Genomic DNA, 287,447 nt, shown 5'->3' with positions numbered 1-287,447 from the left:
AGCCGGCGTGCAGGGAGTTTGGGGCATAGTCAGTGTTATAATGATGTGATTTATCCCCGCAGAGGAATGGGAAGCTTTGCATAATGCTGAAATCTTTCACATCGTTCCCAAAACAGTCCCAGCGTCTTGTCTTAGTTTCTTTACATAGCTCACATTATTCAGCTTTCTAACAATAACTCCAGGAGGTGCATTCATTTCCTGATGCAATTCAGAGTTCTATTTTTCTCCTCTAAATTGATGGCCATGAGATTCGGAAGCCTTTGTGCTCCTTGCAGTGAGGAGTAGAAGGAGGCATCTGAGATCAAACACGTGCCGGTGGGGAGGGAGCTTTGTCACAGGAATATGTGTCCTGGGTGGAGGGGTGTGGCCCTTCGGCTCCTGGCTTCTAACTTGACTCTGTGAGGAAACTGTCATTGTCTGGGTAAAAGTTTAGCTGGGAAGCTCTGTGGGAAGACTCAGCACGTGAGGGAGGGGTGGTGGATGTGGGTTAGGCACACCTACCTACTGCCCTCACCCCCACCCTTCCCCCAGGAGCCCTCTCCGAGATGGGCGCCTCACCCATCCTTCCTTCGTCTGGTTTTCCACGTGGGGGTCAGGCGGGGGCTCCCGGATGGACCCTTCAGAAACACATCGGCCAGCTTCCCCTTGAGAGCCCCATGGTGTTCTCCACCTCCTGCCACTGTTTCCATGCAAGGCGCTGGGAATCAGACCCCTCAGAGGCCCTAAAGGGAGCCCAGGAGAAGAATTCAGAGATGCCCTGAGTTCGTATGAGAAAACATGCAACTTTATTTTCACTTACATCTAACTGAAAATTAGAATTTCCTTCTAAATGTTGGCCCAAAGGAAAAAGCAACCCTGAAATATTAGCCGTACCCATGTCTTTGTCACCAATAAAAACCACAGATATTTTCATATCTCATCACAATTGTCATTTCATACATTGATTTTAAATTACATCTATTACTACACTGCAGCTTTTAAAATAGTTTAGTAACAGTATCTCTACTACCATAATTCATTTTACTTTTTAATCTTATATATTTTATATTATGTATCTAAAAATACTCATCTGAGAAAGACTGCATGGGCTTCGAAGCTCCTAGAAAACAGGGATGGTGTTTTGTTACTCTCATCACTCAGCCCCAAGGATGGGGACCAACACAATAGATGCTAAGTTAATATTTGTCAAATGAATGAATGGCTGAATGGGTCTGTTATCTTAATTTTTCAAGGCTGAAAATTAATCTAAAAGTTGAAAATTGTTGGTAACATGGAGTAACTAAAGTAGGTTTTAAAAAGACTAAGACATGAGCATATTTTACCATTTTATTCATTATGACTTGTCAGCTACCTTCTGGCTTTAGCTATAATTTCTATTTCAAGGGATATTCCTTCCCTGCCCACCCCTCAGCTGGGAATTGTCCTCTACACAGAACTACATGGATTTGTTTCCTCACCATTCTCTGGCTGGGGGCAGGGGGTGGAAGAAAGAGAGGATTAATTCTCTCATTTTTTCTCAGCCATATGGGTCCCAGTGGTGAATATCAGGTCAACTCTCCTGCACCCCTGACTTTATCTGCTTCCTTAAATGCCCTCAGTAAAGATGAAAATTTCCATTAATTGGTTGATGTTCGAAAAGATTATGCATTTATGAAAGTAATCTTAAATATCAATTCTCCTAGAAGAATATTTATGAAAAAGGCTATTGTTTTTCTTCCATCTTGGGGGGAAAACAAAGGTAAAAACAAGCCAGCCAGGGTTGATTCTGTTTGCAGTGTTAGTACCCAAGCTTTCTTCATTAGGCAGCACACTTTCCCTGCAGGTGACTTTCAAGGCATGAAATCACTCTGGGAGCTGCTCACACCGGGAGATGCAGTGACATGTGGATAATTAATGCTCTTCAGTTTACGGGATGTAATTGAGGGCGGCTGCTCAAATGGTACCCAGAGCAGCAACAACACAAAGAGACGATGGCAAGTTCCGGGGGCAACGGCACTGAAAGATGAGGGCAGGGCCACTGCTCCAGCTGTATCTCAGATGCCCAAGTGCCCGTGAGTGTGCATGGGTCCACACCTTACATGCCAGGAGGTAGCCCCAGCCTGGTCAGAGGCACGGGCAGCAGAACCGGGGAGCTTGCCAACGATTCCCATTGGACTGTGGTGGACTGTGGCTTTTGTGAAGCGGTCGTCATCTTTGGATAAAGGGAGTCACAGGTTTGTAATGAAGATTAATGCTGATTGGGGCCCCACCTTCCTCTAACTGGATCACCCCAGTATTCTCCCAGCTGGTTTCCCAGCCCTCAGCTCCACTCCTGATCCCATTCTTCACCTTCATCCAGAGCTATTTTCCCAAAAGAAAGCCTACTCATTTTTCTTCCCCGACTACATGCAGTCAGCACTACCCCAAAGTCATCACAGGAAAAGGCAAATACTTAGTGGTTCACAGAGACTTTCTCCTCATGGCCTCGTGTCCCAGGCTCTTCTCTTGCTAAGCTCTGGCCTCACTGAGTGTTTTCCATCCCTCACATTCCCCAGACTTTTACTGGTCTCATGGTCTCTGCACGCGCTATTCCCTTCACCTGAAACACTTCCCCTCTATCTTGCATTTTCTTTGCAGCCCAAATTCAGCATCTCTCCTTGGGGGCTGGAGTAGAGAGGTCCCCACCTTCAACAGAAGAGTGGGTTCTGTTCTTCGGTCTCATAACCCCTGATAACACATCTCCATGACAGCTTCATACTTCAGGGTCCTCACCTGCTTAACGTCTGTCCTGTTCGCTGGAGCACAAGACCCCTGAAGGTAGGGACCACACCCATTTCATTTACTATTGTAGCCCAGCTCCTTGGACAGTTCTGGTACTTAGTACGAGTTCAATTGAGATTTGGTGAATGCAGAGATCGACAAATAGCGCACTCAGGAGACCTCCACCGCTCCTGACAAGGCATCTCACGAGCAAATCCATTTTTGCAATATTTCCCCCGTTCTCTCTCTGACTTCATTCCTGCCAAAAAAGAAGAGAGTGAACTGATTTTTTTGTGGATCCTTGGATGATACCCTATACCGCTAACACCAGTGCCTCTCATAATCCAGCTTCAGCCGGTTTAGAGCAGCAGCTCTGGGCTCAAGAGACTGTGCCCTGGAGGGTGTGAGGACACACAGGTGGCAGGGCCCCACCCCTACTGAACCCTCTGACTCCGCCGTGGAGCCTGAGCTTTTTCATTCCTAACGGGTTCCCTGGTGATGCTGCTGCCGCTAGTCTTGGGACCACACGCTGGGAACCACTGATTCCGGCACCAGATTGAGAAGTCATTTCATCCCTACAGCCTCACTGCCCCATCTCATCTTATGATGAGGACCGCCCCCCAGTCTGATTAATCTATGAGATTTTTTTTTCAGTCAAATCCTCTGTGAGGGGAAAACACCCTCAGTGCAATCTGCTCACATTCGACTTTCCTTGTTGCTTAAGCAGGGCCCTTGTATGCTCAGTAAGGCCCACCAACAAGCCAAGAACATGTTCCACGTGACTACAAAAGAAAAGCTACAAGGTCACTGCTCCGTCATGACTGTTTCACAGAACTGGGGAGAGCTGATGCTAGTTCAGATGGGAATTGAATCCTTTCTGGATTAGTGAGAGTAGGTGAGAGTCTCGTCCTGTTGTTCCATAGTTATGTTTTGCTCTTTTTTCAAAGTACCTGAGAAACAAATAGCATGTGTATTTTTGAGTATTTTCCGTATCTCTTACGGTATCTGCTTTTTAAATTTTCCTCATAGGGACAATTCAGTTCACTCAGCATACAAAGTCAGTCATCATATTTGCTTTGGGTTTTCACTGTCATTTTGGCCGGTATCTGTCTTTTAAATTTTGCATGTCGTTTATGGAATAACTACAAAGCAAGCAACATTTACCCCAAAGAAAAAATGTTGGGTCCAGAAAAATTCTAGGAGATTTTGGTCACTTCCTCCCTCTCTCACGCCCAATCCACAAGATTCCAAGGGATTTCAGTGTTGCTCTAACAGGTGTTGAGAGGCCGCAAAAGACTAAGACCCCACGTGTTGACTTATCCATTTGGTATCGATCAGAATTGGTTCACCAGGGACTTCCTTGGTGGTCCAGTGGTTAAGACTCTGTGCTCCCAATGCAGGGAGCCCGGGTTCAATCCCTGGTCAGGGAACTAGATCCCGCATGCAGCAACTAGGATCCTGCGTGCCTCAACTAAGACCCAGAACAGCCAAATAAATAAACAACAAAGAATAGATTCACCACCCACCCATCCATCCACCCACCCACCCATCCATCCATACATCCATCATCTACCCATTCATCCTTCCATCCATCCATCCATCCATCCATCCATCCATCCATCCATCCATCATCTCTACCCATTACCTATCCAGTCACTCAATGAGGCACAACAACATAAAGCTCAGTGTACCATGTGTGGTATGGACCAAAGCTTATGAACCAGGGTTGTCTTAACCTCAGGGATCTTACAATTTGATAGGAAAAATATGACACAAACAATTAGTGTCATGAAGAGATACAGTTAGAAAGTTAAAAATGTCCAGGAGAGGAAACGTGGTGGAAGAGCTTAGCCTTCGAAAGCGGGAGAATTCTGCATCTGCAGTGCAGCCGTTGTCAGACAGGCGGGAGCTCGCCCCGAACTTCTGCTTCCTCATCTGCGAAAAGGAAATGACAATATTCAGGCTTGTGTGTTTAAGGGTTTAGGATGCTGCACGATGCTGCTTAGTGAGGGCTATGCTCTCAACACAGCGAGGTGCTGTCATCACCGTCAGGCGTGGCGTCTGAACTAAAACACGTGGGTTTCTCTGGCGATCTTTCTTTGTCTCCCAGGATCAGCCACCTCTCTCTGCAAAGCTCCCTCACACCCTCTACCTGTGCTCACGTCTCCACCTGCACAACCTCCGCTGCTGGCGAACCTCAGGAGGCCCATTTCTTCCCAGATGAAGAGGAACAAGATTACAAGGCCAAGTGCCACTGGGGTTCACCTTGGACTCCCAGTGCCTCCTCTTTTCTGAATGCAGAGACCAGGATCAAAGCGTGTACAGGTGGACCAAGCCAGCACATACACTGCACACACACACTTGTCCTTTGAAGGACTGAGTCGAGTGGGCCTTTGCAGCTCTCTCTGCCGGGAGCCACTCTGGGTTTGATGGATGCTGAGCGGAGCTCTGTCTGTTTCGGGCTGACATAGAGACGGGGAAGCCCTGCTGGGCTCAACCCATAGAGCTGATGGATCACCTAATGACATGCCCAAGCTGCATCTTCTGACTCCATCTAAGAGGGACACAAGCACGTCTGGAAATACATGCAGCACGGGGGGAGGAACTAGCAGGGCAGGGAGCGCTCTGACACCATCGCCATCCTGAAAGATGTGAGCGCTCAGGAAACAGCAGTCAGCTAGTAGGGGAAAGGCATGTTTTCGTGGATTTGGGATAGAGGAGAAGATATGAAAATGAACAACAACACACATGCAGGTTGTATTTCTGTAACTGTGTGAATCCACAGAGAAGCCATATTCCTATCTGATTACGAGGTGACAGGTGTGTTTCATTTACAGGGTAGAAGGAGTCTATCCCACTTGTGTCAGCCACAGCGGGTGAAGTGGTTGCTGCACTCTGGGGTGGCGCTAGCCTGTTAGGCATCGGAAAAGGCAATCAATTAACCCACCAAGAAATACAAGCGTGTATGGTCATGTGTACTTTCTAGAGGCAGTGCCTTCTGTCGCATGTTAGGGAGGGGCATGCACTGGGGTGACCTCGCTGTTCTCAGCCAACAAACAGAGCGAGCCCGTGCACAGCGGTGCTCAGGGGATGGAGGAATCGCCAGGCCTCTTTTTGAGACAGTCGTGCACAGGGAACGGCATCCCTGAATGCAGCCTTTTCACCTGCCACATCAGCAAGGGCCATACCCGCACAGCCGTGCTTGTCTCTCTTCTCTGTAGTTATCACATGGACCTTGTTTTGACCAGCACTTATTTTAAAGGTATATTCATTTCATTGATTCATTTGAAAAACTTAAATGAAATAATTTCAAATTCAAAGATTTACGAGAAGATCCTGGAGAACCCATACCCATGCCACGTTATAAAGACATTCTCAGGTCAAGAGTTTCCCATTCCCCTTTCATCACTACCAAGAAGTCAGGCATCCTGACTGGCCCTCTATTCTTAGAGTAAATTCCCAGGAGCAGGTCACTCCATAGGTGAGATTCACCACTTGGGTTTACAGGGTGTGGGATTTACAGTCCTGTTGTCTGACCATCCTGCTCCTTAAGTTGGAATGTCTCTGGTTGGAGAATCATAGATGAAGTAAATGCTCCCAGGGGCTTTGAAAACAGTGGTGCTCGTAATCGGCGATGAGCCCTTTTTCTTCCCCTGCCCTGGAAATCAGGTTCAGCGTGGGGCTCCCCTTTAGGAAAATAACTGCCTTCAGTGTACCCACTGGGAGCAGGTACAAAAGGGTGATTCTTGGGACGCGAACTCTGTGTTCCTGAGACACAACTCCTGATCGGCCTGCAGGGAAAGAAATGCTCGTCCTCCACTACACTCAGAGTGCACGGGAGAAGTTGACATTAATGGAGGAGAAAACCACTCCCGGGTGGCTTCTGGGGACCAAGTTGTGGGTAGATTTGCAGGTGTGGAAGAGATTGCTCTAGCTTCCCCAAGAAGAGCTCGACCACTCACAGCAACGTGACCGCCTTTCGGAGAAGTGCCTCCTCAGAGAAACCTGGGTCTTGAGTGAGTTCACTGCATCATGTCAGCATGTTTCTGAATCATTTGCACGTCAACAGATGGAGTGACAGAACACAAAAGCTAATACAAGCTAAGAAATTTAAAAACTGCCCAAGCCTGCCTGTGAAAGCACAGGGTCCTCTGGTTGATGACTTCCTTTGTCCCCAGAGGAAAACCATGGCTATTTATTAGGGGAGGGTCACCGTGCACAGCAGGATGGATTGCGAGGGGTGTGGAAGGATGAGCACTAGTGGGAAGGGAGCAAGTCTGGGTTCATATCTGTTAGCTGCGGGTAGAGGGGCTTTGGGGGAGTCATTTAACAATCTATGATAGCCAAGACATTTGCTATAGAATTGCTAAATGTACATCTTTGTTGATATGGATTCATTAATGAAGTGGACGTCCATGGAGCAACCGAGTGTCACATTCTCCCATATACAGTATCTCATCTAATCGTCACTACATCTTGGGACTCAAATATTAGTAGCCCCGTGTTTGTAGTCCTTGCAAGATATTAAATCTATTCAATGATTTCATCCCAAAATAATTTAATAGAATTACTATGTTCATGTATTTTATATTCTATAGACATATTATACTGAAGATACATGTGTGTATTTTTCAAAATAGGCAATGCCGCCTGCCAAATGGCTAATGCTAGGAAAGAAAGAGTGGATGGGGACTTGAGGGGCCTCTAATTTAAGAAAAAAAATCAGGATCTTGGAAAATATTATAATTCTAAGACCAGCACTATAGTTACCTTAGAAAATGGGATTCATAACTTTGGCAATAGAGGGTTTACTAACTAAAAGCATTAAAGTATAAACACATCAATTAATAGTTTATTCTTTTCTAAAAAGAGTTGGAGAACATGGTACTTGACAAGTGCATGTTTCTGGTGTAATCGCGTGAAAGACGAGTCATAAACCTGAGCTTAAGGCATAAAACAGAGGCTGACACCTTCCTGGGATCTCACTTGAGGCACGAAGCTTCACCATAAATCTTGAAAATAGTTCCTATGACTGTTCTTTTTGGAAAATGACTGTTCTTTTTCTTCAAGGCAATGAAAATACAAACTGCACTGAATAGTCAAGGATCAACATCATTTTCTATTTCAAGTCAGACACATATCTGTGCTCATAGATGGATCCATGACATATAGTCACACTTGTCAATTTCCAAAGGAATGTCATATATATGCAAAGAAGATTTTATTACAAATGGGAAAGGTTCCAGGAATTATACAGTCTTCCTGCTTTCTCCACCCTGCTGCAACTTCTTGGTTCTACTCTTTAGCAAATCTACATCCCCATCAGAAGGTACACAGCACGAGTAAAAGAAATGTTAACTCAAAACCACCAGTGTCTGGGACTTCCCTGGTGGCGCAGAGCTTAAGAATCCGCCTGCCAATGCAGGGGACACGGGTTTGAGCACTGGTCCAAGAAGATCGCACATGCCGCGGAGCAACTAAGCCCGTGCGCCACAACTACTGAAACCCGAGTGCCTAGAACTTGTGCTCTGCAACAAGAGAAGCCACCGTAATGAGAAGCGCCTGTGCACCGCAATGAAGAGTAGCCCCCTCTCACAGCAACTAGAGAAAGCCCGTGCTCAGCAACAAAGACCCAATGCAGCCTAAATAAATAAATACATACATACATACATTTATTAAAAAACAAAACAAAACAAAACCATCAGTGTCTTGCTGGGAACTTAGAAAATGGACCTGAGAAGGGGACCCACATCCCAGGACCTGAAATGCAGGTTCTGAGTACACATGGGGTTCAGTTGTCTTTGCTTTCCTGGTCCCGCCTGTAACTATGGATAATCGTGACATGACTCGACTGTGTATGTGACTGCAGGTATTTACTGAATAAACACATATCATGTTTACAAATCCAGAAAAGGCTGGTGTAACTGAGAAAGTAACTGGGGATACCGTTTGAGTAGACAGGTCACACCTTCATTTGGATTTGATGGTCCCTTGGAAAAGGGTTTGGAGTCAGTGGGGCCATGACCAACCCCAAGCACCGAGCATCAGCAAGCGGCTGTGCTGGACCAGTCATGAGGGGTCGGAGACATGAGTGGGCTCAGGCGTCACCAGAGCACAGAGATTCTCCTCCTCAACACCTTGAACCTGCTGATGCGCTCTAGCAAACTCTCAGGCCTGTTGCCCAGCTGCTCTTTGATTTGCTGCTCACCATCTTCCATGGCAGCCCCCGTTCTCACACCGCCCAGGCCTGTGAGACTGTCAGTGTTTTTCTGTTACTCCATCCATTCACCTAAATTCCCTTTGGATTAACCTCTATGGCTAGGGTTGCAAACTGTTAAAGAAAAATACATTTGACAGTTTTTGATGACACGGCACCTTCAGTAGATGCTCTTCTCCAGATCTTTAGTGAGGCTGAACACTTTCCTTCTCCATATTGTCATTTTGAAAATTGCCTTTTTATTGGATCTCCTGCACTCACATAAACTATCACTCATTTCGGCAATCCCAAACAACCTTTATCATCAAAAATTGACAAAAATCCAAATCAACCTCAGGAAAAATGTCAGGCAGCTGAGCAATGAATAGAAAATGGTAATTATGCACTTCCTTGGTCTTATTTTAAGATCATTTTATTGAGTCTTTTTAAAATAGATTACAAAATCTATCAGCACCTGTAAGACAGGGTCCTGATTCTGTGCACAAACTGAAACATCCATGTCTCCAGGAGGAGGGGCCAGGTGGGCCCCGCCCCTGGTGATGGTGATGAAAGTCCAGTACGTGTAGGAGGCACAAACCACGACCCTCTTCACAGCCAACCAATGAATGTGCTCATAGGGCCAAGAGCAGCTCCACCCTAACTCCTTTCATGTTAAATATGCAAAAGAAAACCCATAAACGTATCAATTCCAAGACTTTGATATGAATCCATCCCATCTCATCCTGGGAATACTCATCTAAACATTTCCAAGCCTACATTGTCCAAATGTAGTGAGTGTGACACTATACTGCTTTATAAAAGATCAATGATCAAGAAGGTTATAGGCAAAGGTTGCCATGAGTGCAAATTTGTCAATAATCTCTGTAGGGAAGCAAAATTTGCCACCCCAAAATGTCTCCTTGGCACATGGGTTATCTCGAGCTGAAAACTATCAAGGCCCAGAAGATTCAGGAAGAACCTTTGACCTTTCCCTAACTGCCTAAAGAATGTGGATAAAGAACCTGTTGCAGGAAGGGAGCATCACCACGGACCACTATAGTATGAACCAGGCGTGTGGACAGGAAGGAGCCCTGCAGTCTGTTAAAAGTCCTCTCTGTGTCCCATTGTCTCTGCTGGCCCAGCCAACACTTGTTTACCAACCCTTTGCTTTTCCATCTCCATGTAAGTCGCCTTCTTCCCCTTTGAAGTCCCAAACCACTACCCCAACTTCTTCCTTTCTCTTTAGCTGAAGATGGTATTTAAAGTAAAGGCTTCAGCCATTTTGGCTAACGACTCAGTGTCCCTGGGTCTCTCCCACATGAACACGTTATTAAACTTTTGTCTGATTTTCTCCTGTGAATCCATCTCACGTCAACCTAATTATTAGACCATGTAGAAGAACCTAGAAGGGTCAAGGAAAATTTCTTCCTCCCCAACATCTTCCTCCCTGACATTTCCATGGGGAGACTTTCCTGAAACAGCAATTGCCTCATTGTTCTATAAGGATCTAAACCCATATGTCCAGGCTGAGATGCCCCCCTTGGTCTCCAGCACGATGCTGTCTACCTGGCACGGTGCCAGGTCTCTGGGAATGGAAGGGTCAGTGCAGCTACGGCACGCAACAAACTTAGTAAATCACACCTGAGGACCAGCAATAATACTGGCCAAGAAAAACTCGACACACTGAGAGGAACGCATGCATCCCCTCCACCCAGAAAGACGGAGGAGCGGCAGCTCTAGATCCCGTTAAGATTTTGTCATCCTGCCAGCGGGCTCCTCTCCTTGACTGATTCCTGCAGGAGGCTTCAAGAGATCCCAGGAAGACGTGGTGTGAAAATCACACTGCTGTAGATCTAGTCACAAGGATGAAGCTGAGCTCCTGACACTCAGGAGTGTCACTGTCCTCAGAGGGTCAGTTCAGTACTTGAAACGTCAGCACAGAGCAGGCCAAGCTGTCATTTCATAGACAGGTTGACAGTGTTACAATCACCAAGACTTCGAGTTTCCCGTGAGTACTATTAGCCGAAAAGAACATGTTCACTTTCACAAACTCATCATAACCTCAGACCTCTCGTTACTACCCTGGGGCCAGCACCTGAAGGCCCCTTTGCGCGAGCTGCGTGCATCGCATGGGGTCTCACGGAGGAGAGCATGGTGGACAGACGAAGAAGCATCACGACAGTCAGGCGACCCCCGACCCCAGGCCTGGACTGAGAGCTCAGCCTGGATGCATGGGGGGGACGGGGGCTCGTTTGTTGACTATCCACACTGCCCCTGTTCCTGCCTGCTGGGCCGCCAGTGGGCCCGCGTGAAAGGTCTTGAGCGAGTCCTTTGCACACGCTCCGATGGAGTAGAAGTCTCGTTGCTCCCAGATGTTTGCCTGAGACCAGCAAGAGAGGCTGCTGTGGCTTCTGCCACGAAGACAAGGCAGCCACAGCACCAAAAGGCAGCCAGCCCTTATATCCGAGGAAACAAACTCCCCTCCCAGCCACAGGGTTCCCTTTCCTTAAATGGGACATAGGTTTACTTGATCGCGTGAACTCGGCTTCATCTCTTCCACCCCGCCTCCCACTGCCCAGTGTTTCTAGAAGACCTGGTCCACGACATGATTATCCCGGCTCTTTGCTCCTTCCCAACAGATACTGGTTGCCATGGAAACATGGATGGCGCCACCTTGGATGAGACTCACTGGCGCTCTTTGCAAAATGGAATTAAGGTTTCTCTTGGCTTTGGGCAGCAGCGCTGACACACGTCCTGCTGCTGAGCGACTGAGCTGACAATTAGCCTAAGAGCCTCTGCGCTAACGCGGTAGAAACACGAGGGGCTGCCCCTCGGCTCTTGGACGGCCTCCCCTGCCTCTTCCTGTCTGCCCCGTGGGGAAGCCACCCTGGGCAGAGCACGTTGGGGGCTTATTGAGACTCGGCTCCTTTGGGAGACCTGCGAGTTCAGGGGAGTCTTGCATTCAGGGTCCCAGAGGCCTGGGTCAGCCCCGAAAGGGCAGGCCCAGAGGCTTCCTGTGGCCCACGGTCGTCCAAGACCGGAGCAGCATTGTGAGGTTGGGATGGGTGCTTGAAGGCCAAGGTGGGGGCTTCCGGCCTGAGCTCTGCTCCCGGCCAGCTTCCTAGCATTAGTTATGAAGTCTCCTTGTGTCCGTCAGCTTTAGTTCTGCACCCACAAAATGAGAGATTTGTATTAAATGAGTGCCAAGCCCGTTTTCAGACCTGAAATGCCAATTTGGGGCCTACACTGAGACTCTTAATTGGGCAGGTTGGTTCAGATCATGTTCTGTGGGTGTGCTAATTGCACCAGGGCTGATGTGGTTAACAGGGAGGGTGTCTGGGGACTCTAATTGAGTTCAGTAACCTGCCAAGTGCTGCTCTGTCGGCACCCATCCATCAGCCTCGTTTGGGGGAATAAACGGCAACGCATGCAACAACCAAGTGATACATAATTGCTAAGCTCCATGGCGCTGACTGCAAAGACTGCTGCCACGGCTGGACTGGATAAATTATCATGACAAATGGAAGTGGCCACGTTTTCTCTTTCTTTCAAATTTAGATGCTCTCACTGAGAAATGGAAGCAGATGCCCCAGGACAGCTCAGAAGCTTATCCTAGGACCCCTCCGTGTCTGATAAGTAGCTGTGATGGTGACTGACACTCCCTACGACCATGAAAGGCTGTTATAATTGGGCTTCTTGATAAAACAAGTATGTATTGAACCTAAGACAGTAAAGCTATGGTTTTTCTGTTATTATCTCATCTCTTCTTTCAACAACTCTATTGAAATATAATCCATATCCCATATATTTCACCTAAAGTATATGATTCAATGTTTTTTTAAAATTATATTCACAGGGTTGTGCAACCATCCCCTGAATTAAGGTTTGAACATTTTTATCACCCCAGCAAGAAACCCCATACTCTAGAGCATCATTCCCAACCAAGGTCAAGCCCCCAAAGCCCTGGGCAACACTGCTCTTCCTCCTGTTTCTATAGATTAGCTTATTCTGCACATTTCATATACATGGAATCATACAATGTGTTGTCTTTTGTGACCGGCTTGTTTCATCTTGCATAATGTTTTTAAAGTTCATGTATCAGTACTTCTTTTTATTGTTGAATAATATTCCATTGTATGGATGTACCACATTTTATTTATCCATTCATCAGTTGACAAACATTTGGAAATTTTTCACTTTTTGATTATGAATAATGTTGGTATGAACTTTCATGTACAAGATTTTGTGTGGATACACATTTTCATTTCTCTTGGGCATATACCTAAAAGTGGAACTGATGACTTATGGTAACTCTGTTTAACCTTTTGAAGGATGGCCAGATGGCTTCCCAAAGAGGCTGCACCATGTATATTTCCACCAGCAGCATGTGAGTGTTCCAATGTATCCACAAAAGAGGCAGGGATTCCAGTTGGGAGAAAATGCAATAATCAAGGCCGCAGACAAGGATCCTACTAAAGCCATCAGTGAGGACAGAGGGGAGGGGACACGGCCACGGAGAGGAGGTGGGCAGTGAGAAACACAGAGTGACAGTGACTCTCCTGCATCTTCATGGGTGTCTTATGGGATGATGGTCCTCTCTTTTACAAGAGGGGTTACAATGAGTTTAATTATGACGCTCTGGAGACAGAGAGAGACAATGAGAGGGACGGAGAGGGAAGCTGGGATTCATGGATTCATAGGGCCTGGATTCTCAGGTCTACATATGTAGGATGAAACTGGCATAATAGTCAAAATTACCCTAAATCCCATAAAACTCTTAACTCACCAGAAAACTGAAAAGACAACATAAATGTCTGCTACTCTCTGTATTTTGACTGAGGACTCCCTTTTCTGGGTCACGTAATGGAATCCAGGAGTATTTTAACTATGAAAAGCACAAAAGAATAAATATTCCTCTTTTTCCTTCAAGATTACTATAGTTGACTTCAAGTTAGACATGATGTCATTCCTTTGCACGCGTTCTGCAGGACACCTCGGGTGAAGGCTGGAGGGTGCACATGAAACCCCTTGGTCATCGTGGAGCCCACACAATGCCGTGACTGGGTGGGGCAGGGCCCAAGGGCAGCATCTTCTGCTTTTAACTTCTTGGACATTTGTTTCTTGCCCCACCTCCCCCTGCCGACCAGGCATCTCTGGGGTCCTCTAGAACTCTTGATGTTTGGAGAGGCAGAAAAATTTGAAATCCGCCTTCGATAAACTTTCAGAAAAATAAAAGCACAACAAGCTCCAATACGGCCTCCAACCATCAGGTTCCAGAAATCATGCTGGCCTTAGAGCAGTCACCTCTTATCCGGCACGGTGGCATTCAGTTTGGAAAACTTGCCTTTGCTCTTCGCCACTAACTGGAAGAGGTTTCCTCCCCACATGCCGTGTGGCCTCACACACTTCCTGCCATGAGTGTAGGAATCCCCAGTTTCCTCTGAGCTTAATGCACCCTGATCGGTAGAAGGACGGATCGTCAGAAGTCAAACCCATAAACCTGAAGCCACTTAATCAGCACCCGATACAGCGTGCACACTTAATTACGATGATTACCAAGCCTGAGAGTCATCGTAGTGCATTTTAATGACTCGCCTTGATAGCTAATTGATGTCTCTGGACGGTTCTAGGGCCGCGTGCAGTTCCACCCACACCAGCTCCCCAGCAGGAAGGCTCTCTCAAGCGGCCCCTCCCCCAGAGGGTCCTCAGCGGGGTCACAGACAGAGATGCTCAGGCAGCAAGGCTGAGGAAGAGCCAGCATGACATCTCTGTTTTCAGAGGCACAGATGAGCCTCTCGAGCCCTGAGAGCCGCCAGGATAGACCTCCTGCTCCAGGGTCACAGCGTCCTTCTCTTCAGGATGGCTCTGCAAACCTTTTCTTGTATTGTGTGGGGTTTTTTTCTCACAGGCTGGACCAAAGCCTTCAAAAGCCAGGAATGTGAGCTCCGAGCAAAGACATGAAGCGTCTGCCGACCACTTTGCTCACAGTGGCAGCAAGAGGCGCCCAGGGCTTCAGGCCCAGGAGAGGTTTCCAAAGCCTCAAGCAAGAGGCTCCGTTTGGCTTCCCCTGAGACTCAGATGTTGAATTTTGATGAATGGAAAATTACAAAGTCTCACTCAAGCCTCACCCTCCTCATCAACTCCTCCCCAAGCACAATACCTTTCCTCGTAGTCTTTTCTTATGGTTTATTGGCTCAAACCTCAGCACCTCAAAAAGGGAAGGCTCTATGTCTCAGATATGAGAGAACCTGTATCTTTACACAAAGTCAGGGACATGTTTGTTGATTTGATGTTTTGCTTTTCAATATGCCCCCAGGTGCAAATTCTATTGCCCAAAGTAGTCACAGGGTTGCCCCAATTCAGAAGAAGGAGAATTGGACCTCACCTCCTGATGGTGGCGGGAAGGTCCATTCTATAGGAGAACACGAGATGGGAGAGATTATTGAAAATATAACTTGCTACAGACACTTAGCATCTGTACATCCGATGTGCCACTTTCTTAAAATGTTGGCCACAATGCACTAATTTCACAACTCACTCATGGATTATGCTCATCTGTTTAAAAAAATGAATGAGGCAATGTGCTAAGTCCTTTCCATACAATATGTCTTTTAATTCTTGTAAAAAGTTTAGGAAGCAAGTACTTAAATGTTTCCTATTACACAGCAAATCCTGTGTGACTTAAAGAGCTCACCCAGTGTGGCAGATCAGCTCAGGCTGATTCCAAAGCAGACCTTCTCCATCTCCATTGGCTGGAGGCCTGTGTGCAGTGAGCAGACGGTGCCAGGAAGCCTTCATGGGGGATTGCAGGAGGGGCTTGATCAAACCGCTTGTGAACTCACGTGGGCTGTTTATGTGAGGCTCGGATCCTCCAATGTGGGCCCTGAGCCCTGACCGACGGCCTGAGCAGAAGTGGCGGTGTGGCCAGTCGGCCGTCAGTGTTTCCTGAGGAGGGAGGTACCACAGCCCTGAACCCCTCATGTCCATGAACAGCTTGCTCGTGGATCCTGGATGAGACCAAGGTGACTGTGGGGGGCAGAGTTTCAGATGGAAAGTGTCGTGACTGATGTTCGTCCATCTGGGCGTCCACCAGCGTTTCAGTGAATATCAGGGGACCCACCATGCACAGAAATCATATCAGAGGCAAAGTGATGTTTCCTAATTGCTGGGTTTAGGCAAATGTCAGCTTGGACGACACAGATGTATGATTAGATTGGAAAAACGATGGTGATGACGGCCGATGATCCGGGAACAAAGTGTCTGCTGGTCAGTAAACCCCGGATCCCAGCTGACCATCTGGTGTCTGGTCCTCACTCCCCTGAGGAAAGTCACTCTGTGTCACCCGGAGAGACTGAAAACCACACTGATCATTATGGAGAAGAAACATTACCGTCAGCCTGTGGGCTTTTCTTCTTCATGTAGATTAAGGGTCTGGATCACTCCCAGGTTCTTCAGGGGTTTGTTTTCCGGTCGTGCAGTTGCTGGGTTTGAGTGGAGGGTCACTCTCGCCGTGTGACAAGCAGGCTGCTGCCCGCCAAGGTCCCCCTCACAACAGCACAAACTCCTGGTGCCTTCCCGGCCCCCTGGGCCCTCTGACTGCAGTTTCCCTTGGCTTGCTGTCGCCCTGTGTGCACGACGGCGTCTGATAATCTCTCTCTTCCTCCTTCCCTGGCTCCCCCTCTTTGGAACGCCTCCAATGGGGGTGCCTCCTTGGTGCGGATCCCCACCCGAGGGGCTGGCGTGCTGCTCTGGGGAAGGACCCCGGCCCAGGCAGCCCTGCAGCCCCCGCCCCTCAAAACCAGCCCTGGACTCCCTCGCAGCCCTCAGCCTCCTCCCTGCAACACCGGAGAGCAAACCCTCAGCTGCTGCTCTCAGAGGCTCCAGCCACGTCCACAGCAACAGGCCCTGCAGCCTCACCTCCACCCCGTCCTGTCTGGACGCCATGGAGCTGGAGTCCTTCCTGCTGCCCAGTGCCCATTTACTCCATCGTCCCCTTGCTCCGTCTCCCACAGGCCCCTCGAGGGCCCTGGCAGAGGGGACACTGTAGATGGGCTTCCCCATCCCCTTCCCCATCTCCTGCTGTGTCTTGGAACCCCACGCTCAACTCCAGCCCACGGGACAGGGCTGCCAACAGCCTGGCCCACCAAGGGCTTGGCCAGCAGAGAAGGGTGTGTTATCAGGGCGCTTCCCACTGCGGGATCCTTCAGGGAAACCTGTGTTCCCAGTTCCCCACCTGAGGGAGGGGTCTGGACATTTGTTCCCTCATCACCATCTGTTGCTGGTTGAGGGCTGCTTGGTCCTAGCCCTTCCAGCTGCCAGCCCCAGAGACCCTCAGGCAGAGAGGGGCAGGGGCTGGCATTTGGGGGAGACTGCAGTGGAAGGGGTGAAGGCAAGGCACCGCCAGTGTCCGCAGGGTGGGTCCTGGGACGACCAGTGCTAGGTCAGCCTAGGATCCCCACTCTCTGAGTTACGCTGGTCCTTCCCCTCCTGCCCTTATTCTAACCCCTTGAGCAAGGAGCTGCCCTCCTGTCAGCTCTATCCCTCCCTCCTTCCCCGTGTTCCCGGCAGGCTGGGAGTCCACTCACCTCCCAGTCAAGTCCTTTGGAAAACTGGTGAAAATGGTACATTTGTGGAAAGCTGTTCTAAAGGCCAGGCTTTCTCTTGTTTAACTACATCAAGTCCTCCAGGGCAGACAATATTAACCTGAGGATTTATGGAGTCCGTGGATAGATTTCAAGGTTTAAAAATCTTTAAATTACACTGTCTGCAAATATTTTAAAGTCTGTGAAGTTTTCTGGGGAGAACTTTTCCAAAATCCTGAAAGGAAAGCCTGAGTCAGGAAAAAAATCAAGAAAAATGTCAGACACGCTATTTTAGACTAAAGATGTACAGGGAGCTCACGGTGCAGGCACTCTAACTGCACATTGAAGGAACACGTGAAAACACATGAACTCACGCGGACAGAGGGTGGTTCTGTGACCCCAACGAGTGGTAAAGTGCTCGGCACCGAGTGGCCTCCCTAACCCGCTGGTCTGAGCTGCCTCTCTTATCAAGATGATTTTCATCTTCTCCATCCCCTATCTACAAACTTCTGGTGCCAGAAAGGCAAAAAAAAAAAGTAATATGTGCTGGGTCAGAGAAGTTGTTAGCACCACAGGAGATTCGATAATCTAGGCTACAGCCTCCAGAGAGTTAAGAGCTAAAATTGTCCATCTGTTGGACCTAGAGACTGTCATACAGAGTGAAGTAAGTCAGAAGGAGAAAAACAAATATCGTATATTAATGCATATATGTGGAATCTGAAAAAATTGGTATAGACGATTTTATTTACAAAGCAGAAATAGAGACACAGACGTAGAGAACAAAGGTATGGATACCAAGGGGGTAGGGGGGTGGGATGAATTGGGAGATTGAGATTGACATATATACACTATTGATACTATGTATAAAATAGATAACTAATGAGAACCTACTGTATAACACAGGGAATTCTACTCGATGCTCTGTGGTGACCTAAATGAGAAAGAAATCCAAAAAGGAGGGGATATATGTATATGTATAGCAGATTCACTTTGCTGTACAGTATAAACTAACACAACATTGTAAAGAACTATACTCCAATAAAAATTTTTCAGAAAAGAAAAGAAAATACAAAATCTTATTGATAAATAAAAAAAATTGTCCATCTGTATTGGTCAGCTTTGCTGCATAACAAGCCACCCTAAATGTCATGGCTCAAACAATGGCCATCTATTTAACTGGTTATTCTGCAAGTTGGCAATGTGGGCAGCAGGGGTGTTCTGGGCCGGATTGGGCTCAGTGGACTTCAGCGAGGCTTGTATATGCATCTATGGTCAGCTGGTCAGGTGGTGGGGGCTCATGATGTAGGATGACCTGGCTGGAATGGCAGGAACTATCCCGGCCTTTCTCCCTGCAGGTCTCTCATCCTCCTGCAGGCTGGCTCAGCACGTTCATGCAGTAGGACGTTTCAAAGGGCAAAAAGTAGGAGCTGCAAGGCCACTTAGGCCTTAGCTTAAAACTGTCCCATGCTGTTGTCCAAAGTACAAGAGGAGCCCAGACTCAAAGGGTAGGAAAATAGATTCCACCTATTAATGGGAAGAGATACAAAGTATCCTGGCCATTTTGCAGTCTCCCAGACCAGAAGAACCTTCCAGCTGAGCCCAGCACAAATCACCAAGCTGAAGAATCATGACTTCAGTAAATGGCAGCTGTTCTGAGCCACTAACTACAGGATCATTTGTTATGCAGCAGAAATTAAATGATACTTTGTCATAGGTTGGATTTCCTGGAGGCAGACACTGAGATGAGGGTTCACATGAATGTATCTGGTTAGGAAGTGTTGCCGGGAAGGCCAGTGGTGGGGCGGAGGTTGGGGACCAGGAGGAGACGGAAGTCCAGCACAGGTGGGCGAGGTAACCAGCAGAGCCCGTAGCTGGTCCAGGTGATGTCTCCGTACCCGGCGATCATTGATTGAGACTCAGGAGTGTGAAGCCCTCCAGTCAAGAGGCCATCCTGTCGGGAGTGACCTGAGTCTGCTCTGCACCAGGTAGCTTCGGGGACGTGTCAGGAGCTGGACGTTGTCAACCCCGGTGTCCAGAATGGGTCATTCTCTCTCCAAGGTCTGGAGCCTTTTCTTTGGAGCCTGTAGAATGATTAAAACACTTTCATCGTCTAGAAATTCTTTTTTATCTTTCTAATGGAACATTTTCGTTGCTGCTGTTACAATGCCAGTGCATTTCTCACTGTTGGTACCTCTGGGGAGAAAGCAAACGGCTGTGAAGAGCCCTCATCATGACACTTAATGGCCTTCACTAATCTACCTCCCGGACACGTTCTGCTGGAGAAGTGACCTCAACTGCATTAACCTCTGCCTGTAATTGCCAGACTCTCCTTTTAATCACTTGGTCAGTTCGTCTCTTAATCCTCTCTCTGATGCCCACCTCTTCCCCACACCATGTTCTTTCTTAAAGGCAAAGACTCAAGCTAGGCACTGAGCTCTTGTAATTGTTCAGTCGGCAACAGGTGGTTGGAACAAGTCTGTGCAATCCTGCCTAGCATCCCTCACTCCAAACAAGACCTTGGGCATTCGAAGGTTTGCTTTGATTTTCAAAGATGCAGTTATTTCTTCAACATGCAATAGCCATTAGTACTATTGTGCTTTATGAGAAACAAACATTTCAAGGGAAAAAAGTCAAAACTTAGAAGACATATTGGGCTCAGTGGACCCTTGGTCAGGCAGAGGCTTCACTTGCCTAGTGACCCTCCCTCATCATCACATCCAGGAGGTTAGAGGTTTGCTGGGTATGGAGGCAACATGTGCATCTTCCCATGTGTCTTTTGTGTCATTTCTAAACTTTGACTCCAAACACCCAATGTGTGAGAATAAATTATAAGTTCCCCTGGGAAAGGATGTACCTCCTTCTAAAATATGGCTGAGATATTTTTCTTTATTATAAGAAATATATATTTGGTCTTCATCCTCATTTCTGGCTCCACAAACCCTTGGAATTTCCTAAGTGTTGAGAGGTTTAAAGGTGTCTTTTGTTATGTTAATGAGGTGTCTTCTGGACCCCACCTAAGCATGGGGGCTGCTGGAACTTTACTCTCACCCCCTGATTTCCGGGGAGGGGAGAGGGGCTAGAGGTTGAATCAATCACCAATGGCCAATGATTTAATCGATCATGCCTCTGCAAGGAAGCCTCCATAACAACCCAAAACGATCGGGTTTGGGGAGCTTCCAGGTTGGGGAACCAGAATGTTTCCACGTGCCACCATGCTGGGCCCCAAACTCCAGGGGGACAGAAGCTCCTCTGTTCAGGACCTCAGCCTATGTGTCTCTTCATCTGACTGTTGATTTGTACCATTTAATATCTTTGTAATAAGTTGGTAACCTAGGGAATAAACTGGTTTCCTGAGCTCTGTGAGCAGCTCTAGCAAATTAATCGAACCCAAAGAGGGGGTTGTGGGAACCCAGTAGTGAGAACCCAGGAAAGGCCCTCAACGTGACTACCTTCTGTATGTGCTATACGGAAGGGGGACTAGACGTGTCCCCTTTGGTCTAGGGTTCGTCCCAGGATTAGCTGAGGAGGCTCTTTAGAGAGACAGGCAGCGGCTGGATGGAGTTCTTCATTTGAAAGTGCTGGAGGTTAGGGGAAAATGCATCCTCAGAAGGGCCAGTGAATTCAGTCAGGAAGCCCTTGGTGTCCTGAGGTATTTATTACAAACACAGGTCCTGGAAAAACCTCTGATGTGCTGTACACGTGGCGTCTTTTAGATGAGAGGTTCCCGAACTGGCCTGCATCGGAGTCCCCAGGAAGGCGGGTTTAAGCACACACACTTGCTCTGCCTCCTGCGTGTGTGAACCTGCGGGTCTGGGGTGGAGCCTGGAAACTCAGGTCTAATGCTTTCCTGGGTGATGTTCACGCTGCTAGCCCAGGAACCGGAGACTGAGGACAGTGCTGTAGATCACGAAGTGAATTTCCTGGTGGCAAGGACGATGTGTCTTATGCCTTTTATTACCCCATATTTCTCAGCACCGTGCTGTTTTGCTGGTTAGGGTACTCTAACTCATGCTGCAGGAGGCAGCAAGGCTTGCACCGCAATAGCTTAGTGGGGCCACAGGTTTTTTTCTCCTTCACTCAAAGTCTGAGTCAGGCAAGTGAGATTGTCCTCCATCCTACGACTCAGGGATCCAAGCTCCCTCCACATAGACGGGTGGCATCCAGGGTCACCGGGCAGGAGAGCGCAGAAGGCTACCCAGCAGCCCTTGCACATTTTGGTCCAGAAGTCTCGGGCATCACTTCTGTCCACAGCAGTTATGTATCTACCGTCTGGGGAAAGACACAGAAGCAGCTGATTTCTCTCATCACATCCTGGGGGCCCCTGCGGTCCTCTGGAAGTTCAAGTCCTTTATGTCTTCACCTTCCAACATGCTACCTTTCACCAATCCTAGCCTGAGCGGAGGAAGTGTTCTAATTTTCCTTCGGATCAGTCATGGAAAATCTCCCATTGGGCATCTCTGACCCAGCAGACTTAACCACCTTTCCCTGCAGTCAAAGCCGACCTGAATTGAAAGTTGCAGGAACAGAGCGTGAGAGCACTGATCCGGGAGGAGGACGGCCTGAGCTGTCCTTTCCTCCGGTGTCCACAGTGAGTGCCATCTTTGAGGGACAGCCGTGTATTGACTCATGTATCTGGGGAGAAAGAGGGTGTAAATGGGTGTAACAAAGTCTTCACTGCTCTCTTGTGGGTGTAGATATGGATCCTGCCATGTGTCTGCTTTAACAACATTCCCAAAACATGTCACTCGGACTGTGGCTCAGTTACGGAGGCCCTGCAAAGACAACAAAAATACTCACCACACTGCATTGTCATGTGGGTTCAGTGTAGCAAAACCCAGAAGGTATAACCTCACAGAGATGGCACTGCTGTCACTGTGGTGTTGTCACGATCAGGAGGAACAGCAGTGTATCCCTGCTCTGTGGACCTCGGCCCGTCTCTGGTGGACACAGGACGCCTCGTCCCATCACCTCCCTCTCCACAGACTGCCTGCCTTCATGTAGGTGCCCTGGAAGCAAACCCGAGACAGGACCCCAGTGCTGACTGTTTATTTGGGAGCCAAGGAAGCATCGGTAACAGAAACATAAGGTGGGAAAGGGAGTCGGGGAAGAGCAGGATGAAAAGAAGGGGTGGGTGTCCAGCCAGTTACTGCTGTGGATAACAGGTGCTCATCCCAGTGTAGAGCACGTACCACAGGTGCTGGGGGCAGCACTACCAGCCAGAAGTTGTGGCTGGTGCAGAGCCTGGGCTGACCGCCACCGTGCCCCCCAGCTCCTCCTCTTCCCTGGGTGGCGTTTCTGTGCCATTGGACCAGAGGGGACATTAGGGATCGGCGACAAGGTGGGGTGAGAACAGAGGAGCCCTCGCCTACGCCCCCGGAGCCTGCAGGGGGTCAGCACTTCCCAGATCAATAGCTGTGCATTAGTTACCAGGAAGTGTTGATTTGCTCCAGCAGTGAACCCACATCCACAGCAGCTGCCACTGGGGTCACCACCTGGTTAAGATTCAAGTAATCCACTGTCGTTCTCCAAGGCCCGTCTCTCTCCTACACAGACTGAGCAGGTGAGTTGAAGGGTGGCATGAACCACTCTGCATCTGTCAAATTGTTGATGGTGGTGCGAATCCCTGGGGTCCCTCCAGGAATGCAGTATGGCTTTTATTTTATCATTTTCTGGTTAGAGAAAGTTCTAGTGGGTTCCACTTGGCCTTTTCCACCATAATAGCCCTCACTCCACATGTCAGGGCATAAATACGGGGATTCTGCCAGCCGCCGAGAATATTTACTCAGTGAACACAAAGATTAACTCTCCAGCACTAGAGGTCTGTTGAGTCAGACTGTCCTCATGGTGTCGTCATGGTGACCACACCTGGCCTCTGGTGGTTGGTCCCCACACTGGGCCCTGCCACCCAGGATCCAGTTAATCCCGTTACATGTAGGTATCACAGGCCAGTGCCTACCTTTCCCACTGTGAGTTCTGACCTGCAGAGAAGAGTGATCACAGAACTCTTCAAGGATGCAGGGCCCACACAAGTTTATTTCTCATGGTCACGGTGAGAGATGTGCCCCTGGGCCCTCCCAGCATATGTGAGTAGGTCTTAAATGACAAATCCTCCAACACTCCTTTTGCTGGAATCTGCGAATTAGTGCTCTGCTGGTTCAGACAGAATCCCTCACCAGCTACAAAAATGGGCTTTGGCACATGCTCTAACTCCTGAGTTTGCATCCCTGTGTGGACTGCAGCCGGAGTGGCCTGTTGAGTGGAGCTGCAGTAATCCAATTTTACAGAGCTCAGTCAGAAAAACACACACAGCAGACTCATGCTTAGGAGAAAATGTCCAGAACGAAATTCTAATCTAAGACTCCTCTCAGTTGAGACTTAGGTGAATGGCGTAAGTCATCTTTTTGTGTCTTACCCTGTTTTTCTGAAGCTCAAGCAATACTTCGTGAAATAAGCACCTTCATGCCTCCCCCGCCCCACCCCTTAGACCACCTGAATCAGTGTGGCTGCTCCGGGCAGCTCTGTGCACATGCTGGGTCCCACCTCAAGGGGCTCAGGGCTCTCTGCTCTCCAGCCTCAGGGTCCTCTCCAAAGCTGAGAAGCCCCTCAGCCCACCCACAGGTGCAGCTGGGAGTGCAGCGGGAGTGCATGTGGAGTGGTGCTGGGATAGCAGTGGTTAATGTCCCCAGGGATAAGCATGCCCGTGAGGGCTAGGAGTCAGTGGATAAATCCCCTTACGGTGACGGCTCCCAGGTGAATTCCACGACGTTCCTCGGAGGTCTCCAGTGAGACCGAGTTGCCATTGCCTGCAGCATCACCAGCTCAGTGATGCACCTTCTTTGACTTCCTGTCTGTTCTTCCCTCCTCTTCCTCACTGTGCTTCCTGGGATCACCTCTCACATAAAGTACCTGCACCAAGAAATATATAGCAGGTCTGCTGTTGGGAGAGCCCAGAGGAGACCCTGGCTAACCTAATACCTCTGAAGGTGTGAGCATTCACGTGTTTGGTTTTCTCTGCTGTGGAGTGATGAATAGCGGTAAGTCTCTCTCATGTTGGGGGAGACCACAGGTGTGTGCCCTTCATACAAGGAGACTCTTACCCTAGATGATGAATTAATCTCAGGAGGTCACTTTCAATTCTCAATCTTCTTGAATCCGCTGACCACTTACTGCATGTAAGGTGTCATGATTAGCACAAGAAGGAGGATAAATGGATCCCACCTCTGGTAGTTACTGTATGTTTGAGGAGGTAAGCACATGGAAATGTGACCAGCACGATGAAATATATTAAAATGATCCAAGTATCAGCCCAGACAGCCAGCCGATGGTGTAAGAATCAAGAGATGGGAAATATGAATGGAAACTAGCATGTGAGGAAACATCACAAAACCCATGAAACTTGAACTTTGCTATGAAAAATGAATAGGTTTCTAGCCAACAGGAAAGCGATACCATAATTCTGTTTATGGGAAGAGAAGAATGTTTCCCCACCTTGACCCAAAATAAATGGCTAGAAATTGGCCATTTCCTCTGGAAGTCACCTCTTCCAGGGTGCATAGGTGGATGGACCAGCCACCTGTACTAGGTAAGGACCAGGACTAACCCCACAAATGGTAAAGTGGGAGGAGGGGGGACTTGGTGGACCTACAGAGGGAACAGCAGGCGTTCTTTCTTTGATTCATTATTTTTCAGCATCTTTTTCTTGGGCACGAATTTTTCCAAGACCTGCAGAGCTATATACATCTACAAGAAAGACGATGACCTCCAGTTGTGCTTGGGAGAACAGGACACACAGGCATGTGAAGAGTTCTGTTAAGATCTATAAGACAAACAAGCTTGAAGCACTAAGGAAACACATGGGATTCATTTATGGAGACCAGCAGTGTGGATACCTATTTATCATAGATTTAAAAATAGAGCAGTCTCACTGCTGGAACACCATGACTTTGTTCAGCCTGGAAAGGAAAAGAAGACTAAGGCATTTAGGGAAATACACAGTTTCACAGGGGGCTTTGAAGGATGGTTAGGAGTGCGCTGAGCTATCAAGATGACACTGGGCACTCTTGGCAGGAGAATTTCTGGGCAGTTGGATTATTTTCACTAATACCCTGTCCCCTATGCTCATGGACCCTTGTACTCTCCTTCTTCATCCTACCCTCCTATTTAAATCCTTTATATTCAAAGGGGCTGGAATCCCAGAATGGAATTCCGACAATGACCAAACAAACAAACAAAAAAAAAAACCTTATTGTAAATATATGAAATAACCTTACTGAAAGGAGTGGGGGATCAAAGTGTTGACCTAAGTAATTTTAGAAGTGAATGTAACCTGTAGGACTAAAGGCAAAAGGACATGCACATGAGCATCATACTCTAACTGATAAAACTGTTTCCAGCAGGGGCACAGGTAAGCAGGTCTGAACCCATCATCCACCTACACCAGAAACGAACAATTATGCAAAATGAGAGCAGAGGGTGGGAGCCGGGTATCTCACTATTGGAGGGGAAGGTTACAGACAATCTAGGTCTAGAAGGATCCATGTGAAACTGGATTGGAGTTAGAAACATCAATAGGAACTTACGTTTAACTTAGTGTAGTTACAGATGGATATACATATATTTATGTATATAACTTTATAGATATATGTCCATGTGCAGGTTGATATATACACACATATATTTCCTTGCTCTTTCTGCTGAGATGGCCTGAGATACTCTGATAGTAATGAGCACACATAGCACCCAGATTTGGGGGTTTGTGGTAGGCAGACAAATGGTCCCCCAAAGATGTCCACGTCCTAATCCCAGGAAGCTGTGAGTGTTATTGTATGCCTGGGCGAGTTAAGGCTGCAGGTGGAATTAAGTTTGCTAATCAGATGACCTTGAGATGAGGTGATTATCGTGGATTATCCAGGTGGGCCCAAGGCAATGACAAGTCCTTATAAATAGAAGATGGAGGCAGAAGGGGGAAGAGTCAGTGTCAGAGAGACTCAGTGTGAGAAAGACTCAACCAGCCATCAGGGGCTTTGAAGACAGAAGGGGCCACAGCCAAGGGTGCAGTCATCCTCTAAAAGCTGGAAAAGGCAAGAAGAATGGATTCTCCACGATGGCATGTACCCTTGATATGATGCAACGTGGTCCTCCCGCCCAAAATCTGGAACCCTCGTCCAACCATGAGAAAAACAGGTAAGTCCCAATAGAGACATTCCAGAAAGTAGTCAGCCAGTGGGCCTCAAAACTGTCAAGGTCATCAAAAGCAAGTAAATTCTGAGAAACTGTCATGGACAAGAGGGGCATAAGGAGACATGAGGACCACATGCAACGCTGTCCTTGATGGGATCCTGAAACACAAAAGGCGTCTGAAGGAAGGATGGACTTTAGTGACTAATATTGGTATATCAATATTGGTCCATTAATGAACAAATATAACATGCTAATATAAGTTGCTCATAACAGGAGAAACTAGATGAGAGGTTTAGGGACCCCTCTGTACTACCTTTGCAATTTTTTGGTAAATCTAAAACTAGTTCAAAGTTAAGAGTTTATTAATTAAAAAGGGGGATTCCATATACACGTGTTAGCATATGGTATTTGTTTTTCTCTTTCTGACTTACTTCACTCTGTATGACAGACTCTAGGTCCATCCACCTCTCTACGAGTAACTCAATTTCGTTTCTTTTTATGGCTGAGTATATATGTGCCACATCTTCTTTATCCATTCATCTGTCGATGGACACTTAAGTTGCTTCCATGTCCTGGCTATTGTAAAATAGATAGCTAGTGGGAAGCAGCTGCATCTCACAGGGAGATCAGCTCAGAGATCAGCTTTGTGACGACCTAGAGGGGTGGGATAGGGAGGGTGTGAGGGAGACGCAAGAGGGAGAGGATATGGGGATATATGTATACATATAGCTGATTCACTTTGTTATACAGCAGAAACCAATGCAACATTGTAAACAATTATACTCCAGTAAAGATGTTAAAAAAGGGGGGGATTAATATTGAAGGGCTACATAAAGTAAGGACCAATGGAACTTTCAAGACATAAGGAAGACATAAGGTATTGTGTGTGGGGGTGGGGGAACTTTTTTCCTCTACCCTTCTAGGCTTTTCTGGCTGCTCTAATAACTAAATTGACCTGAGACAGATAAGCAGGAGAAGATCAAATTTTAATTTTGTATGTATGGGAATTCATAAAAATATGAGACTCAAAGACATGACCAAAGCAGACAGTTTTAATACCTTTTAGACCAAGAAACAATACATTTGTGAGGGATTGACAAGACAAAGAAGTTTGGGCTGGGGCAGTAAATGACTGAAGAAGTAACTGGTTTGTTTATGCACCCTTTTCAGCCCTGTGTTCCCCATCTCTGGTGACAAAGATGTTTCTCTGGTACAGGGAGACCACCTTTCACCTGGGAGATTTATTTCCCACTTTCAGGGGGACAGAGAAGGGTCAGTGTGCCCTTCTTGTACCGGCTGCTTCTAAAGTAAATTTAATTCAAAATAATCAACATGCCAATGTGGCATATGTGAGGGTGGCCTGCCCTGAACCCCATGGCTACCAAAAGCTATCTTGAAAGGAGAAAAGGTCCCCGAACCTTAGAAGAGTTTTGTAAGGTTAACTTAAAAGCTCTGTAAATCATTATTTAAGTGAAAGTTCTAAGTAGTCTTGGAACTGGTGTACTTTTTCCCATTAAAGCAGTTTAGAAAATGTGCTTTCCGAGTGGACCCCTGGGAGCGTTCTGGGTTAGTTTTGTGCACATGGTAAGTAGCTTCAGCGTTGCGCCCTGGATGTTAAAGAGTTGATGAGATCGTTTCCGACCAGCGCTTTCTCTCTCAGTTGAAAGCAAACCATCCTTCTGCGCAGATCCCATGTCTCCCAGGGAGCCCCGGGGAGAGGCAGGCCCCTGGGGGTGGCGGGGTTCTGAGCAGACCTCCCAGCAGTACTGTCCGGGGCCAGTCGGGTCCCAGGTCCTTGGACTCAGGAGGGGGCAGGATGCGATTCAGGAGGGGGTCATGGGCCAGGCTACAGGATGCCCCCACCATGAGCTGCAGAGCCTTCATACAGCGAAAAGCCACAAATCACAGAAGAAGATTAATGGGGGAAAAATGACCCCCGAAGAGAAAGTTTTAATGTGCAGGGGATACATTTTAAAAATAAAGCAACTGGGGGCTTCCCTGGTGGCACAGTGGTTGAGAATCTGCCTGCCAATGCAGGGGACACGGGTTCGAGCCCTGGTCTGGGAAGATCCCACATGCCGTGGAGCAACTAGGCCCATGAGCCACAACTACTGAGCCTGCGCGACTGGAGCCTGTGCTCCGCAACAAGAGAGGCCGCGATAGTGAGAGGCCCGCGCACCGCGATGAAGAGTGGCCCCCGCTTGCCACAACTAGAGAAAGCCCTCACACAGAAACGAAGACCCAACACAGCCAAAAATAAATAATAAATAAATAAATAAAAATTTTAAAAAATAAATAAATAAAATAAAGCAACTGTTTCTTCCGGGGAAAACTGAAAGCAGATGCAAAGCTAGGGCCTTCTCTTTCTGCCCGGGAGAGAAACTCCCCTCTTCTTGGTCTGTGACCTCTGCCCTGAGATGTCACCCACCCCCTCATCACTCCAAGACGGCATGTGTGGTGTCAGCAGGGCAGGCTTCCTCCAACAGATGGGCCACGATGCCCGCCGATGATGTCGATGACACTGGGCGGCCACCGCTGCCTGCAACCCAACCCAGCCTCAGCCTCTCAGGGAGGTGACCGGGTGGGACTGAGGGGTCCCAGCGCCCGGGGCTCAGTCCGTGGCCCTCGCCCACTGCAGGTCTGGGCCTCAGATCCCCACGCAGTGAAATGGGCCCGTTGATGCTGGTGGGGCCCTGGGAAGGCACCCCCAAGTATGCCTCGATGGCATATTGAATATTTTAAATTAAATTGTTTATGAAACGGCCAATGCAAAAGGGACACGTTGAACTCTTCTCTGTCCCCTTGAAGCAGGAAATGGATCTCTTGTGTGAAAGATGTCCTCCCTCTACCAGGAGGTAGAAGGACACCCTTATCCCCAGAGACAGGGACCCCAGGCAGAGAAGCTGTATAAACAACCTTGTTCATTCACTGCCCCAAACCCAAACTCTGTTTCAATTCTTCACTATTCGGACACCGAAACCTGTGTCTTTGTCCTATCAATTCCTCACAAATGTATTGTTTCTTTGTCTAAAAAGTATAAAAGCTTTGGCCACTTCTTAGGTCCCATTTCTATGAGAGTTTCCTGCACATGAATGGTACATATATAGAATAGAATATTACTCAGACATAAAAAAGAACGAAATTGGGTCACTTGTAGAGATGTGGATGGACCTAGAGTCTGTCATACAGAGTGAAGTAAGCCAGAAAGAGAAAAACAAACATTGTATATTAATGCATATATGTGGAATCTAGAAAATTGGTACAGATAAACCTATTTGCAGGGCAGGAATAGAGACGTAGACGTAGAGAACGGACATGTGGACTTGGGCGGGGGGAAGGGGGGGGTGGCACGAATTGGGAGATTAGGTTTGACATAAATACACTACCATGTGTAAAATAGATAGCTAGTGGGAAGCTGCTGTATAGCACAGGGAGCTCAGCTCGGGGCTCTGTGACCACCTAGAGGAGTGGGAGGGAGGTCCAAGAGGGAGGTATAGGTATACAGAGAGCTGATTCACTTCATTGTACAGCAGAAACTAACACAACATTGTAAAGCAATTATACTCCAATAAAAAAATTTTGCTTCTTTTTTTCCCCATATTAATGGGACACATTAGTCTTGTGTCAATTTTATTATTAGTCCAGCCACAAGAACTCAAGAAGGGTGGAGGGTTTAAGAATTGTGAAAACTGGAGAAGGAATGGTACTGGAAAGCTAGGACACAGAAAACAATGAATAAAGAGAAAAAATACTTGCGTTGAGAGGAAAAGCAGCAGGGCACAGGCAGAACTAATTCAACACAAGGAGAAGATGGTCCACCAACAGGGTGTCAGTGTGGAAAAGTGTCAAAGCCAACAGGCCAGCACTGTGAGTTCCTTGGTGAGTGGATTTGGATACAGGCTGTTGTATGTTTATTTTTTCAATGAACCATTTGTTACTTACTCTAAGTAACATAATAAATCCTGGGAACCTACTGCTGGACATGAGTGCTAGAACCCTGATAATATCCTGTACCAACTCCATCATGTTCTACCTCCTTGACTCTCCCGTATTCAAAATAAGACAACCTTCTATGTACATCCTGTCTTTTCTTCTTTTTGGACAGAATCTGCTCATGCTTTCTGAAAGATACATTTGTTTTCAGACAACACGGCATCTCACGCGGCCCTTCCAGCGCCTTTGCAGACAGAGAGCAGGAGGGCAGAGGGCAGCCCTGGGAGCCTCCGAAGGCCTGAGCTTAAAATTGAGATCTGGAGCCATTGATTCAGCACCTGGGCTACGTCAGCGTTTCTACTCACAGAATACACAGCCCAGCCTTCAGGACACACACTGCATGGGGGGGGGAAAGCCCTGAAGACAAATTAATATAAAAGGAGTGCCGAGCACACAAACAGAACGCTGAATTAACTGTGTCTGGAGGAGGCCGGGGTGTGAAGCTCTTCCCAGGGCTGCTGACATTTGATTAGGACTTGGGGGAAGAAGAGGGGCTTGTCAGGGGACTTGGGGTGAGAGGGGAAGGCAGAATGCTCCAGAAGGGGCAGCAGAGATGCAGGGGCTGGGGAGGCTGAGGGCACAGCACCCCTAGAAGTCACTGGGGAGGCGCCGAGACCCCCTCTCACTTTCCTCCTGTGAATCTGCTCTGCCCACCGCACGGCCACAAGCCACACGTGATTATTGAGCTCCCAGAACGTGGAGAGTCCACAATTAGAGGGTCTGCCGTGTAGACACACACTGGACTTCAAAGACTTATTATGAAAAAAGGATGCACAATAGCTTGTTAACATCTGTACATCTGTTACAGGTTGAAATAAAAAGGTTTGGGATATGTTGCATTAATATTATTAAAATTAATTTCACTTTTCTTTTTTTACTTCTTTTAATGTAGCTGCTGGAAAATTTAAAGTTACGTATGTAGCTTGTTTTAGATTTCTACTGTACAGCACTGCTCTAATATGCTGGCCCTACAGCGTATCCTCCAAGATTGATTTGAAAAAATCTCCATTTTGGTTGCGTCTTTAATGCACGGGACTTTGTGTTCTTTAAAGAACATCACCTCATTCATCTGCAAACATCCACTCAGAGAAGCAGCAGAGTTTAGGTCAAGTGTGATGAGGCTGATGTGGTGTGTGTCTTCTAATTTGTTTTGCAGGAGTCAAGGGGGGTACCTTATTCTAAAAAAAATCCTCATGAATCATGCTTGAGGAAGAGATGAAATTACAGTCCCTTGTTTCCAAATCTTTGTTACCAACGTGTGAACACTTGATTCTAATAGTTAAACAACTCTTTGGAGACTGAACATAATTTGGTTCAACAGCCTGATTTTCCTGGGTAGCTATGACTTGTGCAAGGTGATCATGGCTCAGGTCACATGGCTCAAATGTGGGTCAAGTTTAACCTGTGGTGTCTCTGGGCAGATTTCCAGCTAAAGTGCTTAGGATTGAACAGAGGGAGGTATGCAATGGCACAGGGCATTTCCCTGTGACTCAAGACTTTGGATGCCCACCAATCACACCTCCTCGTGGTATGTCCAAGGCTGCAGTCTTGACACCAAGGGGGACAGGAGCCCACATTGTCCCCAGGACATCACTGCCTCTTCCACAGAAACAACCATAGTTCCTGTGGCCTCCGTGGGTATCAATCACAGCATCTCCCAGTGCCAGAAGCCCCCACCACAGAAGAGCAACTCGCTTCATCCTAGGGATGGGGGAGTCAGGAACTCTGAAAGGTCCTGATTTTGATTAAACCCTCCTGAACACTATCTTTCTCTCTTCCTGAAAAAAAGTAGCTGACATTTCCAATATCGTGGTCCCCTCTGTCCCCGCGGATAAAAGCTCGGTGGGTGGACCCTCACCGCCATAATCTGAGTCGTAATGTGTAGACAGAAATGGAAGCTACAATGGTATCGGTCATGATGCAGAATAATTGGTGCAATCTCATTCTGTGCGAGGCACCTCATCCCATTACCTCATTTAACCCTGAAAACACAGGACATACTGTCACATACTGTCACGTCCCTCATCTTACAGACGACAAAGCACAGATGCAGAGGGTCCAGTCGCTTCTCGCCCCACACCCCGCATCCCACAAACAGCCATCAGTGGGGTGTCTCCATCCAGTAAGCAAGTCAACATTATGAAATACTGTCTCCAAGCAACTGTGCACTGGGTCTAGATTTGATCCAAGGAGAGAGAAATTAAAGGCAGCAAGAAGAAAATACGAAAGTCAATATGTCAATGAAAACCAAGGCCAGCGACTGTCAGAGGCTCCAGGCCCCACTGAGAGGGAAGGTCGTAGGGACGATCCTCCGACCACCAGCGGCAACTACCGCCCCGCCGACCCCGTGAGCACTGCGTCTGCAAGCGTCACAGGAATGGCCCATGAGGAGGATGCAAATTCTGGAAGCATAAACATAGCTTCATAGAGAGAGCCAGGCAGATCAGGGCGGATTATTTGGTGTAGTTGAGGGAAAAGTTTAATTTTGACGCTTTCCATGTTTATGTACCAAAAACTATATGCAAGGAACTCTTCTGTGTGTCTTTGTTGATACAGCATCTAGGTTTTAGTTGGACAGACGTCTAGCCCACCACACCCACTATAAGCCTGCACTGGCGTCACCAGGCTAGCAGCGTGTGGCCCTAGAGAGGCAGGGGGTAAGGGAACAGGGCTTCACCCTGCCCTCCCCGGGCCCTCCTTTCAGGGTGGTGGGGGGCAGTCGTGGAGGGCCAGACGCACTTAGCAGAGAAAATCTGAGGACAGTGGCCGACAACCTGCCAGGCACAGTCTGTTCCCATTCAGAGCTGAGGCAGAACCCGGGGTGAGTTAGCTGAGAGCCGGAGGGACAGTGCCGGGATAGGACGGGCCTGACAGGGGTTCTTGGCACCAAGAACAAGCTGGGAAGAGTACAAACCACAGTGACGTGTATGATGAAGGACGTGGGCATATGCTCTGCCTCTAGGTTTTGCCAGTGTTTCCCTTACCTGGGTCTATACCACCATCTACTACAGAACTCAGTGGCTCAACACGGCAAAAGCTGGTTATTTCTCCCAATTTTGTGGGTCAGGGATTCAAGCGGGGCGGGGTGGTGCCCCCTCCTTGCAGCACAGGCTGGGACCACTCCCTTGGCTGCATTCAGTTGGCTGAAGGCCCGAGAAGACTCCATGCCTCCCCCTTCCCTGTCCTTCCCAAGTCTGTTTCTCCAAAGGCCCCACGGTCCAGTCGTCCAGTCAAGGCTTCCTGAATGCATGGGGATTGGGTTCCCCACAGAGTGTGGATGTGATTGCTGCCAGGCCTAAGGCTGATGCCCAGAGACTCTGTTGGTCAAAGCAAATCGCAAGGCCGGCCTCAATTCTGGGGTGAAAGGGTTCCCCCTGCAGATGGAGAGGACCGAGGGGATTCGTAGCAGCCGGATCCAGGATATGAACTGAGTCATGGGGATTCGCGGGTGGGATCCTCTCATTTTACCTGATTCACAGGGGACTCCCGCGGTGTGAGTGGTCCTGTTCTAGGAGGACAGAGCCGTGAGGTCTTTGGGGCTGGGTCCCCGGGCCGTGCCCTCCCCGCCAGCAGCTTTTTCTTGGTTTTCGTGGAATGGCAGCAGGCGCCAGGTTGGGGTGGGGAGTGGAAAGTCGTGACCTTGCTACAGAAACACTTGCTTTTTTTTTGCTTTATTCTTACTCCTTTTTTTTCTTGCTAAATATATGTATTCAACAAATCAATGAAGGGCCAAGGTCCTCTCCACAACCCTTCCCTCTTAAAGTGATTCTGACTTCCATCCCCATAGATTGGTGTCTATGAACCTAATATAAATTGAGTCATTTACTGTCCCTTTTCTTTCACTCAAACATTCTGTCTCTCACATTAATCCCGTTGGCACGTGGACAGTAGTTTGTTCTGTTGTTGTCATCATGTAGGGTTCTGCTGGAGGCGTGCATCCAGGGGAGGCCCTGGATCTCTCGGGTTTTACCTGTGATCACCCAGCTGAGACCACAGAAGCTCACCCGGGGACTCTGTCTGGAGGCTGCTCTGAGGGGTCCTTTGTCTCATGAGATCCGACAAAAGTTACAGCCCAGCAGAAATCTCTCTTAAAAGCACAGCACCCGTGATCCTCTCTTGGTGGGGAAGTTTCTGACCTGCCCCTGTCTGTCCACCACAGAGGAGCTCCAGGGGATGGACAGTCCTCCCACAGAGCCTTTCCTCTAGTAGACGCTCAGAAGCCACCATCCCCACCAAGGATGCCAGCGTCGGAGGACGTTCCCTGGCATCAGAGTCAGCGCTGTCCCAGGAAGCAGAAAGTGCGGGAGGATCACGCCTCCCCCACAGCCCTCCCTCGCAGGCCGACTGCCCTGGTGGGTGGATGCCCCTGGCCCCCACGTCCCTTGGAGCAGATGACCCCGAGATGCATGTTCCACACCGATTCCCAGATCCCTGGGGAAGCAGCTCCAGTGGCCCATCCGACTTTCTGGATAAGGCACCCTCTTATCAGCTGGGTCCCCTGTCCCATCTCTCATCCGCTCACCCCTTCAGGAACTTCTTGGGATCCTCGACCAAGTGACCTGTTTGCAAACAAATCCTTGCCTCAGGGTCCACATGAGGACGAAGCCAACTTGGACGCCTTTAGACACAATGTGGGTGTGGCTGTGGACAGAAATCTTGGGAATCAGTGCCAGCTTCTTTGTCTGGTCCACCTCCCTCTTCTGTATAACAAGGGCAAAAAAATCTTAGTAGAAACTTTGATAATAGGCCAAAGTCTGTGTGTGTGTATGTATACATAAATATATATATATATATATATATATATATATATATATATATACACATATATACATATGTTTTGAAAAGCATTTTTTCCCACAAGTGCAGGCGCACTTGTCAGGGCTCTGTTCAATTTCAATAAGCAAAGCCCTCAGCTTTTCTAAAGTAAGGCAAGCTTTAAGTTGACAAGATTTTGGTTGCCTAGAGATTATCTTGGTGATACGCTGACTGGTTTTTCTATTTCTAAAGGAACTTATTCCACTGCTCTTTTTGTAAAATACTGAGAGCTCTCTACTTCTTCACATATTTCCACTTTGCTTTTTAAATGTGCCTGAACCGTAGCTTATGCAATAGCTTCGACCCCACTCTGATCTTCACCTTTGGTGCCCGGTGTGTGTAGAGCACAGACATTTCTTTTCGTTCTTCTGCCTTCTGTGTTTCAAGATGTGCATACGTATTTACAGAAAGGAAAAAAAGTAACATTCCCTCTCCTTAAAAACGTAACCTTGAAAGACAGCAAGCGTCTGGAAAATAATGTAGGAGAGTATTTTGATCACTTTCAAGTGAGGGAAGGATTTCTTGAACATGAACAAAAGTACATCTAGCAATAAAGGAAAAGATTGCTGAGTCAGACTGTCCCTTTAGCAGTCTGTTCATCAGAAAACATCATTGAATGAGTAAAAGGCAGACAATAGAGACAGAGAATAAGGCCAGTGGAGTGGACTGTTAACGCCTACAAATCAATAAAAGAGAGGCAACCGAAAGGAAAGTGAGTGGAAGGCTGAACAGGCACTGGGGGAAAGGGATCAGCCAGAGGGCTCATCACGCATGAAAGGGGCTTGATAGCTTAGTCCTCAGGGAGGTGCAGACGATCACAGAGGAGAAGGGCCATTAGACACGCATCAGAATGGCCAAAACAGAACAGAGCAAGTCCTGTAAGACCAGTGTTTGTGAGCAGGTGGAGACTCAAACTCACACTGCCATCTCTGTACATTGGTGAACGTTTTGGAAAACTGTTGAACCGCGTTTATTAATCTAAACATGCATATACCTCATGATATAGCAGCTTATTTTCCAGGCATTTATGGCATGTACAAGAATGTTCATAATAACCCTGTTATAATGGCAAGAAAATGGGAAAAACCCACATGTACATCATCGACACTAGAATGGATGAAAAGTATGGTTTATTCATACAGTGGGAAGCTGGCCCAGCACGTAGAAAAAATACACCACTGCTCTACGTGACAACGAGATCAACTTCACAGACACAGTGAAGCTGGATTCAAAAGAACACACTTCAAATGACTGCATTTACAGGAAGCTTACAAACACCGGTCTACAGTGAAGGAAGTCGGAAAATTGATTACCTCTGTGGAGGAAGGGAGTGTAGAGAGTGGCTGGGGAGTGGCTTCCTTGTCCGTTTTCATCTAGAGCATTAGCGAACCGAGAAGGCACTTGGAAGGAAGGAGCAGAGGATAATCCATAGACAAACGCTCTGTATCAGCTCCTCCAGGCTGTGGTGAAGAGAGCATCAAATAAGAACCACCTGGGAAGGTTCTGAGTCAGTAGTAACATGCAGAGTGAGCCCAAGTCCCAGACTGAGTCCAGCAAGAAAGACAACCTGGGAGGTAAGAGTGCATTTACCCATTCTGCTATTGACTTTACTATTACAAAAGTGCCACTATAAACATTCTCATACATGTCTTCGGTGTAAATATGGCATAATTCTGGAATGGATTTCTGATGTGTATGTTCCGTCCTGGTGAAGACTCCCAAACACCTTTCCAAGTGGTTTCGCAAGTTAAAATTCACATTAGGAATGTGTCAGAATTCGATTTCCTTCACATCCTTTCAACAACTGGCTGAGATACCACCACATGGATCCTCAAGGAAATGCAAATGTATGTGAAATGTAATGTATATATAGAAATGTAATATAATATATAGAAATGTGTATATATAGAAATGTGATATATATATATATAGAAATGTTATATATATATATATATTTCCTTGATGACTAAAGTGGCAGTTTATCTTTTCATATGTTTATTAGCCACTAAAATATTCTCCTTTTTGAGGTAATTTTTCAAGGTTTCTATATTTTTTTATTCAGTTGTCTGTCTTTATCTTTTTTAAAAAAACATTTTTTATTTGAAATAACTATAGATTTACAGGAAGTTGCAAAGCTGGTACAGAGAGGTCCCATGTACCATTTACCCAGCTATCCCCAAGGGTTACATCTTATATAATTATAATACAAAATCAAAATCAGAAGAAGAACACTCTTGTTATTCAGTATAATTCTCTACAGATTGATTCAAGACGCCCCGTGTACCATACTCATTCCTTTTTATTGCTGAGTTTTATTCCTCGGTATGGATGTACCATCATTTATTTAACCACCATCTATTAGGGATAGTTTTGATATTTTCAGCTTTTAGCTACTACAAATAAGACTGCTGTGAACAATCGTGTACAGAATTTATGTTGACCTAAGTTTTCACGTCGCTGGGATAAACGCTCAGGAATGAAATTAACGGGTTACGTGATAAGTGTATGTTTAGTTTAGTTAGTTAGTTAGTTAGTTTGTTTGTTTTTAAGGAACTGCCAAACTATTTCCCAGAGTGTTTGGAACACTTTACATTTCCACAAACAATACATGGACGACTCAGTTTCTCTACATCTGCAACAGCATTTAGTATTGTCAGTTTTTTTTTTTAACTCATTCTAATGGGTGTGTAGTGATGGCTCACCGTGGTCCTAATTTGTCTCTCTCTAATAGCTAGTGATGCTGAACATCTTTTCATGTGCTTACTTCACACCTGTATGCCATCTTCGGTGAAATGTCTCTTTGTGTCTTTTGCCCATTTTCCAAATAAATTAATGTTGAGTTTTGAAAGAGCATCATATATTGTAGATATGAGACCTCTGTCAGATATGTGGTTTTCAAATATTTTCTCCCAGTCTTTAGCTTGTCTTTTAATCCTCTTAACAAGTTCTTTTGTAGAGCAAAAGGTTTTAATTCTGATGAAACCTGTGTTTATCTTAATAATTTTTAGTCCGTAATTTGGACATACGATATATATCAAATGTGTGTGTGTGCGTGCACGTGTGCGTGTTTGAGTTGGCAACTCTCTGGCCCAGTAACAAGGCAATCTATCTTATCTACCTTTCTGGGCATCGGAAGACCACCCCCCCTCACCCACACTCAGTCGTGTATGGACCAATCTCCCCTGAGCTGGGCTCCTCCTCAGGCGAGTGCCCTGAGTTCCAAGTCCCAGGTGCCATCAGCTGCTTCAGGACGACAGATAAACAGATGAGACTGAAGTCGTGTCCCAACTGTGGCGCCATCTGATGCCGCATCATGATTCTAATTCTGAGTCAATTTTGGTGACCTTTCTAAAATTTTTATTATTGTCCTAATTATTTCCCGGAGAGTCCAACTCTTTACTGCTCGAGTCCTATAAAGAAATTATATTCATCCACAAACTGTAACATTTGGAAATGAATGAATTTTAACTTAATCTATGTGAGTTACAACAGGATACACATCCCCGAGGAGCCGAGGCCAAATATCTGCTCTACAGAAAAGTTGAATCACGAATACTTCTCCCCGTTTTAACCATTTCCACCCATCTTCTAGCGTTCTTCCCATACTCTTCCTCCTGTGATCTCACTTTCAGCTTTGTACCCGTTTCCTCTCTCATGAACCTCTCTGGGCTGTGTGGCCACCTCCCTTCCCTCTGCCCACAGCTCCCTCAGGACCTCTGCACTGTCCACCAACCTTCCCCCAAACTTACCAGCTTCCCTTCCATCTCTTTCCAAACTCTCTGCTTTCTTTCTTTCACCAACAGATTCTTAGTCTATTTTCTGCCCCCAAATCATTCTCTCTGGTCATCTTGACCTGAGTTTAAGTTCTCAAATCACAAACATTGGGACCTTGGGGAAGAGACTTTTATTTTCCCTGAGCCTCAGCTTCTTTATGCATAAAAAGAGGAGAAAACGCCTCCATTTCTATTGTGTGGGTTAGAGATGATTCATGTGGATAATAATGGCTACTAACATCGACTGAGAAGCCATGATATTCCAGCAATGCGAAAGTGCTTAGACTTTATCTCATTTATCTCATACCTCACAATGTTCCTATGAAGCCAACACCATTATGTACATTTTACAGCTGAGAAAGCTGTGGCACAGAGCGATGAAGGCAGTGGAGCCAGGGTGGGGCCCAGCGCCTGTCCCAGGACTACACCCCCTACCCCCTCAAAGGACCATCCTGGGACCCCGTGAGTCAGAGCCGCAAACATCCAGCAGTTCAGCCGAGAAGCCTGTCAGCAACACTTTGCAGGATGTAGAACCCTCACTCTCAGTTTACCCATGATGAAACCATCTCATGAGGGCTGTACCCCACATTCTAGAACTCTGCAATGGTGGCTTGCCACCAAGCTGGTCCAAGCCATCCCCCCCCACCCCCCGCCAATGCCTGCAGGTCTTTCTCCTTTCTAGAGATGCATCTCCTCCCTTCTCCTTGAATCCGGGCGACCCTAGCAGCTTATTCGACCAACAGAAAGTGGTGGAAATGATGTTCTGGGACTTTGGGGCAGGGTCCTAAGAAGCCCTGCAGATTCCACCTGAGCCCCTGCACCTGGGAACACTTAGTCCTGGAGTAAGAAGGCCAAGGACCCTGCTGGAGAGACACAGGGAGAGGCCCCGAGACCACATGGAGATGGAGGGGGCCAGCCAGGCCACAACTTCCAGGCATGGCCACCCAACACCAGGCTTGTGGATGGAGTCCTCTAGGACCATCCAGCCCTGCCATCAGCTGAGTGCCACCCATGAGCCCCCGACTCCACGGGGAACAGAAGACTCGCCTGCCCAACCCCTGCCTGGATTCCTGACCCAAAACATCTAGAGGTAGCAAAGGCATTGGTTTTTTAAGCCACTAAGTATGAGTCATTTGTTACAGCACAGCAGGCAGGAGAACATGGTCGTATTGGTCTAGGATCTGCGCCCGGATTTCTGCTGCCTTGATGACCTCCCTGACGCAAAGCCCTTGGGAGCAAAATAGGCAAATGAGAACTGTCGTGCACCGGCCACCAAGTCCTGAGAGGTCAAGGGAAGAGACCCATGTGAGGCAGCATGGCCGTGGGGTCCGTGAACACTTGCTCCTGGAAGGACCCCAGCTCCTTCTCAGTTCTCCTCTGGCAGGTGGTCCACGCTGAGTCAGCACGTCATCACCCCCAGGCGAGGACACTGGGTGTTCTTACCTGCAGACGGCTCCAGGCCTCAGGTCTCTGGGGCTCAGGCTCCATCACACGAGGATATAGGATCCAACCAACCCGAACCCATCCAGCTGCTTGGTTCTTTGGGGCCTTTGATGCGCTGACAGAGTAGCCAAGCCCCCTTCTGGTTATCCTCAGCAGTGGGCCAGGGTCAGGGTTAGTGCCAAAACGGGCCTGAGAATTAGGATGACGGCGGCCCCGAGACCGCTCCGAGGACGCTGGGGAGGGAGCTGCTTTCCCTGGCAGTGTCTGAACAACTCCTGGGACCAGGATGCTGAGCCACAAAGCCCCTCCCACATCCCTGTGCACACTGGCCACCAGCCAGCTCCCGGGCTGGACCATCCTGAACCTCTTGACCTGAGCACACCCCTGGCCAAGGCCCTCGGTCTGCCAGTGACCCCAGATCCAGCCACAGTTTGGGTGCTTTATGCCAGAAACTGTCCTGCATGTTCTCACTTTTCCACCTGACATGAAAACTTAGGAAACGTACAGTGTGGAAAGGACCACGAGGCAGGGACCCAGGCGGCCATGCCCTCTACCACATCCCGCAGCCAGAGCAGTGTCTGGTGTGACTCAGGCCCTCAACAGTTGTCCATGTGGTCACTCCCGTTGCTGTAAGGTAGCCTCACTCCCATTTTACAGATGTCGATCTTCGAGTCTCAGCGAGGCTGTGACATGACCCGGGTCAGAAGGATGAAGCCAGAATCAAGCCCTGGGTTCCTGATGCCCAGCCGCAGGCTTTGCCTTCTTCTGGCCTCTCTGCCTGCATCTTCAACTCTGTCCCTTGCCTCCTGAGCGTGGGGAGTGATATGCTGCTGACTCAGACCCAGACGGGCCAGTCCAGTCCTCTCCAGCTGCTCAGAGCCATCAGATTCTTGTGCACCATGTTCGGGTCAAAGCCTCCTCTTCTGGGGCAAGAAAAGAGCTGCTGGGTGAGAGCTGACAGCTGATGAAACTGAGCAGACCTGAGGGGAGCTGCTGTGGGAGATGCGCAAGTGGCTTCCCCAGGCCCGTGCGGGGGTGAGGGAGCAAGGCCCTGTGGTACCTGAGGAAGACCAGCCACGCTCACACCCTGCTGAATTCTCCCTCCCGCAGACACTGGGCTCACTGCCAACCAGCTCCTGGCATCCTAATGGGAACACTTATCTCCATCCCAGCACAGTTTTCCTGCTCGTTTCCTTCAAATTTCAACTCTCTGTAAGAGAAACAAACACACACACACACACACACACACACACACACACACACACACCCCTTCCTGGCTGCTCTTCCCACACCCACTTTCTTTCTTAGACCAGCACCCTGGCTTCCTGGGAGGAGGCTGGTCGTTGAACCCACACTTTGCCAGGATGCCCACAGACCCCTTCTCCAGGGCCCTGCTCCACCACGGCTCTGGCCGTTCGTCCAAGGCGAGTGATGAAGTGGAACAGCAGTGGTGGGAGATTGGGTCTGGTTAACCCTCCGTTCATCTCCTCTGCGGACCCACAGCTCGTACTGACGGGCCCTCTGTCACCCGCAGATGCCTGCACTGCTGCAGAAGCCAGCTCTGGGCCACTGGGCAAGCTACCCTGTCCCAGGAACTGGGCGTGTATTTTGAGGTGGGAGGGGCACTCCTGACGGCCACGTCTCCTCGACCACCCAGCTGCCGGCTGCAGGGGAGGGACCCTGTTGAGGCTGGATGCCCACGTTTTAGGATTTTACTGCTCTCATTCTGTTCTTCTCTCTTGTGCTAACCCTCTCATTCTGTTTATTCTTCCCATAAAGTTTGATGTTTATGGGTAACAAAGGTCAGAATTGAACTTCTTTGCTTTTGACTGAAGTACTTTGAGGTTAGTAATTCTTTTGGCTAGAACAACTTTTGGTTGAGACACTAATTGCTTTATAGACTTTCTGGGGGCTGTGCTCATCTTTTCTACTTAACAGAAGTGAAAGCTCAGGGCTGAGAGAGTAGATCTTAAAAGTCTTCAGCCAAAGGAAAAAAATGTAACCACGGTGATGGATGTTAATTACACTTACCGTGGTGATCACAGTGTGTACACATACATCAGATCATTACGTTGAACACCTTAAACTAACATAATCTTATATGTCAAGTGTACCTCAATTAAAAATATAATTTGGAAAATACTTTTTTAAAAAAGGAAGCTGAGCCGTGGAGTGCAGGAGACAGACCCCAGCTCAGCCATCAGCTGAGGACAAGTCTTTGGCTCTGGGTCACGTATGTGGCTCATCCAACAGACTTAAATACAGCTGCTGCGGACGTGGCTGGTAGGAGAGCCATAAGCTCAGCTTCCCTGCAAACGCCGAGGGGACCGTGACAGCCACAAGCCCAGCCCAGGACCACGGCCCACTCCTTGCCGTTGGCTCTCCCGCTCCACGGAGGAGCGCTGGGTCCCTGGCCCAGCTCCCCTTCCTGAACGACCCTCGGGACTGCAGACCTTCCTTCCTCAGCACCTGCCCTCATTCCTTGTTTCTCCCCAGACGCTCCCCAGCCTCTCTGCCGGCTCTCTGTCCCCAGAGGCTGACCCCCGTGGACCAGGAGGCTGTCACCAGGCTGCTGTGTTTCTGGCTGAGAATGAGCGGCGGAGATGGGAGGTTAGGAGTAGAGAGAAACAGGGTGTTTCCTCCCTGACACCTCGAGTTCCAGCACCTTGTTCTGGCAGTAACTGTGCCGCCTGCAACGACAATATCATCCGATGACCTTTCTCCACAGCCGACGTCTGACATTCTTCACCCTCCTGTCGGCTTGGCCTTAGGGACAATAATGTGCATCCCTGCTGCAGGATCCCGGGCCTTCCCCACCCCTGGTCTGGTCCATTGTCCGGCTCCTCACCTCTCATGGGCCTTCCATTGAAGCCTCTTCATCTGAAACTTGCAGGGTGAACTCAGATATGGCATCACTCCCAAACCTCTCTAGGCCCCTGGCTACACACCCCCTTGCTCTCTGAAGGTGGACCCCCGCCCAGACGCCATCTGGCTGTAGCACCTGGGATCCACTCCAGTCAGTCCCCCTTTGCATTCACCCCAATCCCTCCCCCACGTCAGAGAAAGGAGCCAGAAAGAGCTGTTCTCTTCTTGACCCCCAAAATTCAAATTCTTGGTAGCTTTAGGTAAGGGGGCTATGGGTCTGTGACCTCCATCTTAATTGGACTATGGATCCCATTCCACTGGTTTGGCAGGAAACACACCTCATTTAATCTCAGGGTGCCTCCAACAAGAAAGTGCTGTGTTTCTATGGTCTGGAGTCTGACCTGCCTGGAAGGGTCCGGGGGTGGGGAGAGGTGCTTCGGCATCAATTATCTACCTGCTCCGCGTCCACTTCCGGTCCCGGGCCCATTGCCACTAGAGGGAGAGGAGCCCCCCACCCACCTGGAAGTACCTTCCTGAGGTCAGGCCCTCCTGCTCTGCTTGGCCACTGCCTCCTAGACCCTCACCCGACCCGTCAGTCCAGGAGAACCTCTCCCCTACTTCAGGAGAGCGTCTGTCTCCTCCTGGTTGCTTCCAGCATCACATTTCCCTCTTCTAAGTCCTCCAGCAGCCCTGAGAAATCCCCCGGGTCTCAGTGCTGTGGACACAAAAGCCAGGAACCCTAACCACCACTCCCCGTCCCCGCAGAGATGCAGAACCAGAGCCCAGTGGTGCTGGCGGGGCCGGAAGGGAAACGATACCTTCAAGAGGGGACAATCGGGCGCTTCCCTGGTGGCGCAGCAGTTGAGAGTCTGCCTGCCGGTGCAGGGGACACAGGTTCGAGCCCTGGTCTGGGGGGATCCCACGTGCCGCAGAGCGGCTGGGCCCGTGAGCCACAACTACTGAGGCTGCACGTCTGGAGCTTGTGCTCCGCAACAAGAGAGGCCGTGATAGTGAGGGGACCACGCACCGCGATGAGGAGTGGTCCCCGCTTGCCGCAACTAGAGAAAGCCCTCGCACAGAAACGAAGACCCAACACAGCCAAAAATAAATATAAATAAATAAAGAAATTGACACTTTAAAAAAAAAAAGGGGGGGACAATCTTTGGAGTGAACACCTCACGAGATCCCAGAGCCCCCTGAAACAGAAACCATGATTGCCGGGCGGTCCTTGATCTTGGAAAAGGACCAAGAGAGACCCGCTTTAGCTGTCCCACGTCCGCCTCCAATGGGCCGTTTGTCTGCTTTCCCTAAACCTGGATCTTCTGAGTGAACATCTGGCCAAGAAAGCACCTGGGAGAAGAATTACACAATAGTCTCAGGCACCTTCTTTTGAAAACATTTTCAGACACCTACATAAGTATTTTTTTCTTAAAGATGAGGGGCCCATCTTTACCGTGGATCTCTCCATTCCCCACACTGGCCACCTCCTCCACCTCCTCCGTTGGCAGAACCCACCGACTCCCTCCTGATGGAGGGACCAGACTCGGGCTCCTGCCACCCATTGGCCGGGGCTCAGAAGGCTGCTCCCCACACTGAAAAGCCCCAGCCCCAGCCGGCTGCTGGCTTGGGCTCCACAATGATGTAGTGCCATGTATATATGACAGCACAGGACGCTGGCCAGCAGTAATAGAAACACTCTACCTCCAAGAGGGTGATTTGTGTTCTCATTTCTGGTTGGGGTGTGCTTGGCCCTGCCAGATTTCCAAGTGATTTATAGACCGAGAGCTTTTAATTTATTCTTAAGGAAGATTACTTTGCTGTTTTCTTGCAGATGATGTGCTCCTTGGGTGGGGCTGGGGTAAGACAGAATGTGTAAGATAGTCTGATTCATACACTGAGTGAAGACTGTTCCCTGTGTGACGAAGCAGAGAGAATCATTTATTGTAGGTTTTTGATAAGGGTCCCAGGGCATGGTTTGAGTGTTTGTGAGGAACCTCTATCTTGACCTGTAATTTGAATGAAATTGGGGTCAATTTTGCCTTCCCCAGCCCACAGGCTGTCTGTCAAATGGCAGACACTGTGCCTGGCATTCAACAGCTTTGTGGGATCAGAAACCTGATCCATCAGCTCTTGAAATGTAAACCTGCCCATCAGGGTAGACCCACACTGGCACAGCTCACCAGGTACAGATGTATAACAAGGATACTATTGAGGAAACTGTAATGGAAAATGTACTCCTCAGGTTGACCAGATGGCTCACTTTGGTGTCTCTGGCACATTCTGTTTCTACAGACAAGAGAGAAAACAAAATCACCATATGATGGCTACTCCAAGGCTATGAAGTCAGAAGAAAATGTTGTTTGGATCATTCAAGAAGAGTCAAAAGCTGGAGTCCTCGTCCAGTCTTCAGGCAGTCCATAGACAGACACTTTCAAAATTTACTTCTGTAACTCTTCATTCAGTGTTCACATATTTTCTGCTGACTACCCTTCCCTCTCTTTACCAATTAACACATTTTTTTAAAAATCTGTATTAATATCTGACATGTAGCCAATCTGTCTTGCCATCTCTCTAGAGATGTTGCATAAGTCTTTCCGATGTCATCCATTTTGAGCTGGTTTGATCCATTGACTCTCAGACAAAAATCTTACTTCTCTTACGGAAAACATGTAGAAAGTTTCCTCACTGTCCCCCCAGGAGACACGCATGCCCACAACAGTGTTTGAGGTTGGCATTTCCCTCTTCTCCACCCCAACCCTTCCCCAGGTATTCCATCTCCCCAGGCGCCTCCACCAGGACATAAATGAATAAATAAACTTTAAAGTTTTAAGATGAATTTAAAAAATAAAGTGTATTAGCTTATAATCAAGAAAAGCAATAATTGCACGAACAGGATGATACTGCTTGTATTATTTAACCAAGGCATAAATATCCAGTTTTAACGATGGATAATTTGAGTCAAAGGTCAAGTCCCAAATCAAATTGTTACTCTTTCTTTTTATTAAATGAGAAGACATTTCTAGGTCTTTCAGTAAAAATATGGACCAGAAATTTGGAAAGATTCTGTACTGTCTCCTTTGACTCAGCTAGACTTGAAGATAAAAATACATTTCACCTTTAAAGCTGGACACAAGAGTGTTTCACTTTGGAAGAAGAGAAGCAGATGTTTCTAATCTACTCTTTGATCATATTTAGTGTGTGGAAGCATCCCTTTATGTTCTTTTTCAATGTCTTTACACATCAGTTGATTTCTTCACTAAATGAAGAAATTTTCTGATGTTGGGAAAGAGTTAAAAAGTCTTGGTGATTAAGCCATGCACGCTTAAGAAATTCTTATCCTTAATACTAAAATTCTGCATCATTCAACCCTAAAGCATTGTTTTCCAGCTACTCAAGAAACGGAATATATAGCCAGAGTGACACCACTCAAGCAAGGCACTTGAAATAATAAGATCACCTTCATGGGCATTACGTGCTGTGAAGAAATGGCTTTGGCTTTCATTGTCTCAAAACCCCGTGTGAGTACCTTACCCTCGAGAGACCAGCGGCTGCAAAGTAGAAACCAGAGACATATCCCCATTGCCTGTCGGTGGGGGCAGCCATGGAAAGGGGGCTCCGTCGGTGCTGCAGGGTGGGGTGTGTTTGCATGAACGTGGTTGAGCTGGGAAGCCAATCAGTGCGGAGCCCCAGAGACTGGCCACATGAGGACACCCTTCGGGACCTGGGACCCAGAGACCCAGAGAGGTGGTTATGCTGCCGGGATGCATCTGAGGGTCCCCAGTCAGAGCACAGCTGCCTCCTGGTGGAGGGAGCACCCAGACGGGTAGAGAGGTTCTTAGGGTGTAGGGTCACTGCCAGGGGTCCCACAGGAAGCAAAGAGAGATGAGAAATCCCTGCTCCTCCCTCCTTCCTGCCCTCCCCTCACCCACCAGAACTTCCACTGCCCAGACCAGCCAGGACAAGCTGGCAAAGTGCTGTGGGATGTGCAGACCTTGCAGGACCGGTGCAGGGAGGAGCCAGAGTGGAACTGGGCAAGCGGGGTCTGGCAGGCTGCCCATCTCCTCACGGCTCTTAAAGATGTGTCTCACAGTTGAGGGGTGACAAGTACATCGATGTCACTGTTCCCTTAACCCAGAATCAAGACTGAGTCTCACCCTGGACAGCCAACTTTCTCTGAACAGGACAGCCAGTGGGGGGCCGCCCCAGGGACTCTCCTTTGTTCTCTGGGCCTTGCTTGTGGCTGAAGCAGCTGATATGAGCTGTGGGGCTTCCAATCAACATCAGCGCTCAGATACCCCGCCTCTAACTTCTGTTTCACTGTGTGTTTTGAGGAAAGGAACAAGAAGTGCAGAGCATTTCCACCCAGACAAGCACCTCCCATTAGCAGAAGGGTGCCCGCGCCCTGCCCAGAAGTGCAGAGCATCTGCCAGGATGCTCGAGCGTCTCTGCTTCCTCCTCCTTCTCCACGGGGACCGGGGGACAAGAGGATGTGCAGCAGGGCCATTGCTGATGGAATTTTGCCCTTAGCTGCTTTCTCATTAGTCATCGATTTGGTGGCTGGTTTTAATGCTCTTTTCTGATCAATGTTGTCTCTCTCGCTGACTTACCAAGTGTGGAGGAAACACGAAGACGAGGACCTGTCCTGCAGCTATGGCTTTACGGCCCGTCTCAGTGGGCTTTGCGAGTCTCGGCTGGTCCTGGGCTGCGAGGGTCTCTTAGCCACGGTTCACGCCTGGCTTTCTTCCCGGGAAGGTCCCTCTGGGCCAGATGCCAGCGTGGTGGGTGTGACAGGGACCCAAGTGTGTCCAGCGTCCCTGCCGAGGGACAGAGACCTGGAAGCACCAAACCCTCCACCGCGTGCAGTAAGCTCAGGGCTGGTCACCCCTGGATCCCAGGAAAGCCCCCAGTGCCCACGGCATCCCAGATCCCAGGGAAGACAGGAGCCCTTCTGGCCACCTGGACCCCACCTCATTAGAGACCCCCCCGCACTGGGGCTCAGGGGAAATCAGGGAGCAATTTGCAGCTCTGCTCCCATTTCCTCCTGAGGCCCCACGTTGGAGACCGTCCAGCTCTGATGGGAGAGGGGCATCCCTGAGGCTCCATTCTGTCCTGAGCGCAGCCCCAGGCCACACCTGCAGTAAGGTCCGGGGGACGGATGTGCAGGGCCAAAGGCATTTGGAGACAGAGTGTCCCTCTCTTGTCAGGCCGAGCTCGTGCCCCAGACCTCAAGCCCAGTCTCAGGCACAGCCGGCACTCAGGTTGTGCCTGAGGCCAAACCCCAATCACTCAAGATCTTCTTGTCCTCGGCTAGCAGCTCGAGGCTGAAAACCAGAGCTCCCCAGACACCCCCATGGGCATGAGGGGAAGGCCAGGGGAGAGTGACGAGGAGAGAAGGAGGGACCACAGGAGGGGGAGGAGAGAAGGAAGCGGGAAGCTAAGCAGCTCCTGGCTTTGGCCCCTGGCTTCCCTGCACCCTGGACAGGACCCTGCAGCCATGGGACCTGGGCTGTCCCCGGGGAAGGACCTGACTATGGGACAACAACGATCTTTATGATGATGCCTCAGGAGGTCAAACCTACCGCCCACCCCACCCCAACAATCTGTGAAAAAGAAATCACAGCCTAGGCACCGATTTTCATGTACTGCTTTTGGGCACAGGTATGGATGTGGCTTAGATATTTAACCACAGAAATTGAAACAAAAATGTCCAGATCTGAGTCCCTCCCGTACTCTTGTGCAGCCAGCCAACAAGAGGGGAAATAGGTGGATTTACCATTAATTTTTGTTTTTATTGTTGCCGTCATTTAACTTGACTTCACCCACTGCTTAGAAACACACGATTCAAGGGGAGTTGCTGTAAGTAAAAGTCATTCGAGGGACTTCCCTGGTGGCACGGTGGTTAAGAATCCGCCTGCCGATGCAGGGGATATGGGTTCAAGCCCTGGTCTGGGAAGATCCCACATGCCGCGGAGCAACTAAGCCCGTACGCCACAATTACTGAGCCTGCGCTCTAGAGCCCGCGAACCACAACTACTGAAGCCCGTGAGCCTAGAGCCCGTGCTCCGCAACAAGAGAAGCCACCACAATGAGAAGCCCGTGCACTGCAATGAAGAGTAGCCCCTGCTCGCCACAACTAGAGAAGGCCCGCGCACAGCAACAAAGACCCAACACAGCCAAAAATAAATAACAAATAAATTTTAAAAAATAAAAATAAAAGTCATTCGACAAACATCCACTCTACTCCAGGCCCTTGGAGAACACACATGAACAAGATAAAAGCATATGTATCGTACTGGTTTAGTTCTTCCGAAGCAGAGCTGGAGACAGGATTTGGATGCTGATACTTTATTTGGAAAATGATCACAGGCAGCAGGAGTGAGACAGAGAAAGGATAAAAGCCAAACAAAGGATGCTTCAAAGGGCAGCCACTGTGATGGGCCATGGGGCTCGCTTCCCCCGGGACCCTCTGAGGAACACGTAGAGCCCCCCGCCCCCGGTAGGACTGTGCATGAGGGGGGGCGGTGAGGCTTTTATTCTCTAACCCTGAACCCTCATTAGCTGGAGGTTGCCTGGGGCGCTGATCCCTGCAGGATGCTGCACTAACTTCTTTGGTGCCAGAGAAAGCAAAGAACCTGGTGCCTGGATGGAATCTGTTGGGTACCAGGGATGCCCATGTCTTTTCAGGGGTACAGAGAGGTGGTGGAGGAGACGTGGATGGGGAGTTGCAGCCCCTGCCCTGCCAGGTCTCAGCCCCTCGACTTCATGCCGCCTGGGAGCCTGGGAAGTCGTGCGTGTGGCCCGGGAAGGCACAGGGCAGGTGTGACCAGGTTGATGGCTCCTCTTCTTCCTGCCATCACCCGAAAGGGGTGAGTGAACGACAGTTCAAGTGAAACAGGAGGGCCCTGGAAGGGAATGACGCCACAGACCGGGGTTTAGGCTCCTGATTTGGCGCTTCCAAGTTTTGTGATTGGGCAAATCGCCAAAGGTTTGTAAATTGTAGTTTCTTCCTCTAGAGCTTTCCACCTCTCGGGAACGTGTTCAGGTCTGAAGGCGAGGTGCATGGCACACGTGCCTAGTGAATTCTTCAGGGCTTTACGAAGCAAGGTGAGTTTGTGCCCTGAGCCCAAGCCTGTTTCTACTGCTTTGTTTTAGTTAATGGAAGGTAACTGAAAAGAAAAAGCAGGTTTTCCACCTTCATAAAGCAAATGCCTTACTAATATCTGGAAGAATGTCTTCATTCAATTTGGGCCAAAGTGCACGGTTATCTTTTGTTTGTTGGTGTGGCCAGGAGCCTGGTGATGGCTTTATTCCTGACATCTGAGGAGGTGCTTTATTTGCTGTGAGTCAGGGGGTTAAACTGTGTTGTCGTTTATGTTCTCGTGGGTTCAGGAATAGTGGAAAGAATGATTCTTGCTCAGGGGAACCTGTTCTCTGCACGTCCAGCCAATTCCTGCTGGCAACACACCCAGCTGCCTGTGAGGAGAACGTGCTGTGAACCTCCCTGTATTTTTGACAACCGAGAAGAGCTGGAAATGAGAACAAAGAGGCTGTGGGGCTGATAAGATGGTGAGCATCACAGCAAAGCTGCTCCACCCGGGGAAGGTGGGCGGCACTTTGGTTTCTCATTCCTGACAGGTGAACGAAGCGCTCACGGACTCTGCGTCTGCTGCTGCGATGATCATGGGAACCGCCTCCCCAGCAACGTTTCTTCCCGACCACTTCCCTGATGAGGACCAAGTGTGGTCCCGCCTAGAACAGGTGGGAAAACGGGCGGGTGGTTGACCGCCGGCAGCCGTTCATCACACTCAGGAGCCCAAAACAGCAGTCTTTTCGAGTTTGTAAAGTTACAGAAGGAAACACTGGGAATTCATTATTGTAACCAATTTTTTGAGCGTCCTGCTAGACTTTTTTATGCGTTTACATAGATTCTTTGGGGGAATTGGAGGGTGTGTTCATCTGGGAGTTTTGTTTACTGGGTTTTGGTAATTGGTATCATAACCAACTTACTATTTTCCATTGTGACTTTTTCATGTAACTGTTTATTTAATTATTTATCATAGAGGTACTGTCCACATCGTTATATAAAGATCGACCACATTCTTTTAAAGTATTGCCTATTCCTTCCTAGAATAACTATATGTCAATTTACAGGGACACAAGAGATTGATTTGTTTCCCATCTTCTTTACCCTGAATTGCCTGTTAGTATCTTTCTCTATTGAATTATTTTTATATGAATCTAATTAGAATTTTACTGTACATTCTGGACATTAACACTCTGTTATATACGCCACAAGTATTTTCTCTGTCTCTCATCTTTTAGGATATTTTTATGTTGATTTTAGGTATGGAGAAAACATTAATTTTGATCTTGTCAAATGTATTAGTTTTCTTTTATAACAATTATGTTAAATGCACTTTTAAAGAAAGCTTTCTTTATCCCCATTGATATATATGTTCTCTTACTTTGTACTTACTAATTTTTTTTAATTTAGAGATAGTGCTGGATTTGTTAGTTTTCATATTTAATACACCTTGAATTTGTTTTTATGAGTGGCGTTAAGTAGGATTCTAACGAAACAGAACCCAAATATCCCAACATGGTTTTCATGATAGATGGTAGGTCAAGCCCACAATCATTATATAATTTATTAGGTCAAGTCCACAACCATTATGTAGTTTAGTAGGTCCAGTCCACATTCATTATATATGATTTGAAATCTATTCTGATTATTCTAGAATTCCATATGAATTCTAGAATTAGCTTGTCCAGGTCATGATAATTACTGTTGTGGTTTTAATTAGGATGGCAGTGAATCTATAAACTAATCTTGGGAGAAATGACCTTGTGAAAATATTGTGTCTTTTTATTCAAGTACATGGTAAATAACTTCATTTTTTTCAGGCCTTCTTGGAGATTGTCCAAAAGTTTAGTAGATCCAGAGATATAATAATTGCATATGGCTTCTAGCTTTAGTACTAGCATTTTATAATTTTGCTATTCTTATGAATGCAATCTTTTTATTATATTGTCTTATTTTTTTTTCTATTAGATTGTTTTTAACAATAAAGTAATTCACAGTGGTGAAGGGGGAAAAATGTGCAGTTCCTATAATAAATAGAACAATACAAATACAACAAATACATTTGCCCTGGGGCCCTTAGACAAACTCCCTCGCGAGGGAGTGGGGTGGGCAGTGCACTTCCTGCATGAGTATCTTTACTCGTATATAGGATTCTCTAATAATCAGAATTCAGTGAGCCAATTAACCAGCAGTTTTCTACTCCTATCTGTCGACTTGGTCCCTCAGTCAGCTCTGGTGCAGGAAGAGCCCTGTTTCAACATCTGTTACAAAAGTATAAACATGATTGTGCTGACAGCCTGCACGCTTGGGCTCCACACACAGTCCCAGCAGGTTTGCTTCGAGCTCAGAGCCGAGGCATGGGGGCGCTGCAGATGCTCAGGGTCACACTCTGTGGGAACACAGTGACAGGGACGGGACACCTGGGGCAGGGGGTTTCCTCCCATCTGTCTTCTGGTGCCTGCTTCCCTCTGAAATGCCCCCTCTTATATCAGGTGTGTGTGTGTGTGTGTGTGTGTGTGTGTGTGTAAACATAAGCACAGTCCCACTGGCAGTGAATAAGGGCACCTAATTCTCAGAACCAATTGCCAACATAAATCCTCATTACTCTGTCTTTTTTTTTTTTTTTTTTAACCAATCTCGTGACACCTCGTGGCTGCCATCATTTTCTGGTGACTGTGAATTTGAGGATGTTACCACCTGTTTCTCAGCCTCTTGGTGTTTATCCTTCTTTGTTTCTCCTGTTGACACTCTTTGCACATATTTCATTGTGTTGATTTTTTTCTCTTACCAATTTTTAGATACTTATATTTTATGAATATTATTGCCTACTGTAGGTACTGCAAACACTTTTTTCACATGGCATTTTGTCTCTATTTTTAACAGATTTCTGGAGGTATAATTTACACACCATAAAATTTTCCCTTGGTAAAACTAAAAGTCAATGATTTTTAATACATTTACAGGGATGTGCAACCCTTACCACCATCCAGTCAAGAACATGTCCATCACCGTGAGAAGAACCCACACGACTGTTTCTATCCATCCCACCCCAGTCCCTGCCCCAGCAAAGCGCTAACCCGCCTCTTCTGGACATTTCATATGATGGAGTCATTCAACATGCAGTCTTTGAAGTCTGACTCCTTTCACGCAGCAAAATGTGTCCAGGTTTATCTGTGTTGTAGCACGTGTCAGTATTTCACCCCTTTTCATTGTCAAAGAATATTCCAGTGTATGGATATCCAACATTTTTATCTAGTCACCGGTTAATGGGTATTTGGGTCATCTCTATTTTGTCTATCACTAACAGTGCTGCTATAAACAGTTGCACACTTGACTTTGTGTGGACATATCTTTTCATTTTTCTTGAATAGATGCCTAGTAGTAGAATTGCTGGATCATATGTAAAATTGATGTGTGACTTCATAAGAAACTGCCAAACCATTTTCCAAAGTGGCTATGCCGTTTTATACTCCCACCAGCAATGAATTAGGTTTCCAGTCGCCCCCCCCACCGCCACCATCCTTGTAACACTTGTTACTGTCAGTCTTACACTAGAGACATCTAACTGTGGTTTAGTGTGTGTTTCCCCCATAACTGATGATCATTTCATGTGCCCATTGGCCATCTACCCATCTTTAGTGGAGTGTCTATTCAAATGTTTTGCCCGCTTTTATTATGCTATTTGTCCTCTTAGAAGTGAGTTGTAAAGAATTCTTTACATATACTGATACAAATCCTTTACAAGATATATGATTTGCCAGAAAAATGATCTGATCTTGTTTTTTTTATTTTCTTAATAATGTCTTTTGAAGTGAAACAGTTTTTAATTTTGTAGAAGTTCAATTCATCAAAGTTTTCTTTATGGATCAGTCTTTTTGTGTCATAGCTAAGAATTTATTGCCAAATAAAATGTCCTAACGACTTTTTCTATATTTTCTTCTAAGAGCTCTATAGTTTTAACTCATTTTTTGTCTATGATCTGTCTTAAGTTTTTTGTATGGAAAAATAAAAGGATCCAAATTGATCTTTTTAAGATATTTCCAACATGATTTGTTGAAGACTATCCTTTTCCCCATTGAATTGCCTTGATATGTTAGCTATAATCAGTTGATCGTGAACGTAGAATTTGTAGACTTTCAGTCTGTTCCATCGATTTATGTATCTATCTGTATGCCAGCTTCTACTGTCTTAAAGACTTCAGCTTTACAGGAATTTTTGAAATTGAGAAACTTAAGTCCTCCAATTTTATTCATTTTTTTAAAAACTGTTTGGCTATTCCAGATGCTTTACGTTTCCATATACATTTTAGGATCAGTTTGTCAACTGCTACAAAAGTCTGCTGGTATTTTGATAGCAATTATATTGAATCTATGGATCAATTGGATGAGATTTCCCATTGTAACAATATTGAGTCATCCTATCCATGAACATGAATTGTATCTCCATTTATTTAGTGATGCTTAATTTTTTCTTAAAATTTTTATATATATTTTATAGTTTCCAGTATACAAGTCTTGGGCTTTGTGCTAAATTTATTCCTAAGTATTTTATTCTTTTTGATGCTATTGTCAATGGAATTGTTCACTTAACTTCATTGTGGATTGTCCATGGAAATACAATCTAGTTTTGTATATTGATCTTGTATCCTACAAATTTGCTAAACTCACTTATCAGTTCTAGTAGATTTTTAAATGGGTGTGAATTCCTGAGGACCTGCTATACAGAGAATCATGTGATGATCTTGTCTGCGAATGAAGATGGTTTTCCTTCTTTTCTATTCTGTGGGTCTTCTATGCCTTTTTCTTCTCTGATTGCACCACCTAAACTCCCCAGTATAATGTTGAAAAGAGTAGTAAGAGTGAACCTCTTTGCCTCATTCCTGATCTTAGGGGTGATACAATAAGAAATATATGTGTGGCCTTTGTCCCTGTTTCCTGACACAGAGCTCCTAAACCCCTTGGAACTTCCGGAGTGATTAGAGTAATAGGAATGGCTCTCATTCTAGGTGACCCTTGGCAGTCCCCTTGACAGCTTCAGGATAGGGTCACCAGAAAGACAAGGCACGATGAGAAGGCTGGAACTTTCAGCCCCACTCAACTCCAGGGGAGGGAGCCTAGAGATTGAGTTCAATCACCAATTGCTAATGATTTAATCAATCATCAAATGTCATCTCCGTAAAAACCCTTAAACAACCGGGTTTCAGAAAAGTTCCAGGTTAGTGGAGGCATTCATGTGTCATGAGGGTGTACCTCTCCTTCTGGCTTCCAAGTTCTGTGATCTGTTCTAGCAAATTACATAACCTGACCTGAAGCTGTGGTCTGAAGTGGGTCTGAGCCCTGGCCCTTTGGGATCTACACAGACTCTGGGTAGTTGCTGTCAGAATTGAATTGGATGGTAGGACACCTAATTGATTTCCAGAGAGTTGGTGAATTGGTCTTTGTGGGGAAAAATTCACACATTTGGTGTCAGAAGTATTGGGAGTAGAAACAGCTCAGAGGAGAAAGTTCTCAGTCTCACCATTAAACACGATGCCAACTCTAGGTTTTTATTGGTTTCCTCTATCAAATTGAGAAAATTCCCTCTATATTTTGCCTGTTGATTTTAATCATAGATTTATTGTTTGCTTTCCTTTATTTTTTTATTAAAAAATTAACTTTAATTGTACCAAAAAAATTGAGGTTTCTATGTTTCTTATTTGCCTCTTATATCCCTTTTAAAAGTGTTGAGTTTAATTTTCCTCTTTCTGGAGTACTCCCTGTAATCATTTTAAAGAACGAATCTTTTTTAAAAGAGATCTTTTAAAGAGGTGGTAAATTTTCTGAATTTTTTTTATTTTAGACAACCTTTATTAACCCTTCCATTGGAATAAGACCACATTGAGCTATAGAATTTCAGGTTCGTGGTCTTCTTTATTTTCCCACCTCAGGGATCGTTTGGGTGTATTTCTCCATTGTTGCTTGTCAATGAGAAGAATCCTGACGGCAATCAGATTCCCACTTGTCTCTCTATCTTACCATGATGACCACCACCAACGAGAGCACTTAGGATATCTCTCTATTCTTAATTTTCTAAAAGCCTCTCCACTGTATCTTATTTCATGTCCCACACACAGCACTCAGTGGGCCATTTTGATCTAAGTCCTACCTTGTCCGGCTCTGAAAATGTTTATTTTCGAACATTCTCTCCCCTCCATTCTTTCTGTCCTCTTCCTGTGGATCTGCTATGACATAATTTAATCTCAAATAACTGCAAGGTGACAGCATGGCAAAACATTTAAAAACCCTGTGCCGTAAGAAAGGACAACAGGACAAGATACCTGGAATCTCTTGTCAATTCAAAGCAATAAGCTTCAACCAAATGTCCAGGGAAGGGTGTCAAAAAGTAATTAAATTCCCAGTCATAAATTGACTTTTGGAAGGTTACACTTTCAGGGACAGCATGAGATTGATGTTATGGTTCATGGGAAACATGATAATTTTTTCCTTTCAAACTTTTATCAAACCAACCACTGCTTCCTTGGACTCTTGTGCGGATAGATGAGCTCACCACAGGGTGTGTGTGTAAGAATTCTCCAGATCATTGCAAAATTTCTTTGATTAATGCCTCTTTCTTAGTATCGGTACCTCTTTCTGTTTGTGGCAGTTTTGCTTTCTTTTCCTTTGTGAAATATGTCCACTGACATATGGAAATATATCACGAACATAATTCTATAACCAAGCTTCGGTGGAAAAATCATTCATTTTATGACACATTTGAAGTTTCAACAACAGGCAGCTGGAGGTTTATTAAGCACATCCATTGTTCATTTATCACACTTATGGGTCTGATTTGCTTTGTTTTTTTTTTTTTTTTTGGCCACGCTATGCAACTTGCAGGATCTTAGTTCCCTGACCAGGGATCAGATCTGGGCCACGGCAGTGAAAGCGTGGAGTCCTAACCACTGAACCGCCAAGGAATTCCCTGCTTATTTTCCATATTACTTCTGTCTGGTGGTTGAACTGAGTTGCTTTTTATCACATCGGTTCTCACTGTGATAAAATGTAGCTACAGTGGTGAGGTCTCCCACTGCTCACGGGTGAGCCAGGGTCTGTGGTGGGACAAGAGGGCGTCTCGGGGGGCCACTCGCCAGGCCCCCGCTTGGCCTGTGACCCCGCACACCTGCCCCTCGTGCTCCTCCTTCAGCCCCTGCCTGCAACTCTGGCTTAATCCCCTACCTTCTGATCTGACGCCTCCCGTAAGACACACCTCAAGCACCTCTTGCCCAGGAAGTCTTCTCCGCGGCTTCTCTGGAATTTCGAGCTCAATTTGTATAACATTTACAGGCTAAAAAAGCAAAAGAAAACAACAACGTCATGATTCCACAATATCCTCTCCCCATCCACAGACAGTGGATCCAAAGATCCTCATGCCAATGTCATCCACTGTGTCTTCTACATAAAACATTTTGGACAGTTTCCTCTTTCCTCTCAAAGCTCTCATTTCATTCATAGTTCACTTTTACAGGGAAGAAGGTTGAACTTTTACTTGAAAGACCTGTGTCTCAAGCCCACCTCCACCCTTACTGGCTGGCAGCTTTTCTGGGCTTCAGTTTTCTCATCCGTTGGATTAGAAAACTATAAAAACTTCACAGGATTATTGTTAAGATCAGAGAAGATGATACCTGTAAAAGATCTGTAGGAGCTACAGTATGGAACACAAATGTGGGCATTGTTAGATCTCCTGTTACATTGTAGACAAAGGGCACTGGAGGCCTATGCTTAGTCACAGTCTGTATCAAGTCTTCTCATCTCATCTGTAGAAGCTAGTTCTGCAAGGAACACGTGTCTCTCTCCACGCAGCAATGAGCACATGCACCACGACAAAGGGCTTAGGTTCCGGGGTCATAAGATGGTTCATATCCTAAATCTGCCACTTCTGGGTGTGTGATATTGCAAAGTTGTTTGATTTACCTGATCCTCAATTTATTCATCTATAAAATGGGTGTGGTGGTGACAAGGCTGTAATTCAGCAAACCTAGACTCAAGACAAAGCTGCATTCCCAGCCTCCCTTGCCATGATGTTGGGGCTTTGGGACTGGGTCCTGGGAAGCTGTGTATGCTGCTCCCTGGCCATACACCCCACTCCGAGATCTCGGCACTCTCCCCCAACCCCCATAACAACTGCATCAGTCAGCTTTCACTGAATAACAAATCACCCCAAACTCAGTGGCCAAAGTACGTCCCAAGGCCAACCTGGATTCGAGGGGTGGGGAGTAGTGTCCAGCTGCTAATGGGCAAGTTGGGAAGAAGCACATCCATTTCTGCAATCGACCACAGCTCTGCAGAGCAAGAGTTGAAGAGGACAGCATCACAGGCCTTCCTGCTGACTGCATTCGAGTATAACGCATGCCCCGAGGGTGGGGCCGTTTGTCACAGCAGCCCATGTGGCCTGACTCCTGCAACGTGGATGAGAACCCTTTGCTCACAGAGCTCTTATCAAGACTGAATAAGGCAAACTCTGGCAAGTTCTTAGCACAGCATCCTGCATGTGCTCAGGGCATGGCGGTTATTTGATTTATTTTATTATTGTTATTTTTATTAATGGCATTGCTGTTAAAGATTTATGACAAACAGGTCCTTAGTAGAGCCATAATTATGAGTCTTGATGGTCACATAGTTCTGGGGTCCCACACCCAGCAGGGTTTATGGGAAGTGCTTGATAAATGCTCCCAGACCAGCTTGGGCTCTGCCATTGGAGGCCCAGAGGGTATCTGCACAGCGACTCTCCTCCAAAGCTGCAGGGGCTTTGCTCCTTCCCTCGTTACAAGCTCAAGACTCTCCCCAAGCCCCCTCGACATTGCTGCTGACCCAGAGAAGACCCCAGTGGCAGGTTACAGAGGGCAGAAATCAGACCAAACTTGGTGAGAAGCAGCAACATGTAGGGGCAGTAAACACACTTTCTAAACCAAAAAATAATACCTGTTAAGCAAAAGTTAAATGAACACGAGTACACAGGGTAAGATTCCAGAGGATGTACTGTATGATTCCATTTATATAAAAACGAATCTACATTATGCAGACAGGGCAGTGGCCCCCTCCAGGAAGCAGGGAAGTAGCTGCGGGAGGAAGGGCACAAAGGGCTCCTGGGTGCTGCTGACGTTCTGTTTCTTGATTTGGGTACTGGTCACACATCTGTGTCCTGCTTGTGAAGATTCATCAAGCCTTACATTTACAATCTGTGCACTTTCTATATATACATTACATATCAATAAAACGTTGAAAAAGGATGTGTGCTTTGATCATTTGTAATTAGTAGGGATATTTGTATATTAGTATTAGTAATGCATTAAATATGTGTATTAGTAAAATATTTGTGAAATTATATCAATTAAATCCTATTTAACCATGAGTTTTTGTTTCTTTGTTTTTTTGTTTTATTTTTTTTTATTTTTATTTTTTTGGCTGTGTTGGGTCTCCATTGCTGCACGCAGGCTTTCTCTTGTTGTGGTGAGCAGGGGCTACTCTTTGTTGAGGTGCCCGAGCTTCTCATTGCGGTGGATTCTCTTTTGTGGAGCACAGGCTCTAGGCGCGAGGGTTTCAGTAGTCGTGGCACACGGGCTCATTAGTTGTGGCACACGGGCTCAGTAGTTGTGGCTCACGGGCTCTAGAGCACAGGCTCAGTAGTTGTGGTGCACAGGCTTAGGTGCTCCACAGCATGTGGGATCTTCCTGGACCAGGGATCGAATCCGTGTCCCCTGAATTGGCAGGAGGATTCTTAACCACTGCACCACCAGAGAAGTCATTAACCATGAGTTTTAAAATCTTTTTTTTTTAAGGTAAACTAACTGTCCTAGAAAGCCCAGAGGGTGTGATGTTTGCTGCAGTTCACGAAGCAGGCAGCTTACCACCCCCCTGCCCGTCCTGGTCCTCACACATGCATGGGCAAAGACAGGCACAACAGCCAATTATTTGGAACTTTATAAATTACAATGATTTTATCTATCTATCTATTTATTTATTTATTTTTCACCTAGCCACACGGCTTGCGGGATCTTACTTCCCAGACCAGGGATTGAACCCAGGCCCCATCAGTGAAAGCGCCGAGTCCTAACCACTGGACTGCCAGGGAATTCCCAAATTATGGTGATTTTAAAGATCACAACTGCTCCCAAATCACAGCTTCTGCTTTCATTTTTATTTCTCAATTTTTGTCCTATTTTTTCTTTGCCTGAATTTGATTGATTTTGCTGTTTTGTTTGGCCTTAGAAGCATAACCCTTTCTTTCCTCCGTCCACTTCATGATGTGGGAAAAGTCATCAAAAGGGCCATAGTATGGTGAATTTCTAAGTCCCCCTAACAGTGTCTGCGATGTAACAACAATGACTGATGGAGACGATCAGGCAAACTCCTGGTGGGAGGTTCTTCGGGGACAAATGGCACAAACACCCCAGCTCCTTGGGACCAGCAGCCTGGAACACACAGCAGGGTTGGGAATAAAGCACTGTGTTAATCCTATAAGCATCCTCCAGCTCTTTTTCCATCATATCATGTGGGAGACTGAATTCAATGGAAGAAGGATGTTCTTACACTGAACTGTGAGATCTCTTGCCTTTGGCCTGCATCCTCCGGGACAGCTGCTATGAAACCCTCGGAATTTTCTTTCTGGGGAACAGGGAACCTGGGTATCTATCCAATGACACCTTTGCCTCATTGGCCAAGGGTTGGTCCTGGTTGGCCCTTCCAGGATGCCCTGCAAGTGCCCAGCCAGCTGCCATAAAGCTGCAGGGAGCCACAGGCAGGGACGCAGACCCATGCAGGGGCGCAAGGAGAGGTGCTCAGGACACGTGGAACCGACCATCACAGCTCCAGGTGAACTCGGGGTACAGGTGGGCCCTGGACACGTCGGCCACAGCCCCTCAGCTGAGCGCAGCCCATGTGACATCCACGTACACGTCCACACCCACTCGCGTGCACGGCCAGGAGTAGAAAGCACCGTTGGGGCTGCAGAAGGCATATGGCAGCTGCCTCACACATCCCACTGAACGAGCCAATTACGCGGGAACAAATAACGCCAGCGAGCGGACCCGTCCCCTAGCTTTACGCATCGTGTGCGCATTTGCTCAGAAAACTTCTGGGCCCCCGACTCACCAAGTCTACCCAGGTATCAGCATTAAACATCACACCCAGAAGAACGTGAGCCTTCAGCTCTGCGCTAGGAAGCCAGCCCCTTCCTCGGTTTACAGGCGACAGGGGACAGGAAGAATTCCACCCTGAGCCATGCTCCCTGGAGCTGAAAAGTGATGTTTATGCCAAAATGATCCATCTGAGTCCCTTTCTGTGCAGAGTGAGATTTTCCCACTAGTCTTAGAACCAGATTATTCACGATTTGGGGCAGCTCTCCTTGGCTGCTTTTCTAATTTTTAAAACCGAGACGTTAGCTGTCTGTTTTGGGGGATAATGTGTGCACAAGGAGCCCAAGCCCTTTCCGCTAAATCTACTTCAGGCTCAATTGGCCGACAGGGACCTTGAAGTCGGAAGGAAGTGATAGGAGAAATTAGACCTGTGTTCACTGACAGAGGATGAAGAGCAGCGGAGATGCCCAGGCCCTGGCCGAGCTCCTGCCCCACTGCCACGCCACCTGGGGAGCTCAGGTCATTGCCCTCAAGGACCACCCACCCCCCAGCCCAGAGAACACCCCTCTCTGTTGACTCCCAGACGTCATGAAGGGGGCTGGGTTATGAGGCTCTTTCATTGTCTGTTTCCAGCCAGTATGGGTCTGGAACTCCTCCAGCTCTGTGCCATCACAGCCCCAGGATGGAGGGTCTACCCTTAAACCGCCTATTTAAACAGACAGATCTTTGGCTGTAACTACACCTGAAACAGCTCATGTGGAAGATGGCTCTGGGGTCGACCCCGGGCAGGTGACCAGTCCTCTCCAAGCCTCATTGGCAAATGGAGGGAACAATAGGATTTATGTCTATGAGCTGTTGTGAGGATTCGATGGAAGGCAGCCTGGAAGGCTGGTGACAGAGGCCCAGGCACATCTGCAGCGTCGTCGTATTTGTCCCAAGCAGCCACCAGGCTTGGGATCTGCTCCTGGCGTCTTCACAGCACAGGGCTGCCTGCTGGGACCCTGGCCATCAAGGAGAGGGCCAGGTGGCCCGGCCATGTCGTTTAGCTGCCATCCAGCCCCTCCTGGGCTAGGCTGACCTCAGGAGGACGAGGTCCACTTCTGTTCTCTGTCGGGTTGATGACCAGCTCCAGAGAAGAGGACTCCGCCCCCTCTAACCCTGGGTCCCGCCTGCCGGGCTGTGGCCTGTACAGCAGGAGCTCCAGGGATTCCAGGGAAAGAAAACCAAGTCCTCTTGGAAGCCGAAACATCCTGCTGAGCAGGCCTGGGGCCTCAAGGGAGGCAGGGTCATGTTCTTCCACGCAGAAGAAAGTGGTTCTCACCCAAATGTGTTAATTAATAAATAAAACGGAAGAGCTCTGACACAGGGCAGTGCTTCTGAGATGATGTGCACGTGACTCACAGGGGAAGGGAGTCTTGTTAAAGTGTAGGTTCTGCTTCAGACGCAGGTCCAGGGTGGAGCTGAGGGTCTGCTTTCCCGATAAACCCCCAGATGTTGCCCCCAAGGCAGGTCTGGAGACCACACTGTGACTAGCAATGTTCCAGGACCCCAAGATCCAACACAGGTGAGGCCCTATTTATGGTGAGGACATAACTGGGAAGTCCCTGGACGCAAGATCCCTGGAAGATCCTACCAACTTGAGTGGTAATAGTATTTTTAAAACCTTAGCTGAATTTGGAGGTCAGCTCAGAAACAAAGACCAATTGGAGTGGCATCCGGCCCTCAGAGTGACCCAGACCCTCAGGATTTACTGCAGACCCTGCCAGCCCGGGGCACTGGGAATCTCATAGCAGAGACCCGGGTCGGGCTTGGGAGGGGAGCGTCCGTCTAGAGGGAGCCGTGAATTTCTCCACTGTGTCTCTGGATGGTGCTCGTCTGCTTAGCCAGGGAAGCAGGGCCAGGAAAGGCCTCTCCACTAAGAAAATGCATCAATAGTTGCATTGGCAGGACAGTGTCAGAGGTCAGAGGTCAAGTGGAGTTCTGCACGAGGCTCCTTGGAGGCTCAGGCATGAGGTGGCTAAACCCACCAAGACCAGGATGTGGGGAGGACTTTACAAGTGAGGGGGTGAAGGATGGGCGGATTCTGCCAGAGAAGAGGACACAGCACATTACACCCCATCTGTCTTTCAGGTCTGAGTTCTGTCCTCTAGCCTTCCAGGGTTCATATTTCTCAGAAAAAAAATGATGACTCGTTGTGCTTTGCTTTTATAATAAATGAGGTGTGAAAGTACTTCAAAAACTTGAAAATATCATGCAAATGCAAAGTGGAGCTATTTTTATTTACCTGCATGTAACCCAGACTATTTGTATTCATCAGCAGGTAACTCAGGTTGAAACACGTTCGGAAAAATTTGCACATGTTCTTGCTGATACAGTTAATTTAGGACCTGGGATTATCTCAGCATCCTAGGGTGAATAATTCTTCTGTTGCTGTTGCTTTCATTCTCAAGCTAACGGTCACTAAACACCGTTAGCAGATGCTGCTGGTGACCTTCAACTGGGCTAGGGCATCCAGGCCCCAGCTGCATGAGCTGCTCTGTGGGGCTGCCCTGGGCCCCCCACTGCCCTGCTTCCCTCACTCCCCTGCAGGTTTCTCTTTAGAACCCGCCCTCCATAAATCACATGCTCATGCTCCACTTCTAGGGAACTGACCTCAGATGATTCTACAACACTTTACTGGAAGACCTCCCTTCATCATGACAGTGAAATGCATGCAAGTACATAAGGTGCACATTATTACTGCAGATGAGGTAATTTTCCCAAACTCCTGCAACTAGCACGTGTCAGAGCTGTAACTTGAATTCAGCTCACCACGTGACTTACAGCCTCCGTTTTCACCGTTAGGTCTTTAGGGGGGAAGCTGGTTATGCATCAAAATGGGTCCTATTTTCAAGTATCCATTGCTCACGACGCCTTCTTCTGTTAACAGAAAAATTAAAATGATGCTGCTGCGTGTAAACCTGAGAACAGTCCAGCCCTCAAATAATTCAAGTGTGCTGAGCACAGAGGGCGAAGTTGAGACTTTCATCCGCCCCTGGAGGTCACGTCCACAAAGCAGGTGCTCATTCATTAACACACGTGCAGATGGGACCACGAAGGCCTCCGTACGGCTGGGGGGGTTTCACCCATAAAACACCGATGTCTTTGGCCAACTCAGAATGATCGGAAACCAGAGTACTAAGGGCTTCGGTCTTTTATTTTCCTCTCAGGTGTTGGAGCCCAAGCACATTTATTAACCTTCAGACCCAGCGCGGCCGTGCCAAGTGTTTCCAGAGCAGCAGTCTGCGCTGGTCCATGCCCCCAGAGATGGCAGTGCAGCTCTGTTCCTCACAAACACTCATCTGCAAGTGGGCCTTCCCTCAGCCGATGTCGGGATGGGGCCAAGGATGCTGCATCCCTACCCGCTCTCCTGGTGATACTGGTGTGGCTTAAGTGGAAGCATCACTGATCTGGAGGAGAGCTTTGATATTTAAAATAGACTTGACCTGATGCCTGTTACAGAGCTAAGAATCTTGAATTTTAGTTTAGTTTATTAGCATTTAATGAATTTTATTTCATTTGATCAGATAAAATCATAGGCTGTCAGAGCTGGAAGGCATCCTAGAAAACATCCTGTCAAGTCCATATACATATATATATATATATTTTTTAACATGGAATCTTTAATTTTAGATTGAAAAAGCATCCTGCCTCTTCCCTGCAGTGTACAGCTTGGAGATTGGCTGGAAATGGTCCCGCAGAAGCAGAGAGTGTGCAGGAGGCTGGGCCCTGGTCTCCCACCAGCCCCTTTTCTGACTCTGCTCTTGTGGGAACCCATGAACCTTCTCAGCCTTCCTGCGGCTGTTGTTACCACGACGCCTGCTGCCTGCCTGGGGGGATCAGACCAGACAGAATACCTCCTCTCAAATATCTGAAACCTGCACTTTAGGCTTTGCAAGCTACAGAAATGGACTTCTGAGCTCTCCATTGAAGCGAATGGTAACAGAGTCACTGTTTGCTTTTCCTTGGGCTCCTAAACTAGGCACCCATCCTAGGATTCAGAGAAGGGTGTCTTCCCTTTCTCCAGAATTCCCAGGCCAAGTCTGCAAGTTTTGCCCCCAATTCTCCTGACTTCAGTAATCACGGATTGTCCCCAGATCTTCCAGAAGTGATTCCAGTAGCTGGATGGAGCCCATGCCTGGTCAGAGTGACCACAGGGACAGTGATTGCTCCGGGTGACCCCAAGGCTGCAGCCCCAGTGTCCTTGGAGAACACCCTGGCGTAAGTGACCAATCCTCAATCCTGATGGGCCTTTTGAGAGTTTAAGGCACAGCCGGATAATGCTGCCAGCAACCAGACCACCGACCCCAGCATCCTGGGCTTTCTGGGTTGGGGATGGCAGACAGCGCTTCACTGGCCCAGTAAAGCCCACCTCCTTGAGGGAGAAGCAAGAACGCTCTCCAGGGGCAGCCAGAGGAAGGCACTTTCAGGAGCTTCATGCCAAGTGGAGGGTGAGGACGGACGTTGGCAGAGGGGGGAAGCAGCAGGCAGACCCGGGCCGTTTCTGACCCTGGAGCCGCACTCTGACTCTTCTTCCTTGGAAGAGCTCCTTATAGACAACAGTCAGCACCTGAGCACGAGCAGTGGGGACGTCACGGGAGGGACTGGAGGGCTGCCAACCCCCCAAGGGAGGCCTGGCTTCCCCTCCAGCAGCTGAGAGAGCTGAAGACAATGGCCTAGCATACAATGTAAAATTACTAGACACACAAAAAAGCAGGAAACCATGATCTGTAATCTAGAAAAACAAAAGCAGTCAGTAGAAACACACCTAAAGCTAACACAGATGTAAAAATTAGCAATAAAAGCATTGAAGCAATGCTTATAAATGCATTGAAAGATTTAAAGGAAAAGTTGAATAGTAGTGATTGAACAGAGAATCTCAGTAGAAATAGAAATGGTAAAAAAAGAACCAAATGGAAATTCTAGAACTGATCATTACAACATATAAATTATAAATGCCCTTGGGTTATAGAAGCAGATTATAGATTGCAAAAGAAAGGGGTCATTGACCTCAAGCACAGATCAATAGAAATTATGCAGTCTGAAGAATAGAGAGAAAAAAAAGTTTGGAAAAATATAAACAGATCAAAATATATTATGATCTTTGCCATAATATCATTTGGGTAATTGGAATTCCAGAAGGAGAGAATAACGAGAATGAGGTAGAAAAATATTTGAAAAAATAATGACCAAAAATTTCCCCCAAAATGGAGAAAAACCTCAATTTACAGATGAATGAATCTCGGCAAATCCCGATCAGAATGAATACAAGGAAAACCTTCAGACCTTAGGTACATCTTAAAAGTATCCAGAGGAAAAAGATGTATTATTTATGCAGCACTAGTGATACAAATAATCATGATTTCTTATTATAGCCATGGATCAAGACAGAGCAATGACAGCTTTAGGGGGCTGGAAAAAAATACATCAATCTATAGGCTATATATAGCAAAAATATCCTTAAATATGACAGTGAAATAAACACGTATGCACACAACTAAAATCTGAGGAAAGTTGTTACCAACAGACTTCCACAATAATAAATAGTAAAGGAATTATTCAGGTTTGAAGGGAAATAATACCAGATGGATAAATGAATCCAGAGGAAGGAATGAAAGCATTGGAAATATTAAATTAAAGGATTAATATAAAGATTATATACTTTTTCTTCTTATAATTTTCTTAAAAGATACTTGAAGGTGGGGGGTACAAAATAGATGAAGAAGAAGTGCAAACTTCCAATTTTAAAATAAATAAATCCATGGGAATGTAATATACAACCTAAGGAATAAGGTCAAGAAAATGATAATAACTTTGTATGAGAACAGATGGTTACTAAACTTACAGTGGTGATCATTTCATAAGGTATGCAAATGTCACATCACTGTGGTGCCCCTGAAACTAACATAATATTGTACATTAACTGTATTTCAACTAAAAAAAAGACACGTGAATGTTTAAAGAAAATATAATAACATGATGCTAGGGGCTATAACATATTTACAAGGAAATATATGATAAAAAGTATGAATTATGTGGGGTAAGTGGAATTATTCTGCTGTAATATTTGAATATTTTATATGAAATGATGCAACGTTAATTATATGTAGACTGTGCCAAATGAAAGTGCATACTGAAATTCCTAGAACAACCACTAAAAAATAAAATAAAATTATAGTAGACAAGAAAATTAAATACTAATAATTTGATTAGCTCAAAAGAAGCTGCCTAGGAAAGAAGAGAGAAATAAAGATTGAGGAACCAATAGTAAAATGGACCAATTAGTAAAATTGTTTATGGTGGATAAGTATAATATATATTTATAGTTATAAATATGTTATGTATTTATATGAATATAATAGCATATACCATATAGTTATATATACATATATACTTATATATAAATATAATGTGTGTTATACATAAGAGAATTTATGAAATATAGGACTTTGTCACTCAAAGAGAGGAATCAAGCTTCATCAAATGGATCCACTGAAACTATGTTAAATGTAGGAACAAAGCAACCTAAAAACACTTCTCATTGGTGATCAGTAGTGAGAACCATAAAAGCACTGCATTCATAAAACAAGAACAGGCTGTTATAAAAAAGATGCATTCGGAAAACAAGATAGAGGGCAGGAAAATTTAAACCACTATTGCTAATAATTTATGTATATGTACCGTGTGTGTATGTATGAAAAGCAGAACGGACAGTAATAAGCAGAGTCACACAAACACAACCAGGAAGCATTCTTCTAGAAAGAAGAGCATAAAGGTGAAATTGTACCTTTTCCAAAAACACTGAGGTACTCAGAACACGTGGGTTCTTGATAGTCTATTATGATCTACAGCAGAACAAGGCACCCCATGCTTTTTCTAATCACATCTAGGACACATGGGGAGAGCCCAGACCCAGGGGAGGTCAGAACCCTTCCCCAGGAGCCCTGAGCTCCGAACAGGAGCATTAGGAACTGGAGGGGTGACAGCCATGAGCAATTCCCCTAGGAGGCAGCGGGGTGGGGGGGTGGCAAAGGGTGCTGGGATCCCTGAGCAGAGGGAGGAGTGTCCCCTCAGTCCACTCCCCTCTGTGCTCACTCACCAAACTCACCTCCCCACTGGGAGGCCCCGGCCTTCCAGCCAAAACACTCCTTCCCCTTCCTGGCTTTCATTCTGTTTTTCTCCTGAATAAATTGAGAGTGGTGTAAATGCACATTCTCTTAAAGAAATTATTTAACTCTGCGTTTTTTCTTGACTGTGGAAAAGCCTTAGGGCAAAACAATGGAAAGGAAATGATTAACAACCTTAATTTGTGTTTCTGAAATTCTAACTCCAAATATTTGTCTACTTAAGAACTCCGATAGAATCAACCGACCAAGTAGTGGAACCAGTAAGGGTACCGAAGGTGGCTTGGTAACAACTCTGTAGGAAAGCCAGCCGAGCTGCTCACCGGCAATGGTCAGGAGAAGAGGAGATGGCATTCAAAACAGTGAAAACATAATAAAATACCCAGGAATAAGCCAATTAAGAAATGCATACACAGCGGGTTAAAAAAATCCATACCCACATGACTTGGTCTACGTTTACGGGAGGATGTAAACATGAGAAAGAGATGCCGATATGCCCTGTGCTGTAAAAATGGAAATACGCTTAAATCTATCAGTAAACTTAAAAATCGTTATCAAAATCCTGTGGCAATTTTTAATGAACCTGGGCAAGGTGTCTATAAAATTCATATGGAAAAGAGAATAGAAAGAATTTTTTAAAATATCAATATTAATGAGATACTTGCCCTACCGGATATGAAAACAGCCTAGGCAGTCAGGGTAGTGAAATCTGTGTGGTGTTGACACAGGGCTAAGCAAACAGCTGAGCCGGAGAGAACAGATAATCCAGGAAGAGATCCGTATGTGATACACACAGGATGTGCAACAGTGGGGAAAAGATGGATCATTCAATACATTGAATTTTGGCAAATCCACTCCATTTTGTGGTAAACAGAATAATAACCCCCAAAGCGCCCAACCTACACCCTAGACTCCATGACTTACCATGGCAGAAGGAAGTTCACAGACTTAAGTTCATGGACCTTGAAATGGGGAGCTGACCCCGGACCACCTGGGGGGCCCAAACCAATCCTGAGAGCCTTCGAAGGCTGAGCTGCCCTGGCTGGTGTCGTGGGTCGAGGATGAGGCAGTGCTGCTTTGAAGACGGAGGGAAGGTCCTGAGATCGAGGAATATGGGCGCCTCCAGGGGCTGAAAAGGCGAGAGCCTATCCTGCCGAGCCTCCCGGAAGGAAAGGGCCAACCCACAGCCTGGTCTTTGCCCATGAGCCTCATTGGACTTCCGGTCTACAGAGTTGGAACACAGTAACTCTGGTGATGTAAGCCACAAAGTCTTCGGTAACTTATCACAGCAGCAACAGTAAACTAATACAACTTTGAAAAAGTAAGATTTCTACCATTCTACACACAAAAATAAATTTTGGATTGATTAATGAGCCAAATACAACAAAACATCTGGTTCGAGAATTACAAACACACACGTCAGTGAGGTGTGCGTGGCGGGGCCGGGAGAGAATGAAAGCAGCATCAGTAGAATGTGCGTATACCCTTGAGGTGCAGGAAAACCCTCTCAGCAACACAGAAAAGTCCAGAAGCAGGAAAAAAAAAGATGGATAAATTTGACTTCAAAAAAATTAAAATGTGCTCATGGACAAAATAAAACAAAATTAACAAAAGCAGCCTGGCATATATAATTGGCAAAGTGATTTCTAGGACAGGTAATTGGCAAAGGGATAGTTTCTTTATTGTAGAAAAAAAAGACACTACAATATTCAAGAAAAATAACAGTAACTGGATGGGGAAAAAATTATACAATATGAGACTAGGTAATTCCCAGAATAAGCAATTCATATGGCTAGTAAATGTATAGAAAAGGAGGAAATCGTAATGAAACTAATGATGATAATCCATCAGATTGACAAAACTTTCAAATATTGATAGCAGTTATTGATTGAACATTACGTAAAGATTTTTCTTTTTTCTTTCATGGTGTGTAAATATTTGAAATATATGAAAATGAAATAAAATAAAGTAAAACATTTCTGTATCTAGCTTATGCTATGGTTGAGTCAACCCAAACACACGTGTGCACATACATGCATGTCCACGCACACATACACACACACACATGCACTGGCACACATGCACAGGCACACACAGAGGGGTCAGGGCAACTGAGCTGAGTCTGAAGAAGCTAAAATCCCAGAGGTGATAAGTAGTCAGACGCCGGTGGCTTAATTCTGCCATTTCTGTAAAGCTGTGTAAACCGCCCCCCTGGACAACCCCCGGACCACATCCGACGGGAGACCTGCTTTGATTCTTGCTGCCCCTCCTGCCCTTGCCTTGTGGCTGGTGGGTTCTCCCAGCCACTGGTGGTAACATCTTGCTTTTGCCCTTTTCCCTTCTTGAGGGAGCTTTGAAGGGACTTCATAGGTGGGAGAAAATACAACTTGAAGTTTATTAATTAGAGACATTTCTTGTGAGATTCTCTGCCCAGGGCACTGTGTCTGAGTCTAATAAAAGGACTCAAAGTAAAACATGAGAGCCCGGGCTCTACCCTCCCCATACCCAAAAGAGGGAGAAATCGGACTCCTCTTGGCAGTGTGAATTTGGTGCAGCATTTGGGAGAGTGACGGGGCCCTAGCTGTTCCTGAAGGAGAAGAAAGATGTCACTGCAGCTTGGTTTATACTAAGAAGGAGGGAATTGGAAATAAGCCAGACATTCACGGATGCCGTTATGGCTGAATAAATGATGCTTCACTGTTAGATACTATGTTGTGTGCATGCACCTCGGCTTCCTTCCACGGGCCGCCCGTCCGCTGTGTGGGGACTGAGGGAGGCGGCCTAGGGATCCCTCACCTGCCTGCAGGTGCTCCTTCCTCCTCAGGCAAAGCGATGTGTCAGCAGGTGTGTGGGAAGGGCAGACAGCAGAGTCCCTCTTACAATAAATCATGAAGGTGTCTGCGGCATTCTGTCACTTCCAAGGGTGGGGAACAGGAATGCTCCAAAATGAGCATAAAACGCGGTGTGAAGCTACAAGCTTTGGGTTTGAACCGTGGCTCTGTCGTTCGCTAAGCTGGCAGCATTGGACGATGTATTTGATTCTCTTAACTGGCTGTCTATTTTACAGAAGTGCTGCAAGGACTAAAGTAGGTAAATATGTGTGAAACATCGATGGTGCAGAATACTAGACAAATGCCCTTTTCTATCCTGGAGTCTATCTCTGGAGTCAGCCGTGAGCCAAACCCCACCTGCCACCTGTTTCTGTAAATATTTCATTGGAACACAGCAAATCCCCTTGTTAGGTGTTGTCTGTGGCTATTTTTGAACTACAAGGGCAGAGCTGAGAGCTCACATCAGAGAACGTCTGGCCCACCACTTCTTTTTTTAATTAATTTTTATTGGAGTATAGTTGATTTACAATGCTGTGTTAGTTTCTGCAGTACAGCAAAGTGACTCAGTTATACATATACATATATCCACTCTTTTTTAGATTCTATTCCCATATGTGTCATTACAGAGTATTGAGTAGAGTTCCCTGTGCTATACAGTAGGTTCTTATTATCTGTTTTATACATAGTGGTGTGTATATGTCAATCCCAATCTCCCAGTTTATCCCCACCTTTCCCCCTTGGTAACCATAAGTTTGTTTTCTACATCTGTGACTCCATTTCTGTTCAATAGGCTCATTTGTACCATATTTTTAGACTCCACATAAAAGCGATATCATATGATATTTGTCTTTCTCTGACTTACTTCACTCAATATGACAATATTCAGGTCCATCCATGTCACTGCAAATGGCATTATTTCATTCTTTTTTATGGCTGAGTAATATTCCATTGTATGGATATATCACATCTTCTTTATTCATTCTTCCATCGATGGGCTGGCCCACCACGTCTTAAAATCTGCCCCCTGTCTCTGGAAAGATCTAAGAGAAATTAGTGATGCTGTTTGCTTCCAGGGAGGAGAATTGGCTGGTTGGGGGCCATGGAGAGAGATTTTTACCTGAATATCCCTTTGCGTTTTTTGATTGTGAGTCATATATTACCTACTCATAAAAGAAAATGAATTTAAAGTTTCAAAAAAATGTTTGGCCCATAAACATAAGCCAAAAATATGCACTTCTGGCTCTAAGCAAAAGTCCCTGGACTATCAGATGTTTTCGCCACCTCCCTGTCTTTCTTAACATGAGTATCACAAAATGATGGCATGTGTATGAAAACATTGTTACTCATGAGAAGTGTCCACTTATGAATAAGGGCCTTCTTCATAACTTTATTGGTAATTATACTTTTAACTTTGTCTAAGTCATTTTCTTAGAGCTTGTCTATATATGATAACAAGCTGAATTTCCTTATGTGTTAAGTTTCCTGCATCCTTTATTGAAAGAAGACTGTAAACTCTTTCAATATAGTCTCAAAAAGGCAGCTTTAGTTAAAGCACATCTTGTCAAGTAGCATATGCTTGGCTGCAAGGAACAGAGCACAGAACTCAAAGTGCTTTAAGGATACGGAGCCGATTCGCCTCACAACCTAGGACGCCCAGGGGTCAGGGCTGTCCGCGTGTCCAGGGGTTCCATGCTCTCACTGTAATCAAACCCAAGTTCATGTGCCCGACGCACAGTGAGGCCAAACAAACCAAAATGTCGGAGTCTGGAGCAGAGAAAGGGTTATACTGTAGGGCCATACAAGGAGAACGGGCAGCTCGTGCTCAAAAAGTACAAACTCCCCGATGGTTTTGGGGCAAAAGTTTTTCTAGGCAGAATTTGGGGGGAGGGCTGCAGGGTGTGTGACCATCCTCTGATCGGCTCCTGTAGATGAACTCAGAGAGATGTATCAGACTGTTATGTATGTACGTGGAGGAGGAAACAGGACCAGGCCCCATGCTGCACTACTCTTTCTTTCTGTATTCTCTCACTCCCCTAACTAGTCACTGTTTGAATCTGCCCTTTGGAACTCAGGGAAGGTCGAGGAGGCTGAGAGCTTTCTCCTACAAACAAGAAACTGGGGACCTGGAGGGGCTTTGGGGCCTGGGAGGGCCCCAGGGTCCTACTCAGTTTCATCATCAGTGGTCCCAGTTCTTTTCATCCTTCTGCTCTGCCATCCTCAGGGCTTTGGATTGTCACCCAAATACCTTTGTGCCTCACGGTCAGCTCTGGACACCCACGTCCAAAGGCAGGAAATAGGGTTGGGGTGGGGTGAGGGGAGTGGCAGCAAGAAGTCTCCTTCCCCAGAAATTCTGCAGCAGCCCTTCACCTTACCTCTCATTGGTCAGAACCGGGTCACCTGATCCCTCCTGGCTGTCAAGGATGCTGGAAATGGGTGTCTGGGTTGAGACAGGTACTTGCCTATTTAGACAAGGATTTACCTATTTAGACAGGTATTTGAATTTGGATGACCATCTGGGTTTAGGGAGGTACAGATGCCCCTCTGAACAAATGAGAAGAGGTTGGTCCATGTCTGCTAGGAGGCTGGCCTGTGACTCGACCTCGCTGCGCAAGTAGACACACATCCTGGGCTATGAGCCCGCTAACCCTCCTCTGGGTGGGTCCTTGCCCTCCACACCCCTGTGTCGTCCACGTGCAACTATTGGCAAGGAGCACTTTCAATGGTGGTTTTCCAGAAGTGCAGACAACTGTGATGGTCTGTCCAGGTGCTCAGGGACGGGAGCTCTTGGTTGTGCTTTGTGCCCCAGCCCCAGCTTTTCCTCTCTGTCCTCTGGGATGATGCGACTCCTCTCCCAATGATGGGGCCCCAGCCGGAAGCCGCAGTGCTCTGTCCCCTCCTCACCAAGCCCAGCATCTCCTCGTAATTGCAGTGGACAAATGTTTCCCCTTCCCTCTGAGCATCGGTCTCTTCTGTAAGTGAGGCTTTATTACTTTTGGCCAAAGTCCTGCTGCAAGATTTATCAAGTAGCAACAGGCTTGTGCAGTCTTCAGAGCTGGAGGGAATTTCAGAGCCAGGAAGTCCTGTATTGCAGAGGTGACATCGGCTCATAAAAGGAAACCTTGAGGCTCGGGGCCCCACTTCCCCTCAGCAGGCAGTTCCTCATATCACGCTCACCTGCCTGACATGTGCAAGACGGAGTTTTGCTTCCGCAGCTCTTGTGACACGGTTGCCCCTGGAAAAGCAGAGGCTTCTGCTCTCAGGCAGATGTAGTTTCTTTTGGATCATGGAATACAGCAAGACTCTAGTTTTTACCTTAATTTCATTCCAAATGTGGTCAGGCTCAGAATTTTTTTCTCCAGGAATTGGCTTCCCAAACAGTGTTTCTTCCTGTATGTGGGCAACACTTCCTGATAAGTTCTGTCCTGCCTGCTTCGTGTCCGAACTGGGATGGCTAAAGAGCATCTGTATTACTGTATTCTGCTGGCATCACTTCACCAACAAATCATTAAATACTGATTATTCAAAATAAAGGAGAGTTTTGAAGATAAAAAATAAACAGAAAAATGGCTAATTGAATAATCTAGGACAGTGATTTTTCAAGGTGTGGCTTTACTTCCCATCTCAGAAGATTGGAAGCCTCGACTGACAAAACAGGGGAGATGTGCATCCACATGGAAGGTCTAAGCCTCCCCTTAAGCTTGTTCCAAATCAGTGGCCTCAACCCCAAACAGAGAAGAGATTTGGAATCAGCACCTCATGGTGCGCTAAACCAAACAAACTCTGTAGTAATTTCAGGCAAATTATTCTTTAATAATAAGAATTATTATTCTTACTATACATCATGAAAAAATGCTTTGGTTCAAATGTTGAATTAAAAAGTAGTGGGATAAAATACATATGCACACAATGCCCTTAGAAAACACTCGGCAAGGAGGTAAAAGAGTCGAATGGATCAACATTTAATAACGGTGGTTTTGGCGTCTGGAGGCTCCATGGTAGACGTCGCTCGATCTTATGACTTGTTCAACCATCGGCACGATTCTAAAGAACAAGGACAAGATCATGGAACATGTGAAGTCTGTTGTGCTGATGATGTAGGCAATAATATCGAAGAAGCGTGGAAAAGTGATGGAGGAGATGGAGAAACTTCTCAGTGTGTGGATGCAGGATCACATCAGTGTCGAGTCCTGCTCAGCTTAATGGTGATTCAAGAGAAAGCTAAAAGCCTTTATGAAGACTTGAAGGAGAAACATGGTGAAGAATCAGAGGGCACATCTTTTAATGCCAGCCATGGCTGATTTCATTGGTTCAAGGCCAGAGCCAACCTTCACAACCTAAAAGTAAGTGGCGAGGCAGCGAGTGCAGACCAGTAGCTGCCTGGGAATTTCCTGAAATGTTTCGAGAAATTATTGACGAAGGCATGTATTTACCCGAGCAGGTTTTTAATGTGGATGAGACAGGACTGTACTGGAAGAGGGTGCCAGACCGAAGTTACATCAGTAAGGAGGAAAAGTTGATGCCAGGCTATAAAGCAGCAAAGCGTAGGCTAACTCTGTTGTTTGGTGGCAATGCTTCTGGTGATATGAAGCTGAAGTCTCTCTTAGTTTATCATTCAGAGAAGCCAAGAGCCCTTAAAAACATAGCCAAGGGCTCTCTTCCTGTTGTGTGGAAGAGTAACCCCAAAGCCTGGGTTACACGGGCCATTTTCCAGGACTGGTTTTTCCACCACTTTATCCCAGAGAGAGAGAAATACTTCTTGGAGAAGGACATCCCATTCAACATTCTTTTGCTGCTCAACAATGCTCCGGGCCACCTCTCATTCATGGACGACTTTCATCCCAACGTCAAAGTAGTACATCTGCCACTGAATATTACATCGCTCATCCAACCTATGGACCAGGGAGTTACAGCGATTTTCAAGAAATATTATTTACATCACACTTTTTGCCAGGCAGTAAAGGTGAGTGACGAATCAGGAACAACCTTGAGACAATTTTGGAAGGACTATAACATCTACAAGGCCATAAAAAACATTGACTTCACTTGGTGTGAGGGTGTGGCCGTCACCATGAATGGGGTTTGGAAGAAACTTTGCCCGCAGTTTGTTCATGATTTTCATGGATTTGAGAAGGTGGATGAGGAGTCCAAAGAGGTCTTCAGCAACGTAGTGACCCTCAGCGGGAAGCTGGAGCTAGATCCGCAAGAGGACGACTTCATTGAACTCCTTGCTGTGCAACACGAGGAGCTTACTAATGAACACCTGATGGAATTGAAGGCCCAGAGAATGGACAAAGAGAGACAAGAGGAAGAAGAAGTAACTGAAGAACCAAAGAGATTCACGGCGCAGGAAATGGCAAGGAGATTTTCTTCATCTGGGGTGGCACTGTTAGTTTTTGAGGCACAGGACCCAAACATAGAATGGTACACGAAGTTTCAATAGCCATTCAGAATTCAATCCAGTGCTACCATGTCATCTGTGATGAGGTAAAAAGAGCTACTACCCAGACATCACTGGATCTTTTTTTCAAGAGGGTAGGTAGAATTGAATCCAGCAAGGAAGCAGAACCTGTGGCACTAATGTCAGGCGTGGGTGAAATTGCAGCTTGCCCTCGTCTCCTATTGCTGACGATCCTTCAGCTCTACCGTCTCCCACCTCCTCTCCCTCCTCCAGTCAGTAACTCTTCTTGCCTTTTCACTTGATGCCAGCCCCTGTGTGTCAGCTGTTGTACCAGACTACTGTACTTTTCAAGGTACTGTACTGTAAGATTTAAAATGTTTTCTTTATTTCTTGTTTGTTTTTTATGTATTTTTTGTGTGAAAAGTATTATAAACCTATTACAGTACAGTACTATATAGCCGATTGTGTTAGTTGGGTATCTAGACTAACTTTGTTGGACTTACTTACGAACAAATTGGACTTACGAATGTGATCTCAGAATGGAACTCGTTCATATGTAGGGGACTTAACTGTATTGGAATTTTAAGTGAATTTTATTTTCTTATAACTTTTCATGTTTCTAGAGAAAATTTGAATGGATAGGCACAGTTTTTACATTAGAAACAGAAACTGTTTGTTATAAGAACACAGCCCATGCCTCCCTTCCTCCTCCCCCTCCCCCTCCCCCTCCCCTGCAGGCTATGACTCTGCATAGGACCTCCTGACCTTGGCAGCCGCCCCGTAAGGGGGAGACGGAGGACCCTTCAGCAGCCCTAGAAGCAGGTGTTGCCACGTTGGCAGAGACACAGGAAATGCAGGGATCTCACCTGATTTCACCAAGGAGTAGTTTTAAAAAACATTTTATATAATTGCCATAAGATGTGTGTGTACACATGCACTCAACCACAGCAAGAAAATCTATGTTGTGAGAATAAGATACTAAATATATTTCTTTCTTTGGGGGTCAGTTATTTCCTCAGGGGTCTACCAGATATGTTACCTACATTTTCTTTTTTATCACCTGTCAAAGGATATGGCATCCAAGTTCCCTTTAACTACTGGAGGCTGAATAAATGCCCAGATGTGTGGGGTTTTCAGACAAGAAATCCATGCCCTTGGCCCATGTCACTCTCGCGCCCATCCTGGGTCTCAACAACCTTGACGAGGGGACTTCCACTGACCCTGCACGTGTGCACAGACCAGCACGTCCACGGGGCCACACAGCCTCACTTCCTCCATGCTGGACGCCTGTGTCCTCCCAGCCTGTGGTCCCCACCTCAGGGAAGGTGAGCCCCTTATCCTCCCAGGAAATGCAAACAGTTTCTCAGAAGCTGGTTTTCATTCCGGAGCCTATCACCTCTAGGGTCTTTATTTCCCTACATTGTGTTCAGGCCCAAGAATTTACATATTGAAATATGCATGTGATCATCATAACTTAACACCTGTTACCTCTCCTTCATACTATGATTAGGGCATTAAATTGATTTGAAATTTGAATTATTTGAAACAATGTATGCATGTGAGTTATACCATCTACAAGCTTCATTTCGGAAGGGAAGAAGGGGGTTAGTTATTTCTCCTAAAAGGGAGCTGAGGACCAGGGCTATTAGCAGTTCTCTAACTGGCCGGATCAGTTCCCTTCACTGGGCAAAAATATGAGTCTTCAACTCAGCCACGTTCTCTGGGTCAACTTTTACCCACAAAACACTGAGATGCTATCCACCTGCCCTTTGGGGGTATTTGTCAAAATGGTCCAGAAACCAGAAGACTGGGTCTTCCAACCAGCAGTGTGAATCAGGGTCGTCGGACAGGCTGCAAGCCCAGCAAGGAAGCCTTACCTGCCGAGAGGAGAAAGTTTGACTACCCCCTTTCGCTTGTTTACTATTGTGCCAGGCGGGGAGCAGAGACCCCATCTGGACTCTTCACAGGTTTGCTGTCACCAAGGTTTTCCTTCTCTCAGTCACCAAGTGTGTCCGCCGACTGGCCGATCTTTCCTGGCAAAAGTACTGGAAATCATAGTCACATCCTAAGATGAAGAAATGGAGGCACGGAGAGGTTAAGCAACTTGTCCAGAGTCACACAGCTTGGATTTGAACCAAAGTCCCCTACTGCCTGTGGCTGAGGGTGCTTTCACAGGCTCCCTTTCCAGAATTCTGGCTTTCTCCTTGTGTTCGGGCAAAGTAAAGCCTCTGCCTGGAAGGGAAGCAGCAGACAGGGCCCTCTCTCTGCCTTGCCCAGGGCACTTCCAGACCAGAGGTGCTGGGACAGCCCCTCCCTCAGGAGCGGTTCTCCCCTCACTCGGGGCACTTCTGACCCTGCTGGAGACACACAGACGTGTCGTGTGGACCTGCTGTCCTGCTCTCTGTCAGCTCCCATTTGGGCTGAACACCCCCGGTCACATCCTTTCCCCAGAGCACACACGTACGCATCCCACCCGTCTTGACAACCCTCTCCTGCCCGGTCTCACTTCTCAGTGTCCCTTTCAAAATGTGGCAGCCAGGGTCATCCTGCTAAATGTGTTCTTCTCAATTTGGGGCCAACTTCTGGCTTTTCAAGGCCATTTTGAATCCTGCAAGTTTGTACAGAAAATCAGCCATGCATTTCTGTCCTTCCACACCCAGAATGTGTGTTCGTGTCTAAATATACATTTGCCTCAGGCCAGGTGTCAGTGGAGACAGTGGACTCAGCAGAGCGAGGAACGAACCTGCGGCACAAGGACTAACACCCTCCCGCCATCCCAGCCGTTCCCCCCGCTGCTTGCACACTCACACTCACACTCACCCATATTCACACCACTCATGGCGCTGTCCCCCCACCCGCTGCCCCTCCTCGACGCCCCTGCTCCTCAACCCTCTCGGCCACCTCTGCTCTGTCTGCCGTTCCAGATCCTCTGCCAGCCTCACTCAGATTTATCTTGAAAAATGTCCAACACATAACCCACTTTCCAAGGGCAGGTCTAGGAGGGAATAATTGCTGTTATATAGGGCGAGCCCCAGCGGCTCTCAGGAGATGCCCTGGTTTCCATAGAGCCCGTGCTCTGTTCACCCCCTGCCCCACCCCCGCCTGGAACCCACGGTTAAGAACGTAGACAGAGACCCACTGAGGGAAGGGGCACCTACATGGCTGGCGTCGGTGCTCAAGGGGCAAAGTCAGCGGACAGTGCTCATTGGTGATGGGGCCCGAGTGCAGAGATTCTTGGCAAGTCTTGAAAAGTGAAGAATTGTTGGAATTGGGTAGAGTGTATGATGAAGTAGCCTTGGATTGGTGGGTGCAGCAAAGGAAGGGTCTCAAAGGAGTCCTGAAAGCAGAGTCTCTGCTGCGGCTTATCTTCCGGGACCAGGGCCCCAGGAGCAGGCAACCTGGCCGTCATTTTGTCTGCTGGTTTGTGTGCTTGGTCCCAGCACCATGTAACACGGGGACAGGACATCCTGTTGGTTTCGGTGCTCAGTATTAATCAGAAGGAAGGCAAGCTTGAATCCATGCAAAAGGAAGTCTGTCTGCTTAGGAAGGGGTAGATGACAATGCGTATGTCCACGATGAAAGAAGGGACCAGGCAGGAGAAGCGTCCTTGCCCCTCTGAGTTAGCTACTAATTTTTATTTTAATGTTGAACCATTGCATGATTTATAATATAACTCAATCTATTAAGCACAGTTTAATGAATCAATCGGATATTTTTACAACAAGTGAGACATATTAAGAATATGAATGTATTAGTGAATCAAATGATTTGTTCTAAATAATGCAACATGTTGGTGGTGCATCTAATTAGAAATTAAAATCAGGAACCTGATTAGAGACAATCGTAAAAGTATGTTGATTTTGTTAAATATGCAGAAGGTGGTGGGCTAGGAGAATACACACTGACTGTTTAGAACAGTGCTTCGCCAAGGGAGCAGAAAAAGCAGAGGTGAACCTGAGGCGGTGGTGGGCATCACCTCTGGGCATCCCATGTGGGCATCACCTCTGGGCATCCCACGTGGGCATCACCTGTAGGCATCGCCTGTGCCGCCACCAGAAAGCTCAGCTGTGATGCCACAGCTCCGAGGCTGACTGGGAAGATTTTAGTAAATGCTTTCTCCAAATCCAGCCACAACAACAGCTAACTAACCACCTCACTGAGTCTGGGCACCAAATCAAGTCTTGATTCAGTCCCTTACTCTGCATATTTGTGATGTAATAAGATAGAATCTTCTTTCTGGGAAAAACTTTTATATCATGAAAATATTTACATTGATCACAAAGCTACATGGGAATAAAATACAACATTATGTCTGCAGGTATGCTTAGTTTTCAATTATTTTAGACCAAATGTTTAATAAAATAGTTCTTGTGGGGAGACCATCGTCTGACCCCAGGGGCCTGAAAGGGCTGCCTGGGCCTGGGGCCACCCCACCAGTGGGAGGAGCATCAGACAGCATCCCTGTCTCGGACCCCAGTCCTCTTGCTCAGCCGTTCCTTCATAGCACGCCTTTCTTTGCTCTGCACATTCTTGGTTCTGTCTCCCCGCCCCCAGCCTCCTAGATTATGAGCCCTCGCCAGGCAAAGGCTGTGCTGGAACCATCTCTGTATCCTCTGCGGCATCTAAGGAGACACCCTGAACCACGATGTGTGTGAGGGAACCGCGTCACCCTCTGCCCGTTGACCTGGAGGAGGGACAGTTCTGTGGATTCAGACCCACCTCCTCCAGTCACAGCTCCGTGGCCGCTCAGGAGTTCCTGCTGGTCAAGGCTGAGGACTCAGCTAGCCCTTCAGGAGGATGGCCTGGCTGGGGATGAAGAAAGAGACAGGAAAACGGAGTAGAAAAGAGCAGTTGTCCCGGCCAATTGAAATTCAACAGATCCCCTGGGGATTCATCTCCTAAATGGCTTCTAATTTCCCTAAGTGTTTTGTCCTTTTCTCTCTTATATTCGGGCATCCAGTGAGCAGGCACTGGTCATAAATTTCTGACAGCCCCTCCCTGGCAAAATTCGGACCACCGAGAGCCAAAAGGAAGAGTAAATGACATCACTTTTGTTTTACCACTGACTCCAGGGATGATTATCTTCTCATTCCCGCAGAGCAGAATCCTCCCTCCCCCAAGCTTTGCAGGCCGGTGCCTGGTGCCTGCGCTCAGCCCACACCCCCTGAGGTGGGAGCCTGGAAGGGGCCCTGCACCTCCCACGCCCGGTGACCCTTTGCAAAACATCAGACAGTGTCCCCTGATGGGTGGGTCTCTCCATCTGCTCCCGGTCCCAGGTAGCGCGAGGGCGCTCCTCCCAGACACGGGTGCCCGCAGGGCTATGACCTAGGCAGGACAGGTATGAAGGACAGAGGGTTAAAGTGCATTGAATGCCACTGGAAGGCCCCATGCCAAACATGTTACGTGATATGGCATTTAATCCTCCCAACACAGTGAAGAGACCCTGTCACCACCCCCATTTTACAGATTAGACCTGAGGCCTGGAGAGATTGAGTGCTTGCCCAGGGTTTGTCTTCCTTTCTCTTTCCCAGACACACGTGTGCACACAGACATGCAGACACACACACAGACAGGCACATACACATACACATACACATACACATGCACACACATGCACATATATACACACACATGCACATGCACACACAGGCGCATACACATACATACACACATACACACACACACACACGCACACACACGCACATGCACATATACAGCCCTCATAGCATACACATATACCCCCTCATAGCAGCCTCCTTTCATGATCTTGGTTGCAGAGTCTCGGAAAGTTAAAGCTGGTAGAAACTCTAGTTCAAGTGAGAAATCCAAGCCCAGGAGCTGGTGGACAGCGCACTGGAGGTCACTCAGGGCAGGTTTGCCAGAGAAACTATCGGGAACGTGAGCAAGTCCTGAAACCCAGCGTCTCGGGCAGGGTCTCCCTGAATCGGCCCCGAGATGGGGACCCACAGGCAAGTGGCTGATTACAGAACAAGTCCTAGTTGGGGGTCAGGAAGGAAGCAGGAGAAGGGACGGGAAGGGAGGCAGGATCTCAGGGGGGTCCTACAGAGGGGAGCCTCAGCCGGACCCCCAAGGCTCTGGAGGGCGGGTGACACCTCTGACTTTGTCCTGCATGGAAGCAGGGGAGCTGGACTTTCAGGCCTCGTTCTGTCCTCACCGGCCTCCAGGCAGGACACCACCCTCAGGCACGTCCAGCTCTCTGAGTTTGCAGGGCAAGCAGCCCCTGTGGCCTGAGTCCTCTGAAGAAAGTACAGTTGCTGGCTTTAGAAACTTGTTATGGCCGTCTCAGTGGAGGGCCCTCAGTGCGTCACTTAGCCCCCCTCCCCTCCGTGGGAACAGTGGCAGCGGCGCCAGGCCCTGCCGTGTGCGATCAGCGGCACAGACAGTCAGAGCCAGGAGCAAGCAACGGAGGATCCACCAGGTAGACTTTAAATGAGAAGCACAGACCTGTGCCCAGGGAAGGCGGCACTCGCTGCTGCTCAGAGGAATTTCAACACTCGTCCGCTTGAGCAGAATTCATGTTGAGTCAACACAGCGCCATTAGGGGACACCCGAAGCATCCTGGGTATCAGCACAACTGTTTCTATTTCTTCCAGTCATTCACGCGGCACCTTGCATCGCATCAGGGCTGTGTGGGACTCAGGCCCATCCGGCTTCCAGTGCCCCGGGGTGTGAGGCACAATCTGGGGACAAGCAGCCCCACTTTACAGACACAAACACCGAGAAAGGATGGAGTCACTGCTTCTTGAATCTGGAGGACGAGCAGGTTTTGTGCCTGCCCCTCGCCTCCCATCTCACATTTCCGCTCTATGAGCAAAGCCTTCAAGGTACTTCATTCCTCTCCCTGCTCTGATTTTTTTTCCCCTCAGACGGAGTCCTCCAGGGTCAGCAAGCCCAGGTGCAGGCCGTGGTCTGGAGGAAACCCAGACTCGGGAGACCCGGATGCAAGCATCAATTCTGCCACTTGGCAAATGTGACCTTGGGATCCTCAAGGCCATGGGGAGCTCCAAGGGCTGCCCATCCCCACTTCTAGGAATAAGGCCGTGCTCCCAGCTGAGAGGGCTTTGCGGGCAGGCCGGTCGGGGTCTGGCCCCAGACCTGCAGGTGGGAAAGGCTGAGGTCTGAAACCAGAATATGGCTCAAGGCCAAAGACCAAGGCAAAGGGAGGTAAGTAGTGGATGAGTTGCCAGGAAGGTGAAAAGCCAAATGAATCGGGGCAAAACCGGGCCTGGGGGTGTGGTTCAGAGCCACGCCCCCTCATCTTCCCTCACACACAACAGCCCAGGAACCGCGTCTCTGCACGCGGGTTGTGATGCCTGTGAAGGACCCGGCCTGAGTGCGCAGTCCCGGAGTCCAGAGACCTGCCCAGTACCCAGTGCAGCCCAGCGCCTTCTCCCACCATGGACAGTAGACCCGCTCCTCGTGCCCAGTGCCGGGGCTCACCTGCGCCCCGCAACAATGCAGAGCCCGGGGAGGGAAGAGAAGGAGCTGTAGCCCAGCCGGCACTGCTCCCACCACCAGGCCGCCCACCTCAGCCAGGTCCACCTGCCCCTGGGACAGGGATGTGATTGCAGCCTCCAGATGATGGCAGGAACTGTCATGAGCATCTGTGTGGGAAGACATGGGGTAATTCTCAGGTCACTATTTTGGTTTGGCGAATAGGTTATTTATAGGACAGTGAGGGCCCAGGATGGGCTGGAACTGAGGAAAGGCTGGGAAGCATCACTGGCCTGGCTCTTAAACTCCCGGTGCGCTCGGCCGGGAGGTGAGGGCCAGCCTCCATCACCGTGGACCCTGGAGGCACTGGACAGACCTGGCTTCTCCTGCTCCTTTCCCCTTGAGCTCCTCGGAAGGGAAGCGAGCTGAGCCGAGGTGATCTGGAGCGGCCGGGGCGGGAGGCACCAGAGCAAAAATAACCAGAGAGGAGATTCCGGAGGGAGACAGACAGGAACACACTGTCTCAGCACAAACGGCTGCTCGTTTTGGAAGGACGGGCAGGCCTGCCCCCCTGAAACGTGGGGAGCCCTCCTCGGCCTGATGCCACCCCCCACCTCTGGCCACCGAGATTGTGCTGGGGCTTCTGTCCCTGGGACCAGCGTGGGCACCAACCTGCCGCCTCCGCCCTGCACATCCCGTCCACCCACACGCTGTCCCAGGAGGACAGGCCCAAAGGATGGGGCGGTCCAGGGGAGGTGCTCACAGGGCCCCTCATCCTGGCTGCTTCTGCAGAACTTGCCTTTGTCTTGCGAATTAGGGGACAGGTGACATGCAAGAAAAAGACATGTTTCTATTGCAAATTGTGTTCTCAGTGTCTTCAGTGAAGCAATAAATTGTATTTTTCTACCTGTAGACTTTTGCAGGGGCATAAAGGGAACTTCCCGACAAGACAAAACACGTTATTGTCGGGTGCACCTGGTTTGCATGCGTCAGTAGGAGGCAGCGGGCAGACTCCCGCATCCCTGCTGAGGGTTCAGAGGCATCTCCAGCCGTGAGCAGGGCTAGTACCCGGTCAGTGGAAACCGCACGACCCAGGAGCCACTGCCAAAAGCCCACAGGGATGAAAACCTCCACAAAATGTTTTACAATTATTTTAATGGGTAATTTAAGTTTTTAATTATCAAATACTTTTGTGTAGGAAGGAAAAAGCCATATAATATACATAAATTCTAGGAAATAAGTAATTTTGCAACAAGAATGTCCCATAGTATTCAAAGTGTGTACATGCTGCTCTCTGATGCTTCTCCGCTCTTACCATGGACAGCGCAGGGGCAGCTGCTGCTGGGACCCTGAGGACGCGGCACAGAAGGTCGGAAGGAAGTGGAACACGTGAGGTGGATAAAGGACAGAACGGTGCTCCGGGCAGGAAGCGGTCCGGCCAACAGAGACAGAGGAAGGCGACGCCCTCCCTGAAGGGAGGATGGGCCCCCAAGGTGCTGTCCCGGGAGTGGGGATGTCGGAGACGGGCCTGCCTGTGAGCAGACGCAGTGCAGCGCGTGTGGGCCAGGCCAGGGGCAGGTGGAGACGCACGCCTGACCCAGAGCACAGGAAAAGCCACGGGAACTTGAGATGCTGCCCTGAACCGGGGGGTCATGGCACCTGGTCCAGAGAGGACTCTTTCCTTGTGCTGCCAGCCCCAAAGTGGGTTATCGCCGTGGCCACGCTTGGCCCCTGCTGTAGGAGGAGATCATCCTGTCCCCTGGTGTCCTGACATCCAGCAAACCATGTCTAAGGCACCCCGGGCAGGACCAGCTGCTGATGTGCATGACAGTCGCCCAGGGAGCACAGCCGGGCACAGAGGGCAGGTTCTGGCACTTGCCCGAGGGAATTCCTTTATTCAAAGGCATTCTTTTCTTGAAATGTGAGTGATAAACTGGGAATCATAAAAATGAAATTGCTTAATTTCGTGGGGTTTTCCCTCCAGTTCCACATCCTGCAAAATTACAGAAGTGGTTATTTTTGCCATAGAATTCTCTCTTTTTTTGCAGAAAAAAAGTGCATGCAGCAAAAAATATATTTTCCTGAGCCAAAAATGAGTTTGTAGGCTTTTTGGGAAATGCCAGAAATCATGCTAATAGTTAATGATGGTGTTTGCATGCTTAGTGTTGCACCAGCAATGTTTTCATGGGCCCCAGCCTCTCAGTTTCTCATTATGTTAGAGCCACACCGGTACACACAGTTCTTTTGTTCAGCAAGAAAAACATGGTCTTCTTTCGACTGAGTGAAGGAGGTGCACTGTCCACTTTGGTGCATGGATCAAAGTGGATTTATGAATCCATTTTTTGAGGCTAGTGTTTCTGAACACATGGTGCAAATTCTGGCCCCACAGTCCATCCTGAAAGCAAGGTTTTGTAAAGCTAAGCTTTTCCTAATTATTTTTCCCTCCAACAGTCCTGGAAATAATCCTATTTTCCTGCTTCCAGCTAAAATACAATTTCTTAAAGACACTGATTATTCTGGTACTGTCCTCTGTCATGATAATAGATATGGGTTATGGATCATTAACTGGATCATGGAAATTAGTCACCTGCCGAGGCAGGTCAGGGGGAGAACAGAGGACCAGCCCTGCTGGCAACAGAGGGGCCGGGTGCTGGAGGCTCTGGTGTGACAGTCTGTGTGGTCACCTGACATCACGTATCCAGGAGAACGTGAGGCCAAATCTGTGTTCAGGTCCAGGAAGAAGAAATAAATTGTCAAAATCGGGAGAGGGAATGGGTGAGGGTGGGAGACCCCCAGGGGAAAGGGTTCACGATAGCATGGAGAACAGGGAGGCCCTTGCACTTGATCTCTTTCCTGGTTGGTCCCGGACTGCCTGGCACGTGTGGGCTGTTTCCTGGGAAAGGGGTAGCGTCGATCCCAGCTGGACAGCATCACCACACCTGCCTGCTTCACTGTCGCAAGTGTGTCCCGTGTGTCCTGTATACGTCCCACGTGTGTCCCGTGGTCCTACACTCGCCGAGCCGTCTCTCCAGACTCTGACTTTAAAGTCTGGAGCAGGGTGGAGCAGGAGCCCACGTGTTCACGCTCCGATAAGAGAAATGAAGGCTGTCCCAGGATGAGAAACCAAGAAATGTGTAGGGGTGGGTCCTAAGCAGCAAGACCCATGGGAGCTGGGGCAGAGGGGACCAGACAGAAGGACCTGGAGGATCTGACAACTGACTTGGCCTCACTCAGCCTCGGCCCCCTTGAAACAAGAAGCACTTGGATGAACGAAAACATCAATCTCCCCTCTCGTGTGGCATCTGAAGGCCTTTCAGCACCAGCATGTTTTGTGCCAAGAATCCAGATTTTTGCCATTCCCCTCAACTTCCCTGCCAAAGGTCCCCAGCAGTCCCGCAGTCTTGCCAACTGTCTTTAAAACAATAACCCGCCGTCCCTGCTCAGGAAACACACCGCGCGCATGGAGCACGTCTTCGTCTGTACACGGCCAGGCAGCAGCTACTATAACCATGTTCATTAGACAGGAGGACACCGGGCTCCCTGCATGAGGACAGGACACAGGAGTGGCAGACACCTACCCCCAGGCTCGCTGAGCCCTCACCGTGGTAAGCCTTCAGCCCGCCCCTGACGCACACCCTCTGTGAAGGTTGGCTGCTCGCCGAGCTGAAGACAAGCCGGATCTGCGCCCCTTCCTCACTCACTGGCGGTGAGACCACCGGGCCAAACACTCAACCTCCTCACCTCCTGGGGTCACTCCTGCCTCCCCACTGAGCTCAGATCCAGATTCAGAGAAGTCACGTGCATTAAGAACAAATCTTACTCTCAGCAGCAGCTGATTGCAAAAACAGCTCCAAATGCCTCCCACCCCCATGCATCCTGTCTCCAGCGGGACCTCATGACCCCACCTATCAAAAGCCGGAGGCTGTCTCCCACCTCCTGAACCTGGGCCATGCAACAGCTTTGGTAAAGGAGACCGCAGCCATGTGATGTGGGCTTGGAAAGCCGTGTGCACTGGGCCCACAGCGCTGGGCACCACCAGCTCTGTGAGGAGCCCTGGGCCAGCCCTGGGGGAGCAGCGGCCCATTCCCCCAGTCCACAGCCAACCACCCTGGACACATGAGGAAGGCTTAGGTGGGCAGCTGACCACGGATGCCCAAGGGAGCCCAGGTGACACCACCCAGCGGCTCAGCCCTCATCGCCACCCTCAGAGCCGTGAGCCAATAGAGGGCTGCCGTTTTCAGCCACAATGTCTGGGCTGGCTTGTTTGCAGCAGCGGGTAACTGGTCCACTGCACCACAGGGGTGGCTTACAATCTGTTAACTTCCTGCCGTCCTTGATTCATTCCAAAGTGATATGACAGATGCAGAGCCAGACTGCAAAGTCGGTAGCCCAGACCTGGGCTTCACTCCCCACTCAAGCCACCTGAGAATCAGAGGGCCGTACCAGGAGAGCACCAAGAATTCTTCCAGCTCTGATGATCTGGCGTGCTGGTGTGTCTTTTCCTATTCTAAACTCTCACTTCAACATTGCCTCAAAATTTTGTCTAGGTTTTGAATCTCTCTCCTTTTATTTCTGATACCAATTCACATTTTTCTTAGAGCCTCACCTATCATGTCTACACTGAACATCTGAGTGGTCATCTTTCTGTCCTTCTAAGTCCACAGGATTCTCCTGTGATAAGACATTGCAGCTTTTCAATTCCTGGATGTCATCAATCAAGACAATTTAATAACAGATCTGGGGAGGAGACAAGAAAAAACTGGATGAATGACATTGCCTTAAAATTGGGTACACCCTCTCCATTGTTAGTATTACAACCAACGCGTAACAAGGCTGAGCATTTCACACATTTGATCTAAAGGTGGTTTAGAAGGAGCCCCGCTGAGCTGCCGGCACCACGCAGGGCATGGCAGGGCACTTCATAAGCTCGGCCTGGTGTCTGGAACCTTTCAGTTCACAATGTGTTGAGGAACGTCTCCTACCTGAAGACCTCAAGTCCGTGCTTCCTCTCATCTGGTCACCTGCCTCTGGGAACCAATAGCTTCTCCTGAAAGTTGTCCAGAAGCCTGACAGCTGGCTGGTGACTGAGCGACAGTTCACAGCACAGGAACTGGCCCCAGAGACCTCTCTTAGCTCTGTCAGTTCTGTAATCTCTCCTAAGAGATAAGTCTTGTCGAGAAGGTTACCCAATACCCAGGAGATTTGGTGACTTCCGCTGTCTCCCTCTGCTCAGTACGTGACAGCCCCTTGTTTGCTTTCCTATTTCAGTGCGGCATCACAGCACAACAGTGATGACAACATTCCAAGCAACAACCAGGGATCCAGACTCAAGAGAAACCACCCTATACGTGCAGCTACCTACCATCCCAGACCAGCCAGGTGCCCACCAGGAGCCGTGGGTGCCTTCCCTGAACTGCCACATCTGCCACGAGCAGGAGACACCCTTCTCTTCATCTGAGATTCCTGGCCCTGTCGAGTTTCTTATGCAATGATGGGTAACACCCACTGGGATTGCGGAAACACTAAAAGTTGTGTGTGCATGTTCAGGGTCAGGGTCTAGAAAAGACAACATACTTCTGGAGACCTTGAAGCTATGTGAGTGGCATGGGAGAAATTAATAATAATAATAATAAACAACCTCCCACATCATGAACTTTTCCCTTTTCTTCCAAATTACCCTCTTTCCTCAAAGACATTTAATTGTACCCCTTCCCCCCATCTAATGCAGTCAGTCACTATTTGTTCAGTACCTGGGATGTGCCCAAGAGCTGTATGAGAATAAAACACAGTGATTTAAGGGGCCCACCATATTCATTCCACAATAGAAGACCATGGGAATGTTTAAAGGCTAAATTGAGTGAGGCGTGTTATGAAAACAAAGCCTTAGAAAATGTCAGGAAACGTACCCTCCCCCACCCCCCGCATGTACCCACGGTCCACACTTCACCTGGAAGAGCCGGGGTACTAAGTTCCAAAGCAGCAGCCTGGAACGTTCCAAAGTACCAAGGACACGACACAGAGGCAGGCCCCAGAACACACAGGAGGCCACCGGGAAGGCATCCCCTTCCTTTCACTCTGCAACCCTCACTTTTGGGGGGAGCAGTGCACGGGTAGCCAGTGACAGCCAGGGGTCACGTGTTATGCTGCTCTCATGAGGGCCCACCTGGTATATCATGAAAAGTCCAACTGAAACTGCAAACCATGCCCTGGAGGCACAGGCAGGTCCAGCTGCGCCCCAGGCTGGTGTTCTCTCACGAAAACAAAACTGGCCCCGAAGCGAACCCAAAGCCTAGATACACAAGTGCTCTGAGAGGTGAGAACCCAGGTCAGGCTGCTCCCGAACTCTGGTGGCTGCGAAAACCCCAGGTGATATTTTTCAAAAAGCATCATCTTCTTCATCTGATAAACAGGAGTAAGGATTCTCCACCTCAAATGAGTCCAATGATATCTGCTCAGCTCAGTGGTTCAGATGAGAGAATGTTCTGATCCGGAAAGGATCCAGGGACAGTGGCAAGTTTACTAGGGTAAGATGGCATCTTCCTGCCATCTGAGAAGTTCTTCGAGCCGGGAGGAGTGGACCGTGGCCTTTTCTGAGTGTTCCAGACCACAGCCTTGCAGCTCTGGGATCTGGAGCCAGAAGCCTGGATGTGCTTTGCCACGCTACAGAGATGGAGGGGGGACGGCATTCAGGTGGATAAAGACAGAGCACAGATGGTGCCGGTTCCACTGACCTGCACCTCCACACACCTGCCCCCTTACAGGTGCACTGGGACTTGAGCTTTTTCTCTGGGCTGCTGAGGACCCACAGGAGCCAGTCCCACAAAGGGAACATGGGGAGGGACCTGCTGTTCTGGTCCCACCTCTGACCCCAGCCCTCTGGAAACTCCACCCCAGGAGCCCTGGCAGAGGAAGAGGTGCCTTCTCAGGGCCAAGGGGTTGGTGCCCAGGCAGGGAGAGGCCTCTGCACCAAGGAGGGTTTCCTGGGGCATAACAGACAATGAACACCAGGGTTCAGCCAGTGCCAGCCTGGCTGGGGTACCGGGCACTTCTGTGCCTGTGACAGAAGTGGGCTCACAGATTCTTTTCCTAAATCACTTTTGACTCCCTTCTGGTACTTCTTTCTTCCTCACTTCTTTCTCTATGAAATCCCTACTGAAAACATCACTTCCCCCGCCTCCCTCAACGTTGGAAATGCAGACTATCTTGGGAGGTGCCCTCCCTCGCTCCCTCCCCACTGCCCACTCTCCTCACCAGGCTTATGCCCACCCCTCTTCTCCCGACAACCTAGTTTTCCTTTCAATTCCCACTGCCCAGGGCCAGCCCTGCACGCACATCAGACCGGTGTGACACTGGGTCGAGGTCCCGGAGTCTGGGCCCCGCGCCTGGTTTCACGGGGTTGATTGGCTGGTCAGGATCCTAGGAGATTCAAGCCTATAAAGTGGGTCCTTGGGAACCTCAGAAAGAACGAACCAGAGCCTGGGGAGGCCTTTAGGACCGAGGGGAGCCATTTCTTCTCCGAACCAGGCGGCAAATCCGCCCTCCTAGTCCCCAGTGGATGCCCCCTTCCCCCAGCCTCTGTCACCCACATTCCCAGACACCGGGCCCGGGCCACCTGCCAGACGCGATCCCCCGCGGGGCCCGGCGGCCTGGGGCAAAGTTGGCGGCGCCTTCGCGCGGAGCCATTCCCTCCTCCTCCTCCTCCTCCTTCCTGCCATCCCCAGAGCCCGTGGCCGCCGCCTCCGGCACGCGTGTCTCCAGGCTCGGGAGCCGAGACGAGCGGCGCGCCCCGGGCGCCCCTCGCCCACCCGCCGGCCGGGTGCGCGCCGCGGGAGTCTCCTCTCACCCTCCTCTCCTGGTGGCCGGAGGGTCGGGCTCCGCCCCGCCGCCGCCGCTAGCTCGCTCCAGCCGCCGGGCCGCCGCCGCTGCCCCGCGCCCGGCGCTCCAGTACGCGCGGGGCAGCCGGGGGCGCGGGCGGCGAGCGCAGGGCCGAGCGGCAGGGAGTGGGCGGAAGGGAGAAAGCCGGGCGGCGTGGGAGGGAGCCGGGAGCAGAGGCGGGCGCAGCACACCCCGCGCCCCGCGCGCTCGCTGCCTCCGGAGACGCGCGGGCCGCCACCGGGCGCACTAGCGGGTCACCTTGTCCGGGAGGTGAGTCCCGACCGCCACGGCAGCGCGGGCAGCGGAGGGGCCGGCGGGAGCGGGGCGGGGGCCGCGGGTGGGCGGCGGGCGGGCGGGCGGCAGGGAGGCGGCCCCCGCGCGGGAGGGCGTCCTGGCTCCGCCTCGGAGCGCGCAAACCGGCGGCGTCGCGGCTCCGGGGTGAGTTCGGGTGGTCCGGGCGGCGGGACCGGGGAGGCGCGGGGTCGCCAGGCGCCAGGGAGAGCGGAGCGGACGAGGAAGATGTGGAGGAAGGGGCCGGGCGCCGGCAGCCCGGGCTGCAGCTTGGCGCCTCGCCACCCCAGGCGCCCCGGCGGCGCGGAGGCGCCGCTGTGCAAAGTCGGAGGGAGCTGCTGAGACCAAAACCCGGGAGCGCGGCGGAGCGGGGCTGCCCGGGTCGTTGGAGGCGCGCGGCGGGCATTGGCTCTGAGGGTCCGGGAGACCCCCTCCAGCGACCCAGAGGAGACCGACTGGGGCTGGTGAGCGGGGCCGCCGCGGAGCTGGGGTCCGAGGTCCATCCGGGACAGGGAAGGGAAGCGGGCTTCGATTCGCCGAGCGGAGGGAAAAAGGAAGGCGAGGGTGCGAGCGCGCTGGGGATGGGGACTCCTGACCGACGACCGGGACGGAGACCGAGACGGAGGCCGGGACTCTGGGAGCCCCTCGGTTCCGCGCGCTGTCTGGTCCCTGGCAGCCGCGACAGCCCGCAGCCCTGGGAGCCGCCAGCCACAGCGCGGAGAGGGGAATGAGTGGATGCGTTTGGGGTTCAAGTTCTGGTCACAATTTCCCTGGGTATGATTTCTGCCTCTTAGTGCGCGCTCTCCAGGTGCGGGGAGAGGGAATTGGATTACAGGCAGAATGGGGCATTTTTCCGGGGAAAGGGGCTTTGATCGCGATGCGTTTTCTGCAAGCCTCCAGTGGAGTGGGCGCTTACAGCCCTGCTTTGGGGAGGCTGCCAGCGGGGTCGCTTGGCTTTCCTGAAGGACTAGAGAAAGGGGTCTTCTCGTCGCCTTCGTCTGCTTGGGTGCCCCTTGCACGCAGGGGCGTGAGCGCCTATCACCCAGACTTCAGGTGCGCGCAGCCCATCTGCGGCATCAGATGCGCTGGCGCCGCCAGGCTCCTGGCCGGACTCCTGTCTGCGCCTTCCCGGGCCACCTCCCGGGTTCGGGTTTGGTGCAGCGGACACTGGCTGAGGGCTTGGCAGATTTAGGGGCTGGGGGTAGGTGGCTCCGATTTGCAGTTAGAATCAGGCTCAGGCAGTGGGGCGAGCACCTTGGTCAGTGTATCTGTGGGTCCCCCTCCTGCTGGCCAGTGTGTTTGGTCAGAGCCCAAAGGGAGCGGCTTCTGCCCTGCGCAGAACTGCAGCCTGTGGGGCGAGCGGCCTGTAACAAACCCCAGAGCCAGCCAACTTTTCCTTGCTGAGGAGAAATTGCTGGGCAGTTGGCGCTGGTGCTGGGATGTGGTCTCCTGAGGGGGTCTGGCTCCCTAAATGCTCACAGCAGCCAGAGTGGAGAGCCAGCCCGGCGATGGGGGCTAATGTCCGTTCTGGCTAAGACAGGAAGTGGCTGGAGCAGATTTTCGGATGAATTATCGCATGCTGTGTGCCTGGTGGTTGCGTGGAGTGTCTTTCTGGAGATCAGACCACAGGTGTGGGCCTGTGAGACATTTGAGGGTGAGCCCTCCACCTCCCTCCCAACTTCTCTCCAACACCCCAGGGCCCCTTTGCCTAGAGCAAACGGTGGTTTGTCACTGATCTGGTGCCCTCTCCCACCCTGCCCCCACCTACTGCATGAAAATGGAATCGTCATAATCAAGAGGGCCTTGTTAAATAAAGGAAAAACTGGGGCAATCTATGTCTAAAGTATTTTACAGTGGAAAATGTCAGTGGTTCACAGAGGTGAGAAGAACAACGCACTGACCCTGCAGTGTGCCCTCATCCACTCTGCTGCCCTTCCCTCCTGTTTACCACCCTCCTGCGAGTTTGGGAGGCCCGTGTCTGAGGAAGGATTTGGAAACTTATTCCCAGCTCACTCACTTCACTGCTAAATGCGGCCCATGAATCTCCAGCTGATGACATTTCATTTCGTTTTCACATAACCATCAGCAGAAACAACTTCTTTGAATGATGCCATTAGAAATAGGTGATGTTAAAATAGAAACGAAGGTGCCCCCCTGTCCATCTGGGGGTAGAAAAGAAACCTGCTAACATTCCTGCAGGCACAAAGAGAGGGGTTGAAGGAGGAGAGGGAAATTCAGACCCTGAGAAAAGAGACATCTGAAACAATTGCATTTGACTCGTGCCAGCGGACGTGCAGGGGAGAAACAGATTCCAGCTGAACCGATACAAGCAAAAGAACATTTCTTTTTTGGTAAAAAAAAAAAAACAAAAAGACTTTAAAACTCAATTCCTAAATCATAAGCAGTTCATTTCTTCCACATTTCGCATTGGCAGAAATTTAAAGTGCTGCACTGACTTGCATCCCTCTCTCATTAGCTCTAACGCGTATTTTCTCAGGAGTTATTACTATTAGAAGAGAATAAAAAGATATTTTCTTATGTAAGTTTTCTATGGGAGACACTAGTTGGTGCTATTCTGAGGCTCGTGAGAGTGCTGACATTTCATCTCTCAATGAGAGAACGTTTGATCATCACCTGGTCACATCTGGAGACTCTGCTCCCTCAGATGGGTTCCGAGTGTGGAGCTTCTTGGCTGGAGAAGGGAGCCTGGGACCGGCCTCCAGAGGCCGTGGGAGGGGACCCCCATCCCTACGTGCCCCCCCCCTCACTCTGCACACCTCCGCACATTCTTTTACAGAAAAGCTGCTCCTAAAAATTGTCAACGACGTGCTTGGAGGATTTGGCAAACTTTTGAATACCTTGATAAGGTGCACTCTTTAATGGCATCCTTGGCCAGCCTCTTGTGATATGAATAACCATCCTGTAGGCCAGCACCTTTATGTCCTCCTTCCCCCAAATAAAATCAGCGTGACCCCTAGCTCCTCCTTTTGGCCTTTGTGGGGCCTGTGCACATTGGGGATCCTCACGGCCAAACGGGCCGGTCGCAGGGCTGTGACCTATAGTCTCACCAGACTCACATCAGCAGCAGCACCCTCAGACTGAGGGGGCACAGGTGCAAAGATTGAAGCATGGGGTGTTGGGTTGTCAGCATAAGCACAGCCTGGGGCTAATGAGAAGCAGAAAGGCCTGGTCCTTCGGTGCGAAGTCACATGAGGCCGTTTGGGGGGAAAGGTGCTCATAGGGAGTGACGCTGGAACCACAGCTTTGGCCCAGCATCCCTGCACTGGAGGCGTTGTGCCAACATGTCAAAAAACAAAACGTGAAAGGTGTCCAAATATTAAATATTCTGAGCATTGACCGTAGGCTGACCTGGATCCTGCCCATGTCAGCAGAATTGGAGTAACGTAGGTAGTAGTTGGTAGTTTCAACAAATGTGATTTTTCTACATTCTCTGTGCAATTTCAGATTTTTCCTGAGAGCTTATAACCATGTTTTAAACAGGAAGAGCTGTAACTCTTTTAGGCACTGGGCTACAGTTCAGTGCCCTCAACATGGCTTAGTTTAGATCAGGCAGCCTGAGGACCAAGGCTGGGAGGGAGGAGGGAGGGGGCTGGGGGGAGAGAGGAGGGAGGAGGAGGGAGGAGGAGGGAGGAGGAGGAGTCTGGAGACACAAGTGGCTGCCCTGCCCCAGGACATCGTCTGGCATTCCCGTGCCAAGACAGGCCTCCATCTCCGGGCTCTTGCTGCTTACCTGTTGAATGATCTGAGATCACTTAACTTTTCTGAGATTCTCTTTCCTTCCATCCATGTTCCTTCCAGGATTTTGAAAACAAAATGTTTATGGTTGCCCCAGTTTTTAAAACGGGGATGACTCTGGTTTAGGAGCACTTTAGTTAGAGTCTTTGGATGTCTCCCTGGGTGAAGTTTGTGTCCTCATGGTTCTCAGGACACAGTGTGGGCCCCGGCCCATCCTTGCCCCTGCATCCCCCAACTTCTTGTTGGCAAGAGTCAGTGTAACGTCAGGGGCACCTGTCCACGTGGTTGTGTCCTCACGTAGGAGCCACCTGACTGATGTCAGCATTCCCCTCGGGTGGGTTCAGACGGCATGTGTGGGAAAGGCTTATGAAAGATACCTCTAACACAATTTGATTTAGACTCACATCACATTATAAAAGTTACGTGATGCATGTTCTTTAGGATAAAACGTTTTAGAGCAGGTTCTCAACACACCACAAAGCACCACTTATAATGCATGACGTTTTAAGTTACAAACGTTGTTTCGATCAAAAGTCTGAGTCATCTTAAACCGTGTTATGATAAATAACCTATTAAATTGCACAAAATGAAATAAAATAAAATACTTAAGGAAAACAAAAACAAATAAGAGAACCGTTAGAACTAAGAATAACACAACCAGGAAACAGTATACATGTGTAGAAAATAATAAAAATAAAAGCTGCTTCCTAAAGATCAACCCAGGGGAGAACTCTGCATATTGGCTTGCATAAAAGAATTTACCGAGGAGTTCAATTAACATTATTCCAGAGAGGTGGAGGTTTTGCTCTTGCGGGTCAAATCAATGTTCAGTGTAAAACGTTTTGAGTTTTTAGTTCCCAGTTGGATCTTTTGGTCATCACAGGCATTTTTAAACATAGTTCCTGATAATGCTGTAGTGACATTTAGGGGCTGTGACTCTGAAGGAGGGAACATGAGTGTTTATTGATTGCAAGTTGAGTCTTTCATGGAGGGCCTGCTTAGTTTAAATTCATAGTTTTAAAACGTATTACTTCTCACACATTTGACCTCATCGAGTAACCACTTTTCAAACGTGCTTCCCATCTGTTCCTTTCTTAATCTTTTTTGTTGGGAAATGTCAGTGTCCAAAACAAAAGCAAAAAGCAAACAAACATTTCAGGCAATTAGAAACACAAAAGTTTTATTCCATTGCCTCAACTTTAAACCAAAGATACTTCTGAAGGGGACAAAGAATCTTACCTCAAATATGTTGAGGCTTCACCCCTGCTCGGGGAAGCAGAAAAATGAGCATATGACATAAACTTCCCGTTCTGCCTCAGGTACAATATGCAGTTTTTAACCGATTCTCCTGACCCTGGGCCTCCCACCTCGGTGCCATGGGCTCTCAGCTGTGCAGTGTCTGAAATAAGAGGGTTTGCTTTTGAGGATTCCAACGTGATTAAGTCCTAGGTCAGGGCTGGGAAATACAGCCCTGAGGGCTGGGCTTAGGCTCTGTTTAGCATCAGAGGGACTCCACGGATGTCCAGGTCATGCCACCAAAGATTGCTAACAATACTTCTGTTTCTGCAGTGTCTCAGATTGCCTTTAAATAAAGTATGTGCATTTCTGCAGCCAACCTTAGTATCTGAAATCTCTGTCTCGGCCCTTTTCCAAGTGTTTCCCTTAGAGGGAACATATCTGTTCCAGTTGGGGTAAGGGTGCTGTGTCCTGTGGGGCAGCAGGAAAGGTGAAATGAGGCAGGTCAGCCGTGCGCTCTGGGTCTGAGACACCGTCTGAGCACAGGGTCTGGCCCGTGCCTGTGGCTCAGGCATTGGTAGATGTGTTTTAAGAGCCAGGCGTCTGCTCCAGACTGTGTCCCCCCGTGTGAACGCAGACAGTGGAAAGGGCCCCGTGCTGGGCAAGCCCACCCCTCCCAGCCCAGCCCCGAAATGCCTTCCAGGGCCTCTCGCCTGCACACGACCCCATCCCCACTTCTCTCTCCTACTCTCTTCCTCTCCCCTCGTGTCCTCCGTACAAGCAGCTTAAAAACACGGGCTCTGAGCGGATGAACTAACATGCTCACTGCCTCACAGCTTTGCTTTTCTACACTAAACCCAGAGACACAGAACACCCGGCTCCGTTCTCCGTGCAGGGTCGTAGCCCCACTCCATCACCAAGATGGATTTCTGTTAAAAGCCAATTTTAAGTAAAGGGAAGTCACCTCTTCTGTTATTTCTAAGTTCATTCTCTGCCTTTCACTCTTGATATTTCTAAAGCTGTGGATGGAATGTGCCACCTGACACGTGGGCACCCACTTCCGTGTTCCCTTTGCTCAGAATGAGATCTCAAGACTCTTGCCGGCATCTCTCCTAACATCCTTTGGACTCAGCACGTACCTCCCGAGCGACCCAGAACAGGAGGGCCCCTGATGTGACCGCATCCCAGACCTTCTGTCGTCCCCTTTAACCCCACTTGGCGAGTCCTCTGCACAATATTCTTGGCAGGATTGCTGATCTGAATGTTCTGGTTACAGGTGCATTACCTGTGAATAGGGACATTTGGGTATATTTGGGGACATCACAGTTTGTTCTAAAACCATGGAGGAAAAGGTACTGTGGACTCAAAGTGTGCAGAATAATGCCCTTTCCTTCCCTGTTGCTGGACTTGAGCAGTGATTTGCCAAGTCCCTTTCCAGGAAGAACACATACTTCAGGCTCTTGGGTCACAGACATGAGTTTCTTCCTGGATTCTGGTCGTCTCTGTGTGTGTGCGGGACAGTCCCGCCCGCTGGGCGAGAGGCTGCCGTGCAGCTGTGAACGCGGGGCTGTGCCCTCCGCCCGCAGGTGTTTGATCGTGGTCCAGAGCAGGGAGGTTTTCACGTGTTCACGTACCCAGCACCAGCGCTCCATCAGAAAAGTGGACGCTTTGGCGGCACCTCCGCCCCCGCTTCTTGTTCACCTCTTTGCCCCCGGACTCAGAAGCTCCTCGGTGGGCGCAGGCTGCATCCTGCTGGCCCTGAGCTCATCCCCACTCGGAGCCACTCTGCCTTCTCCAGCTGCTCTGTGTACCCAGGACTGCGGCAGCCAAGCTTCCAGACGTGCGAGCAAAGGGGCTTCCCGGTGACCTTGATGAGGGTGGGCTCCCGAGCTGTGGCCCACATAGAGCTGCCCACGTCTTGAGCTCCAGCTGCTCCAGGGCCCTGGGCTCCCACACAGGTGCCCGGTGGCCTTCAGATAGTCCATTACCTCGTCCAGTTTAGAAGTGCAGCCACGTCCCACTATGGGCTGGAGAAACGCTGCCTGGTGGGAGGGACCCTGGTCTGTCTGTCATCAGCTCTTCTGTTCTGCTCGGGCTCTGGGACATGGGGTGGGGGAGAAGGAGGAGGAGGAGGAGGAAAGGGGCCAACAGCTTTTCCTCATGGGAGCTATGGTTGTTCCCCTCTCTGCTGTCAGAGAGGCACCGGCAGATCCTTCCCCAGGGCCTTCCCAGGGCACAGCTCCCGCCTCCAGCCCAGGTCTCCCCACCAGCCTTGAGTGTCCCAGCTCTGTCTGCAGAATGGGAGTGCGGCCTCTGCTCCTGCAGCCACCCTGACCTCAGGATCCGTGCTCCTGGCTTATCCACTCAGCTTCCGGGAGAAATCGTATGACCTTTCGGAAACGTGTCCCCAGACCTGTGGGCGTCTCTCCATCCCTGGGGCGAGGGCCTGTGGGCAGGTGGGTGCATGCATGCCAGAGGCTGGGGGCAGCATGGGGGTGACGTGGGCCTGCTTCAGGAGTGGGTGAGCACAAGAGGAGAGGGGCGCTTGGGGTGACCGGGAGTTTCTGGACCATGGACATGGCGGCGGCAGAGCCCTGACCGGCCAGGAGGGCAGGGACGGTGAGTCCCATGGGCTCCTGCCCTCCTGGCCGCAGTGGGTCCTGGGTGCCGGGGGAGCTGGCAGCTCTTCAATGGAAACGGGGCCTGTGGGATCAGAGGTGAGCGAGGCCAGGCCCAGGGAGGCCGAGAGCTGGCAGGAAGGACCCCTCCTGCATCACGGGTGGCAGGGGCTCCAGGCCCCTGGGGTCTGGACCCACCTGCAGGGACGCGGTCCTCAGCTTCCCTTCCCCGGGCAGTGGCCCAGCTCTCCATCCTCTCTCAGGTGGAGCTGCTGTGCCCATCTGAGCCGGTGCCTCACCCCAGGACTGGCCTGGCTGCACCAAGGGGACCCCACTGTCCAGTTTCCAGGTGAAACGAGGCGAATTCATGAACTTGGAGGAGTCGAGTCTGAAGGGCCGGACTGAAGCTTTCACAGGTCATCTGCAGCTTCTCCAGGGCTTATTCCGGGAAACCCACAGGAGCTTCTCCTGTTTGCCCCGTACTGCATCTCCCTCCCAGGCAGGAAGGGAGGATAATGGTGGGAAATGTGTATATCATTCCGTTTGATTGCGAGTCCCGATCAAACTTGATGGGGTGAACCCCGGGGGTTCCCAGCCTGATCTGCAGCCTCATGTCGCCAGAGGAAGGGCCCTGCACATGGACCCTTCAGGGATCTGTTCGTTTAGTGTTTGTCTCAAGGTCACGTTTGCCCACCCCCAACCTGGCACTGTGCTTGGTGTAAAACTCAGGACAGCTGCCCGTCCTGTGTCATCACTGGACAGACACGCAGATGCAGACGTTCCATTCTGCAATAGCGGCCAAGTGGGACAAACATAGCTGGGTCATCTGTCCTTCTGTATTTTGTGGTGGTTTCCTGGGAGGAGAGCGTCCATGCAGGTCACCAAACAGTGACCCAGGGTGAGCAGAAAGCCAGCTGTGGCCCAGCTGGGAGGATGTGTGCCTGCAGCTGTCCAGGAGAATAGAAATCTCCTGCATGACACACCACGGTCAGAGAGGAAACTGTTTCCTCTAATGCCACAGGCCCCGGATGGCACAGAGAACATCCAGATATATTAAACAGGATGGCAAGCTGCCCAGCGAGACCTCCTTCCCGCTCTGGGCACAAGGCTTTTCCCAGAAGATAGAAATGTCCTTAGATACTGCCCAGAAATGCTGGTCTTCCTGGAATTTGTATTCGGAGCTTCAGATATTTCAAAAATATATTTCAGTGAGTTAGACTCTGCCCATTGCTTCCCTTTCTCCTTAAGACTAAACTGGTGCCTTTCTTGGAGAGTAAAGCCAAGATGAACTCAAGTTGTTTCTTGGGGGCACAAATCAGAGGTACCCTGTCTCTACTGGAGTTCAGCTCAGCCCTAGAAAACATCTTGGGAGCACAGTCCTGACCTGCACCTCTCTCTCCTCTGAATCCTTCTTCCCCACCCTGACCTCCTTGTATTCCCCACCCTCTTGGCCAGGATGCGTGAGCCTGGCAGGAGCCCACTGTTTTCACCCTCCTCATACTCTGACCAGCTGAACTGTCCTGGAAGCATCACGGTTCTTGACTTCAAACTACATTACAAAGCTATAGTAATCAAAACAGTATGATACCAGCATAAAAACAGACACATAGATTGATGAGACAGAATAAAAAGCCCAGAAATAAACCCATATATATATGATCAATTAACATATGACAAAATAGTCAAGAAAATGCAAGGGAGAAAGGACAGTCTTTTCAATCAGTGGTGTTGGGAAAACTAAATGGTCACATGCAAAAGAATGAAACTGGACCGCTATATTACACCACACACAAAAGTTAACTCAAAATGAATCAAAGATTTGAATGTAAGACCCGAAACCACAAAATTCCTGGAAGAAAACATAGGTGGTAATCTCCATGACATTGGTCTTGGCAATGATTTTTTGGATTTGACACCAAAAGCAAAGGCAACAAAAGCAAAAATAAACAAGTGAGAGTCCATCAAACTAAAAAACCTCTGCACAGCAAAGCAAACCATTAACAAAATGAAAGGGAACCAACCTACTGACTGGGAAAAAATATTTGCAAATTATATGTCTGATAAGGGGTTAATACCCCAAAATATATAAATGACTCATACTACTCAATAACAAAAAAAATCTTAATAAAAATGGGCAGAGGTTCTTGGGGGCTTCCCTGGTGGTGCAGTGGTTAAGAATCCGCCTGCCAATACAGGGGACATGGGTTCAAGCCCTGGTCCGGGAAGATCCCACATGCCGCGGAGCAACTAAGCCCATGTGCCACAACTACTGAGCCTGTGCTCTAGAGCCTGCGAGCCACAACTACTGAGCCCACGTGCCACAATTACTGAAGCCTGCACACTCTAGGGCCCATGCTCCACAATGAGAAGCCACCACAGTGAGAAGCCCGCGCACCATGACGAAGAGTAGCCCCTGCTCACCGCAACTAGAGAAAGCCCGCACGCAGCAACAAAGACCCAATGCAGCCAAAAATAAATAAATAAATAAATTTATTTTTAAATGGGCAGAGGATCTGAATAAAGATTTTTCCAAAGAAGACATACAGATGGCCAGCAAGTACCTGAAAAAGTTCTCAACTCACCAATCATTAGGGAAATGCAAATCAAAACCACAATGAGACATCACCTCACACCTGTCAGAATGGCTATTATCAAAAAGACAATAAATCAGGTGCTGTTGAAGATGTGGAGAAAAGGGAACTATCGTGCACTGTTGGTGGGGATGTAAATTGGTGCAGTCGCTATGGAAAACAGTATGGAGATTCCTAAAAACATGAAAAATAGAACTACCATACACGATCCAGCAATTTCACTTTTGGGTTTATCCAAAGAAAATGAAAACACTAACTCAAAAAGATATATGTACCCCGAATTCACTGCGGCATTATTTACAATAGCCAAGATATGGAAGCACTGATAAATGGACAAAGAAGATGTGATATATATAGCTGTAGAAATATACACATATATACACAATGAAATACTATTCAGCCATAGAAAAGAAGGAAATCCTGCCATTTGCAACAACATGGATGGAACTTGAGGGCATTATGGTAAGTGAAATAAGACAGAGAAAGATAAATACCATAGGATCCCACTTGTATGTGGAATCTGAAAAAAACACAAACTTTGAACTCACAGATACAGAGAAGAGATTGGTGGTTGCCACAGACAGGTGGGGCTGGGGTGGGGAAAATGAGTGAAGGGGGTCAAGAGGTACAAATTCCAGTTACAAAATGAATGTCATGGGTTGTAATGTACAACATAGTGACTATAGTTAACAATACCGTATTGTATATTTGAAAGAGCCTAGATCTTAAAAGCTCTCGTCATAGGAAAAAAGTTGTAACTGCACCTGGTGATTGATAGATGTTAGTTAGACCTATTGTGATCATTTCACAATATATACAAATATCGAATCATATGTTGCTCACCTGAAAGTAACAATGTTATATGTCAATTATACCTCAATAAAACAAATATCGAATCATATGTTGCTCACCTGAAAGTAACAATGTTATATGTCAATTATACCTCAATAAAACAAAAACACAACTGTGGAAAGGATTGCTTTGCTGCTTCTCATGCTCAGGAGAACCCCACCTCTGGGCACGAGCTGTGGGGTGGGTACCAGACGACCCAGAAGCCTGCCATTCAAGAGCCCAGGGGACACGGGTGAGGCCACCCGACTCTGGTGCTTTCCCATCTGTAAAATGGAGAAGGCGCCTACCCACCTCTTTCTTGGAATTACTATGAAAATGCAAATAAAGGATGAAGTAGAGAGAGAACTTACGTAGGGAAAGCGGGGAGGTTCAGTCCTAAAAAAGAAATGAAGTTCTGGAGATCTGTTTCACAACAATGTGAATCTACTTAACAATACTGAACCGTACACTTGAAAATAGTCCATGTGGTAAATTTTATGTCGTGTAGTTTTACCACAATAAAAAAAAAAAGTATATTAATTGGAGCACTAAGGTTCTAATTACTAGCAAATAATTGACGTGGACTTTTTTTTTTCTTTCTTTTTTTTAGTTTATTTATTTAATTTACTTTTGGCTGCGTTGGGTGTTCGTTGCTGTGCGCAGGCTTTCTCTAGTTGAGGTGAGCGGGGGCTACTCTTCGTTGTGGTGCGCGGGCTTCTCCTTGTGGTGACTTCTCTTGTTGTAGAGCACGGACTCTAGGCACGCGGGCTTCAGTAGTTTGGCACGTGGGCTCAATAGTTGTGGCTTGCAGACTCTAGAGCGCAAGCTCAGTAGTTGTGGCGCACGGGCTTAGTTGCTCTGCGGCATGTGGGATCTTCCCCGACCAGGGCTCGAACCGGTGTCCCCTGCATTGGCAGGCAGATTCTTAAGCGCTGCGCCACCAGGGAAGCCCAACGTGGACTCTTCTGATGTAGCCTCAGGAGTAACTCCTGCCACATCCCATCAACTATGTGTGAGTCACAAGTCACATTGTTTCTCAAAAGTATATTCTGGAATGTGATGCTATCTTAGGGCCATAGTCAGAAACTGGGGCATAGGTTAATAGCGCCAATTTTGCACAACACGTGTGTACATTAGTTATTACGTGAGTGAATTCTAGGTCTTGGGAATTTTGTTCAATTCCATCATTCTCCAGTGTTTTCGCTGAAGAGATAAAAAGGACAACTGAGAAAAAATGGAGAAGTTTCATGTCCTCGCAGGTCTATTAACTTCTCCAGATTTACATAGAAATCAGTGGCAAAGCTGATTTGGATCTAACTTTTCTGCTTTTTCACTTCTTATTTTCTTCTTTTCCTTATTTATGTGCAAAATAAAAAGGCCTGTTTAAGTCTAGGTTAGAACACAGGTTCTAACCTATGAACCTAGAAATGAAACAGCAACAATGACAGAAAACCAGGGGCACGGGAGCTGAACTATGGGGGTTATTTTTCTGACATGATACGAGCCTGGAGGTGGGAGGTGCTGAGTCGGCACCTCAGTGGAGTCAGGGCTGCATCTCTACCACCTCCTGGTTCCCAGATGGCTGCTGCAGCCCTGGACATCACATCTGAGATCAAGGCAAGAGGTGGGAGGGGTGGACAGAGCCCCTCAGAAGACATTTGCCCACAGCAGTCTTTGGCCAGAGCTGTGTGTGTGACCACTCTTGGTTACAAGAAAGCCTGGGGTGAGGAGGAGGATTTAACTTTTCCAGCCTCCAGGTGAAGGTGGGCAAAGATGATATCCTGTGGTGGGTTCTCCACTCAGCCAGTGACTGTTGCCCACCTGTCAACGAGAGGAGTTGACAGGGATAGGGGTGGGATAGGAAGACCAGATCATGTGTACCTGTGAACACAAGAGAACACGGTGGTTTGCTCGTGATAAGTTGTGTGTAGTGTGTGTGGGATGGATGGCAGGCAGGTGGGTACAAGGGAGGTGGCAAACCTTGGACTTGAGCCAGGCAGCCAGGACTGAGGCCAAGCAGAGCCGCTCAGCTTGAGTGACCACACGCATCTCCTGGGGGCTGGTAAATGCAGGTTCTGGGACAGCGGATCACGGCAGGAGACCCTGCGTCCCCGCCAGGCACCAAGCTGTTGATGTTGCCTCACTTTGAGCGGCCCAGGTTCAGGTGCTTCTCAAAGTTGGCTGCACAGTAGATTCACCAGGGGATGTTGAAAATTGGTTTATACACAAATAACGTAAAGAATACAAATTGAGTTTAATAATGTTAAAGGAGCAGCTGAGTTGGCTTTTCTTACTGAAACACCTGTTAAAGCCATGCTTGCCAAACTCTAATGCACACAAAACACCTGGGGATTTGCAGATGTTCAGACCCGGGCTCAGCAGGTCTGGGTCGGAGCCTGAGCTCTGCATTTCTAACAAGTGTCCAGTGATGAGGATGCCGCTGGTCCCAGGTCACACTTTGGGCAGGCAGGTGATGAAGGGCTGAGGTGGTGGGAGAGGGTGGGGGCGTGGAAGAGGAGGACAGTACCCCTTGTCCCTGGTCTGAGCCGATGGAAGGTCCCCGCTGCTTAGTGGGAGATGCCAGCCTGCCGACGACAATTACCTGTCGGCTTACGCACCTTACGTAAACTTGCATAGCCTGCATTTGGGGTCAAGAAATAGAATGTGCTTAAAGTTTGTCTTATGTAATATTTGTTAAAAACCAAGTTCTTAGTGTCCCTTTAATTTACACACTTAGAGGTAGAAAACAAATGCTAGAGTTGGCGACTGCTGTGCCTCTGGGTTTCCTGGGGTGAGGCTCAGAGGGGCCGTCCAGGCCATCCTGCCATCTCTTACATTTCTGCTCTGCTCTCTCCACTTCCAACTTCAGACCAGTGCTGTTTTCTCAAAGAAAGTGATAGAATGTCTCACAAAGGGTCCAGCGCACCTCTTAGCAGGCAGCGGGCATAATAAACACATGAATACATGTCCACATGTATAGACACACATAGTGTGCCTGTATCCATGTATGCATGTGTGCACACGCAGGAATCATGCATGTCTCCTTCCTTCCATAATATCTTGCCTGGTGGGAGGTACAGTAGCTTGTTTGCAAACATGGGCGACAAGGTTCCTCTCATCTCCCCACACCCCCCATTTGCACAGTGACACCCCACCCTCCCATCAAGAGGGGGAGTCTATTTCTCCACCCTTGGATGTGGCCTGGCCGCCTGCCTGACTTTGACCAACACAGTGAAGTGGGAAGGTGATGTGCTGGTTCTGAGAAGCCCAGGCTTCTTCTGGACTCGCTCTTCTGGACCTTGCCAGGCTTGTGAAGGAGCCCAGGTCAGCACATGGTCCAGCCAACAGCCACCAGGAGCCACCAGCCATGCCGGTGAGACTGTCCTGGGCTCCCCAGCCCCAGTGGAGCCCCAGTGACTGTAGCCTCATGAGTAACCCCCAGGAAAGGCCAGCCAAGAGCCAAGTGGCCAAGCTCAGCCCACCTGCTGACCCAGAGGACTGTTAGCAAATAAAACAGCTGCCATTTTAACCTGCTAACTTCTGGGGTGTTTGTTACATAGCAAGTAATAACTGACACGTGTGGCTAGAAAAGACGGGCTGAAAATATCTCCACATAAAAATATATGTTTGTACTGAATTCAACACTGCAGCCCTTGAGCAAACGTCGGATGGGAGTTCAGCAGGGCATTCGCTCCCCTGCAGAGAGGAAAGGTGGGAAGTGACTCAGCTGGGAACCCTGAGCCCCTGCAGGGGACCCTGCCCCACGTGAGCTGCTGCCTTCTCGGCACCAGACCTGGCAGCCGGGCAGACATCGCTCCTTCTTCACTCACACAAAGTGCTCAAAACAGTGCCTTGCCGAGCGACCTCCCCGTCGTCAGCTCTCCGTGTCCCTTGGTGACCTAATTGTGGCTCCACTGCCTGGAGCGGGTTGAGAACAGGTAGACCAGATGGATTAGCACTAGAGCGCGGTGGCAATAATCATCCAGGCTCCAGACCATCCCGCGGGCTCTGGGACCAGCTGAGGGGGGGGCCCGGCGTCCTCTGTGCTGCAACCCGTGGACATGGGTGCAGAGAGCCCACCCCGTGCGCACACTGGCTCTGCTTAGAGAGATGGATCCCTGCTGAGTCGGCCATCGCTGAGGGCTCTGTATTCTGGGCCCAGGTGCCTTATCGACCAGCTGAGTGGGACCAGATGTGAGGGTTTGCAGAACAGGAGTTAAATATGGAGGAAGACCCTCCACCAGGATTCTCAGCTAGAAGCACAGCTCCCGCGTTGGCCAGGGATGCACCAGGGTGCTGCCGGCTCTGGGACGAAAGGGCCAGCGTTTGATCCCCGGGTAACATGTAAAAAGCCTTTCCCTGTTAGTCATCGTTTCTCCTGCAGTGACTCAGCCCTGTTCATGGTTTTGGCAAGTCTGAGCTGTCTGTGGAGGCCGAGACCCCTGCAGGTGCCCTGACCTAGAACTGGAGATCTAGCTCCTCTTAGAAGACAATATTGTCGGCAGACGAATGTCACGTTCCTTCCCCATTCCTTCACACACACGCACGCACACACAGACGTATTCACATGGACAACACTCACATGCATACCAACACACACACACAGACATGCATGTGCACACACAGACATATTCACATAGACACACATACATACCAACACACACACAGACATGCATATGCACACACAGACATAGACACACTCACATACATACCAACACACACACAGACATGCATATGCACACACAGACATAGACACACTCACATACATACCAACACACACACGGGTATATCCACTTACAGAAACACACACACTCACACCCTGAACAGTAAACTCTGCCTCCATGAACGTCACTTCTGGAAGGAGCTGCTCCTGGGGGCACCCGGGGGGACAGCAAGCCAGAGGACATTTCTGGGGACACAGACAGCCACGTGCCTGGACTGTGTGAAGACACCTCGTGGAATGCTTTATTCTTCGCTAGGCGGCCCTCCCTCTAGTGCACCGGAGGCCCCGATTCGTCCAGCTGGCAGATCTGAACGTGGTCCCCAGGGGTGGGTCCGCTGCCCCTGTGCCCACAGATAACAGCAGAGGGGCGGCAGGGTGGGAGGTGGGCAGCCAGGAGCCTGAGAGCACATGTCGGGCGAGGACGTGGGCAAATCTGGGGCCCAGGCTTTTAGGTAAGCGGATTCTTTCCGTTCTGCTCCCGTGATGACCAGTGGCAGGCGGAAGCAATGGGGTTTCTTCTGCTGTGCTTGGTCCTTCTGTGGTTTGGTCTGTTTCCACATGGGGGGAAGAGAACAGTTCCTGGAAGAGTTTATATAAGGCTTGTCTTTGCAGCTTCTTGATTTTTATTTATAGAGTTATTTTACCTAAAATAGCAGTTATGCTTTGCCTATGAGCCCTCGGGATGGGGTTTACTTGTGGCATTTGGGGAATGGAGAGAGGCTGGGCCGGAGGGATGGTGGCAGGGAGGTGGTGGTGCCAAGGGTCTGTGCTGGGGACTCCGTGGTCCGCCTGCCCGGGTCTGAGCCCTGGCCTACACCTGGCCCTTGGCAAAGTTATTCAACCTCTCTGTGCCTCGGTTTCCCTATGAATGAAGAGGAGGCACCAGTTGCCCCCGGTGTTGTCTTGACGATTACCTGAGCTGAGAGGGGGCAGCGCTCAGCAGTGTTAGCCGAAGTCGGGCCAGCTCCCGGAGGCTGGCGCTGCCTCTTATGGGGCCTTAACCGAGAGTGGGCTATGCACGGGGCAGCCAGGTGATGCTGGGAAGCTGGGCAGCCGGGGTTCAGGTGGGCACAGAGGAGGGGCAGGCAGATGCCAAGTCAGCAGCCCCACCGGACACTCTGTAAACTTGGACCCTCTGTGTGGGGCAGAGCCAGGGAGGAGACAGATCCCAGGGGATCCCGGACCACCTCCCTGGCCCAGCAGAGGGGTTCCAGTCCAGGCGGTCCTGGACTTCCTCAGGGCCTGACTGCCGTGTAGACGAGGGTGGCCGTCGAGGACAGGTGCCAGGAGAGGGCAGGTGGAGCCCTTTGTAACACAAGGCTATGGAAGCACAGAGGTGTCCTCACAAAAGTTAGGGAAACCCTGACTATTTTGCAAAAATCATCCTCTTTCCAGTTGCTGTGAAATCAGTTTTGTTGGAAGAATTAATTATACCAGGAAACCTGACCACGCGATCATCCCTGCTCTGAGAATTCGCACATTCATAATTATCTGTAAACCTTGTTAAAGGTTAAATGAACTCACTTCCTACGACGAGTTCCCTTTGGGGCATGAAACCCACGTGTGCACACACTGCCGTGAAAGTTGGTTCCTGGTTTAAGTGGATTTATTTTAACTGGATTTTCCCCCAAATCAAATATCCTTTGGAAACAGTAATCTCTTATATTAAAATAAGTTCTGGAGGTTTTCAGACGGCCTTTCCCTAGAGTCTCCATGCAGGGCTGAGGTTGGTCTGACCTCCTTGGTCACTTCTGCTGAGCTGGCACTCTGTCCTGGTCCCCACTGAGTCTGCGGTCATGGACAAGGTGAAGCCAGGGCCCTGTAGCAGAGGCATGATGCCCACTCACAACCAGTCCAGGATGAGCAGTGACCAGTGCCTCCTTTCAGGCCCAGCAGTGGCTGGTCTGGTGGTGAATCGTGAACGAGCAGATTCAGGCTCAGGTGTGAAGTGATCGTGGATGTGAATCAGTCACCTGGGACAGTGTGGGCTGGAGCCTTCCAGAAAGACTGCTTTTTCATCCTGCCAAGAGCTGAGCGTTTTTATGAGCCAGGCTCTGATGTGAGTGACCTCACGTGGCCTCAGCTGTCAGGACGTGCATTCCTGGGTGGCGTGGGGACAGGCAGGCAGTCTAGACCGTGGAGGAAGCAGGCTCACGTGACAGGCACACGGGCCATTGGAACGATCTATGTGGTGGACACGGTTGGCATCTGTAAGAAAACGACTTCAGGGCTGAGATCCTAAGGACAGGAAGGATCCAGCCGAGCCAAGACGTGCGCAGAGGGTGTGGACACAGCAGCTGAGTCCCGATGGACCCACGCAGAGAGCCGGCCATGCTGAGGCAAAGGCGGGGCCGCAGGGCATCTCCAGGCGGAGGGGCCAGGGCCAGGCTGTGCTCTGAGTCCATCGGGACCCTCGCAGGTGGTTGGAGCAGGAGCGAGAGGCTCTGGTTCCTGAGGGGTCCGACTCTGCTGTGTCCGTGAAGGGGAAGCAGGCGGGCAGGACATGGCCAGGGACTCCTGGGAGGGACTGGACTGCTGGGGTCGCGACAGGAAGAGGCGAATGGAGGACGGCTCAGGTCTAGGACCACGTGGCTGAGGGGCTTGGACGCCCGTGAGGCAGGGCTCCTATTTGCTCACTGCTTGGTGTCCAGGGCCCAGAAGTCACCTGAATCCCAGCAGGCACTCCGAGCTGTGCAGAGCTGGGTGAGGGGTGGAGGGAGGGCGGGCTCTGCCTCGAGGCTCCGGGAGTCGGGGGCTTGGCCATCCTGGGAGTGCCAGGCCGGCTGCCCGCTCAGAGGGGGCATGGTGGGTGCCAGTGTGGACACCACCAGCATGTGGCGGGTACTGAGCCTGAGGACTGGCTGAGCCCACCCAGGGGAGAGGCAAGAGAGGGAAGATGAAGGAAGCATCAGGAGTCATCCTGGCTTGTGGAGTCTGGAAAGGAGACTCGGGATCAGCCCAGGAAACGGGAATAAGGAGCAACAGACACCGTCGGCTCGGCCCTGTGAGATCTCAGGCCACGGAGGCCAAGGCTGGAGGGTCTCAACCACCCTCTTCACTTACCAGGTGTGGGATCAGGGAGGCTGGAGGGGGGCAGGGGCTTCGCCAAGAAAGCACAAGGGCAAGGGAATTGTGTGTGTGAGTGTGGGATTGTAACGATGCATCAGAGATCACACTGTGGGATTGGGGCGTGAGGTGATCAGACGGTGAGAGATGTCAAGGTCCGTGGGTTGGAGCTCAGTGCTGGGGGCAATGGTGGAGGCTTGATGCTCCGGCAGGTGAGTGAGGAGGGGAGGGAAGCCCTTGAGAAGCCGGGGAGCTGGGTGGACCCTGAAACCACAGAGCAGTGACATAAGAGGTGGCCGGTGGAGAGACGGTGGCAGGTGTGACATCGCCCATTTGTGAGCGGTTCCTGCCGGTGGCAGGAGGGAGTGGGCAGGGCAGGGCCTGCCAGGACTGGCCACGGGGAGGACCAGGGGCCCCAGGCTGGTCGCTGGCCCCTCTGCTGTACAGAAGGCCAGAGTGGCTGTGCAGGGGAGGGGACCCCAGCGTGGTACCACGTGGTTCTGGCTCTCTTGACGCCCCTGGTTGGGGGCACGTGGCAGCCCTCCTCCCCCCCCCAAGCTGGACCCACAGATGCCCTTTATCCCGCGGGCAGGTGGGAGGTCCCTCCCAGCGTGCTAAGTTTCTGTGTCTGTGTAGGTGCCCCTGTTAGGAATGGTGTACGCTGCTCAAATCAAGGTCCCAGAAATGCCAGTTCTCATTTGCTACATAACACCGATCGATTAGAAAGAGTTTCTATTTATTGGAACAGTCACTCATGCACCTACTATGATTGTGGTCATTGACATTGTACTGACTACACTTACACTGGGTAAATTTTAACTAAGACAAGGATTTGACCTGGCAAAGGACCCATGTATCTGGGTCCTAGCAGCTCCCCTGCTAGGATGGGATTTGCCAACTCAACTCTTTGACCTGTGGAGAGGGAGGGGGGATCCCTCTGAGATGCTGCAGATGACAGGCCTGCGTCTGTGGGCAGGAAACGTCCTTCAGACCCACCCGCCTGCTGCCCAACTTGCTGGAGTTCAGCTACTTGACCGCCTTTTGGGGTTCCCCCCCATCACCTCCTTTTGGGGAGATACAAAGCACTCATCCTTTGTTTCCCCCACCTGCACTTATGTCCCAGGCATAACCCAGTTTATAATCTGAGCCCACATCTTTCCATTCCCCTCGGCTAACTGGTTCACTGAGGACAGCAAGCCTGGGTGTCACCTGGGGTGGGACCAGGAGGCAGCTTGGATGAGACTCACCCCATTGACAATCCCAGCCTCAGACAGTGTCGGTCAGGTTGGAAGAAACACGGTAGAGAACTTTCCTTTCTGACAATCTAGTGGGGATTTACTCAGGCAGAACTAGGGCCAAATCCTAAAACCTGGCCCTCACTTTCTTCAGGCGTAAAATAGGAGCAATTCTGTGTAATCTTAAACTTTTGGGGGGATTGATCAAGATCACCTTGGTGAGGTATATGAACCCCTAGGCTAACAGTAACTGCCCGATAAATGGGATTGTTACTATTTTATATTCAGTAACCTTTAGGTTGACCTATGCTGCAGAAGCAGCAGGAGAGGAACCCTGTCTCTTGCATTTCTGTGTGCATTTTAGGGTAAGCTTGTCACTTTCTGCCAAAAACCCAGCTTTGTGTTGATGGAGTTGCATGGAAACTGCAGGCTGACCTGAGGAGTGTGGCCATCGCGACAGCGCTGTTTCCAATCTGTGAACGTGAAATGCCTCTGCCTTTACTTCGTTCTGTAATTTCTTTAATGGAGTCTGATAGTTTTTGGTGTACACATTTCAGCTTCTTCTGTTAAATGTATTTTATTCTTCTTGATTCTAAGAGTGTGGTATTTGATGTGATGGAGTGAGGGTGGGCTTCCAACAGACCTGGGTGTAAACTCTGCCTCTGTTCCTGACCAGGTGTGTAACCGGCTTCTCTGGCCATCTGCTTCCTCCTCCATAAAGTGGGCATCATGTCCCATGCTGGGGTCGACGAGGTGATCACCTGTTAATGAACGTGAGAGAACTCAGCACAGTGCAAGTAAATACTAGTTTTACTCCTTCCTTTACTGAATCTGCAGTGAAAATGATGATTTTTTTCCACCTATGACATCTTGTCCCCATACACTAAGTTAAAATACCCCCAACAGAGTCGAGGAAAAAATGATCTGTCTGCTTTTGTACTTAAGATATTTAAAAATATTTTTCACTCTTTTTTTCTTTTTTTTGATTAAAATTATTAATGTGGTGGTTTACATTTTTTTAATTTTTCTTTTTTTTTTTTTGGCTGCGTTGGGTCTTTGTTGTGGTGCGTGGGATTCTCATTGCGGTGGCTTCTCTTGTTGCGGAGCACGGGCTCTAGGCACACAGGCTTCAGTAGTTGTGGCACGTGGTCTCAGTAGTTGTGGCTCGCGGGCTCTAGAGCACAGTCTCAGTAGTTGTGGCGCACGGGCTTAGTTGCTCCCCAGCTTGTGGGATCTTCCCGGACCAGGGCCCGAACCCATGTCCCCTGCATTGGCAGGTGGATTCTTAACCACTGCGCCACCAGGGAAGCCCTCACTCTTTTTTTCTTTTGAGTGATATAATTTTTATCTATTTCTAATTTTCAATTTCTCCTTATCCCCTACCCCTAAAAAATCCCTTTGAGTTTTTTTTGCCCTAGATCCAGCTTTTATGGGCTTACTAAAGAGTCTTCTCTCTTCCAAGTAGCACTAATACAACTTTCGTCATTTACTATCTCATTGCTGGCTCATATTTTCTTAGAAGCGTGGAATTTTTATAGGATGTAAGATCCAAGGCAGCATCCGTGTCCAGGCCCTGTGGGGCGTCATGCTTCAGACACGGCTTCACCGTCTGGCTCCGTGAGATGCTTGGGTAAGCACCGCTTTAAAGATGCTGACTCGTAACAGTGTGTCTATCTGAACATCAGTGCTGCCCCAGGAGGAGCACAGGACAGAGGACGTGGGATTTCTATTTAGAAGCCGCTGCTGGGGGAGATGCATTTCCCACAAAGCGGAATAAATTACACTCGTGATCTGCCGCTGCCAGTCGGGACATGCACTCAGGAACCCCGGGTGGGACCCACAGGAGCATTTTCTAATTAGTGAAGAAAATGGAAAGCAGAAACAGATGGCTTACCAACTCTACCACACAAACACTAAAAAACTGAAAAAGAATGAGATTTCCTCAAGCTAGCAAACATCTGGAACGATTTGGAGATTTTAGGAAGAGAAGTATATGTATCTACTGATCTAGGTACATAGTATATTTGCAGATTTCATATATTTAAGTATATTATACATTCTATTTTATACTTTATGGAGTACTATCTACGCTTTGCTTTGAATATGCTTTTATAGATAATATACTAAAACTCTTCAAAATTATTATTTAATCGTGTTAGGGGCTGAGTGTTTGTGTCCCCCAAAATTCATATGTCGAAATCCCAACCTTGATTGTGATGGTATTTGGAGGTGGGGCCTTTGGGAGGTGATTAGGGTGAGATGAACCCTCATGATGGAATTAGTAGCCTTAAAAGAGGAGGAGAGAGGTCTCCCTTCTGCAGTGCAGGCACCCAGGAAAGGCCGTGTGAGGAGGACACGGGGAGGAAGAGGCCGTTGCAGACCAGGCAGAGACCCTTGCCGGAAATACTGGCCCCTTGGTCTCGGATTCCAGCCTCCAGAACTGCGAGAGGATAAATGTCTGTTGTTTAAGCCGCCCTGTCTGTGGTACTTTGATGGCAGATCAGCTGACTTTGCATCATCCTCGGCACCGGCCCTGGGTGACAGCTAAGATGTCGTCTGTGTGATGCAGATTCCAGCCTTCAAGTTTGTTCCAGGCCCTGAGACAGGCTGTAAACAGCCCAGCCGTGTCCGTTTCTGTGCCCGACTGCCTTCCTCATGGGGAGCTGCACAGAGCAGAGGTTGGAGACGGGGCTCTGAGGCCAAATGGGCTGGGTTCAAAGTCCACTTCGCACTTATCAGCTGTCTGACCATCAGACTTTCTGCCTGTGCCCCTCAGTTCCCTCTCCTGAAGGGGGTGGTGGCAATAACAGCACCCACTTTACAGGATGGTGGGGACAGACCAATTGTGAGGAGCTTGCCCACCTTGCCCCCCTGTTACCACCCATCACACTTCGAGTGTACCCACGGAGGTAAACAAGACGGCCTCGCGGTCTCATCCAGGAGTCTCGTGTGCAGGTGCCTCTGCACCCTCACCTCTCGGAGCCCAAGCTCCTTACAGCAAACACCTGCCACTTTCTACCCGCCGCTCCTGTCCAGCAGTGGAAGCCCCCTCAGCCTGCACCAGGGCCGAGGAACGAAGGCCGGGAGCGACCCTTGACCAGTGGTGGATGGGTGTTGGTGTACAGAGGCCCCTCGGGTGGGATAACTCTGCCTGCGGGTTCCGCACGGTCCCCGGGCTCCCCTGCAGGATGGGGCCCAGCTGCCAGCATCAGAAGCGGCTTAATAGCACACACCTTCCTGCTGTGTGCCTTGCTCCCCACTACCTGCCCGGTGTTTCTGGAACCACCTCCCAAATAAACTGCTTACACTCCGGTCCTTGTTTCCAGCCTGCCCGGCAACCTTGGGCATCACCATAGATGTGGAGTCGCAGCCCCACTGAGACGGTGGCACTGCTGGGATTATGTGCTTGTCTCCTGCTCACGAGGTGAGCTCTGTCCCAGGCCGGCGAGGGCAGGGGCTGGGGTGTCACTGGGAGGCAGTGTCCCCTTGGGATGTGGCCTTGCTTGTGCATAATGTCGCTGCTGATTCACAGAGCATCACAGCCTCTCAGGAAGAATCATCTCCCAGGCACAGACGGCAGTGAATCTGGAGGAGACAGAACCTCTCCGGATGCTCACAAAGGAATCTTCTCCTGCAGAGCCAGCTGAGAAAGAATGTGACTTTGAAACAACTATTCACTGGCCTCGGCAGGTATTTTAGTGACTTTTAAGAGAAAGCGTCAATCCATGGACATCCCATCCAGAATCTCTTAAGGACATGTAACTTGCATTTCCAGATCAAACGTACATCCCCACGTACAGCACCACTTGGTCAGGAAGGCGTGAAGACCTGCCGGGCTGTCCTTGGCCATTAAAGGTGACAAAAATCAAAGGTCATAGAAGTAAGAAGAGCGTGCCAGCAATTGTATTACAAAGAAACATGCTTCTGGGGTGTCTGGAAAGCACCTCCAAGAATTTTATCAGTATTTATATTTACTCTGCTTTAAACTCTGACTAGTTAGGGTCTTCTCTGGATATTAAATTAACTCTGACAAAGCTTGTTCCATGCTTCTTCAGAAGTCAGGGCATTAAGCATGTCACACTTGTGCTCCAAGTTTCAAGGACCCTTTATACAGGATGCATGAACTATCCTTTGCCCCAGATTCATGGTCAGGGTCTCAGAAACTCTGTGGCCTTGAAGCAAAGCTGGTGAGCAAACCACACTGTCCCCTCCTCTGAGCTGCTCCTTCCTGCGGGCCGTGGAGCGGGGCTGGCTTCCCTGAAGGAGGAAGGGCTGCTGATGGCTGGGAATCTACAGGATGGGTTATGCGTAGCCTCAGTCACCCAGGGCGTGACAAGGACGCATGGCAGTTAACAAGACTGATTTGCCGACTATCCAGCCCATCCATAGGCGATACTAATGAGGCGAAGAGAAAAAATTAGGGAAAAAGTGAGACAGGACCAGGAGAGAGGTCAGTGCCCCAAATCCTATCACGGTGTCCAGAGCTGGCCGAGAGCTCACAGCAGCAGTGCAAAGAGGGAGACACCGTCAGCAGCATGACTCACGGTGTCCAAGCGGTAAAAATAGCCCAGGCTCATGCGCAGCTTGTCTATTTCTGCTCCTGAGATGAGATGCAAAGTTCTCCTGGAAGCAACAATGCACTGCCACGCGCAGTGTCCCACACACACCCCTGGGTGCCTCCCCACCCCGCTCCAAGGCCCCCTGCCCTGCTCCAGCCTGTCTACGGCTCCCACCCACGTCACTCACGTCTGCCTCCCACCCTCAGGTAGAGCGTGGGCTTCACGAGGACGTGGCTTCCTCGCGTGGCCACGACGTGTGTCCAGCACCAAGGACAGCGTCCAGCCGCCTGTGTTCCTGGCTGAGTGGATTGAAGAACTCTTCCTTTCAGCAGGTCTGATCCTTGCAAAGAAGAGACCGGCCTCCAGCCCAAGCAGCTCCTGCTACAGACATGCTTGGCCTGTGGGTCTCTGGTGGCCTGTTTAGTGCAATGCAGGCTGTGGCATTTCTAGTCCAAGGGTCAGATAAAGATGCCATGTATAAAGGGACCGTGTAAACAAAAAAAAAAATTGTTCAAGGAAGCCCATGGGAGGAAGCTAGGGAATAGAGGGAACTGAGACAAACTGAGGAAACCCATGCAGACCGCCTGTGAGCTGACCAGTCTCCACCTGGCCCCTAGGTCCCCACCTATGGCTGTGAGGCTATTAGGGGGCTGGTCCTCGGGGGGTTATTTTTCCCATTGTGAAGCATGGAAATTCTTAAGTTTGCAGTTTTCTTCAGAGTGGGTCAAGACCCAAACTTGAAATCTGTAGTTCATGAAGAGTAACTTTTACTCCAAGGAAGTGAATAAAGGCCAGTGGGGCTGGAGCACGGAAAGCTGGGTGTGGTTGGAGTTGAGGTGGAGAATTAGGGGTTGGCGTGTGCTGGGCCTCTCAGGCCTTGGTCTGCATACGGGAGTGGTGTCACTGGCGGGACTTACACAGGGCGTCACCAGCAGCTGCCCTGGCCAGGAATGGGTATGGGAGGAGTTGGGAGGTGGCGGGGGTGGCCTGGGTCAGAGACGTAATTGCAGGACGGCTCAATGACTTGATTTTGACTCAGTGAGGAGCAGATGGCGGTAAAATAGACTCCCAGGTTTGGGGCTCGTACAGGTGGACAGATGGTGGCTGTTCACGGACGCAGGTGGGACGAGAGCCAACAGAGGGCTTGGTGTGCATTGAGTCTGATGCTCTTGAGCGGTCCTGGTGGGGATTCTAGGGGGTCTGGTGGGCAGTGGCACGTGGGTGAAGTTGACACCAGGGGCAACAGGGAGATTACAAAGGAGGAAGGACTTAAACCCAGCATTTAAGGGCTGGAAGGAGGAGGTTGGCCTGGCAATGGGGGTGGGGAGACCTGGGGGTGGGGGCAGAGCAGGAGAGGGGGCCGTCAGGGATATCTCGGGGAGATGGTCTGGAGGAGAAGAGGCTGTCGGGGGCTGTTTCTGGAGGTGGAGGTGATGAGGCATGAAAGCCGCTTCTTGGTCCATGGTTTGTGGGGGCAGGACCAGCTTAGTCCCTGCACATCCATGCCCCAGATCTGCCCCCTCGCTCAGTCTCCCAGCTGGATTCGGGTGGAGTTCAGGCGGCCAGATGTCACACCTTGGGCTTTGTTTTTTGGCAGTGCTGCAGCATCATTAACAAAAGCTGAGTTCAGCGGGATCCCAGGCGGCCCCCACCCATTTTGTTGTGTCGCCCTTTGCCTCACTGAGCTGGCTGGGGTGGAGTGCTGACTTGCAGGACTCTGCGTTCTCCTAAGGGGAGCAGGTCTGGACATGAGAGCAAAGTGGGCTGGGGCTTCTGAGGAGATCCAAAGGCCCAACATGGGAGGTAAGGGCAAGCCTTACCCGCAGCACCTGAAGCAAGGTTTTAGGCGTCTGTGGATGGTGACATGTCATTCAAAGTTTCCCTCCTGCTAAATGCTATAGCACAGGGGGAGCCAGAGGCTGGGTCTAAAACAACGTGGCTAAAGGAGATGGCTTCCTTTATCGGTCCAGAGTATGTGTCCCAGGTTGGCAGAAATAAAAGAGGGGCTATGACATAGTCTCAGTGCTGACTCTGAGGGGGTGTGATTAGTCCCACCTGTCGAGCCCTGGCCCCAATCTACCCGCATTGTTCAGTGTGACACACCAGGCTCCGCTGATGGAGCACCTCCGGGGGGAATCTTTCTAGGTGATGCAGCCGTGCTGGGGGCGGAGGGTGGGGTCTGTCAATCCAGGCAACTTGTAAGACCAAGGGCACGTGGGATGAGGTAAAGTTACACCTTTATCCTGAACGCCCAGTGTCCGAGGAGCAGCACTTCCACGGTGCAGGAAAGAAAAACACAAGCAGGGTCACAAGTCAAGTTGTCCGGAAACCGAGCCAGGTTTAGGAGAAACAAAGTCCCCGGAGACATGAAAGCATGACAGCAGCTCTCCCTGATGCCACCAGGGTTAAGGGGGCCAACGTCCTGGTGTAACATCACTTTTTCCCCTGAAAGCTGGAGAAATAAAATCTCAAACTTAAAACTTCCCAAAATTCGGCCCTTCCCTCGTGGCGCAGTGGTTGAGAATCTGCCTGCCAATGCAGGGGACACGGGTTTGAGCCCTGGTCTGGGAAGATCCCACATGCCGCGAAGCAACTAGGCCCGTGAGCCACAACTACTGAGCCTGTTCGTCTGGAGCCTGTGCTCCGCAACAAGAGAGGCCGCCATAGTGAGAGGCCCGCGCACCGCGATGAAGAGTGGCCCCTGCTTGCCACAACTGGAGAAAGCCCTTGCACAGAAATGAAGACCCAGCACAGCCATAAATAAATAAATAAATAAATAAATAAATAAATGAATGTGGTCCTTTAAAAAAAAGAAAAAAAACTTCCCAAAATTCAAGTTTCTTGAAGTCGTGTAACATTAAGGGCTGGCAGGAAACGTCCTGATCCAGAAGCCCCAACGGGTCACAGCTGGAGAAGAGAGCAGTCCAGCCGTGGCCCTGCCTGCAGCAAAGGTGCCTGGTGACCTCACTTCCAGGGAGCGGCTCTCCCCAGACCCACCCAGCTCATTGTCAAGAGTCAGCCCACTGGCAACCAGGTCCAGTGTGCGGGGAGGTCACGGCACCTCGGTCCACGGAGCTGAGGCCACTCCTGGGCCACTGACTCCTTCCGCAGCCCACCAGACACCTGGACCAGAGGGTACCTTCTGCTGCTTGCCGTGATGAGCGCCACGGGCACACGGGCAGGGGCCGTCGGCATCTGCAAATCCAGGAACGCAAGAACTTTTCCTGATTCTTCATCTTTATTTTCCGGTGGCTCCTGAGGGAGAAGCAAATAGAGGCAGGGTCAGTTTATCCCTGGCTGCTGAGAGCCGGGGCTTTTCTGAAAGACGTTGTTCAGAGTTCAGACCTTCGGCCCCCCCTTTGTATGAAGCCTGCTCCTAGCCTGGCCCTCTGCACCAACAGGAACCCAAACTCGCCACGATCGGAGGGCTGTGAGCATGGGAGCCCCAGGGGAGGGGGCCACGGGGCCCAGAGGAAGCCCCTCACTGCACCTGCTCAGCACACAGGGCAGGTGTCAGCGAGGTGGCAGGTCCCTCCTGTGGCTTCTGGGGACCCCTCTGCCGGAGAAAAGAAAGTGAGCCCCCGGCGGGTGTGAGCAGGGTGCCCACAGCCAGGCCAGCCTTCTCCACCAGGAGGGAAGCAGCCTGCGCTGGCCTCCTGCAGGCCGTCTGTCTCCTCCTGGTCTAGGATGCACTGTGGATGGTTTGCCCAGAACTCATGGATCCCAAGCAAGGAGCTCAGCGCCAAGAAGGGCGGAGGTTAGGCAGGAGGTGTGCTGTTCCCTCAAATCCAGGAAGCCCTAATCAGGAAGGTCAGCCAGCCGTGATCCCTCGTAAGAGCCGCGGCCCAAAGGGGCCGCTCAGGCATAACAAGAGAGAAGGGTCTGGGTCTCCCTGAGGCACATGTGGGCCTAAAAGCAAAGGCCAGTAAAGAAGGAAAGAAAACTGCCTGAGAAGAGGAGGGGATAAAACAGACTAGGGAGGTGAGAAGGAGGTTAAGAGGTGACCCAATGGTTAACAGTGGGGAAGTGGAAAGTTAGAATTAGGAATGATATTTAACTGTCAGATAACTTAACTCTCCAAGGAAGAAAAAAAGTCAATGAGATGAAAAAAATTGAAAATAAATGTTAAAACAAATAAAAAACATAGAGGCAACAAAATTAAGAGGAAATCCTAGAAGTTAAAGATTGAAATTTAAAATAAAAACAAAAACCAAATGAGCACACAAAGGTTAAAACAAGACTAGGAATTGGAAGCTAAATAGATAACAGTTCTTCAAAATGATTTAAAAAAAAAAAAGACATGATTGTTCCAACTCCCAACCCCACCTACCCACAGGCACGCTCTGGAATACTTGTGAGAATTGAAGGAAAAAGGAAATAAATAGAGGTAGAAGTAAGGAGCCTAAAGATTAACTTAAAGAGCATTGCCACCAGGCCAATAAGAAATAAAAACACAATTGCCGGGATGCCAAGTCCCAAAACAGAATGCATTCATTGTGACTTAAGAAAGTAACACGGCGTAAAAAGACCATAAATAAAATGTATGAAGGATTCCAAAGGCTTGCGGTGTAAATCTCTCTCCGGAGTATCACTTTACTGTGTGATGTCCCTGGGTCCCTGTAATTTTTGCAGAAACCCCTGGCACAGATGCCAGTCGCTCAGAATTTATGACCAGCTGGGCTGCAGACATGTTTTATTCAGCCCCAGAGGGGTTCAGCGATTCAGTGCACACGTGCACACACACACGCACACACACACAACTTCAATTAGTTGTCATTTTAAAATAAATCTGGGTCTCTGGTTTCTTGTGAACTGTTTATTCTTTTTTTCTCCCTCAACTTATTTAAAGGTATAATTTTTATTCATATTGTTAGATACGACTCTTAAGATTTTAATGTGCATTCCTTAATGTACAAACTAGAGTCAGTGCTGTCATCGTCCTTTTCCTCAATGATATAAAGATCTTAGAATCCTCCTCGTGCCTTGCATGATTGTTCAGGATTTCTGTTCCTTTGTGACACCAGAATTCATCATTATTGCTGCATGGTTGCTGTCATCTTCTGTAGTCAATGCTTGTTAATGATTGGTCACATTTCTCCCTTCCTTACGTCTTCATCTCATTTCTGCATTCTGTGATCAATTTCCTTTGGTCTGGAGAACATGCTTCAGTAGCCTTTTCAGTGAAGGTCTGTTGGTGGTTTATTCTCAGTGAAGATCTGTTGGTGGTTTATTCTCAGTCTTTGGCCAAATGCAGTTTGTTCTCATTTGTGAAGAATAGTTTAGTTACTGAATTCTAGGTCCAGAGTGTTTTTGCACTTTCTCTGAGGTCTTTTTTGATTTTTTTATGGTTTCTATAGCTGCTGTTGAGAAATCTACTCTTGGTTTGCCTTTTTCCTAGAGACAATCTATATATTTTCCTCTTGTCAGGATCATATTTTTTGTATAGTTTTACTCTAAGATGTATAGGTGTGGAATCACCTGCATTATGTGCTTCTGAATCTGCAAATTTACATCTTTCACTAGTTCTGATAAAATCTCAAATCTCTTTAGATGTTGCCTCTTTCCTTCTCAACGTTCTCTGGAATCCCAGTCTCTTCCTGCAGTATTTCTATCAGGTGATTAAGGGACCTTCTCCTTTTATCTTCCTGCCTTCTCATCTGTGTTTCATGTTTCTCACCGTATGCTGAGTACAGGCAGTAACAGCACTGCCATATTACTGTTACTTAATTCCCTCATCAGATAAGTCCCGTGTGCTCATTAACTCCTCCATCCTGTTTTAAATTCAATACATATTTTTACTTTAGGAAATTCCAATTTGCCTCGACTCTTTTGATAGCGTGCTTTTGTCTGTGTGGGTTTAGTGCCTCCTTGTACGCCTTGAACATCTTGAAAGCGACTTACTGTATCACCTCTTTCTTACTGTCCTTTATCCAAAGTTCGTGGGAGGCAGCTCCATCCGCTGACGCAGGCACATGGTGGGTTGTTTCTTGGTAAATTTTAAATGTTTATACTGTGATCCATCTCACTGGAACTCTGAAAATTCTAGCTAAGGATTTACTGAGGGGAAGGTGCATCTGGCAGGTGCCCCGGGGATCCCTGACTCGAGACCATTTTTAAATGTGAGTTTCTCAGCTTGAGGGTTTTCCTGACCACGTGCATGATAACATTTCAGACCTCAGTTCTGCATGATGTGGAGTTTCCAGCAGAGAACGTGCCACAGTCTCAGGCCCTCACTGTACTGCTGGGCAGTGATTCTAGGCAGCGCTTTCACTGCACGTGTCATCCTTCGATGATCCCATCTTTATGTGGGGCCTCAGTCCCTACTCCTCCCGGAGGGACCACTACAACCCAAGCCTTGTTTACCAAGACGGGCCTCTCCCGAGAGAGGCAGCAATGTCAGCTTGGGTTTCATACTCTGTATTTCATGTCTGTCTTTAACATTTCTGCCCCTGAATATTTCCCTTGTTCTCTTGTCAGCTCAGCTCTGCCTTTTGAAGCATCTGCTGCTATGCAATGTGGTCAGATGCCCTGTTGCAGGAGGTTACACATTGCATGCATAGTCTGCCTCAATGGAGAAAGCAGATTTCTCCCGAGAAATGAGATGATCTGGTGACACCAGGACTGAAATAGGCTAGAAATATGATCCAGCAATTCCACCCTTGGGTATTTACCCAAAAGAGAAATGGAGAAAGCAGATTTCTCAATGAAGAAAGCAGATTGCTTCTGAGAAATGAGATGATCTGGTGACACCAGGACTGAAATAGGCTAGAAACACGGGTGGGGCAAGTGCTCTGGGTTCAGCCTCTAATCTGTCACTTGGAATATTATCCTGGTCCCTGTACTGGTTTGTGATCCAGCCTCATTCGGTGCCTATTTTTTCTAACTTTAAGGCTCACTGTGTCGAAGCCTGCCAGCTAAGACCAGCAGGAGCACAGCCTGGAATCAAATGAAATTGGCCGTATTCAGCCGCTGCCACAAGTCAAATGGGGCTGCGTAGGCTCTCGAGAGCATCCTCAGAGGACGAGGGTCCTGAGGATTGGGGCTGGTGCTCAGTGCTTCTCAGGAGCAATTGGGGAGGGGGCAGCGATGGGGGTGACACTGCGGAGAAGCCCAGACAGGAACCTGTGTCCAAGCAGCGGGGCTGGGACGGCCGTTGGTGAAAGCGGGCATCACTCAGAAGCAAAGGCGGAGGCAGGTTTGTGGCTGCAGTGGGTTTCTTGTGCAGAAACAAGAATTTTTAATAGGAATTCTCCATGTCCTGGTGGAAACACTATATCACCAGCAGGGGCTGATTTTTCCCTTATCTCACGTCTTGGGACTTAACTAACCTTTCAGGGAAATGTTTTCGTCAAAGAGAAACCCCTTGTTCTGAAGGAAAGCTCAGCTCTTCTGAAGCTCCTGTAGGAGGAGCAGCTGCCCCCCTGGCCCTGCCTGCGTCCCAGCCTCTGGTTCCTGCCGTGTCCCATGTGTGACCCACCACATACACGACCTGAGCATCCCTGAACTCTGCATCTTCACTCGTAAAGCCCCATCCACTGAACATTGAGGAATTCACCTGAGAAGTAGCCGGTTCCCGTCTGCTGCAAGGTAACAAAATTGATGAAGCAGCCGGTGACCTGCGATGAGGTCCCCACCTCGGTCTCCTAAGGCCTTTGCCCTCTGTCGTTGGTCCAGGCCGGCCCAGTGGGCTTCCTTACTCCAGTTGTGTTTGCTAGGTGTGTGGAAGCCGCCAGACTGACAGAGGGACTGAAAATATGCAGCGGGGAATAAGTCTGAGATGTCGCCCACGCCTGGGCTGAAAGGTGACTTGCTCTCTCTAAGGCAGACCCTGGTGGATGCATTTCGGCTACTGATGTTGCACGTTTCTCAGGCCGAGCTGGCCCTGTGCTTCTCACACGAAGGTCCAGAAAGCAGCCTGAGCGTTTACTGTGTTAATTATTTAGAAGGTGGGCCGTGGACCCAGTGTGAGATGGTGCTTCTGTTTCTGAATCCTTGTAAGAAAGAAAGTGAGTTTCTGGGTTAAAGAAGCCCTTCGTTACGGGGAAAATGTGAGGGAATGTCATTTTTCGGTTTTATGCTTTTAGTGTATTTTAGCAAATCTGAGGGTTAGTAATACCCCATTGCATGGGAAAAAGCAAACCCCTCTCCCAGTCTGTTCTTGTGGGTCCCTGAGATCTCGTGCTGCCCCTTAAGTGTCTTTTTGTAGACGGTTTACGATGTGAGTGAGGACCTGGCCGTGTTCTCTTTCTGGATTCATTTCTGTGAATTTGGGACGGTAAGAAGCATGTCATTCTTACAGCTTTCTTTTTACCCTTTTCCATGAAATGGATCCTAGCAACAGCCAATCCACAGCCCACTTCTGTTTGTGTCTTCTCTGTGGAAATGGAGGGGCCGCTGTGTGGCTCCTTTGATCCTTTGGTAACTTTATTCCTCATGAAACTCTGGTCTGCTGGGTGCACAGTCAAGTTCTCTCTCCCTCTGTCTCTCCCCTGCGCAGTCACGTGTGTGTGTGTGCACGCACACACACACACACACACACACACACATCCCTACCACCCCACAAAGCACAGGATATAACTACTGCAGGTGAAGCCCATCTAGTAACCAGCCCGCCCGCAAGGATTTTCTGGGTAGATGTTGCAGTCTGAGGTTCTCTTTAATATTGTATTTCTCCAGTTCTAACATGCACGGTCTTCACACTTTAATGTTTCCGAAATTTTGAAATAGGGATGCATCTTACTATCAATGGCTACTGAGACTTGTTGAAATATGACAAGGGTTTTCCCTGAGTGTATCTTTATGTATGTGAGCAAATTTAAGTGAATATTGACTGCACAAAACAATAACAAAGTATTATAGCGTTTAAATATATATACTTAATATAATTATATATTTTTTAAATAATATTTTGTATATACTATATATATATGATTTTAAATAAGGGCAATAATAGTACCAAATTGGGAGACTGTAATCTGAATTAACATGTTCTAAGGTTCTTGTATTTTCCAGAAAGTGGTAAAAGAACTAATTTATATTTAACTCAAATAGCTTCAAATTTACTGTACCTTATTGGCTTGGACGCCAAAGTCGTTGCTTCCTTTTTTGAAGAAAGTCATTTTTTTAATGTGGTTAAATGCACATTACATAAGATTTACCATTTTGACCATTTTTAGATATGCAGTTCAGTAATATTAAGTATATTCACATTGTTGTGCAATCATCACCCCCATCCATCTCCAGAACTTTTTCGTCATCCCAAATTGAACCTTATATCCATTAAATAATAATTCCCCTTCCCCATCCCCCAGCCCCTGGTAACCACCATCCTCCTTTCTATCTCTATGAATTTGACCAGGAGGTACCTCCTAGAAGTGGAATCATACAATATTTGTCCTTTTGTATCTGGCTTATTTCACTTAGCATCATGTTTTCAAGTTTCCTCCGTGTTGTAGCACATGTCAGAATTTCCTTCCTTTGTAAGGCTGAATAATATTCCATTGTATGAATGTATCACATTTTGCTTGTCCTTCATCTATTGATGGGCACGTGGGTTGCTTCCACCTTGTGCCTGTCGTGATTAATGCTCTTACGAACATAGTGTACAAATATCTCCTGGAGACCCTGCTCTCAGTTCTTTTGGGTAAATACCCACAGGTGGAATTGCTGGATCATATGCTAGTTCTGTGTTTAATTTTTGAGGAACAACCAAACTGTTTTCCATGGTGGCTGTACCATTTTACACTCCCACCAGCAATGCACAAGGGTTCCAATTTCTCCACAATAAGTGATTTAAAAAATATTTTTGTGGTTATTTTGGCTAGGATAACAAAGACACAGTAAAATATTAAGTAGTAGACAAAAATAGCAATGAAAATTCCAGACCTCTTACCTTGAGTCCTAACACATCAGTCATACCCCCATCTTGCTCCCCAGATAGCCATCACCACACCTGTACTGCTGGGTGCATCTGGTTTTTTCTTGCTTTGTTAGCTTTAGATTCTGTCCAGTGGACTCCCTGCTTTGACAGGGGAGAATTTCGCTTACTGAAGGCTAGAATGAAGATCCCTAATATTACTGCCCATCTCCTTCCACCTCCCCCAACCTTTCTGGTGTGTAATTTTGAGTTCTTCTGTCTGTTACTATTGTATCTGTAAATGGATATGATTAAACCCCCATCTCCCATCTTCCTACCAGGCAAGAGGAGGCCGTGGGCGGCACGCTTGCCCACTCTCCTTCCCTCGTACCATGTGCCTTCCTGTGAGCTCGGCTGTGTCCTGAATTTACACTGGGATGAGTGCATCTCGCTTAGTGGCTGTGAGTCAGATCCTGAAATCAGGCTTCCCGGCTGTGACTCTGGCTCTGCTTGCAGGTGAGGGCAGGGTACTCAGCCTCTGGGTGCTTAGTTTCCACGTTGATGGAATGAGGATAACGGTAATACCTACCTCAAGGGGTTATTTTGAAAATTAAACAGGATAATCCTTATAAAGATTTTAGCGCAGTGCCTGGCATTTAGGAAATGCCCAGCACTTCTTGGCCAAAATGATGATGATGACAGCTTGGTCGGGACTGGTAACCTTTAAAATCTGTTTTTTAATTATGTAGATTCCAAATACTAAATTATTAAAGTTATCATCATGATTCTATAAATATTACTGACTGTAAGCTCAAGCTGTAGTGATAAAATACTATTTCCTCTGTACTAGTTGCCAGTATCAGACCTCCTGTACCAGAAGAAGAAATAGTCTTTAGTGTCCAGATCAAAGGGGTTCTGCCCTTTTATGTTCCATAGCTGCCCAAAATAGTGAGAAATTTTGTTTTCTTCGTATTTAGACACATGGAACTCTTGCACAGTTTTTCTGGTTGTGTGTTTCTCCTGCAGTTTCTAAATAACCTTCTTTTAACATTGAGGGAAGAACCCTGTGCCTTCTTCCAGCATCACTGGTGTCTTCTAGCACCGTGTTTGTTCTGTCTTTCCTGTTGTTGAGGAAACAACACAACAAACATAACTTGCCTTTGTGAAGCCCACAGATGTTTGTTATAAATTAAACAGATTGCTGCAAGAAAGCTGCTATACAGGGATTTCTTTTTATTCATTTCTGGATATTCACTGTTTCTTTTATCCCTGATTACCCACTTCTTTGGTTTTCACGATCACTTTTTTTTCTGGAGTAAATGTGTGAGCAACTTATTTAGAGAGGGCATGTGTGAGGTAAATATTCTGAGTGCTGAAAATATTTACTGTTGTTGTTTGGTTTCCTTTTTGTTTTTGCTCACACTTGAATGATTGGCTTGCTGGGGTGCATAACTTAAAGTTTTTCTCCCGACTTTGAGGGCACGACCCCACTGTCTTTCCAGCCTGTGTTGTTCTAATGGAAAGTCAGGTGTCAGCCTGTGTGCCTGTCCCCTCAGCCACCACCCATGTCCCCTCGGATTCCAGGCTTCGGCCACCCCGTCCCTTCATTCTTTCACCTCTACTGTGGCTTTTCAAAATTCTTTAAGTATTTGTTACTACTTTCTTTTCTAGTAAGACCTTTCTTATTCTTTTTTCTTTAATAGATCTTTATTGGAGTATAAATGCTTCACAATACTGTGTTAGTTTCTGTTGCACAACAAAGCAAATCAGCGATATACATACCCATGTCCCCATATCCCCTCCCTCTTGAGCCTCCCTCCCATACTCCCTATCCCACCCCTCTAGGTCATTGCAAAGCACCGAGCCGATCTCCCTGTGCTATGCTGCTGCTTCCCACCAGCCAACTATTTTACATTTGGTAGTGTATATATGTCAATGCTACTCTCACTTCGCCCCAGCTTTGCCTTCCCACTCAATGTCCTCAAGTCCATTCTCTATGTCTACCTTTTTATTCCTGCCCTACAACTAGGTTCATCAGTACCATTTTTTTTTTTTTAGATTCCATATATATGCATTAGCATATATTTGTGGTATTTGTTTTTCTCTTTCTGACTTACTTCACTCTGTATGACAGACTCATACATATATGCATTAGCATATTTTTTTTCAGATTCTGTATATATGCATTAGCATATATTTGTGGTATTTGTTTTTCTCCTTCTGACTTACTTCACTCGGTATGACAGACTCTAGGTCCATCCACCTCACTACAAATAACTCAATTTCGTTTCTTTTTATGGCTGAGTAATATTCCATTGTATATATGTGCCACATCTTCTTTATCCATTCATCTGTCGATGGACATTTAGGTTGCTTCCATGTCCTGGCTATTGTAAATAGTGCTGCAATGAACATTGTGGTACATGACTCCTTTTGAATTATGGTTTTCTCAGGGTATATGCCCAGTAGTGGGATTGCTAAGTCATATGGTAGTTCTATTTTTAGTTTTTTAAGGAACCTCCATACTGTTTTCCATAGTGGTTGTATCCATTTACATTCCCACCAAGAGTGCAGGAGGGTTCCCTTTTCACCACACCCTTTCCAGCATTTATTGTTTCTAGATTTTTTGATAATGGCCATTCTGACCAGCGTGAGGTGATACCTCATTGTAGTTTTGATTTGCATTTCTCTAGTAATTAGTAATGTTGAGCATCTTTTCATGTGCCTCTTGGCCATCTGTATGTCTTCCTTGGTGAAATGTCTGTTTAGGTCTTCTGCCCATTTTTTAACTGGATTGTTTGTTTTTTTGATATTGAGCTCCACGAGCTGTTTGTATATTTTGGAGATTAATCCTTTGTCTGTTGTTTCATTTGCAAATATTTTCTCCCATTCTGAGGGTTGTTTTTTCATCTTGTTTATGGTTTCCTTTGCTGTGCAAAAGCTTTTAAGTTTAATTAAGTCCCATTTTTTTATTTTTGGTTTTATTTCCGTTACTCTAGGAGGTGGGTCAAAAAAGATCTTGCTGTGGTTTATGTCAAAGAGTGTTTTTCCTATGTTTTCCTTTAAGAGTTTTATAATGTCTGGTCTTACATTTAAGTCTTTAACCCATTTGGAGTTTATTTTTGTGTATGGTGTTAGGTACTGTTCTAATTTCATTCTTTTACATGTAGCTGTCCAGTTTTCCCAGCACCACTTATTGAAGAGGCTATCTTTTCTCCATTGTATGTTCTTGCCTCCTTTGTCATAAATTAGGTGCCCATATGTGTGTGGGCTTATCTCTAGGCATTCTATCCTGTACCATTGATCTGTATTTCTGTTTTTGAGCCAGTAATACTGTCTTAATTACTGTAGCTTTGTGGTATACTGCGAAGTCGGGGAGCCTGATTCCTCCAGCTCCGTTTTTCTTTCTCAAGATTGCTTTGGCTATTCGGGGTCTTTTGTGTTTCCATACGAATTGTAAGATTTTTTGTTCTAATTCTGTGAAGAATGCCATTGGTAGTTTGATAGGGATTGCATTGAATCTGTAGATTGCTTTGGGTAGTATAGTCATTTTCACAATATTGATTCTTCCAATCCAAGAACATGGTATATTTCTCCATCTGTTTATGTCATCTTTGAGTTCTTTCATTAGTGTTTTAGAGTTTTCTGAGTACAACTCTTTTGCCTCCTTAGGCAGCTTTATTCCTAGGTATTTTATTCTTTTTGTTGCAATGGTAAATGGGAGTGTTTCCTTAATTTCTCTTTCTGACTTTTCGTTGTTGGTGTATAGGAATGCCAGAGATTTCTGTGCATTAATTTTGTATCCTGCAAACTTACCAGATTCATTGATTAGTTCTAGTAGTTTTCTGGTGGCATCTTTAGGATTTTCTATGTATAGTATCATGTCATCAGCAAACAGTGACAGTTTTACTTCTTTTTCAACCTGTATTGATTTTATTTCTTTTTCTTCTCTGATTTTGTGGCTAGGACTTCCAGAACTGTGTTGAATAAGAGTGGCAAGAGTGGACATCCTTGTCTTGTTCCTGATCTTAGTGGAAATGCTTTCAGTTTTTCACCATTGAGTATGATGCTTGCTGTGGGTTTGCCATATATGGCCTTTATTATGTTTAGGTAGGTTCCCTCTATGCCCATTTGCTGGGGAGTTTTTATCACAAATGGGTGTTGAATTTTGTCCAAAGCTTTTTCTGCATCTATTGAGATGATCATATGGTTTTTATTCCTTAATATGTTAATGTGGTGTATCACATTGATTGATTTGCATATATTGAAGAATTCTTGCGTCCCTGGGATAAATCCCACTTGATCATGGTGTATGATCCTTTTAATTTGCTGTTGGATTCTGTTTGCTAGTATTTTGTTCAGGATTTTTGCATCTATGTTCATCAGTGATATTGGTCTATAATTTTCTTTTTTGTGATATCTTTTTCTGGTTTTGGTATGAGGGTGATGGTGGCTTCATAGAATGAATTTGGGAGTGTTTCTCTCTCTGCAACTTTTTGGAAGAGTTTGAGAAGGATCAGTGTTAGCTCTTCTCTAAATGTTTGATAGAATTTGCCTGTGAAGCCATCTGGTCCTGGACTTTTGTTTGTTGGTAGATTTTTAACTACACTTTCAATTTCATTACTTGTGATAGCTCTGTTTATTGTTTCTAATTTTTTCTGGTTCAGTCTTGGAAAATTGTACCTTTCCAAGAACTTGTCCATTTCTTTGTGGTTGTCCATTTTATTGGCATATAATTGTTTGTAGTAGTGTCTTATATTCCTTTGTATTTCTGCAGTGTCAGTTGTGATTTCTCCTTTTTCATTTCTAATTATATTGATTTGCATTTTCTACCTTTTTTTCTTGATGAGTCTGGCTAAGGGTTTATCAATTTTGTTTATCTTCTCAAAGAACCAGCTTTTAGTTTTATTGATCTTTGCTATTGTTTTCTTCATTTCTATTTCATTTATTTCTGCTCTGATCTTTATGATATCTTTGCTTCTGCTGACTTTGGGTTTTCTTTGTTCTTCTTTCTCTAGTTGCTTTAAGTGTAGGGTTAGATTGTTTGAGATTTTTCTTGTTTCTTGAGGTGAGACTGAATTGCTATAAACGTCCCTCTTAGAACTGCTTTTGCTGCATCCCATAGGTTTTGGGTCGTCATGTTTTCATTGTCATTTGTTTCTATGTATTTTTTAATTTCTTCTTTGATTTCTTCAGTGATCTCTTGGTTATTTAATAGCGCACTCTTTAGCCTCCATGTATTTGTGCTTTTTACGGGTATTTTTCCTGTAATTGATTTCCAATCTCATAACGTTGTGGTCAGAAAAGATGCTTGATACGATTTCAATTTTCTTAAACTTTCCGAGGCTTGATTTGTAACCCAAGATGTGATTTATCCTGGAGAATGTTCCGTGTGCACTTGAGAAGAAAGTGTATTCTGCCACTTTTGGGTAGAATCTTCTATAAATATCAATTAGATCTATCTGGTCTATTGTGTCATTTAAAGCTTGTGTTTCCTTATTTATTTTCTGTTTGGATTATCTGTCCACTGGTGTAAGTGGGATGTTAAAGTCCCCTATTATTATTGTGTTACTGTCAATTTCTCCTTTCATGGTTGTTAACATTTGCCTTATGTATTGAGATGCTCCTTTTTTGGGTGCATAAACATTTATAATTGTTATATCTTCTTCTTGGATTGACCCTTTGATCATTATGTAGTGTCCCTCCTTATCTCTTGTAACAGTCTTTATTTTAAAGTCTATTTTTATCTGATACGAGTATTGCTACTCCAACTTTCTTTTGATTTCCATTTGCATGGAATATCTTTTTCCATCCCCTCACTTTCAGTCTGTATGTGTCCCTAGGTCTGAAGTGGGTCTCTTGCAGACAGCATATATATGGATCTTGTTTTTGTATCCATTCAGCCAGTCTGTGTCTTTTGGTTGGAGCATTTAATCCATTTACATTCGAGGTTATTATCAATATGTATGTTCCTATTGCCATTTTCTTAGTTGTTTTGGGTTTGTTTTTGTGGGTCCTTTTCTTGTGTTTCCCACTTAGAGAAGTTTCTTTAGCATTTGTTATAAAGCTGGTTTGGTGGTGCTGAATTCTCTTAGCTTTTGCTTGTCTGAAAAGCTGTTGACATCTCCATCAAATCTGAATGAGATCCTTGCTGGGTAGAGTAATCTTGGTTGTAGGTTTTTCTCTTTCATCACTTTAAGTATATCCTGCCACTCCCTTCTGGCCTTCACAGTTTCCACTGAAAAATCAGCTGATAAGCTTATGGGGATTCCTTTGTATGTTATTTTTTGTTTTTCCCTTGCTGCTTTTAGTTTTTTTTCTTTGAATTTAATTTTTGTTAGTTTGATTAATATGTGTCTTGGTGTGTTTTTCCTAGGGTTTATCCTGTATGGGTCTCTCTGTGCTTCCTGGACTTGAATGACTATTTCCTTTCCCAGGTTAGGGAAGTTTTCAACTATAACCTCTTCCAATATTTTCTCAGACCCTTTCTTTTTCTCTTCTTCTGGCACCCCTATAATTCGAATGTTGGTGTGTTTAGTGTTGTCCCAGAGGTCTCTGAGATTGTCTTCAATTCTTTTCATTCTTTTTTCTTTATTCTGCTCCTTGGCAGTTATTTCCACCATTTTGTCTTCCAGCTCACTTATTCATTCTTCTGCCTCAGTTATTCTGTTATTGATTCCTTCTAGTGTATTTTTCATTTCAGTTATTGTGTTGTCCATCTCTGTTTGTGTGTTCTTTAGTTCTTCTAGATCTTTGTTAAACATTTCTTGTATTTTCTCAAACCGTGCTTTCATTCTGTTTCCAAGATTTTGGATCACCTTTACTATCATTACTCTGAATTCTTTTTCAGGTAGATTGCCTATTTCCTCTTCATTTATTTAGTCTTGTATGTTTTTACCTTGCTCCTTCATCTGTGACATATTTCTTTGCCATCTCTTTTTTTTTTTTTTTTTTTTTATCAGTGGGATTGTGTTCCTGTTTTACTGGTTGTTTGGTCTGAGGCTTCCAACATTGGAGTTTGTAGGCTATTGGGTAGAACTGCGTCTTGGTGCTGAGATGAGGAACTCTATGAGACCTCACTCCAATGGATATTCCCTTGGGTCTGAGGTTCTCTGTTAGTCCAGTGGTTCCGACTCAGAGCTCCCACTGCAGGAGCTTTGGCCCAATCCCAGGCTCAAGAACCAAGGTCCCACAAGCTGTGTGGGGCAGCAAAAAAAAAAAAAAGAACAATAACAAAGTAAAAAATAAAATTAGACTAGGAGACTATAAGATATGTTAAAAGAATGTAAAAATAAAAATATAGATGAATAAACTGGAAGGTACATCAGTACCACAATAGTAGAAAAGAGGAGGGAAAAGAAAAAAAAAGGAGGGGGAAAGGCCTTGACTGTGGATGGCAGGGCCTAAGCAACGGTGAGATTTGGGCAGTGGGCCAGGCCAATTCTCAGGACCCATAGTGCTGGAAAAGCCCCTGGGGGCTGTAGGGGGTTGGGCTTGGGCTCAGGGAACAGAAGGGGCCCAGGTGTGCCCCCCACCCCTGGTCTCAGAGGGCAGGGGACCTCACCTGGGAGAACAGCAGGCTTCCTCGGCTCGAGTGGGTGGGACAATCAACCTCGGCTCCTCTCCTGCTCCTCCCAGAGGGCCCCTCCTGCCTCTCCTGATCTCCCCAGCCTCTCTCCTATGCCCCCAGGACCCACACGGCCTGGATGGGGCTTTGGAGGTGGGGTACCAGCTTGGGAGCTCAGCAGGCTCCCCAACCCCAGTGGGCCAGGTAATTGCCCTCTGCTCCTCTCCCACTTTTCCCATAGAGTCCCTCCTGCCTGCCTCTCCTGATCCTGTCTGGCCTCCACTTCTCCTCCCCCCTCAGTCCCGCTACATCCTACCAGTTCACTTTGGGGTTCCTCCTGTCTCCTTGGGCGTCAGAGTCCCCCACCAGTGGCCAGCAGGCACCCTAGTTGTGGGGAGAGGCTAACTCCATGTCTTCCCACACCGCCATCTTGACTCTGCCTCTCTTATTCTTTCAGTAGTATTTTAATGAGATCTCCATCCAGGGTCAGAAGCCTGGCTTGGTCACGGGCACCCAGCCTCTCATCAGGGCCACCAGAGGGTTTTCCAAACAACAGACTTTGGCTTTGCTGGTTCCCTGTGTTGTGCCTCTGTTTTCTATTTCACTATTTTTGCTCTTATCTTTATTACTACCTGTCACATGTATTCTTTCCCTTTATTATTACTTTGGCTAATTTGTTATTTGGATGTTGACTCATTATGTTTCAGCCTTTATTTTCCCAATATATGCATTTAAGGCTATCTCTTTTCCTCTAAGTATCTCTTCACCTGCATCCCTAGGTTTTGATATGTAGTTTGTTTTATTTTTTATTTTTTATTTATTTTTTATTATTTTTATTATTTTTTCTTTTTTGGCTGTGTTGGGTCTTCGTTGCTGCGTGCGGGCTTTCTCTAGTTGCAGTGAGCGGGGGTTACTCTTCGTTGAGGTGCACAGGCTTCTCACTGTCGTGGCTTCTCTTGTTGCAGAGCACAGGCTCTAGGCCACGCGGGCTTCAGTAGTTGTGGCACGTGGGCTCAGTAGTTATGGCACGGAGGCTCTAGAGCACAGGCTCAGTATTTGTGGTGCACGGGCTTAGTTGCTCTGTGGCATGTTGGATATCCCACTTCCTGGGCCAGGGATCGAACCCGTGTCCCCTGCATTGGCAGGCAGATTCTCAACCACTGCACCACCAGGGAAGCCCTGTTGGTAGATTTTTAACTACACTTTCAATTTTATTACTTGTGATAGCTCTGTTTATTGTTTCTAATTTTTCCTGGTTCATTCATTCTTGGAAAATTGTACCTTTCCAAGAATTTGTCCATTTCTTTGTGGTTGTCCATTTCTTTGTGGTTGTCAATTTTATTGGCATATAATTGTTTGTAGTAGTCTCTTATAATCCTTTGTATTTCTGCAGTGTCAGTTGTGATTTCTCCTTTTTCATTTCTAATTATATTGATTTGCATTTTCTCCCTTTTTTTCTTGATGAGTCTGGCTAAGGGTTTACCAATTTTGTTTATCTTCTCAAAGAACCAGCTTTTAGTTTTATTGATCTTTGCTATTGTTTTCTTCATTTCTATTTCATTTATTTCTGCTCTGATCTTTATGATTTCTTTGCTTCTGCTGACTTTGGCTTTTCTTTGTTCTTCTTTCTCTAGTTGCTTTAAGTGTAGGGTTAGATTGTTTGAGATTTTTCTTGTTTCTTGAGGTGAGATTGAATTGCTATAAACATCCCTCTTAGAACTGCTTTTGCTGCATAGGTTTTGGGTCGTCATGTTTTCATTGTCATTTGTTTCTATGTATTTTTTTATTTCTTCAGTGATCTCTTGGTTATTTAATAGCGCACTCTTTAGCCTCCATGTATTTGTGCTTTTTACAGTTTTTTTTTCCTGTAATTGATTTCCAATCTCATAATGTTGTGGTCAGAAAAGATGCTTGATACGATTTCAATTTTCTTAAACTTTCCAAGGCTTGATTTGTAACCCAAGATGTGATCTATCCTGGAGAATGTTCCGTGTGCACTTGAGAAGAAAGTGTATTCTGCCACTTTTGGGTAGAATCTTCTATAAATATCAATTAGATCTGTCTGGTCTACTGTGTCATTTAAAGCTTGTGTTTCCTTATTTATTTTCTGTTTGGATTATCTGTCCACTGGTGTAAGTGGGATGTTAAAGTCCCCTATTATTATTGTGTTGCTGTCAATTTCTCCTTTCATGGTTGTTAGCATTTGCCTTATGTATTGCGGTGCTCCTTTTTTGGGTGCATAAACATTTATAATTGTTATATCTTCTTCTTGGGTTGACCCTTTGATCATTATGTAGTCCCTCCTTATCTCTTGTAACAGTCTTTATTTTGAAGTCTCTTTTATCTGATATGAGTATTGCTACTCCAGCTTTCTTTTGATTTCCATTTGCATGGAATATCTTTTTCCATCCCCTCACTTTCAGTCTGTACGTGCCCCTAGGTCTGAAGTGGGTCTCTTGCAGACAGCATATATATGGATCTTGTTTTTGTATCCATTCAGCCAGTCTGTGTCTTTTGGTTGGAGCATTTAATCCCTTTACATTCAAGGTTATTATCAATATGTATGTTCCTATTACCATTTTCTTAATTGTTTTGGGTTTGTTTTTGTGGGTCCTTTTCTTCTCTTGTGTTTCCCACTTAGAGAAGTTTCTTTAGCATTTGTTATAAAGCTGGTTTGGTGGTGCTGAATTCTCTTAGCTTTTGCTTGTCTGAAAAGCTGTTGACATCTCCATCGAATCTGAACGAGATCCTTGCTGGGTAGAGTAATCTTGGTTGTAGGTTTTTCTCTTTCATCACTTTAAGTATATCCTGCCACTCCCTTCTGGCCTTCAGAATTTCCACTGAAAAATCAGCTGATAAACTTATGGGGATTCCTTTGTATGTTATTTTTTGTTTTTCCCTTGCTGCTTTTAGTTTTTTTTCTTTGAATTTAATTTTTGTTAGTTTGATTAATATGTGTCTTGGTGTGTTTTTCCTAGGGTTTATCCTGTATGGGTCTCTCTGTGCTTCCTGGACTTGAATGACTATTTCCTTTCCCAGGTTAGGGAAGTTTTCAACTATAACCTCTTCAAATATTTTCTCAGACCCTTTCTTTTTCTCTTCTTCTGGGACCCCTATAATTCGAATGTTGGTGTGTTTAGTGTTGTCCCAGAGGTCTCTGAGATTATCTTCAATCCTTTTCATTCTTTTTGCTTTATTCTGCTCCTCGGCAGTTATTTCCACCATTTTGTCTTCCAGCTCATTTATTCATTCTTCTGCCTCAGTTATTCTGTTATTGATTCCTTCTAGTGTATTTTTCATTTCAGTTATTGTGTTGTTCATCTCTGTTTGTGTGTTCTTTAGTTCTTCTAGATATTTGTTAAACATTTCTTGTATTTTCTCAAAACGTGCTTTCATTCTATTTCCAAGATTCTGAATCATCTTTACTATCATTACTCTGAATTCTTTTTCAGGTAGATTGCCTATTTCCTCTTCATTTATTTAGTCTTGTACGTTTTTACCTTGCTCCTTCATCTGTGACATATTTTTTTGCCATCTCTTTTTTTTTTTTTTTTTAAATCGGTGGGATTGTGTTCCTGTGTTACTGGTTGTTTGGTCTGAGGCTTCCAACATTGGAGTTTGTAGGCTATTGGGTAGAACTGGGCCTTGGTGCTGAGATGAGGAACTCTATGAGACCTCACTCCAATGGATATTCCCTTGGGTCTGAGGTTCTCTGTTAGTCCAGTGGTTCCGACTCAGAGCTCCCACCACAGGAACTTTGGCCCAACCCCAGGCTCAAGAACCAAGATCCCACAAGCTGTGTGGGGCAGCAAAAAAAAAAAAAAGAACAATAACAAAGTAAAAAATAAAATTAGACTAGGAGACTATAAGATATGTTAAAAGAATGTAAAAATAAAAATATAGATGAATAAACTGGAAGGTACATCAGTACCACAATAGTAAAAAAGAGGAGGAGGGAAAAGAAAAAAAAGGAGGGGGAAAGGCCGTGACTGTGGATGGCAGGGCCTAAGCAACGGCAAGATTTGGGCAGTGGGCAGGGCCAATTCTCAGGACCCATAGCGCTGGAAAAGCCCCTGGGGGCTGTAGGGGGTTGGGCTTGGGCTCAAGGAACAGACGGGGCCCAGGTGTGTCCCCCACCCCTGGTCTCAGAGGGGAGGGGACCTCACCTGGGAGCGCAGCAGGCTTCCTCGGCTCAAGTGGGTGGGGCAATCAACCTCGGCTCCTCTCCTGCTCCTCCCAGAGGGCCCCTCCTGCCTCTCCTGATCTCCCCAGCCTCTCTCCTATGCCCCCAGGACCCACATGGCCTGGATGGGGCTTTGGAGGTGGGGTACCAGCTTGGGAGCTCAGCAGGCTCCCTGACCCCAGTGGGCCAGGCGATCGCCCTCTGCTCCTCTCCCGCTTTTCCCATAGAGTCCCTCCTGCCTGCCTCTCCTGATCCTGTCTGGCCTCCACTTCTCCTCCCCCCTCAGTCCCGCTACATCCTACCAGTTCACTTTGGGGTTCCTCCTGTCTCCTTGGGCGTCAGAGTCCCCCACCAGTGGCCAGCAGGCACCCTAGTTGTGGGGAGAGGCTAACTCCATGTCTTCCCACACCGCCATCTTGACTCTGCCTCTCTTATTCTTTCAGTAGTATTTTAATGAGATCTCCATCCAGGGTCAGAAGCCTGGCTTGGTCACGGGCACCCAGCCTCTCATCAGGGCCACCAGAGGGTTTTCCAAAGAACAGACTTTGGCTTTGCTGGTTCCCTGTGTTGTGCCTCTGCTTTCTATTTCACTATTTCTGCTCTTATCTTTATTACTACCTGTCACATGTATTCTTTCCCTTTATTATTATTTTGGCTAATTTATTATTTGGATGTTGACTCATTATGTTTCAGCCTTTATTTTCCCAATATATGCATTTAAGGCTATCTCTTTTCCTCTAAGTATCTCTTCACCTGCATCCCTAGGTTTTGATATGTAGTTTGTTTTATTTTTTATTTTTTTATTTATTTTTTATTATTTTTATTATTTTTTTTTTTTGGCTGTGTTGGGTCTTCGTTGCTGTGCATGGGCTTTCTCTAATTGCAGTGAGCGGGGGCTACTCTTCGTTGAGGTGCACAGGCTTCTCACTGTCATGGCTTCTCTTGTTGCAGAGCACAGGCTCTAGGCTGTGCGGGCTTCAGTAGTTGTGGCACACGGGCTCAGTAGTTATGGTATGCAGGCTCTAGAGCACAGGCTCAGTAGTTGTGGTGCACGGGCTTAGTTGCTCTGCGGCATGTGGGATATCCCACTTCTGGGGCCAGGGATCAAACCCGTGTCCCCTGCATTTGCAAGCGGATTCTTAACCACTGTGCCACCAGGGAAGCCCCCATGTTTGTTTTAATATGTAGTTTTTTCACTGTGATTCAGTTCTAAATAAATTTATATTTTGTTATGATTCTTCTTTGGTCCAATGGTTCTTAAGAAAGTGTTTCTTTTTTCTTCACTACCAAATGAGAGTGGTTTTTACTAAATGTATTGACTGCTATATTAACGGTGCTGTGGTTAGAGAACATCGTCTATAAGATACTATTTATGTGAAATGTGTTGGTACTTCATGGCTTAGTACTTGATCTACTTTTGAAAGGGAGGGAGGAATGGACGGAGGGAGGGAAGGAAGGGAAACTAAGGAGAAACAGAGAAAAAAAAATACATGTGCCTAGAAGAATCTATTCTTTAATTGCTGGATGCAGAGTTTTATATATGCTCATTGCTTAAAATTGCTACTGTTGCTTTTTGAATATTCCATGTCTTTTTTATTTTTGGTCTATTTCTTAACATAATTTAGAGAGTGTTTTGAAGTCTCTTGTTCTGGTGGTGAAGATATCCCATTATCTCTGTAATTCTACCAATTTCGCTTTGTAGATTATGATATGAATTGATTGTGTGCACAGAAGTTGATCATTGAGCCTGGTGAGTTGAACCTCTTACTATGTATTATCTATGTTGCTATGTAGTGGCATTTCCTACTCCTTGGTGTCTACTTTGTTTTAGATTCACTAAACTGTGCCAGGTTTATTTTCTGCTTAGGATTTTTCTCGTATACATGTTTTTCATCCTTTTGCTTTCAATACTTCCACGTCCTTATGCTTTAGGTGTGTCTCTTATAAATAACATATGTCTGGATACTGTTTTGTATATTTATTTATTTTTAGAGAGACAAGTTTACTTCTTTCTTTCCATTCTTTTTTTTTTTTTTTTTTGGTTGCATTGGGTCTTCATTGCTGCGCACGGGCTTTCTCTAGCAGCGGTGAGCAGGGGCTACTCTTAGTTGCAGTGTGTGGGCTTCTCATTGCAGTGGCTTCTCTTGCTGTGGAACACAGGCTCTAGGCGTGTGGGCTTCAGTAGTTGTGGCATGTGGGGTCCGTAGTTGTGGCACACAGACTTAGTTGCTCCATGGCATATGGGATCTTCCCGGACCAGGGCTCAAACCCATGTCTCCTGCATTGGCAGGCGGACTCCTAACCACTGTGCCACCAGGGAAGCCCTGGATACTGTTTTAAACCCTGAGTAAAAATCCATTTTAACTGGCATTTTCAACTAATTAATGCCTATTGTGAATGCTGATATATTTTCACTAGTTACCTCAATTTTTTATTTTTATTTTTGTCCTGCTCTATTTTTTTCAGTCTTACTCACTTTTTCTCTCTCCTGATTTGAAATGTGTATACTATTTTTATTCATTTCGTAGTTATCCTTGAAATTTACCCAGGCATATTTAACCTAAGTCTAAAACTGAATAATTTAAGACATTTCTGCAACATTGAAAGGATCTTAGTGTCACCCACCTCCTGATTTACATACTATTGTTTTCCAGTGTTTAAATTTTTTAGATGAACCTCACAGTTTAGGGGCAGGGGTCGTATATCCTCATTATTTGTTTGGATTCACGAATGTGGTGTTGGTTTCTCTGTTCACCAGTCCTTGCCTCCCAAGCTACCTGCCGACATCATTTCTCTTCCTCCTGAAGTGCATCCTTTAGAATTCTTTTTGGCTTAAGTCTCTTCTTTTCTTGATCTGTCTTATCTCACTTTGTTCTTGAAAGACGATTTTATTGCACACAGTTAAAGTTGGCAGCTACTTTTGATACACTGAAGCTCTCAGCCCATCTCTGTTACCTGATGTCGGTTGTCATTCTGATGTTTGTTGCTGAGTAAATTATCTGCCCTTTTCCTGTGACTGCTGTTAAGGTCTCCTTGAAGTTCACGTTTATCAGTTTGACTACAGCATGTCCGTGTGGCATTTCCTGTGTTTATCTGCCCTTTCTTCTCTCTTTCTGGAACTTCTACTAGAAGTAGTTGAACCTTCTTATTCTGTACTCCACACTCTTAACCAATATTTTCTCTTTTCTATCATCTCTTTTTCTTTTAATGATGCATTCTGGGTATTTTCTCAGATGCATCTTCTTGTTGGTTTTTTTTTCAGCTGCGTCTATTTTGCTATTTTAATTCTTCTGTTGTGTTTTTCTAACACAGTAAATATTTTCACTTTTTAAAATTCAAGCTATTTTTATTTTTTCTGTTTATTTCTGATAGTCTCTTGTGACTTGCTCATCTTTAAATATTTCTATTTCTTTCATAAATATTTCACAAATTATTTCTATAATTTTATAACTCTACATTTCTACAAATATTTCTGTAAATATTTTATAAACAATTGTTCTATCTTCCTACTATTCCAATATCTGAAGTCCTTGATTGTCCAAGGTGTTTGGTTTTTTTTTTTCTATTGATTCTCACTCACAGGGGCATGCAGTCTTTGTGTACAGGGAAATTTAATTGTCAGCTCATTGCTTGATCTTATTATGTGCTTAAATTTGGGGGGCTTTCCACTCTAGAGTTTTGATTCTATTTCTGCCTGTGGCCAGGGGTCATCACTTACTTGATGCTATGTCAGAATCTACAGAACAGTGGGTCTCAAAGTGTGGTCCATGGATCTGCATCCCCATCCCACTGAATAAGAAACTCTGCTGGGGCCCTGGGAATCTATGCTTGGACAAGGCCTCCAGGTGACTGTAGTGTGTGCTTGCACTGAGACCACTTCCATCAAGAGTCTTAGCCGAGAATAGGGGCCCAGTATCAACTTCATCATCTTGTTTCTCTACCAAGGCTGCATAACTCACTGTCACTGTTGCATTTGTCATCCTAAATCAGTGCAACCCTGCCCATCCCAGTAGTTCTTTATGGAATGGCAGTGATCTTTGGTGATTTTGCTTCACAACCAGCACGGCTCCGAGTGTGTTCTAATCCTGGGTTTTATTTTGTAGTAAGAGAATCCCTTGGAGCAGCTCGTCAACTTTAATGCCAGAGCGGACAGTCTGTCCATTGAGGTTTTAATTTCAAAAAATGTAACTTTTTTTTACTTTTAAAGTTCTAAGTCCTGCATTTTCAAACACAGTAAGCATTTTTATTCTATACCTTGTATCTGATGTCAGTACCTGCAGCCAGTGTGATCCTGGTCGTGCAGCGTTTGCTTGCCCCTGCTGACTGGGGCTTATTTCCTCAAGTGCTTCATCCCAGACTCAGCTTCCAGAGCATGATCTGTGAACATTTTCTGAGACCCGTGTTTAGCACATTCTTCCAGAAGGGATTTTCATTTGCTTCTGCCAAGAATTGGGGCAGGCTGGGGGGGAAGTTCCCAGCCCGAGACACTCCAAGCTGAGTGTTCAAGGCACACGGAGGGTGAGGACTCGGGGTGTGAGGACTCGGGGTGTGAGTGCAGGCTTGTGGCTGCAGGCTCACCCACAAGATCTCAGGGACAAGAATACTTACTTGCAAGGCTTCTGTCTCTCTCACTCACTGGTGGGGAAGAATATTCTTGCTTGATTCTGTGTCCTCATTCACAGCCTTTTCACGGGATTCTTTGACCACGTGGGTGGCCTCCACACCTCCAAACCATAGAGTGGTATGGGGGGTGGGAGTGGAGTGTCATTGCTGTTGATGGTGATGGTAGTGGCAGCATCACTTGTGCTGATGGTGGTGGTGTTAGCAGTGGTGGTGGTGTTGGCATGGGAGGGGTTGTGGTCAGGAATCAGTCAGCTTTTCCTGTGAAGAGCCAGAGAGTAAATACGTTAGGCTTTGCAGACCATATGGCCTCTTATTAAAGGTGCTCAACTCTTCTCTTTTAGTGCAGAACAGCCAGAGGCATATGTGAATGAATGGACGTGGATGAGGTTCAATAAAACTGTATTTATGGACACTGACTTTTGAATTTCTTAGTTTTCATGTATCATGGAATATAATTCTTACCTTCAATCATTTAAAATGTAAAAATTTTTCTTAGCTTGTGGGCTGGATTAGTCCTGTGGGCTATAGTTTGCCATTTCCTGGTGGTGGTAGTGATGTGATAATGAAGAATGTGATGATGAAGGTAGAGATGTTGATGATGAGAATGTTGATGATGAGGGTGCTGGTGGTGATGGTGGAGACTATGGAGATGGTGGTGATGGTGGTGATGGTGGAGATGGTGGTGATCGTGGAGATGGTGGTGATGGTGATGGTGGTGATGGTGGAGATGGTGGAGATGGTGGTGATGGTGGTGATGGTGGTGGTGATGAAAACCTGGAGGTTGTGAAGGTGGACATGGAGGTGCTATTGGAGTGGAAGACTCTTCTCAGGACATCTTTAAGACTGAGATGGAGACCCATAAAGCTAAAGGAAGTTGACACAACTTTCACAGGCAGCAGAGGCCCTGATACGCAGGTTTTCTCACTTCCGATATCACAGCATTTCCTCTTCACGTTCATGAATCAGACTCAGATTCCTATGCTCTTCCCAGAGGTGCTGTGACAGAGACTGGCTCCTGGCAGGAGTCTGGATCTGCTGTGTGAGCAGGAAGTTCCAGGCCACCAGAAGTGATGAGTTGGGGTGATACAGCATTTTGCAATTGTTACATGCCATTTAAACGTTAAATAACAATAACTGATCTGGTTCTGAATGCTTCATTAACTATCTCCAGTGCCAAATCACAGGCTTTTCTGTGTGTTTGTGTTAAAGGCAAATTTTAATTGTTTTAATAAGGATTCGCAAGCAGATCTCTTCTCTCGACACTTCGGCATTGGTGGGAACGCATCTATTATTTGCTTAGCAGGAGGGAAGTATTGCTGTTGACACAAAAGGCGTCTGACAGTGTTGGGGTTTAGGGAAGACCCCGCATCTGGTGCCCTCCTGACGTTTGCTGATTGAGCTGCATGAGGGCGGATTGTGTGAGGAACAATCCAGGCCTGTCACGTGTCCCAAGTGTCACGCTAAACGAATCTGCTAATTAGTTTCATTTTCCCCATCAGCTGCCTAGCTACTTTGCTCTATTCTCTTTTGCCTCAGAGATGCTGCTCTAAAGGTGGTTTTATGTGTTAAATGTGACTGTTGCTGCACAAGATCTTTGGCACATAAGGGTCTTAATTAGCCACCGAAGCACGACATCAGGTACTACTTTGTGAAATTCCTCCCCCTCAACACACACACACATAAACAAGCCCAGCAGTGCAGGGCCTCATGTCTTCCTGTGGAGGTGGGGGTGGGATGAGTGAGGGGGTGGGGCAGGAGACACAGATTTTTTTCAAAATCTAGCATTGTTCACAGGCTCAGAGAAAAGGACAACTCATAGGAAGAAGGTGTTGTTCTTCATTTGTCTTTACTTCATTGCTCATACCTGTGTTTGGAAATTATTACACTTACAACGCTGCTTCCCAAAACTTTCTTTTGATTATTTCCTAGTTATTTCCTCAGAGCAGAGCATCTATGAAACATTAGAAACAAGGTTGAGAAAAATACAACCTGGAATGTATAATCCCAGTTTCTACACAGAGAGGTCCATGTATAATTCTGCCGTGTTCATAATAGAGGATGCTGGTGGAGCATGTGTGTAGTGGGGTGAGATGCAGATGGAGCTCAGTATCGCTCAAACCCTGTTTCTGGTGAGGGAGACGGGGCTGAGGCTGCAGCCTGGGCTGCCTTGTTCTGAAGCACCTGCTGCATTTCTGCATCTGAAGCATGTTCTGTTCTGAAGCACCTGCTGCATTTCTGCATCTCCGACAGAAAGTCGGAGCTTTCTGTCCAGTGAGGAGACAGGCCCAGACCGTGGTGTTCCCTCCCTCAGCAGGTTGCGTGGCCTGCCTGCCTGTGGGCTTTCTCTGGTCTAGCTGATGCAGGGGAGGCCCCGCCTCTGCTCGCTGCACACCTGTGGCATCTGTCACTCTGTGTTCTGGGCTGTATGTGAAATGCCTTTCCCATACTCCAGAGGCACAGACTGAGGGTTTGTTTTGCTTTCTTCTGTTTTGAAGAGAGTTTTATTCTATGTATTTGCCAGAAAAAGAAAGCTGAATTTTATCAACCACTCAACAAGAGAGATGCAGTCATAATTAGTCCAGTATTACACAGTATCTCAGTGAGAACACCCCCCATCCCCGAACAAAATGCCATACAGCCACACAACGGATGACCACTCAGCCATGGAAGGAAGGAAGCACTGACACGTACACACATGATACACCTTGAACACATGACACTCAGTGAGAGAAACCTGTCAAGGAGACCACATGTGTGATTCTGTTTATGTGAAACGTCCACAGTCATCAAATCGTAGACACAGGACTTCCCTGGTGGCGCAGTGGTTAAGAATCCGCCTGCCAATGCAGGTGACATGGGTTCGAGTCCTGGTCTGGGAAGATCCCACATACCGTGGAGCAACTAAGCCCATGCACCACAACTACTGAGCCTGCGCTCTAGAGACCTCGAGCCACAACTACTGAGCCCATGTGCTACAACTACTGAAGCCCGTGTGCCTAGAGCCCATGCTCTACAACAAAAGAAGCCACCGCAATGAGAAGCTCGAGCACCACAACGAAGAATAGCCCCTGCTCGCCGCAACTAGAGAAAGCCCGCGTGCAGCAACGAAGACCCAACACAGCCAAAAGTAAATTAAAAAGAAAAAAAAGTCCGTAGGCACAGCAGGCAGACTGGTGGTTGCCAGGGGCCAGGAAAGGGGGCAGTGGCTGCTTGCTGTGTAGGAAGTGATGAAAATATTCTGGAATTAGATAGGCGTGAAGGTTGCACAACTCTGCAGATATGCTGCAGCCCTTGGAATTGTACACTTTAAAAGTCAGGTGAATTTTATGGTGTGTGAATTATATCTCAATAATGCTGTTATTTTTTTTAAATGAACAAAATTACTAATTAAAACAAGAGAGAGCAACAGAACTTCTTCAAACACCACACGCCCCTCAGATGTGAGGGCTGACGCTGGAGTCCACAGTCTCACGAGCTTCCCCAACTTTCTGGGTGACACGTGGGTGTCACTCCAGCTGAGCAAGGAGACAGTACACCTTGGAGTCAGACGTACCTGGTTCAAATCTCACCTGTTCCTCTTCCTGGCTGGAGCATCTTTTCCGTTTGTATTTAGACCAGCAGCCGTGATGACTTTGGACCTTGTAGAATTTGAAAGCCACCACCTGAGACATGGCCCCAGGCTGAATCTCTGAGGCCGCTGGGGGCGTTCATTTTCTTGGTGAAGAGTTGGTGAGTCGGAGTCTCTCTCTGGGCCTCAGAGGTCAGGAAGCCTAATCGTTTCCCAGCTCATTGTGAGAGAATCTTTTAGGGTCAACTTAAATGATCCCGCCTTCTGAGACTGTCCTACGGAACCGACCGCCAGTTTATCAGTTGGCAGTCCATCCACGCCCCGTCCTGAGGTCCAGCTGCCCGGACCGTGGCCGGGATCCCTGCCTCCAGCTTCTTAGATGCCCACCTGGGCCCCTCCTCTCCAGCCTGCCCCTCGCTGCACCCCAGGGCTGTCAGGACGCACTTCCCACACTCTCGTCTCCCCAGCCCTCTGTCCATCCAGCAGCTTGTTCCCTGCCTCCTTGTTCTCCCAGCCTGTCCCCTCAGCCTGGAACACGTCCCCTCGGCCTTGGCCCCCAACTCCGGCCCCAGCTTCACGTCTCCCCTAAGTGACATCTGCACAGGAGGCTCTTTCTGAATCCCCAGACCCAGGTACTGTGTTCATTCCCTCCAGGCCTGGCTTCTCCTGGTCTGGAGCCCCAGGCTTACTTCCATGCTTGTTCAAAGACCATCTTCCCCTGTGCTGTGTGCAGCGCCCAGACCAGATGGCCTTCTGGCCCCCCCTCTCCACCCCCCGTGCCCAGCACACTGCCCGCTCACCGTCGGTGCCCACCAAGAGCCTCTCGGTGGACGCACGGAAGTGCCCCCGCATGCTCGCCTCGCCAGGTACTAGGTGCTAGATTCCTGCCGACTTGCTTCTTCCCCTGGTTTGGGGGGCAGGAGTTCAAAGTCCATATTTTGGAACTTTTATAGGTGACGTTGCATTGGGGATTAAGGCCACCTCTGCTCAGGCCGCCGTCCACTCTGGACAGCTGGTTTTTGTCCCCTGGGAGCCTGACTCCCCACCCCTGGGGTGGTTTCCACTTGTACTGAGAGGGGATCGTCACTGGGGTTGGAGGGCGTTTGCTGGTTCAGGTTTAGAAAGCCTTCGACAGGCAGAGTCATAGGAAAACAGTGCTTCTATTATCTTTAGGCATTATTATCTCTAATTAAAATAGGAATGAGGTGGGAGTCATTGCCTGGATTAAGCCGGATCATAGACATTTGCTGCTCTTTCCCACTGGCATCTGTGTGGACACCTGGGTGGGAACAGAATGGTAGATCTTTATGCCAAAGGAAGTTCCAGGAAGTTGCTTGATGAACGTCCAACCCTCACACCAAAAGTGTAGGAATATGCTTTCCCCTTATGACACAGAATTTCCAGCTGGAATGGCTTCTTCCTAAGAGAAAAGTTTATTTATAAATCAAGAAAAGCCACTAGCATTCAGTAACTTGGTCTAAGGTTGGAGAGCTTTTAGGTTACCTGTCTTTCCAAGTTAGTGACCAAGCAAATAATTTCTCCTGATTGAGGAAGAAGGATGATTTTTGTCTTCATCAGTGAGGTTCTTGTCACCGTATTTGAGCATCCGGTTGTGGCCTATGTTGGCAAACAGCCCTGGTTACTCATCAAGCGTTTGTGGGGACCATGAGTGACCCAGGCCTCGCCATCAGAATTGCAAGTGGGTGGAACTGGTCTCTGACACGAAGGAGCTCCAGGCCTTGGAGGCAGGGTCCTGTCCAAAGTGCATCTCAGGGCAGCGTGGCTGGTGGTGTCAGAGGCCTGGCCAGACTCTGCTCCACAGGGGAGGTGACATCCAAGCCAAGGCCGTTTGTGGAGTCAGGGCAGCTTTTGGGGGGTGCGGGGAGGGGTGGCGGTGGTGGGAGAGGTGGGCCCAGCATCTGCAGAGGCCAGTTCAGAGCAGACAGCTGGGCATCTTGAGTCTCGGTGTGTGGGGTTAGGGGGTGGGAGGTGAGCTTGGACGGGGCAGTCGCAGCCGGGGCCCCAACCCGAGGCCTGGAATGTGGGAGCGGGCACAGGAGAGCCTCTTGGGGTGGGGACGGGCTCAGAAACCCCAGCATAATCCGGACCCTCCTGCCAGCAGCCCTGGGGAGGGATTTGCCAAGCAAATCTCATGGACTCAAGGAGCACCGTTCATAATTTTTGAACAAAAATGAGTGAACAGGAGTAAATTTGGGAGATTTTTCATAAAATCTCCATTTTCAGCATCTTTTAAAAAATGAGACATGGCAACATGGAAACTGGGTGAGGCATAGGCAAAGCAGGGGTAGGCTAGCGGCCGTGTACCCAGTCACTATGCGGGGCCCAGGCCTGGCCTTGAGACCCCCTGCCCGACCACCCGCCGAGGGGGCTTTCTGGTCACAGGATCCAAGGGGCATCTCTGAGGAAAATCAACAGAATCGGTGACTGGGCGGAATGGAGGGGGAGGAATAAAGGGCTTTTGAACTTGGGGGACCAAACGGATGAGCCGTGTGGAGAGCGATTTTGAAACCAAGTTTAACACAACAGAAGCACCAAGAGTCAAACACCAAACAAAGCAAAAAACCAATCAAAAATGGATGGGGGTACTAGCTCCACGCCCAGCTCCTCCCAGCCCCCCACCCCATCTTTCTCCTTCCTGTTCGACTGATTCCTCTTCCTGGGCGGCTCCTCAGCCTTGCAGGCTGCTCACAACTATTTTCTGTGAATTGTTCAGAAATGCTCTCAGGTGGGTCGTCCTGTCTGGCCTGAGCAGCCATAGGAGTCCGGCCACTCTGTCGCCTTTACCTCCTCCTGCGTGAGCCCCGCTCACCCCACCAGTGACCCTGGGCTCCCAGGAAGATGCTGCACTGAGCAGGCAGCGTAATGCAATGCTCGGAGGCCCGGGCTTGGCCGCCCCTCCCCTCAGGGGGACGTGGCCCCCGCGTCCAGGTCAGGGCTGTGCGGGGAGCACGTACACCCGCCCAGGACCCTCCCCGGGCCTGTGTCCACGGCTTCGGGCCACACAGCCACTCAGCTCTAGAAACACACAGAGATCCTCGCCAGGTGACCCTCTTGGAGTACAGCCTTGTGGACACTGGGGACCACCCACAGCCTGGAAGGGTGAATAAGTGAGGGGACGGATGCGTCAGTTACCCGGGAAGGATCGTGTGTCTCCCGGGTGTCCCCGCAGGCTCTCCAGGCCCCTGTGTCCCCCAGGAAGCCCTCTTGTCTGGTGGCAGCAGCACAGGGGCTGCCGGTTGTGGAATCCCCCTGCCACTGCCCAGGCTACTCAAATAGCCTCTTTACAACCCATTTGTCAGAGGCAAAATCGCAACCACGCTCTCCTGGTTCGTGCCACCCTGAGGTCCCTGCAGTCATCGGCCTCTGGCTGCCCTGGAGCAGCTGAGCGGAGAGGGGTGCCTGCTGCATCACAGCCACGTCCCCGTGGTCCCCTGGGCCCACTCCCCACGCTGCCCACAGACCCCCGCTGCCCGAGCAGCCTCCGTGATACCACATCCACTCAGGAGCTGATCTTCAACAACGCCCAGAGTTTATCACAGTAAATGTTTCATGTGCAGATGACATTCAAGACCCTCCAATCAAAGCCCCTGCCCTCCTCCCACTTGACCCCTGGCCCCTCTGCTAGGTGTCCCTGCCTCTTGGCTTTTGTTTCATGCTGTTCCCTCTGCATGGAACATCTTTCTTACACATCTTCATCTGTTGATTTTTTAAAAACTCTTTGTTATAGAAAATTTCAAACGTACGTGAAAGTAGAGAGACTTGGATAATGGACCCCATGTACCCAACACCCAACTTCACTGATTATCAACCCAGAGCCGACCTTGTGTTCTCTGTACCCTACCCAGCTCTTCCCTTTCTAGATGATGTTTAAACAAATCCCAGACATTGAATCATTTATTTCATCTGTGAATACTTCAGTATGAATCTCTAAAAGTAGGTAGCTCTTTTTTAATCTTCATCATACACCTTCCAAAAATTCACAATACCTAAAAAAATTACAAGAACTCCAGCCAGTGTACTCATTTCTCCAATGTCTCAATACATAAACATATATAAATGTGTGTATAAACGTAGAGAGTCATTTAGTATGAATATGTATGTGTAAGTATATGCATGTGTTTGTGTGTACATACATGGGCACGTGTGCATATATACATGTACATATATATATACATACAAAAAATTGAATCAGATCCAAATTAAATTAATACATGCAATTAATTCTTCTAAGTCTCTTTAATCCATAGACTCTTTCTCTCTCTCTCTGTTTGACAATCCTTACAATTCCTGGGTTATTTTTCCTGTAGAGTTGTCCACATTCCAGATTTTGCTGGTTTCATACACCCATGATGTCATTTGACATGTTCCTCTGTTGTCTGAATTTCCTAATTGGTAGCTAGATGTAGAGATTTGATGAAAATAAAGCTGTGTTGTGTTGTGCTGTGTTTGTTTGGCAAGAAGGCTTCATGGGTGATGACACGTGTTCCCATGAGAGGCGTGTAAAGCCCGTCGTCTTTGTCTTTGTCCTGCTTGTAGCCCCTGACCCCTGCCAGCCCTCACACCCGCCCCTCTGGTCGTCCGTTGTAGCTCATAGCATCTGGATTCCACAGGAAGGCCTCGTGAGACCCACACTCCTCCCGTCCGCTCACCCACTGGCTTTAAGCTCAGGGTCAGTTTGAGTCGATGTAAAACCTTTGACTCAAGTCTCCCTGCCTCTGCATCTTCAGTGTGTTACTCCATTGGCTTCTGTTCTAAAGCATTTTGTGGACCAGCCTGATGACAATCTGATTTTCTTATCCTTTTGAATGACCCAGGTTTTTTTTTTTTCCTGGATAACCAAAGGTGTTATGTTTGTTTGTTTTTCTTTAACATTTAGTAGATTGACTGTAACTTACGTTGGGATTAGTCATTCTTGGTCTGTTTCTCTGGGTGCTGACTGAACCCGTTCAACATTCACTTCGGGAACATTTTCTTAAATCATAGTTTTAGTGTTTGCTGCTTTCCATTGTTTATTTTCTTCTCCGAGATTTCCTTTTATATGCATGTTGTACTTTCTTTGCCTTTATTCTGCATTTATTGCTGTTTTTCACAATAGTGTCAGCACTTTAAATGCACACAGTGAAATGCCCGTCTTTGGTGTTACACTTTGATTAGCTTTGGCAAATGCAAACGTCCGCCGTAACCCCTGCCCTACCAGGATACTGAGTCATTGTATTGACTTAGATACTGCCCTGTGCCCTTTGCACGAAATCGTCCTTCCAATCCTGATTCAAACAATGTTTTGATTGCTTCCACAACACAACACTCTGCTAGAATTTCATATAAATTGAAGTATTCATTTTTTTAAATTTAAAACATTTTTCTGTTTTCCATGTTCTGTTTCTTTTAAGGGACGATCCACTGTGTTTATTCGCTCCTGTTTCCCTTCTGGCTTAGCCTTGATTTCTGAAATTACTTTCTCTTTTATTTCTAATTCTTTCCTGGGTTCTTTTCATGTCTCTTTCTAGTCTCAAATTCTTTTGCTTTTGATTATTTTCCCAATCCTGATTTATGTTGTTCTTCACAATGTCTACCATTCTCTCCGTTCCTTGTAGCTCATTCTGAAACATTAGATTTCAGTTTCATGTTGATGTGACTTTCCGACACGTTCGTTGTGTAACCACTGTTACACTGGTTTATGTAATTGTTGTTCGCTGATTCGGCTTTTAATATTGAGAAGTTATCTTTCTGTCTTCAGTGATCACCTAACACAGTGCCTTGCAACAGTAAGCAGTTGACAAATATACATCTTATTGAACTGAAGCCTAGCCTGTTGTGGTCAGTGTGAGGTTTTTCACCACCTTGTGGAAAAGCTCCATCTGACCCCATAAAACCCCAAGACTCATGGGCCATGAGGTACAAATCATAGAGCGGAAGGGACCTTAAAGCTTTTCTCGCTCAACTGCGTTATCAGTAATTCCTCTTCCACGAGCAGCTTGCTAAAGATCATAGACAGGAAGTAGCAAAACTGAGGGCAAATCCCTGGTTTCCTGACTCTTAGTTTCGTCCTCTTATATCCTGACAGCCTCAAAGTAAAGAAAAGTGTGTTTCTGTACAACGCAGAATTTGTACAGCTGTTGCCTGTCTGCTTGCTGTCTGTTTTCTTTCACAGCCCCCATCAGTTTCCTTACCTGCCTGGTGTTCACCCAAACCTGTGGGGGGGAGGGCTCTCTGGGCTGTGGTTCTGAGAGAGAGAACGAGGGAAGGAGGAGAAAGGGGATGAAGCTCAAGCACCAGGAGACCCCTGTTCATCCTCTCCCCTCCCCCGACCACCGGCATCAGTAACGCAGCAGCTGTAGCACGAGTGACCGGCTTCCTCTGCCAGACTCGTAAAAGCAGACTGCAGGGCCTCACCCGGAGGACAAAATTGGGAGCACTTGATGCAGCCCAGGAAGATCTCTGTTCACAGAAGGCAGGCAGCATCCTCGACAGAGCGGAGGCTGTTCAGGCAGAAATAAAGATCGAGTCAAAGGGTTTCCTCTTTGCAGCTGCTGGTTCTGAATATCATGGACTGAGAAAAAAATGAAGTATCATTTGTTATATAATATAACCGATTATATTATATAATTTTATGTCTGTTATAAAGAGCCTTGGAGGAATGGCACCATCATGGGTAAGACCCCAGTGAGCATTGTGAGGATGCTGGAGGAGACCCCAGGCTCTGGCACGGGACGTTTTATCTCAGAGCCGCTAAACTCGGGCTCGGGAACGGCTGTCGTCGGGGAGGAGTGGGTGGAAGTAAACACAGAGGAAATGAACAAATAGGAATTAGGGGTTAGAGACAATGACAAGCCAGTCTGTGTTAGAAGAAATAGTATTGAAGGATGCTGAAGTGATAAAAATAAAATTCCACTCATTTCAGCCCCTTTACCTCAGGTGTAATCATAATTTATCATACTCAATGTTGGAAAAATTCACTCCCAGAAGAAAAAAAAGTTCTTTAAGAATGTAAATTGCTGGGGAATTCCCTGGCGGTCGAGTGGTTAGGACTCCGCGCTTTCATTGCCGAGGGCACAAGTCCAATCCCTGGTCGGGGAACTAAGATCCCACAAGCTATGCAGTGCGGCCAAAAAAACCAAAAGGTGAAGAATGTAAATTGTTGGATATATTTGTTTTAATACTAAAAGAAAGGATAGTAAATAGCTGTAAAATCGAGCCAACAGCCAGAACTCACACTATTCACTACAGAGCAGGGCCCCTCCCTTCAAGGTGCAAAATAACCCTTGTGGTCATGTTAATGTGGATTCTGACTCAGTAGCTCCAGGTGGTCAAGACCGTGCCTTCCTGACAGAATCCCAGGTGGTGCTAATGCTGCAAGTTCTAAGCCGACTCTAGGTGGAGACTTAAGCTTCGCCTGCCTCAAAATGCCATGATTTCGACCCACTTTGAGGCTGGTGCAGCTCAAGGAGATCCCTACGTAGCGTTATTCCAATCCCATAACCCTTGAGACTGTTCATTGTGCACCTGCTGCGTACCAGGACCAGAGGGGCGAAGGAACCGTGGTTCTTTGGTCTCAGGCTCTGGGAAGGGCAGGGGCTGAGGAGGAGGTGACATGAGTAGCTGTCACACTGGCAGAGAAGGACGCACAAGGAGGTATAGGAGAAACCGGAGCCCAGCTGCCGGGAACACACCAGAGAAGGGAAGGTCACTCTGGCTGAGCTGCAACAGGAGGCTCCGTCCAGGAGGAGGAATTTGAATAAATGTAACCAAATGTCTTTTGTAAGATACTCAATTTGGATCCAGGCAAGAACTGAGTCTGAGGAGCCTAACTGAGTTTCAAGAAGGTTATTCTGGTCTTGTTGGTACATCCAGCCCTGCATGAGGGGCCCAGCAGCTTTGTTGTGGAAGGATGAAGATCAGAGAAGCTGGGTATTTGCACCAGAAACGCCTGGATGAGCTTGGAAGGTGACTGGGTACCGAGGCGACGCGCACACATAGGACATGCTACGCAGGTGCTCAGAATCAGTGGTTTTAGCTCTCGGATTGTGACTGGCCCCCAGGGCCGAGGGCTTCTTAGAACCACAGCAGCAGAGCCCATACTGTGTCCTGCTCTCGGACACGTGACACAGTGTCACAATGGTGACACCCAAACCTCCCAGTGCATATACTGCCCTCGACCAGTCAATTGTCGACTCAATTAAACTGCTATTTTCCAATTAGTCGCAAGGGTGTCTTCTCTCTCTCCTCCTCTGCTCAGTCTGAAATTTTGGATTCCTGTAGCTACCACCAAACCCAGCAGTTATAATGTAAGAAAATTCTTAAATCTCATAGAAAGCCAGAGCACCCGAAAGCCCCAAGAGGGAATGTTTTCCTACACATTAGTTATTAATTTGCAAAGAGGAAAAGCTGTCTCCCAAAATCTTAAGCTTGGGTATCTTTTCTTTTTTAACATTTGAAACCCTAGAAAGGAACATGATCTAGGGAGAAACAGTTTAGAAGACTTCTTAATTGTATCCCAGATACACTGATGTTTCTCTAAGCCAAGCACCACTGAAGCAAGGAAATTTCCAGTCTGCTTCCTGGGACCCTGCTGAAGGCCAGTGGCAAGTGTGAGTGTTGAGATAATTCTAACACAAGGAAAGAACATACTAGAATGTGTGTGTGAGATTTCCTCAGCTGGGGAACTTAGTCCCTGTACAGCACTAACATGTAGGTCTTCCTATCACTTCTAAATCTGTGTGGGGCATTTTTTTTGTTTTTTGTCTTCTGTTTTTATCACACAGAGGTATTTTATTGTAAGTTATATACAAAAGCAACTTAGTTCTTTGGAAAAAAACTTTTAAATAAAATAGATCAATATTTAAGATATACTGGACCAAAAAAAACCTGAATGAAGATGATAAAGATAAAAATATATTACTCAAAAAACTCCTTGAATTTATTAGAATATAAAACTTTAATGTCTCTCTAGTCAAAATTTTATTCACAAGAGGTCATAGGTTGGTTGTTTGTTGGAAATCTATTTGAAAAGTTCAAAAATTAAAATAGTTGCTTTATTTCTTTGTTCCATTAGTACTAAGTCACAAGATCTTTGTAAGTCAACCCTCTCTTCTTTGGCGTGAGTTTTCTGCTGGGATGAGGAGCCATGGGCCTGGGAGAGTTGGAGGAACTGTCCCACTTCCCCTGTGGTCGAGGCTGGTGAGGGTAGGCTTGCCTGTGGGTTTCAGGAGGTCGGCTGAAATCATGAGTTTCTCTAGAGCGGCAGTGGTTCCAATTCCTGCAGAGTCGCCTTCATTTGGAGCAGAGACTAGAGTATAGAGATGCAAGGAGTCCGTCTCTGGCTCCCTCTGGCCGCTGCCCCCATGGGGCCTGTCTAAATCGGCAGAGTAGGTGGGCTCGGAGCAGCGGCTGTGCACCCCGGCGACCGAGAAATGCTGAGACAACCAGGGTCTGGCTGATGAGCAGCTTTTCAGGCGTGATTTTCTTGTCTCATCTCTGTTTCTTCCTCCCCCAGGAGAAATGGGCCCCGTGAGGCAAGCGTGACCCTCAAGTCCAGCCCGCCAGCCCGACGCCCTGCCGGGAGGACAGCGCCATGGCTGGAGTCGTGGAGCAGAAGAGCGGGCTGGTGCGCAGCAAGCTCGGCGAGGCCGGCAAGAGGAATGGCCTGATCAACACCCGAAGCCTCGTGGCTGAGAGCAGGGATGGCCTGGTGTCCGTGTACCCAGCGCCCCAGTACCAGAGCTGCCGGGTGGTGGGCAACGCGGCACCGGCCGCCCCGGATGGCAGCAGGAACAAACCAGTCCAGCAGCTGCTGGACCCCAACACCCTCCAGCAGTCGGTGGAGTCCCTCTACCGGCCCAACATCATCCTCTACTCGGAGGGCGTGCTGCACCCCTGGGGGGACAGCGTGGCGGCCGACTGCTGTGAGACCACCTTCATCGAGGACCGGTCGCCCGCCAAGGAGAGCCTGGAGTACCCCGACGGCAAGTTCCTCGACCTCTCGCCCGAAGACATCAAGATCCACACGCTCTCCTACGACGTGGAGGAGGAGGAGGAGGAGTTCCAGGAGCTGGAGGTCAGAGCGTGTGTTTGTCATGGGCCTTCGGGAGCAGGGTGTGGGGCTCTGGGGGGGATACGAGTGCCAGGCAGAAGTCGGGGCGTGAAGCCAGTGTGCGAAAGTGCAGGGCAACCGAAGCCTTCTGGGTGCCCTTCACTCAGAACTTTTGTGGAAGATGCGGGGACGGAGAAAGAGGTGAGGACCAGGACCCGGGGGGCTTCAGCAGAGATGCTGGTCAGAGAGGGCACAAGGTCACAGCCGTCGGGACAGGGCTAAGATGGATTTAACAGTTGACAATGCTGGCAGGGGGTGGGGCTCTGCTGACACCCCGCCCACAGGGGAGACCGGTCACTGGCAAAAGCGAGCAGAGGAGGGGGGCTCATGGTCCTAGGGCCACACAAGGCTGGAAGTACACGTGTGGGGACAATTTGGGATGTTTTTGCTGCTACGTATGGTTTCCTTAATTTGACATTCCAGAGTGTCTACTAAGGATCATTTGAATAGCTGAAACCTGCTGGAAGAAACAGTTGAAATTGATAGCATAGGGGGCAGACGAGCTGAATTATTGCAGGGTCCCATCTCCCGTAGGGCAGGCACAGGCATCGGATCACATGCCCAGAAACGTGCGTGTTGGCCGGGGTGTGATGCACAGCCGCCCCCGTGGAGGGCGAGGGTGAGGCTGCAGGGGTCTGAGCCCAGGAGGCCAGCGCCCAAGCAGGGGGACAGTCATTTTGCTGCTGTGAGACTAGAGGGGGTTCCTCTAGGACATGCATGGCAGGGAGAGAAGGGCCGGTTTCTGTCAGTTGGGAGGGAAAGACCTTTAGGAGGAAGCGTGTGGTCAGAGGGAAAGGAAGTTTGTTTCCTACTTTGATAGGTGAGAATGTTTTGTGGGTGGAGGGAAACATCCAGGGCAGAGGATGCCGGGGGTGGGGGGGGGTGGTGGCAGGAGTTGGCGTCCAGGCAGAAGTCTGGTCTTTCTCAAGCAGTCCGCACAAGGCTTGTCTGAGAAGGTTAACAAGTCCAAGTGCTCTGGGTCGAAGAGGATGGGATGAGGGCCCACGTGGGGGAGGGTCATGGAGCTGGGGGAGGGTGAGGACCCTCAGGGCGGTGACTAAGGAAAGTGACCATCCTAGAAGAGACAGCCAGCGTCGGGGGCGGGGGGGGTGGTCCATGTGCAGGTGTGGTCAGGCCTGAGCGCTGTGACCTTCCCCGTGACGGATGGCCGCCCTTCAGCAGGGGAGGCTCAGGGCAAAGCAAGCTCGGGACTTCCTGCCTGCAAGCTGGGAGAGGCAGGAGAGAGCAAGGGAGGGTGTCTGGAGTAGACTCAGCCCCACCACGGGGGCCCAGACTGGGGAGAAGGTCAGTGAGGTCACAGGGAACTGATGGGCCCAGGAGACCAGGGGCGTCAGGACCGGAGGTAAAACGAGAACCAGAAGCATCTGGAGAGATGGTTTTAGTTCAAACAGATATTCAGAAACGGAAAACAAAGCGTGCTTTTGTAGCAAACCCTGTGAACAGAGCCCCTGAAACCAGCTGATGGGGAGTGGAGTGGAGGGCAGCTGTCGGAGGCCGTCGGGAAGACCAGCACACCCCGGGGACCCCGTCAAGGGGCAGAGCAGGGGTGAGCTTGGACCGAGCTGAAATTTGAGAAAGTTGGGCAAGTGCTTTAGCTGCCATTCAGGAGCCTCTGTTTAGTGTCCGCTTTTACCAAGGTCTGGGTTTTTTTCCTAAAGCCAAAGTGTAAATGCTGCGTGGAGTTTAGGAAGCAGACATACAAAGATGCAATTTCAGCGAAACGCGGGAGTTATGGTGATGGAAACCCGCTGCTCCGAGAGCCTCCGAAGGAGAGGCTGAGCCCCCGAGCTCAACATGGGGCTCAGGGGTGGCTGCAGAGGAGGCAACCGGTTGCACCTGGCCGGGGAGAGAGAGACCCCCCGGCAAGAAGGTTCGTGGGGATAGGGGGTGAGAATCAAAGGGACGTCGTGAACAGATGACACACAGAGGTGTCCAACCTAGATCTGCGGGGACAGCGAGGGGTTAGACCTGGTGGGGCCGGGAAGGCAGGACCAAGAGGACGTGGGATCCTGTCCCTGAGGACCTCACTGCCGTCTCGGGGAGACTGGATTTCAGGCGGGGACACAAACCCAGAGGTTTGGAGACAGGAGGGACAGTAATAGGGTCAAGAGGAGCCCCATGGAGGGGAGGGGCCGAGACTGGGAGCCCAGCCTATCTGAAGCTCCAGGGGTGCCGCCTTGCAGGCTCGTGTGTAGGGGATCCCAGGGGGATGGGGGCGTTTCAGGTGGGGGTGCATCGTCAGAGCTGCTCTGGCTGCAGAGCAGGACGAGGGGCCTGTCATAGAAGAGGATGAGAGAATCAGGGCAGCATTACAAGTGAACAGATGCTCAGGAAGTGGTACCTGCCATTGTCTGGAGAAGATAGGAAGGAAGGGTCGGGGCCTCTCCGTGCACAGAGGGTCCCAAGCCCCCCATTGGCCAGGCTGGCTGGCACAGGATTTTCAGCTTTGTCACAAGTTCTTAGAAATCAGCTCCAACACGTAACATCCCCAGCAGTGAAAAGTGTGGGACACTTAGTAGACTGAAAATGTAGAGGTAGCTCTTGCCTACACTGTTCCTTTGTCACTCATGTGGGCTTCAGGCCTCCCCTCTCTCTGGTCACATCCTACATGCAGGAAGTGTTCTGTTTTCCCATTCCATGAAAAAATAATGGGCATGTACGCATTAGCATTTGCTGTGTAACAAATCTCCCCCAAATCGGTGGCTTCTAACAGCCCTGTGAGCTCGTGATTCTGGGGGTCAGCATTCTGCAGGGGTCTCAGCTGGACGGAGGCTGCTCTGCTGGGCTTGCCGGGTTCCCCCACTGGCCTGAGCCTGAGAATGTGGGCTGGGCTATTGGCCCGGGTGACAGAGGTGACAGGACCACATGCCTCTCATCATGTGGCGGCCGTGGTGGGGATTCCGGGAGCAGAGAGCGGGGTGAGCAGGGAGCCAGGGCTTTTCAAGTCTCTGCCGTGGAGCACACGTTATACATCTTATCTTCCAAAACAAGGCACATGGCCAAGACCAAAGTCGGTGTGGGAGGGGCTGCTCAGGGTGACAGGATAGGAACATGCCAACCACAGGGCCCGGACTGCAGCAGCTCCCACAGAGCAGGCATCACTTTTTAAGATCATCGAATTGAACAGAATGAGAACAGTCATGGTCGTATTGTAACTCAAATAAAAAAAACATGGTCCGTATTGATGTGGGGCTCTTCCCAGAAGGCAGCTCTACTTCCGATAAAAGGGAAAATGTGGTTTCGACTCCTTGGGGAGTTCCATGGCTTCACTCAGTCTACAGCAGATCGATTCTGTTTCCTGGAAATCACAGTTTTCAGAGAGCTTTGCCCTGGTAGGAGCAGGGCCTTGTCACTGGAGCCTTTCCTCTGCCCCCATCTCTGCCCGGACAGGCTTGCCCAGCACTCGGAGTGGAGATGGCCTGGTCCAGACGGGTCCACTCACCGGGCGCACATCTGTAGGAGGCCCTGCAGCTTCATTTGTCTCTGGGGCGGTGGTGCTGGCGTGAGCGGATCTGCAGCTGATTGAAAGCATCTCGTGGAGAGGCCTCGGCCACGGCATTTGCTGTGCGCTGCCCGGAGAGTGGGAGCCCGTCACAGCGGAGAGTCGGCCTGGGGAGTTCCAGGGGTGCGTGGGGATGGAGGGTGACGGGGCAGGCCTCCTCGGGGGCCCTCGGGATGCTCTGGGTGCACGACCCGGGGCCTCCTCCTGGTTCCCGACCGCAGCTAAAACCACAGCTCATGGGACCCCAACCGCAGGAAATCACACCTCCTTTTCACACAAACAAATTCAAGCAGAGAGATTTCAGTCACAAGTAATAAAGCAGTTCTGCAAAATATAAAATTTGAGCTTAAAGTTATGAAATGAAGTGGGTGCAGGTCAGGGCTGGAGGGGCCTCATTGTATGTTGAAAGGCTGATTGTCACCCTTTTGTGACAAAGCCAAGCCTCCAGCATCCGTTGGAAAGTACATGGGATGTCATCACTGGGATATAGTGACACGGGAAGAAAGCGGAAGGTGACGCATGTTTCTGGAGCATCTTCCTGTGCCAGCCCCTCTGCGCACCCTGCCGTCTGATCCTGGCAGCCACGCTGGGCGACAGGCTCTGTCCCTAACGCTGCACATGAGAGGTGGAAGCTTGGAGGGGTCCCAGGTGGCTCTCCTGGCGTCAGACTCCTGTGTCCTGATGGCGATACTCTGTGGTCCCTGAACGGCTCTTTCACACACAGCCACCTCCTCACATCTGAGCCCTCACCTGGACTGTCCAAGCCCTGAGACTGCCCTCCCATGAAAAACCGGAAACCTATTGGGAGAGACAGGGTTTCACACTCAGGGTAGCACCTTGCAGAGGCCTCCTTCACACACAGGAACAAAGCAGGGAGGACTCGCAAACATTTGATGAAAACCCCAAAGTGTGAATGAGGCAGAAGAACAAAAATAGAAGAGTGGACCCAGAGGAAACTGAAATCACTCAGAAAATCATAGGCAGTGTTTTAAACACAATCTTAGTGTCCTATGAGGATGTGAGAGGCTGCTCTGGGGTGGGGCGGGGAGGCCGGGTTGGGTTTGGTTTGTTTGCCTTGCTACCTGGGCTGGACTCTCACGTGCGCTGGTGACAGAGGTGGGGAGTGGGGGTCCTCGCCTCGCTCCTGGTTCGGGGTCAGTGCTCAGACTCAGATTAAGGACCAAGTTCTTGAGGCTCTTAAGCAGGTGCAGGGAGCAGCCTTTGTCAAGACTTGGTCAAACAGGAGTTTTTTTAATATAAAAAATGGGTGTTTAACTTTGCCAAATGCTGGGAATTTTTGTCCTTTATTGTATTTATGTGACCTATTATATTAACTGATTTTCATATATTAAACTATCCTTACATTTGGGGATAAATCCCCCATGGTCATGGTGTTTACTCCTCTTTAAATATTGCTGGATTTAATGTGCTAACAACTTGGTAAAGATGTTTATTGCTGTGTCCATGAGGGGTCTTGGTCCTTGACAACTACAGCTTTCTTTTCTTGTCTTTTTCTGGCTTTGGTGTCAGGGTGACCCTGGCCTCATAGGATGAGTTGGGAAGTGTTCCCTCCTCTTCTCTCTGAAAGACTGTGCCCAGCATTGGTACTTTTTCTTCTCAGGTATTCGTTCATATTCACAGTGAAGCCATCTGGGCCTGGGCTCTTCTCTGTGGGAAGATTTTTGATTACTGATCAGACCTGATTTCTCTATGATTTTAAAGAAAATCTTTAGGTTTTCCTTTCTTCTTGACTCAGCTTTAGTAATTTGTGTCATTCTAGGGATTTGCCCATTTTATCCAAGTTACCTAATTTGTCAGCATGACATTGTCCATAATATTCCATTTAAATCTTCTCACTTTCTATACAGTTGGTGATGTCTCCTCTTTTCATGCCTAATTTTGGTGATTTTCCATTTCTGCCTTGCTCAGTCTAGCCAAAGGTTTATACATTTCCTTGATCTTTTCAAATATCTGTCATCTGTTTCCATTGGTTTGTCCTTGCTTCTCGGTTTTCCATTTCAATGATTTTCACTCAGATATTTATGATATTTTCCTCTCGTTTCCTATGGCCTAAATTTGCTCTTCTTTACCTAGTTTCTTAGTTATTGATTTGAGATTTTTCTTCCTTCGTAATATATGTATTTAAAGCTGTAACTTTCAAACACTGTTTTAACTGCCTCCTATAAATTTTGATACGTTGTGTTTTCATTTTCGATTTAGTTCAAAATATTATCTAATATGCATTGTGATTTATTTATTTTACTAATGGGTTATTTATAAAAGTGTTGTTTAATTCCCAAATTTCAGGGATTTCCCACGCTTTTCCTATCATTTACTCCTAATTTAATTTCATATGGTTGAAGAACATAGTTTGTATAATTTCTCTTCTAAGTTTATTGAGATGTGATGTGTGGCCTAACGTACAGTGTGTTCTGGGAAATGTGCCTTGTGCATTTGTGAAGGAACTTGTATTTGTCGTTGTGTGAAGAACCCATGAATGTTTGTTGAGTTGAGTTGGCCATGCTGTTCACGTTTTCTGGTTTGTTGCTCATCTTCCTGGTCGTTTCATCAGTGTTGTCAGTTTTTGCCTCACGTATTTTGGGTTCTATTGGTTGGTGCATGTACATTTATAATTGTTATACCTTGCTGGAATATTGACCATTTTATCATTATAAAATGCTAGTGTTTGTGTCTAATAATGTTTTTTGTCTTCAGGTCTATTTTGTGTGACATTAGTATAGCTGCTACAGCTTTCTTATTATTACAGTTTGCACGAGGTATCTTTTTCCATCATTTTGCTTTGAGTTTATTTTTGTCTCAGAATTTATAGTGTGTCTCTATAGAAAACACATAGGTGGGTCTTGTTTTTTTAATCTGTCTTACAGATTGTCTTACAATCTCTGTCTTTTGATTGGAGTATTTAATCCATTTGCATTAACTGTAATTTTTTATATGGTTGGATTTATGTCTGCCATTTTGATTTTTGTTTTCTACATGTTTTTTGGTTTTGTTATTGTTGTTTCTCTTTTTCTTCTTACTGCCTTTTGGTGGCAAATATGCATTTGCATAGCCTCACATCAGCCTGGGATGTGAGGAGAGCTCCCTAGGCCCCTGTGGTCCTCTCCTTTCCAGGAGCTCCTTGTTAAATTCTTGAGTTATCCTGCTGTCTGCCACTTGGCCCAACCAGAACTAGAGCCATAGTTTGGGAGAGCTGCAAGATTTCCAATTTGTATCTGGGACTGGAGTTTCCACCCTGTGCTCCCCAATCAATTCAGCTCCTTCTAGCAGTGAAGCTTCTGGTCTCCAAGGGTAGCCCCACCCTAGCAGAAATGCTTCATGGCCAAGCTGGTGGTGGATTTGGATCAGCCCAGAGCAGGAACACCCCAGACTCACACTATTCTGACTCAGAATTTAGCAGTGGTTGGTAAGCACACACCCCTCAGTTTATCATTGGCCCTGGGCCAGTGCAGAGTGCCCTGACAAGGCTGTTTTGACAATTCTGTTCAGTCATTTATCAGGGACAGGATTTGCCTGCCTCCTGGCTCTGTTATACCAGAAGTTTTGCAGGATATTATTTGAAGTGCTAGATGCATTTTCCAGCAGGCACTAGACATGGACAAGAATATGTTCAAATGCCCACAGATGGCTTGTGGTTAGGTTAAGAATTTTAATCGAATTAATTATCTTTAAATAATATGACATATATCCACTTACAGCATTAGGAAATTAAATTACTCATTTTCCTCCCTTGAGACAGTCTGTAAATAAAGAAATGTATTTAGATATTCCAGTTTTTTTTGGATCTATGCGTGGATCATTCACACAGGAAATCTGTTTTATTTCCTTATAGTCACATCTTATCTAGCACTGTTCAAACTGCAGCAAACACCTCGTCCTGTAAAGAGGCCTGTGGGAATAACTTCTCATCTGGAAATTAAATTTACCTTTCCGAAGTAAACATTTTGAGGGCGTCCTACATACTTATGATTTCCAAAGACAAATTCAAAAAGATTGTGTGAAATATAAACATGATTGGAACAGCAGTGTGCTATTTACCGGTTTAATTTTCTATGTCAAGGAAAACTCTCATATAAATGTGGGACTTGCGGCATGTTTCTTACAAAATAAAAATCAATAGCTTTATATTCTCATCTCACATGTGCCAGGAAAAGGCACTGGAGCATGTAATTATAGCCGTTTGATGAGGAGAGAATCTCTGAAGTAATAAATCCATCTGTCATAAGAACACAAGGGGATCATTCGTCACATTTCCCTGAAACATTTTCCGATAAGCAGAAGGGTTGGGACATCAAACCAAATTTGTATGCCAAGGAAATAAAAGCCTTTTTACTTGTTCAAGCTCACACTGATCTCTCGGCTGCGGCTTCTGAGCCCCTGCTCAGAATTGCAAGTGGGAGAGAGCCGTCTGTGTATCTGTGGCCACCTGGAACTGGAATCTTTCATCGTTGTAAGACTACAATTATTGTAATGAAATCAGCTTTTACATATTTACAGGTAGCTGTGAGCTGAATGCGCTAACACGGTAAATGTGGTTTGAATAACAGTGAAAGGCGGGCCTATGACTTTGGTGAATCTCTTCCATACTCAGTTTTGAACAAATACCAGTAAAATTTGGTTCTAAACCAAATTGTGGTTTAATAAAGTTTCCCCAAGCTTAGCCAAAGGTCCACCTATTTCAAGCAATACTCATGTGAACAAAACCCAGTACCAAGAGGATCCTTTGGAGTCCCCGAGGGGCAAATTTGCTCGACGGTGCATGAAACGTGTCTCCTCACGGGCCTGCTGCTAACTCCTGCGTTCAGTGACCTCCACGCGTGCAGAAAACGCTCTTCATGGCCTGGAGCCCAGGGAATGCCATTTAACCTTGGCCCATGGTAACAAAAACCATCTCCCACCTACCGCATCATAATGTCATCAGAAAGTGACCATCAGCATTCAAGTTTGTTAGAAGAAGCACATCCTTTGAATTCAAAGTATTGGTGATGACCACATCCTTTTTAAGGGAGTCGTGGGAAGTGTCGCCCCCATATTATGGTCTGTTCAGCTTTCTGTCCGTCCTGCTGCTGGGGAACAATGGCAGAATAACCACAGAAATCCAGGATGAGCCCAACTTCATGACTGCCAATATTTTCCATTTTTTCCCTAACAAACCATTTCACAGCGTTTCCTAAAAACAGAAGGAAAAGCTCGCAGGACTGACACACAGGTCAGGTAGTTTGGGTGCATTGTGAATTCTGAGATGCAAAAAGAAACTAACACGGGGGAGGCGGTGCAGGTGGCTGGCACTCGTGGGCTGAGGTTAAGCTAGATTTTTGTAACAAGAGGCATTTGGCTGGTGTGAGGATCATCAGATCGCTCAGACCGTTAGCAGGTGAGGGAGACTCCATCATTCCGGATGGAGAGCCTGCACGTCTTCCTCGTGGCCCCGGGCAGTGGGTGTTTGGTGCTGATACTCACCTGGAGGAAACAGACACGGAGGAGGCCAGAAAGAGGTCTCACTGTGCAAAGTGCTGAGGATTCCTGTCGGGCTTGTCTCCAGGGAGGGTGCTGTCCCCCTTCACAGGTGGGAGGAAGCAGGATGGTCCCACCTGGCCTGGCCTGGGTGTCGGCAAGGGTCCCAGAAGGAAGACTGTCTCCTCCTGGATAATGAAAACCACACTGCGCACCACAGCCCCGTCACCGGAGAAACACGAGGCCAAGTTAGGAAAACAGCCTTTGTCCAGTTAAAGAATAAATCCACACAGCAGGACATGCGTGCTGTTGACAGCAGTGATAGCTGGAAAATGTTCCCTTTGCACGGTTCACCTGAGGCAGCTGTAAGTCTTCATGTCGTATGGAGCAAAACGTACGCCAGCCTGCAGTGGTGCCGTGTGGACAAGTCTGGAAAGGTGAGAACCGCCAGGGTGTCTGGGGGACGTCTGTGTAATCATCAAACAGGTAAAACTGAGAAGTCAGGGAACATTCCTCAGAGTGGAAAGAAGTATATTTAGAAACAGAACATGTTGCTTGGAGTCATAACCTTACATAAGACGTTACCCAGAGAGGTCTACACTGTAAAATGCAGATTCAGGAAGGATTTAGCGGAGAAAGCAGTGGTGTTTCAGGGAGGCTTGGTGGTGGAGGGTCAGGGATGCAGTGGGGGGACAGCTGTAACTTGAGGTCAGATCCCAGAGGATACCTGTCTCTACAGCAAACCATCCCGTACTCTGCTGGCCCAGGCTGGGTGAAATCTGGACGTGGTTCAATATGGTAGATTGTATGGGATTTTCCTCTCGTGTTTCTTCTAGAAAATAGGGAGATTTTCAAGCCTTTGGTAAGCTAGTCAATTACTGTTGTCTCCTCTTCTAGTACTTTTGCTTTGATCCCTTTGATACATCGTTAGGTAGCAGATCACCCAAACTGAGTTAAATAAAATGCAGACACACGGGGGCCCCGTGAGCAGTCACCCACCCCTGTCGCCTCGCCTCTCGCTCTGTCCCCACCACCTCCAGCCTCCTGGTCCCCCTCAATTTCCCAGCCCCCAGGCGGCTTTGCAGCCCCCCCTGGACCCAGAGTGTTCTCTCCTCCCCTTCACTTGGCTGCCTTCTCGCCAGCATCCAGGTCGCAGTGCTGAGATGCCGTTGTTTATGTGTGTGTGTGTTTACTTGATTTTCTGTCGTGTCGGACACGGCCGAGCCATTTTAGGCTGAGTTTCCCAGAAGCAGACGCAATGCGAGGATTCATGAGCACGTGATTTACTAGGAAACGTCCCCTGGGAGACCAGCTGGTCAGCGGGGGAGCAAGGGGCAGGGTGTCGAGAAAGGAGGGGGCTTCAGACAAAGCACAGAGGGGGCCCAGCCTGGCCTCGGGACCTGAGGTATGGGCGGTGCCCCCATGGCCCCGGGGGCTGTGGATGAGTGGATTTTAGCCTCCTGGGAAAGGAGCAGAGACAGAAGCTCCTGGATACACCCCCAAGCTCAGCACCGAGTGGGCACCTAATGGTCCTTTGTGCTGATTGGATTCTTAGTAAATAAATGACTGTCAGAAGAGCCCTCCTGGTCAGTGTCATGCTTTTCTCAATAGAAATGAAGCCAGACACTCTACCTGTGTGAGCACCCAGGCTCCTTGAGGTCTTCCTGGTGAGCATTTATGTGACCTTGACTTTGTTTAATGAGGTGCTTTAAAAAGTCTCCCACGTCAAGTGCACGGAGCAGACGCGGGACCCGGGCCTCTGGTACTTGGCGCCCCGTAGGCCCAGCGGTAGCCCCAGGGCCTCCGTGCGGGACATCCTGGCAGCAGCTGACTCTGTGCTGAAACACAAGAGCAGACCATGTTTCCCACAAACCACAAAAACAAAGTCAGGCTCCAAATAAGGACTAAGGAGAAAGCACGACATGAAGACTGTTATGAACACAGGGCCATTGGCGTTTCATTAGAAAAGAGAGAAATCGTGAGGTCATTCTAGCCGGACAGAACTGCCCCATAACTACAGGGGGAAGGAAGGAGAGGGGCCGGTGCCCTGACAGCCCTGCTCAGCCCCCGGCCGGTCCTCAGTGTGTCCGTGGGGTCGAGCGAGAGCGAAGCGCCCAGTGACAGCCGCGCCATCCCTCTGGGGAGGACCAGCATCGTGTCACAGGGACGTAGTCAGAGGTGCTTCTTATGGACGAGGACAGAGAACAGAGGGAGTGACAGTCAGTTTGTCATCGTTGTTGTTTACTTGCTGAAGTGGACGCTTGTCCAGAGGTAGGTAGCAGGGCAGATAACCGGGGACGTTCCTGACACACGACGGTGGAGAGACACCCCCCGCCACCCCAGCGATGGAGCATCCCCCGTGACTCCCCGTCCAAACACCCTCTCCTGAGCCTGGCAGCCTCCGTGTGGGCAGGTCCCGGCTGGCTGGGGTGGGGCCTGGGCATCTGCATTCCTGACGGCTCCCAGCAAGGCCGACACTGCAGCCCCTGGACCACACTGTGTGAGCCGTGAGGACAGAGAGTTCCGCTGACCAGTGGTCCAGGCGGCTTCTAACCCACTTCACAGACAGAGAAGGTACAAGACTCACCCTTTCTGGAAACGTTTCCGTCTCTAGAGATGGGCCGCCTCTTGTACCCCTTTGGATGCCCGAGGACCCATCTCTCCTTCTTCTAAGGATGGCCTTTAACACATGGAGACAATGCTCACCCCCAGCCCTGCCCTCCCCGGGGTCCCCCCTCTTCCCGGTAGGGCATCGCTTTACTCTCCTCGCCATCCTGGTCGCTCTGAATCCCTCTGGAAATGAGTCGAGAAATGGATAATCCAGAGGTGATCTGCCCCCTGTGAAGCAGACTGGAGCTCCCTGACCCCCTTTCTGGACCCTCCCTCCCCGAGGCCGGCCAGCGCTGCCAGGCGGCACCTGCACCACTGGCTGCCTCTCTCCGGCCCCCTCCCCCGGCCAGTCTCTTTCCATGAGTCCTCACTGCCTCACGCTTAGCCTCAGGGTGGCGGGGGGTAGATGAGAATGGCTTGAGATCCTCTACACCTACCTTCTAGAAATGCAGCAACTGGTGCAGCTTCACAGAGGAGGCAGGTGAGCTCCTTTCTGGGTAGCTGCTGGAGGCTTGGGCTATGTCCTGGCTTCGGGCCGTGTGCACAGGAGGTCAGTGTGCTCCTACGGGCTCACAGCTCTGTCCTTTGTTCCAGCTGGAACTGTCCCCCCGTAACAGCCCCATCTGCTGTCCTTAGCACGGGCTGCGTGCCCACAGGAGGCCAACCACTGATCTGCCAGCTTTGAATCCCTTCTCGTAACCCCTGGAGTCCACATGGCGGGCCGAGCGTCTACATTTGGGAGGCGGAGCTAAGGTAAGGGCGACAGGGACTTGCGGGAGAGTTTGGATGGAGCCAGCTGCCACGTGATGGAGAGAACCGGCACTTCACCAAGTAGGAGATACAAATGGCAAATAAGCACACGGAGATGTTCAACATCACTACCTTCAGAGAAATGCAGACTAAAGCCAAGATGAAAGAGCACCGCACAGCCCTTAGGATGGCGGAAAGCCAAGACCTGACACCACCAAGTGCTGGTGAGGAGGCAGAAGTGGGAAGGCCTCCCTGGAAAGCAACTGGTCATTTTCCTGTAAAAAAGAACCAACACCAAACAACCCAGCAACCCCATTCCTGGGTATTTAAAGAAATGAAAACCTATGTTCACACAGAAACCTGCACGAATGCGTCACAGCCTTTATTAGTAAGAATCAAAAACTGGAATGAAACGCCCTTCAGTGGACAAACGGACAAACACACAGCGGCACCTCCCTATCGTGGAAAATCACTCCGGAACAAAACAGAGTGAACTGCTGATGCCCCCAGCAGCCTGGTGACCCTCGGGACCTCATGCTGAGGGGGCTGGTCGGGGGTCTTGCACTGGACAGAGTCGGTGTCCTGATTTAGGTGCTGGGTCGTGCTTATGTAAGAGGTGACGGTCAAGGATATGGAACTCTGTTCTGTCTTTGCAGCCCCTACAGGAACTCTGCTCTATTTTTGAAACTTTTATGTGAGTCTAAAATTGTTTCAAAGGGGGTGTGTGTGTGTGTGTGTGTGTGTGTATGTATACACATATACATCTCTGTGACCTAGACTTAGTTGAAGAGTTTTTAGATGTGACATCACATCTCACACACACACACACAGAGTGAAATAATCTATATGTATACATACATACACATATTGTGTAAGGCCATCTTTAGTGAATTTTAATACTCTATAATCTTCAAACTAACTAATATATAATTTAAATACGTGCTTTCCTTTCAATAAAGCAGAATATTTCAGAACAGTAAAGAAAATTGGGAAATTAGTGATTTTTAAAAACACGGCTGGTATCTGATGACCTAGAACAGCCCAGCCAGTGCCTTGACATACAGCCAGAGGTTTTCTGTAATGGGATCTTGCACAGAGGCAGCCCTTGGTTTAGAAGATATTCTCATTCTTACAAACTAGGGAGCCCACCTGGGCCATAGGCGCATGCAAATGTGCAGGGCAGTGGCCATGGTCAGTGGCGAGGGGCTGAAGGGTGACGGGCTCTGGGGTCCCTGCTCCCAAGTGTCTGGCAGACGGCTTTCTCCTCGCTGCAGAGATGGGAGACGTAGCTCCAAGGGCCTCACACTGTACAGGGGCTGGTGCCTTTGGCCAGTACCTGATGCTATGAGAAGATGAAGAGACGTCAGACAAGCCAGACGGGGGGATCCACAGTCTGCCCTCACCGGAGCAGCACAGACGTGACTCCCACTCAAGCCAGAGAGGCTTCTGGAGCCTAGGGTGGAGGGCAGGTGAGGGTCCGTGGAGGGAGGTGGCCGCCAGCCTCTCAGAGGAAGGCACGTGGTTCCCACCTGCCCCTCCCGTGGCACCAAGTAGCTCCTGCACTTCCTCGGGAATCAGGGCCTTTCTGGTGGGTGGACGGATGGGTGAGGACGGGTGGGTGGACGTTGTATCCCCATAGCTTGTTCCTAGGAGGTGTATGCTCCACTGGGCCCTCCACCCTCCTCGCCTCTCAGCCGAGGGCAGCATCCCTGTGGGCCCTAGTGAGCCACCCGCTGCCAGGTTCGCCCGGGAGCCCTTTGCCACCTGGGCCCCGGTGGTGGGCACGCGCAGCCTTCTGACTGCTCAATGCCCCAGCTTTGTTCCAGAAGTCGCCTTTGGCTCTGCAGGTCTCTGAGCTCCTGAGGGCAAGTGTGTGACATCCAACACTACTAAGTAGCTTCTCTGTGGAAACATAAAAAGGACAAACGTGATGAAATACCAGTGTAAAATGAATTATTCATGTGTCATGAAAAGAGTGAATTTGATATTTTTTTCATTTTTCCCTGCAACGCTCACAGTGTTTCCATTAAAGCATAATGAAAAAACAGGGAAAAGTGTATGCAATTTTTAATCCCCAAAAGAAAAAAATTCAATTTAAAGTATAATTTTTTTCCTCCTAAAATGGCACATGTGTGAGGGGTTGTTTGACTTTTTATTTTCGAGATAATTTCAGACAGAAGAATTGCAAGAACGGTACAGAGAATCCCTATATGGTTGTCACCCAGTTTCCTTCAGTCTTGACAGTTTACCATGGATGCGTTACCATTCTGTCAATGTACATATGTTTGCCTGAGCTCTTCGCAAGAAAGTGTCAGACAAGATGTCCTTTTACCCCTAAATGAGCCAGTTGTATTTTCTAAAAACAAGTTCAATTATAAAAGTTGGGAAATTAAAATCGTTACAATACTGTGATCTCATTTATAGACCTTATGTACATTTTCCCAGTTCTTTCAATATTGTCCTTTATAGCAAAAGGAAAAACAGTCAGGCCCAGAATCCAGTTCAGGAGCCCATCTTGCATTTTCTTGCTGTGCCTCTTTAGTCCTCTGTAATCTGGAAGCTTCTCTGTCACCACCCTCATTCCCTCAACATGCTTGGACAGTACAGGTCAGTTATTTCACAGGGGAGCCCTCCCTCAGGGTCGTCTGGTGATCCTGCTGCTTGGATTCAGGTGACGGCACTCTGGGCAGGACCGCTGCGGAGGAGACGCTTGCCTCCCCATGTCGTGTCGCTGGCGTGTCCCTGGTGCACGTGCCCGTGACCGGTGGTGACTCCATCCTGTGTTGCAGGCGGTGCCTGCCAAGTGTCTCCTGGCTGAGCCACGTTTCTCTGGAATTGATCAGTGTCTTGCAGGAGGTGCTGTGTGAGGATGGGCCATCCTGCTTGTCACTGGTTGTTCACCTACTGGTGTTAACGTCCTTCACAAGCTCCTAACCCCACCGTTCCTTCTGTATTTATTAGCTGGCATTCAGCTGTGGGGAAGAGTTTTCCCTTCCCCCGTATTTATTTGTAGGCATTTATTACTTCATTTCAGGCTGGACCATTGATTCTTACTTTATGTGTTCCTGTCCATCCATTATGGTGTTTACTGTGTGTTTATTCTCACTTTGTTACAGATTTGACAGCAGACACCCCTTCTGGTTGGCTCTGTGTCCTTTTGACACAGCTTGTCATCCATTAGCCATTTTATCATTATTTCCTGTGCAGAGAGCTGTCCCAGGTCTGTCTCGGATGTTGACGGCCCTGACCCTGAAATCAGCCTTTTCTCCAAAGCGCCCTGGCTCCTTGTATTGGAGAGCCGTGTCTAGAATCCAACGTCCGGGCGCTGGGTCTTCTCATCGCCTTGGGGGTGGGCGCGTTGTTCCCAGGCCCTCCGGCAGACCGAGCCAGGAGAAACATGTAGCACATTGGTACATAAACACATCTGTGTAACCATGTGTGTGTACACAGACATACTTATTTTTTACCTACTTATAGATAGATAGAAACTAACATCCTCAATCCAACCCAAACAGCTCGCACCACGACCACACACTCTTTTTTCACCTGTGCTTTATCCCATGCGGTAGATGCCTCATAGTTTATGTAACCACTCTCCTTCGAATGGGCATTTAGGTCGTTTCCAATATTTTGCAATTACATACTAGGTTGCCATGAACAACCTTGAGCATATGTATTTTTCTATTATTGGAGGTGAATCTTCAGAATAATACCTAGAATTGAGATTACTGAACCAAAAACTCAGCACGTATTTAATTGTGTTGCATGTCGACAGATCTGCTTCCTAAGGTGTCACCAGTTTGCATCCAGCCAGCCTGTGTGCCCACAGCCTAACTGACAGGATGGCTGGTTGTGCTTTTTCATCGTTGACAACTCGATAGGTGAAACATAGTATCTTAGTGTGGTTTTCATTCTCCTTTCTCAAGTGAGGATGAACATCATTCCACCTGGACCAGGTGAGGCCAGCAGAGCACCCAGGCCACGAAAGTTCAGATGCTGACCCTGCACTCACGTGACTCTGAGAGTCAAGTCCTAGTTCAAACCAATCCAAACCCATGGTGCCAAAATTATCAATAACTTGGACTTTCCATCTGCAAACCGTAGGTTACCCTCTGGCAAACGTAACATAAAGGAGAAGCAAGAAGATCTAAAGAAGCGACCACCACCTTATAGAGTTGTACATGTAGCTCTTAGGTGCAGAATATCACACGTGGAAATAATGCAGGTTTGAAGCAGGGATTCACATTTAGAAACTGGATCCGCAGGTGATAAATCAACATGCCAGGGCTGGTCTCGATTGTGACACCCACACCTGTGGTTGGTCCTAGAGGACTGTGTCTGTGTGTATTTCCTGGTTTCTTGTCTGATGTGGGATAAGCCCTGGTCGCAGCAGTGGAAAGCGGCCCGCACTCCACACAGTCTGCTGGGGGCCCCTCTCCCACACCAAGTCCGCTCACTCCCTATAGCTCTGCGTGTGTACAGTGCTCATTCCCGGCCCAGGGCCTTTGCACATGCTACCCCCACGTCCTTACTGAGCAAGGGGCCTTCAGAGGGGAATCACAATTTCTTGGACAAAATCTGAAGTCCAGTGAACAACCTGAATATATCCACACTGTGAAAACAAAAACATGAGAGTGAAAAAATAATATAATTTCCAAAATAGGTTGATTGCTTGCTACATGCAGGTTGGTTTTCCCTGATGCGTGTAGTGTTATTTTAAACGAGGTCTTCTGTCTTTGAAAACGCACGATGTGTATTTGTTCTTTGTGCCTGTTTATTTGGAGGTAGATGGGATTCATCATCCTGGATGTCCACGTTCCTGTGTGTCCCCATCTTCTCACCCTCCCAGACGTGCGCTGAGTGTGGGGGTCTTGCCCTGACTGAAGTTTTAGGGTGCCTTAACCCCCCAGTTCTTCCACAGCCTCTGCAGCAGATGCTCTCAGCCCACCCCCAGGTATCACCCCTGCAGGAGAAGCCCCCTGGCCTGGCCTCTGCCCACCTGAGGACCTTCTCTGGGCCCTGAAGCCTTCCCTGCAATGTGGGAGAACCTCTTCCCCCAGGCACTCACCGAAACTGCCAGGAGGCGGTTCCCCGGGGGTTCCCTCTACCACATGGCCCCCAAGGTCCCAGAGGGACCAGGCTCCAGGCACCCACAAAGGACCTGCCTTGGTAACACGCCCTTTATTGGCTCTGGTCCGGCCACGTCCCACATTCCCTCTTCCCGGCCAGCATTTCCCGTGGTCCTCTACCAAGAAAACAAGTGCACACAGTCCTTGACTCAAGATCTGCTTCTGGGGGAACTAAACTAAGACGGGTCTTGAGAACGTTTTGTAGGATTGTGTCCTCAGGACCCCTGAGCACTTCCAGATCACAAGAAGGGCAAGTCTTAGAGGGAGCCTGTCATCGTAACCCAACCATCGGATTGAAGACCATAGCTGGTGAGAAAACGGTGTTTAAATTAATTCAGGAAAGTTGAATAACAGTCCCCCGGTAGAATTTAGGGCACAGCGTGTTTAGATACTAAAATATGTCCCCCAGGTTCCATGTTGTTGAGCCCCCAGACCCCTGCACATCTTTGCATCTGTGACCCTGTGTGAAATACACAGAGTGGGTCCCCAGCAGAGTCTGGTTTTGATTGATCTGATTCCGGGTAAAGGAGAGGCCAGTGGGCCTGAGGTGCCAGGGGAGCCTGGGTCAGAGGATTCTGCCGAGTGCTGAGGGATCTGGGTTTCCATAGCTCACCTGCCCATGGAAGACTCCCAAGTGGACACAAGTGTACCAGTGGGGTTACCTCGACAGTGCAGGTGAGGGAGTATGGCCCAGTGCCCTCCCTGCAAGGACTCAGGGCTCACAACCCAGACAGTGGTCAGGAGAGGCACTTCCGTCTGTGGCTGTGGAAGCTCCAGGTGTCAGCAAAACTCACCCACACTCCTCACTCCTCCGACGTGGATGGGATGTTGCACCCCCAGAACATCTGGAGGGTCTGTGACCGACACGAGGAGGATGGGGGGCTGTGTCCACCTGCCTTTGTCCTCGGTTCTGTTCATCAGCTGCCCTGGGTGAGACAGCCTTGAACCTGACCGAGTCACCATCCTCCCACTGTGGTCCCACCTGAATGGACGGTTAGGACCCTAGGGCTCACCGGAAGGAGAGGAGCCTGGGGCAGCGGGGCTGGCTGCCCACGTGGAATGAGGGCCCGGTTCCTCCCATACGCTCGGGGCAAACCCTGGAGGCTGGCTGCTTCTCAGGTGCTGTCCGTGTCGGCTAAGGGCACTTGGGAATTCTTCATGCATTCAACACGTGTGCTGTTGGTACCTGCTATGTGCAGTCTGTGTGCTGTCCCGTGTGATGGGCACTGGCCACCTGTGCCACCTGAGCCCCTGGCAGGTGGTAGCGTGGCTGAGGAACTACATGGGGCATCTTTGATTCGGGTAATTTAAGTAGCTCCGTGGGGCAGTGGTGCCTTGCTGGTCAACACAGACGTGGGCTCCGTGGGCTGAGGCCTCTGATCTTGACCCTCAGTGACCTGGTGGGTCTGACCTGCATCTCAGGGAGCTTGGGTGCTGTGCTGAGTTCCTATCCTGCTCCGCCAGCTGCTTCTTGGGCCCCCGACGCAATGTCTCCAAGCAGGGCCTCAGGGAAGCCCTGAGGGATCCCACTCCACGGGAGGATGAAGGGTGGGGGGACCCCCCCCACCTGTCAGCATGTCTGCGTCTTGGTGAGTTTCATTGCCCAATAACCTTGCTTATTGTAGAAAAACTATACCCCAGAAATGCAAAAAGAAAAAAAAAAACAAAAACAAAAACACTGATATGCCCGCCATCCACAAGCATCTTAATTTCTGACTTTCTGGAGGAAATATGACTTCTTCCACTTTCTACCCTGGTTTTTCCCTCGGTTATTACACGCATCTTTCCAGGGCAATGAATAAACATTTACGTCGTCATTTTCCGTGACCACGTAGAGTCCTCTGTGATGTTGCATTTTTGAAGCGGTGTTTTCGGGAGCACCATGCAGACTCCACAGGGAATCCCGTGGAGGTCATGGACAAGGGCGGGCTGTGTGGGCAGTGGGGGGCTGGGGGAGGAGGACGGCAGCCCCTGTGCTGCTCTGCCCCCTCGTAGCATCTGTTCCTTCGACCACGTGAACTGTGAACGTCTCTGGAAGCGTCCGCCCTGCCTTGCAGATATTCTAAGCTAATGCCCCACGAAGAGGATTTTCAGAAACAGCTGCTGTGCCTGGTGTGTTTTCTCTACTTGGTTCGATGGTGTCTCCGTTGCCACCCGCCCCCAGGGTCCTCCTCTCCTCTCCTCCATCTGGTGGTGTGATGCCCATGGCCACTTGCACCCACAGCACTGCCGTGGATGGGAGGGAGATGGTACAGAGAGCTGGGCTGCTTTTGTCTGCCCTGTCATTTGTCTGAATTTTTCAAAACCTATTTTAATGAAAATTGACTAGTTATTTTGGTGCCATGTAGCCACAACTTTGCAGTTTACAGATGTGGTTCCCTTAGGCACTAAAGAAAAATCTGTGACGATTTTGGGGGGGAACCTTTGCTTCACAGGCATGGTGGTGTCATTTGAAGCTGTTTCCAAAGATGGGGGTCGACGCCCAGGCAGCCCTGTGTGGTTTGTGGCCTCAGCTCACACCACGCTGCTCTCTGATTGGGGAACTTTCCACTGACCACTCTGGCCACTGGCCACCAACAGACCAGTCGAGAGGTGGTTATCAAAATCCCGGGGCCAAGGGGTACAGAGAGGACACCCCAGCTTTAGGCAAGAAGGAACTAAGGCCAGTGGGGTTGATTGGTGGCCAGACGCTGGTGTCCAGACAGCTGACAGCACAGAAGTCTGGGGTAAGCGGCCACTGGCCAGACGGTTCTGCGGTCTGGGGACACTGTAACCGCCCAGATCCCAGCAGTGTCCTTTGTAAAATAGAAATAACACGAGAAACAGCCACAGCAGCTATTTACAGATGTGGAGTCAGAGTCCAGCCAGTCCAGGTATTTAAGCCCTTAGGAAACTAAAACAAAACCAAAAAACCACAGAAGCCAAAAGCCTGAACAAGTACCCACAGACAGAGCTGTCGCTTGGGTGCAGCCAGACCCATCGCATGACGCACATCTGCTGGGGGGGTCTGTCCTTCGGCCCCGTCCTCCGTGTCTCTCGGGGGCCTCGGATCCTGCCCTGCAACTGTCGCTTCAGGGTCCCCTCCCCAGACCCCGTGCAGAGGGCCATCAAGGGCAGCTCGGCTGTTCCAGCCCAGCCATGAGGCTCCGAGCGCTGTGCTCCCAGGGCGGACACCGTGGGCCTCCTGGGCAGCTCGTCCTGGCGACCCTGCCTGGCCCCCTTCACCCGGATTGAAGGTTCTGGCCTCCCTGATGGGCATTTCCCTTTCCCTTTATTGTTTGGGAGGTGATGCTGCAGAGGAAAGACAGGAATTCCGCAGACCTGGCCCAGCGGACGGGAGGCTGCAGGGTCCTGGAAAGATGACCTCAGGGACGGTGACCAACCAGGGCAAGAGCCTGCCCTGCAGGAAGGAGCTGGTCCTCACTGGGAAGGGATGCCTGGGAGCTTGGGACCCATGGGGTGCATGCATGTGTGTGTCTCTGTGTGTGTGTGTCTGTGTGTGTTTGTGTGTGTGTATTTGTGTCTGTGTGTGTTTGTGTGTGTGTGTCTGTGTGTGTGTGTGTGTCTGTGTCTATGTGTGTACGTGTGTGTGTGTGTATCTGTGTGTGTCTGTGTATGTGTGTGAGTCTGTGTGTCTCTGTGTGTGTTTGTGTGTCTGTGTGTGTGTCTGTGTGTGTTTGTGTATCTGTGTGTGTGCGTGTGTGTGTCCATGCATGTGTATCTGTGTGTGTGTCTGTGTGTATGTGTGTGAGTCTGTGGGTGTGTCTGTGTGTGTTTGTATGTCCGTGTGTGTGTGTATCTGTGTGTGTGTCTGTGCGTACGTGTGTGTCTGTGTGTGTATCTGTGTTTGTGTCTGTGTGTGTTTGTGTGTCTGTGTGTGTATCTGTGTATGTGTGTGTCTGTGTGTGTGTGTGTGTGTGTGTGTGTGCCCACACATGCGGAGGGCGGCTGGGTACTGTGTGGACAGTGCATCACCCACTTCCATCCTGGGCCCCTGGAGAAAGTTGCTGTTTGCGATTGGGGTGAGCCCCTCCAAATTCACCTGTTTTCTCTCAGACGAGACACAAACAGTCCAGCAGGAAGCTTCCAGCACAGGCTGAGTAGAGGCTCTGATTGGCAGTTTTACACATGTTTGATTAACCAAAACAGGAGGGACACCCAGGCTTGAGACCAGGCCCAGTGACGTCCTTACTCAGATCAGAGTCTAAGGCAAGAAGGGGGTTCAGGGCAGGTGCTGGCCCCGACACCTGCCCTGCCTCGTCCTGAAACCAGCTTGAAGTCTTGGAACAAAGAGTGAGCTCCAACTCTGCCTGTGCGCTTCCCACCCAGCCCCGTCCTCCGACGGTCAACCCTTCACCCAGCTGTCCGCACCCCATCCCAGAGATCCGCGGGGTCTGTGAGGTTTAATCTCCCGTGGAACTACCCAGAGCCCATCCTCGGGGTTTTTCTCTTCCTGTGGGGGACACACACTTGCCAGGAGGGCTTGCCAGGCCTGACCCCCCGCTTCGGGGGATGATGGAGAGACCCCTGGTAACCCCGCTCTCCCTCCCCATCTCTCCGGCAGAGCGACTACTCCAGTGACACAGAGAGCGAGGACAACTTCCTCGTGATGCCCCCGCGGGACCACCTGGGCCTTAGCGTCTTCTCCATGCTCTGCTGCTTCTGGCCCCTGGGCATTGCCGCCTTCTACCTGTCCCACGAGGTAAGGCCTCCCCGTGGATCACGCGCACGCGGCTGGCGCACCCAGGCCATCGAGGAGAGCCCGCTCGGGGGCGGAGGGCCACCTGGGGGGACCGGGCGGGGGGGCCCAGCCTCACCCCATCAGGCCTGGGACGCATCCTCTGACAGCGGCCACTGGGAAAGCAGTAGGTTGGCAGCCCGCCCTCCACGCCAGCGGGACTGACCCCGTGTTGGGCGCGGACTTGGTACATACTGGGAACGGAGGCAAAGCAGGTTTGGTTTTCTTTGTGAAAGGCTCACACGTAAAATAGAGTCCAGTCTTGCAGCACATGTGTGCTTATCCCAAACTAAGGTCCTGGAGGAAACGGCCTGTCTTGGTGGGTAACTGTGCCCTCTGTGCTTTAAGAGGGTCGATTCCCAGGCCTTTTTCACAGCAAACGTCCTCCATGTGCCTTCACGGAGCCCAGGTTTTGAAAGATTTCCTCTAGCAAATGGGGAACCTTCATTCAGAAATCATCTACATTCTCGTTTTTATTAATCAAAGGAAGATGTGTACTTGCCAATTAAAGCATGAGTTTCAGCATCACCCGTCATCCCCACCAGACGGGAGGGAAAGGCAGCCCCTTCCGCTGGCCCCAGAGCCCTCCGCATCCTCAGGACACTGGGCTCCCTCTCCAGCGTCCAGGGCTCTCGGGCCTACCGGCCAGGTCTCATGCTTGAAGCACTGATTCCTCTGGGCTTGAGAACAGACCCCTGGCCTCTCACTGCTGCTTGCCGCTGTCTGTACTGATTCGGTTTGTTGGGTGAGTGGAGAGTCCCTTTATGCGTGTTCCTGTGTCCCCTGCCCCCCCTTTCCTGACCCCACGAGGAGCAGGGGGAGAAGAGGACCCACTGGTGGCCCCCTGAGGGCAGGCACCTCTTCACAGGGACACTGAGAGGCCCCAGAGGCCCTTCCAGGGGGACATGGCGGGGCCGCTGCTCTGAGGTCCCGTCTCTGGAGGATGGATGGGTACGGGGAGGGATGATGGGGACTGTCCTGAACCGCTGGGGTTGGGTCAGGTGGCTGTTCCACGTCCAGCTTTGACCTGGAGGATCTGTCTGAGCTTCTCTTTTGTGACCTTGTCCCACACGTGCCAGAGGCCTCTGCTCTGGGGGCACAAGCCGAGGCTGCAGAGCAAGACTCCGGGCTGTCAGGGGCCTGAGCAGCTGTGGGTAGAGCGAGGCCGGGATCTCCCAGACCCAAGCAGTGGCCGTGGTCGCTGCGTGCACCAAGGATTGGGGCGCACAGCGGGACCCAGACTAAAGCGCATGGGCAGATGCCCTCGATGTGCAGACGGTGTCCCCAGAAGACCCCAGGCCCAGAGCCCAGAGCCCCGTCTCAGCTGCGCCCTGAGCCTGGGTTAACGCGCTGCCAACAGGCAAGAGGTTTTCACCAGGAGAAGGAAGCTCAGGAGGATAGAGCCCAGAGGAACCAGGGCCCAAGTGTCACATCAGCCTCCCCCTGCATCCCAGTCTTGACACATCGAGGGGTGAAGGGGCCGGCCCACCCCCAGCCTCCCAGCCTGGCCTGCTGACAAACCCCATCACCCCCAGGGGGTGCCCTCCAAGCCAGAGCTCTGTTCTGATTGCCAAGTTGTAGAATGAGACTAATATTTTTACCGTGGATTCCACAGGGCAGATGCTCCCTGTTCAGAGAGATGCAAGTGGACATGGGTGTCACTTGTCACCTGCCGGCAGAGGCCAGGTGAGCCCTGGATAAGCGGGGGCTGGAGGGGGGGGCGCCCAGGAAAGGTTGTCTACGTGCCGGGATGCAGCAGTCACCCCTGGTCTCGGCTGCACCACGTACCCTGGGGGAGGCCTCTCTCTGGAGCAGGGCAAGCCATGTGCTGCATCCTTGTCTAAAAGGTGGTAAATATAATAAAAATCCAGCCACAGTCGAGGAGACTGGCATTGAGATCCTCCTTCTCAGAAAGTAACGTTACCCTTCACACCTTAAGAACCTCCTAGACCTGGGCCTGCTGAGTCAGGATGTTTAATACCTTTGATGGGAAAGGATTCTGATCATCTGTTAACAGCAAATGAAACAGTCTCCGTGGAGGCCACTGGTCACATTCTCAGGGGTGAAGAGCCAGCGTTTTGAGGCCTGCGGGGTTGCCTTTGCTGTTGGAATTAGAGAAGGGGCTCTGGGGTCCCCGGCTCTCAGTCCCTCTTTTTCTCGTGCTGTGAGCGTGGACTTCCCCTTGGTGGGCACATCTCCACGGGAACTCGCGGCTGAGACCATGGCACGCGGGTCCCTTCAGGGTCAGCGTGGTTCTGGGCTGTACTGCAGGCCCAGGAGGCTGGCAGCCCCTGGCACATGGCACTTCAGCCCAGCCTTGAGCCTGCCAGACCTTCTGTTCGTGCCTCTTCAGCCTGACTGTAGACGCAGGAAATCGGAATTGTCGGCACACACGTGGGTCCCCAGGTCAAGGGACGCCTGGAAGGAGACATGGGATCTTTTCTCCAACAGATTTTATGATTCGAAAAAGGCCTCAAGTAGCAGTAACAGTGGTGGTAAAAGTGTCAGAGAGGTGGGCAGCACCTGCACCTCTGGGCCCTGGCCTGCGTTGAACACCGCACACCTGCCTTCTTGGGTGGTCCTGGCCAGCAGTGTCGACACCCCCAGCTCAGTTAGGAAGGCGTGTTGTCTGGCCCACCAACCCGCTACATCAGAGCCACTTGGTGGGGGGGGGGAGAGGGGGCGTGGAAACGGCTTTTGAACAAGCCCTCCCCCTGCTCCTGATGCTGCCGTAGTCTGAGCAGTTGCACACGCGTGATCTCATGGGAAGTCCGTGACAGGGCACTGCCATCGCGTCACTTTGTGGCCATTGGATCAGGGGTCAGTGAAGGTGATGGCGTCCTAAGGCCAGACCTGCTGGCGGTGGGCCTGGCCCCAGGTGTCAGTGTGGAGGCCTCAGTGCAGCGTTTGTCCACAGCTTCATTTTACTCCAGTGCTAATCATTTGGTCCAGCTCCCAATGCAGGCAAGTTTTATACACTTCTTATAGAGGAAAGTGTTGTGTGTAGTTTTGGTGGGTCCACCCAGGAAACAATGCTCTGAATGATGTGGAGGACAGAAAGGAACCCAAATTTGCTGCGCGATGGCTGTGAGCTAGTTGATGGGCCCACTTTATCTTATTTAATCTTGGCAATGAGTCTGAAAGGTGGGAATTTATTATCCCCATTTTATGGATGAAAAGACTGACGTTTCAAGGGATTAAATAACACAGAAATCAGAGAGGTAGCAAGTATGGATACATGATGCAAATATCAATACTTGTAACACTTCAAATCAAATTTCCTGCAATATAACTTTGACTTTTATCTGCAAACAAAAATAGAAGCACAGTTCTCGCTTCTAAGTCTTCTGTCCTCACCTGCTTGGAGCGTGTTACAGTGAGGAAGAGAAGCCTTCTAGACGGGATTGGGTGCTTACCTGGGCACCTTCACCAGCAGGGCAGGTGTGAGCTTGAGACTGGAGCTGGAAGACCCTCTCCGACTCCCCAGCCCACCCCCGCTGCCCCGAGGCCCTGGGTCTGGAGCTCACGCTGGCGCGGGAGGCCTGAGGGCTCCGTGCACTGCGTCGGCCTCAGGCATCTTCTACATTTGAGCATCTATTATGTCTTGATTTCATTTCCTAAAATGTTTCTTTCCTTTCTTAACTGCACTCTTATAACTATAATTAAATGAGAAAAGGGAATTAAGAGTCAGATTATGAATTTTATGAATAGCATCAGTGTTTCAAAGTATTAATATTTCCTAAAGAATCTGTAGCTGTCTTCTGCAGAAGGGTCACTAGTGGTATCATCAGAAGCAGAAATCTATATTTCTTCTACAGAGACTGTGTTCCTCTTACAACAGAAATGTTTTTTAATTAGAAAATTGAAGGCTGGGTTGAGGAACTTAGATTTTCTGTCACTTGAATTCCCGTTCCTTCCAGCGCTGAGAGGAACTTGCCCTGGCTCTTTGCATGAGTGGCCTAGTGCAATGGGACAAACAGAACAAAGCCCATGGGAGCCTTATTCAGACTCAGAACTGGCATCGCCGTGTGAATAAAGGATGGAAAGCCCCGGGCCTGGCCCTTCGAGGGGCTCGCCGAGTCCCGGCTGCATGTGTGTCTGACGCAGAGACCTGCACACCCGTGTTCTGTTCAGTCATTTCGTAAAGATGAACCATGTGGCTTATAAACGTGGCATCTCCTGAGGGTGTCCAGACCCAGCTGGGAGGAGTCACCATGACTCAAGATCAAGTCAAGCTGCTAAACGCTCTGGGCACGCGCCCTACTCAGGGCTGTGAGCGGCCAGCACGAACCCCTTCTCCTCTGGGCTCCCTGGAGACAGTGCCGATCTCCCTCCTCTGAGATGCCCACCAAGGAGGGGCTGCCACCAGTCGTAGGCTGAGGGCTCCCCCCAGGAGGAAGCAACAGAGACAGAGGTGACCTGAGGGGCCAGGGAAGGCAGGGCAGGGCCGGAGAGTCTTGAACGCAAACTGGAGTCGGTCTATTAACTGAGCGTTTTAAGCCAGAGAAGAAGGGTGGGAAATACAACAGCATAAAGGGTGGTCAGAAGACACGGCACGGAAACAGCATGCTCTGCAATAGAGTCAACTGAGGGCAGAAAATCCTTTCACAAGGAAGCAAGCAGACACGTGTGTCAGGCACTGCGGGGCCTCTGTGGATTTCTGCTGCGCAGCCTCGGGGTCGCATGAGACAGATGGAGCAAGACGGGCCCGTTCACCTCCCTCCGCCCTCCCATCCGCCAGGAGCTTAGTTACAACAAAGCCTTGCCTGGCAGATGCCTCAGATGTTTTTAGGAGTCGTCACCTGTCCATCTCTAACCATTCATCTCACCAGAGAGACCGGCATTTCCACGTTCTCCTAGCTAAACCTCGTCACAAACAAAGACAGATTTTTGAAATGCTCATTTTTTTTTTCAAAGTTGTGTGCTTAGAACAGGTGCATTACATAAAACTGGACCCCGTGTCCTCCACACACTGAGTGGTGTGGTTTATAATCATCCATAGGTCTGGAGGAAATGTTGTATGTATGTCACCATGTACCTCTTTTGTCCTCAAGTTCATTATTCTCGGACGCCCCGTGATTTATAGTAAGTTGAGTACCGCCCGGTGACTGCGTCTGTAAGCACTAGCAGATTCAGAATTAGCACAAGACCCAACTTCACACGTGAGAGTCACGGGTCCTGTAACAGGTGGAGTTATCATCCGGTTTAGCAGGGTCACTAAGTACTAAAGCCATGAACTCTGCTGGAGTCACAGAGGAGGACCTGGCAAAGCCCGTTCCAGCCCCAGGGGGTGTGGAGAAGCAGGAGCGATGGGACCACCTGGGAAGAAAGATTCTACCAAGGGGGAGAGGGGGTGGGAAGGATTTGGACCAGGACTACCTCTCCCCCCCAGGGTTATGGTGAGGGGACGGCTAGGCTGCAGGAGCCCCACCAGGCGCGGGAATGGCACTGACTTTGCAGAAATGGGGTATAAACATGACTAGAAGGATGGCCCAATATATCAGATGGATATATTTTAACCTGTATCAGGAACACATGCAACGCAGCTTAATGGTCATGGGGTGACCACCCTCCCCCTCCCCTCAGCCTTCTCCCTCCTCCCCCTTCTCTCTCCCTCCCTCCCTCCCTTCCTTCCTCCTCCCTCGCTCTCTCCTGCCCCATCTCTATCTCCCTCTCCATATGTGTATTTGATATGCTGATTGTAGTTTCTGAGAGCTGTTTTGCAACTTCTGGATCTAAACAATTCTGTATAAATATTAATGATCCGGTGCAGCCAAGACAAATCAGATTTCTGATCTATTTTTCTTCCTCCGGAATGCATGCTGGAGTTGAGTCACTGATCTCAGCTTGTTTTGGTGGATAGATGAACAAATGCATCATATCTGTTCTGTTCCCTGGAGTGTATTAGATGGATTTTTTGCAGTTATAGTTTATGCATTGTCTCAGTAATTAGTATCTTGATTTTGTGATTATTTGTCTGGAGCAGAGAAACCCGTGCGTTGATCGTCCAAAGGCAGAGCCCACACGGTGCCTGGGAATCCAGAGTTAAAATCCCAGCACGTGTTACATTCTTCCCTCTGGCCTCATGCTCACCTCGAATTACATTTGCAAATGCGTGATCTTTTTGCTTTTAGATGACGTATCTAAAGCTCTGAGGACATAGCCCCTAAAAGCCTGGTTGGTCTTTTCTTTCACATCTCTTCTGAGATTGAGGCTTTGCACAGGTCCTATGACATCCCGAGGACCAAACAAAAGGTGCAGTCCCAGGAGCTCCTGCTTCTGCGCAGTGGCCCCGTGGCTTCCGTGGCTGTGCCTCTGAAGGCTGAGTCCAGCCTGCCCAGAGCCTAGACACACTTAGCTGAACATGACCTGGTCCATGACAGACACCAGTCTCACCACAGGCGTCCCTGGATGCGGCCACGGGGAAGGCCAGGCCACTGATCCATCTCACTGTCTGTAGCACGAAGCATCACCTCACAGGCAGGACAGCACCTCCTGTGTCTGGACTCACAAGTATAGTGATGCCAACAGAACATAGAAATTCAGGAACAGTTGTGATGAGTCACTGGATGATGAGCACATCATAGATTCTCGTGGGAATTAGGGCCATTTGGGGTACATCTCTGATGTTTTGATGTTGACAATAATGGAATTTAGTCTTTCTCACTGAGAGACCCCTCACTGGACTACCTCACCCATGGGGCCAGCTAGCTATACGTGGGAGTTAAAAGTACTGATGACGTTACACCTGCACCTTGGCTGTAAAAACTGGTGCAGCGAGAGGACAGGACCCTGGCTCAAGACTCTGGGTGGGCTGCTCTCAGCAGGGCCCCTCTTTTCTTGCTTCCTTGATGAGCTTTGGCATTTTCTGGCACTTGAGGGTTGCATGAATCCCAGACATAGAGCCTAGAAGATGCTGAAATTAGAGCTGGAAAATTACCTTGAGCACAGCATGTACTGTGACCTGCAGAGCATGTGTGTAAAGCTCCTCATTCTTATTTTTCCTTCTCTCCTTTTAGACAGGGGATTCTTCATTTCTAACCTTTGATTTTATTTAAATGATTGATACATATAAATAGGAAGGAGTCCTTGAAACACAACTGCAGCACGTGTTTACTTTGATCTGAGCTTTGCGTTGTGGTGATGTCCACACACACACAAGGGCGGGGTCGAAGGAGCCCCACGTGTTCAGCATGAGCTGGTTGGGGAGAGCTGCCTCAAAAGTAATTCAAAGATAAATGATGAAGCAGCGAGTTCTTAGATGACATGACGCAGATTGCTTAGGGGATGCAGGAAACAGCAAGACGTGTAGGCGGAAAGTATCCTTTAGAACTGGCCCTGAGCTGGGAGACAGCAACATGCAGGTGGTGAATTTGGCCCTGGACCCTTCCCATCCCCCATCCCCCATCCCGGCACATCCATGGTTCTCCAGGAAGTGCCACAGTTTGGGTCCACTTTTGCCCATCTCAGTCCCACATGGACAACATCACCCCTCAAGGCCCCAGCACTGCCTGCTTCATCCAAACTGCATGGGGGTTTCAAAGCCAGCCTGAACCCCAGAGCTTCCCCATTACCCCCATTCTGCCATCACCCCAGCTTCCTGCCACTCCTGCCTCCCTCCAAGACCACCGCCCCCATCCCAGGCCCGCACTGCCCACCACCACCAGACTGGGTGTCTGGGGGTCCCTTCTTGGTCACCGAGAGCCACAAGAGCGTCCAAGGTGTCCGGGATGGTTTACAGGCACAGAAAGTACCAAGAACAGACTGGCAGTACTTTGTGGTCCTCCCGGGAATCTAAACACAGTGGAGATGTGGTAAGTCCCTCTTGAGACCCTGCCCCTAGAGCTCGATTCTAAAATGATTCTCTGCATTCCTGAGATGATTTTGCATCATTTTGCCTGGTCCTTAGAGGTGTATAAAGTGCCTTGCATTCCTCTGGAAATGACATGCAGGGTTTGAAAACCAAAATGGAGCTTGTAAGTGAACAAATCTTCATCCAGAACCATCTGTGTCCACGTAAGGATTCCTGGGCCTTGCCTATCAGGGGCGCTGAGAGTGCGTTTGTGCCTGTCCCATTGCACAGGGGGCAAGTGCTGATCAGACCTGGGAGCCTGAGTCCGCAGCAGGGAGCCTGAGTCACGCTCTGCCCACAGAGGGTACACCTGATCGCTCTGGCTCTCAGGCTGATTTTCAGGTAATTGGCAGGGTGTCTTGCAAGGACCGATCACAGTGAGGTTTGATTTATTATGCGTGCATGTTGGGGGGGGAGGTGATTTATTATGCGTGAATGTTGGATGGGGGGTGGGGCACAGAGTTCGGCTGACGCTCTGGAGTCTGAAGGAGGCCGGAGCCCCGAGGGTTGCAGGTCCCCTCAGTACATGTGGCCACTCTTCCCGAAGCTGTCCTGTGGCATCCCCGGAGGCCGGAGGCCGGAGCCCGAGGTGCAGGGAAGTACCCTCTGCAGCCTTGCCTCCCAGAAGTGTGTCTGTCCTGCGGCTGCAGCTGCAGCAGGGGCAGGAGCTGGCAGCTCAGCTCCGTGGTCAAAGGGCTGCTTCTGTCCTGGGCCGGCTCTCAGGCACGGTTCCTGGAGGAGTGTCTGGAATCTGCTCCCGGGCCTGGACCTGGAGATGCTCAGGGTCTTCTGGGCACCTCCATTCTTGGCCAGAGAGCCTGTCATGAGAAAGGCCAATTCTTTCTGAAAATTCTTTGGTACTCCTTGTCACCACCTATGACCAGGGAGGCCCGGAATAACCGGGTTCATTTCCCCAGAGGGCGGCCCTTCCCCAGCAGACAGGAGCCATCTGACCCCAGCTAAGGACTTGGGGGTGTGGGTGTGCTGTCTTTACTCAGGAGAGAGGACTTAGCCCTTTGGCACCAGGACAGAATCAGATGTGCCCCCAAACACCCCGCCATCTAATCGGGAAGACTGTGACTCTCTGCTGGGGCCCACCTGCTGCCCTGGTCTCCCCACAGGAGCGGGAGGAGATGGGACGCCCCGGGCCCGACACGGGCTCCCCGCGAGCTGTAAAACCGAAGAAAGGCCTGGGCAGCAGGACATAAAAGTGCTCTTGACGTAGCCTTCACTAACCTGCAAGATGATTAACTTTATTTCCCAGTAACTTAACAGAATGCAAAAACCAGGGGAAAGGCTTAAAGCAGAATCAGCTTTAGCTATATTTCTAAATATATCTAAACTCAGAGCTCTTCCCCCTCAGCTCCCAGCATAGGATTATAATAATCATTTGTCATGGTCAGAAAGCTTGGCTGAAGGGTTTCAGCTCATGGTGGTCTGTGGATGGAGCACGTTGGCCATGGGGGTGCTGCAGTCTGGCTGCATTTCCAGGATGTGGTGTTCGTGGTGTGTGGCCTGAACAGGAGTTTAGTAAACACACTCTGTCTGCTTGGTTGGCATAAAGACAGAGACAGGGAAGCAGGTCCAGGAACCAGAGGCCTGGCCAAGAGAGCTCTTCCCCAAACCGCCCGTTCTTGGCTGAAAAGAGGCGCTGTGAGAGGGGCTCATCCAAGTTCCTAGGCTGAGATTCTGTGGTGATCAGGGCAACGAGTCCACTGAGACCTCGGGAAGCAACGGGGAATGGGATGAGGAAGGGCTGCTGGCCTTCGGGAAACAGTCAACCCTCCTCGGTCCTTCTTGGAGGTGGTCAGGGAATAAATACGACAGACCCACGGTTAAAGTCCTAACTGACAAGCTGCTGTCGAGGAGGAGTCCTGCTTCACCCATTTAAATGCTCAGAATAGAGTTTTTTATTACACTGAGATTAATGTAACCTAACGGGCATGTCGGGGAAAGCAATGAACAGAAGGTAACAATAGCTTAGAGTTTGAACCGTGGGGAAAAGTCCTAAAGAGCGTGGATCCTCAGATATTTACACTGCAGCAGTATTGCTCCCAAGGACTTCTGTCCCCTAGAAGTTAGTGGTTTATTTTCAAAGGAGTTCTTTCAGTGGCCTCCTTTAATAAACAAAAGCATATAGTCGAAATTAGCCAATGAGCTGTACGCATTTATCAAATTCTTAACGATGTTAGTATCTTAAGTGGGTGAGGCAACTTCCTCGCTGATGTTTTAGCATCTGTTTAATCGGCCACACCTCAACACCCTAACTCCGAGGGACAGAGCTGGGAGGACACCTCCGTGGGGACAGAGCACCAGGAACCCCAATGAGCCCGCACGTACTGCTCGTGGACCCGCCGAGCCGATTCCTCCCCTCCAGGGTCTCCCCTCCCGGCGGCTGCAAGGCGACACAGGACACAGTCACTCCCACACGCCGTTCCCGAGATAGGCACCCACTTCCACCCACCTTCACCCCCGCCTCCTCCTGTCCCCAGAGTCCTGGATGTCCTTTCAGCCCAGGGAGCTCAGACACCTGGATCGTCTTCCCCTCCCTGCCCCCCTCCTCTGGGGGGATTGCCTAGACCCCACAAGGGCAGGCAGGCCGTCCGGGACATCCACGGGCTTGGTGGGAAACAGGTTCATCATGATTTTCACCAACTTCTCACTGAAATTTAGCATTTCTCCTGATTGTGAATGTGGCCACCAGCCCCAGGGGAAGACTGTTTATCTCAGGGGAACCAAAAGGGTGGTCCCAAGGGAGCCAGAGAGGTGGTCCCGGGGGAGCCGGAGGGGTGGTCCTGGAGTGGGGCTGGAAAGGTGGTCCTGCAGTGTCTCTGCAGGTCAGAACGCTGGGACTCTCTGGCACCAAGGACTCAGCCTGTCTCCTTCTCTTTCTGGGGTCATTTCTGACCCACAAATTATGCTCCTACCAGCCCATATCTCTGCCAACCCACAAAGCCCCAAGGAGAAAAAGACATCATCCCAACAGCAGTTTCATTACCTTTATATTTTACTCTCATCTTTGAAGCTGGAAAAAGATGCCCTGTATTAAAATGTTCCTTCCCGCTGTGCGTAATGCTAATGTCCTCCACATAATAAAGCTAAGGGAATATTTTACACGCTGAAAGTAGCCGCAGTGACCTTTCTTCTTCGTGAAAGAGTCTCTTCTTTCCCTCTTGCTCCTTCCCCTCCTCCTTCGCTCTTTTTTTCCCCCTTTGCACGTCAGCTCTCAGTCCCCTGTAGCCAAGTGACTGGGGCGTCTTCCGGAAACAACAGCAAAGAAAATTATCAAATGACGCGGAGGAAAGAGACACACTTCTTTCCTCCAGTTATGGCCTCTGCAAAGTCCTAGATTCTTGCAGGAGGAGACTGAGACCTTGGGACGTAGCTGGGAGTGCAGGTCATACCCCAGCCCAGGGCCCTTGTCTGAAGTCCCCTGTTACTTAGAACTGCCAGAAGGTCTAGAGGGAGGCTGTGGTCTTGAGTTTATCATTTTTTCCAGGTTTATTGAGGTATAATTGGCAAATAAAACTACATATTACACTTCTAGGAGGTGATGAGAGAAATAAGACAGAGGTTGGCCTGCTTGTACCTGACCCGAAGGTGGGACCCACCAAAAGGAATTGTATGGAAGGGGTGGGAAATACGGAAGAGCAAAGTTCAGACTAGTCTGTTGTTTCTGACTCCCCGGCCAGAAAGGCACTTTTCTCCTAGAGATTTTGCTTGTTTCTTACAATGGAGAAGAAGGTGGCAAGAATATTGAGGCTTCCAAAAGGGACAGACACGCACAAAAAGAAGACCAGAGAGAAAGTGTGTCGGCCCAAGACAACTCTCCCCTTCCCTTCTCTGTCTGCCCTCCATGTGTTCCCATCCACAGACGATCTCATGGGAGCTGGTCTTTACGCAGCATAAACAGGCCATGCATGTGTGTGCACACACATGCACACACACACAATTTAAGGACCTTACCCATACCTTGTACTTATTTTCAGTGTTTGTAAGTCAGATAGATATCGTGTTGTCATTGTATAATAGTATAGCCCTTACTGGCTACAATACTTTCATTAGCTTATCAGACTACAAATCTCCAGGGATAGAAGGATCGTCTCCTAGACAGTGACCAGAACACACCTTATGCCAAATCGCACGCTATGTGACCCAGCCTCACTTTCTTGTCTAACTTCACAGAGGGTAGATTTTCCAGTTGAGCAACACCGAGGTAGAGAAGGAGTGAACCCAAGCCTTCTTCATTCAGACCCTGCAGAGGCCAAGGAACACCGTCAAGGTCTACACATGAGGAAACTCAGGCCCTGTGTCTAAGTGGACTCGTTAAAAGTATACCAAGAAATAAGAGGTACAAACCCCAGCCTCCCCAGAGAAATGCCCTCAGACTTTTACAGAAGGGGTGAATCCTGCTGCCTTGGGGAGAAAACTCTCACAATCTCCCCATACTTCCTCCTGCTTCTGCAGTGAAAGTGTTTTGCACACCACACCTGCTCCTGGTTTTCTGATAAACCTCTGCATTTTATTTTGGGTGCTGATCCAGTTATTCCTGCAAAGAAAACTGCCCTGTACCTAGTGGCATGAAATGACCTTTTCATTGTGCTCATGGTTTCTTGGGTTGGGATCCGGGAGGCGCCATGGGGAAGGCCTGTCTCTGCTCCTCGATGTCTGGGGTCACTCGAGCCTGGAACATCTGCAGCATCTTCACACCCATGTCTGGTAATTGATGCTGGCTGTTAGCTCGGACTTTACCCAGAGTGAGCACAGGGGCACCTGTTACCTGGCCTTTCCAAGTGGTCCCTCCACATGGGCTAATTTGCGCTTCCTCACAGCATGGCGGCTGGGCTCCCAAAGCAAGTGTCCCAAAAATACCAGGGCAGATCATGAGACCTTGTTATGACCCAACCTCTGAAGCCATGCAGCATCACCTCCGCCAGACCCTGCTGGCTGAGGCCTTGGTAAAGGTCTACCCAGACCCATGGGAGGAAACATAGAGGTCAAGGCTCTAGAAGAATATGAGGGATGGAAAACACTGCAGCAGCCATTTCAGGGAAAGTATAATCTGCCACAGCTGCGTTTACAGGGATGAAAGGAAAGTATACACATAACATGTTTATATTATTAGGTTCATTGGAAAATGAATAATGAGAGAAAAACTTTCTTACCTAAATACTATATTCAGAAAGAATATATCAAATTAACAAAACCTCTGAGACCTAAAATGCCTTCTAATAGTTTATGAGGTCATGACATTATTATAGTAAAAAGTAAAGGGCATTTTTACTCCAAAGCTATTATACTTATCAAATACACACTGGCACACATGACAGTGATGATAAAGACATTGTCTAGTGAAGACAGAAGGGCTGAGAGTCTTGCGAATCTTCAGTTAGCAAAGCAAACAGCATTGTGATGGTAAGGCTAAATGACAGCATTAAATATTCTAAATGATTTTTAAAATAAGCTAAGTTAATATATTTCTTCAAATATCTACAGCCTTACAGTATGTGTGTGTACAGGAGAGGAACAGAAACTACCTCAACAAAAGAGACCCACCTTAAAGCATTTGTTAATCTTCAACATGCATCTCATTTGTTATCCTAAAAGCAAAGTGCTGCAGGGTGGTCTCTGGCAGGCTTTTGATGGGGGCCGGGGGAGCAACCCTACTCTGGAGGAGAGACGGAAAGACCATGGAGTTCATCCCTCTTTGTGGAGTGCACCCCTGGCCCACTGTGCACTCCAGTTACAAGACTTAGAGGGTCACAGAGTTTCCCCTCCCCCATACCCTTCCACCATGTTAGTATAAGCTTCCAGTATGATAACAATGGATGTGAGCTGGGGGGCATGAGATGTATACTCTGTTTGAGGCACAGTACACAGGGAAGCCCCAAAGCCAATAGGAAAGACAAAAATAAAGACATTCGAAGAGGTACCTAAAGTTACAACAGACTTCAAACATGCTCCACTTCTTGCCAGCTTAACATAAATTTTCACACTAAAGGCCTATTTACTTTAATATCTACTGCCCTATAAAGATGTCTTTATCGCAAGACATGCCAGAAGTCAAGAAAAGTCTGAAGAGACAAAGCAATCATTAGAACCAAACTTGATTATGACTCAGATGTTGGAATTATCAAACAGAGGATTTAAAACAACTGTGTCCAATATGTTAAAAGCTCTAAAGGAAAAGGTAGACAACATGCATGAACATCTGGGTAATGTCAGCAGAAAGATAAAAACTGTAAAAGAAATGCTAGAAGTAAAAAACAGTAACAGAAATGAAGAATATTTTGTTGGTAGACTTGACACAGCTGAGAAAAGCATCAGTGAACTTGAAGATGGGCCAAAAGAAATTACCCAAACTGAAACACAAATTGAAAAAAGTGAAAAAAAAAAAAAAGAACACATCATCCAAGAACTGTGGACTGCAAGACCATAGGAAATGGTGTAACGTGTAATTGGCATACCAAAAGAAGAAGAAATATTTTAAGAAATAATATCCAAGGGTTTTCCAATATTAGTGACAGATGCCAAATCACTGTTCCAAGAAGCAGAGAGACCATCAAGCAGAATTAAACAAAAAAACAAAAACAACAAGACCTAGATGTATTATATTTAAACTGTAGGAAACAAAAAGAAAGTTTTGAAGATTCCCCAAAGAGAATAAAACACCTTACCTACAGAGAAACAAGGATAAAAATTGTGGCCAACTTCTCATCAGAAACCACACAACAAAGAATGCAGTTCAACTCAATATTGAAAGTGTTGAAAGAATAAAACAAATAAACAAAAACCTGCCAACCTGTGTGTATATCCAGGGACAATATCCTGAAAAAGTCAAGGATAAATAAAAACAATCTCAAACAAACAACTGGGGGAATTCACTGCCAGCACACCTGAGGTCTAGAAAAATATTAAAGTTCTTCAGGCAGCAGGAAAACGATATGGGTCAGCAAACTGGATCTACATTGATAAAAAAGAAGAGCAGCAAAAAATGAATAAATAAAAATGAGACGTAATCTTTTATTTTTCTTATTCTCTAAAAGATCGCTGTCTGTTTAAAGCACGAATAGTAACAGTGCATTGGGCGATTAAGGAATATGTAAAAGTGAAAAGTGACAACAGTGTTGAAGAGGTGAGAGGGAGGATTTGGGAATATTCCATCATAAAGTACCAGCACTACGCTTGAGACAATATGGTGCTATTTGAAAGTAGGCTTAGCAACTGAGATATATATTTTAAATGGAAGTATAAATGATAAGGCAATAGAGGAGATAAAATGGAATCACATAAAATGCTCGATTAAAACCAGAGAAGACGGGGACTTCCCTGGTGGTCCAGTGGTTAAGACTTTGCCTTCCAATTCAGGGGGTGTGGGTTCCATCCCTGGTCAGGGATCTAAGATCCCACATGCCTCGTGGCCAAAAAACCAAAACATAAAACAGAAGAAATATTGTAACAAATTCAATAAAGACCCTAAAAATGGTCCACATTTAAAAAAAAAAAACAGAGAAGGCTGAAAAGAAAGAAAATAGAAACAAATACAACAATGTACAAAGATGGTAAATATTAATCTGATTATATTAATAATCATTTATATGTCAGTGGTCTGAACACACCAGCTAAAACACAGAGATTGTCAGACTGATTTTAAAAAAAGGAGACCCCACTATATGTTGTCTACTTATAAACTGTATACTGTCTACATTTAAAGAAACCTGTATATAAAGCCCAGACAGATTAAAAGTAAATATTAAAAGTAAAGATATGGAAAAAGATATACTATGCTAACACAAATCAAGGTAAAGCTGGGGTATCTTATGTTAATGTCATACAAAGCTGACCTTAGAGTAAGGCATATTATGGGAGATAAAGAGGTGTGTTGCATAATGATAAAGGGGTTAATTCTCCGAGAACAAATAATCGTAAACGTAAAGTGAATGCACTAACCACAGAGTTGAGATATGAGGCAAAACTACAGAATTGAGAGAAGAAATAGATAACAGTTACAGCTGGAGACTTCAGCCACCTCTGTCAGTACTTGATAGCTCAAGCAGACAGAAAATCAGTAAATATATAGATGACCTGAACAGCACTGTTAATCAGCCAACACTGCAGAATACACATTCTTCTGAAGAGCACAGGGGGCATTCACCAGGATAGGCTGTATTCTGGGCCAAAAAAACAATCCTTAAAAATTTTAAAGAAAAAATACAAAGTACATTCTAGACCACACAAGAATTAAAATAGAAGGCAGTAACAGAAAGATAGCTGGGGATTTCCCAAATATTTGGCACTTTAAAAATGTACTTCTCGGGCTTCCCAGGTGGCACAGTGGTTGAGAATCTGCCTGCTAATGCAGGGGACACGGGTTCGAGCCCTGGTCTGGGAAGATTCCACGTGCCGCGGAGCAACTAGGCCCGTGAGCCACAACTACTGAGCCTGCGCGTCTGGAGCCTGTGCTCCGCAACAAGAGAGGCCACGATAGTGAGAGGCCCGTGCACCACGATGAAGAGTGGCCCCCGCTTGCCACAACTAGAGAAAGCCCTCACACAGAAACGAAGACCCAACACAGCCATAAATAAAAAATAAATAAATAAATAAATAAATAAAAATGTACTTCTCAATAACCCATGGGTCAAAAATGTCTCATGGGAAATTTAAAAATATTCTGAACTAAATGAAAATGAAAATAAAACATCAAAATTTGTGGGATGTAGCTAAAGTGGTGCTTAGAGGGAAAATTGTAGCATCAAATGCATATATTAGAAAAAGAGCCTAATATATGCATTTGATGGAACCTAAGCAGCCACCTTAAGAAAATAGAGAAACAAGAATAAATTAAAGCAAAAAGAATGAAAGGAATAGTTAAAATTAGAGAAGAAATCAGCTAACACTGAAAATAGGAAAACAGTAGAGAAAATCAACAAAATCAAAAGCCAGCTATTTGAAAAGATTTGAAAAGACAAAAAACCAATAAAACTTGAAAAATCAATAAAATTAATAAACCTCTAGCCAGGCTAACCAATAGAGAGAGAATGAGATCACCTATACCAGGAAAGAAAGGGTCATCTCTACTGATGCCCTGGATGTTAAGAGAAGAATAAGAGAATTCAACAGTGTGAAGAGCTCTGTGCCCGTAAACTCAATAACCCAGATGAAATGGACCAATTCCTTGAAAGCAAGGAGACTTGACTCCCCCGGAATTGCCATCTCTCTGTGCAATCAATGGTTCTCTCCTTGGCTGCATGTTGGAATCACCTGGAGACCTTGAACAGCTCTTATTGCCTGGGCCCCCTCATAAGCATCTTTCTGTAATCGGGGTGGGGTCTGCACGGGGCCAGGACTCAGGTGTCTCCACGTTCTGACATCCTTTGAGCAAAATGGTGTTCCCTGCTCTTATGAAGCCTTTCTCTTGGTGGATCTTCCAACAGCTAAAAGCATGACATCTCCCCAATCCCAGTGCCTGGAGCTGACACTGGTTTTCATCTCCAGGCTTAGAAATGGAAAACCTTAGATTCTCAACAGCAAGATGCTTTGCTCCCAAAGTGGAAGGGACCTTTGTGAGCCTGTGTTTGATGCCGAGGTGAAGGAATCCTAAGGAAGGGGCCCCTCAGGACTCTAGGCCCACCCCAGAAGCAGGACACCCCTGTAGACAGTATAAAGGCTCACAAAGGATAAAGTGTTCACGTCACTGGGCACGGAGATCCTCGGGGCCTGAGAGCAGAGGTAGTGATAAAAAATGGAAGAATGGTGCTCTCGGCTGTGGCGTATCTTTAGATCTTTTATTCATATCGTGGGTGTACATTGTGGACATTAAGCCATTTTTGATGGTTTGTACTTACACCCGCGAGTGAGAGGGGAGTGGTCCCCGCTGGGAACCAGGGAACTGAGTGAGAACAGCTGAAACGGGCGAGTCGTGGGTACAGCTTGCCTGTTCCAGCTCCCAGGCCGTCCTTAGCGGCTCAGCCCCCATCCTACGTAAAAATCCCTTGGAAGGAAAGAGGAGAGGAATTAGCCCCGGCTTCCATGGCACGTGGGAAGCTTTCCAGGGCAGCCAGGGCTCTTCTGAAGCAAACACGGGCCATGAACCCAGAGTCTGGGTGGAGTGGAGCGTCTTCCACTCGGAGCCCTGTGTGGCTCTTCCTTCTGGCCTGTGTGTTGGTGGGGGGCCATCAGTGGGGGTCACCCCCTCAAGGCCCATCGATTTATAGCAGAGGGAACAGAAGCCATCCACGTAAAGGTCGTAGTCAGTGCACAAAGGGCACATGGAAGTGCATGGACCTGGTAGGGTGTCCGTGCCTTGTAACTGCACGATGCTTTCCTCTGAGCTCTGGCATCCGGAGCCTGGGGTTTCAGAGGTTTTAGGTGTTCTACCTCCAAGCAAAGGAGGACAATGGTGTGCGCGCAGAGAGACCAGTAGAATCCGTCGGAAAGGGGATGACCCACCGTGGCCAAGTTTGCTGTGCCCACGGGGAGACAGCCAGCCCCTCACCCGCCCTTGTTCTGCCTGACGCACCCCTGTGCGGCCCTGGCCCTCATCTGAAGCTGATCCCCAGCCCAGTGCTCCAGGGACAGCTGCCCGAACGCCCCACGTCTCCACCCCCCATTTTATTCACCTGCTGATGGGGACCCCTTTATAAAAACAGTGACATGGAGACCCTATAAAGAATGGCAACAAATCAATAATGAAACAGAGACCTTTGTCGTTCGTGCACAAAGGAAGGTGCACGAAGGAACAGGGAGCCCAGGAGACGGGCTTTTGATCATTCATCTTCAAGAGAGCACAAATGAAAATCAATGGCACACACAGCACCAAGTTCACGTTGGAATCACTGAGTCCACAGGCTGGGACCCTCCCCCACTGTTGGGAGTGGAAAATGCTGTGATACTTTCTTATAAGTGTAAACATCCATCTCCCTATTTTGCACCTAGACATCTGCCCAAGAGAAATGCACCCACGTGGCCACAGAGGTTGTTCACGGCAGCATCCTTGGTCACAGCCCCAAACTGGAACAACCCAGGAAAGCCGGAAGCAGCCAGGGTTGATCTCAGGGCTCCTGTGAATGGAAGATGGTTTACCAGGCGGGTCAGCTTGGTTTGGGCAGCCTGAGCCCCTCGGTTTCAAGGTCAGCAGAACCCCCTCTGTAGCTGCAGTGGCACCCACGCCCCTGAGATGTCGGTTCCTGGAAGCCCCTGTGCTGACCCTTCAGAACCAGTTCCCTTCATACTCTTTGGGCCACCCACGCTGCGAGCACTACCTCTCTCCCATTGCTTCTAGAACCCCCGAGTTGTGGAATCTCCTGGCCGGAAGGGTAAGTGGTTCTGAAGCAACCAGTTGCAGTGATATTAACACCAGACAAACAGAATTCAAGGGAAAAGCCATAAAGAGCGACAAAGAATAACTACAAAGATAAGAGGACAGCAAGAAAGAGCCGTGATTAAGGTACAGAAGAGTAACTAGCGTGGCTGCTGATATGAAGGGAGAAGGGTTTACCGGGGGACGTCACGGACCCGCGCCCCGTGTCATCCACAGGGTGATGCTGAGAATTAAATATGCCCCTAAAGGCCAGCCCGGGGAGCCTCTGTCTGTGAAGTCAAGGAAGGCTGGAAATCCAGGAAGAGATGTGGGGTAGGTGGCTTTAAATCGACATTTGGGGAAATCAGAGAACAGACTCAGAATTTCCGGGCAGTGGGCCCAGGTCAGGTTGCAACCATGACCTGGCATCGGCCCACAGCTCAGCCATGAGGGGGAGAAGTTAAGCTGCAGTGGGTCTGGAGCTGAAATCTCCCCGGGGGTGCGGGCCATGAGGGCAGAGGTCCAGCAGGGGGTCACTGGGCCTCGCAGCTACCCGCGCTTGCAGACGTGGCCTCCTGGTCTCATCCAGAAAGCAGCACCATCGTTCACCGGCCCCCAGGACTATCAGCCTCAACTTCAACATTCCTTGGTCTCGAAAGAATTTACCGAAACAGTTATTTTCAAAGAAAGGAGGTGTTTTTGCCTCACAGACGAGGAGGAACACAGTGAGTTGGTTAGAATTATGCTGGACAGACCTCAGAGCACCAGTCACGGTGTAAGGTCTTCTGGGGTGTCTGGACGTTGGGGGTCCCACCTGCAAAGTTGCGAAAATGGCATGAAAAGCCCTGGTGCTTCCTGGTGTCTCCGGCGCCTCCCCCGGTAGACAACACGCAGAACCCTGTCCGGAGAGGTCAGCGTTGCTTTCAGGGGCCCTTGGAAGAGTTGTAATGACACTAACCTGTACCCCACCGTCGCCTGTCTTTGATGGCAGCGTGCGGTGTTGACGGTTTCTGAAACCCAGGACCCAACGTTCTGATAAGAGCTTAGATTTCTAGAAGTTTCACCAACCAGGACCCTGACCACCCAACACATCCCTGTGGTCTTATCCTGTGCGCTCAGACCAGACCAGAAGAGCCATTCATTTTCCAAATGTGTGCTGGGGTGGCGCTGCCAGCCTGGGTGGGGAGGGGTGGGCAGTGAGGAGATCACTGGAAATCAGTTCGTTTTAAACCTTTCCAGTCAAGTGGAGCCCCTGCTGCCTGGACGAAGCACCTAACTTAATGACATTATCACACAGGGACAGTGTGCAGATCACTAACAGCGTCTTCTCAGTGAGATTTTATCAGAACCGTCCCAGGGACTCGGGTCCCCTCTCTTTTGCTTTGTAAGGAGTCCAGGCAACAAGAGGGTAGTTCGGCCACTGGTGAGGTGAGCTGGGGAGAACAGCAGGACGCTGCCCTTTCTTTTGGATATTTTGTGAGTGTTTGGGGGAAAGAGGGCAGCAAACAGCTGTGCCTTCACAAGGAAGCAGGTCTCCTGTAGCCAAGAGGACGAGAGTGTGGGAGACACGCCCGGGCTTTGGGAGACAGGGCCTCACAACTGTCTCCTCACTTCTGGAATAAATGTGTCAGAAGCCATAGCACGTTAGAAGGCCCTGGAGCATACACCGTGGCTCCTGTGAAGTTTCTTATTTTCTTCTTGGTCAATAAAGTTGCCATCGCCTTCCACAGCTCAGAATAATCTTCCCCATCATTTCTGGTGGTTCTTCGTGTTCTGCTCTGGTCCTCATCCCCTCCAGAAACTCGGGAGCAAAGGATGGGTCGCGGTTAATGTGAACGTGATGTGCTTGGTGGCCTGCAGCAAGCTCCTTGCCATTATAAAAATTCGGTGGATAGGCAGGCCTGGAAGTTGTCTCCCCCTGGTCGAGTTCACCTCCAGACCCAGCATACCTTTCCTCTCGGGTCTAGGCAGATGTCATCACGGCCCGACGTGCAAACGAGGGATCTTGGCTCTTCACCATCTGTGGGTCCACCAGTGGCTGCCCCCCAACCGGGCTCTGCCACCCAACTGGCAGCCCCTACTCCACTGCCACCTGCCTTCCTCCTGACGCCACCCCTGGCATCCCCTTGTTCCCAACCCTAAGTACCTCAGCCAGAGGCAGAACCTGCCCTCGCTTCCCTCCCATGACTGAGAGGTGGGAGCCAATTGCCAAGGCTTGTCAAAGGGCTTGAGAGACACACCCTCCTGACCCGCCTTGGGAAGACAGGCCCTAAAAGGGAACAGAGATCACAGCGGAGCTGCAGAACTGCCCTGCCGCCCACGGCCAAGGACTCTACCCTCAAGGCCTTGGGAGCCTGCTGGTGGCCCTCACCTGCTCCTGCAGGTGCGAAAGTGGATTTTTTAAAGGAATGACAATCACTGACAAACGTGCAAATACGTTAAGAGCAGCGATATGGTGGAAGGTAAAAGCAGAAGTGTATGTTTTTTAAATTCTCCACTGGATGAATATCTGCAGGTGCGATTGCTGCCGAAACAAACCAACCAACAGACTAGCCGAGGGAACTGCGGGACGGGGGCAGCTGTCAAGATAAACGGTGGATTAAGTGTGAAGCCAGAACTCCCGGTCTGATGTGAAAGGCTCCCCTGGGGCGTATGACCCTTCCTTTCCCAAGTCCACTGAGCGAACACACTGGGTTATTTATGAGAGACGCTCAGGGCAGCCCAGAAATGTCGAAGGTCAAAGGCCACATTCTCAGGCTTGGCACTGAGAAGCTCTGAACCCAGCCGGAGGGCCACTTGCCCTCGTTCTAGGCCTGCTCCCACCAGGGGCTCCAGGGCCCAAGAAGCAGAGGTGGAGCAGGCGGGGTCCCCACGCCAGCCCGACCCAGGCCACGCGGGAAGGACAGCACAGCGTCCCACGTCTGAACCTGGAGCAGCACAAACGGCGTCTCTGTGCGGGCGCCGTGGCCGCGAGGCTGGGGCAGGTTCAGGAGGGGCTGAAAGGCAGCCAGCGAGAGCCTCATCTCCAACGGGGCCCGGACCAGGCCCCAGCCGGTGGCCTCCAGCCCCAAACTCAGCAACCGTGTGGGTTTATCAGCCATCAGGGGCTGCAGATCAGGCCTGAGAGCAAGTCTGGGGCAGAGAGATTCACCCCCAGACCCAGGCACCAGGCATCAGGCTCAGGGGGTCCCAGCACCTGCTGTGTTGAGGGGAGCTTGGGTGTCACTGCCCTGGGGGGCTTCCTCCCCACGACCAACACTGACTCCCCAGGCTGCACACACTGGGAAGGGTAAATCGAGGCATCGGCCTGATGGGAAATGACACCTGTGGGATCAACACGTTTTTCCTGTTTACCGGCACTGAAATTCTGGACAGCGAATTAAACTATGAAGAAACTGGGGGAAACTCAGCATTTACATTTAAGACTTTGGTCTGTTCCATCCAATCCTTTTTGTGTGCATTATTGTCTGTACAGGCAAGATTAGGGTTTAAAATATGCCTTTTTGTAACCAATATCATGAGTACTTGTCATGTAATTAGTGATGTTTGTGGTGACCTGATGTCTCACCATAGGGATACAACACAGTTATTTAATTATTCATCTTTTAAAGCATTCAGATTTTCTCCCAAATTTCCAGTCTACTAGGTAACACTGAATTTTTTTCATTCTTTACTTAGATCTTTGCTAGTCTTTGCTTCTTAAGAAACAAGCTTTTCTTATTTTCATTGGAGCAATATAATTCGTGATTAGCTAGTGGCCCTGTCATGGGAAGACTTTTTAAAACAAGGGTGTTTTGTTTGCTGTGCGATTGGTTTTCTGTGACATGAGCTGGCAGGAAAATAAAAGGACCATCACGTCACCCGTCATGTAACAATTTGAGGAAGCTTGTTGTGCGCAAGACAAAGCCCAGTCATGGGGGCTCTTCTGCAGGGAACATGGGGCGCCCACAGATTCTGCAGAGGCACCGACCCAGCACCTGACAGGTTTCCTCTGGCACAGACCAGCCACCACACATGTGCCCAGGGGTGTCACACACATGGTGAAAGCGGCCACACACATGGGGCAGACATCGGCCAGCCTGCGTCCACTGTTGGGTCCAAAGGTCCCAAACCTTCATTTTTGTTCCTAAAAATTTTTTCTCGTCCCCAAGGGGTATTTAAAGAGAAAGGTCTGATTTTTTCCTCTCCTGGGTTTTAAAATCTTTAATCTCCTCCTTATTTGTTTCCAGAAAGGAAGCAGGACTTTTGCGTAAAGAATGAAATGATGGCGTAGTTTCCGTTCGTGGGCACCTGTTAGGATCCAGGAGGCAGGTGCTCTGTCACTCGACACCGAACCTGAATTCCCCATCTCTCATTCTCCATCAATGGAGTCATATGCAGACGTGCTTAGCAGGGAGTGTCTGCAACTTACCCTGACATGCATCCAAAAGAAAAAAGATGGGTTGATGGATGGATAGAGAGCTGAATAGATGAACCTAAACTGAAGGGGTTGATATGTTCACTGCAGGTTCTTTTACCTTTTCTGTGTGTTTGAACATCTTCCTAACACATTGTTATATTAAGGGTACGTTTATGGAAACCAGTATTAACAACAGTCATTCTCTGTGGTGTCAGGAAGGAGGAAGTAAGGCCAGGCAAGTAAATTGTTGGCATGGAGCGCGACGTGGAGCAGTAAGTCAGGGTGTCCTGCGCTGACATTGTCACAACACCCACTAGACACTAACACTGCTTTAGGGAGGAAAGTAAAATCGGACACTCAGCATTAGCGAGTAAGTAGTTCAAGGGCCGAGCGAGTTCCCATCAGTGCTGGGTTTGAGCAGGTGTGGGGTCCCCTCCCCCCGCCTCCCCCCAGGTTCTCAGGGACGGAGCCCGGGAACGTGCCCCTGCACCAGACAGGGCTCTCACCTGCCCCATCCACACCCTGCCTTTTAAATAAACGGCTTGTCTCAGACCAGTTTAGCTCTGCAGAAAATGGACAAAGGGGCGCAGAGCTGGCGGCTTCCCTGAGTCCAGTCACCCACCAACCCCCATCAGCATCTCACGTTGGGCTCGTCTGTTCCAGGTAAAGACTGCACCATTGTATTCTAAGTGCTGCTGCACCATTGTATTCTCAGTGCTCTGTCCAGATCGCCTTAGCGGTTGCCTGATGCCCTCTTTCTGCCCCTGGGTCCCATCCAGGATCCACGCAGCACCTGGCGGTCAGGCCTCCTCGGGATCCTCTGGGCTGTGACAACGTCTCAGGCTTCCCTTGTCTCTGATGACTTTGACAGCTGTGAGGAGACCTGGTGGGGTACAATGTAGGATGTCCCTCTGTCGGGACTTGTCTGATGCTTTCCTCCTGCTTAGACTGGGGTTATGGGTTTGTGGAGGAGGAGCATGGAGGTGAAGGTCATTGCTGCATCCCATCAACGTGACCTGTCACTGCGGATGCTGACCCTGGTCGCCTGGCTGTGGTCGTGTTTGTCGGGGTTTCTTCACGGCAAGGTCACTCTTCCTCCCGCCGTCCATTCCGTCCTCTGTCCTAGGAAGTCACTGCGCAGCCCACCCTCAAAGGGTGGGACTTGTGCTTTACTTCCCTGAGGGCGGAGGACATACATAGATTATTTGGAATTTGTCTATATGGGAGATTTGTCTATTCTCCCCAGTGAACTGATTCATCCAATCATTTATTTACATCATTATGGACCCTTGGATGTTTATTTTACACTTTGGCTTATAATCCAATACTACATTATTTATTTGTCACTTTGGCCATAGGGAGCATTTCCTGTGTCCCCCTGACATGCCCCCATCCTTTTGATCTCAGAGTATTTTCCCTTTTTTGTACTATAGAATGCCGCCCCAGGCTCATCTTGTATATTAGCTGCCTGAGTCCTAAAATCAGCCACTTCCCCATGGAGTTCTGGCCCCTTTTATTGGAAAATGGTTTTAGAAACCACTATCTGGGCACTGAGCGTGCTTGTTGCTACTGGGGTGTCATTGATTCTGGGTTTGCTCAGTAACAGAGCTAGGAAATAGGAAATACACGTGTGTGTACTTGCATTTTATTAGTTAGTTCTATATGTAGAAATACATGTGTCTACATCTTTATATATAGAAATATTTCCATACGTATAATTATTTTTGCATTATCCATCTGTGCCTGTATGAAGCTAAACGTGAGTTCATACTGATTAGTCACAGGGGAAAACCAAGGCAGGCTTCTCTCCAACAGAGCCCCGTGGCCAGCATAGGGGGGAGGCCTGAACTGTGGGAAGGGGAGCCCTGGGCGGGGCCTCTCAGGAACTGCGAGGCCTGGGGCTCCTCTAACCTCAGCTGGAGGATGGAGTCAAGGTCACTCAGGCTTCTGCGCAGGATGGCACAGGGGCCGTTGCTCCTGTTGATGTTTTTGTTGTGTTCCCTACAAAATGACCTTGATGACAGGGACCCTCAGACACCATCACGGGTAACTACCCCCCTTGCAGTGACCCAGGCCAAGGCCAGGTGAGGGGGCTTGGTGCTAGCACCCAGGGGAGCCTGTGTTCCCATCAGGTTTTACCCAAGCACAGGGGGTACGTTTGTTTCATAGCTGATCTCTCTGCCATTCAGACCTAACTCACAAGGTTTTTTTTTCATGGCTTAAAATAGAAAGGTTGCTTTAAAAGGGGGAGGGGAGGTCATAAAAATGCTCCTGGAGCTAAACCACATAAGGAAAGAAGCATGCATGTGGGTCTGAGTGAGCCGTGGCCTGAGAGGCTTTCCCTCCTCCCCATGAAGCCTGCTAAACCACCACATGGCCCCTCCTCCAGTGCAGCCCCACGTACCCGTCAGCACACAGCAAGCCGTAGACAGTCATAAATAAGGGAAATAAGCTTTGCAATGATGCAAAGAAATGTAATCCAGCCCGACAGATATTGGTGCAGGAGGAAAAATGAGCCATAAGATACCCAGAGTGCTATAAATTTCCAGAGAGATGGTTGTGGAGGTAGAGAGGGTGTCTGTCACACTCCTCAGAGGCGGGGGTCTGGCGCCAGCCTTTGTGTTCTGCCGAGGCCATCCCAGCTGTGCCGGGACCCAGCTCCTCGACCAGAGCGGAACCACGTGTCTGTGGAAGACGTGGATGTGGACTCCTCCGACCTTAGCGATTCCTGCACCTAAAATAAATGACCGTAAGAAAAACAAAACAAGGGGAATTCCCTGGCCATCCAGTAGTTAGGATTCAGCGCTTTCACTGCCGGGGCCCAGGTTCGATTTCTAGTCGGGGAGTTAAGATCCCACAAGCCACGCGGCTAAAAAAAAGAAAAGAAAAACAAAGGAGGGATATATTGCAGAGAAAGTCATGTTTTTCCTGAAACTCAAACAACAGTGGGTGTTTTACAGCCCAAGGAAATGAGGACTTTGGCAAAAGCTTGTGGTAAACTCAGTCCAGGACCAGACCCTGGGAGCATCGTCTCCCAGGGGCCGGGGGAGGTGTCCCCCAGCAGGGATGGAGCACAGGACCTTGCCACATGTCACGGAGGCCTGGGGCCCAGCATCAGCCCCTGATAGGTTCCATCTGCGATGGATGCCAGTGGACCCCAGACCAGGACGCCCACTCCACACCCCGGGTCCAAAGGCCCCCCTTCATCTGCAGATTTCATGGGCCTTGCCTTCTCACAGGGTCACCCCCACCTCCTTCATCTCCACCTGACACTGAGCTACCAAAATAAATTCACAGGTAAACGCACAGAGGCAGGTGTGTGTGGAGCAGTTTCCCGGGCGCGGGGAAACCCCCCGCCCCCCAGCACTGATGCCTGAACCGCCCTGCAGGGTTTCCACCTCCTCTGGGTTCATCCCGCCCGCCACACCCCAGGCTTCTTCTCCTCCCCGCTCCCCGTGGGACTCTCTGCCCGTTTCTCCTGGATCTGTGCTGCCCACCATGGTGGCCCCTAACGCTTGGCTACTTATGTTTAAATTAATTAAAATTAAATGATATTAAAACTCACAGTCACACTCACCACATCCCAAGTGCTGAGTAGCCATAGGTGGCTCGTGGCCACCACGCGGGGCGGCACAGGTTAACTGTGCTCTCCTGCCCGGCAGACACCGGCCACCCTCCTGGCTGCTCTCTCTCCTCCCTCCTGGACTCCCGAGGACTGCGGGCCCCTCCCCTCCATCATGCAGGCACCACGTCCTGCCCAAACTGGCCTCCAGGTCCTTGAGGGTGCCTGGCAGAGCCATCCCAGCAAGGAGCTGTGGTTGTAAACGCTTCCTTCTCGGCTACGCCTGACGCATATCCTCCTAATCAGCTCGTAGACTCTGCGTAAGACCCGTGATTATCAGCCGAGGGCTTCCTGGACATGCGGATGTTTCTGACCAAAGCGTGTTGCCCTCGAGAGCTGGAAGGAAAGGCCGCTGGGCCTCGGTCATTAGTTCACTGAGTGGTCCTGCGCGGAGCCCGCGAACCTGCAGTTGCAATGCTCCGTGGTGAGCCTGGGATGGAGACTTGGGGGCCCCCCGGGGGCCTCCCCACCTCAGGGGGCAGGGACAGCCCCATGGACATATAATAGATGAGTTAGGGGTGAAAATGGTGTGAAGGACGATCAAAAAGGCCCAGCAAATGCAGAGGCAGAGAGCAGCGTGGAGAGCAAGCCGGCTCTCGCTCACTGAATCTCACCTGCATCCGTGTCTGTAGGGAATCAGCATCTTCCTTTCCTTTTCTCTTACTTTCCTTCTCTGGTTCTGATATCAAGATTTTACTAGTTTCACGAAATGGGTTTCTCTATTCTTTATAGATGGTTCCTATTTGTTCATTTAACTCTTGGTAGAATCATTTCCAAAATCATCTTAGGGTGTAAAAGTAGATTTTTTTTAACTGTGTTTTCTTCCAGTTGCTGACCCTCCCCAAGGACACCACCAATCTGGCTCCTTTGCCAACAGTGTAGATGACTTTGGCCTGTTTTGTACTCTATGCAATAGACTCCTGTGTCTGGCTTCTTCTGTTCAACATCATGTTCCTGAGATTTATTTCATTACCGTATTGGGTACCATTGTCATTTATCCTTTTACTGTGGTTAGATGTTGGGATGACTTCCAGGTCAGGGCTCTGATGGTCGGTATGGCTACGGACATGCTTGTAGGTGTCCTTGGTGCACAAATGCATCATTTCTGTTGAGCATTTGCCAGGAGTAGAACACGTGTATCGTGTGTGTGTCTATATGTCCAGCTGTAAGCAGTGTTGCGTTTCCCAAGTAGTAACAGGATTTCACACTCTCAGCAGGACCAGATGAGAGTGTGGATTTCCACTGTTGTCTCTCTTCCCTTTGAGCCATTCTTGGGTGGCATATAGCACTGTTCTTTTACAATGTACTGGGTGGGGTATGCCTGAGCCGTTCCTGGGAATGAGGGGTGTGGTCTCTCCCCACCCCCAGGCTGCCACCATGGGATCTGCCACTTTGGGGTGAGGCATGGCGAGTGGAGACAGATGGGGGTAGAAAACTCTCACCCACTCACATCATCATGGGGGCCCCATGCCTGCAAAGCGTGTGCAGCTCTCTTCCTCATCCAGGCATTTGGCGGGTTCTCTGCAGACCCCACACACACACTCACACACTCTGCATCCTCGACTAGAGTTTGGAATTTTCCTCGGGGGTCTGCTTGCCCCTCCATTGGGCTCCATCAGACACGGTATACGACAGCTTGGGCAGCCTGCGTCTGCCCCAGGAAGTACCCACTCCTCCTCCCCTGACCGACGGGAGGGCCGGCCCGTCCCCCCACCCCGAGAGCGCTGACCCCGGCTCCCACCCTGACGCTGCTGCCCAGTCCACCCCCGCCTTCTGGATTGTCCAGGCGGGAATGGTCTCCTGCCCTCCATGCAGGGGGCACACGTCAAGACAGATGCCCAGTGTCCCGTCGGAGCTGCTCTCAGTGGGACTGAAGGGGGAGGCGGTGCCTATGCCCCTCGTGGAGAGAACCCGGACTCGCATTCTGGTCCCTCAGATCCCCTCCCTGCCTTCACACACCCGGACCTTTGTCCCCTCGGGGCAGACGGATGGAGGGCTTCAGAACCTCTAATTCGGTTCCGCTCTCGTTTTGGAAATTGGCAAACGCGGCTGTGCGGCCCTGTCGCCATCCTGGGCCGTTGTCTGTCGTGATGTCAAACCTCTAGCTGTTGCAGGTGAGCAAAGGAAGGAAGGAAGGAAAGGGCTGAGGGAGGAGTAAGGACCTGGGCCCCCCGAGCCGAGGGCCAGACAAACCTCTCAGGTGAGCCGGGCCTCAGGTGGGAGGGAGGGGCGCGCACTGGGAAGGGGGCGAGGATGGGCGCAGGTCGGGGCCAGACTGGACGCACCAAAAGCACCAGAAGAAAGGGGGCCTGGCATCTGTCAGACCAGGAGACGACCCTGCTATGAAACCAGCCCCTAAATGCTCTCAATCGCCACAGAGGGAGGAAGTGTCAGAGGATAAGGGCAGCCGAGGATGTGAATTTGACTCATTCCCCTGCAAACTGGTCATTTCTCACCCTAGAAACCTGCCCAAAATGAGCTTGAAATGTGTCTGAGGACCTTCCCGACTTCTGATGGCCGGCTCCTCTGCGTGGGTGCTTGACCTAGTGGCCGTCCCAGCCTCAGAGGCTGACGGGGGCAGCACCTGGGACGGACCTCACGCTGTATCTGGATCACGGCTCTGATGGTCAATTCTGGTCTAAGCACATTGGTCCCGGCTGTGCGTTCTCTGTTTATATGATTTTTATTTCCTCCATTTAAATAACACTTCATTCAAGGGAGGGAGTCAGTGTTTCCATGAGTTTTAGCACCAATATTTTACTTTTGCTCTTGAATTTAAAGTTGGGTTTTCTTATTTTTTTTTTTAAAGATTTATTTATTGATTGATTGATTGCTATGTTGGGTCTTCGTTTCTGTGCGAGGGCTTTCTCTAGTTGCGGCAAGCGGGGGCCACTCTTCATCACGGTGCGCGGGCCTCTCACTATCGTGGCCTCTCTTGTTGCGGAGCACAGGCTCCAGACGCACAGGCTCAGTAGTTGTGGCTCACGGGCCTAGTTGCTCCGCAGCACGTGGAATCTTCCCAGACCAGGGCTCGAACCCGTGTCCCCTGCATTAGCAGGCAGATTCTCAACCACTGCGCCACCAGGGAAGCCCTAAAGTTGGGTTTTCTACATAGCTTTAAAACCAGGTGAGTGAGGGTAGTTATTTACCTGAAGAACCAGAGTGCATGTTTGAATGTGGAATATCCCAGTGGGCTATGTGTGAGCTCAGCGCGTCCTGGGTGGGTTGGAGGACGTTTCCCCAGGTCAGGGCGGTGGCAGCACCCAGTGCCCAGCGAGCGGTGTCTCGGGGGGCCAGGCACTCCCTGACTCTGACCTCCAGCTCTTCGACCTGAGTTAAGACTCTCTCCCTCGCCTGTGACTTATACTCCAAGCAGCGTCCATGAGGGTGGACGGCACACTCTCTGGGTCCCTCTGAGCCCCTGGCGCACAGAAGATGCTACTCAGAACCAGGCCAGTCACCTGCACTTTCTGTTTTCTGAGCAAAAGACCTCAAAAAAGAAAGGAACGAACTTCACTTGGTGATCTCTGGCCAAAAGGGCAGGGAAGGAAAACCAGCCGCGGGGACATTCCCAGCCTGGGGGGAGTGGGACAGCCGTTTGCAGACAGGGCCCGAGGGGCTGTCCAGTGACACACACCGTGCCCCTCCCTCTGCCCAATGCGGCAGCCCTGGGGTCGGCCTCTGGGGTCACAGAGGCCACACGGACAGAAAGCTGCCCATGGGGACCCCCTCAGGATGAGCTTCAGTGGGACCCCCATCTGTCACTGCCCCAAGGCTGCACCCCCCGGGATTCTGCTCCTCCTGGAAGGATGGGCCACCCACTGTGTCGTCCTGTGTGTGCGTCCTTCTTCACAAGAGTTTCCTTTCAGCTGTGCAAACGTCAGCCAACCCCCAGCCGCAGCCCCTCTTCTGTGCAGGGGCCCCAGGAGCTGGTTCCCAGAGACCGTGAGGCCAGGCCGCCGTCTGGGAGGGGACCCTAGGTGGACCCGAGGGCTGCGGGGCCGCAAGGAAGGAACTGGCGGGTCCCGGTAGGGGGACGCTGTGAGCTCCTGCCTCAGCCCACAACGCAGCCAGGACGTCAAGAGAATGCAGCCCAGGCCCCTCCAGGCCCAGGCAGAGTCACCCACCGAGGGGCTCCCAAACCCCTAACGCCGGAACCTGGGAGAGGTTAGCGGCTTGTTCTTGATTTAAGCTGCCCGGCTGGGGGTGATGTAGGTCAGCAGAGGACAGTGAGCCCACCTGTCAGGAGAGAGGACGGAGCGCCCGGATTCGGTCCCACGCCCGCGGGTCAGGCCGTCCAGGGCGGCCCTCAGGGAGCCCAGCCGACGCAGGCATTATAAGCAGCTCACCGGGGCTTCCAGCCACTGAGGGTCCCGAGTGCATGCGTGGACCCAGATGAGACGGGCAGCCCTCGGAGTCGGGAGCTCCCTGCGGAGTCCAAGTGCCCGGCCCGGCCTCCTGGTCTGTCTGTCTGTCTGTCTGTCTGTGCGTGGCTCCTGCAGCAGAGCCCCGGCCGGGCTGGGGTTGGGGGGCCCACCCTGACAGAGGCCGGGGGCCGGCAGGGAGGGTCCTGGAGAGTTTGGGGTGAACTCAGCTGAGACGTAGCTACTGTTGTCCTGGGAGCTTCCTGCTCACGTTCTCTTCACTCCGCTTCATCAAAGATCGTCCACAGAGAACCCCCAGGCTCACTTCCAAGCCCAAAAATTGGGAAGGAGGACATAAAACTGGCCCTCAAGAACCAGAAGTTAGAGGAAGAAATAAAAGGACACGAGCGGACCGGAGGCCCTTCTCCACCCGACGTCTCATCAGGTCAGGGGCAGAGCTGCGGAGGACGGAAAGTCATCTCCTGGTGACCTCTGAGTCTGGGACCTCGGTGTCTGAGTAAACAGGATGCCACCTCCCATCCTGCCCACAAAAGTAGAAATACACTCAACACGCATGGAAACGGGATCCGGTGAGAGTCCGGTTTCTGGAGATGGGTCCTGAGGGGGTCAGGACGTCCCACACGGGGAGTGAGCTCTGCCTTTGCCCTGACGAGGAGCACCCCGCCCTGCCGGGGGTCAGCCCTCCTCAGCGCCCCATGACGCTCCGGGGGCACCTGCCCTGCTGGCCTCCACCCTCATCTGCCATCCCTCGGGGGGCATCAGCCGTGATGTCACAGCTGGATCACACGATGGTCCCCACAGCCCAGGGCCTCCCTTGTCGAGGGGACAAGGAGGAGGGGGCTGGCCGTGGTGGAGGTGGGCTCCACCACAAAACGCCAAATCTGACACAACACCCGAAACCTCCACGTTCCCATCTGCTTCATGACCCCGAGGTCATGACCCCGAATATCACTAAACTAACACCTCGCTATGCAATCGGGTGACCAGAAATAGAGGCGCTGGTCTCACCTCGAGTTATTTCAGTGGTGGATGAATTTTCGGCCCCGCCATGGCAGGGAGGGGGCATCGGGCACGCAGATTCCCGCGCCGCCGGCTGGGGAGTAGAGTCTCGGTATCCGCAGTCCACTGAAGGAGCTTACGCCTCGGGCTCCTCTCCGGGTAACGAGAACTCCCGTTTCCTTCCCCACACCGCCGTACGCTGTAAGGATCAGAGGAGGTAAGTGTGAACACACTTTAGAAAACTGTTCACATATCTTTACCGGGCAGAAGGGGGCCGCTGAGGTGTGACGTCCCCGCCCTCGCATCCTGGTGCCCGAGACCCGGGACTCCTGTGGCTGGTGCTCAGCTGACAACTGCCGGCCTGGGTATCCCTGGGGCTTCGCTTTCTTTCCTTTAAGCTTTGACTGCCTTGCAGGGCAGGGAGGAGCAGTGGTGAGCGACAGCCTCCCCGCCTTCCCTGCACAACTCCCCCTCAGTGAGTCCCCTCTCGGTTTGCCTTGCTCATCTTGACCCCCTTTTTCCTCTCCCTCCTCCCGCTGCAGACGAACAAAGCCGTGGCCAAGGGGGACTTTCACCAGGCCAGCACCAGCTCCCGGCGGGCCCTCTTCCTGGCCGTGCTCTCCATCACCATCGGGACCGGCATCTACGTGGGCGTGGCCGTGGCCCTCATCGCCTACCTCTCCAAGAGCAACCACCTATGAGCCTCCCCGGGCGCGTCGCATGAAGAGCCTGGGCCAGTTGTGTGCGGATGCAGAGGAGCGGGGCTGGCAAGGGTGGACACACAGGTAGACACACCTGTGTGATGCTGTACAGTGTAAGTCATCGCCAATGACGCCATAAAGCCCTGGGATCTTCTGCCCATGGATTCCTTTTGTTTTCACCCTTTCATATCGTTTTCACAGCACTGTGCAGAGCATGGGACAGATGGGCACTGCTAACCCTTCCAAACGGACACTCCAAAGATCCCGACCCTCGCGGCTGTCTCTGGATGGATTCTGGTGGATTAACGCTGGTGCCAGTGCCTGGAATGCCATAGCATTAGCAATAGACAAACAGGAACATGTGTTTACTTTTATGGAATATGGTGCAACAGGCAGAGGGCAGGGGACACGTGCTCTTCTGTCTGTGGCCCCACCTGACTCCTCTGGCACTGCTCCCCAGTCCACGTGCCTTCCCCCGCAGAAGGCAATGGGCTGGGCGGCAAGAGAGACAGAGCAGCTGCTGGCAGGGCCCCCAGGTGTCACGGCTCTCCAGAGGGGTCCAGCCCTGAGAATGCAGAGCCAGAGTCGTTCCCAGGCCCAGAATGTCACTCCCTCCACGCTGTCCCCAGCCTAGGAACATCAGGCCTCCTCTGGAATGTGTCCATACTCCACAGCCACCATGCGGCAATATGCAATCCTGGGGCCTCGTTGACCTGGGGCCCGGGGCAGGCCAGCCCCTCCCCAGACTCCTCCCAGAAGGACCAAGGTTTTCTCCAGGAACTCCAGGCCAAGGAGCCAAGACGCCCCCTCAGTGTAAGGACGAGCGCAGGGGGATGCTTCTACCCACCTGCGCTGACATTCTCCTTGGTGATGACAGTGACACTAGTGATCTTACAGAGGACATGAACCTTCTCTGTCAACTAAATGAATAGCTATTTTCTTGTCATTTTTTTTTAAGTGCAACTATTGTTTCATGCTGCTTCATTTATCAGATGAATGCTGAGAAATACGTAATCACAGACATTTTAATACCATTTCATTGCTGTTTCACGAGTGTTCATTATTTAACAAAAGTTATCTTTTAGCTTTTTTGCTTAAGACTTTTCTTTCTGATTAATATCAACCCTTGGGTTTCACTAATACCTTTTCCTTGTTGTTAAAGTAGCTGCAGAGCTGCCAGGGCTCAGCTGCTGAAGCAATAGCAGGGTGTCCTGAGATGAGAATCACAGCATCCCCAGCTTCTGACGTTCCCACTTGAACACATTAGTAAATATTATTATCCCGATACCCTCAGTGGACACAGAGGCCGTCTCTCTAGGGCAGTGGGTGGTTCCACCCACAGCACTTATAACATCCCTGCTGCCTGGGTCCCAGCCCCAGAAATCTTATGTGATTGATCAGGGGTGCAGCCTGGTGATTACAAAGTGCAGCAGAAATTAAGAACCACTGTCCTGGAATAAGGACTCAGGTTTGATCCCCTCACTTGCCTCTCTTCTCCTCGACCTTAAACATCTAATATTCTGAAAATTATTAGCACTGCTTTCCTGGGTCAAACCCGAGATCCATCAGGCACTTGCACCTATGGATGCTCCAAAAACACGCTCTAAGCAGGACACAGGGAAGATGCCCAGACATCCCAGGATGAGTCAGAGGAACCTGGTGAGAGAGGGCGGATTTGGAACCAAACCAATCTGGGTTTTAGCTGTGTGATCCTGGGCAGGTGGGCGCACTTCTCTGGACCTCATCTCTAGGGGAGGGTGACTAGTTAGGCCGCCTCCTTGGACAGCCGGTGAGTGCAGCCGGGAGGCCAGGCCCGGCCGCGGGCATGCAGAGATGGGTGGTCACGGTCACTCAGGCCCTGAGGGTACGTCCACTGGCTGGTTTGTGCCCTCCCGTCTATTCAGCCCAATCTCTTGGGTTTATTCATCGTGAGCCATTGTGTGAAATGGTCTTTGTATGTGTCCTAAATTGTCCATTTTTAGTTCAAGAGGTGCCCAAAGTTGCCTATCTTTGGATTTGATTATGTCCTCTCCCCCATCTCCTCCACCACCAGCAGGGGGCTCTACGCCAGCCCCTCTGGGCTCCTGCTGGACCCCCTTCCTGTCTCCCCCCAGCCTCCGTTTAAAAGTTTTAGCCCTACCCATATCCTCTCGGCTCCTCCAGGCCTCCCCAGGACCCGCACCACGACCACACGTGGTGCCTTGTGGCCATGAGTGTGCAGGGGGCGGGGTCCAGCCTGTCCGAGGACAACTGACCGGCCACGTGCAGCCCTGCAGCTCACTTGACAGGTGGACACAGAGCAGCCCAGCGCCGCCACCAGCTCGGCCTCGTCGGGGCAGTGGCTCTGTGGGTGGCCACTGCCCACACGGCATCTTCTACGTGTTTTGGGGCCACCGTGCGCCCCCCTAGAACCACGTTGTCCCACTGTCACTGCAGCCGCCGCAGACGAGGCACCACCTAGGCAGGCCCTGCCCCAGGCCCTGGGCCCAGTTTTCCCACAAAGTCCCGAGAGCCCCAGCAGGTGGGAGTCAGAGCTGAGGGTGAGAGCAGGTAACTCGCCCGGCACCACCTGTCATCTGGAGAGTGAGGACAGGCCCCGCCCGGCACCCACCCCCCAGGCCACAAGGTGCCTGGCGGAACCACAGGCACAGCGTCCACGCTGCGCCCGTTGCATTCTCGTCAAAACACTTTCTGCAGCGGAGACCCAGCGCCTGTAATTTCCCCAAAGTCATGCTCCCCGGAAACAGCAAAGTCAGCTGCCACCCAGATGGTCAGACCCTAACCCATCACCCCCCCTTACGGCACGTGGCCTCAGTCGTGGTTTACCAAAAATGTGAGGAATCACATCTGTGCCCAGACGTTAGTGGGTCAGGACTCTGAGGGACCCGAAAGGACTTTGGTTTATGTTCGCAGCCCGTCTTTGCCAGTGGGTGGTGGGGCGAGTGGGGAGGGGGCCTGAGGCAACCTCCATGGAAGTGTCGTCTTGGCAAAGGTGGGTGTCTGATTCCTCTGCACAGCAGAGGTCCGCCCACATCCTTGCAGACGCCACAGGCTGCCGGGCTCCTGCCGCCCCGAGGCCCCTCTCTGCCCCTGCTTCCCTGGGCATCCTGCCCCACCGGGTGTCGCCCCCCACCAGGTGTCCCCACCTCACCAGGTGTCCCCGCTTGCCCAGCTATTCCAACTCTCCCCAGGGAACTACCCCAGGTCCCGAGGAGAACCTGTCGGGGAGGCCACATCCCTCGGTCACTGTGCCATCAGCGGCTGCCAGAGATGCCACAGACAGTGGGGCCACACAGCTGCCTGGGAACGGGGTCCCACTGACACCTAAATCCAGGGCAGGGTGTCCCTCACCCCTGCCAGTCACCCTGTGCCTCTCCGGATGCTGGAGGCCACCTCTCATTCAGGGCAGCATCTGGGTTTAAAATCATCCATGAGCTGCCTTCCCGTAGGCCAACAGCTGCTACCACTTCCGGACACGAATGCCCAGTGGTCATGGCACTGAGCTGCCTTTCCAGGGCCCCTGAGGCTTTATAGGGCCTCCCAGGGGCCCCTGTGGATTGGCTTCAGCCCCAGCCCTGAGGACAATCTTGTGTTGTCCCCTCAAAGTCCACCTGCCTTTGTTGCCATGGGTGTTGACATCTGTTGACCCAATTTGCCAATAAAGAGTTAAGTGTAGATTCAGACCCTGAGCTGACACTGACCTCTCGGAAACACACCTGTCCCGTCTCTAACCAACTAGAGGCCAGGCTCACGTCTGTGCTCTGCTGTCAATGACCTTGGGAGCATTGGGTGGAGCCGAAAGTGGTGTGAGGCTGTGGCTGTGATGTCGCCCCCTTGACCTCTTGAAAGCCCCTCCCTGGTCTTCAGGATGAGCTGAGCTGCCCGGAGGGGGACAGAGGGCGGGGCCTCAGCCCCTGGGAATCTCACCTGAAGATTCTGTGCCTGGTAGCAAACCAAGGATGGACGGCAAACCCGCAGACAGCCGGGGCCTGCGGACGGCTGGCTCCCCGCCAGAGAAGCATGAATTTGTCATCTCCCTGACCCACGGGAAGGGGTCAGAGCTCCACGTGGGTGAGGATGGACAGGGCATTTAAGGAGCTGCGGGAATGACAGGTGGGGCCCACGGCAGCCTTGGAACAGGCTCCAGGGTCAATGACAAGCGCACGTACAGCTGTCCCACACGGCAGGGCATGGTGACCCCTGGGAGCGGGGCTCCCTGTGGGTCTTCGTAGCAGAGAGGGTGTCTTGAGTGAGTCACAGGGCAGGGGAATCACAGGGGTCTAAAGATTTTCCCACTTCTGCTGGATGGAAAAGACACACGGCAGGATCAGGAAGGGTGGTTGGGGTGACGGGGGCAGAATGTGGGGGCCTCCAGAGAGAAGCCCCAGGTGGACACACCCCAAGGGTGAGGGGGCCCGGGCTCTCCAGGGGGGAGCCGTGCATGGCCTGAAACGGCTTAGGCTTCCCGCCTCCACCAAGCCCAGCAGCAGCGTTGGGATGGCTCTGGCCTTTGGCCGAGGTTCCTGTTCGCCGCTGCCCCAGGCCCTGCCGTGCAGGGACACCAAGATGACTGTCCCTTTAGCTGAGAACTGCCCAGTGTCCTTGCCACACAGAGGTACACTCCCCTCCAGCAACCAGTGAGCTGGGGCCACACTTACCTGCCAGAGAAACAGGTTCACATGTCTGAATGCAGCCTCCACTGGGCACTCGACAGACCAGCAGAGATTGATTGAATTCACGGTGCTCTGTAGGGGCCAGTTAAGTGCCAGGGTGGGTATCCATTGCCCCTATGGCCTCTAGGGGACTGGGCTTGTGTTTTCACTGGAATCAGGTCATTTGAGGTCAGTTTGAAGATGATAGGTAGGTAGGTTGGTAGATAGATAGATAGATAGATAGATAGATAGATAGATAGATAGATAGAGATGGACAATAGATAAAATACCTGCACATCTTGGGTGGGAGGCAGGGGGTGTCTCACAAAATCCCAGCACAACACTCAGCTGCTGTCCATTCCCTTGGGCCTTCAGTTGTAACACCTCAGGTCACCAAAGTCCAACTCGTGACTCAGCTGAAGAATAAACAGTGACTTGGGCTGCTGTCTGTCTACACCAGAGAATCCATATGTGGACTCAAACTATTTGTAGGTGGGACAAGTTGGGGAAGAGTGGGCATCTTCTCAGTCACCTACTGTAATGTCTTCGTTCCCTGGATGTGGTCCCAGCAAGTTTTGTAAGACACGCGTATTCTGTTGGTCTTGGGGATGGAGCTCTTGCCACGGGACTGAATTGGGTGAAGGGCTGTGAAATTTTTGTGTCTGGTGGACGTTCGTCCTGGGAAAGGTCATGGACAGGAAAAAGCTGAGGGAATGGACAGGACACGGCCAAGGCAGAGAGCAGGAAGAGTTCCTGGACTTTGTGAATGACCACTTTCAGGGCCCCACCTAGGAATGCCGAGATCCGGTGACTCAGGAGCTCACCAGGGGGCCTGGGTGTGGGCAGCTCAGTCCCCCCTCTGGGCAGGGGCCTCCTCTGATGGTGGAGGTGGTGGGGGCAGCAGTGTCTGCAGGGACTGAAGTCCTGCTTCCGCCCCAGGAGTCCCGAACCCCCTCCCTGCCCTTGCTGATGCCCTGGCATTGTGCCCTGTCTGGCTGGAGTCCCTGGCTGCCTCCTGACCCATGCAGGCACCCAGCAGAGTCAGGCCCATCCTCAAAGGTCCAGGGTGTGCAGCTGTCACCAAGCCTGGCTTTCAGGCTCCTGCGAGCCCAGGACTCCCCCCTCCTCCTCTGCCGGGCACGCGGGGTCTTTACCCCCACACCCACTGCCTTCACTCAGCAGCATTCATGGACCCACTGCCATCAGCCCTGCCCTGGAGGGAACGTCAACTGTCTGAATCTCAAGACAGCAACAAGCAGAAAACACACGTCTTAGAAGATGCCTGTCGTGGTCCATTTAGATCTGGTTCAAAGGAGGAGAATCCAAACTGTAGTGATGCTTCCTTAGGTGATGAAAGATGATGAGAAGAAAGTAGAGAGGGGGTGCAGTCAGCAGAGGGGAGCTCGGGCTGGGGGGCCATGGTTCTCAAACTGTTATACACATCACTGTGTGTATGGTATGTTACATGGTTAAGAAAACTCAGAAACTGACCTTGTGCCAGGCACTCTGCTGGGCTTGAGGCACAAGGAGGTCCAGAAGACACAGTGCCTGCTCCCAAGGGTCACCATCTCCAGTCCCAGCAGAACAGGCTGTGTCCTGCCGCCCCCTTGCAGGCATGTGATGGACCCTCATCACTAAAGTGGGGGCAAGGCGGGTAGCAGGCCTGCCATGGAGACGGGGTCCCGGGACTGTGATTGCCTCGTGATCACTAGTTCAGCCCTGCATCCTGGTTGTTGACATAACTGTACCTTCCTCTGAATTTTACAATTTTTTCGAGGACGGACATCTTATTTTATGAGTTTGTTTATTCCCTCAGCATCAGTCATTTGGGAAGCAGTAAGTGTTGTACATAGATTGTTGACTCTGATTAAATCTGATCCTCTCGAGAAAGGCCCTGTGATGCAGGAGGGTGGGAATTAGTTCTCTGATTCACAAACAGGGAAACTGAGGTTCAGAGGCCAAACAGAACTCCTCTCAGCAGACAGGGCGCTTCTTCTTCCTACAAAGGAAAATGCAACACAGGACAGGTTCCGAACCAAGAGTGTGGATTTTCTCTGCATCTGAGAATCCACCTGCCCACCTAAAAAGGAACAATCAAAGTGTTCTGTGACGGAGGCCCTGGCCGTCCTCCCCCACTGAGGTCGGACCTGCCAGCATCCTCCGAGAACCCAGAGCTGCAGACACCTGCTCTGCTTGGAAAAAAGTGCACTTAAAATTAAAGAGAGAGGGGTGCCTTCAAGATGGCAGAGGAGTAAGACGTGGAGATCACCTTCTTCCCCACAAATACATCAAAACTACATCTACATGTGACACAACTCCTACAGAACACCTACTGATCGCTGGCAGAGGACCTCAGACTTCCCAAAAGACGCCCTCAGGCGACCTACACGCAGAGGCTGGGCCATATCCAAAGCTGAACCCCAGGAGCTGTGTGAACAAAGAAGAGAAAGGGAAATTTCTCCCATCAGCCTCAGGAGCAGTGGAGTAAATCTCCACAATCAACTTGATGTACCCTGCATCTGTGGAATACCTGAATAGACAACGAGTCATCCCAAAATTGAGGTGGTGGACTTTGGGAGCAACTGTAGACTGGGGGTTTGCTTTCTGCATCTAACTTCTTTCTCGTTTTATATTTATCTTAGTTTGGTGTTTAGAGCTTATTATCATTGGTAGATTTGTTTGTTGATTTGGTTGTTCTCTTCCTTTTTTATTTTTTTAGATATACATATTTTTCTTTTTTCTCCTTTTGTGAGTGTGTATGTGTATGCTTCTTTGTGTGATTTTGTCTGTATAGCTTTGCTTTTGCCATTTGTCCTAGCGTTCTGACTGCCCATTTTTTGTTTTGTTCTGTTTTGTTTTTTTAGTATAGTTTTTTGCACTCGTTATCATTGGTGGATTTGTTTTCTGGCTTGGTTGCTCTCTTCCTTCTTTCTCTCTTTCTTTTTTTTTTAATTACTTTTTTATTTTTAATAATTTTTTTCTATTTTAATAACTTTATATTATTTTATTTTATTGTATTGTATTTATTTATTTTCTTTCTTGCTTTCTTTCTTTCTTTTTCTCCCTTTTCTTCTGAGCCATGTGACTGACAGGGTCTTGGTGCTCTCACCAGGCCTGAGCACTCTGAGGTGCGAGAGCCGAGTTCAGGACATTGGTCCACAAGAGACCTCCCGGCCCTACATAATATCAAACAGCAAAAGCTCTCCATCTCAACGCTAAGACCCAGCTCCACTCAATGACCAGCAAGCTACAGTGCTGGACACCCTATGCCAAATAACTAGCAAGACAGGAACACAAACCCACCCATTAGCAGAGAGGCTGCCTAAAATCATAATAAGTTCACAGACACCCCAAAACACACCACTGGATGTGGTTCTGCCCACCAGAAAGACAAGATTCAGCCTAATCCACCAGAACACAGACACCAGTTCCCTCCACCAGGAAGCCTACACAACCCACTGAACCAACTTTACCCACTGGGAGCAGACACCAAAAACAACAGGAACTACAAACCTGCAGCCTGAGAAACGGAGACCCCAAACACAGTAAGTTAAGCAAAATGAGAAGACACAGAAATACACCGCAGATGAAGGAGCAAGGTAAAAACCCACCAGACCAAACAAATGAAGAGGAAATAGGCAGTCTACCTGAAAAAGAATTCAGAGTAATGATAGTAAAGATGATTCAAAATCTTGGAAATAGAATGGAGAAAATACAAGAAACATTTAACAAGGACCTAGAAGAACTAAAGAGCAAACAAACAATGATGAACAACACAATAAATGAAATTTAAAATTCTCTAGAAGGAATCAATAGCAGAATAACTGAGGCAAAAGAACGGATAAGTGACCTGGAAGATAAAATAATGGAAATAACTACCGCAGAGCAGAATAAAGAAAAAAGAATGAAAAGAATTGAGGACAATCTCAGAGACATCTGGGACAACATTAAATGCACCAACATTCAAATTATAGGGGTCCCAGAAGAAGAAGAGAAAAAAAAAGGGACTGAGAAAATATTTGAAGAGATTATAGTTGAAAACTTCCCTAACATGGGTAAGGAAATAGACAGTCAAGTCCAGGAAGCTCAGAGAGTCCCATACAGGATAAATCCAAGGAGAAACATGCCAAGACACATATTAATCAAACTATCAAAAATTAAGTACAAAGAAAAAATATTAAAAGCAACAAAGGAAAAGCAACAATTAACATACAAGGGAATCCCCATAAGGTTAACAACTGATCTTTCAGCAGAAACTCTGCAAGCCAGAAGGGAGTGGCAGGACATATTTAAAGTGATGAAAGGGAAAAACCTTCAACCAAGATTACTCTACCCAGCAAGAATCTCATTCAGATTTGACAGAGAAATTAAAACCTTCACAGATAAGCAAAAGCTAAGAGAATTCAGCACCACTGAACCAGCTCTACAACAAATGCTAAAGGAACTTCTCAAGGCAGGAAACACAAGAGAAGGAAAAGACTTACAATAACAAACCCAAAACAATTAAGAAAATGGTAATAGGAACATACATATCAATAACTACCTTAAATGTAAATGGATTAAATGCTCCAACCAAAAGACATAGACTGGCTGAACGGATACAAAAACAAGACCCATACATATGCTGTCTACAAGAGACCCACTTCAGACCTAGGGACACATACAGACTGAAAGTGAGGGGATGGAAAAAGATATTCCATGTAAATGGAAATCAAAAGAAAGCTGGAGTAGCAATTCTCATATTAGACAAAATAAACTTTAAAATAAAGACTATAACAAGAGACAAAGAAGGACACTACATAGTGATCAAGGGATCAATCCAAGAAGAAGATATAACAACTGTAAATATTTATGCACCCAACATAGGAGCACCTCAATATATAAGGCAAATACTAACAGCCATAAAAGGGGAAATCGACAGTAACACAATCATAGTAGGGGACTTTAACACCCCACTTTCACCAATGGACAGATCATCCAAAATGAAAATAAATAAGAAAACACAAGCTTTAAATGATACATTAAACAAGATGGACTTAATTGATATTTACAGGACATTCCATCCAAAAACAGCAGATTACACTTTCTTCTCAAGTGCTCATGGAACATTCTCCAGGATAGATCATATCTTGTGTCACAAATCAAGCCTTGGTAAATTTAAGAAAATTGAAATCGTATCAAGTATCTTTTCTGACCACAATGCTATGAGACTAGACATCAATTACAGGAAAAAATCTGTAAAAAATACAAACACATGGAGGCTAAACAATACACTACTAAATAACCAAGAGATCACTGAAGAAATCAAAGAGGAAATCAAAAAATACCTAGAAACAAATGACAATGAAAACATGACAACCCAAAACCTATGGGATGCAGCAAAAGCAGTTCTAAGAGGGAAGTTTATAGCCATACAATGCTACCTCAAGAAACAAGAAACATCTCAAATAAACAACCTAACCTTACACCTAAAGCAATTAGAGAAAGAAGAACAAAAAAAACCCAAAGTTAGCATAAGGAAAGAAATCATAAAGATCAGATCAGAAATAAATGAAAAAGAAATGAAGGAAACGATAGCAAAGATCAATAAAACTAAAAGCTGGTTCTTTGAGAAGATAAACAAAATTGATAAACCATTAGCCAGACTCATCACGAAAAAAAGGGAGAAGACTCAAATCAATAGAATTAGAAATGAAAAAGGAGAAGTAACAACTGACACTGCAGAAATACAAAGGATCATGAGAGATTACTACAAGCAACTATATGCCAATAAAATGGACAACCTGGAAGAAATGGACAAATTCTTAGAAAAGCACCACCTTCCGAGACTGAACCAGGAAGAAATAGAAAATATAAACAGACCAATCACAAGCACTGAAATTGAAATTGTGATTAAAAATCTTTCAACAAACAAAAAGCCCAGGACCAGATGGCTTCACATTCACATTCACCAGGCGAATTCTATCAAACATTTAGAGAAGAGCTAACACCTATCCTTCTCAAACTCTTCCAAAATATAGCAGGGGGAGGAACACTCCCAAACTCATTCTATGAGGCCACCATCACCCTGATACCAAAACCAGACAAAGATGCCACAAAAAAAGAAAACTACAGGCCAATATCACTGATGAACATAGATGCAAAAATCCTTAACAGGGTCTTCCCTGGTGGCACAGTGGTTGAGAATCTGCCTGCCAATGCAGAGGACATGAGTTCTGAGCCCTGGTCTGGGAAGATCCCACATACTGCAGAGCAACTAGGCCCGTGAGCCACAACTACTGAGCCTGCGCGTCTGGAGCCTGTGCTCCACAACAAGAGAGGCCGCGACAGTGAGAGGCACGCGCACCGCGATGAAGAGTGGCCCCCGCTTGCCGCAACTAGAGAAAGCCCTCGCACAGAAACGAAGACCCAACACAGCCAAAAATAAATTAATTAATTAATTAATGTTTAAAAAAATCCTTAACAAAATACTAGCAAACAGAATCCAACAGCACATTAAAAGGATCATACACCATGATCAAGTGGGGTTCATCCCAGGAATGCAAGGATTCTTCAATATATGCAAATCAATCCATGTGACAAACCATATTAACAAACTGAAGGAGAAAAACCATATGATCATCTCAATAGATGCAGAAAAACTTTTGACAAAATTCAACACCCATTTATGATAAAAGCCCTCCAGAAAGTAGGCATAGAGGGAACTTACCTCAACATAATAAAGGCTATATATGACAAACCCACAGCCAACATCATTCTCAATGGTGAAACAATGAAACAATTTCCACTAAGATCAGGAACAAGACAATGTTGCCCACTCTCACCACTATTATTCAACATAGTTTTGGAAGTTTTAGACACAGCAGTCAGAGAAGAAAAAGAAATAAATGGACTCCAAATCGGAAAAGAAGAAGTAAAACTGTCACTGTCTGCAGATGACATGATACTATACATAGAGAATCCTAAAGATGTTACCAGAAAACTACTAGAGCTAACCAATGAATTTGGTAAAGTAGCAAGACACAAAATTAATGTACAGAAATCTCTTGCATTCCTATATACTAATGATGAAAAATCTGAAAGAGAAATTAAGGAAACACTCCCATTTACCATTGCAACAAAAAGAATAAAATACCTAGGAATAAACCTACCTAAGGAGACAAAAGACCTGTTTGCAGAAAATTATAAGACACTGATGAAAGAAATTAAAGATGATACAAACAGATGGAGAGATATATCATGTTCTTGGATTGGAAGAATCAACATTTTGAAAATGACTATACTACCCAAAGCAATCTACAGATTCAATGCAATCCCTATCAAACTACCAATGGCATTTTTCACAGAACTAGAACATAAAATTTCACAATTTGTATGGAAACACAAAAGACCCCGAATAGCCAAAGCAATCTTGAGAAAGAAAAACGGAGCTGGAGGAATCAGGCTCCCTGACTTCAGACTATACTACAAAGCTACAGTAATCAAGACAGTATGGTACTGGCACAAAAACAGAAATATAGATCAATGGAACAGGATAGAAAGCCCAGAGATAAATCCACGCACTTATGGTCACCTTATCTTTGATAAAGGAGGCAAGAATATACAGTGAAGAAAAGACAGCCTCTTCAATAAGTGGTGCTGGGAAAACTGGACAGCTACATGTAAAAGAATGAAATTAGAACACTCCCTAAAACCATACACAAAAATAAACTCAAAATGGATTAAAGACCTAAATGTAAGGCCAGACACTACCAAACTCTTAGAGGAAAACATAGGCAGAACACTCCATGACATAAATCACAGCAAGATCCTTTTTGACCCACCTCCTAGAGAAATGAAAATAAAAACAAAAATAAACAAATGGGACCTAATGAAACTTAAAAGCCTTTGCACAGCAAAGGAAACCATAAACAAGATGAAAAGACAACCCTCAGAATGGGTGAAAATATTTGCCAACGAAGCAACTGACAAAGGATTAATCTCCAAAATATATAAGCAGCTCATGCAGCTCAATATCAAAAAAACAAACAACCCAATCCAAAAATGGGCAAAAGACCTAAAGAGACATTTCTCCAAACAAGATATACAGATTGCCAACAAACACATGAAAGGATGTTCAACATCACCAATCATTAGAGAAATGCAAATCAAAATTACAGTGAGGTATCACCTCACACAGGTCAGAATGGCCATCGTCAAAAAATCTACAAACAATAAATGCTGGAGAGGGTGTGGAGAAAAGGGAACCCTCTTGCACTGTTGGTGGGAATGTAAACTGATACAGTCACTATGGAGAACAGTATGGCGGTTTCTCAAAAAACTAAAAATAGAACTACCATACGACCCAGCAATCCCACTACTGGGCATATACCCTGAGGAAACTATAATTCAAAAAGAGTCACATACCACAATGTTCATTGCAGCTCTATTTACAATAGCCAGGACATGGAATCAACCTAAGTGTCCATCAACAGATGAATGGATAAAGAAGATATATACACACACACATATATATACAATGGAATATATATACAGTGGAATGGCACATATATACAATGGAATATTACTTAGCCATAAAAAGAAACAAAATTTAGTTATTTGTAGTGATGTGGATTGACCTAGAGACTGTCATACAGAGTGAAGTAAGTCAGAAAGAGAAAAACAAATACCGTATGCTAACACATATATATGGAATCTAAAAAAAAAAAAAAATGGTTCTAATGAAACTAGGGGCAGGACAGGAGTAAAAATGCAGACATAGAGAATGGAATTGAGCTCACAGGGAGGGGGAAGGGTAAGATGGGATGAAGTCAGAGAGTGGCATGGACATATATACACTACCAAATGTAAAATTGATAGCTAGTGGGAAGCAGCCACATAGCACAGGGAGATCAGCTCTGTGCTTTGTGACCACCTAGAGGGGTGGGAGGGAGGGAGACGCAAGAGGGAGGAGATATGGGGATATATGTATACGTATAGCTGATTCACTATGTTATACAGCAGAAACTAACACAGCATTGTAAAGCAATTATACTCCAAAAAATATGTTAATAAATAAATAGATAGATAGATAGATAAATAGATAAATAAAATAAAATAAAATTAGAGAGAGAAACCTCGTGGAGGTGCTCGGCTTTGTGACGCTGAGATAACAGATTCCTCTTTGAATCTTGGAGAAGTAGAAAGTGTGCTCCTGGCACCACAGCAGGAAGGAGTGACTGTCTCTGCAGAGCCTGTTCCCAGGGCAGTGTCATGGGCGGGGCTATCTGTGCAGCGAGGACACTTGGGCAGCCGGACAGGGTCCTCAGCTGCGGGTCTGACTGGCTCTGTGCCAGGAGACCTGGACGCCAGAGGGTGGACACCACAGGGGGGGTGGGGGGGGGGCAGTGGCGCCGTCTGCTCTCTCCTCTGCAGGGATGTTGATGACACGAATCTCCCCACAGGGACGTCGTCGGTACCCGCATACATCTCCGGGCTCATATCTCCCCAAGACGGGCGCATCCTCCCCACCCTGCCCAGGGGCCCTCGGAGCCCCGCAGGACCAGGAGAAGGAACCCACTGTTGCTGCAGCCGGGCCGGGAGTGGATGCCCTGTCCTTCCCCTGAGATGCGGCACTGCCTCTATGTGGGCGGTGGACGCCTCTCCTTGGACCTGGGGCAGAACCAACTCCCAAGCATTGGGGCTGGGACAGCCAGACCTGCAGGCCTTGTTACAGATGCAGGTGCACAGGTCCCACCTTGGGCCTGTGAATCAGCCTCTGTGGGGCTGCGCCCCAGGTGTCTGTGTTTCCAGAAAACTGTGGTGATTCTGACGCACAACCAGGTTGGAGACGGCCAGACATGGGGGAAGACCACCAAGTCCAGGACGAACTCCTACCCGGCAGGTCATGAAGAAGGAGGACATGCAAGGAAGGTGCTGAGAGCAGGCCTGTCCCTCACCCCGTGAGCCCGCCCTCTTCACGCACACCTGCGCCCCAGGCCTGTTCACTGCGGTGTCCCCTCCTCCCTCCCGGGCACCCAGCGCACTGCACGGTGCCTCCTTACAGGCAGCGGTAACCGCTGAGTTCCCACCAACAGGACGTGGGCCAGCGAGGCCAGCAGTGTCTGGTCCAGGACTGGGGAAGTGGCTGTGCCTTCCCCACGCACCTCCCCTTCTGCATCTGGATCCAGGGACGGACCATGAGGCCTGGGATGGAGGACACGGAGGACGCACTCCTGGGAGGAGGCTTCAGATGGAGGGAGCCACCTGCCAACCTGCTCAGTGAAGGAGTTTGAACTTCTGTACTGAAGACTCTGGACACTTGGGGTCCTTCTGCTGCAGCAGGCAGCAGCCCCTGACTGAGACAGACCTGGGTAACCTGCAGAACTTCTCACAAGGAGAGGGTCTTCGGGAGACCTGTCCCTGTGAACAAAGGGACATCCTCTCAGTAGAGGAGAGAGGGCTGCGCGCCTACAACCCAGTCAAGCCCAGGACAAGCACACGCCTTGAGCAGGGGAGGCAGACCGGCTCTTAGCCCAGGGCCCCCGGGCTTCCTGAAGTCTCGCGGGTTTGGCCTAGAACATGGAAGAGGGGGTGAGGCGACAGTTCCACACTCTGAAGACCTAACTTCCCAGAAGAAACGTCTGACCATGTGTGAACCGTAATCATCTAACGGGTGAAAAACAATCTGGAAAAGCTGCAGCGGATACAGATGACCACGCCTCGCTCTAATTAGGAGGCCGGGAACAGCAGGGCAGGCGACATTCATGACGTTCATTATGGAGACCAGGGCCCAGCTGTCGACGCCACTCTTGACGGCATCAGGCACGGGCCGCCCCCCCGCGTGCCCTCGGTACGTCCACAGCTGGTGGGGGGCACGTCACATATCTGGCCTGGTCCCGAACAGTCGTGCGCAATGGCAAGAGCCTGGAAGACTCAGCCCCCGTTGGAAGGAGATTCTGCAGGAGCCGCTGGGCTGAGGCTTCGGACGGTCCCAACGGGCGCGTCTAACCGTGGAACACGCTCCGGGTTGCGCGTGAGGCCCGGGTGCACCCGTGCGTGGAGTACACACCCGCCTTCCCTGCCTCCTGCTGCAGTGTCACGGCCGTCAGGGCCACACCACAGGGCGGGTGGGCGGTGGCGTGGAAGGAGGAGTATCCCGGCTCCAGGAAGACACAGGAACCACAGCAAACCACAGCTCCCAAGCGTGGGCACCGGCAACCCAGGAAGCCCACCTCAGCCCCTCACTTGCTCCGTGAACTGAGGCAAGTTACTCACCCTCTCTGAGCCTCTCACTCACCTGAAAAGCCGGGACGATTACCTGCACTTATTTCAATGCTGCTGGGATACTGCACACGAGCCCAGCACCTGACACTACAGAACTGCCCAGTATTACCACATCCTCACCCGGCACGAGGCCTGGACAGTCATAACTAGGCTTGTGTATGTCACTGGTCCTCTGTGAACCTCTGTTTCCTCTTCTGCCATCCCTGGTGATGCTGCTGTGAGGGTACAGAGGAAACACTGAATGATGGCCTGTCGTGACTGGTTCCTACCAGGGAGCACCAGGGATCCTTGGGCGTCGCCGAAGGAAGAGGTGCCGGTAACTGCTGGAGGTGCCTGGAGCTGGGAGCAGAGCTGCCTGAGTTTCACGTAGGCCAAGTGACTGACGTGAAAGTGCGGAGGGCCCTTCGCTCGCCAGAGCCCTGTGGCCATGGCAACCAACCCTCATCAGGGTTGATGATCTGAGGATGATTAAGGAACATTTAAATTAATTAAGGGTCCAAACATCCCACGTCCAGGTAGGGCCATGGCTCACACATGCCCCCTTTCCAGCCTCTTGGGCTCAGCGCGGGGCGGCTGCTGGGCTGGAGGCGGGCCCTGCGGGCCGAGTCCTGGCTCTGGTCCCAGCCCCCCAGCGCTGGGGGCGTGGAGCGCGCTCAGAAACCCTCTTGTATTAACACGCTCCCCCCGCCCCATCTCCCCCGCTCCTCCCACCAGCATCCTCGCACCCACCCCAGCCTCTGCCTTACTCTCTAAACTGTCAGCACGAGGGCGTGCTGGTGCCCGCCCCCCTTTCTCCATCACGAACAGTAATCATATTCTGTTTGAACCAAAATTGCGCAAAGAGAGTACCTTTTAGTCACACGAGGACGTGTGACAAGTGGAAACAGAAGCCAAGCCCCAAAACCTCCCTCAGATGATGGCAGTGAGCCTGGATGTGCAGGGCCCCAGGTGGAGCCCAGGGACCATGGGGCCACATTGAGGAAGCAGGCAGGGGCTCCCCAGGCCGGTGCCTCTGCAGTGGGGTCACCCAGACCCCAGACTCCGCCGGGGAAGCTGCCCCCATGGCTCTGGCCGGGCAGCTCTTTGTGGAGATGGGGTGTGAGGGCAGGAGCCAGGCAACTCGGCACCGCCGCGAGTAGCAGCGCCCAGCCCAGGCGATGAGGCTCCCGGGAGGGCACTGCCCAGCCCCTCCTCCAAGCCCAGGCTGCAGTTTCTCCCCACAAGTGTCCATCCTGCTCGGGGTCCAAGCCACATAAGCCTCCTTCCCACACGCTAGGGTAACAGAGCCGCCAAGCCTACAGCCCCGCTGTCCTGCGGTGAACGCGGGTGAGCGTATTTCTGCCGACATGACCAGAGCCAGGGGCTGAGGGCTCAGTTTCCCATTCCCTTGGGGAGTGCAGGGCACAACACCCTTCCCGCCCAGTCCCCACCCCCATCAGAACCACGGTCCTGTGCCCTCCGCCCAGCAAGGCCTGTGACGTGGTCTGGCCTCCGCTGTGGACCAGACGGCACTTTGTGCCTGGAGGACTTGGCCTTACGCTCACCTTGGAACAGTGGGTGCTCAGGGCAGATGCTGGAACCCTGTTTGCAGGAAGTCACGGAGGGCTTCCCGAAGGAAGGGGAAATCAGAGGAAGACCCTTGGGGAGTTTTACAGCCTGGCTCAGGGCATACCACTGAACCCTGGCTCTGGGAGCCACATCTGAACGAGGCACTGGGGAGTTGCAGTCACAGAAGCCCCCCCTCCACCCCCGAGTTTCATCTGAGACATGACCGGCTCCTTGGACGCAGGAAGAAGAGGTGGGCCTCAGCCTTCCCCACCCAGCAGGGCTGCTAGAGGCCCCGGCCTGTCCTCCCCAGCAGAAAGGCCTCAGGCTCGCTGTTGGAAGGCCCTTGGTACAGCGAGGCCCCCTTGGCTAAGGGACGGGGTTGAAGGGAGCCTTGCCCCTTGCCCGGTTCCAGCTGCATGATGGAGCCTGACGCCAGAGCCCTGGCTGCAATCCTGGCTGCGTGGCTCCCCCCTGCCCCACCCCACGCTTTCTTCATCCTCTGCCACCGGCTGGGCTCCTGGTCAGAAGGAACTGATGACCCACCAGCAACAGGGGGCCCTTCGTTGTCAAATCCACTTCCTCCCCTGCCTGGAGCCCCCAGCCGTCCCCCTCCACCCGGGGTATCGCCAGGGCCCGTGTGGGCCAAGGATCGTCCAGGACACCCCGAGTCCTCCCTGGGACAGTCCCCAGCCCCAGCCTGTTCAGTCCCGGCCCAGCAGCATTGTCCCTGAGTGTCCAGCTTGTGCAACCGCTGAGGTCACCTCTGTAAAACGGTGGCCTGGACGATGAATTTCTAAACGTGGCAGCACTGAGATGCGTCTGTCCCGCGCGCCCTTCACAGGATGCGAGGCTGACCACGGAGGCTAAGCCGCCTCTCTCTCCTGGGGCGTGGCCTCCACAGGGGGCCGGCCGCCTGCCACTAAGGAGCTGGAGACCACGTGGAGAGGGCTGTGCTCATCCAAGTTCCTGACCCACACACGCACGGTCAATAAACACCGTTGTTTAAAGCTGCTAAGGTCTGGGCTGGTTTGTTGTGAAGCCATGGTAACTGAAACGACAGGTGTGTCTCCAAGGACAGCTCTGCTTGGGCTTGGGGCCTCTGGGGATGCACTGGATGAGGATGTGATTACAGGCGGGGGGCGCGGGGATGCAGCTCATCCCAGGCTCTGCTGGTCCCCCTGACATCACATCTCTTGGTCCAAACATAACTGGGGCTTTTCTTGGGTGGCGTTAGAGTCCCCAGTGGTCAACAACAGCAAAACAGCAAATGTGCAAAACTGAACAAAGGGCAGGACAGAGCGTCCCTGTGGTGGCAGGTGATGGGGCACAGAGCACTGTCCCCTGATCTCCTCCAGGCGGGTGTGCCCCCCAGGGAACCCCTGGAGCCAGCCTGTGGCCCGGCACCTCCCGCCGACCCACCATAAGGCCCTCTGGATTTGGGGGTGAGCTCGGCAAGTAGCAAGGCGCGTGTGAGTGAGAAATGAGATGCAGAAGGTCTCCCAGCGGGGATTCATCAGACAACCGTAAACACATTTCAGAGTATCCATCCGACAAGGCCGCCGGCCCTTCAAAGCCTGGAGGTGTCCGAGCCCAAACGCCTCTGGGAAGCGGTCTGAGACTCGTGGCCAAGGGCACCCGAGGCTGCAAGAGTCCTGCCACTTTATAGGACACGGGCACACGTGAGTCATTAAGGAGAGAACAGCTGTAGAGAAGTAGGTACCAAACCGCTAATGTGATCCTTTCTGGGCAAAATTACAGAGAACATTCTTCTTATAACTTAGGAAATTTCTCCCTAAGCAGGGGAGTCTGCCTTTCTAAAAGCTTTTAAAATATTCTCAAAATCCCAGCTTCCCACATATATATAAATAATAATATATACAATATATTAATATATCGAATAATATAACATAATATACTACATTTTATTATTTATATATTTGGAAAGCTGGGACTGTATATTACTTATTACTTTATATAATATATGAATATATTATATATTAATGTTATAATATTGTGTATTATATATTTATTTGGAAAGCTGGGGTTTTGAGAATGTATTAAAAGGCTTTTAGAAAGAAAGACTCCCCTGTTTTGGTCCCTTTTCCAACCCCGGACTCTCAGGAGGAGCAGGGCCATTATTGTCCGGCTCCTGGAGTTCATCCTGCCCAAGGCAGGTCAGGCTGCTAGAGAGGGCACTCAGGCCCTCCAGCCCGGACGCCCGGCCAGGGCAGGAACACTTGACCCTGTGATGTCCCACATCACCACCAGAGAGAGAGGAAGGCAGCACAGTGGCACAAGCGGGAACTGGGACTGGTCTCAATTCTGGTCCCTGTAAAGCACAGCCTGGGAAAACAGCACCGCTCTGACACAAAGGCACCTCAAGGACGCAGCCGTGAGGCAGGGGAGCCGGAGACCAGGCCAGGGGCCGGCGGCTGGGCACAGGACACAGGCCTCCTGGGACTTCTTCGGGACCATGTGGCTTCCATCTCCTGTGGATCAAAGCTCACCCACCACGTGCCCAGGTCGCACCATCTGGATCCCAGAAGCAACTGCGCCCTCGCCTGCACCCACACACGGGGACCCCGCCGCCAGGTGGCGATGGAGCTCCAGGGAGAGACCCAGGCTCTTCGCTCTGTGAAAAGATGCTGGAGCCAGGGATCTTCCCTAGGGCCAGCTGCCCCACAGAGGCCCTGGGCGCCATCCGTGACATAGGACCCGTCCTGGCCCTGGGCGGGAGTTTAGCCCTGAATGCCTTCATCCCACCTGCCCGGGGGGCTGTCATCAGGAGCTTCTAGGGCTCGGACAGGCTCAATTTAGGGAGCTGGGTGTTAAACTGTTGGTAGCTTGGAGTCTGCGGTGGTCAGAGTGTCTACACTGCAGAAATGAGGAGACGCTGCAAAGCAGGGGGTTTTGTGGGTTATTTCTGTTCCACTTTGCTGGTTCACAGCACACCGCTGCTTGGTACCATCAAATGTCTTTACTTCTCAGATTAAAGTAGGCAGGGTGGTCCTGGAACCACTTGCCAAGACTGCAGACCCTGTGGTGTCCTGAGATGTGCAGATTCTCCGGTACACCCCGGTCCCTGGCGCCGGGTCTGAAGGGCAGGGCCTGGCCTTTGTGTTCTGACCCACGATGGGGGTCAGTTCTGTGCAGTCTTCAAGAAGGCACTGGGCCAGACTTCCAGTTGCTTGATCCAGCGGCTCAGAGACATTGCGCCCTTGCCATTGTCCCCCCTCCCCAAGGCTCCTCTCAGGCAGTCACTTTCCTGGTGAATACAGTGCCTCTGCGTTGACAGTGAACAAAGACTTTTTTCTTTTTACTGACTTTTTTCTGATGACTGCCACATGGCCTGGAAACGTACGCTGGTAGTTGGGAACACGAGGGCTGATTATTCCGTGCGTGGGGGCAGTGAGACCTTCAGTGGATGAATCACTCCCTTGCGAAAGCCTCCAGGGAGACCGACATCTCGAAATACATTTGCGTGCAGATGGTCACGACCTGCTCGCAGCCCAGAGCATGGCATCCCCGGGGCTCACGACCCAGAACCCGAGACGTGAATGTGCCCATGGAGCACCTGGAAATCGCGTGGAGAGGCAGGTTCTGATTCAGCAGGGCTGGGGCAGGGCCCGAGGTTTGGGGTTTTTAAGAACTGAACAAGCCGCCCCGGCATGTCAGTGCTGCTGGCATGGGGACCACACTTGAATCATAAGAATCTTTGCTACACTGTACCCCAGAGTCCTTGTGAAGCAGTCGGAGCTCTGACTGCATTACAACGACAGCATAATCACTCTCGGTGTATTTATTTCCTGCATCTTCTCCCTTTCCTCAAGGTGCGTCTCAGCTTGGACCTCTGGCCCTTGTCTAAGCTGCACAAGACACTTCAAAACTTAGCGGCTTACACAGCAATAAAGGATTTGAGCCGGGGCTCAGCTGGACACTTCTTCCTTCCAAGTAGTACACACTTGGGCCGCGGGGCTTCAGCCAGGACAGCTGACACGGCTGGGAACGGATGGCACAGAGCTCTCTCCATCTGACCTTCTACTGGGCAGCTTGGGCTTCCGGATGACAGGTGGCCTCAAGCCACTGGCCCTCGTACATGGCAGCTGGCTTCCAGGACGCAGAGTCCTAGGAAGACAAACCCCAACATGCAAGCACTTACCAAGCTCACACTTGCTAATGCCCAACCCTAAACAACCTCCTGGCCAAGCCCCAGGTTAATGGGGCATGAGGTCACCATGGGGGCCACAGAGACAACAGTCTGCTATGGCCTCTGACTCTTGACACCCTTGTTCATTTGTCTCAAGATCAGTTCCCTTGGAGAGTATTTCACCAAAAGGCTCCTTTAGGGGAGTCTCGGATCTTTGCAATTATCATCAGAGAATTGAATTCAACTACACTCAAACACTTTAAACAGTTCATCAGAAGTTCAGACACCCTCATTGTTATGCAAGAGTTGCTTGCTTCAGTCATTACATTGAAAATTAATTAATTCTTTTAGTCGTATTTTTTAATGGAGGATGAATTTAATTCTTTGTATAATATGACAAATTTCTGCTAAAGGCTGACAGCTGTGGGCATGCACCACTGTTCTCATTTCAGAAGCCATTCTGCCAAGACAACTTTATTATTTCGTGGTAAAAGGATGGGTTAGGACCGCCACTGGCAAAAAGAGACTTTGGGCCACAAGCCCGGGGTATTATCATTGCCAACAGAGTACTTGGCCAGTGGGACACGCGGGGTCATTACAGGAGACCAACATCTACACACCAGTCAGGACACTCAGCACCCTCGGGTGACATCCCAAGTTTTCCTCAGGCTTGTATCTGGGGGTGTTTTTAATAATAGGCACGGGGAGACCTTTTTGGCATTTGTGAAACTATTTTTCCCCATTTTTTTTCATTAGAAAATGACAAGAGCATGGTAAAAATCAGCCAGATGGGTCAAAAGGATGTGCAGTGGAAACTCAGCTTCTTCCCACCTGCATGCCCAAGTGCCCAGAAAACAATGGTGCCTTGTGTGCACATGTATGCAGCTTATGGCAGCAGCTGCACACACTAAATGCAGGCGTGCACTAGTGTGCCATTGCCCCTCTCACAGCCGATGTTTCTTGAGGGTCATTTGAACAACTGCTCAGCTTCGGACATGGTCACCAACCTGTTAGTTTCCTGGGTCTTCTGGAATCAATCATCCAGTCCCCATGAGTTTTCAAGTTTATTTACATAGAGCTAAGCAAAGTATCCTTTTCAATTTGAATCTGAACGTTTTTTCTGCATCTGTGGTTTCTCCACTTTCTCATTTTGAATTGTCCTCTTATGAGGCTGAGTTTATTGCACATCTGTGCATGTACATACGTGTGTGTGTGGCAACGCACACATGGGAGCTTGTGAGTATCCACACACGTGTGTCTTCAAGTCAACTTGAGATTACTTTTTACTCCTCATTTTCTGTTTTCAAATTCACCAGGTCCTGCTTTTATTGTCCTTAATTTCCTGTCTTTCCTTTTCTAAGGACAATTTTGTTGTTTTTTCCTCTTTGCCCAAACTGAACGCTCACTTTATTTTTCTTCATACTTGTCAACAATTCACCAGGAAAGCCATCTCGTTCTGGGTTTTTCTTTGTGGGAAGCTTTTGTATTACCAATTCAATCTCTTGTTATATAAATTTATTGATTTTCTGTTTCTTCTTGAGTCAGTTTGGGCAGTTGGTGTCTTTCTAGGAATGTGTCCATTTCATATAGATCATCTAACCTGGCTTTGGCTGTAGTCTGCACCAGCCCCACGCTCCGTTGCCTACATCTCTGGATGCAGACCCTCCCAGCACTTCTCCAGACCGAGAAGGTTTCAGGTGGGAAGGGTCCCCGCGCTCACCTGCCGTCTTCCGGTGGCCCTGCTTTCCAGAATAGGAGAGATGAGGGGTCAGTGGGCACCATTAGGGGGGAAAGGGACATGGGTCCTGTGTGTCCCCTGATTGACTAAGGAGGCCAGCATGTGGACACTGAAGGTCTGGAAATCTCTCCCCTTGGTCTGTGTACCCCAGGGTGCAAGCGCCCAGGTGAGAATTCACATCTGCTGCTTATCCCCAAATTAACATTGAGTCCACATTTCCCTCCGGCCCATGACTTTCTCAGTATCTTACTCAAGGCCCAGGCAGCATCCAGGAACTCCTGAGTCACTGTGTATTAAGCCCCCACCTGCTAAGAGGCCAGGACAGCCCTGCCCACCATGGGCAGGTCTGGGCTTGGGGCCCGGGGCCCCTCAGCTCTGGGAAAGAGAGGTGGGCACACCCCCACCTGGCAGGGCAAGCTCTGAGCCCACAAACAGCCTGGATCTCCAGGCCTCGAGTCTCCGTCTCTGGGGAGGCCAGGTGAGTACCCTCCCCCTCCGTGAAGGCCACTCAGTGTCCCAGAAATCCTCTTGCCGCTAAGCAGCTCCAAGCCTGTCAAACTGGAGTCTTCTCGTTAATCACTCACAGACTTTCATCTCCGCTGGTATTTGCTATCCGTTCACTGAATAATTAGATATAATTAATAACCTCATGCATTAGCATCATCGCAACATTATGGGTGTCAGGAGCATATAAGTTAATTAGAGGTTAATGTTTTTTGGCTCCAAATCAGATGCTTAAGTTGTGTGTTGGGGAAGCATGAACTGTGTCCCTTTAATTAATTTTGCAGTGTTTCTGGGGTCTGGAAAAGCAGATTAAAAAATCTACTGACGTCTTGGGATTTGGTGGTTTAAGAGAAGTTCCCAGAAAACCACACCAACGTTGTGTATCAACATTTACTGAAAAACCTGCCTTTTATGGGACTACATGTAAGCCACCTTTGGGGACACAAAAATGAGTCAGACGCAGACCCCGACTTTATGCCTGCAGCCAGGAAGGTAAAATCGGCCAGCACATGGGTCCCTGCAGTAGGAAGTAGAGAGACAATGGCCGTGGCCAGGGGGCTGAGTTGCTCCAGATTCACGGTGCGTGTAATCAGGGGATGGTGGCTCTTTTACCAAGGTGACCCTTTAATAAACCACTAAATTCCTCTAATGAAATTTTCAGGTCAGGAAAAGAAACTCTTTGTCAAGGCATTAATCATGATTTCGGACTTAGAAAATACGGCTCTTAAGGGGATAAATGATAGACACAGGCTGTGGGAATTGCAGGGAAGATGAGGATGTCTCTACTTGAACACGTTAGAACTCTTTTGATTGCAAGCGAGGGCTCCCCAATTCGAGTTGGCTTAAACAGAAAGAAAGCAAAGGTGCTACTGGCACATAGCACTGAAAACTCCAGGAGTGGATATCAGGCATGGCTGCCTCCAGGAACCCAGTGTCACTGGGAAGCTCTTCTTGTGTTCTCCCCTTTTTGGATGGGGGAGAGTTATGATTCCCTCTGTGTTGGCATTTTCGCAGCCAGGCTCTCCCCACGTATGGCCAAATGACCAGGTTTAACTCTCTGCCCCCTTAGCTACTCCAGGGACAACAACGGTGGCAGGGATGCTGAAAGAGCTGACATCTATTCAGTGGTCAGGGTATGCTGGGCAGCAACCTAGCTGCTGTGTGTATTGACTCCTTTAATCTTCAACTCTTGGAAGGGAAGGGGGGCATGTAATGGGGTGATTAAGAATCTGGGTTTAGAGCCAGACACTTGGGTTATATTCCGGGTCTTCCTCTCATATATGTTTGAATTTGAATCGTGACTTAACATCCAAGCCGCAACTTCATCATCTACACAGTTAATGTCTTGTTTAGAGAGCTGTCTGGTGGGGCCAGATGAGGCCACCTCGGCCAGTTCTGTGACCCAGGCTGGCCCATGTGTACTTAACAAATATTGGCTATTCGCTTTACCAGTTATTTGTAGCAATGATGGCAGGGATCATGTGTCCACAGCAGCAATCAGCTCAGACTTTTAAAAACAGGCCCCATGTCAAATCTTCCATTTAGCTGTCCCAGAAATTTTAACCCAATATTTTGAAATCCAAACAGCATCCTTCAGACAGAACTCTGAACTGGGGAACCACACAAAAACCTTTATAAGACGTGTTGCAGGGCTGGGGTCAGGACCCCAGCAATAAAGTCACGTTCCTTGGGGCAGACACCGCAGCTGACCACCTGCTATTACAGCAGATATTCGGGAAGTCGCTTGGGGAGGGCAACAGCCTCTCTGAGCAGGTGAGGAAGGAGCCCAGCCCCGGGTCCCTGACTGCGAGGGCACTGAGCCCGAATCCTAATACTGCAAGGCCAGCGGATGAGACACAGCCCGAAAGCTCCCGTTCTCAGTGAACACAAAGCAACCGCGCTGGTTCCCCAGTCGTGGCCCCGCTGTGCCACCCCATCCTCACCTCGCGAGTATAGTGAGGGTGATGCTGCCTATTTTCTCTGCTAATTTTCCTGGGAGAGCGCTTCCTCGCCACAAAATGGCAACTTAATGGCTGTGTCTAAAGGAGAGAAGCAGCGTCACAGCCAGATGCAGGCAGGTCACAGGGCTTTGTACAGATTCCGCCATTCACGTTGCAATGTGCAGGCTGGGGCACTGGGGTGAGACAAGTACAGGAATATTCGTGTCCCAGGAAAGAGAGATACTGATAAAATGTGTCTGGCTGCACGTGGAAGCAAGCGTGCTTTATTCACATTAATGCACTGAAATGTACACCGGCCAGGACACTAAGCCCGGCTATCCCTCGGCTGCCATCCCCAGACAGTCACTGCCCAGACAGGCAGCTGGCTGCTCCAAAAGGCTGCAGATCAGCAGGCAGACGGCACTTGGGCACCATCTCGAAAGATAATTGGACATTTGCTTAGTGGCCTCAATTTCTATTTCTAGCTCATGGATGCTTTTTCTGGTTTTTTCCTCTGCTGAGAGACAACAAGAGCTCCCCTGAGCGACAGCAGGGCAGCTCGTGACGGCCACACCAACACCAGCCACCTGGAGTGCTGCAGGGAAGGGTTCTGAGGCCGCCCGAGCGGCAAGAAAATAGAGTGAAAAATTAGCAAACCCCCCCGGGCTGGGGCCTGGCGGTCTGGTGAGGCGGGCATGGGGGTGTCCATCCACCAGCCGGGGCCCGGGGTCCGAAGGGCAGCATCATTAGGCTCTGGCCTGGCATCAGAGCCCCTGGCTCAGCCCCAGGCTTCTTCTCCCAGTGCGGCCTCCGCTGGCCTTTTCAGCTGCCACCCCTGGACTCTCTGAGGACCCCTCGGGGTTCCTGCAGCCACCCCCACCCGCGTGCGGGCCGGGTGGGTGGGGGGTGCTGGTCTACATGGAGCACCTCACGCCTCCCACCCCTCGGCCCCCACGGTCCTGGGGAAATGTCGTGCCCTTGGCTGATCAAATAAGAAATCTGACCTGACTCTGCCTTGCGTGGGTGCGGGTGTGAGAGCGCGGTGGGCAGAGGGCGCTCCCGCCCCCGGGACTCCCCCTCGGCTCAAATGCAGCGAAAGCGCTCCTTGCTTCCCCAAGATGAAGGGACCACCAGGACCCTGCCCTTCCCCCCACCCCCGGACTCCACGAGCAGGGACGCCAGGTTCACGGTACCCGTGTCAACTCCATCCGTGAGCGGCGCCCGCGAGCCGCTGATTCTCAAGGATTCGTCCGTCCTGCGGGTTGACTGCTTCCCAACCAGTCTCCGTCGGCGTCCTTCTAGAGCCACGTGTAAGCAGCAACGCGCCAGATGCCCCCCTGACTGGGGGCTCCCGACCGTGGAGCTGGGTCTCAGCTGCCGCGGGGGCCTCTGTCCCTCGCCGCCCTGCCCTCCCCAGGTTCCCTGCAGCTGCCGGGCTGGAAGGCACGGCCATGCGGGGGGAAGGGGGGTTAGGGTTAGGGGCGTCTGATGCCCAGACTCACAGCTCTTTGAAGACGCAGAGGCAGGACGGTAACTGGAGCCACGGGCAATGGGGCGTGGGGCACCTGCCCCTCCACCGTGGGTCCTAAGGCCCCTCTGAGGGGCCGACACACCCAGCGCTCAGGCCCTCACCTTTGCTCCCCTTTCCCTCCCCACCCCCACTGCCTCGTATCCCTGGGATCACACCCCCAACCCCCATAAAAGGGGAGAGCAGGCTCTGTATGTCTCAGGCACTGACTTCCGGGGAGACTCGGCCAGGACGGACGAACCAGGAGGCTGAGCTCACACTGGTCATCCCGCTCCCGTCAGGAGCAGGGGCCGTGACTGCCTGAAAACCCTGTCCCTGGCCTGCTCTCTGCGCTGGAAGCAAAGGACGGGGCTGTGCAAAGGCAAACCTCTCCTGTTAGGATAACATACGGCCTGCCCCCCCCCCATTCCTCCAGAACCCATTGTTCCCCCCACCCCAGGAATTCCTGCCCACACCAGTTGAGGGTCCAGCAAAGAAGCTGCCCAAAACCCCAGGAAAGAGGAGACAGGTTTGAAAAGGAGTTGATGAAATGGAATTTACATCATTCATTTGAATGTTAAATCACGAAATTGCAAAGAACTCTGGTTATTTTTATGACATACCTTGGGAGCTGAATATTTTGACATATTAATCAGTTCTCCAAAATGGCATTTACATCAAAATTTTGGTTACTTTTGTTGAGTTTCTGCCTTGGCTGTTACAGTTTATCTCCTCCAGGCTGGGTGAGGGGAGGATGCCATGGATGACTTGGGGCCCATCTCCTGGCTTCCTGCAGCAGCCCCACCCCATGAATGGGAGAAATTGTCCATACCCTGGAGGAGTTCCTTGGAAAAGTTTCCAAAAATTCTGGTTGTTCACACCTTGGGGCTCACAGTAACACCCAGCAGCCCCTGCAGCTGTGGAACAGGAGCGACACTTTCCGAGGCTGATGGAGGGGGCCGCCTGGTCACCGGGAGGTGGCCCGGCCTCGGCAGGGCCGGCAGGACCTGCTGCCATGTTCCCGCCACAGCGCACATTGCCGGGGGAAATGAAGGTCGCCCACCAGTGTTCTCCTGTCACAAGAAGCCAGCCAGGCTGCCACCGTGTGCAGCAGCCACAAGAAAAGCTCACGCGGTCACGTTCAGAGGGGTCCATGGATCGTGTGCCTCTGTTTCCCACTCAAGTTCAGAACCAACAGAGTCACACTAATGACCAATTTCAAAACCAATTGAGACACATCAACTGCCAATCTAGTCGTCAGAAACCAGCACCACCCATCCTGGAGATGCAGCCAAGGTGCAAGGTGCGCGGACAAGCTTCCGCGTCCTGAGCCTTGGAAGAGGCCCTTCACCACCAGTGACCGGAGCGCTGAGCGCACAGCCCTCGGCCTGGGCAGGGTGCCCTGTGCTTACCAGCCGCTCCCTGCAGGGAAGCACAGCCCTAAAACCAAGGCAAGAAGGGGCCGGATTCCTTCTCCCTACACTGTCCAACCCCATAAAGCGCCCCTCATCACCGGGGGAGGAAGGAGCAAGGGGGAAATGAGAGGCCAGAGGTGTTCCTTTCCTGGACGGAAACATCCCAAGTGAGGGGCGAAGGTCCCACCAAAGAGTCTGCTTCGCAAGGTTCTAGTTCTAAACAATCCTCTGCTCACGCCACTCAAACCAGATCGCTCTCTGTGGCCTAAAGCAAAATTCCCTAAGGTATTTCCCTCGGGAGAACCTGTGTGCACAGTGAGGTGACCGAGTGTGTGTACTTAACCAAGTCCCCGTGCCTGGGGACAGCGCACGACAGCCACCACCCGCCCCCAGCAGACCGCAGCTCGGCGCAGAGACGGGGGTGCTGAGGGCTCACAGTTCACACTGGCCCAGTTCACACTCCCAAGCATGAGGCCGGCAAGGAGCACAAAGGGCTCCTCACTCTGTGAGGACGGGCTGTGTTCCCAGCGCCCACCTGCGTGGCGGAGGGGCCCTCAACCCGAGGCCACAGTCACGGCCTTGTGCGCGTGCACGGAGCCACGAGGGTGATGCTTACGGTGCCCGGCTTTGCTGTCAGACCCTGAAGAACACACCACCCGGGCTGGGTCTCCCCAGAACCAGACCCTGAGGCAGGACGTGAGCGCAAGAGGCTTGTTTGGGAAGACACACCAGAGACGCAGCCGGAGCAGATGGGAGGCGGGACGGGGAGGACACCAGCCCACCAGGCTGTGGCACTGAGTGGTCAGGGAAGGGACGTGGGTGGCCTCACGCTTCCTGGCCCTGTTCTGCAGGGGAGGTTGGGCAACATAGCAGTCACTCTCCTGGGCAAAGCAGCCATTCCCACCACACTCACCACGGCCAGGGCAGGACCCCGTCCAGACCCGCCACCCAGAGCACCACCATCCACTGCCCTGAACTCTCAGCCACTGTTTCCCCCCACACGTCTGCCCGTACCAGGACCACGGAACATGGAGCCGGGGAGCCGTCTGCATTTGCTGTTGCTCTGCCTGGACACCGTCCTTGTCCCTCCCCCATCCTCCCTCCCCCATCATCAATTCTTATCTCCTTCCTTATTCTTCTTCCTAGAACTCGCCAGTTCCCAACAACCTATACCCTGTTCTTATTTGTCTTGTCCACAGTCTTCCTCCTTTCTCACTGGGATGAAACTCTTCATAGACAAGGATTTTTGTCCATTTATCTCACCACTTTCTGCCCCAGCACCCAGAAAATTTCCTAGCACACAAGAGCTACCCAACATATATTTGAATGAATGGATGAACTAGATCCAAACAAAAGAAGGCAGCTGAATTTGCACATTGTCAAAGGCCAACTCTTTAACCCAAAGGAGGAAACCACAGGGATGCATTTCAATGCCAGCCGCAGCCCAGCGAAGGCGTGCCGCGTCCCAGCCTCTGAGGGTCTCTCCATGCGCAGTGCGGGATGAACAAGCCCTTGCCTCAGAAACACCCACAGCCTCGGTCCCCAGCCCAGCGGTGGGGACAGTCCCTCACCTCTGGGCTCCAGCCACCACCCTCGTCCACAAGGGAGTCAGGCAAAGCCTTCTTCTCCAAACTGCTTCCAGGAGCCCCGGGGTCTATGGAGCTCCTCTGCAGGGAGTGTCCAGACATCCTGCCCTCAAGCCCCTGTCATCACTGAAGGAGCAGGAACGGAACCACTAGTGAGGACGGCTGCACCCATCACACGCTGTGCACCTGAGGGCACGCCACAGGTCCCCTGGAAGCCCCACAACAACCCTGTGGTTTGGGGACAATTATCACCCCACTTGCTCATGAGAATAAGGTCTCAAGAGTCTTACTCAACATCCCAAATGCAAGGAGAGCTGGCCTTGCATCCACTCCTGTTGGACCCCAAGGCTGATGCCTGTGACCGTCAGGACCCTCCATGTCCCGCTGGGCCCCTGACTGGCCCATGGGGCCTGGAGTCCAGCACGGCATTGGCCCTACCAGGGACTCTGCTCTGGGGTCTGTTCCCGCCCTGCCTCAGATGGGCCACAGCGTCTGCGATCCCTGCTGGGGGCATGGACGCCCCCCAACCTCTCCCCGCGTGAGAGCTGGTGCGCCCACCCAGGGCTGAGCACGACACCTGGAGGGCAGCCAGGCACATGCCCTCAGATCATGGTTTCTCCAGGTGGACAATTCCCCCCTTTGAGATGTGACAGAGCCCAGGGCAGCTGTGCAGCTCCCATCCCAGTGAAGGGACAGATGTGGGGAGTAACATGTGCGTCTCTGTGGATTTGAACTTCAGGAATTCAGTTGCTCCAGGGTTTACACCAAACATAGGCTCCTTGGGTGCAGTTGTTTACGTTGGCACTTTTGTAACAAACCATGGAGCTCTGCCACAGGCTGGCTTCCAGCTGCCACCCCTCTCCCCGCTGCAGAAAAGACAGAAACGTCCAGAGGCCCTAGGGTGGCTTCTGAGCCCCAGCCCAGCCTGGCCACTTCCCACCCGGGGGCCTCTGCTCTGTGCCATGTACCCCTGGCCTTGCTCGTCCTGGGATGAACCGGGGGTGCCCTCCCTGCTCCCAGCTCTCACCCCACCCCACCCCGTTCCAGTTGCCAATGCAGCACAGCAGCCATCCAGGAATTAATGGTGGGAAGCACTGCTTCATCATGCTTCACACCATTAATTTCAGTACGGCTGCTGTGCTGCATTAGTAACTGGACTTCAGAAAGGGCACAGCAGGGACCGTTGTCTCTGCCCTACAACGTCTGGGGCTCCTGAGCCCAGGGGGCCGAGAGACATAGGTGCTGGCAGTGGAGTCTGGCTGGCATGAGCTCCAGAGGTAAGGGAAGGCCCCTGGCAACATCTGCTATGATGTGAGTCCTCAAACCTAAATCACAGACCGCGTGCATCGCATCGACGAGACGTGAGAAGGATGGAAGGACCGTCACAGCCGCGAGTTATAGAGCAGCTGGTGGTGGGGAAGTATATCAGCCAGAATTCAGTGCTCGTAAGAATTGCTCCGACCCAGAGAATTCACTGGAAGGTATCAGAAGCCCATAGGTCCAGGGGCAAGGCTGGGGACAGGCCCCCCGGGGACGAGGAGAGAAATGAATACTCACTGCAGTGGGTGATCTCTCCCGGCTGCCATCACTGGGGTGGATATAGCAGCCACTGTTGACTCGAGATGTAAACACTGCGGAGGGAATACCTGGCGGCTTGGCATGAACTGGCTCCTACGCTGGCCCCTTGGAGAAAATGTAATTCCCGAAAAGGAAACCAGGCTGTGAAAGGACGGGGAAAGGGATGCAAGTGCACACAGTGAGATGAGACAGAAAGAATTCCCGCTGGATTCCAGCTCCGTTCTTCCCGCCCCACACCCCCCAGACACACCACCACCTCCCACGCGCCGGGCCCAGACCGCCTCTCAGTGGAAAGATCTTGGGTTCTCTTCCCCCACGAAGCACCTAAACACTTGTGGGCAAATATCCAAATACCAAACAGTGCTTGGTGTCTCTCCTCTGAAATGAACAAAGCAGCTCCTGCAATGTTTGTGCTTACAAAGTGTAATACAGTCTTTGTTTACTGAGGTATTTAAAGATTGCTAATTTCCTCCAAGCTCCTAATAGTGTGAATTCTTTTACTGCTTTAAGTAGTTTATAATGTATTATTTTAGATTTTCAGTAACCATAATTATTCAGCAGTTAAGGCCGTTATTGCTGCCAAGTGATTTTGAAAAATGAGTGCAGAAGGCTAGAACAATGCAGTGCTTGTGCTTGTTCTATTAAACGGGAATCCAGATCACGTGGCTTTATCCCAATCCTCTAGTCCCTGAGTCCCCCAATTAACTCGAAGCACAGACAATATACTTTTTTCCCATCTAAATAGACTCTGCTCCATACTAATTCCCAAAGGTTTTACACCGGTCACCATGTTCCCAAATTGTCCCATAAAAACGATGGCACCTAGGGTGCCCTGGCCACAAACCCCAGCTCTCCTGGCTCCTGGCACATCCACAGCTTCCCCTGTGGGCCCTGGAGACTCTGCCTGAGGGCTTTCCTATTGTGGGGTCCAGCAGGAAGGGACAGAGTGTGGATCCCCAGAAGCAGCTCTTAGCCGACTAGAAATGGGGATTGGAGGGAGACAGCCCAGCTTCTGGGCCCCTCAGTCCCTGGGCTGGGACAGCTCTGGCAGAAGGGAAAGTCAGCTCAGGAAGCCAGTGGCTCTAGCGGGAATCCACAAAAATCTTCAACCTGTGTTTTAGGTGTTTCACAAGGAGATCTTAGATCAAAGGGTACAGGAAAGTGCTGCCAGGTCCCGTCACAAGTCCCTCCAGGGGCAGGAGTGAGGAGTACACCGATGGGCCGATGCCTTGCTGTCCCCTCCCTCACTTTCCATCCCTCCATCCCAGCCGGCGGGTCCTGGTGTCAGGACCCACCACCCACCCATGGCCTTTGTTCTTGAGGCTCCTGGAAGGAAAAAAGAAGAAAATTCCGTTCAATCCCCACTATAACCTGTCCTTGCAGGAGCATAAAAATAACTGATTGCTTATTTTAAACACCTGACCAATCTACTGCGGCAGCAACTCAGAAAATCTGATAAGGTGATAATGGAAAATGTGTCACGCATGAATACCCATTTTAAAAACACACTTATGTCACACTTCCCATAAAGGTCAAAATTAATGTTATGTTGAAAACATTTTTCAAAGTACAATTATCTTGACTCGTGAAGCAAACCAAATTCCTATTTGGTTTACAGTCTCGGTTTTAAGCCACACACATTTCACCAAGAGGGCCTCACCCATCAGGACTGAAGGCTGAGTTAACGCAATATTACAGGACCTTGTATCCCCCAGCCGCTGTCCTGGTCCCCGCTCAGCTGCCTCACCCTCCAGGGAGAAACTGGTGCCCCTCCTCCGCCCGGCCCCACGTGTCCCCTCCACGCTGGGCTCCGGAGCCCCTGGCCTGGGAGCCGCTGGCCACACGTCCTGCAGCAGCAAGGGGTCCCCACAGCACCGCAGGCCCACAGATGGGGGCTCGGCCACTGACAGGGGTCCAGCCGGGGGACTGTCTTCCAGAGACGGACAGGACGTACTTCCCTCTGAAATGGTGCTCGGGGTCTGCAATGGGGGAGCTGGTGAAGAAAGTAAGGACTGTTTTACCCTCTCTGGTTTCTAAAATTCAAGTAAAACAAACGGGCAATGAGCCCAAAGGCATAAGAAATTGTGGATTCCCTTCTTGAGAGAAGAGCCAGCAGAGATAAACCAGGAAGACGGGGAGTGAAGGACGATCTGGACATCTGGCCCTAGGGACCTTCCTGTGCCAGGTAAGTGGAGGAGAGAAGATTGCAGGACACCCCTGGAGCCTAGAACTCGGTGGTTAAACGCAGGTGGGTATCAACATAGGCGGCCCAGGGATTCTGAAGACCAGCCCCTCCGGCGTCCAGACCCTTGGGTTCAGGGACTCTGTCCTCTGCTGTCCCCCAGTGTCTGGAACAGTGCCTGCAACAGAGCAGACATGCCAGAGGTATTTGCTGAATAAGGAGCCAACAGAAGCAGCCGACCCTACAGGAGCAAGCCTTCTGCCTGCCGTGGAATGAGTAGGAGACAACTCTGGGGCGCACGCCCCCTGCCACCGGCACCTACGGGTGGAGGAAAGTTAGACAAGTCACCTCGGATCCATTAGGGACATAACAACCTGCTTCATGGCACTATTGTTAACCTCAGTGTGGATCGTCCCTGGAGAAGCTGTCGTAAACCCTAACATGTTGTGCAAATGAGCTGGTGACGATGATGGAAAAGGCACAGCAGGTGTTTCAAGCCGATTTCAAACAAATAAAGGCTAAAGTCCAAAAAGACAGAGACAGGACAGATTTCGATGTCGGGAAGGTTCAGGGGAAAGACCAGACCCTGTATTCAGGAAAAGCCAGGCTCCACGCCAGGCCATGGCTGCCCCCTCAGGACAGTATGTCTCTGGAGGTCCAATGTCCCATTTCAAGTGAACCTGCCAAGTAATCAGATAATCGTTCGGTGGAGTAAAAGCCAGACTGGCATTGATAAGGCTGGTGTCTGTCACCGTCTCGCAGGGCAACCAGCGATGTGCTTTGCTGAGCCTCTTGTGCCTCTGGTTCGTCGGTGCAAAGGGAGAGGAGGAAATGAGCTCGGTGCTTTTCTAACGTTTTCGTAGCAGAACTATGTTTTCAGGCAAAGTCCTGCATGCACTGAAGTCAAAACGGCTTGTCCACGGCAGGCACACCTGTAGAAATTGTAAATGGGCACCTCTGATAAAGTGAAAGCTCTCCCCCACCCACCCTAGCCCAGCCCCTTCGGTGTCGCCTTCCCAGGACCCGGGAACACATCCGAAATGCCCGAGCGAGATGACCCTCGGGGGTGCTTTCCTGCTGCAGAAAATCTGGGCATATGTGACCCCAATCAGCAGTTTTCCCATCTGCCAGTCTGTCCTCTCCCCCCAGACACAGTCCTCGATTTCTTTGGAAATATGTCTTTTACTGCCCTTGTTTGAACGAGACGGCCTGAATGTGCGTGCAAAATCAAAGGTTAATGATAAAACCTCTCCGGAAAACATGCTGCTTGAACGGCCACGAGCCCCGGCTCCAGTGACTGCATAGATCCTTGTTGGGTTTTCCTTCTGAAATCACACATGGTGCAGCCACAGGAGCCCAGGGCTGGCCGCCTCCCAACTCAGAAACGATTCCAACCATCTGCTAGTGCCACCTGGCTATGGGGGCTTCCAGAAACACGTGCTCTGGGTCGTGACCAACATGCAATAAGGTCCTTCTACTGGACAAACACCCACTGGTGGTTTGTTTGTAAAGAGCGGGTAAGTGTGTCAGTTCGGGGCGCCTTACAGGGGGATGAAGCATCCCTGCCCTTTATTGTTATTACTAAGACATCATCCACCTAAATCTTTGTACCTGCTATTGGTTTATCTTCCCCAAGAATCAAGTATGAGCATCAATCAACTCAGCCTTGGGGACCATCCTCACAGTTGTCCACTAGCCTGCGTCACTGTGGCAGGTGAGGTGGATGGGCAATAATTAGATAAGAGATGACCAGCGTCTCCCTAGAGAAGACCAGGGTCACCTCTTTACTGTGCTCCCGTGGCCAAAGACAGGTGGCACCCAGGCAAGACAGAGATCTCCCCATGGGGTCAGCCCACATTGGCAGCCTCTCCCCTCCCACCCGCCTCCCCCCCACTCCCTGCCAGCCTCACCTGGGAGCACTTCCTTAGAAACCACCTGCCCATGAACCATCTCAGGGTCTGCTTCCGGGGCCTCCTCTCTCCTCAGCCACTGAGGGTCAGCCTGGGCTGACGAAGCTTATGGAGACTTCCAGAGACTGTATCTGCGTTAGGGGCGTTGCACCCATGGACAGACACAGGTATAAATCCTCTCCCTTACGTTTGGCCCTGCTGGTTATGGGGACAAGCTTTTCTGTCCAAAGAGTAGCAGCAGCTGTCTTGTCATCTTTATCAGCCCCGGGAAATTCCAGTGCGTTCCCTCCAGCGAGGGTCACATGGCAGACATAGGACAGAGGCAGAGGGTGGACAGAGTATCCAGGTCAGCCTGAGAGATGTGACTAGTCAACGGCCATCCCAAAAGTAAGGGTGGAAATCAGGATGCGCGCAGGGCGGGAACACTTGGTTTACTGGGGAAGCAAGCCTCATCTCATCTAATTTGGGTCCTTAGGGCAGGGTGCTGCATTGTCCTGCCCCCCAGGGGTTTTCTAGGTCACCAGAATACCCAGAGGGCTGGTTAAAACACAGATTGGGAGACCTCAGCCCAGAGCCTCTGATCCAGCAAGTCTGGGATGGGCTCCAAGAATCTGCATTTCTAACAGATATCCAGGTGATGCTGAAGCTGTTCTGGGGACCCTACTTTGAGAACCTCTGGGCTACACCAGACTCTCTTGTAGACCCCACCTGGAGTACCGTTCATCGCAGCCCATGACTCTTATCATCTGCTCAATCCTCAGGCTTCCTGAGCAGAGCAGAAATTCCTGGGTGTTTAACACAGGTCTCCATCCTTAGGAGGACATACTCTACTGAGTGAGTGAATGGCCTCAACACCCAGGCCCTGGGGGGACCCACTCAGAAAACACACTCAGCACATACAAAGAGCACTGACTGACCAGTCACCAAGTGCCAGGCACCGCACACCAGCCATCCCTTAAACCCCATAGCAATCCTACATCGTAGATGTGAGCAACACCCTGTTTTCACAGATGAAGGAACTGTGGCTCAGAGAGGTAAGTAATTTGACCAAGGTAAGTAATTTGACACAGCTAGGAGGGGGCAGAATTGGACCTGAAATCCACAGTCTGACTTCCAAGCTTGTACTCATAACCCCTACACACTACCCTTATACTCTGACCCCTACTCCGTGACCTCTAGACCCTACCCCTCTACATGACCTCTACACCTTAACCCCTACACCATGACCTCTACACCATGACTCCTACACCATGACCCCTACACTATGACCTCTACACTATAACCCCTATGCTATGACCTCTACACTATAACCCCTACGCTATGACCCCTATAGAGTGACCCCCTACACCGTGACCTCTACACTATAACCCCTACACCTTAACCCCTAAAACATGACCCCTACACCCTAACTGCTACACTATGACCCCTATACCATGACCTCTATACTATAACCCCTACAACTCCACAGACACAAATCAAGAGGCTGCTCAAGCATCCTTCTCCTGGGAAGACTTTCCTGAGCTCCCTGCCTCCCGCAGCCCAAGCGGAATTCACTGCGCATCCCTTTTGAGGGGAGTTTGGATTCTGTTGGAGAAGCAGGGGTGATGGAGGGAGGCAGGGGCTGGCCCCGGGGGAGCCCAGCAGCCGCACTGTAACACGGCATCTTGTTCTAAAGGTCAGCCACTGCAGGGCTTTCCACATGGAAGCAGGATCAGGCACCACATTCTGGACTCCCTCAGCCTGCAGCCTCCAAAAGCAGAGTCTGAGTCAAGGGCGTGTGGGTTGTAATCCCAGGAGCAGGGGTGAGGGACGGGGGTGAGAGAGGGAAGGGAAAGTCCACCTCGCTGCCTGGCCGCAGCCCAGGCCTCCAGACACTCAATCGGGGGGGCACCGGGTGAGAAGTCTCACGGCCCCCTCATCTACCCCTCGGCTCCCTGGAAGGCTGACCTGCCCCAGATGTCCAGGTGGGATGCGTGGGGGCCACATGGGTCCAGGATGTCCCTCACTGAGGCATCAGAGAAGGACCGAGCAGGACAGCGGTCCCCAACCTTTTTGGCACCAGGGACCGGTTTCGTGGAAGACAATTTTTCCATGGACAGGGTGTGGGCATGGTTCAGGGGGTAATGTGAGTGATGGGGAGCGATGGGGGGCGGCAGATGAAGCTTCACTCACTCGCCCACCACTCACCTCCTGCTGTGCAGCCCGGTTCCTAACAGGCCGCGGGGTTGGAGACCCCCGGAGCGAGAGGACAGAGCCAGGCCGTGTCGGGCTGTATGAGGCTGGTCGCAGCCTGCAGTAGGGCAGGGGCCGGGAGGACCAAAGGGGTGCCCAGGAGGGTCCCATCCCAAGACCAGCAGGGACAGGGAGAGAGCCCAGGCACTGCCTCCCCCCGAGCAGGCCACCAAGTGGACAGATGTGTGGGTGGACAGACAGAGGTCCCACAGGTGTATTGTAGAAGCATGAAGAGGACAGAATAACTCCCGACTGAGAGGCCTCGAAAAACCAGAAATGGCTAAAGAGAAGGTAAAGACAGCATTGGACTAGAACTTCCCCAGCTTCTGGAATTAACGTATTTCTCCAAATTTTTCTTGCCGTCAGTACCAATTCACCACTGATTTCTGCGTCCACCTACCTCATCCAGTGAAGAGCAGGACGAGGGGTTGAACGGGGACGTTAAGAAAGAGAGAGCAGGGCTTCCCTGGTGGCGCAGTGGTTGGGAGTCTGCCTGCTAATGCAGGGGACACGGGTTCGAGCTCTGGTCTGGGAAGATCCCACATGCCGTGGAGCGACTAGGCCCGTGAGCCACAATTGCTGAGTCTGCGCGTCTGGAGCCTGTGCTCCGCAACAGGAGAGGCCGCGATAATGAGAGGCCCGCGCACAGCGATGAAGGGTGGCCCCCACTTGCCGCAACTAGAGAAAGCCCTCGCACAGAAACGAAGACCCAACACAGCCATAAATAAATAAATAAATAAATAAATAATAAATAAATAAATGAAAATTAAAAAAAAGAAAGAAAGAAAGAGAGAGCAAAAAACTTGAGCAGAGAGTTGACAGGAGATTATGTGAAAAATGGCAACAAGCACAGGAGAGAAGCTAGGCGTCATCATGACCAGGAAGCACAAGTTAAAACCACAGCAAGATTCCACCACCACCCCCCAGCACAGAAAAACAGACTGACGTTGTCAAACGCTGGCAAAGTGCCGACCGAGGGGAGCTCGTGTCATTGGGAACGTGTGACAACAGCACCACCTGGAAACTGACACTTCCTGATAAAGTCGAACCCCTTTCGAGGCTGCAACCTGACATCCCACACCTGGGCGTTCACCCAAGAGAAGAGAAAACCTGTGTCCACAAACAAATGTGCACAGGCTCTTCAGCACCACGGAGGCAACTCAGAAACTGGAAGGAGGGTTCGGACCCAGGCCCCAGCGTGGATGAGGCGGAGCCCAAAAAACACCACCACCTGTGAGGCCAAGAACAGGAAAGCAACCTGTGCTGAAAGATCAGAACGGGCGTCCCCGGAGTGGGGAGCGGGTTTGTGGGTCTGAGTGGGAAGGGTCACGGGGAGACTCCTGAAATGAGGAAAACCTTCTCTGTCTTGTCTGGACGATGCTTACACAGATGTATGAAATTACAAAACTCATCAGACTGAAAGATCTGTGTATTTTACTCTGTGTAAATTATGTTTAAAAAACAATGATAAATGTGGGCCCCAGCCCGCCAGTGCTGGCTCCATCCCACGGGCACAGACATGCCAGGCCCCTGGGCTGGGTCCTGCCGACGAGGCAGGGAGGTCTGCGTGGTGTTTGCCCATCTGTCTCAGGTCCCAGAGCAGCAGCTTCAGTTACTGTGCGAATAAACAGTCAGGGTCACCGCATTCCCTGGATTCAGCCCCACCCTGCTTTATAAATGCCCCCACCCATTTCATACTGAACTTTCCCAGTTGTTAAGTATCGACCCCAGGTCTGATGGCAGGACCGTCCAACCCACTGGACGGGCAGCAGCCTGTGCTGGGGGAGATGGTCTGGATCTGGGTCTAGAGGCCACACTGCCCACATCCAGAGGCGGCTCTGCTGCTCCCTGGCTGAGGCCCCTTCACTGCTCTGTGCCTCGGCGACCTCATCTGTAAGGTGGGGATAATGTGGGTACCTACCGCACAAGGCTGCGGTGGGGGCCAAAGGGGACCATTTCTGCCGACTGCTTAGTGGGTCTTGCTAACCATCAGCCAGTAACATTTAAGTGTTTCCTCCCTGCTGGGCACTTCGCGTCTTTCCAAGTTTCTATAAACCAGACTGCAGTGAACAACTGTGATTTTACTTGTTCTAAAATATTCTCTAAAGACACATTCCTGGAAGTGGAAACCCTCTCCCACAAGGTGCAAAGCCACCTTCCAGAAGGAGTCTTCCAAGTTCTGCTACGAACAGGAAGATGAGACAGGTCCCGTTCCCCATACCCGTGCAAGACTCTGTGTGTTTATTTTTTATTTATTTATTTATTTGGCTGTGTCATGCGGCATGCAGGATCTTAGTTCCCCGACCAGGGATTGAACCCGTGCCCCCTGCATTGGGACCACAGAGTCTTAACCACTGGACCACCAGGGAAGTCCCGACTCTGTGTGCTTATACTTGTTTGCAAAGCTTTCCAATTGTTGGCAAAAAATACTTCCTCATGCTGCCTTCCTTTTCATTAACGGTATTTTCCATCATGAACTGACTGTCTGTTTTAATCTGCACATACACAGTACCTTTTGTGGCTTTACTCCACATTCCTACCTGGGTGTTCACCCATTTAACACAGAAGGAGTCTTCATGTACGACACATATTACCCATCTGGAGGATACCGTGTGACTTATTATCCAAATCAGGGCACTGAGTAAGTAAAAGGGTTGCAACGGATAGTGACACAGGACAACAGGCATAAACCAGACTCTCTGGAGTGGATCGGGGCTGTGGCCATCTAACCACCTGCCTCTCACTGCAAATGTTCCTGCTCTTCTGCAGACCAGGGCTCACAAGGAGCTCCGACAGCCCGGGGATGGAAACCGTGGCCGCCACCACATGGGCCCCTGGCTCCGGCCAGCTGGGCTTGCAGCTCTGCCCTCACCAACCGTGCTGAGCTCCCCGCACACGAAGCTCTGGGTCAACGAAAACGCTCAAGGAGAAATGAACGGCCTTCCTCTGAGATGTCACGCAAGCCCAGGGGACTCGCAACCCAGACGGATCTCCCTCCTCACTAAGTCACCCAAGCTAATTACAGGGGGGTTTGCAGAATGAGCTACTGATGTACTGTCCCCCGTCTCAAGACAGTGACTTGGAGACAGCAACCAGCGTCTGAGAGCAGGGAGGGCGCACTCCACGGACAGGGGCGGGACAAGCCCCGCCCAGCAGCTCATCGAGACCCTGCTCCTCCATCGATTTCATGGTAGGGAGTGTCACGTGGAGTGTCTCTTGCAGCGCACCCCGCCTGGTCTCTCTCTACCGCCGCCTCCAGATCCCCAGGGTCGTCCCTGGCACCAAGCTCCAGCAGACTTGGCTCCTGGCCGAGCCTCCTGCTGTGTGGGGACCACAGTCCTCCTCCCCAGGCTGGGGGACCCCTGGTTCTTGCTCAGGGAACCACAGGGAGGAATCGGGCTCAGATCTCCCGCTCAGAAGCCTCTCACTGTCTTCCTAGTCATCTTCTTGTCAGGGGTGTCTTTAGCGCCTCCGGAGCAGAACATGTTTTAAAATGCACTTCATCTTTACAATACAGTTATTTTCAATGATGAGCATTACTGTAGAGCTACAGAAATAAAGACAGTGTGGACTGGCATGGGACCTCGCCCAGCACCCCTCCAGCGCCGAAACCCAGACGGCTTCCTGTTCCCAGGGAAAGCCTGAGCTGTCGAAGAGCCAAGGCCGTCTTTCTGTTTCACAAAGCTGGAGACCAAGAAAGGTGAAAATGCCCCGAGCACATTGACTTAGTGTTTATTGTTTTGAGCCGACCCCTCAGGAAGGACCTGCACGGAGTGATGGGGTGGAGGCCGCACAGAACCAACCCGGCTGGCACGACGGAGAAGACGCTGGTCCATCGGGGCCCATGCCACATGCCTCCCCTCTGACCACAGAAGCACCTCCTGGAACCTTCCCCACCCACCCACCCCACTCCCAGGCAGCACCTCTCTCCAGAGCCCTCTCGCCAAGGCCCTCCCGAAGCGCCTCCCTGCCTGCACTGGGCCGGAGTGTCCATCGGGAGCTCAGGTCCCTTCAAAAAGGCAGCCCGAGGCTGAGCGGCCCTCTGACCACAGGGGACCACGGCCCGGCGGGCAGCATCGACAGCTTTGTTGGGGGAGGGGGCCATCCTGACCACCCTCACCTGCAGGAGGAGGAGGAGGGGCGTGGCCCCCCCAAAGGGCCAGGGCACTGATGCTGCACCGCTGCCCGGGTCCCGATGGACGGAGCAAGACAAGGTGAGTGGACCGGCAGGCAGAGGCGATGGGATGGGATGGGGTTGGGGGGGGGAGGGCCGGGGGGGGGAGGGGGGGGGAAGGACACCCTGAGGATCCACACAGGGGCAGCTGCTCCTCACTTCTAATCAATTTTGGCCTCGTCTGCCCATCTCATGGTCTGCGTGACACGCAAACTGAAGGAGAAATTGTTGATGCCGGACTCAGAGCTTTTTAACCTGCTAACCAACCACAGGAGATATTCCTTGTCAACAAAACTTTTCCTTGTTGGGTCATTTGTAGAGACATGGATGCACCTAGAGACTGTCATACAGAGTGAAGTAAGTCAGAAAGAGAAAAACAAATACCATATGCTAACGCATATATGAGGAATCTAGAAAAATGGTACAGATGAACTGGTTTGCAAGGCAGAAATCGAGACACAGATGTAGAGAACAAACGTATGGACACCAAAGGGGGGAAAGCGGGGAGGGGGGGTGGGAGGTGGGATGAACTGGGAGATTGAGATTGACATGTGTACGCTAGTATGTATAAAATGGATAAGTAATAAGGACCTGCTGTATAGCACAGGGAACTCCACTTCGCTATACAGTAGAAACTAATGCAACATTGTAAAACAACTCTACCCCAATTTTTAAAAAAAACAAACTTTTCCTTGTCCCTGGCTAATGTAAAAGAAGTTAGCCGTGGGGATTCCCTGGTGGCGCAGTGGTTAAGAATCCGCCTGCCAACGCAGGGGACACGGGTTCGAGCCCTGGTCCGGGAAGATCCCACATACCGCGGAGCAGCTGAGCCCATGAGCCACAACTACTGAGCCTGCGCGTCTGGAGCCTGTGCTCCGCAACAAGAGAGGCCGCGATAGTGAGAGGCCCGCGCACCGCGATGAAGAGTGGCCCCCGCTTGCCGCAACTAGAGAAAGCCCTCGCACAGAAACGAAGACCCAACACGGCCATAAATAAATAAATAAATTAATAAACAAACAAAAAAAAACCTTCCCCAAGCAAAGGTGCAGTCTAGGGCTGGATCCTCTACACCTATGAAAAAAAAAAAAAAAAAAGAAGTTAGCCGCTAAGTGCAGAGGCGGTTGGATTTCCACAGCTCTCTTGGTTCCGGGCCATCCTGGCTGCACATGCTGCCCCCGACAACCAGGCCAGGACTGGTGAGGTCGAACGCCCCAAACTGGGGCGAATCTTGGGGAGCATCTAAACCTGGAACCCGTGTGCTGCTGGGGAACAGACATCACAGCTTCAAACTGGGCTCCCACACGCCACCCACACGCCTGCTCTTCCCTTCTAATTTGCCTGCCAGTCTTTGAAAATCCGATGTTTAAGAAAGATGAAGTAAAAGATTTTAACCACTTATACCATTCCTCTAAATTCCTCACCATCTTTCCACAAATAACAAAGAAATTGTCTTGTGATTTGGGTTGAGACAGTCCCGGCAGAGAGCGGGGGTTTTTCTGACTTCTGTTTTCCCCTCAACACAGTGGGCCGTCTAAGCTTCCTTCCAGTTTAAAACTCTTCCAGGGACAGGAAAGGGGGCCCGAAACCACAGTCAGGTGGGTGCGTCCAGGACGGCCAAGGCACATGACCTGTGACTTCTGCTGACACACTCATTCAGGGACCTCATGACAACAAGCACTGCCCCTCAAGCAGGTGGCGTCTTTGTGCCCCACGCACAGAACTGGGAGGTGCTGAGCTGCAGGCAGGAGCTCCCAGGGGTCAGGGCCACACCCAGAGGAGCCGCAGGGCCCTGCTTGGTCAACAGCCCCGCCAGGGGGACCGCACCATGGCGGCAGGGGCCACAGGACTCAGAGGGCAGCATGTCAGCCAGGCCCCGTAGGCCAGAGTCAGACTAGAGATAACCAGACGTGAGGTCGTGCATTTGAACTCAAAGGGTCAGTCGTCCAAGAATGAGATGGCAGAGACTTGAATTGTCGGCAGTTCTGATGGAAAAGTCCTACGTTTTGAGCTCACCACAAGCTTAATATGAACGAACACTGTGATGTGCTATAGAGATGCTAATTAATAAGCTAGGACCTCGTCAGAGAATTTCTATGGCTACTGCCCATCACCCCCATGTCTGTGCTGCCCATCAACCCCGTGTCTCTCACTCCTCCCTCCTGAGCTCAGACGTGTTTACAACTGTCTGTGAGACCTCCCCACCTGAATGTGCACAGACCCCTAAACCTGAACAATACTCACCAACATCCATTACCCACCCAGCACACCCGTCACACCTGCGGCCTGTTTTCCGGATCTCCTGGTGGCCCCGGCATCAGCCCCTGAGCCTTGTCTCACCTCCGTCCACGTCTCTCCCTCACCTCCTGCCAAAGCCTCTTCCCGGGGAGCAGCTGCCGCCGACCTCCACACTGCTCCCCTCGGCTCAGCATCGGCACCTCCTGCCTGGACAGTCGCTTCCCATCTGGCCTCTTTTCCTCGTCCACCAAGGAGCCTTGCAGAACGATTTTACAAAATGCACTTCTGATTGTTATCACATCCCTCTGTAAGGCCCCAGCTCCTGTAGAATAAAGTGCAAATCCCATAGCCAGGTCCCCGGGGCCCCAGGTGATCGGCACCTGCACCTGTCATCTCGTCCACCTGGAGGACGTCCTGCCACGGGCCACACTTTCGTCCATGCCGGACTCTCATGGGGATGGTAACTTGGCCCTTTCAGCCCCCTAGTCCAAGGCCTGGCCTGAAGGTGAACTCTGGAGTGTCCCCTGGTCACCCAGCCCAGCTTCCAAATCTCTGCCCTCCTCTCCACCCGCATGCACTTCACCTTGGTGATTTTCACACTGTGTAATGAATCTCTGTTTTCATGTCACTCTTGGCCACGAGAGAGCAGGACACGAGAGTGTCCTGTGTTTGTAACTCCAGCACCAGGCTTAGAGCCTTCAAATGCCTGCTGAAGAAAAGAAAAGAAATTAATAAATCCACACCTAAGTGCATGGATGGGTGGACGGATGGATAGATGGGTCCCACCCCCCCCCCATCCCTTTGCATATTGCGTCACCCCCTCCTGCCTACACCAGTGAAATCTTCCCCAGGCATCTTCTCGGGTGCCATTTACAGCAGCAGGACTGTCCTTCCAAGGTCAGCCCACGGCCCCCAGACGTGCGAGCGTGCCTTGGGGAGGGTTTCCAATAAGACTCGTGAAGCAGAGAAGCCTCTGGGCACAGCAACACAGCCTCCGGAGGGGATGCTTCTGGAGCTGAGGCACCACCTGCCAGAGGAGAAGGGGGCCTTTCCGGACGGGCAAGTGAACCCAGGACCAGAGAGGAGTCATCATGTGTGTCATCTCTTATAGGAACACAAGGCCTTGATGGAAAAGGGAGCAAGGGGCCTGCCACCCGGAAGAGGTGACAAACAAACCTCCTGAACCCTTCACAGCTGTGACTGCCACGCAGCCCCAAAAGTTCAGCTGGGCGGGATCCCAGATCCCAGATCCTTCACGGTGAAAGTAGGAGGGAACTTTACTGACTGCGAATTAACATCTTACCCCCCTTTCAGAGCATCTGGCAATGGAAGCAAAGGCTTTCATTACATGCACAAGACTTGAAATACACGGGCAGTCAGAGGATTTTATCTTTCGAGAAATATTCAAAGGACATGACACCCCAGTCTTGGGAGCTCCAGCTTCCTGAAGATACCCCAGCAGACCTTAAACGCCACGTCTGAGAACGCCTTCCAAGGGTGGCAGCCGCGTGGGATGTCCCTCTGCCCCGCTCTTCCCCTCTTCCTCATCGTGGCTCAAAGGTGAGAGTTACCTGAATTCCGGTTGAAGATTTATTACACCAGCTACCAAGAGACTTTTTATGGCGAAGCTTTTTGTTGGGTTTTCTGCCCTCCTGGCAAATCAGAGAGGCAAGAAGACACCAGCGGAACAGATTAAGAGGTGAAATATTTTCAAAGAACCGTTATTATATTGCAAGGAGAGCTTCAATCTAATTTAATACACAGTTCACGGTTTCTAGTGGTCTTGGCTTAATAGTTACTCTAAGTGAGGGAAAATGGGTATAAAAGAAGAGAGAAAGGGAAAGGAAAGAAATAATTTAACTGCCATTAGAGTACTGCTATGTGGCCACGTTACAGATTAGGAAACTGAGGTTCAAAGACGTTTTTTAAAAACTAACCCAAGGTCACAGAGCTGCTGAGCTTTGATGCCAGGATGCAAGCCTGTGCATCAGCAGAGGGGGTGAAGCGGACTGGACCCCAGGTCTGCTGAGGTGGAGGGTCACCCACAGGCACCCGGCAGGCAGAGGGGTTGGCCTGTCCAACGCAGAACCTGCCAGAGAACAAGGCCGGAGGTCTGCCTTCCCGCAAGGGGACACTGAGCATCCCTGACGCTGGACAGAGACTTGGGAGTTTTGAAGAGGGAAGGAATCTCCCCCAAGAAGACAACACGCCCAGGACTTTGGGGATGGAAGTCACACTGCCTCTGTGTGGAAAATAAAAGCTGAAAATCCAGGTTACAACAGACCCAGATTCACAATCTCCAGGCTCCTGACAGAAGCAAACGTATATCCTTTCTGGAGGTATTTTAAATTCAGGCCACAAAGAATCCCCACAGACAAACTTGAATTTTTTTAATCATGATATGTATGAGGAAACAAACCATTTCAATCTAGAATCAACGACAACAACAAAAAGTGAGGAGAGAGGACTCACTGTGAAAATGAAAGGGAACTATCAAATTCAAAAATATGCTGAAACGGATAAAAACCAAAGGAACAAGAGACTCAAAATTGACCATATAGTTTTAATAAAGTACAAAGTGGAATTTCTGAAAAGGAAAAATATAATAATTGAAATTTAAAACTCCATGGGTTGAATAGCAGAATAGACTGAGCTGGAGAGAGAAATAGTCAACTGCAGAGCAGAGCTGACAAAATTACACAGAAGTCTCACCTGAGAGAAAAGAAATGCAAAATAAGATAAGCGCTAATAGTGGAAATCCTACCAACAAAGATAACGAAATAGTCCACGTCTGGAGTAGCCCTGCAGACCTGTCTGTAGTGAGACAGCCACAACTGGTGAAAAGTATTTTTAAATAATAATAACCGTTTTGAAGTCTCTGGAAACCGCCCTAAGGGCATAGAGCAACTGAAAAAATATTTGTGCAAGAAAACCTACTAAATCTCAGTGAAAATTGCCAGAATCTGTAGCTCTTGAGCCACCACCAACTCCCTCCCCTCCCCATCAGCTGCCTTCCAGAGGGCTAAACCTTTTACCTTCTGTCTGACAAAACTGATTTTGCATCAAAAGAATATTTTGAGAACGGAAAATTAGAGGTCAATCTTTTTCATAAGCATAGACACAAATATCTTAAAGAAAACATTAGCAAATCCAATCCGGCAATATATGTAAAGGGTAATAGCATGTCCAAGTTGGGTTTATTCCAGAAATGCAAGGTTGACCTATCATTGAAAATCACTTATTGTGTTTCACCACATTAAAAGAATAATGAGAAAGTACAAGGCCATTTCAGTAGGTACAGATAAGTATTTGGTCAAACAGCCACACACAGGTGGGGACACAAGGGACCGTAGTGGGGCTGACCTGGGCGATGGTGACATGGAAGACCCATCAAGTAACACAAACTGGGCACGTTTCCAAACGTAAGTTACACTCAATTTGAAAACCTTACTAAGAATGATGGCCCAAATTTTCTCATAACAATTAAAGAAATTAAAGAAGTTAAAATCTTCTCACATACGAAGCACGATAGCCATTCTGACAGGTGTGGAGTGATACCTCATTGTGGTTTTGATTTGCATGGTTCTAATAATTAGCAATGATGAGCATTTTTTCTTGTGCCTGCTGGCCACCTCTACGTCTTCTTTGGGAAAAAAAATTTCTCTTCAGGTTTTCTGCCCATATTTGATTGGGTTGTTTTTTTTTTTTTTTGAGGTCGAGTTGTATGAGCTGGTTATGTATTTTGGATATTAACCCCTTGTCGATCATCATTTGTAAATATATTCTCCTATTCCAAAGGTTTCTTTTTGTTTTGTTGATGGTTTTCTTTGCTGTGCAAAAGCTTTTAAATTTAATGCGGTCCTGTTTGTTTATTTTTGCTTTTATTTCTTTTGCCTTCAGAGACAGATCCAAAAAATATTGCTATGATTTATGTCAAAGAGTGTTCTGCCTATGTTTTCTTCTGGGAGTTTTATGGTTTCAGGTCTTACATTTAGGTCTTTAATCCATTTTAAGTTTATTTTTGTATACAGTGTTAGAGAATGTTCTAATTTTGTTGTTTTACATGCGGCTGTCCAGCTTTCCCAGCACCTCTTGCTAAAGAGACTGTCTTTTCCCCATTGTATATTCTTGCCTCCTTTGTCATAGATTAATTGACCATACATGTGTGAGTTTATTTCTGGGCTCGCTATTCTGTTTCATTGATCCATGTATCTGTTTTTGTGCCAGGACCATGTGGTTTTGATGACTGTAGTTGTGTAGTAGAGTCTGAAGTCTGGGAGGGTGATTCCTACAATTGTGTATGTTTAATTAAAAATCAGTCACCTAGGATGCACCCAAAGATTTGTGCACAAGGAGGTCCGTTACAGAGTTATTTATCATCATGCAAAATTACAAACAACAGGCTGCTCAGATAAGTTACATGCAACAGATTACTTTGTAGTGTAAAAATCACATTTTCATGGGAAAAATCAATTGAGCTACACATTTATGGTGTGTGCACTCTTTTGTGTATATTATACTTCAATAAAAAGTTTATCCAAAAATTACATTTTTAAAGAATACTTAATGACATAGTTAAATGCAGATAATATAATGTTAAGTAAGAGAGAATTGCATACATAATAGGAGCCAAATTTTAAATGCATATAAAATTTAATATATATATTATATGTATATAAATGTATGTGTATCACTGAAAGAAATCCACAAAGCTAGTGTGGGAGATTATCTGAGGATAGTGAGATTATGTGCAAGTTTGCAAGCTTTTTTTCTTTTACTTTTTTTATTCCTTTGGCCACACCATGCGACATGCAGGATCTTAGTTCCCCGACCAGGGATCAAACTTGTGCCCCCTGCAGTGGAAGCACAGAGTCTTAACCACTGGACCACCAGGGAAGTCTGCAAACTTTCTTTTATTCATTATACTCTGTGGTATAATAATTCAAATGTTCTACATAGAGCATTATTAGATGGAGAGAGGGAGGGAGGGAGGGAAGGAGAAGGAAAAGAAAGAAGAGAGAAAGGAAGGAAGGAAGGAAGGAAGGAAGGAAGGAAGGAAGGAAGGAAGGAAGGAAGGAAGGAAGCAGGAGGGAGGGAGAGAGAAAGAAAGAGAAAGAGGGACTTCTTTGGTGGTCCAGTGGGTAAGACTCTGAGCTCCCAATGCAGGGGGCCCGGGTTCCATCCCTGGTCGGGGAACTAGATCCCACATGCCGCAACTAAAGATCCTGTGTGCCGCAACTAAGACCCGGCACAGCCAAAATAAATAAATAAATAAATATTTTTAAAAATAATAATAATAAAGTGCTGTACGTGTGCAGGCCCTGTGCTCTGGGTAATATTTAAAAGAAAAAAAAAAAGAGAGAGAAAGAAATTAATTTCATGGAGGCCCTTTCACTTGACACGTGGACATGTACGGACAGTTGAAATGCTGAAAGGCTCAAACCCTAGTCAAATAGGCTTTGACGCTTTGAAAAGCATTTCCGTGCTTTGGTTGCCTGGCCCCAGTCTCCACAAAGCGCCCCGGAGTGGAGGAGTAGAGAGGGGCTGGGCGTGCTCCTCCTGCTCTGGACGAGGCTGTGGCCCCCTCATGCACACCACTTCCTGGGCTCTAAGGGCACCCCCCTTCCCGGGGTGTAGACGCCCTGCCGGTGGTCGGGATGGAGCCACGCCACACCGAGGCCGGCGGTGCCGGTTCCACAGGGGCCAGGAGCTGGCTCTCCAGCCACAAGACCCACCCTCGGGAAGAAAGGCTCAGAAACAAGCTCAGTCACCACGGAGGGAGGTTCAGATTCAGTCAGGATGAATCTGATCCTGGCGCGGGTAGGATCAGTCCTCTAAAAAGAAACCACGTCCAGGACACTAGGACACAATTACAAAACTGAGACGGTTCCTATAAAGCCAGCCGCAATCAAAGTCTTACCCAGAAGCTCCGTACTGGATTCCCACGGAGCTCAAGCAGCCACAAGGCCTGTCGGCAGGGCCCGAGGCTGGAGGAAAACACGTGGGGAGAGTCACATCCATTTCAAAAGATGGGAAATCACTGAATGAGAACCAAAGATCTCCTAGGAACTATTTGGAAAATGTTTGAAACACGTCATTTGAGAAGGACAAGGTGAAGAGGAAGGGAGAGTGTTGAAGACAAAATGGGAGAAAGAAAAAGAACATTTCTGAACAGCAAAGAAATCTGTAGATAATCTGTGCAAGTCGGTTTTTAAGATGAGCTCATAGAAAAGCACAGCTGGGCTGCAGAGGGATGAGTAAGAGTGTCATCGCCCATCAGACTGACATACACGTTAAGTGACAGCAGCCAGTGCTTGTGAACGGGACACAGAACCTCACCCACTGCTGTGAATTCCCACAGTCTTTGGCGGGAAGAATCTGCCAGACCTGTTAAGTCTCAAAACCACACACTCAATGACCCAACGATCTCGCACTGGGAATTTATCCCACAGGAAAAAGGCAGCAGCTTCCAAGGCCTGTGACATGGTGAGGTGGTGTGACAGCTGTGTGCTCGGATCCCAGCATTGTTTGAGGCAGCAAGAAACTGGAAACAACCTGAATTCCCAGCAAAATAAAAAGATAAAAGTCTTTAAAAAGAGGCGTTAAATAAACCATGGCACATCCATTCTCTGGAATATTAAGCAGCAGTGAAAAAGAAAGCGTCAGATCTCCATCTGTGTTGCCTCCGTAGATGAACCACTGTGCTCTGACGTAAGGACAGTCCCTGAGTGTGGAGTCCAGGCCCACCTAAGTGAAAAAAAAAGGGCAATCTCACGTGTGTGTGTTTGCAGCGTGGGGAAAGGTGAAGGAGGATACAGGTGAGGCTGCCAACGCCAGTTACCTTGGGGTGAGCGGTGGGTGTATCATGGGAATAATGAAATTTTTTACTTTTTTTTTTAATTGAAGTATAGTTGATTTACAATGTTGTGTTAATTACTGCTGTACAGCAAAGTGATTCAGTTATACATATATATACTTTATTTTTTATATTCTTTTCCATTATGGTTTATCACAGGATATTGAATATAGTTCCCTGTGCTATACAGTAGTACCTTGTTGTTTATCCATTCTATATATAAAAGCTTACATCTGCTAACCCCAACTTCCCACTCCATCCCTCCCCCAACCCCCTCCCCCTTGGCAACCACCAGTCTGTCCTCTATGTCCATGATTCTGTTTCTGTTTCATAGATAGATTCATTTGTGTCATATTTCAGGGAATAATGAAATTTTCTAATTACAAAAACTAAACTTACAATCCCAGCTCAGAGAGTCTACATACATCTCAACTACAAAAGTAGAAAGCACTCATCAAGATGAAAAACTTCTGCTTATGAAGACAAGCCCCAGACCAGGAGAAACTTGTGTAATGTGTATACCTGACTATTGATTTCTACCCAGAAGATATAAAGAAATACAAATCAATAAGAAGACACGCCAATTTAAAAATGAGCAAAAAACATGAACAAATGCTTCACAAAGTGAAATACACAGTTGTCCAATAAATAGATGAGAAGAAGCCCAACACCATCAGTTTTCAGGAAAATGCAAATGAGAATCTCAAGGAGATGCTGTTGTGCACCCACCACGATGGCTAAAGTTCAGGGTTGACAGTATCAAGTGCTGACAGCACTGCTGCTGGGGGTGAAGAACGGTCCGGCCAGAAAACAGCCTGGCAGTTTCTCATGAAATTGAACACACACTACCCAGCGACTCAACAATACCCTCCAAGAGAAACAAAATCAACAACCACACAAGGGCATCGTGCAAGAACATTTATAGCAGCATTTTTCATGGTGGCCAAAACCTGGACAAAATGTAACACACGTCAACAAGTAACGGACAAACAGACGGGAACCCTACTCCTCAGTAAAAGGAAAGGAGACGCTGACACACAAACCACAGGGTTCAACCCCAGGGACATCACCTGACACAAAAGAAGGGGGATGGGAAAGTCCCTCGTGCAGAGCTCAAGGTGGCCAGTCTCTGGGGACCAAATCAGAACACGGTGCCTGGGGAGGCAGCAGACTGGTGCCAGGGCTCGAGGGAACCCGGAGCCCCGTACCCGCTTGTGTGTATCTGCGGAAGCTCATGGAATCATCCGTTTACAATCTTACATTCACTGCATGTAAATATTACCTCAATCAAATCAAAGTAGCAAGCCTCAAAGATCAATGTTTGGATAAATTTGGATTTGGAGCCAAGAGGAAGCCAGTGGCATAGGGATGCAGGCCTGGCAGGCTGGGGTGCCCCCATCGTGCAGACCTCCACCCCCTCCACACCCAGGAGTCATGGTGAGGTTGGGCTTGTCACCCCCCAGCCCTTCTGGTCCTGTGGGCAGGGAGGCAGGGGCTGCAGGTGTGGGTGGAATGTGGCAGGTGGTTGCTGCAGGGGCCACAGGCTGACAACGTCTGTCCCCTGGCTCCCACCCTGAGAGGCCAGGCAGCCACGGACCCCAGACCATGAGCCAGTGGAAGTCAGCGGCTCTGCATACACCTATGGCCGTGAAGATGCCCCCGCACTTGGCCGTCTAGGGGCAGGATTCCTGCCCTCACCTTCAAATGGAGGGAAAGGGAGCCGGAGGTGGGGGTGACTCGCCCTCCACCCCACAGCTTCCAAGCGAAGATCAAGACCCGAACTTGAGTCCCAGACCCCACGTAGCCTTCAAGGGCATGGCCAAGGTCATATCTCCAAGCTCAGCACCTTGGCTTCTTTTTTTAAATTAATTTTTATTGGAGTACAGTTGATTTACAATGTTGTGTTAGTTTCTGCTGCACAGTAAAGTGAATCAGTTATACATATACATATGTCCACTCTTTTTTAGAGTCTTTTCCCATATAGGTCATTACAGAGTATTGAGTAGAGTTCCCTGGGCTATACAGTAGGTCCTTATTATCTATTCTATATATAGCAGTGTGTATATGTCAGTCTAAGCTCAGCCCTTCGGTTTCTGATGCAACAAGTTCTGACTCCCCAGAGCAGAAGACACCCCCCACTCGCCCCCGCCATCATCTCTGATGGAGAGGAACTGCCCTTGAGCTGAAGCCCATAAAGCAACTCAATCCACTCCCGTCTGCCCAGAGCACCGGCCTTCATGACGGCAGCTGGGAACATCGGAGTAATTTAGCCACAGGGGAGCCTGTGGGCTGCAGAAGGTAATAAAACATATTGACACTGGCAAGAGTTAATTAAAGCTTTTACAAGAGTTTGCTCATGGAGGGCCTTTGAGTTCAAGCCAAACCCCAAAAGCCTGGAGAAATTAATGAAATTCACACACATCCCCAGCCTGGCCGTCCTAGTAGGTAGTAATAAGCCATCGATAATTAGCACAAGTTTACTCCTTCTTTAATGACTTAACTTGCAACAGCAGAGTGTGAAAGACAGCATTGCGCAGTCCGCAGAAGAAGGCAAAGGCGTTCTCAGAGACACACACTTGCCTGCTTACAGAACATTTCACTCTGGGTGGTGAGGAAATAAATTAAGCAAAGAAAGCTTATTGGTGCCATGGCCCATCCAGCTCTAATGATGATGTCTCTCTGCGGGGACTCAGCCAGGACCCCATCTCCTGTCGGTCAGTGGAGCCATGGACACCCAGGCATTGAGGAGAGCCACAGAGGCCGCTGGGGCGGCCGGCGGCAGACCTGCAGAGACACGCAGCCTGAAACACACCCAGACAGGAAGGAGTCAGTCGCCACCCTGAAGATGCCCGCCCCACGGCCAGCAGCCTGGCGTGTCCGGGGGCCCAGGAGAGGGGCTGGCCTGGCCTCCCTCGGGGGTCAAAGAGTGGTACCCTCGGGCCAGAAGCATGTTTCCATACCTATTCCAAAAGGACACCCGAGACTCTGACTAAGCAGTTATTTTAGGGATAACTGGACTTCCACTGAGCCGTGCAAGCTTAAATCAGCAGTTCTCAAAGTGGAGCCTGGGTGAGCTGCATCAGCCTCGCCTACGGGCTTGTTAGACCCACACGTTCCGGGCCTGCCAGAGGCCCTGGGCCAGAGGCCGGGAGGGGCCCAGCCCCGGGCTCTAACATCCCCATGGGTTCCACCTCTTGCTTCCCTTCAATGCCTTCTGTTGAAGAGTCACACCTGGGAGAAAGGGAGCCTGTCACTGGGCCCCTGGCACAGAAGGGAACCTGGTTCAGCTGGAGCGGTGGAACTGGGCTACAGCAGGCAGCAGGTTTCCTGTTTCCAGGGGAATTTAAACTGAGGCCACGTGGTCACTGGGCAGCATGGGGTCCCCAGGATTCAACATCAACTGAAGTGCAGCTACTTTGTAGTTAATGTGCAAAAACAGCAAGAGGAACTGAGGGATGATGGGTGGATGAATGGATGGATGATGGATGATAGATGATGGATTGATGGATGGATGGATGGATGGATGGATGGATGGATGGATGGATGGATGATGGAGGAATGGATGATAGATGGATGGATGGATGATGGATGGATGGATGCATGATGGATGGATGAAGGATGATGGATGGATAGATGGATGATGGATGGATGGATGATGGATGATGGATGATGGATGACAGATGGATGAAGGATGATGGATGGATGGATGGATGGATGGATGACGGATGGATGAAGGATGATGGATGGATGGATGGATAGATGGATGATGGATGGATGATGGATGGATGATGGATGGATGATGGATGGATGGAAGGATGATGGATGGATGGATGGATAGATGGATGATGGATGGATGGAGCCAATGCAGAAAAAGTTAACTGTGGCATCTAGGGGGTGGCATGTGAATGTCCACAGAACAATTCATTCAACTTTTCTGAAAAAACTTGAAAATTTTTCTACTAAAATGTTGTGGAAGAAATCAAGTGAGAACCGCCTTTCATGACTGTCCCTTTGACCCTGGATTCCTGGTTCTGTGACACCTGCACCCACCACACACACAACATGTAAGTCCAGCCAGCCCTGGTTTGGGCTGGTCCCAGGGGTTTCAGAAGGGTAAACACCTCAGCAGATTCACCTGCACAATTAAAAATTCACCAAGGATGGGACAAAGGCAAGGGAGGCGGTGAAACCAACCCTAGCTCACCACACAACTTGGAATCGGGAAATTACAATATGGAAATTCTACACGAGGGCTACGGAAACTAATGGCAGAAGGAAAGCCAGTGAAATGGGTTATGCGCATCAGCGGGGAGCCAAACAAACGAGGCCCGAGAGTTACAGACGCCCGAGGGAAGGTACACCCGGGTGCCTAATTAACAGCAATAAATGGGTCGTCAGATGCCAAGGGGGACCGAGGCAGAGAAGCCACTGTCGACTTAAAAAAAAATGCACAATGTGAGAGTTGCGAGCTAAGTTTTATTTGGGGCAAAATGAGGACTGCAGCCCGGGAGACAGCATTTCAGATAGCTCTGAGAAACTGCTCCAAAGAGGTGGGGGGAAGGTCAGTATATGTGTGATTTTGGTTCAAGGGGAGTACATGCAATCAAGCACATATTTTTTTTACAGAAGGTTTCTGCTAGTCACGAGGAGCAGTCGTCACCATGAAGGATTCTAGTGCTTTTCTAGATATGAGGAGATACAAGAATTGGGCTCATAAAATCTGCTCCTGAAAATATGTATCTGCAGACCTGTTCTGCCAGTTTTTCCCAGAACACAGAGGGCCTCATTTCTGCTCTCCACCCTGAACTCCTTTCAGGGGGTGTTGAAAGTCAGCAGCTGCAGCAGCACCTGACTTAATCCTTGTAGAGGTAGGTGGCAAGTGCCAACGGCAAGTGCCAATTTGTAGTTGATACCATCTTCACGCATTTAAATCCGCAATCATTCCGTGAAACGAGGAGGGACGCAGGGAGGAAGACAAACCTGGGCCGTGGGGAGGGCGGTGTGTCTGCCTGAGCTCTCGTGGAGACCCAGCTGTGCTCCAAGGTCTAGCTGGGCCCCCAGGAGCTCTGAAGATGCTCATTCCCAGCCCCACACCCAGATCCACAGAGTGAGTGTTCACTCAGGAACAAACGGTCTGCATTTTTGCCAAGCTTGTGGGGCTATTCTAATGAGAGGCCCCCGTAGGAACCAGGACCCCACCTGGAAGCTGCCGGCGGCCAGAGGCAGGTGCTCTCAGTGCCCTGCCCACATCGCAGTGCCTGGCGGGGTGGCCGTGCTACTGGGGGGACACTGTGAGCGCCACCTCTGCCTGAGGGCTCTCTCCAGCCCACCACCCAGCACCTCCCCACCCTCCAGGGGCCTGGCTCTGAGATCCCCAGCTGCCCAGCAAGAACCTGTGCATTAGCCCACCTGTACAGGCTGTGTCCCCGTCCCAATCCCCACCCACGTCTCCCGGCATGGAAATAAACAAGGACCACCCAGAAGAGAAAAAGCAAAAGCTATCTCCCCTATTCAGAGCATGAGACAGCAAGGGAACTCAGCCACTGGCGCGTGGCAGAGATGGGCGTGCAGGGAGGGGGACGAGGGAGGCTGGAGGCAGGCAACTAGAAGCGGGGCATCCCGTCGGCCTGGCTGGGGGCACATTCGGCTTTCTTCTCTCATTGATGCTAAGTTGAACACGGGGACAAAAATTAGGGAAGCTGGCAGCTCCTGACCAAGCCTGACCGTTGGGATGATTGCAGCAGAGGCTGTGGTCTGGCTTCCTGGGCAGGGGCAGCAGGGAGTGGGCAGAGTGCCATGGTCACGTGTGGTCTGGCTGTTGTCCACGAGTGCACGTGTCTCACTGGGACCCCCCCATATGCCAAGCGCTCCAACCATTGTCTCAGGTCTGCTGGAGGGGCGGTACTCAGCGTGAGATCTTCCTGAGGAGGAGGATGAAGGTAGGCGGTCTGTGAGACAGCACAGCCGAGGCCCCCAGAGGCCTCAACAGCTCTTGGCCCACCACCTTGCAGGGCCCTCCTCTTCCTGACACCTCCTGAAGCAGACACAACAATGGCCCCAGAGATGCCCACATCCTAAGCCTGAAACCTGTGACTATGGTACTCTTCAGGGAAAAGGGACGCTGCAGATGTGAGGAAGGACCTCGAGGTGGGGTGATTACCCAGAACACAGGGGTATGGCAGGGGGCTAAATGTAATCACGTGAAGACTTAAGAGCAGAAAACGCAGCTTTAGTCAGAAAGAAAGATGTGAAGGGGGAAAACAGGTCAGAGAGCCGCCTCCCCTCGGCGGTCAGCAGCCCGTGTCCCTGTCCTGGGGTCACAGCAGGTTCCAGCACCCGACGTCCTGCCCTGAGTCTTTTCCTCCTCATCCTCCGGTTCTAGCCTTTCCAGGAGTTTCCAGAGCCCCAACTCCAGACCCTGACAGCCCTTGGCTGTAAAACCCACTGGAAGAGAATGCGGCCCATGGAAACTCAGCAGGCGGGTGGGGACGATACAGGTGGACACAGAGTCTAGATCTGCACACAGCCCTTGGCTCTCCAATGCCAGGTCATAGGTCACTCTACTGCCACTGTCCTGCAGCTTGAGGCTTAAACAGCCACTGGACAAGGGCCTGGCTGGCAGCGGCAGAGCCAAGTTCGCTGTCAGCACCAGCACTTGCTCCCCTTGAGCAAACCTTCCTAGGCTCAGGTGGCCCCAAGAAGGACCCAGAGGTCCAGGACCGCACGATGAGGCTGGGCCAGCTCCTCTATCCCCAGCTGCGGCCACACAGAGCAGCACAGCTGTCTTGATGAGGAGCCCGACCCCCACCAGCCTCTGGTCACGATGCTCCCTCTGCTTTCACCCCCTACTTTCCTGCCAATAAAACTCCTACCCCGTCATCAGAGCTCAACTTAAATATCCCTTCTGTGGAGACAGTAGGGATGAGTCCCTGGGGAGCAAACAAGATGGTGCGGGGAGAGCGGTGGCCTGCTGGGGCGTGAGGGCAGCCAGAACTCTGGAGCGGCGATGGGCCTGCAGAGAGGTCCTGCCTGGAGCCCCGGGGGTTCAGGCTGCCCCTGGGAAAGGGCGTGACCCTCCCCTGGGCTGGAGGATGAGCATCAAGGTCCCCCCGTGGGGCCGGCGGTGCCCTGTGCCCACCAAGCAGTCAGCAGAGGGGGCAGCTGCGCCCTCAGCCCCTCCGGGCTAGCCCCCTGGTCCCAGGCCCGGGCCTCAGCCACCCTCAGGGCAGTACACACAGCTGTGCAGGCTGAGCTCCAGTCTCCGTGAGAAGCCGCTGCCACAACATGATGTCGTGAGTCGCTGTCTGGGTGACACAGCGGGAGGCCAAGCAGCGCAGCCCTCGCGGAGTCCCCAGGCGAGGGGCAGCATGCGGCCCACCCAGGAGAGCAAGTATCAGGGCCCCTGAGGACGCTTCTTACCCGCAAAGCGTAAGGGCAAGAGGAGCAGCGGAATCTCGTCCCGTCCCGTCACAGCAGGTGCTGCTCCAAACCAGGACCCAGGGCTGGCCGGTGTGGTCAGCTGACCAGGCTGACCCACCGGGGCCCTGAGCTGAGAGCCCCCGGATCCACACAGAAGAATCACGTGTAAAGAGCTGGCAACTCTGTCCTTCCACCCAGGTCACCAGACCAAGCAAGGGTTGGGCTGCCAGGTTTAGCACATAAAAATACAGAAAATTTGGACTTTAGAGAATGAATGATTTCAGTATAAGTACATCCCATGCAATATTTAGGATCTACTTGTACTAAAAATTTATTTGTTGTTTCTCTGAAATTCAGGTTTACAGGGTGCCCTGTATTTTAACTGGCAACCTTAGGTAACGGGTGTCAGAAGCCAGGCCAGGCCTGTACATGACCTCTGGGCAGAAGCCACAGCACTGAGACAGGTAAGGCAGGTTGTGTGCAGTATCCAGGAACCAAGCCCCACTGTGCCTGTGGCACGTGAGTTCAGCTCCACCTGTGGATCCAGTTTCCCGTCACCACTGGAAAGGTTCTCAGTTCTCCTGGTCAATAGCATTACCAACTTCTCCAGCCTCCCAACTGGCGAGCACATACCCCTGATACCGACCCAGCCACAAACTTGTTTCCCATCTGTCAGTTGGAGCCTTTTATGCTGAGGGAAAGGGAAACAAACCTAGAAAATCCAACTAGAATGGTCTTAAGCAGCAAGAGACTGGATGGGAACTCATAACTGGAAAATCTAGCAGCACATGAGCTTCAGGGTGGGTTTGATCCAGGGGTTTGTCACCTGCCACTCCAGGGTCCACCACACCGACAGCCCCACTGAGATCAAGTCCAGACGCGGCACCAGCATCTTAGGGTGATTCCAGGCCCCAGCCTGTGGCTCTTCCCAGGGACGCCCCAGACCCCATGGAGATGGACATGCCGACACATGCAGCCCCCCACGTGTAGAATGTGCGATCATGACGGATGGTTGGGGGCGGCACTGGGTGCAGGAACCCCACCCGCACAAGCACCAAGATCCCCCAGGAGGAGGCCCAGCCTGGGGAGAGTGAAGGGCCCCGAGGCCGAAGATTTGCAGGGTCCCTCCCACCCCCGCTGAGAACTGCATTTCCCCAGAGAGGGCCGAGAACTGCTGAAATCCATCACCAGTACAGCAGATGTAGGGACGGAAGCAGGGCGGGGCGGGGGTGGGGGCACGGTGGCGGTCCCAGAGCAGAAGAGGAAGCCCCCAGCCCACAGCGTGGGAAACGCCGGGCGAGACCTGCTCCTTTCTTAGGTCACAGCGCCACCGTGTGGACAAAGTCTGCTCGCCACCCAGCAGCTCTTCCCAGTCCAAAAAAGCACACTCCTGCCCCTCCACTCAGACAACCACCGTGGACTTTAGAAAATAAAGTACACGCAGGGCGTAAGGTCTCAGAAGCCCATCGGATAATCCTCTCCTGGGACAACCAGTTTTTGTGCTTCTTCTGTACATTGTTTGGGTGCACAAAAGTCACACACACACACAGCCCTAGACTCCTTCCAAGGCCCCCCACACTCCTGCTCTGCAGGGCTCGGTGATGCTTTCGCCAACAGTCGTGCTGGACAGGATGTCAGCTCACTCGGGCCACCATCAGGGACCCCCATGGCCAAGCTGGCATCTGCAGGCTGTCCAGTGCCAGCGTGGCCGGCACGGACAGCCCCAGGCTTGGGGCCCCAGGCCGGGGGCAGGGGGCGTGGGGGGCAGGGAGTGCAAGGCAGTGGCCGGGACCACAGCGCTGGGCCTGGGCCCCAACTCTGCAGAACTTCCCTCAACTTCTCACCCCCTTGTGCCTCAGTTTCCTCGACTGTCAAATGGTGTGGGGATTTGAGAAAAGTGCCCAGCACGCAGCAAGTGTTGGAACATGCCCTCTCCCCATCACCGCCGCTGTCATCAGAACAAATGCAGCAACACTTCTGGCGGAGCCCCAGGCTCCCTGGGCCCGGCTGTGGCCAAGACGGGCTGCACGAGGCAGGAAGCTCGGGACCTGGAAGCAGCAGGACGGCTCAGGTGTCCGGTTCGCTCCTCGGCTGGGGGGGAGGACAGCCTGAGAACTGGACGGCTCCAGCCAACCAGCAGGGGGCACAGCGTGGAGGCCAGAAGACAAAAAGTCTCCTGGGAGGTTTGTGAAAACAGATTCCTGGGCCCCGCTCATAGAGCCTGATCACGGGCAGGGCCTGAGAAGCTGCATTTCCATCAAGGGCCCAGGGAGTGCTGACTGGGCACTGGGCAGGGGACCACACTTCAAGCAGGAAAGGGTGGCAGGAAGGGTGAGTGGTGAACAGACCCACCAATGAATGAGTGGGGCTCAGTGCAGAGCCCACGACCCCCAGCAGGCCGAGGATGGGGCAGAAATAGTGCACGTACACACACAGTCACACACGTGCACAGAGACACAGACACATATGAACACACAGACTCGAAAGCAATGTACACTCTCACACACAGACACATACAGGCACAGACACCTGCACAAATGTATGGGTCAGTGGTCTCCAGACAAACAGAGGCAGTAGGGTGTGTGTGTGTATAAAGAGATTTATCACAAGGAATTGCCTCATGCGATTAAGGCCCAGTGGACACATAAAATCAGTATCACAACATACATACAAAACACACTCACACAGACTTATACACATCTGCGTGTAAGCACATACACACCTTTCATTCACACTCAGAAAAACACACTTCCACATGTTCACATTCAGACACATGTAAAGACTGGATGCACACGCATACACATGACACATGTACCCAGTGCACACATGCACACTTCCCCGGGGGCCTGTAACGCTGCTCTAACGCCAGTTCCTTCCTCCTCTCTGGGCCTCTGCTCGCCCCCAGGCCTGGGCGGCGAGGTGGACCATCACCCACATTCACAGACAACAGGGCCAAGGGCCAGAGACCAGTGCAGTGACAGGCAGGTCCCATAACTGCTCTGAGCTCCCCAACCCCCGGAGCTTCTGAAAGTGGGAATGACCCTCTGCACTGAGGACATGCAGGAGTGACCGCCGGCCCCCGAGGTACTGCAGGGTCAAGGCCGTGAGCACAGGGGCAGCCCAACTCCTTGCCATGCCTGGTGGAGGGCACAGGCAGAGTGGCCGTTTACATTCACGACATCCCCAAATCCTCAGCATAACCTGAGGAACTGAGGCTTGGAGACCTCCACCCAAGGTGGCCCAGGTGTTCAGAAGTAGAGCCTCAAGCCTTTTGGCTCCAGAGCTCCCACTCCTAACCATGGGCCTGGCCTAGAGGTTGGGCAGAGTGCCGGGACCTCTAGGCCAGACACTGTTCCTCTCCTTTGCCAGCTCTGAGCCAAAAAGTTCCAAGGATCAATCATTCATCAGCAAACGCTGTTCCTCACCCAGTTCCAGGCCTGGCGATAGTCATCCTCTAAACTGCAGTCTGCACCCTGTTTTCCTGTTACTTCCCAGGGAGAGTCGCCTAATTCACGCCAGCAGGAGCACAGTCTCCTGCAGGGAGCCACTCAGACCCCAGAATCTAGGCCTGAGGAGCATACCCTTTGGAGAAGGAACCCCAAGTGAGTGTGCTTCTGAAAATCCCTGCTCATTTTTCTGCTGCAACGTCTCTTCCATGTGTTTCAAGGGTAGAAAATCGCAGAAGTTTTGCCCACAGCTCTCACCTCTTTCTCCCCTCCCCTGCAAATAATCGCTGTTTGGAAACTTTTACAAAGGAAGCGGTTGAGTTTGTAGCTGCGAGATGTAGAGACGAAGAGCAAGAAACCACCACCCGCACCCCAGGCAGGCGGGTCGCGGGGCGGGGCTGCCCCAGCACCTCGCTGCCGGCGCCCTTACCCAGCACAGCCCTGCGTGCAGCCATGCGTCCTGCCGGGGTACTGCTGGTCGTCTGTGGCCTGGTCCTGGGTGCCACGGGGGACCCGTCACAAGGTAAGAGGGGGCCTCCCCACTGTCCAGGCGCCGTGAGCTTGCCCCCCAACCCCGTTCCCAAGGCACGTTCCAGGGGACCTCACAGAAGCTGCCTTTGTGTGGAGCAGGCTTCAGCAGAGAGGGGGACGGGGGGTGTCTGGGGACCGGGGAAGTGCCTTCTGTCCCCCGCCGCTCCAGGGGTCTGCGAGTACCTAAGGGAGGGCCCGCCACGGCCCCTCCGCGGAGACAGCGCACAGGGTAGCGGTCAGGCCATTTCTGTTTGATGGTGCACCCTTCCTGCCTCCGCTGCTGCCCTGTGACTTGGCTCGGGGGACCCTAAGTCTTCATCCTTCCAGCCAGGCCAGAGCTGGGGGGAGGGCGAGGGAAGCCGCCACCTGTAGGCCAGGAAATGAGGCACAGAGAGGTTAGGCGACTTGCCCAGTAACACAGCCCATGAGCACCTGCCCCCATGCGCACGAGGAAGCTGGCAGCCGGGGCTTAAGTGACCAGCACGGGGTGAGGGGTACAGCCCCCAGGTAGCAACTGGTCTCTGCCCTCCTCCCTCTTTGAAGAGGTCCGGAGCCCGGCCACGGGTGACCAGGTCGGGGGTGCCCAGGCAGGTGCCCAGGGGACAGCCTGAGCCTCTCAGTCCCTGGAGGTCACAGCCTCGGGAGTGGGTGACACCGCCTGGGGCTCTGGACCATCTCAGGCACCATGGGGACAGGACATCCTACCTCTGCCCCCTCCCCCAGCCACGGTCTTAGCTCACACCATGAAGCCTCACGGGTCCTCTCCTCCGGGAGCTGTCTGTCCTCCTGGGCCCCCTTAGTGCCCAATCGAGGAGGCCAGGCCAGGGAAGTGGCTGGATGTTCAGACCAGGGAAGTGACTCCCTCTGAAAGCCTGAGTGAGGGGCCCGCCATCTCCACTGCACTGGGATGTAACGTTCGTGCCCTCTGTCCCGCTTTCCTAAGCTGCTTCTGCCAGCCTCGTTTCCTCCCCTAACAAGCGGGGCAGAAGCAGGAGTGCGTGGCCCAGGAGGCGCTGGACGCTGGCCTCCTTTCCTTGGCAGGACTGCCTCCCCTCTGCTGGGGTTTGGTGCTGGACCAAACCCTCTCCAACCCAGTCCCGCACCTGCCCCCTCGGGAGGTGGAAGACGGCCTGCCCTTGACACAGCCCTCTGGCTGGCCCGGCCCTCCCCCGTCAGGCCTGCTCTCAGCCCCGCAGCCCAGATGGAGGAGGGTCCAGGGTCCAAGCCACAGGCAGAGGCCTTGGGACCTGGAGCCTCTCTGAGCCTCAGTCTCACTGTCCATGAAATGGGTAAACCACTGCACCCCTCCGGCCCTGGAGGCGCCTGGCTGCGGTGGCCCACGGAAGGCAATGCCCCAGGTCTGGGGTGGGGGGCAGCCGCCCACCCACCTGCCCGCACCCCTGCTCCTGAGCCTCTGCTGGCCGCAGCCCCTACGCCACACAGATCCTGTCTGCTGCCTCCGTCAGGTGACAGGTGACGGCCCCAGCGAGGGCCTCGGGCTCGAGTGAGTGGCTTGGAGGCCCCGGTCTGGGGGTCGAGCAGAGACAGCTCAGCCCCAGACCCGAGTCCGCCCCTCAGCCCCACGGCCTTCCTCTGAGAACAGACCCTAGAGCCTTCCGTGGTGGGAGGACGGGGGCCCCGAGTGTCGCCACCTGGGCACCTGGCTTCTCCCCACCCCTGGCGCTCAACTACGCTGATCTGAGCCCGGCAGCCGCCCTCCCCAAGCCCTTCAGAACCTAGGAAATTGCTACATCGATTTCTTCAGCCACTTTTCCTTCGGTTGAAAATGGAAGCCCTTTTTCAACCTGACTCTCATGTCTCCTGGGAAGCCCTCCCAGTCGGGCTCACAGGGGCCCATCTTCCCATCACAGGCCGCCTGGCAGGGCCTGGGGTCCAGCAGCCATCGTCACCAGTGGCAGGACCCAGAGACCGCCCACCACAAGGGAGGCTCACGCCGGCCTGCATCCCGGGGCGGGGGGTGGGGGGGGAACTGCTGCATCTCGGCATGAGGGCCACTGACCCACCCTCTGCATTTTGAGGTTTCTTTTTTCCAGTGGGGACACCCATCTGCCCTCAGAGCCCCACTGCAGCCATTTCGCACATTTGATAATCATGACACTATGGCATGTCCTTTATCGACAAGATCTTCCTGTGGATGGTCTCCTGTATTTCCACCACAACCCTGTGGGGTTGGTGCCATCATCACCCCATTATACAGATGAGGACACGGAGGCTCAGAAAGGTCAAGCAGTTTCCCCAAGGCTGTACAGCCTTTGAGAGGCAGAGTTGGGACTCACTCTGGCCATGTCCCAGTGGATTAAGGCGGGGACTAACCAGCATCCTGTTTGTGCCAGGGGACACCTATGCTCTCAGAACGGGGCTACTCATTAGTCAGAGCCCCCAGAGCACAGCCAGGTGGGTGTGGCCCCACACAATTAAGGGCAACCACCAGCGCACTGAGTTCTGGTGTCACGTGAGGGGGCGAGGCTCGGAGTGAACCTCCAGGCGGGCAGTGGACAGCAGCACCCCGCTCTGTGGGCACAGCCCTCCTAGTGTGCGCTCCAGGACCCCGCCCGTGACAATGACAAGGGCCCCGTGATGCTGGCAGGGAAGCAGCCTCCACGAGGAGACCTCCGGGGACACGGCGGGGCGGCCTCCAGCAGGGGCCTCCGCGTTCGGCTCCTGGGCACCCTGGTTCCCTTCTCGGGTCCCCCCACCTCCCGGCCACACACAAGACACTCCTGAAACAGGAAGGGGTGGGGAGCCCCAGCTGCCTGAGCAGCCCCCTCTCCCTTCCACACCAGGGAGGGAGGGGCTGCGCGGCCGGAGGCACCGGACTCTCCAAAGGGCCCAGCACCCCCACCCGGCTTCGGTGCATCCGTGGACACACAGCCAGCGTCCCAGGCTCCAGCGCCTCCTACGGGACGTCATCCCGTGTCTTCATTTTTCAGAAAAGCAAGTTGAGAGGCGTTTACCAAAACCATTTGCTGCTGGCTCATTTTACCAGCTGCTCTTTGTCAGGAAGTTGTTGTCCTCTCCTGGGACATTTGCTGCATGTTTGGTGGTGATTGGAGGGCAGACTCCATCCTCTTTAACCTGCATAGAAACAATTAACTGCTGCTGCAACCCAAAGGGCTGCTGACAATGTCCCCCAAGCTCCGGCTCCACCTGCTCAACTGTGCATCTGCCTTGAACCCCTCGATGTTTGTGAAGTGCCCACACACCAGTGGAGGGAATTGAGTGCCCCAACTGGTAAGGGCAAGTGCAGAGCCTGGCCACCGAAATCAGTGGGGCCGGTGTTAGTTCTGAAGAAGGGGGTGTAGGGACAGGACAGGACAGGAGCTGGAGTAGGAATCACTTGTGATTTAGATGGAAAGTTACACTTTTCAGCAAGAAACATCAGAATGTTTCCTTGACGTTTTGCTTCCCATTCTGATCACCAGGGGAGTAGAGACTCCTTGACTCCCTTGAATCAGGTTGAATCAGGGGGTGTCCAAGGGGCCTGGGGCGATTTCACAGAAGGGGGTGGCCGGGAGTCCACTGGTGCAGCCTGAGCAGCCCAGGGGCCTGCGGGATCCCCAGCGTGCTGGCTCCTGGACCAGGTCCCGGCTGTGCCAGGGCAGGTGGGAAGGATCCGCCAGAGGCAGGTCCCGCACTGGTTCCTGCCCACGCTCTCGGTCCCAGGGCCAGCTCCACCGCCCAAGTCTGAGACGACAGGGGCTCACATCTCCGCCCCGGGGAGTCTGCTCCGGCCCCAGGAGAGCTGGGCCTCTGCCGTCCTCCCTCCAAGCCCCGTGCCCCTGCACACTGTGCTCGCCCGGTGCTCTTCCAACCGTGCATCCGGGGGCGGCTGGACCCCCCGCTCAGTACCCAGCACAGCGCTGCTGTCACCCTAATCTTCCCAAGTCTCCGGCCCCCCATCTCTTGCCAAATCTCTTGCCGTCTTGAGTCATTTTTTTCAAGACCAGCTGAAGAGCTACTTCTCTCCCAAGAGCCGTAAGGGGCCCTCTTCTCTCCTTCCTGACTCAGCCCACCCCTCACCACGGGGTCTGCCCGCCTCCCTCTTCCCAGTGCCTTTCTGGGCCAAAGCCTCCACGCCCCGCCTGGCAGGGGATGGGGGAGGGAGTCCGGCTCATTTGGAAACCTCACTTCTCTGCGCCACCCGGCCCCTCCCCACCCCAGCGCGTGTGATGAAGAGTGTTTGCTCCTCCTCACAACCTCTCCTTCTGGTTGTCCTTTCAGTCATCACCAGGCCACCACCTGCCACCGGTGTGAGTCACAATCCCCCCACTCTGGCCCCCGCACCCAGCCTGCAGCAAAGGGCGGTCAGGTCTGCCTCGTGCTCTGCTCTCTGCCCTCTAACTGGTCCCCACCCCCAGCTCCCTCCTTGAGCCCCTTCTGCCGGATCACCGTCCTGCCCCCAACCTGGAGTTGCCCACAGCACCCATCGAGAAATACTTCTTGAGAGAAAAAGAGAAAAAGAACACGGCTTTCACACCTAGGTTTAACCCGCCCTGCACTCCTTTGAGGCCTGTTTCCTCCCTGTAGATGGGACCACGGCCGGCCCGGGGGCCCCCTTGGCGGTGGTGGGAGAGGGCTAGCTGGCTGGGGCCCAGGGCCCCCCCCCCCGGCTGCCTGTCTTCTTCCGGAAGGAGAGCCCCTCTTTGGGCTTATTCTGCACCAACCTTGCCCTGTGGACATTCTGAAGAATCGCTCTGAAAATAAGTTTGACTTTTCAACTTTTTTAAATTAAAAATGGGGTTCTACTGTTTGTTTAGATAACTCTGCTGATGAAGCCTCACGTAACTGAAGCCTGTATTTTAGGAAATGTAGGTAAAAATAAACCAACTTCCATGTTCCCTATAAACTCTTTGTAACTTTACCGAAATCGCTTAGGAACTGACATCACACGTTTGGCAGAGACATTCATCAGAGGTTTGGCCTCACCTAGTTTCACTTCATTATTATAATCATGTTAAGTTCAAGCGAAATTAAATGTAGTATACTTTATTTAAAAAACAGGTAGCAGTGGTTACCTTTGCAACACTGAGAGTGAGCTCTAATGTTTCTGTTGTACTTTTCTGTGTTTTTCAAGTTTCCTACCAAACAAGTAAGCTTATAATCAGAAAAAGGAATATATGTAATTTGTACAAAGCAAAAATAGCCGTGGATATAGACCCACAAACACATGGGAGACTGGACCGCCCACCAGGTGGTCCTTCCCGTCTGCTGTTCGGACTATGCTGACAAGCAAAAATCAAGCTGTTTTCCAAACAGAAAACCACACTGGACTTCCTGTCGTCAACAGCAGGCCAGCAGCCCTCCCAGCACCAGAGTCAGAGCCACGGGCTCAGGGCCCAGCCAGCCGACCAACCCAGCTGCTGCGTCCAGAGACCTCAGCCACGGCCCAGCCCAGAGTCTGCGGGGACGTCATGTGAGGGCCGGATTATGGCAAAGGAGATTCTCAGAGACATTGGGGACAGAGCTTCGTGGGGGATGAGCGACAACCTCACCTGCTGGGAAGCTCTCATGGGGGTGGAGCAGGCCTCCCAGCTGAGGGGGCCTCACAGAGCCGTCCAGAGCTCCATCTCGGCCCAGGGACCCAGCTGGGGCCCGCCTGCCAGGAGGGGTCCCGCTTGGGCGGGCAGTGCCAGCCCCTCTTACAAAGAGGCTGTCATGAGCGCCAGCGGCTCACCCCCAGGGTCATGGGCCCTCCGCAGACCCTACCCAGACCGGACTCACGCCTTCTCTGCCCACTGCCAGAGCCCCCTCCTCCGCTCCACCCACCTGGAGAGGAGAACCCTCAGCGAGGCCGCACAGGGCCGGCTCTGGCCGTCCTGGTTCTCGCACCCGGTGGGGGTCTCGTGTGCCCACTGCCACAGCAGACGTCCAGTTCTAAGGAGGGCTCTGTGCAGACCTCAGGCGGCGGTGGAACCAGCCTCCTCCGAAAACCTCGCTCTAGGCTGATGGGCTCACTGACACCCTGGCAAGACCTCCCCACTGAGCTGAGCTGGCGTGCGCCGTGTCTCACCCTCTGCTGTGACCCGCGTACAGGCCGGCCCCCAGAAGAGGTCCCAGCATACTGGACTGACCCCAGCCCAGGCTCCTGGACACATAGCCGCACATGGGCCGTCCTGCCAGATGCCTGGGTCCCGGCCCAGCAAGCCCACTGACCCTGACCCCCACCCCCAGCTGAGGTGAAGGTCCTCTCAGTCCATCAGCCCCGTGGCTGGGGGGCCCTGTCTCCAGCAGGACACCCCCATCCAGCCCCTGAGGAACAAAGCCCCCAAGCGCTGCCGACCTCACACCACTGTTTTCCTCCCACGAGTCGAGACTTCTTCACAACCAGGGAACCGTGTGTCCTCAAGACGGCGGGGCCCACACCCAGCACCCTGGGTCTGCAGTCCCAGCGAGTCCCCCGTGAGGACGGGACCCCTCCTTCCCACACTCAACGCCCGGAAGCTCGTCCACGAGTCTCCACTTCCTGTGGCTCCAGCGGGTCCACCACGTGCTGACCCCACCCCCACTGAATGCACCACAGGTGCTCCCCAAGGTCACGGCCAAGGGAGGCAGAGTGACCTTCCAGGGCAGTGCAGGGCAGTGGACCCTCCACACCGGCCAGGACGCAGCTGAGCCCCGATGCAGGCCGTGCACGAGGCGCAGACCCCACGCTCCACGCGACTCAGTGAAAGAAAACAGCTGAGCCGACACCACGGGGTGGCTCAGCTCCGGGTCACTTCTGGCACAAGATGATTTCAGGAAAATCTGGGGAGTTCTTAGAAAAGAGAAGTAATCTACAACCCAAACCCTCTTCCCATTCTCCCTCCCCCGCAATTTAGTTTTTAATATAAAAGTAGTCCGTGACCACTGCAGCAAAACTGAGAAACATGAATTTGAAATCAAGTCACCCCTGAGACGCCAACTAGAAAAGCCACCACCCACCTGTTGCCCAAACACCCCAAAGGAGGCGGCAGCACATGGGCGCCGCGGGGACCTGGCAGCTGGGCGGATTCGCTCGAGAGTCCTGGGGGCGGAGGACGGCCTTCGAGCACTTCCCCTCGGCCACTTGCTGGGGACAAGCTGAGGGCTCGAAGCCGAGGGCAGCCTCAAAGGCCAGGGCCGACTTCTCGGAGCACCAGGGCTCATCCTGACAGAGGGTCCAGGCCTGAGGGCGGGCAGTGGTGTCCAGGCTCCTGTAACTGTTCAAAACAACCTGGGTTCTGAAAGGACAGAACCCAGGGACACATGCGGGCAGGGACAGGACGGGACCACATCTTATCCACCTCTGTGCCGCCCACCGCACTGGCCTTCGGCTGAGGACGGGGCAACCACGGGGACGGAGGGCAGACGCACTGGGGGGCGAGAGATGGACGGGCCGGCAGGGAACACGGCCAGGGGAGGGGAGAACAGGCCGGGTGGGCGGATGGCGAGGGGTGGACGGGCCGGGCGCCACACTGGGAGCAGAGGCAGGAGGCGTGATCCCTGGACCAAGGACCCCCCCACAGTAATGTTCTTGTCTGGTTCTGTTTCTCGTCCAGATTTTTGTTCCCAGATCCTTAACTCGGGTGTAAAGCCAGGATTTCCCAAGACTATCAAGACCAACGACCCGGACGTCCTCAGGGCAGCCAGACACAGTGCCGAGAGCTTCAACAACTGCAGCAACGACGCCTTCCTGTTCCGGGAGTCGCACGTCAGCAGAGCCCTCGTCCAGGTGGGGTCCGGGCTCAGGACTGCCCAAGGCGGCCAGGTCTGACCACCTAGAACCGGACCGGGGCCACCAGAGTCAGGCACCGAGGCCGGCGCCGTCTCTCACTGAACCAGGCTCCTCCCAGGCAGCACACAGGGAGGATGTGGGGGAGGGCGGCTACCACGGGGCACAAGCTGCCCCGCCGCCCACCTTCAGGGCTGCCTGCCTGCCGGGCTGCCCGCAGGCCACTGCTCCACGGCCCCAAAGCACTTCTGGCCATGTCCCCCAACCACTGCCCCATCCCTGCAGGAGTGTCCCACCCTGCAAGGTCCCCACGCTTCTCAGCGGCCCCATACGAGCAGCTCAGTGCTCCCCCTCCCACGGGGACACCACGGGGCAGCCAGGCCTGGCTCGTCCTGGGTCCCGAGAACACAGGTGAGGGTACAGGACACAGTCAGTGACAGGACGCAGCCACTCTCAAAAAGCAGGGGCCCAGTGCAGCCGGTCAGCAAGCTTCGCGGTCACTGACCGGGGAGCTGGCCTTGGGGAGAGAGACCCACAGCCCCGAGGATGTGTGCTGCCCGACACCACCCCACATGCTGACTCACGATAATGGTCACCCCTGGGTACAGGACTGGGGGGTGACTTTATTGTCTCTATTCTCTTTGGCAACCGCAAACTCTCAGAGCAGGATGCTGTCCCTATCACGGAGGGTGTTCTGCGCGGGTCTAAGTAGCCAGTGTCAGGACTCCAGGGGCCCAGACCCGGGGACTGGGGTCTTCAGTCTCCACCGTCTGCAGGAGCGCATGCCCAAGCCTGGGGGGGAGGGAGGTGGGCCCCCAGCTCACCCCATCTCTCACCATGTCCTGAACCCAGTGACCCAGGCCCGCCCTCTATCCCCTCAGATAGTGAAGGGCCTGAAGTTCATGCTGGACCTGGACATCAGCAGAACCACCTGCAAGAAGACCAGGCACTCGAGTCTGGACGACTGCGGCTTCCAGACCAACCGCACCCTGAAGCGGGTAAGAGGGCTCTGGCCTCCCCACTGCTCACCACCCCCCAGCCACCTTCGCAGCCTCGGAAATCACCCTCGGCACTGCTCTACCTGCGAGGTTCCTGATCCCACCCCTGAGCAGCGCCCAAGCCCACCCCCGACACGGGAGAGCGAGAGGCAGCCCCCCAGGACTTCCCAAACGACCACCCCTCCTCATTCCCACAGGCACATCTCCAGGGAGTAAACACTGCAGGTTTGGGGGTGGGGGGAGGGCAAAAGAAAACTTGTAGATAATTGAGAAATTTTATATACACACATGGGGAGAGCAGATGTGGCAAAATTTGGTAATTTGTAAATACATGTGTTGAGTATATATTTTTGAATTATTCTTTCAACTTTTCTGTAGATTTGAAATTTTTCAAAATAAAATCAGGGCAGAGAGGGAATTCTTCAGTAAAGAAAACACACATGCACATGCGTGGGCGCACACACGTGAGCACACAAGCACAAGCACACATGTGTACACACACACACACACACACACACACCTGCCCGAGGCAGTGGCGCTGGGAACCCACCTCTGCTGCGGGTTGGGTCGCCCCGGCGGGGTGGGAAGCCTCCGTAAAGGGGGACCCTCAGGCCACCCTCGTTTCAGACTCTCAGCTGCTACTCTGAAGTCTGGGTGGTCCCCTGGCTCCAGAGCTTCGAGGTGCCTGTCCTCCGCTGTCACTGACTCCCGCCTCCCAGCTCCATCCCTGCTGTCGTGGGCCCTGGGAAACAGCATCTCCTGAGAGCAGAATGGCGGTGCCAGGGGTCAGCACAGAGCCCCCCCCACGGCTGGATTGAACACATCAAGTCTCCTTCCAAACTTAACTAGTCTCCCCGACACTGTGCACCTAGATTTAGGGTCTGCACAGACAGGGCGAGTCCTCCAATGGGGATTACACGGGTTCTCGACCCTGAGGGGCCCTCCCACCTCACTGCCCCAAGGTCCCAGGCCCTCGAGGAAAGCCCAGAGGGCCACCTTTCCATCTGAATAATCATTCCAGCACTAGGCAGGGACCAGGTCATCAGTGACCTCTTGGGTGAATAGTCAGGAATAAACCTGAATAAAGAACTGATCACCTCGAAGCAATGCCTGCTGCTTGACCTGCTGAGGGGAGAATGGGGAAGTCAGGAGGGCCCCTTCCCTCCACAAAGCCCTGGGGGGCTCACCACTGAACCGTACTGAAGACCAAAGCCCCACGGCCCCCCACCTCCAGCTGCGCTGTCTTCTGAGCATCCCACCCCCACGTTCTCTGCTGCCTCAGGCTCGGCAGCTGCGCCTGGGCAGGTGGGCAGGGACGGAGCCAGCAGACCCCACAGCCCAGCACAGAGAGGGAGGCAGGGTGGAGGACCTGCTGGGCGGGGGCACCACCGTGGGTGGGAAGGCGGGAAGGCCTTCGCAGTGGAGGCGGCGCAAGGCTGGGCCAAGCGGGAGGAGGGGACCCAGACGCCTGCACCGTGAGCCCGGGCGTCCTCATCCAACTACGGATTAGCGCAAAACGTGCTGTCACCTTTAAAAGAACGACTCGGTAATTCACAGGAAACAGAAAATGTGCGTTAAATTCCTACGGCGACTTAGCTCGCTGTCATAAACGTGACAAAGGCGAACCCCCAAGTGAAGTTCCTCTGGCTCCTGCAGCGATGAGAGTCACGATAATTCCACAGCCGCCTCCATTTCTGTGGCCCTGACTCACCTCCTGGTCACTAATTCAGGGGCAGTGGCGGCCACTATGCCACGCGATGCTGAACTCGTTCAAGACTCTGAAAGCCCCTGAAGGCAGCCCTCTCGTGAACACAAGCAAGTTCAGCCCCTGCTTGACCCCATCCATCAGCAGGACGGCAGGCACACTGGGGTCCAGCACCAGGGCCAGACGCTTCAGGACACACCTGTGGGGCCCCCATGATTGACACGGGACGCAAGCTCTGAGGTCCCCTCCATCCTCACTTTCAAACACGCACCAGAGCACAAGGCCAAGTGTCTCCTGACAACTGTGAGACCAACCGGACGCTGCGCCACAGGCCTCACGTGGTGTGAGAAAGGAGAGGTGTGACGGGGAGCAGCCCCACGGCACCCCTGCCCCCAACTCCCCCTGTGCCCGTGACAGCGTCACTTACCACAGGGAGTGGATGTCAACCAGTGGTGGCCTGAAGTCCCAGTCTGCCACCCAATTCTACCTGTTTTTTAAAACTTATCAGCTTTGCTCTAAGAGGGAATGATTCTGACAGTGGGAAGCTGCCCCTTCATCTCATTCACTGTCACTGGGAAAATGTAAAGTTAAGAATACAGGATTCTAAGACATACAGTACCAGAATTATGACCAGGAAGAAGAAACAGTTGAGGTCTCAAACTGACCAAAACCAGTCAAACTCCCGACAGACAGGCCTGCCCTGCTCTGTGTTCCAGAGCCTCCCCGCCAGGCCCTCCGCCCCTGCTCACCAGCCGTGCAGACTCTGGGATCCAGCTTCAGGGCCTCCACTCCAGATGTAGCCCAGCCCGCCCCGGGTTGCAGACAGGCCAGGCCCTGAGGAACACAGCCACCCAGAGGACCACCTGCAAGGCTTAGCCCCGCTGCTGTCCCACCTCGGTGCCCAGGGACATAGGCATCCGCAGGTCTGACCCCTGGACTGGGCAGCCACCCTGCCTCCTCGCCCCCAGCCGCCTGTGCCCCTAGGCAGGTCCCTCCCCAGCCTCGGTTCCCCCATGAGACGCGGCCACATCTCCTTATATCACAAAGAGGTCAGTGCACATGAAAACTCAACACGGCAGAGCAAAGGCTGATGACAAAAACCTCAACGCGGGGTCTCCGTCCTATAAAAGGCAGCAACTGAGTCCTGATGGAGTTTTTGTAGCGGATGACAAAGAAGCACACAGTGAATGAATCACTTGATTTAATTTTAAGAGCCTGTTAGTAATTCCCATTAGAGCAAATCCGTTTCATGTTTACAACAAAAACCTATCATATATTTAAGCTTAATGAGGCTATATTTTGCACCTCATCATAGCAAATTACCAGATAAAACACAGGAAATGACACTTTGAGACAGAAAATCAACATCTGAG

The 287,447-nt window shown here is 50.1% G+C and overlaps 2 protein-coding genes and 3 long non-coding RNA genes across 15 annotated transcripts; 2 read left to right on the top strand and 3 right to left on the bottom strand.

Moving 5' to 3' along the window:
• Positions 1-92,612: 92,612 nt before the first annotated feature.
• On the top strand, positions 92,613-213,834 carry SYNDIG1 (synapse differentiation inducing 1). 10 transcript variants are annotated; one of them, XM_082360174.1, is made up of 7 exons: positions 92,613-92,772; positions 113,526-113,646; positions 114,388-114,479; positions 116,176-116,539; positions 156,720-157,280; positions 179,365-179,502; positions 212,637-213,834. In XM_082360174.1, the coding sequence occupies exons 5-7, from the start codon at positions 156,798-156,800 to the stop codon at positions 212,793-212,795; spliced, it is 780 nt and encodes a 259-aa protein (XP_082216300.1). In that variant the 5' UTR covers positions 92,613-92,772; positions 113,526-113,646; positions 114,388-114,479; positions 116,176-116,539; positions 156,720-156,797; the 3' UTR covers positions 212,796-213,834. The 10 variants fall into 10 exon arrangements, with proteins under 10 accessions (XP_082216300.1, XP_082216297.1, XP_082216301.1 ...); XM_082360171.1 differs by having other exon boundaries at positions 113,526-114,479; positions 116,176-116,273; positions 116,382-116,539; XM_082360173.1 differs by lacking the exon at positions 92,613-92,772 and adding an exon at positions 92,927-92,940 and having other exon boundaries at positions 113,526-114,479.
• LOC309613410 lies at positions 136,012-147,471 on the bottom strand. Its single transcript, XR_014235710.1, has 2 exons — positions 145,862-147,471; positions 136,012-145,818 (listed from the first exon to the last, which is right to left on the bottom strand). It is a non-coding gene; the product is annotated as an uncharacterized lncRNA (long non-coding RNA).
• LOC309613407 lies at positions 209,497-244,794 on the bottom strand. The gene is made up of 5 exons (XR_014235707.1): positions 244,655-244,794; positions 217,984-219,446; positions 217,738-217,863; positions 212,890-213,116; positions 209,497-212,293 (listed from the first exon to the last, which is right to left on the bottom strand). It is a non-coding gene; the product is annotated as an uncharacterized lncRNA (long non-coding RNA).
• A 1,425-nt stretch (positions 244,795-246,219) lies between these two features.
• LOC309613408 lies at positions 246,220-262,634 on the bottom strand. Its single transcript, XR_014235708.1, has 2 exons — positions 257,992-262,634; positions 246,220-247,789 (listed from the first exon to the last, which is right to left on the bottom strand). It is a non-coding gene; the product is annotated as an uncharacterized lncRNA (long non-coding RNA).
• Positions 262,632-285,472, top strand: CST7 (cystatin F). Of its 2 annotated transcripts, XM_082360192.1 has the most exons (4): positions 262,632-275,652; positions 283,199-283,371; positions 284,253-284,369; positions 284,997-285,472. In XM_082360192.1, exons 1-4 carry the CDS (start codon positions 275,583-275,585, stop codon positions 285,072-285,074), a joined length of 438 nt encoding a protein of 145 aa, XP_082216318.1. In that variant the 5' UTR covers positions 262,632-275,582; the 3' UTR covers positions 285,075-285,472. The 2 variants fall into 2 exon arrangements, with proteins under 2 accessions (XP_082216318.1, XP_082216317.1); XM_082360191.1 differs by lacking the exon at positions 262,632-275,652 and having other exon boundaries at positions 275,664-283,371.
• Positions 285,473-287,447: the final 1,975 nt, after the last annotated feature.

The sequence above is a fragment of the Balaenoptera borealis genome (genome assembly GCF_965194805.1).
Source record: "Balaenoptera borealis genome assembly, chromosome: 16".
Lineage (NCBI taxonomy): Eukaryota > Metazoa > Chordata > Mammalia > Artiodactyla > Balaenopteridae > Balaenoptera > Balaenoptera borealis.
This window is presented reverse-complemented; position numbering and strand designations above follow the sequence as displayed.

What these genes read in the sequence shown, in the direction of transcription:
- SYNDIG1 (XM_082360176.1), top strand. Translation starts at nt 156,798, where the DNA reads ATGGCTGGAGTCGTGGAGCAGAAGAGCGGGCTGGTGCGCAGCAAGCTC. An exon ending in AGGAGTTCCAGGAGCTGGAG is followed by an intron (nt 157,281 to 179,364) that starts GTCAGAGCGTGT and finishes TCTCTCCGGCAG; the next exon opens with AGCGACTACTCCAGTGACAC. An exon ending in CCTTCTACCTGTCCCACGAG is followed by an intron (nt 179,503 to 212,636) that starts GTAAGGCCTCCC and finishes CTCCCGCTGCAG; the next exon opens with ACGAACAAAGCCGTGGCCAA.
- CST7 (XM_082360191.1), top strand. Translation starts at nt 283,027, where the DNA reads ATGGACGGGCCGGCAGGGAACACGGCCAGGGGAGGGGAGAACAGGCCG. An exon ending in TCAGCAGAGCCCTCGTCCAG is followed by an intron (nt 283,372 to 284,252) that starts GTGGGGTCCGGG and finishes CTATCCCCTCAG; the next exon opens with ATAGTGAAGGGCCTGAAGTT. An exon ending in CCAACCGCACCCTGAAGCGG is followed by an intron (nt 284,370 to 284,996) that starts GTAAGAGGGCTC and finishes CCCTCGTTTCAG; the next exon opens with ACTCTCAGCTGCTACTCTGA.